Genomic DNA, 281591 nt, shown 5'->3' with positions numbered 1-281591 from the left:
GTTTGGGGGGGTCATGGGGTTTTGTCCCATAAGGGGGGGTCATGGGGTCCCATACATGGTGGTCATGTGGGGGGGGGGGGGCATGGGGGTCCCATCCCATAAGGGGGGGCTCAAGGGGTCCCATCCTATATAGGGGAGGGTCGTGGGTGGGGGGGTCAGGGGGTCCCATTGATAGGGGTCACGTGGGGGGGTCCCATCCCATAAGGGGGGGCTTATGGGGGGTCATGGGGGTCCCATCCTCTATGGGAGGACTTATGGGGGGGGATCATGGGGGTCCCATCACATGGGGGGGGGCTGAGGGGGTCCCATTGCTAGGGGTCAGGCGGGGGGGATCCCATCCCATAAGGGGAGGGGGGGCAGGGGATCCCATCCTATAAGGGGGGCTCAAGGAGTCCCATCCTATATGGGGGGTTATGGGGGGGGGGTCCGGGGGGTCCCATCCCGTAAGGGGAGAGGGGGAGGCAGGGGGTCCCATCCTATATGGGGGGTTATGGGGGGGGTCCACCCATAACGAGGAGGTCGGGGGTCCCATCCAATAGGGGGGGGATAATTTGGGGGGGGTCGTTTGGGGGGGGTCATGGGGTCCCATACATGGTGGTCATATGGGGGGGGGGGCATGGGGGTCCCATCCCATAACGGGGGGGCTCAATGGGTCCCATCCTATATAGGGGAGGGTCGTGGGTGGGGGTGTCAGGGGGTCCCATTGATAGGGGTCACGTGGGGGGGTCCCATCCCATAAGGGGGGGCTTATGGGGGGGTCATGGGGGTCTCTTCCCATGGGGGTTCATGGGGTCCCACCCCATATGGGGGGGTTATGGGGGGATTCAGGGGGGTCCCATCCTATAAAGGGGGGGGGGTCAGGGGGTCCCATCCCATATCGGGGGGTTATGGGGGGATTCAGGGGGGTCCCATCCTATAAGGGGGGGGTCAGGGGGTCCCACCCCATATGGGGGGCTTATGGGGGGGGATCATGGGGGTCCCATCACATGAGGGGGGGGCTGAGGGGGTCCCATTGCTATGGGTAACGTGGGGGGGGTCCCATCCCATAAGGGGGGGGGCAGGGGGTACCATCCTATATGGGGGGGCTTATAAGGGGGGTCATGGGGGTCTCATCCCATAAAGAGGAGATCAGGAGGTTTCATCCTTCATGGGGGGATAATTTGGGGGGGGGGTCACGAGATCCAATACTTGGTGGTCAATGGGGGGGGGGGGGGCCATGGGGGTCCCATCTTATATAGGAAGATTATTGAAGGGGGGGTCATGGGGGTCCCTTCCCATAAGGAGGGGGGTCAGGGGATCCCATCCCATATGGATGGTTATGGGGTTGGGGGGGGGGGTCAAGAGGGTCCCAACCCCTTGGGGGGGGGGGCAGCAAATGCCATCCTATATGGGGGAGTTATGGGGGATGGGGGGGGGGGATCACGTGCTCCCATCTTATAAAGGAGTCCCATCCCATAAACAGGGGGGGGGGTCAAGGGGTCCCATCCTATATGGGGGGGGGGGGTCATTTGGGGGGGGGTCATGGGGGTCCCATCCCGTAATGGGGGGGGGGGAGGAGGGGATCTCACACCATCATCGTTCACTCATTCTGTTTATTATGGGATACACAGCTGGGTGGGGGGGGGCCCCCAGTGCCCCCCAGGTCTATGGGAACAGCTTCTTGCGGGGGGGGGGCTTTGTGGCCTCTTCATCTCAGCGGTAATTAGAATAATTAGAGTAATTAGGAACATATGGAGGGGGGGGGGGGGGTCTCAGCGCTGCCCCCCTCCCCCCCCCCCCCCCGGTATGGATTTGGGGAGGTGGGGGGGGGAGTTAAAGCTCAATGGTGTCACTGGTGGGAGTGGGGCACGACCCCCCCCCCCGCTGTGGGGCTGCAATGGGGCCGGGCAGGGCTGCAGGGCGTGCTGCAGCTCCTCGTGCAACGCTTGTGCAAAAGCCTGGTGCAAAGTTTGCACGGGGCCCTGCGGCACCGTTTGCATTGAGCTCTGGTGTGGCACTCGTGCAAGATCCTCGTGCAAGGCTTGCACGGGGCGCTGCCGCACCGTTTGCATTGAGCTCCGGTGTGACACTTGTGCAAGATCCTCGTGCAAGGCTTGCACAAGACCCTGCTGCATCGTTTGCGTGGAGCTCTGCTGCATCGCTCATGCAAAACCCTGGTGCACAGCTTGCACCAGGCCCTTGTGCAACCAATGCACGGCCACGTGATGCGCCGCTCACACCCAACCCTCGTGCCCCGCTTGCACGGCTCTCCCGTGCCTCCCACAAACCGACCTCTGCTGCATCCCGTGGTGCAACCGTTGCACCAATCCCACGTGCACCATTTGCACGGATCCCTTCTGCATCCCTTGCACCACCCCTCGCACCGACTCCTGGTGCACCCTCTGGTGCAACGGTTGCACCAGAAGGCGATGCTCCAACCCCACGTGCATCCAGCCGTGATGCAATGGTTGCACTGCCTCCTGGTGCACGATTTGCACCAGTCACACGTGCATCATTTGCACCAACCTCCAGTGCATCCCTTGCACCAAACCTACGTGCATCATTTGCGCTGACCTCAAATACACCAGATCCACGTGCAACCCTTGCACCAATCCCAGCTGCACCACCCCTTGCACCAGACCCACGTGCATCCCTTGCACTAGAATCACACACGCTATTTGCACCAACCCCCAAAGCATCCCTTGCACCAACACCACATGCACCATTTGCACCACCCTCCAGTGCATCCTTTGCACCAATCCCAGCTGCCCCATCTCTTGCACCAACCCCACGTGCACCATTTGCACCAATCCCATGGGCATCCCTTGCACCAGGCCCTTGTGCACCATTTGCACCAACTTCCAGTGCATCCCTTGCACCAACCTCACGTGCCCCATTTGCACGAATCCCACATGCATCGCTTGCACCACCGCCCAGACCATCCCTTGCACCAGACCCACGTGCATCCCTTGCACCAACCCCAACTGCCCCATTTGCACCAATCCCACGTGCAACACTTCCACAGCCCCCCAGTGCATCCCTTACACCAATCCCAGCTGCCCCATCTTCTGCACCAGACCCACGTGCATCACTTTCACCTCCCCCACGTGCACCATTTGCACCAGACCCACGTGCATCCCATGCACCAACCTCACCTGCATCCCTTGCACCAACCCCACGTGCATCACTTCCACCTCCCCCACGTGCATCATTTGCACCATCCCCCAGTGCACCCCTTGCACCAGACCCACGTGCATCCCTTGCACCGACCCCCACTGCACCAATCCCACGTGTGTCATTTGCACCACCGCCCAGACCATCCCTTGCACCAGATCCACGTGCATCCCTTGCACCGACCCACCCTGTATCATTTGTACCAATCCCACCTGCATCCCTTGCACCAACCCCACCTGCCCCATTTGCACCACTCCCCAGTGCATCCCTTGCACCAACCCCTGCTGCCTCACTTGCACCAGACCCACGTGCATCCCTTGCACCAATCCCAGCTTCACCAAACCCACGTGTGTCATTTGCACCAATCCCAGCTGCTCCATCCCTTGCACCAACCCCACGTGCATCACTTCCACCTCCCCCACGTGCACCATTTGCACCATCCCCCAGTGCACCCCTTGCACCAGACCCACGTGCATCCCTTGCACCAATCCGAGCTGCACCATCCCCCAGTGCACCCCTTGCACCAATCCCCCCTGCATCACTTGCACCAACCTCCCCTGCATCCCTTGCACCAATCCCACGTGCATCATTTGCACCACCCCCCAGTGCATCCCTTGCACGAACCCCCGCTACATCATTTGCACCAGACCCACGTGCATCCCTTGCACCGATCCCAGCTGCTCCATCCCTTGCACCAATCCCACGTGCATCATTTGCACCACCCCCCAGTGCATCCCTTGCACCACTCCCTGCTGCATCACTTGCACCAGACCCACGTGCATCCCTTGCACCAATCCCACATGCATCATTTGCACCAGAGCCACGTGCATCCCTTGCACCAACCTCCCCTGCGTCCCTTGCACCGATCCCAGCAGCCCCATCCCTTGCACCAATCCCACGTGCATCATTTGCACCAAACCTACGTGCATCATTTGCACCACCCTTCACTGCATCCCTTGCACCACTCCCTGCTGCATCACTTGCACCAGACCCACGTGCATCCCCTGCACCAATCCCGGCTGCACCAAACCCATGTGTGTCATTTGCACCAACCCCCGCTGCACCATTTGCACCAGACTCACGTGCATCCCTTGCACCAATCCCAGCTGCACCACCCCCTAGTGCATCCCTTGCACCAATCCCCCCTGCATCACTTGCACCAACCTCCCCTGCATCCCTTGCACCAATCCCAGCTGCCCCGTCCCTTGCACCAATCCCACGTGCATCATTTGCACCACCCCCCAGTGCATCCCTTGCACCACTCCCTGCTGCATCACTTGCACCAGACCCACGTGCATCCCTTGTACCAATCCCACGTGCATCATTTGCACCAAACCCACGTGCATCCCTTGCACCAACCTCCCCTGCATCCCTTGCACCGATCCCAGCTGCCCCATCCCTTGCACCAAACCCACGTGCATCATTTGCACCACCCCCCAGTGCATCCCTTGCACCACTCCCTGCTGCATCACTTGCACCAGACCCACGTGCATCCCTTGCACCAATCCCAGCTGCATCCCTTGCACCAGCCCCACGTGCCCCATTTGCACCACCCCCCCCCGCCCCCCCCCTCAGCGCCTCCTCGATGCTCCGGCTCAGATCCACGGGCGATGGGGGGCAGAACCCCGCCGTGGGATCGCCCCCCCCCCCGACCCCCCCATCGCTCTCCTCCTCCTCCTCCTCTCCCCCCCCGGCGCCCCCCCCCATCTCCACCCCCCCTCCGTTCCCCCCCCCTTCGTTCTTTTTCCCCCTCCCCCCCCACAGCGCCGCCCCCCCCATGATGGCCTCCCCCGCCCTCCCCCCCGCCTGAAGCCCCCACCACCCCCACGGACCCGGAGCTGCCGCCCCCCCCAACCCCAACCTCATCGCCCCCCCCACGAGCTCCAAAGCCGCGCAAATCGCCGCCCCCCCCGCCCCCCCCCACGCCGCCCCCCTCCGCCCGCCCCTCCCTCCCTTCCCCGCCCCCCACGCCCCCAAAGCCCCCCCCAGCACCCCCAGCAAAGCGGGGGGGACGAGCGACGCCCACCCCGCGTCCCCCCCCATCCCCAAAGCCCCCCAAATGCTCCCCCCCAGCGCCCCCCCCGCGTGCAGCAGCGCCAAACCCCACAGCGCCGGAGGTGGGGGGGGGGGACGAAAAGAAAAAGACCCCCGGGACGCTGCCCCCCCCCCGGAATCCCCCCTGAGGCCGAGGAGCAGCGCCCACGCCAGGCAGGGGGGGGGCAGGGCGCCCAGCAGCCGCTCGGCGGGGGGGGGCAGCGGGGGGGCGCCGACCGCTTCCAGTGCCGGGAAAATCGCACGTGCGCCCCCGGCAAGCAGCACCAAAGCCCCGCCCACGCGTGACGTCACGGCGCGCCGGCGCCAACCCCCGGTAGGCGGGGCCAACGCTCGCCACGCCCCCGCCGCTCCTAATAGGGCGAAGGCGGCTCCGAGGGCGTGGCGAAGCGTCGGCCCCGCCCACTCCCACGCGGCCGCCGCCGCCGCCCAACCGCCGGCGGGGGGCGGGGCTACGTGGGAGCCCCAGCCCAGAGGGGGCGGGGCTCGAGGCGAAGGGGCGGGGCTCGAGCAGGGGGCGTGGTCTGAGCAGGGGGCGGGGCCCGGGCTGGAGGAGGGCGGTGGGGGAGGGGCGGCGGCGTGCGGTGCTGCGGGGGGAGGGGATGCAATGAGGGGGGGCTGAGGGCCGGAGAACCATGGAGACCCCATAGAGACCCCATAGAGACCCATAGAGACCCATAGAGACCCCACAGGGACCCCATAGAGACCCCACAGGGACCCCATAGAGACCCATAGAGACCCCATAGAGACCCCATAGAGACCCCACAGGGACCCCATAGAGACCCCATAGAGACCCCATAGAGACACATAGAGACCCCACAGAGACCCCATAAAGACCCCACAGAGACCCCATAGAGACCCAGAGACCCCATAGAAACCCCATAAAGACACAGAGAACCCATAGAGACCCCATAGAGACCCACTGAGACCCCACAGAGACCCCACAGAGACCCCATAGAGACCCACTGAGACCCCATAGAGACCCATAGAGACCCATAGAGACCCCATAGAGACCCCACGGAGACCCCATAGAGACCCCATAGAGACACATAGAGATGCCATAGAGACCCCATAGAGAGAGACCCATAGAGACCCATAGAGACCCCATAGAGACCCCATAGAGACACATAGAGATGCCATAGAGACCCCATAGAGACCCACTGAGACCCCATAGAGACCCCATAGAGACTCATAGAGACCCCATAGAGACACACTGAGACCCCATAGAGACCCCATAGAAACCCCATAAAGACACAGAGACCCCATAGAGACCCATAGAAACCCATAGAGACCCATAGAGACCCATAGGGACCCACATAAACCCCCCAGAGACCCATAGGGACTCACAGAGACCCCATAAAGACCCCATAGAGACCCATAGAGGACCCACAGAGACTCACAGTGACCCATAGAGACCCCATAGAGACCCATAGAGACCCATAGAGACCCCATAGAGACCCCATAGAGACCCATAGAGACCCATAGAGACCCCATAGAGACCCATAGAGACCCCCTATTGCCCCCCCCACGTCCCCCCCCCGCAGTCGCCCCACACAACCCCCCCCCAGCCCCGACCCCCCATAGTTGCCCCCCAGTGACCCCCCAGCCCCCCCCACGTGCCTCCCCCATAGATGCCCCCCCCCCAAATACCCCACAACGCCCCCAGCCCCACACCCCCCTATTGCCCCCCAGCCCCCCCCGTAGCCCCCCCACCCCATAGATACCCCACATGCCCCCCAGCCCCACACCCCCCTATTGCCCCCCATTGCCCCCCCCAGCGACCCCCAAATGCCCCCCACCCCACAAATACCCCCCATGCCCCCCCCAGCCCCACATCCCCCTATTGCCCCCCATTGACCCCCCACCCCCCCCCACGTGCCCCCCTCAACCCCATTAATACCCCACATGGCCCCCCCAGCCCCACGCCCCCTTATTTCCCCCATTGCCCCCCCCCCATAAATACCCCCAGTGCCCCCCCCAGCCCCACCCCCCTATTGCCCCCCAAGCCCCCCTTCACCCCCCCACCCCATAAATGCCCCACGTGCCCCCCCAGCCCCACACCCCCTTATTTCCCCCATTGCCCCCACGTGCCCCCCCACCCCATAAATACCCCACGTTCCACCCCCAGCCCCACAGCCCCCTATTGCCCCCCATTGACCCCCCAGCCCCCCCCACGTGCCCCCCCCCTGCCCCATTAATACCCCACATGGCCCCCCCAGCCCCACCCCCCTTATTTCCCCCATTGCCCCCCATTGCCCCCCCACCCCATAAATACCCCCGCGCCACCCCCCAGCCCCACCCCCCTTTTGCCCCCCAACCCCCCCTCCACCCCCCCACCCCATAAATGCCCCACGTGACCCCCCAGCCCCACACCCCCTATTTTCCCCCATTGCCCCCCAGCGACCCCCACGTGCCCCCCCACCCCATAAATACCCCCAGTGCCCCCCCAGCCCCACCCCCCTATTGCCCCCCAACCCCCCCCGCGCCCCCCCCACCCCATAAATGCCCCACGTGCCCCCCCACCCCCCGGTTCCCCCCCCCCCACTCTCCCCCCCCCACTCCCCCATTGCCCACCCGTGCCCCCCCCCCCCAAAAAAGCCCCCCCCCCACCTGGCTCCTCTCCGCTCCCGCGCTCCCCATCCTCGCTGGGGGGGGCGGTGGTTCCGTTGCCCCCCCCCAGCTCCTCAATTGCGGGCAGCAGGAATCCTATCAAGGTGTGGGGGGGGGGGGGGCGACGATCAGCCCCCCCCCCCAAAACTGCCCCCCCCCCCATCCCAAACTCCCCCCCAAACAAACCCAACCCCCCCCCCCGACCCCCCCAAATCCCCCCCCATCCCTGACCCCCCCCCAACCCCAGACCCCCCCCACTCCCACGCCCCCCCCGTGTGCCCCCCCCTCACCCATGACCCCCCCATATCCCCCCTCACGCCCCCCCCAAGACCCCCCCCCTAAAACCCCCCCCAGCCCCCATCCATGACCCCCCCACGCCACCCCCACAAGACCCCCCCCCAAATTTCTCCCCCCCATTCTCTCATGCCCCCCCCCCCCCCAGGACACCCCCCACATCCCCTCCTCGCCCCCCCCAATCCCCCCCCACCCCAAGACCCCCCCCCCAAAATTCTGCCCCCCATTCTCTCATGACCCCCCCAGGACCCCCCCCATATCCCCCCCATTTGCCCCCCCCACCCAAAGACCCCCTAAATGCCCCCCCACGACCCCCCACCCCCACCCATGACCCCCCCACGCCCCCCCGAACCCAAGACCCCCCCCCCAAATTCCACCCCCCCATTCTCTCATGCCCCCGCCAGGACCCCCCCCAAATCCCCTCCTCGACCCCCCCCACGCCCCCCCCACCCCAAGACCCCCCCAATTCCCCCCCCCGCTCACCCAGGACCCCCCCCCCCCATATCACCTCCACGACCCCCCCCCCAATCCAAGCCCCCCCCGATCCTCCCCCCCCTCACCCACGACCCCCCCAACCCAAGACCCCTCCCATATGCCCCCCCCCACGACCCCCCCACCTGAAGCACCCCCCCACCCCCCCCATATCCTCTCCTCGACCCCCCCACCCCCTCCCACCCCAAGACCCCCCCCAAATTTCTCCCCCCCATTCTCTCATGCCCCCGCCAGGACCCCCCCCAAATCCCCTCCTCGACCCCCCCCACCCCAAGACCCCCCCAAATACCCCCCCACGACCCCCCACACCCATCCATGACCCCCCCACGCCCCCCCCACCCCAAGACCCCCCCCCCAATTCATCCCCCCGCTCACTCAGGACCCCCCCCACCCCCCCCATATCCCCTCCTCGCCCCCCCCCACGCTCCCCCCACCCCAGGACCCCCCCAATATCCCCCCTCACGCCCCCCCAGCCCCACCCCACGACCCCCCCCAAATTTCTCAACCCCATTCTCTCATGCCCCCCCCTCCCTCAGGACCCCCCCCCACATCCCCTCCTCGCCCCCCCCAATCCCCCCCCACCCCAAGACCCCCCCCAAATTTCATGACCCCCCCAAGACCCCCCCCCCGTATCCCCTCCTCGCCCCCCCCACCCCCCCCCACCCCAAGATCACCCCCCCAAATTTCCATCCCCCATTCTCTCCTGCCCCCCCCAGGACCCCCCCCCCATATCCCCCCCATTTGCCCCCCCCACCCCAAGACCCCCCATACGCCCCCCCCGCCCCCCCCCCCACTCACCCCTGCCCCCCCCCAGCAGCTCCGTTTCGTCCCCCTCCAACCTCAGGCCGATTTTTACCGCCCCCCCTTCCCCCCCCCCGGACCCCAGCCCCAAATCCTCCCCCCCCGCCCCCCTCCCCACCCCCATCAAAACTGGGGGGGGGGATTTGGAGGAGGAGGAGGACGGAGGGGGGGGGGGGGGCGACGCTTCCGGTTCGGGGGGGTCGGAAATGAAGGCGGAAACTGAAACCGAGGCTGAGAGATAAAGCGGGGGGGGGGGGAGAAATTTGGGGGGGGGGCGCCGACGCTTCCGGTGCGGGGGGGGCGGCGGCGGCGGGGGGGGGAGGAAGGGCGAAAAGCAGCAGCAGCAGAACCGCCCCCCCCCCGCGATCCGGAGCCCCACGGGGGCGACGGGGATCCATCGGAAACCTGGGGGGGGGGAGCATGGGAAACTGCTGCGCCCCATAGATCGACCCATAGATCGACCCACAGATTGACCCATAGATTGATGCTGCCCCATAGATTGACCCATAGATTCTGCCCCATAGATTGACCTACAGATACCGCCCCATAGATTGACCCATAGATACCACCCCATAGATACTGCCCCACAGATACTGCCCCATAGATTGACCCATGGATCTGCCCCATAGATACTGCCCCATAGATTGACCCATGGATCTGCCCCATAGATACTGCCCCATAGACTGCCCTATAGCTCTGCCCCATAGATACCGCCCCATAGACTGACCCATAGATTACCCCATAGATTGATCTATAGCTCTGCCCCATAGATTGCCCCATAGGTACAGTCGTAGAGACTGCCCCATAGATTGCCCCATAGATACAGCCCTACAGTTCTACCCCATAGATTGCCCTATAGCTGTGCCCCATAGGTACAGTGCCGTAAACTGCCCCATAGCTCTGCCCCATAGATTGCCCTATAGCTGTGCCCCATAGATACAGCCCCATAGCTGTGCTCCCTACACAACATCCCCTTGTCTCCCACCCCACACCTCCTCCAGCCCCACAGCCCAGCCCGATAGCACAGCCCAGCCCCATAGCACAGCCCCACAGCCCAGCCCCATAGCTCAGCCCCCAGCCCCATAGCACAGCCCCACAGCCCAGCCCCATAGCACAGCCCCCAGCCCCATAGCACAGCCCCATAGCTCAGCCCCCAGCCCCACAGCCCAGCCCCATAGCACAACCCCCAGCCCCATAGCACAGCCCCATAGCACAGCCCCATAGCACAGCCCAGCCCCATAGCACAGCCCCATAGCACAGCCCCCAGCCCCACAGCCCAGCCCCATAGCACAACCCCCAGCCCCATAGCACAGCCCCATAGCACAGCCCAGCCCCATAGCACAGCCCAGCCCCATAGCACACCCCCACAGCCCAACCCCCAGCCCTATAGCCCAGCCCCATAGCACAGCCCCCAGCCCCATAGCCCAGCCCCATAGCACACCCCCCAGCCCTACAGCCCAGCCCCATAGCTCAGCCCCCAGCCCCATAGCACAGCCCCATAGCACACCCCCCAGCCCCATAGCACAGCCCCATAGCACAGCCCCCAGCTCCATAGCACAGCCCCATAGCACAGCCCCAAATTCCCCACCCCATAGCCCCCCTCTCCCCCCACCCCACACTTCCCCCAGCCCCATAGCAAAGCCCCATTTCTCAGCCCCATATCCCACCCTCCAACCCCCGATCCCCCACCCCACATCCCCTACAGCCCCATAGCTCAGCCCCATATCAAAACCCAGCCCCACAGCTCAGCCCCACAGCACAGCCCCGTACCAGCCCCCACCCCATAGCCCAGCCCCATAGCACACCCCATACACCCCCCATATGCACCCTATAGCTCACCCCATACAGCCCCCATAGCTCACCCCATAGCTCACCCCATAGCTCACCCCATAACCCAGCCCCATAGCCCAGCCCCATAGCTCACCCCATACACCCCATAGCTCACCCCATACACCCCCCATACACCCCCCATACACACCCCATAGCCCAGCCCCATAGCCCAGCCCCATAGCTCACCCCATAGCTCACCCCATACACCCCATACTCACCCCATAGCTCACCTCATACACCCCATACTCACCCCATACACCCCATACACCCCATACACCCCATAACTCACCCCATAGTCCAGCCCCATAGCTCACCCCATACACCCCATAGCTCACCCCATAGCTCACCCTACACCTCACCCCATATACCCCACACTCACCCCATACACCCCATAGCTCACCCCATAGATCACCCTACACCTCACCCCATACACTCCATAGCTCACCCCATACTCACCCTATACCTCACCCCATACACCCCACACTCACCCCATACACCCCATACACCCCATAGCTCACCCCATACACCCCATAACTCACCCCATAGACCCCATAGCTCACCCCATACACCCCATAACTCACCCCATAGACCCCATAGCTCACCCCATACACCCCATACAACCCATACACCTCATACTCACCCTATACCTCACCCCATACACCCCATAGCTCACCCCATAGCCCAGCCCCATAGCTCACCCCATACACCCCATAGACCCCACACACCCCACTCACCCCACAGACCCCATAAACCCCACAGACCCCACACAACCCCACTCACCCCACAGACCCCATAGACCCCATAACCCCACGCACCCCATAGACCCCACAGACCCCACAACGCCCCACTCACGCGGACCCCGCGCTCCTCTCTTCCCCTCCGCCTCTCCCACCTCCCCGCCCCCCGCAGCTCCCGGACGGAGATTCGAACCGACGGCGCCGGGGGGGGCGGGGGGGGCGGCTGTCGCTGCGGCTCCGCGCGGGGCCGTCAAACAACCGCCCCCCCCACAGCCCCCCCCTCCCCCACCGCCAAAGCCGCGGGGCTGCCGGGGTCACGTGACCGTCTGCCCCCATAAAACCCTCATCCTATAACCACACATCCCGCATCCCACATCCTACATCCCACATCCTGTATCCCGCATCCTATATCCCATATCCCACATCCCACATCCCATATCCCACATCCCACATCCCACATCCCATATCCTATATCCCATATCCCACATCCCATATCCCATATCCCATATCCCACATCCCACATCCCATATCCCATATCCCACATCCCATATCCCATATCCCATATCCCACATCCTATATCCCATATCCCACATCCCACATCCCATATCCCACATCCCGTATCCCACATCCCAAATCCCATATCCCACATCCCACATCCCATATCCCGTATCCCGTATCCTATATCCCATATTCCACACCCTACATCCTACATCCCATATCCCGTATCCGATATCCCATATCCCACATCCCACATCCCATATCCTATATCCCATATCCTACATCCCGCATCCCACATCCCGCATCCTACATCTCATATCCCACACCCCACATCCCATATCCTATATCCCATATCCCACATCCTACATCCCACATCCCATATCCTATATCCCATATCCTACATCCCGCATCCCACATCCCGCATCCTACATCCCACATCCCACATCCCATATCCCGTATCCTATATCCCATATTCCATACCCCACATCCTACATCCCATATCCTATATCCCACACCCCATATGCAATACCCCATAACCCCACATCCCACATCCTATATCCCACATCCCAAATCCCAAATCCCATATCCCACATCCCATATCCCTTATCCCGCAATCCCATAACCCCAAATCCCACATCCCAAATCCCAATCCCAAATCCCATATCCCACATCCCATAACCCCATAACCCCACATACCACATCCCACATCCCACATCCCATATCCCATAATCCCATAACCCCAAATCCCAAATCCCAAATCCCAAATCCCACATCCCATAACCCCATATCCCAAATTCCAATCCCAATCCCACACCCCAAACCCCACATCCCATATCCCTTATCCCATCATCCCATAACCCCAAATCCCACATCCCAAACCCACACCCCACATCCTTTATCCCAAATCCCACATCCCACATCCCATATCCCTTATCCCATAATCCCATAATCCCATAATCCCATAATCCCATAATCCCACATCCCATATCCCACATCCCACACCCCATATCCCTTATCCCATAATCCCATAACCCCAAATCCCACATCCCAAATCCCAATCCCAAATCCCACATCCCACATCCCAAATCCCAATCCCACAGCCCACATCCCATATCCCATATCCCAAATCCCAATCCCAAATCCCACATCCCATAGCCCACATCCCACATCCCACATCCCAAATCCCAAATCCCAAATCCCACACCCCATATCCCAAATCCCAATCCCATATCCCACATCCCACATCCCGTATCCCTTATCCCATAAACCCACATCCCAAATCCCAAATCCCAAATCCCAATCCCAATCCCACACCCCAAATCCCACACCCCATAACCCCATAACCCGAAATCCCAAATCCCAACCCCACACCCCACACCCCACAAATCCCGTGGCTGTGTGTCTCCACTGTCCGTCTGTCCCCATCCGTCCGTCCGTCTTTTTGCCCCCATGGCCTTGCGCGTCCGTCTGTCCGTCCGTCCCCGTGGCCGTCCGTCCGTCTGTCCCCACGTATCCCTCTGTCCCCCCACGTCCGTCTGTCCCTGTGGCCGCGTGTCCCGCCTGTCCGTCTGTCCCCCCCGTCCCTGTGTGTCTGTCTGTCTGTCCGTCCCCGTAGCCGCCTGTCCTCGTGTCCGTCCGTCCCCACGTCCCTGTGTCCGTGTGTCCGTCTGTCTGTGTCCCCGTGTCCCCATGTCCGTGTGTCTGTCCGTCTGTGTCCGCATGTCCGTGTGTCCATCTGCCTGTGTCCCCATGTCTGTGCGTCTGTCCATCTGTATCCCCGTGTCCGTGTGTCCGTCTGTGTCCCCATGTCCGTATGTCCGTCTGTGTCCCTGTGTCCCCATGTCTATGCGTCTGTCCATGTGTCCCCGTGTCCGTATGTCTGTCTGTCTCTGTCCCTGTGCCCCCACGTCCGTGTGTCTGCCTGTCTGTGTCCCCGTGTCCGTGTGTCCATCTGTCTGTGTCCCAACGGCTGTGTGTCTGTCCATCTGTGTCCCCATGTCCGTGTGTCCGTCTGTGTCCCCGTGTCCCCATGTCCGTGCGTCTGTCCATGTGTCCCCGTGTCCGTATGTCCGTCTGTCTCTGTCCCTGTGCCCCCACATCCATGTGTCCGTCCGTCTGTGTCCCCACGGCTGTGTGTCTGTCCGTCTGTGTCCGTGTGTCCGTCTGTCTGTGTCTCCGTGTCCTCACGTCCGTGTGTCCGTCTGTCTGTGTCCCTGTATCTGTGTGTCCGTCTGTCTGTCCCCATGTCCCCACGTCCATGCGTCTGTCCGTCTGTGTCCCCGTGTCCATATGTCCGTCTGTCTGTATCCCCATGTCCACACGTCCGTGTGTCCGTCTATGTCCCTGTGTCCGTGTGTCCATCTGTCTGTGTCCCTGTGTCCTCATGTCCATGCGTCTGTCCGTCTGTCTCTGTCCCCGTGCCCCCATGTCTGTGCGTCTGTCCATCTGCATCCCCGTGTCCATGTGTCCGTCTGTCTGTGTCCCCATGTCCGTGCGTCTGTCCATCTGTGTCCGCGTGTCCGTATGTCCGTCTGTCCATCTGTCTGTGTCCCCGTGTCCCCACGTCCGCGTGTCCGTCTGTCCCCATCTCTGTCTGTGTCCCCACATGTCCCCCTGTTTATGTCCCCGTGTCCGTCTGTCCCCACGGCCGTGTCCCTCCGTCCCCGTGTGTCCCTCTGTCTGTGTGTCCGTCCGTCTGTCTGCCTGTGTCCCCACGTCTGCGTGTCTGTCTGTCCCCATGTGTCCTTCTGTCCGTCTGTCCCTTCGTGCCCCCCCCCATGTCCCCGTGTGTCCCTCTGTCCCCACGTCCGTGTGTCCTCCTGTCCCTGCGTCCGTCTGTCCCCACGTGGCCCTCTGTCAAAATGTCTCTGTCCCCCCGTCCGTGCATCCATCTGTCCCTGTGTCTCCACATCTGTCTGACCCGTCTGTCCGTCCATCCCTGTGTCCGTGTGTCCCCGTGGCTGTGTGTCCATCTGGCCCCACGTGTCCGTGTGTCTCCATGTCCCTCTGTCCCCTTGTCCCCGTCTGTCCCTCTGTCTGTGCGTCTGTCTGTCTGCCTGTCTGTCCCTGTGTCCCCACGTCCCCGTGTCTGTCTGTCCCCGTATCTGTGTCCCTGTAGTCCCTCTGTCCCCGTGTCCGTGTGTCTGTCTGTCCCCACGTGGCCCTTTGTCCCAATGTCTCCGTTGCCGCGTCCGTCTGTCCCCATGTCCGTGGGTCACTGTCACCGCTCCACGGTGTCCGTCTGTCTGTCCCCATGTCCGTCTGTCCTCACGTCTGTGTCCCCCCTGTCCCCATGTGTCCACCCGTCCCTGTCCATCTGTCCCCCCTGTCCGTGTGTCCGTCTGCCCCCATGTGCCCCTCTGTGTCCCCGCGTCCGTCTGTCCCCATTATCTGTGTGTCCGTCTGTCCCCCTGACCCCGCGTCCATCTGTCCCCCTGTCCGTGTGTCTGTCTGTCCCCATGTCCCTCTGTCCCCCTGTCTGTCTGTCCTCGTGGCTGTGTGGCTGTGTGTTCCCATGTGTCTGTCTGTCCGTCTGTCCCCACGTCTGCATCCCAACGTCTTCATGTGTCCCCGTGTCCGTCTGTCCCCGTGTCCCCATGTCCGTCTGTGTCCCAATGTCCCCATACGTCCCTGTGTCCCCCCACGTCCGTGTGTCTGTCTGTCCCCGTGTCCGTCTGTCCCCCTGTCCGTGTGTCCCCGTGTCTGTCTGTCCCCGTGTCCCTCTGTCTGTGTGTCCCCGTGTCCGTCTGTCCCGATGTCTGTCTGTCCCCGTGGCTGTGTGGCTGTGTGTCCGTATGGCTGTGTGTCCTCACGTGTCTGTCTGTCCGTCTGTCCCCACGTCTGCATCCCAACGCCTTTATGTGTCCCCGTGTCTGTCTGTCCCCATGTCCGTCTGTCCACATGTCCGTCCGTGTCCCAGTGTCCCCGTATGTCCCTGTGTCCCCCCACATCCGTGTGTCCGTCTGTCCCTGTGTCCCCATTGTCTGTGTCCTCCTCTCCCCGTCTGTCCGTCTGTCCCCGTGTCCGTGTGTCACTGTCACTGTGCTGCGCTGCCTGTCTGTCTGTCCCCGTGTCCGTCTGTCCCCATGTCCCTGTGTCCCCGTGTGTCCCCGCCTCTGTGCGCTATCATGGCGTAGATGGCACTGTTGTGTCAAAAAAGGGCGCTACTGTGGCACTATCATGATATAAAGGGCTCTATCATGGCACTATCGTGACATAAAGAGCACTATTGTTGCGCTGCTGTGGCGCTATCAAGACATAAGGGGCACTATTGTGGCACTATCGTGACATAAAGGGCACTAGTGGCGCTATCGTGGCACTATTGTGGCACTATCATGACATAGAGGGCACTATCATTGCACTATTATGGCACTGTTGTGGCACTATCATGATACAAAGGGCACTATTGGCACTATTGTAGCAGTATTGTGACATAAAGGGCACTAGTGGCACTATTGTGGCACTATCATGGTACTATCATGACATAAAGGGCACTATTGTGGCACTATCATGACAGAGGGCACTATCATTGCACTACTGTGGTACTATTGTGGCGTTATTGTGGCACAGGTGGCACTGTTATGGCATAAAGGGCACTATCATGACAGTATCATGGCAGTATCACGACATAAAAGGCACTATTGTGGCACAAAAGGCGCTGTCATGGCACTATTGTGGCACTATCATGACATAAAGGGCACTATTGTTGCACTATTGTGGCACAAATGGCACTGTTGTGGCACTATTGTGGCACTACTGTGGCACGGATGGCACTGTTATGGCACAAAGTGCACTATTGTGGCACTATCATGACATAAAAGGCACTATTGGGGCACTATCATGGCATAGATGGCACTATTGTGTCACAAAGGGCACTATTGTGGCACTATCATGGCACTATCGTGGCACTATCGTGACACAGGTGGCACCATTGTGGTGCAGATGGCACTATCATGGCACAAAGGGCAATACTGTGGCACTATCATGACATAAAGGGCTCTATCGTGCTACTGTTGTAGCACAAATGGCACTGCTGTTGCGGCATGAAGGGCACTATCGTGGCACTATCACGACATAAGGGGCACTCTTGCGACACAGACGGCACTGCCGTGACACAAAAAACTTTATTGTGGCACTGCCGTGGCACGGTGCCCACTACAAAAGGCGCTATCGCGACATCGCCGTATCCGTGCGTCCACAGGGACAACGTGGGTCGCCCCGGGCCGAGGGGCACGGGAGGGGGCGGGTTCTGAGCTCCTGCGTCCAATGGAAAGGAGACGTGCTGCGACGGGGGCGGGGCTATGCTAATTAGAGCCGCGGGGGCCGCTGGGAGCGCTCCGTACCGGTTCGGCTGAACGCGGCACTGGAGGTGCCCGCAGGGGGGCGCTCGGCAACCGGAAGTGGGGGGCGGGGCCGTGCTAGCCCTCCGTCCCCCGCACTCTATGGTTGCCTCCCTCCCTCCCTCGGGCCTGAAGTTCTCCATATCGCTTTTCTCATTAGCATTAGCGCTGCTATTAATATTATTTCCTCCTCCCCGTGACCCCCGCTATTATTACTGTCATTATTTTTATTGACCTCGCGGTTCTTATCGCTTATCTCTATAGATCGCTATGGGGCGCTAGAGAGCTCTATGGGGTGCTATAGATCTCTATAGGTCTCTATAGGTCTCTCTGGGGCTCTATAGAGCTCTATGGGGCTCCATAAGGCTCTACAGGACTGTATGAGGCTCCTTGGGGCTCTATGGGCTCTATAGGTCTCTATGGGGCTTTATGGGGCTCTATAGAGCCCTATATGGTGCTATAGATCTCTATAGGTCTCTATGGGGCTCTATAGGGTTCTATAGAGCCCTATATGGTGCTATAGGACTCTATAGGACTCCATGTGGCTCTATGGGGCACTATAGGGCTCTATAAGACATTATGGGGCTCTATGGGGCTTTATGGGGTGCTATTGGTCTCTATAGGTCTCTATAGGTCTCTCTGGGGCTCTATAGAGCTCTATGGGGCGCTATAAGGCTCTATAGGACTGTATGAGGCTCCTCGGGGCTCTATGGGCTCTATTGGTCTCTATGGGTGTTGGAGGGGAGCTCCCACAGCTCTGCCCCATTAAATGTGACCCCATATGGACCCCACAGCTCAGCCCCATTAAATGTGACCCCATATGGACCCCACAGCTCTGCCCCATTCACATCTGACCCCATATGGAGCCCCACAGCTCTGCCCCATTCGTGTGTGACCCCATATGGACCCCACAGCTCCACCCCATTAAATGTGACCCCATATGGACCCCACAGCTCCGCCCCATTCATGTCTGAGCCCATATGGAGCCCCACAGCTCCGCCCCATTGACGTCTGACCCCATATGGAGCCCCACAGCTCTGCCCCATTCATGTCTGACCCCATATGGACCCCACAGCTCCGCCCCATTAAATGTGACCCCATATGGACCCCATAGCTCCGCCCCATTGACGTCTGACCCCATACGGACCCCACAGCTCCGCCCCATTGAATGTGACCCCATATGGAGCCCACAGCTCCGCCACATTAAATGTGACCCCATATGGAGCCCACACCTCTGCCCCATTCGTGTCTGATCCCATATGGAGCCCCACAGCTCTGCCCCATTCGTGTGTGACCCCATATGGAGCCCCACAGCTCCACCCCATTAAATGTGACCCCATATGGAGCCCCACAGCTCTGCCCCATTCGTGTGTGACCCCATATGGAGCCCCACAGCTCCACCCCATTAAATGTGACCCCATATGGAGCCCCACAGCTCCGCCCCATTCCTGTCTGACCCCATATGGAGCCCCACAGCTCCGCCCCATTCATGTCTGACCCCATATGGAGCCCCACAGCTCCACCCCATTAAATGTGACCCCATATGGAGCCCCACAGCTCCGCCCCATTCCTGTCTGACCCCCCATATGGAGCCCTCAGCTCTGCCCCATTAAATGTGACCCCATATGGACCCCACAGCTCCGCCCCATTCACGTCTGACCCCATATGGAGCCCCACAGCTCTGCCCCATTCATGTCTGACCCCATATGGACCCCACAGCTCCGCCCCATTCATGTCTGACCCCATACGGACCCCACAGCTCCGCCCCATTAAATGTGACCCCATATGGACCCCACAGCTCCGCCCCATTCATGTCTGACCCCCCATATGGAGCCCCACAGCTCCGCCCCATTAAATGTGACCCCATATGGACCCCACAGCTCCGCCCCATTCATGTCTGACCCCAAATGGAGCCCCAGAGCTCCGCCCCATTCATGTCTGACCCCATATGGAATCCCACAGCTCCGCCCCATTAAATGTGACCCCATATGGAGCCCACAGCTCCGCCCCATTCATGTCTGACCCCAAATGGAGCCCCAGAGCTCTGCCCCATTCATGTCTGACCCCATATGGAGCCCCACAGCTGTGCCCCATTCATGTCTGACCCCATATGGAGCCCCACAGCTCTGCCCCATTCATGTCTGACCCCATATGGAGCCCCAGAGCTGTGCCCCATTGACGTCTGACCCCATATGGAGCCCCACAGCTCTGCCCCATTCACGTCTGACCCCATATGGAGCCCACAGCTCCACCCCATTAAATGTGACCCCATATGGACCCCACAGCTCCGCCCCATTCATGTCTGACCCCATATGGAGCCCACAGCTCCGCCCCATTGACGTCTGACCCCATATGGATCCCCACAGCTCCGCCCCATTAAATGTGACCCCATATGAAGCCCCTCAGCTCCGCCCCATTCACATCTGACCCCATATGGAGCCCCACAGCTCTGCCCCATTCGTGTCTGATTCCATATGGACCCCACAGCTCCGCCCCATTAAATGTGACCCCATATGGACCCCACAGCTCCGCCCCATTAAATGTGACCCCATATAGAGCCCCACAGCTCCGCCCCATTAAATGTGACCCCATATTGAGCCCCACAGCTCCGCCCCATTCATGTCTGACCCCATATGGAGCCACACAGCTCTGCCCCAGTCACGTTTGACCCCATATGGACCCCACAGCTCCGCCCCATTCATGTCTGACCCCATATGGAGCCCCACAGCTCTGCCCCATTAAACGTGACCCCATATGGAGCCCACAGCTCCGCCCCATTAAATGTGACCCCATATGGACCCCACAGCTCCGCCCCATTCCTGTCTGACCCCATATGGACCCCACAGCTCCTCCCCATTCATGTCTGACCCCATATGGAGCCCCACAGCTCCACCCCAGTCACGTTTGACCCCATATGGACCCCACAGCTCCGCCCCATTCATGTCTGACCCCATATGGAGCCCCACAGCTCCGCCCCATTCCTGTCTGACCCCATATGGACCCCACAGCTCCACCCCATTCATGTCTGACCCCATATGGAGCCCCACAGCTCTGCCCCCTTCATGTCTGACCCCATATGGACCCCACAGCTCCGCCCCATACATGTCTGACCCCATATGGAGTCCCACAGCTCCACCCCAGTCACGTTTGACCCCATATGGACCCCACAGCTCCGCCCCATTCATGTCTGACCCCATATGGAGCCCCACAGCTCCGCCCCATTCCTGTCTGACCCCATATGGACCCCACAGCTCCGCCCCATTCATGTCTGACCCCATATGGAGCCCCACAGCTCTGCCCCATTCATGTCTGACCCCATATGGACCCCACAGCTCCACCCCATTCAGGTCTGACCCCATATGGAGCCCCACAGCTCTGCCCCATTCATGTCTGACCCCATATGGACCCCACAGCTCTGCCCCATTCGTGTCTGACCCCATATGGACCCCACAGCTCTGCCCCATTCATGTCTGACCCCATATGGACCCCACAGCTCTGCCCCATTCATGTCTGACCCCATATGGACCCCACAGCTCTGCCCCATTCATGTCTGACCCCATATGGACCCCACAGCTCCGCCCCATTAAATGTGACCCCATATGGAGCCCACAGCTCCGCCCCATTCATGACTGACCCCATATGGAGCCCACAGCTCCGCCCCATTAAATGTGACCCCATATGGAGCCCCACAGCTCCGCCCCATTTCTGTCTGACCCCATATGGAGCCCCACAGCTCTGCCCCATTCATGACTGACCCCATATGGACCCCACAGCTCCGCCCCATTCACATCTGACCCCATATGCAGCCTACAGCTCCGCCCCATTCACATCTGACCCCATATGGAGCCCCAGAGCTCTGCCCCATTGACGTCTGACCCCATATGGACCCCACAGCTCCGCCCCATTAAATGTGACTCCATATGGAGCCCCACAGCTCTGCCCCATTAAATGTGACTCCATATGGAGCCCCACAGCTCTGCCCCATTAAATGTGACCCCATATGGACCCCAGCTCCGCCCCATTCATGACTGACCCCATATGGACCCCACAGCTCCGCCCCATTAAATCTGACCCCATATGGAGCCCCACAGCTCCGCCCCATTCATGTCTGACCCCATATGGACCCCACAGCTCCGCCCCATTAAACGTGACCCCATATGGAGCCCACAGCTCTGCCCCATTCATGTCTGACCCCATATGGAGCCCACAGCTCTGCCCCATTAAATGTGACCCCATATGGAGCCCCACAGCTCCGCCCCATTCCTGTCTGACCCCATATGGAGCCCTCAGCTCTGCCCCATTAAATGTGACCCCATATGGAGCCCCACAGCTCCGCCCCATTTGTGTCTGACCCCATATGGACCCCACAGCTCCGCCCCATTAAATGTAACCCCATATGGACCCCACAGCTCCGCCCCATTTGTGTCTGACCCCATATGGAATCCCACAGCTCTGCCCCATTAAATGTGACCCCATATGGACCCCACAGCTCCGCCCCATTTGTGTCTGACCCCATATGGAATCCCACAGCTCTGCCCCATTAAATGTGACCCCATATGAAGCCCCTCAGCTCCGCCCCATTCACATCTGACCCCATATGGACCCCACAGCTCCGCCCCATTAAATGTGACCCCATATGGACCCCACAGCTCCGCCCCATTAAATGTGACCCCATATGGACCCCACAGCTCCACCCCATTCACTTCTGACCCTATATGGAGCCCCACAGCTCTGCCCCATTCACGTCTGACCCCATATGGAGCCCCACAGCTCCGCCCCATTAAATCGGACCCCATATGGACCCCACAGCTCCATAAGGCTCTATGGGCTCATAGGGCTCTATAAGGCTCTATAGGACTGTATGAGGCTCCTCGGGGCTCTATAGGTCTCTATGGGGCTCTATGGGGCTCTATAGGGCACTACTGGTCTCTATAGGTCTCTATGGGGCTCTATGGGGTTCTATAGAGCCCTATATGGTGCCACAGCTCCGCCCCATTAAATGTGACCCCACATGGAGCCCCACAGCTCCGCCCCATTCGTGTCTGATCCCATATGGAGCCCCACAGCTCCGCCCCATTAAATGTGACCCCACATGGAGCCCCACAGCTCCGCCCCATTCGTGTCTGACCCCATATGGACCCCACAGCTCCACCCCATTCATGTCTGACCCCATATGGAGCCCCACAGCTCTGCCCCATTCACGTCTGACCCCATATGGACCCCACAGCTCCGCCCCATTCATGTCTGACCCCATATGGAGCCCCACAGCTCCGCCCCATTCATGTCTGACCCCATATGGAGCCCCACAGCTCCGCCCCATTCATGTCTGACCCCATATGGAGCCCCACAGCTCCGCCCCATTTCTGTCTGACCCCATATGGAGCCCCACAGCTCCGCCCCATTTGTGTCTGACCCCATATGGACCCCACAGCTCTGCCCCATTAAATGTGACCCCATATGGAGCCCACAGCTCTGCCCCATTCACGTCTGACCCCATATGGAGCCCCACAGCTCCGCCCCATTCATGTCTGACCCCATATGGAGCCCACAGCTCCGCCCCATTCACGTCTGACCCCATATGGAGCCCCACAGCTCTGCCCCATTCATGTCTGACCCCATATGGACCCCACAGCTCCGCCCCATTAAATGTGACCCCATATGGACCCCACAGCTCTGCCCCATTAAATGTGACCCCATATGGAGCCCCACAGCTCTGCCCCATTCGTGTCTGACCCCACATGGAGCCCCACAGCTCCACCCCATTCACGTCTGACCCCATATGGAGCCCCACAGCTCTGCCCCATTCATGTCTGACCCCATATGGACCCCACAGCTCCGCCCCATTAAATGTGACCCCATATGGACCCCACAGCTCCGCCCCATTAAATGTGACCCCATATGGACCCCACAGCTCCACCCCATTCACATCTGACCCCATATGCAGCCTACAGCTCCGCCCCATTCACATCTGACCCCATATGGAGCCCCACAGCTCTGCCCCATTGACGTCTGACCCCATATGGAGCCCCACAGCTCCGCCCCATTAAATGTGACCCCATATGGAGCCCCACAGCTCTGCCCCATTAAATGTGACCCCATATGGAGCCCCACAGCTCCGCCCCATTCATGTCTGACCCCATATGGACCCCACAGCTCTGCCCCATTCATGACTGACCCCACATGGAGCCCCACAGCTCTGCCCCATTAAATGTGACCCCATATGGAGCCCACAGCTTCGCCCCATTAAATGTGACCCCATACGGACCCCACAGCTCTGCCCCATTAAATGTGACCCCATATGGAGCCCCACAGCTCTGCCCCATTAAATGTGACCCCATATGGACCCCACAGCTCTGCCCCATTCATGTCTGACCCCATATGGAGCCCACAGCTCTGCCCCATTAAATGTGACCCCATATGGAGCCCCACAGCTCCGCCCCATTCATGTCTGACCCCATATGGAGCCCACAGCTCCGCCCCATTAAATCTGACCCCATATGGAGCCCCACAGCTCCGCCCCATTCATGTCTGACCCCATATGGAGCCCACAGCTCTGCCCCATTAAATGTGACCCCATACGGAGCCCACAGCTCCGCCCCATTCACGTCTGACCCCATATGGAGCCCCACAGCTCCGCCCCATTAAATCGGACCCCATATGGACCCCACAGCTCCATAAGGCTCTATGGGCTCATAGGGCTCTATAAGGCTCTATAGGACTGTATGAGGCTCCTCGGGGCTCTATAGGTCTCTATGGGGCTCTATGGGGTTCTACAGAGCCCTATATGGTGCCACAGCTCCGCCCCATTAAATGTGACCCCACATGGAGCCCCACAGCTCCGCCCCATTCATGTCTGACCCCATATGGACCCCACAGCTCCGCCCCATTCATGTCTGACCCCATATGGACCCCACAGCTCCGCCCCATTAAATGTGACCCCATATGGAGCCCCACAGCTCCGCCCCATTCATGTCTGACCCCATATGGACCCCACAGCTCCGCCCCATTAAATGTGACCCCATATGGACCCCACAGCTGCGCCCCATTCATGTCTGACCCCATATGGAGCCCCACAGCTCCGCCCCATTCCTGTCTGACCCCATATGGAGCCCCACAGCTCCGCCCCATTCCTGTCTGACCCCATATGGAGCCCACAGCTCCGCCCCATTAAATGTGACCCCATATGGAGCCCCACAGCTCCGCCCCATTAAATGTGACCCCATATGGACCCCAGCTCCGCCCCATTCATGACTGACCCCATATGGAGCCCCACAGGTCTGCCCCATTAAATGTGACCCCATACGGACCCCACAGCTCCGCCCCATTAAATGTGACCCCATATGGAGCCCCACAGCTCTGCCCCATTAAATGTGACCCCATATGGACCCCACAGCTCCGCCCCATTAAAAGTGACCCCATATGGAGCCCCACAGCTCCGCCCCATTCATGTCTGACCCCATATGGAGCCCCACAGCTCCGCCCCATTTGTGTCTGACCCCATATGGACCCCACAGCTCTGCCCCATTAAATGTGACCCCATATGGAGCCCACAGCTCTGCCCCATTCACGTCTGACCCCATATGGAGCCCCACAGCTCTGCCCCATTCACGTCTGACCCCATATGGAGCCCCACAGCTCCGCCCCATTCATGTCTGACCCCATATGGAGCCCACAGCTCCGCCCCATTCACGTCTGACCCCATATGGAGCCCCACAGCTCTGCCCCATTCATGTCTGACCCCATATGGAGCCCACAGCTCCGCCCCATTAAATGTGACCCCATATGGAGCCCCACAGCTCTGCCCCATTCGTGTCTGACCCCACATGGAGCCCCACAGCTCTGCCCCATTCATGTCTGACCCCATATGGACCCCACAGCTCCGCCCCATTAAATGTGACCCCATATGGAGCCCCACAGCTCTGCCCCATTAAATGTGACCCCATATGGACCCCACAGCTCTGCCCCATTCATGTCTGACCCCATATGGAGCCCACAGCTCTGCCCCATTAAATGTGACCCCATATGGAGCCCCACAGCTCCGCCCCATTCATGTCTGACCCCATATGGAGCCCACAGCTCTGCCCCATTAAATGTGACCCCATACGGAGCCCACAGCTCCGCCCCATTCACGTCTGACCCCATATGGAGCCCCACAGCTCCGCCCCATTAAATCGGACCCCATATGGACCCCACAGCTCCATAAGGCTCTATGGGCTCATAGGGCTCTATAAGGCTCTATAGGACTGTATGAGGCTCCTCGGGGCTCTATAGGTCTCTATGGGGCTCTATGGGGTTCTACAGAGCCCTATATGGTGCCACAGCTCCGCCCCATTAAATGTGACCCCACATGGAGCCCCACAGCTCCGCCCCATTCATGTCTGACCCCATATGGACCCCACAGCTCCGCCCCATTCATGTCTGACCCCATATGGACCCCACAGCTCCGCCCCATTAAATGTGACCCCATATGGAGCCCCACAGCTCCGCCCCATTCATGTCTGACCCCATATGGACCCCACAGCTCCGCCCCATTAAATGTGACCCCATATGGACCCCACAGCTGCGCCCCATTCATGTCTGACCCCATATGGAGCCCCACAGCTCCGCCCCATTCCTGTCTGACCCCATATGGAGCCCCACAGCTCCGCCCCATTCCTGTCTGACCCCATATGGAGCCCACAGCTCCGCCCCATTAAATGTGACCCCATATGGAGCCCCACAGCTCCGCCCCATTAAATGTGACCCCATATGGACCCCAGCTCCGCCCCATTCATGACTGACCCCATATGGAGCCCCACAGGTCTGCCCCATTAAATGTGACCCCATACGGACCCCACAGCTCCGCCCCATTAAATGTGACCCCATATGGAGCCCCACAGCTCTGCCCCATTAAATGTGACCCCATATGGACCCCACAGCTCCGCCCCATTAAAAGTGACCCCATATGGAGCCCCACAGCTCCGCCCCATTCATGTCTGACCCCATATGGAGCCCCACAGCTCCGCCCCATTTGTGTCTGACCCCATATGGACCCCACAGCTCTGCCCCATTAAATGTGACCCCATATGGAGCCCACAGCTCTGCCCCATTCACGTCTGACCCCATATGGAGCCCCACAGCTCTGCCCCATTCACGTCTGACCCCATATGGAGCCCCACAGCTCCGCCCCATTCATGTCTGACCCCATATGGAGCCCACAGCTCCGCCCCATTCACGTCTGACCCCATATGGAGCCCCACAGCTCTGCCCCATTCATGTCTGACCCCATATGGAGCCCACAGCTCCGCCCCATTAAATGTGACCCCATATGGAGCCCCACAGCTCTGCCCCATTCGTGTCTGACCCCACATGGAGCCCCACAGCTCTGCCCCATTCATGTCTGACCCCATATGGACCCCACAGCTCCGCCCCATTAAATGTGACCCCATATGGAGCCCCACAGCTCTGCCCCATTAAATGTGACCCCATATGGACCCCACAGCTCCACCCCATTAAATGTGACCCCATATGGACCCCACAGCTCCACCCCATTCACATCTGACCCCATATGGAGCCCCACAGCTCTGCCCCATTGACGTCTGACCCCATATGGAGCCCCACAGCTCCGCCCCATTAAATGTGACCCCATATGGAGCCCCACAGCTCTGCCCCATTAAATGTGACCCCATATGGAGCCCACAGCTTCGCCCCATTAAATGTGACCCCATACGGACCCCACAGCTCTGCCCCATTAAATGTGACCCCATATGGAGCCCCACAGCTCTGCCCCATTAAATGTGACCCCATATGGACCCCACACCTCTGCCCCATTCATGTCTGACCCCATATGGAGCCCCACAGCTCCGCCCCATTCACGTCTGACCCCATATGGAGCCCCACAGCTCCACCCCATTCACGTCTGACCCCATATGGAGCCCCACAGCTCTGCCCCATTCATGTCTGACCCCATATGGAGCCCACAGCTCTGCCCCATTAAATGTGACCCCATATGGAGCCCCACAGCTCCGCCCCATTAAATGTGACCCCATATGAAGCCCCACAGCGCTGCCCCATTTGTGTCTGACCCCATATGGAGCCCCACAGCTCCGCCCCATTCATGTCTGACCCCATATGGACCCCACAGCTCTGCCCCATTCACATCTGACCCCATATGGAGCCCCACAGCTCCGCCCCATTCACGTCTGACCCCATATGGAGCCCCACAGCTCCACCCTATTCATGTCTGACCCCATATGGACCCCACAGCTCCGCCCCATTCATGTCTGACCCCACATGGAGCCCCACAGCTCCGCCCCAATAAATGTGACCCATATGGAGCCCCACAGCTCTGCCCCATTAAATGTGACCCCATATGGAACCCACAGCTCCGCCCCATTAAAAGTGACCGCATATGGAGCCCCACAGCTCCGCCCCATTCATGTCTGACCCCATATGGACCCCACAGCTCTGCCCCATTCATGTCTGACCCCATATGGACCCCACAGCTCCGCCCCATTCCTGTCTGACCCCATAAGGAGCCCCACAGCTCCGCCCCATTCCTGTCTGACCCCACATGGAGCCCACAGTTCCGCCCCATTTGTGTCTGACCCCATAAGGAGCCCCACAGCTCCGCCCCATTAAATGTGACCCCATATGGACCCCACAGCTCTGCCCCATTCACGTCTGACCCCATATGGAGCCCCACAGCTCTGCCCCATTCATGTCTGACCCCATATGGAGCCCCACAGCTCTGCCCCATTAAATGTGACCCCATATGGAGCCCCACAGCTCTGCCCCATTCACGTCTGACCCCATATGGAGCCCCACAGCTCTGCCCCATTCCTGTCTGACCCCATATGGAGCCCTCAGCTCTGCCCCATTAAATGTGACCCCATATGGAGCCCCACAGCTCTGCCCCATTCCTGTCTGACCCCATATGGACCCCACAGCTCCACCCCATTCACTTCTGACCCTATATGGAGCCCCACAGCTCTGCCCCATTCATGTCTGACCCCATATGGAATCCCACAGCTCCGCCCCATTAAATGTGACCCCATATGGACCCCACAGCTCTGCCCCATTCACGTCTGACCCCATATGGAGCCCCACAGCTCCATAAGGCTCTATGGGCTCATAGGGCTCTATAAGGCTCTATAGGACTGTATGAGGCTCCTCGGGGCTCTATAGGTCTCTATGGGGCTCTATGGGGCTCTATAGGGCACTACTGGTCTCTATAGGTCTCTATGGGGCTCTATGGGGTTCTACAGAGCCCTATATGGTGCCACAGCTCCGCCCCATTAAATGTGACCCCACATGGAGCCCCACAGCTCCGCCCCATTCATGTCTGACCCCATATGGACCCCACAGCTCCGCCCCATTCATGTCTGACCCCATATGGACCCCACAGCTCCGCCCCATTAAATGTGACCCCATATGGAGCCCCACAGCTCCGCCCCATTCATGTCTGACCCCATATGGACCCCACAGCTCCGCCCCATTAAATGTGACCCCATATGGACCCCACAGCTCCACCCCATTCACATCTGACCCCATATGGAGCCCCACAGCTCTGCCCCATTGACGTCTGACCCCATATGGAGCCCCACAGCTCCGCCCCATTAAATGTGACCCCATATGGAGCCCCACAGCTCTGCCCCATTAAATGTGACCCCATATGGAGCCCCACAGCTCCGCCCCATTCATATCTGACCCCATATGGACCCCACAGCTCTGCCCCATTCATGACTGACCCCACATGGAGCCCCACAGCTCTGTCCCATTAAATGTGACCCCATATGGACCCCACACCTCTGCCCCATTAAATGTGACCCCATATGGAGCCCCACAGCTCTGCCCCATTAAATGTGACCCCATATGGACCCCACACCTCTGCCCCATTCATGTCTGACCCCATATGGAGCCCCACAGCTCCGCCCCATTCACGTCTGACCCCATATGGAGCCCCACAGCTCTGCCCCATTAAATGTGACCCCATATGGAGCCCACAGCTCCGCCCCCTTAAATGTGACCCCATATGGACCCCACAGCTCCGCCCCATTCACGTCTGACCCCATATGGAGCCCCACAGCTCCGCCCCATTCACGTCTGACCCCATATGGAGCCCCACAGCTCTGCCCCATTCATGTCTGACCCCATATGGAGCCCACAGCTCTGCCCCATTAAATGTGACCCCATATGGAGCCCCACAGCTCCGCCCCATTAAATGTGACCCCATATGAAGCCCCACAGCGCTGCCCCATTTGTGTCTGACCCCATATGGAGCCCCACAGCTCCGCCCCATTCATGTCTGACCCCATATGGACCCCACAGCTCCGCCCCATTGACGTCTGACCCCATATGGAGCCCCACAGCTCCGCCCCATTCACGTCTGACCCCATATGGAGCCCCACAGCTCCACCCTATTCATGTCTGACCCCATATGGACCCCACAGCTCCGCCCCATTCATGTCTGACCCCACATGGAGCCCCACAGCTCCGCCCCAATAAATGTGACCCATATGGAGCCCCACAGCTCCGCCCCATTAAAAGTGACCCCATATGGAACCCACAGCTCCGCCCCATTCCTGTCTGACCCCATATGGACCCCACAGCTCCGCCCCATTCCTGTCTGACCCCATAAGGAGCCCCACAGCTCCGCCCCATTCCTGTCTGACCCCACATGGAGCCCACAGTTCCGCCCCATTTGTGTCTGACCCCATAAGGAGCCCCACAGCTCCGCCCCATTAAATGTGACCCCATATGGACCCCACAGCTCTGCCCCATTCACGTCTGACCCCATATGGAGCCCCACAGCTCTGCCCCATTCATGTCTAACCCCATATGGAGCCCCACAGCTCTGCCCCATTCATGTCTGACCCCATATGGAGCCCCACAGCTCTGCCCCATTCACGTCTGACCCCATATGGAGCCCCACAGCTCTGCCCCATTAAATGTGACCCCATATGGAGCCCCACAGCTCTGCCCCATTCACGTCTGACCCCATATGGAGCCCCACAGCTCTGCCCCATTAAATGTGACCCCATATGGAGCCCCACAGCTCTGCCCCATTCCTGTCTGACCCCATATGGACCCCACAGCTCCACCCCATTCACTTCTGACCCTATATGGAGCCCCACAGCTCTGCCCCATTCATGTCTGACCCCATATGGAATCCCACAGCTCCGCCCCATTAAAGGTGACCCCATATGGAGCCCCACAGCTCTGCCCCATTCATGTCTGACCCCATATGGAGCCCCACAGATCTGCCCCATTCCTGTCTGACCCCATATGGAGCCCTCAGCTCTGCCCCATTAAATGTGACCCCATATGGAGCCCACAGCTCCGCCCCATTAAATCGGACCCGATATGGACCCCACAGCTCCATAAGGCTCTATGGGCTCATAGGGCTCTATAAGGCTCTATAGGACTGTATGAGGCTCCTCGGGGCTCTATAGGTCTCTATGGGGCTCTATGGGGCTCTATAGGGCACTACCTGTCTCTATAGGTCTCTATGGGGCTCTATGGGGCTCTATAGGGCACTACTGGTCTCTATAGGTCTCTATGGGGCTCTATGGGGTTCTATAGAGCCCTATATGGTGCCACAGCTCCGCCCCATTAAATGTGACCCCACATGGAGCCCCACAGCTCCGCCCCATTAAATGTGACCCCACATGGAGCCCCACAGCTCCGCCCCATTCGTGTCTGACCCCATATGCAGCCCCACAGCTCCGCCCCATTCACGTCTGACCCCATATGGAGCCCCACAGCTCTGCCCCATTCACGTCTGACCCCATATGGACCCCACAGCTCCGCCCCATTCACGTCTGACCCCATATGGAGCCCCACAGCTCCACCCCATTCACGTCTGACCCCATATGGACCCCACAGCTCTGCCCCAGTCACGTCTGACCCCATATGGAGCCCCACAGCTCCACCCCATTCACGTCTGACCCCATATGGAGCCCACAGCTCCACCCCATTAAATGTGACCCCATATGGAGCCCACAGCTCCGCCCCATTAAATGTGACCCCATATGAAGCCCCTCAGCTCCGCCCCATTCACATCTGACCCCATATGGAGCCCCACAGCTCTGCCCCAGTCACGTTTGACCCCATATGGACCCCACAGCTCTGCCCCATTCATGTCTGACCCCATATGGAGCCCTCAGCTCCGCCCCATTAAATGTGATCCCATATGGAGCCCACAGCTCCGCCCCATTCATGTCTGACCCCATATGGAGCCCCACAGCTCCGCCCCATTAAATGTGACCCCATATGGACCCCACAGCTCTGCCCCATTCGTGTCTGATCCCATATGGAGCCCCACAGCTCCGCCCCATTAAATGTGACCCCATATGGACCCCACAGCTCCGCCCCATTAAATGTGACCCCATATGGACCCCACAGCTCCACCCCATTCACTTCTGACCCTATATGGAGCCCCACAGCTCTGCCCCATTCACGTCTGACCCCATATGGAGCCCCACAGCTCCGCCCCATTAAATCGGATCCCATATGGACCCCACAGCTCCATAAGGCTCTATGGGCTCATAGGGCTCTATAAGGCTCTATAGGACTGTATGAGGCTCCTCGGGGCTCTATAGGTCTCTATGGGGCTCTATGGGGCTCTATAGGGCACTACTGGTCTCTATAGGTCTCTATGGGGCTCTATGGGGTTCTATAGAGCCCTATATGGTGCCACAGCTCCGCCCCATTAAATGTGACCCCACATGGAGCCCCACAGCTCCGCCCCATTCGTGTCTGACCCCATATGGACCCCACAGCTCCGCCCCATTCACAACTGACCCCATATGGAGCCCCACAGCTCCGCCCCATTCATGTCTGACCCCATATGGAGCCCCACAGCTCCGCCCCATTTCTGTCTGACCCCATATGGAGCCCCACAGCTCCGCCCCATTCGTGACTGACCCCATATGGAGCCCACAGCTCCGCCCCATTAAATGTGACCCCATATGGAGCCCCACAGCTCCGCCCCATTCACGTCTGACCCCATATGGAGCCCACAGCTCTGCCCCATTAAATGTGACCCCATATGGAGCCCCACAGCTCCGCCCCATTAAATGTGACCCCATATGGAGCCCCACAGCTCTGCCCCATTCACGTCTGACCCCATATGGAGCCCCACAGCTCTGCCCCATTCATGTCTGACCCCATATGGACCCCACAGCTCCGCCCCATTAAATGTGACCCCATATGGAGCCCACAGCTCCGCCCCATTCACATCTGACCCCATATGGAGCCCACAGCTCTGCCCCATTAAATGTGACCCCATATGGAGCCCCACAGCTCCGCCCCATTAAATGTGACCCCATATGGACCCCACAGCTCTGCCCCATTCACGTCTGACCCCATATGGAGCCCCACAGCTCCATAAGGCTCTATGGGCTCATAGGGCTCTATAAGGCTCTATAGGACTGTATGAGGCTCCTCGGGGCTCTATAGGTCTCTATGGGGCTCTATGGGGCTCTATAGGGCACTACTGGTCTCTATAGGTCTCTATGGGGCTCTATGGGGCTCTATAGAGCCCTATATGGTGCCACAGCTCCGCCCCATTAAATGTGACCCCACATGGAGCCCCACAGCTCCGCCCCATTCGTGTCTGATCCCATATGGAGCCCCACAGCTCCGCCCCATTAAATGTGACCCCACATGGAGCCCCACAGCTCCGCCCCATTCGTGTCTGACCCCATATGGACCGCACAGCTCCACCCCATTCATGTCTGACCCCATATGGAGCCCCACAGCTCTGCCCCATTCACGTCTGACCCCATATGGACCCCACAGCTCCGCCCCATTCACAACTGACCCCATATGGAGCCCCACAGCTCCGCCCCATTCACGTCTGACCCCATATGGACCCCACAGCTCTGCCCCATTCACGTCTGACCCCATATGGAGCCCCACAGCTCCGCCCCATTTCTGTCTGACCCCATATGGAGCCCCACAGCTCCGCCCCATTCATGTCTGACCCCATATGGAGCCCCACAGCTCTGCCCCATTCATGACTGACCCCATATGGAGCCCCACAGCTCCGCCCCATTAAATGTGACCCCATATGGACCCCACAGCTCCGCCCCATTCACATCTGACCCCATATGCAGCCTACAGCTCTGCCCCATTCACGTCTGACCCCATATGGACCCCACAGCTCCGCCCCATTCACATCTGACCCCATATGCAGCCTACAGCTCTGCCCCATTCACGTCTGACCCCATATGGAGCCCCACAGCTCCGCCCCATTCATGTCTGACCCCATATGGAGCCCCACAGCTCCGCCCCATTTCTGTCTGACCCCATATGGACCCCACAGCTCCGCCCCATTCATGACTGACCCCATATGGAGCCCACAGCTCTGCCCCATTAAATGTGACCCCATATGGAGCCCTCAGCTCTGCCCCATTAAATGTGACCCCATATGGAGCCCCACAGCTCCGCCCCATTCACGTCTGACCCCATATGGAGCCCACAGCTCTGCCCCATTCATGTCTGACCCCATATGGAGCCCACAGCTCTGCCCCATTCATGTCTGACCCCATATGGAGCCCCACAGCTCTGCCCCATTCATGTCTGACCCCATATGGAGCCCACAGCTCTGCCCCATTCATGTCTGACCCCATATGGAGCCCCACAGCTCCGCCCCATTCATGTCTGACCCCATATGGAGCCCACAGCTCCGCCCCATTAAATGTGACCCCATATGGAGCCCCACAGCTCCGCCCCATTCACGTCTGACCCCATATGGAGCCCCACAGCTCTGCCCCATTCATGTCTGACCCCATATGGAGCCCCACAGCTCTGCCCCATTCATGTCTGACCCCATATGGAGCCCACAGCTCCGCCCCATTAAATGTGACCCCATATGGAGCCCCACAGCTCCGCCCCATTCATGTCTGACCCCATATGGAGCCCCACAGCTCTGCCCCATTCTTGTCTGACCCCATATGGAGCCCCACAGCTCCGCCCCATTCACGTCTGACCCCATATGGAGCCCACAGCTCTGCCCCATTCATGTCTGACCCCATATGGAGCCCACAGCTCTGCCCCATTAAATGTGACCCCATACGGACCCCACAGCTCTGCCCCATTAAATGTGACCCCATACGGACCCCACAGCTCTGCCCCATTAAATCTGACCCCATACGGACCCCACAGCTCCGCCCCATTAAATCTGACCCCACACGGAGCCCACAGCTTTGCGCCGACTCCCGCGGCAGATCTTTTATAGAGGGGCGGTAGTGACAGCACAGCGCAGCCAATGGGCGCATTGCATGAGCGCCTCACTGCGCTGCTATTGGTGGATCTTCACAACGGCCCGCCCCGTTCGCTCGGAGAGGCTGAGTGCAGCCGTGTGCCTGCAGACAGACGGATGGGCGGATGGGCGGACGGACGGCCGGACGCAGGTCTGTCCTGGGCAGGGGGCTGGGAAGCGGAGCCGGGCTTGGGGCGGCGCAGGGCTGCAGGCTGGGGGCGCTGCGGGCGGCGTTAAGGGCGGCTTTGGGGTGCGCGGAGCGCGGGGCGGTTCGGGCTCGGTTCGGGCTGGCGGCACGGACGGGGCGCTACGAGAGCGGGGTCGGTTCCGTTTGGGGTTATTTGCGGTCGTTTCGGTGGGTTTTTTTGGTACCGCGGCGTTCAGGGCGGGTGGGCGGTGCCGCTCCGGTTCGTTGCGGGGGGTTCGGGCGAATGAAGGCGGGGCGGAACAGCGGGAGGGAGGGGATGCGAACGGCGCCGCAACGCCGAGCGCAGCCACGAGGGGGCGCTCGCAACAAGGTGGCGCCGAGCACCGTGTCACGTGACAAAGCTTTTCTCGGAAGTCGCCGCCCCCAAGATGGCGGCTGGCAGAGCGGCGCCGGGCGCCGCGTGCGTCTCGGGCCCCGCCGTTCTGCCGCCCGGTTCCCGGCCCCGGCGCTCAGCCCGCGGCCGCCCGGCGCTGGGCCTCGCGCTGCAGGGCCTTTGGGATCCGCGCCGAGTGGTTCTGGGCCCGTTCTGATGCCTTGGGGGCCGTTCCTGCCCGTCCGGGCCCATCCCGTCTGTTTGGGTCGCTCTGAGGCCGTTTCGCTCCGATCCGGGGGCGGCGCCGCACGGAGCGGGGCGGAACAGCGGGGGGGGGGAGGGGAGGGGAGGGGGGTATCGCCGCAACGCCGAGCGCAGCCACGAGGGGGCGCTCGCAACGCGACGGCGCCGAACGGCGCGGCGCTCCGGTATCCCGCGATCAACTCTTCCAGTAACCGGAAGTGCCCGCGGTCACGTGACCTCCTCCGCGATCACGTGCCTCTTCGGAGCCGGTTCGGTGCCGCTTGAGGCACCGCGCCCCCGTTTCTGGGCCCAGTGCGGCCGTTTGGCTCCGTTCGCACCGCTCGGCTTCGGACGCAGGACGGCGCCGCCCGGCTTTTCACCCTTTCTGACGGCCGAAGTCCCGCTCTGCGCCTCCTCTCTCCCTCCCAGCTCCGCCATCCAACAATGCCCCGCGATGCCGGCAGCAGAACAGCTCCCAAACTGCACCCCGCAGCCGGAAGCGCGGCCGTCCGGCCCGGGACACGAAGCACAGCGGGGTAAGAGAACAGAATCTGCCGTCCTCGGCTGGCACCGGCACGGAGGGGCTGCATGGGGAACGGAGCCCGAGCCATCGGCTCTCACACAACGGCACCGCGGCCAGGGGCACCGTAGGGATGCATGGGGACCCGTAGGGATGCATGGGGACCCTTAGGGATGCATGGGGACCCATAGGAATACATGGAGACCCTATAGAGATACATAGGGACACCATAGGGATGCATGGGGACCCATAGGAATACATGGAGACCCTATAGAGATACATAGGGACACCATAGGGATGCATGGGGACCCATAGGAATACATGGAGACCCTATAGAGACACATAGGGACACCATAGGGATGCATGGGGACCCATAGAGATACATGGGAGAACCATAGGAATACATGGAGACCCTATAGAGACACATAGGGACACCATAGGGATGCATGGCGACCCTTAGGGATGCATGGAGACCCTATAGAGACAAATAGGGACACCATAGGGATGCATGGGGACCCATAGAGACACATAGGGACACCATAGGGATGCATGGGGACCCTTAGGGATGCATGGGGACCCATGGGGATGCATGGGGACCCATAGAGACCTGTAGGGACACCATAGGGATGCATGGGGACCCATAGGGATGCATGGGGACCCTTAGGGATGCATGGGGACCCATAGAGACCCGTAGGGACACCATAGGGATGCATGGGGACCCATAGGAATACATGGAGACCCTATAGAGACACATAGGGACACCATAGGGATGCATGGGGGACCCATAGGAATACATGGAGACCCTATAGAGACACATAGGGACACCATAGGGATGCATGGGGACCCATAGGAATACATGGAGACCCTATAGAGACACATAGGGACACCATAGGGATGCATGGGGACCCTTAGAGACCTGTAGGGACACCATAGGGATACATGGGGACCCTTAGGGATGCATGGAGACCCTATAGAGACAAATAGGGACACCATAGGGATGCATGGCGACCCATGGGGATGCATGGGGACCCATAGAGACCCATAGGGACACCATAGGGATACATGGGGCACACAAAGAGATACACCGAGGCCCTATAGAGACCCGTAGGGACACCATGGGGATACATGGAGACCTGTAGGGACTCCATAGGGACACCGTAGGGACACCATGGGGATAGATGGAGCCCTATAGGGACACCATAGGGATACCACAGGGATACATGGAGACCCACAGGGACACCATAGGGATAGATGGAGACTCATAGGGACACCATGGGGACACACAGGGAACCATAGGGACACCACTGGGATACATGGAATCACAGCATCACAGCACGGCTGTGCAGGTTGGAAGGGAGCTCAAGGATGATGAATCTCCAACCCCCTGCCACACGCAGGGCCACCACCCTCCTCATTGAATGCAGCCCCGGCTGCCCAGGGCCCCATCCAACCCGGCCTTGAGCAGCTCCAGGGATGGACGGGGCATCCGCAGCCTCTCTGGGCAGCTGTTCCAGCACCTCACCACTCTCATAATAAAGAATTTCCCCCTGACATCCAACCTCAATCTCCCTTCCCTCAGCTTAACACCATTTCCCCTTGTCCTGCTGTCACTCACCCTTCCCAAGAGCTGACTCCCCTCCTGTCTGTAGGCTCCCTTGAGGTGCTGAAGGCTGCACTGATTCACCCCTCAGCCTTCTTTCCTCCAAGCTGAACAAGCCCAGCTCCCTCAGCCTGTCCTCATAGTGGAGGTGCTGCAGCCCTGCTCATCTCTGTGGCTCCTCTGGCCCCTCTCCAGCAGCTCCCTGTCTTTGTTGTGCTGGGGCTCCAGCCCTGGGCGCAGTGCTGCAGATGGGCCTCAAAGAGCAGCGCAGAGGGGAACGACCCCCTCCCTGTCCCTGCTGCCACCCCTGGTCTCTCTCTGCCCCACCAGGCTGCATACGGAAGCTGGGCAGAAGGAAAGCAGAGCTTTTCCTCTGTGTGATGGGAGTGCTGGGAGTGCTGGTGGGTGTCATCCTCATGTTTTGGATGCTGTTTGGGACAGGTGAGTGCCCCCACATCCCCACTGTGGGCGCTGGATGGGGGATACCGGCGTTTCCCAGCCCCCATCCCACCTCCTGGGCTGCCCCAAACCACCTCCTGCTCCCCTCCCCAACCTCTGCAGCGACGTCGCCCCACGTCGCTGCATCCCGACCCCAACCTGCAGCAGGGGGACGACCAAAGCGGGACCGCAGTCGTTTCAGCTCCTTGTCTCCCATGTACCCAACTCTCTCCCTCTCAGTGCGCCCACGTGAGCCGTGCCCACCTGCCCCAGCCTTCTCCCACGTGTGCCCCAATGGCTGGGTCGGCTTCCAGGGGAAATGCTATTATTTCTCGCACAACGAGAGAGACTGGAACAGCAGCAGGGAGCTCTGCCAGCAACTCGGAGCTGCCCTGGCCACCCTGGACACGGAGGAGGAGATGGTGAGAGCGGGGGGTGAGCTGCAGTGCCAGCATGGGGGTGGGAAACCCACACTTGTGGGGCTGCACCAACGGCTCCTGCTGCCCCCAGTTCACCCCACGGCAAAGCCATGAGAGGCCCCCAATTCACTCAGTGCCAAAGCCATGAGATGCCCCCAATTCACTCAGTGCCAGAGCTTTGAGATGCCCCCAATTCACCCCAGGGCAAAGCCATGAGAGGCCCCCAGTTCAGCCTGTGCCAAAGCCATGAGAGGCCCCCAGTTCAGCCTGTGCCAAAGCCATGAGATGCCCCCAATTCACTCAGTGCCAAAGCCATGAGATGCCCCCAATTCACTCAGTGCCAAAGCCATGAGATGCCCCCAATTCACCCCATGCCAAAGCCACGAGGAGATGCCTTTGGGAAAGCCCTGGGCTGAGCAGGGACAGTGTCACGTCCTCATCTAAGATTGCATGGCTGGGAAAAGACCTCAAAGATCACCGAGTCCAACCCCAACCCAGCCATCCCAGCCCCACTCTAACAGCCCTCCCCTGAATCACAGCCCTGAGCACCACATCCAGGTGGTTTTATACACACCCATGGATGCCGACTCCACCACCTCCCTGGGCAGCCCCTCGCAGTGCTCAACAGCCCCTTCTGTGCAGAACTGTTTCCTGAGATGCAACCTAAACCTCCCCTGGCACAACTTGAGGCCATTTCCCCTCGTCCTGTCGCCAGTGAGACTAACCAATCTCACTGCAGTTAGAAGAGAGCAGTCAGGTCTCCCCTCAGCCTCCATTTCCCCAGGCTGAGCAGCCCCCAACCCAACCCAACCCAACCCTATCCCTAACCCTTGTTGCCCATCTCCATTTCCCCAGGCTGACCAGCCCCAACCCAACCCCAACCCAATCCTACCCCTAACCTTTGGTGCCCATCTCCATTTCCCCAGGCTGAGCAGCCCCCAACCCAACCCTTGTTGCCCATCTCCATTCCCCAGGCTGAACAGCCCCAACCCAACCCCAACCCAATCCTACCCCTAACCTTTGGTGCCCATCTCCATTCCCCAGGCTGAGCAGCCCCCAACCCAACCCTAAACCAACCCTAACCCTTGTTGCCCATCTCCATTCCCCAAGCTGAACAGCCCTTAACCCAACCCTACCCCTAACTCTTGTTGCCCATCTCCATTTCCCAGGCTGAACAGCCCCAACCCAACCCTAAACCAACCCTAACCCTTGTTGCCCATCTCCATTCCCCAAGCTGAACAGCCCTTAACCCAACCCTACCCCTAACTCTTGTTGCCCATCTCCATTTCCCAGGCTGAACAGCCCCAACCCAACCCTAAACCAACCCTACCCCTAACCTTTGGTGCCCATCTCCATTCCCCAGGCTGAACAGCCCCCAACCCAACCCTACCCCTAACCTTTAGTGCCCATCTCCATTCCCCAGGCTGAGCAGCCCCCAACCTAACCCTAAACCAACCCTAACCCTTGTTGCCCATCTCCATTCCCCAGGCTGAACAGCCCCAACCCAACCCTAAACCAACCCTACCCCTAACCTTTGGTGCCCATCTCCATTCCCCAGGCTGAACAGCCCCCAACCCAACCCTACCCCTAACCTTTGGTGCCCATCTCCATTCCCCAGGCTGAGCAGCCCCCAACCTAACCCTAAACCAACCCTAACCCTTGTTGCCCATCTCCATTCCCCAGGCTGAACAGCCCCAACCCAACCCCAACCCAACCCTACCCCTAACCTTTGGTTCCCATGTCCATTCCCCAGGCTGAACAGCCCCCAACCCAACCCTACCCCTAACCCTCGTTGCCCATCTCCATTCCCCAGGCTGAACAGCCCCAACCCTAACCCTACCCCTAACCTTTAGTGCCCATCTCCATTCCCCAGGCTGAGCAGCCCCCAACCTAACCCTAAACCAACCCTAACCCTTGTTGCCCATCTCCATTTCCCAGGCTGAACAGCCCCAACCCAACCCTAAACCAACCCTACCCCTAACCTTTGGTGCCCATCTCCATTCCCCAGGCTGAACAGCCCCCAACCCAACCCCAACCCAACCCTACTCCTTGTTGCCCATCTCCATTCCCCAGGCTGAACAGCCCCCAACCCACCCCACCCCTAACCTTTGGTTCCCATCTCCATTCCCCAGGCTGAGCAGCCCCCACCCCACCCCTACCCCTCGCTGCCCATCTCTGGCCCTGCTGCAGCACCTTTCTGTGCCGAGGTGCCCAAAGCTGAGCCCAGCACTCGAGGTGAGGCCTCAGCAGTGCTGAGCACAGGGCAGGACGACTTCCAGTCCTGCTCACCATTCCTGATCCCAGCCGGATGCCGTCGGCCTCCTTGGCCAGCAGGGCACCCCGCTGGCTCCCTTTCCATCAGGCAGCTTTCAGCCCCTCCTCCCCAAACCTGTGGGGTCTCCCGGGGTCGCCGTGAGCAAAATGCAGGACCCCAGCTTGGCCCTACTGAAACCCACCCGGCTTTCCTCAGCCCAGCCCTCTGCACTGCCCCCATCCCTGCGCTCAGCCCCAGGGCTGTGACCACGCCGCGACCAACACAGCGCTGCAGCCAGCTGGGAACTGAGACCTGGGCTTGGGAAAAGTGCTCCCAGGGCTCCAGGCACACCTGGCTTTGTTCACAGGCATTCGTGCGACGGTACCAGGGCTGGAGAGACCACTGGATTGGGCTGCGCAGGGCAGAAGGGGACGTGGCTGATGGATGGAAGTGGGCTGATGGCAGAAGCTTCACCAACTGGTCAGTGCGTGCGTCCGTCTGTCCGTCCGGGTGGGATCTGGGATGGGGTCTGGCTGGGATGGGGTTGGGTTTCTCATCCTGCTCCCTCCTGTGCTACGAAGATGAGCAGGGCTGCAGCACCTCCACTATGAGGACAGGCTGAGGGAGCTGGGCTTGTTCAGCTTGGAGGAAAGAAGGCTGAGGGGTGAATCAGTGCAGCCTTCAGCACCTCAAGGGAGGTCCCTACGGATCTCCATGTGTCCCTGTAGTGTCCCTGTGGGCCTCCATCTATCCTTATGGCATCCCTATGGAGTCCCTATTGCGTCCCTGTGGGTCTCCCTGTATACCTATGGAGTCCCTATGTGTCTCCATGTATCCCTGTGGTTTCCCTAAGGTGTCCCTATGGATCTCCATGTATCCTTATGGTGTCCCTATGGTGTCCCTATGGGTCTCCATGTATCCCTATAGTTTCCCTATTGGTCCCCATGTATTCATATGGTGTCCCTATGGCATCCCTAGGGGTCTCCATGCATCCCTATGGTGTCCCTATGGGTCTCCATGTATCCCTATAGTTTCCCTATTGGTCCCCATGTATCCCTATGGTTTCCCTAAGGTGTCCCTATGGGTCTCCATGTATCCTTATGGTGTCCCCATGGTGTCCCTATGGGTCTCCATGTATCCCTATAGTTTCCCTATTGGTCCCCATGTATTCATATGGTGTCCCTATGGCATCCCTATGGGTCTCCATGTATCCCTATAGTTTCCCTATTGGTCCCCATGTATTGCTATGGTGTCCCTATGGCATCCCTAGGGGTCTCCATGCATCCCTTTGGTGTCCCTATGGGTTTCCATGTGTCCCTGTGCTGTCCCTATGGCGTCCCCATAGATCTCCACCTATCCCTGTGGTGTCCCTATGGCCTCCATGTATCCCTATAGTTTCCCTATTGGTCCCTATGTATCCCTATGGTGTCCCTATAGTGTCCCTATGGGTCTCCATGTATCCCTATGGCGTCCCTATGGTGTCCCTAAGGTGTCCTTATGGGTCTCCATGTGTCCCTATGGGGCCCCATGGGTCTCCATGTATTCCTATGGTGTCCCTATGGCATCCCTAGGGGTCTCCATGTATCCCTATGGATTCCCTATGGTGTCCCTATGGGCCTCCATGTGTCCATAAGGTGTCCCTACCGTGTCCTTATGGGTCTCCATGTATCCCTATGGTGTGCCTATGGGTCTCCATGTATCCCTATGGTGTGCCTATGGGTCTCCAATTATCCCTACGGAGTCCCTATGGGTTTCCATGTGTCCCTATGGGTTTCCATGTGTCCCTGTGCTGTCCCTATGGCGTCCCCATAGATCTCCACCTATCCCTGTGGTGTCCCTATGGCATCCCTAGGGGTCTCCATGTATCCCTATAGTTTCCCTATTGGTCCCCATGTATCCCTATGGCGTCCCTAAGGTGTCCTTATGGGTCTCCATGTGTCCCTATGGTGTCCCTATGGCATCCCTATGGGTCTCCATGTATCCCTATAGTTTCCCTATTGGTCCCCATGTATTCCTATGGTGTCCCTATGGCATCCCTAGGGGTCTCCATGCATCCCTATGGTGTCCCTATGGGTTTCCATGTGTCCCTGTGCTGTCCCTATGGCGTCCCCATAGATCTCCACCTATCCCTGTGGTGTCCCTATGGGCTCCATGTGCCCCCATGGCCCTGCATGGCACAGGGGCTGGACCTCCATCATCCGTGAGGCCGTTCCAGCCCTGGCCACGGTGTGCTTCTGCACTCAGGTCGCAGCCCTCCGGCCGAGGCCCCTGCGGGTACCTGGGCAGCGCGGGGCTCAGCTCCACGCTGTGCCACCATGAGAAGCCGCGCGTGTGCAGCAGAGCCGACGGCTTCGTGCTCTGGAGGGCCGGGGCGCAGCCGCGCTGACGGAGCCCCGCGGCAGCAGGAGACGTGCAGAACCCCGGCGTGCCTTCAAGGGAGGGGACTCTCGGGGTCCTCTGGGCTCCGAGCTCCGCACAACGACCCCACGGTGCTGCTGCCCCCCCAGCTCAGGGATTTCTGCTCTCCTTTCGGGCTCTGCAGCACGGGACGCTTCCATCACTCCCCGCTTTGGGAGCCTTCTGTGACTTCCGGGACCGAGCATTAATTAGATCCTAATGAGCCCAATTCCATGTATTGCATCCCCGCGGTCGCTGCTGCACCGCTGCCTCCCACTGCATCCCTGTGGGCAGCAGCACAGACAGCGGAGGCTGCCGTGGTTTTGTCCCTGCTGCTGTCAGCATTTCCGCACCGTGCAATGAAACCATGAATTCTCCGCCTCGCTGAGGGGATCCGGCCCGGCCTTTTGCTCACAGGGAGCAACGGGAGGCTGCTCCCAAACGGCCGTTCCTTCCAGCTCTGCTTCATCAACTTCCCTCTATTTGATCTGACTCATCTCGGTTTCCGTTGCACTGTATGAAACGGTGCTGCCTCTGTGGGAGTCAAATGTTGTTTCTGCATTAGAACTGGATAATATTTTTGATTTCATGATCTCCGTTGTCACGGTTCTTTTTTGGGAGTCCTTCTGCTTAACTTGGGGAAGATCTCTGCTAGTTTGCATCGCTTCTCCTCAAGCTGAACCTTCCAGCAGTGCAGGCTCTGTGTGTAGGTGTACATATAGGTGTATATAGGTTTGTTTTGTCACAACACTGCAAGAAGATCCTGCACGAGCCCAGAGCAGAGAAGAAGGCGTGGAGACCAAAGCAGAGAAGAAGGCGTGGAGACCAAACAGAGAAGAAGGCGTGGAGACCAAAGCAAAGAGACCAAAGCAGAGAAGGAGGCGTGGAGACCAAAGCAGAGAAGAAGGCGTGGAGACCAAAGCAGAGAAGGCATGGAATGCCCGAGGAAGCACCTGAAGAGACATCGGAAGGGTGGCATCATCCCCTCCCCCCCCCGGTGCTCTTTGTTTAAGGAAGATTCGGAGCTGATCACCGCATCAATGCGACCAGGAGAGCAGCGAGACATCTTGGAAACAACAGGATGGCTGCACCAGGTAACACAGAAATCAACAAACGTCGACTGATAAGGTTGTGAACCTGGAGCACCCAGCCAACGGGAAAACAGGGCAGGGGGTGGGTAAAGGGAAAAGCGGGGTATAAAGACGGGCATCCTGTGGCCGTAGCTGCGCTCCTGCTTGCGGGACGCCCGCCATTGCAATCGCGAATAAAATCTGCTTTTATCAGAGATACCGGCCTGGCAAAAATTAGTTGGATGTTTCCAACATTCCTCGAGCCCAGCTCCCCTCTCCCGCCCCCTTTTCCCTTTTCCTTCCCCTTTTTGGGGCCCGCTGCCCCTCCATCGCGGCCATAGACTGAGCTCGTTCACCCCGTGACAGCGGGAGAGCAGCTCTGCCGCAAGGAAACACAGAATCGCCGAGCTCGGAAAAGAGCTCCGAGCTCAGCCAGCCCAGCCTCAGCCTCCCCTGGGCGCCTCGAGGCCGCTCCCCGCCCCTCCGATGGCGGCCCCCCCCCCTCCTATCGCCGCTCCCCCCCCTCCTATCGCCGCTCCCCCCCCTCCTATCGCCGCTCCTGCGATCGAACTGTGGGTTGTGGAGTCAATTCCCCTTTTCCGTTGTTCAATGCAGAAGCAACACTTCCACTTTCCACAAATCTTACTGGGTTACAGAGTTCGATTCCGCACATCCTGAGCACGGAGGGACGATCGCAGCCCGGAGACCGGGCAAAAAAAAAAAAAAAAAAAAAAAAGAAAAGAAAAGAAACCGGCGGCTGCGGGTCCGCACGTGGCGCCACGCGATGCCCTGGGGGCCGCCATCTTGGCAGTGGCGCACGCTGCCAAGGGACTGCGGAGGTCACGTGATCGCGGGCACTTCCGGTTACGGGGAGAACTTATCACGTGACACTGGAGCGCCGCGCTTATTGCGAGCGCCCCCTCGTGGCTGCGCTCGGCGTTGCGGCGCCGCCCGCCTCCCCCCCCGCCGTTCCGCCCCGCCTTCGTTCCGCCGAACCGCCCCGCAACGGATCCGAGCGGCACCGCCCGCCCGCCCCGTACCCAAAAAAACCCCACCGAAACCACCGCAAATAACCCAAACTGCACCAGATGAGCCCTAAACGGAACCAAATTGTTATCGATAGAATAACAGTCCAAAGGTTAAGGAGTCAGTAATTGAATTTATTAATTACAATGAACAAAGAACAAAGCGGCAGCGCTGGGCGACAGGGGGCTCCGCGTTCCACCAAAAGCCGCGTGGTTCGGACCGGTACGCGACCCTTTCGTGCAGTTCGTCCCCCCGTACTCGCGTCCCTCCGCATCCCCATTGCGGTGCGCTCTGCGCATGCTCCGGCTGTTGCCAGGGGGTCTTATCAATTGTCTAGGACGGTATCTCTGATAAAGCAGATTTGATTCGCCGTTGCAATGGCGGGCCTCCTGCAAGCAGGAGAGCCCCGAGAAAACACGTTCCATCTTTTGTCCCCTCCTGCCCGACGCTCATCTCTTTCTGCCCTGGTTCCTCCCTGGCCGGGTGCTGCAGGTCTGCGCTCTGCACGACGCTCCGCTACTTACACAAATACAAATCTCCACTACTTACACAAATACAAATCTCCACTACTTACACAAATACAAATCTCCACTACTTACACAAATACAAATCTCCACTACTTACACAAATACAAATCTCCACTACTTACACAAATACAAATCTCCACTACTTACACAAATACAAATCTCCTGACGCCTAAACACGTATCTTAATTGTTTAATTGCCTTCTAACAGTTGTTTTCTCGACAGACATCTGGTCGCGGTTTTTGGATGTCTGTTTTATAGCACAAACCTCTTGATTGTTTTATGGCCCCCCTTTAACATTTGTAGCCCTTTACACTAAGTCACTGTTCTGCCCATTCAGCGGTCCTTGCGTAGAGGTGAGCTGGGAAGGAGGACAGAGGGGAGCATCCTGGAGCCTGTTTATGGCGTGCTGACATTCCCACAGTGTGACAGGTTTGCTTTGTGGGAAGGCCTGGACTCTTTGTAAGTCTGTTAAATGAATTTCCCTTCTGCCAGCCTAATGAACAACGTTCCAATGTATTCTCTAGTTCCAAGCACTACACACACATTGTTCAGAACATTCAAAATCTGCCGTGAGAACGAAGTTCTGAGGTAACTCAGTAATTAAGTTTCTAAAAATGTCACCAATATGTGTACATTATCCTTACTTTTCGTACTAATTACTTCTAAGAATCCGCTACAGCTTAATTCTTTCCATCAATTGCCCTTCCCCATCGTTCACTGCAGAAACAGCACCTGCACTTCCCACACGGTGGTGGTTTGGGCTGAAGTAAGCAGTCTTCCTCTGTATCCTTTTCCTGACCCCTTCTGGCGATTCCCATTTATGCCATGCTCCTCGTATAGGCGAAGTTTACTGGTCCCCGTTTGCACAAGGAAACAAACGTTGTTTCTGCATTAGAACTGTATAATATTATTTCTATGTCACGATCTCTGCTATCACAGTTCGTTTTGGGAGCCCTTCTACTTAACTTGGGGAAGATCTCCGGTAAGTTTACATCACTTATGCTATGGATGCACCTCAGGACACACGGTGTCATACACACTGCAGGGAGATCCTGCACGAGAGCAAAGCAGACAACAAACCATGGATGCCCAAAGCCACCACATCAAAGGAGAGCACCGAGACACCTTGGGAGCAACAGGACGACCTGTAACTCGTAACGAGCGGCGCCCCCAGGGCTCTGCATTGGGACGGTGTTCATTAACATCTGCATCCATGGCAGCGATGGAATCGAGTGCACCTCAGCAATTTGCTGACGACACCCAGCTGAGCGGTGCTGCTGACACGGTGGAAGGACGGGATGCCATTCACAGGGACCTCGAGAGGCTGGGAAGGGGGGCTGGGTGAACCTGGTGAGGTTCAACAGCAAAGTGCAGAGTTTGGCACTTGGGCCGGAGGAATCGCAGGCGTCCCTACAGACTGGAAGGAGCAGCCTGGAGAGCAGCGCTGTGAGAAGGACCTGGGGGTCCTGATAGATGAAAACCTTAATGTCAGCCAGCAGTGTGTGATTACAGCTCAGAAGGCAAATGGGATCCTGGGCTCCGTCAGCAGAGGGCTGGCAGCAGGGACAGGGAGGGGGTCGTTCCCCTCTGCGCTGCTCTTTGAGGCCCATCTGCAGCACTGCGCCCAGGGCTGGAGCCCCAGCACAACAAAGACAGGGAGCTGTTGGAGAGGGGCCAGAGGAGCCACAGAGATGAGCAGGGCTGCAGCACCTCCACTATGAGGACAGGCTGAGGGAGCTGGGCTTGTTCAGCTTGGAGGAAAGAAGGCTGAGGGGTGAATCAGTGCAGCCTTCAGCACCTCAAGGGAGCCTACAGACAGGAGGGGAGTCAGCTCTTGGGAAGGGTCACAGCAGGACGAGGGGAAGTGGTTGGAAGCTGAGGGAAGGGAGATTTAGGTTGGATGTCAGGGGGAAATTCTTTACTATGAGAGTGGTGAGGTGCTGGAACAGCTGCCCAGAGAGGCTGTGGATGCCCCGTCCATCCCTGGAGGTGTTCAAGGCCGGGTTGGATGGGGCCCTGGGCAGCCTGGGCTGCATTAGGTGGGATGGTTGGTGGCCCTGCATTGGCAGGGGGTTGGAGATCCATCATCCTTGAGGTCCCTTCCAACCCTGGCCATTCTGTGATTCTGTGATTCTGTGACCACTGGCCGGCACCAGATAACCAACAAATTAACGAGCAAATAGCAAATGTCAGCCTTCTGATGAGATCGGAACCTGCAGCACCCAACCAGCGGGGAAGCAGGGGAGGGGGGGAATTGCAAGGGGGGCAAACAGGGCACACAGGCTGCCATGCTGTGTCCATAGGGCGCCCCTGCCTGCAGGACCCCCACCATTGCCATCGGAATAAATCCTGCTCTATCAGGGATACCAGCCTGACAAAAAGCACTTGCATTATTCCCAACAATTCGGGGGCTCGTCTAAGCTTATGAGCTCTGGACAAACATTCTTGCTTTTTTGACAATTTGCCCCCTTCTCTTTTATCATTGAATGTTTGTCCTCCAGTTTTCGTAGTTGCGATCCTCCTTTTATGATATGGAACCTCAGGCTCTCTCCGTTTACAACTTCTCTGTTTCCCTCTGCGGAGCCATTGGCGTTAAGACTGGCGATTTCGTGGTGTCAAACCGCTTCTTCACCAGTTGTAACGAATATTTAATTACACGTGGTCCGAATATCAGCCCCAGAATAACCGTGATCAAGAGTCCAGCCAGGGCAGACAGCAAAGCGGTGAGCCGTGGTGATGCACGAAACCAGCCCTCATACCAGGACCTTCCTATCTCCCTGTCCCTTTTCCGTCGTTCCAATCTTTTACGGAGTTCAGCCATGGAATCTTTAACCAGCCCGGTGTGATCCACAAATGAACAGCATTCCTCCTGCAGTGCTACGCACAGTGCTCCTTCCTTTGGGGACAGGAGGTCTGATCCTCTCCCACTCTGCCATCCCAGCTCTGACAATGGACTGACCGAAGCTGCCAACTTATCACTTGCTGGTTCTGTTCTGTCGAGATCCTCACCGACAGCCTGCTGTAAGGCCTGTATCTCAGTGTTTTTGACGAGCGAGGCTGTGCCGGTCCCAGCACCCACACCTCCAGCCATCAAGAGGGCTGCTAAAGTAACTGCTGTTGTCGGCTCTCTTTTCTGTCTGCTGAGGCTCCCTTCCAGCTGATACATAACCTCTTCGTCAGAGCGATACGTTAACCGTGGGATAATTACCACTTGTATGCAGAACTCAGACCGATTAAATACCCCTAACGAGACACACGGCGTCACCCCGACGTCTGAGCAGACCCACTTTGCACCCGCTGTGGGGATCAGCCATTTAAATCCCGCGTTTCTCTTGTTCCCTATCCTACTTCCAGCTATGGTGCTGTTGCAGAGGCGGCTGTATTGCTCCGGTACGGTTCCAACACACTTCCCTTTCCCTGTGACGTGTTGCATCGCCAAGCCCTGCGTGTGACTGCTGCCCCATGGGCACGCAATAGGGTTCGTTCCATTATCCCACGTGACGCTGCCTAATTCCCCTATTGCCTCATAACGAGGTGGCCTCACACTGTAGCACAACCAGCATTCGTTAGCTAGGTTTGGTTGTGTTTTATTCAGGGCAGCATAGGCAGCTTGCACGATGCCCCATGGTGGATCACTGAGTGTAGGTGGTGCTGTCCTATACCTTCGACCTGTGCCATTAGGGGTAATTAATGATGTAGGAACAGCAGGTGGCGGGGTTCTTTTGGTAGAAGGGGGTGGTGCCAAAACTGCATTTGGGCCCATAGGCAGTGGGGAATCATGTGGCATACTTCTTTTTGCTATTCTGAATATACCACCTCTATCTGGACCTGGTTCCCAAAATCTAATTCCCCACATTCTTCCAACCAACCAAGCCTCCTGCGTGGGATTTTGGACCTTTATATTAATTTCCTTACAGTATCCCTCAGCCTCACAATGTCCGTAAACGTGCCCATCTCTTCCTATGGTGGGTCGTTTGCAACCAGGAGGGAACCATTCCACCTGCACATCTGGGTCCTTGGTACTCGTGGACCACTCAGATGCCCACGTCTCACATCCCCAATAACCGCAGTAGTAATGATTTGGTAAATTGCAGTAATTTCTCCCTCTGTTCGAAGCGGGACAGACATAAAATCCCATACAGGTATCTGCCCTGTCTCTGCGGTGTCCCGTAATTAAATCTTTTAAAGAAACGGTAAAACTGACGTGGGTTTGATTCTCACAGCTTTTCAAGGGTTGGTCGGGTTGTTGTATGTTGAATAATTCCCATATCATGGGCTCGTGTGGATTGCTGGCCTGCAGCCCCGGGAGCAGAACGGATGCACAGACCAAAATGATTGTCTTTGGGGTCAAGCATCGTCCCTTCCCCCGAGGTCCGTCTCTGCCTCGCCGGTCCGCTGGGTTGCAGCCAGCCACAGGGGTCTTCATCTTCCTGGCAGCAGAGGACGTGCTTGCAGGCGGGCTTTTCCCCATCACAGCCTGTTCCATTCGCTCTTGAATCCCTTGGGGTAATCCGGGCCCTCGTGCACAGAGCGGCTCTGCAGGTTGATCCCGCAGCCTTTCCAACATCGGCCAACGCTCACAGCCGGCGGCCGTTGTGTTCAGGGCAGGCTGGCTGGGCTCATCGCACTCAGCGTTTCCATCGTAAACACAAACCCCTTTTCCACACTCAACAACCTTCCACAAAGAAAACAGAATTAGTGACAAGATTAATGCTCTTACAAACCCTACTGAGCACCACAAACCCTACTGAGCATCGCAAACCCTACTGAGCATCACAAACCCTACTGAGCACCGCAAACCCTACTGAGCACCGCAAACCCTACTGAGCACCGCAAACCCTACTGAGCACCACAAACCCTACTGAGCATCACAAACCCTGCTGAGCATCACAAACCCTACTGAGCATCGCAAACCCTACTGAGCACCGCAAACCCTACTGAGCATCGCAAACCCTACCGAGCATCACAAACCCTACTGAGCATCGCAAACCCTACTGAGCATCGCAAGCCCTACTGAGCATCGCAAACCCTGCTGAGCATCACAAACCCTGCTGAGCACCACAAACCCTACTGAGCACCGCAAACCCGACTGAGCACCGCAAACCCGACTGAGCACCGCAAACCCGACTGAGCATCGCAAACCCTACTGAGCATCGCAAACCCTACTGAGCACCGCAAACCCTACAGAGCATCGCAAACCCTACAGAGCATCGCAAACCCTACTGAGCACCGCAAACCCGACTGAGCACCGCAAACCCTACTGAGCACCGCAAACCCTACTGAGCACCACAAACCCTACTGAGCACCACAAACCCTACTGAGCACCACAAACCCTATTGAGCACCACAAACCCTATTGAGCACCACAAACCCTATTGAGCATCGCAAACCCTACTGAGCATCGCAAACCCTACTGAGCATCGCAAACCCTACTGAGCACCACAAACCCTATTGAGCATCACAAACCCTACTGAGCATCGCAAACCCTACTGAGCACCGCAAACCCTACTGAGCACCGCAAACCCTACAGAGCATCGCAAACCCTACTGAGCACTGCAAACCCTGCTGAGCACCACAAACCCTACTGAGCATCACAAACCCTACTGAGCATCACAAACCCTGCTGAGCACCACAAACCCTACAGAGCATCGCAAACCCTACTGAGCACCGCAAACCCTGCTGAGCACCACAAACCCTACTGAGCATCACAAACCCTGCTGAGCACCACAAACCCTACTGAGCACCACAAACCCTACTGAGCACCGCAAACCCTGCTGAGCATCACAAACCCTGCTGAGCATCACAAACCCTACTGAGCATCGCAAACCCTACTGAGCATCGCAAACCCTACTGAGCACCACAAACCCTACTGAGCATCACAAACCCTACTGAGCAGCACAAACCCTATTGAGCATCGCAAACCCTATTGAGCATCACAAACCCTGCTGAGCACCACAAACCCTACTGAGCACTGTGCAGCAGAAGGCAGGTGCTCAAGCCATGCCCCGACCATTTCGCTTCTTCAGAAGAACGGAGGTTTCTCCACCAGAGGGATTATATTGGTTTCTTCTGTTCAACTGTTTTACGCCGCTGTCTTTGCAGGGGTCCCTGTGGCAAAATAAATTCCGTTTCAGTTTTGTTTATCACGATTTTCTGGACAGCTTCACCTGTAAATCCCCCGCTGGACCAGTGACTTCCCATTCACTGTTGTTTACTGGCCCTTTAATACGGCTGGCGTCCATCGAGTGCTGGTCGTTCAGAGCACCAAATAAGGTCCCTCCCAACGGGGCTGTAAAGTGGCTTCTCCCCATGATTTTATAAGAACCCAATATCCTGGCTTAACCTGGTGTAACATATAGCAAGGGGGGGTCTTTGGGTTATTTGACCTCTCTCCCACAACTCTCGTCTATACCTCATTAGTTCAGTGATATAGATATTAATGGTCTTATCTGTGATATTGGGATGATCAGCAGGAACCCCTGCATCGTAGGGCATTCCGTATAGCATTTCGAAAGGAGATGTTCCTACATCAGCCCTAGGCTGTGCCCTAATGCTTAACAGTGCTAAAGGAATCACAGAATGGCCAGGGTTGGAAGGGAGCTCAAGGATGATGAATCTCCAACCCCCTGCCACACGCAGGGCCACCAACCATCCCACCTAATGCTGCACCAGGCTGCCCAGATGCTTTCTGCTGAGGCTTTTGCTTAGAGAATGGTGGTATCCATTAATACAATGCATACATGTGTACATGACTCCTTAACAGCACAGAGCACCTCAGTCAGCTCACTTCCAGCTGCCACCTGGCAGAACAATGCTTGGCCATGTGCTGGCACAGACTCACCTGGGCCAGGCTGCGGGCAGAGCCAGTCCCATGCCCACAGAGGTCCCCTTAACCATGCTCATAAAATCACAGAATATCTTCCTATTCCTCCTAAGTTGTAAGGATCATAGAATCTTTAGAGCTGGGAGGGACACTTAAGGGTCCCCTATTCCAACTCTCCTGCAATGAACAGGGACGTGCACAGCTCAGGTTGCCCAGGGCCTGATCTAGTCTTGCCTTGAAAGCCTCCAGGGATGGGGCATCCACCACCTCTCTGGGCAACCTGTGCCAGTACCTCACCATCCTCACTGTAAAGGACTTTGCTTATATCCAATCTCTATCTACTCTCTTTAAGGTTGAAGCCATTTTCCCTTGTTCTATCGCAACCTACTAAGGAGTCTCCCCTTCTTTCCTGTAGCTTCCCTTTAGATATTAAAAGGCCACTATCAGGTCACCTTACAGCCTTCTCTTCTCCAGGCTGAACAGCCCCAGCTCTTTCAGTCCGTCCTCATAGGAGAGATGTTCCATCCCTTGAATCATTTTTGTGGCCCTTCTCTGGATGTGCTCCACCAGGTCTGCATCTCTCCTGTACCAAGGACTTCAAATCTGGACACAGTACTGCAGGTGGAGCCTCAGCAGCACAGAACAGAGGTGCAGGATCACCTCCCTCGCTCTCCTGGCCATGCTTCTTTTGGAATTTTGGAATGCACCTTATCCATGAGAGTTTGGTTGCTGATGTCAGTTCAGCCAATTGTTTTTTCAGCTCTCCATTCATCCGTTCCACCCGTCCCAAGCTTTGGGGATGCCAAGCAGTGTGTTCTTCCCATTTTACTCCCAAGGCTTCCGCCAGGTTCTTTATAATTCTAGATGTAAAGTGGGGGCCCTGATCAGAGCCGATGACTCCAGTGACCCCGTATCTGGGGATTATTTGCTCTAAAAGGACCTTCACCACGGCTTGGGCAGGTGGTGAGGTAGGGAAGGCCTCAATATAATGAGTGAGGTGGTCTACGATCACTAAGACATATTTGTACTGTCCTCCTTTGGGGAGTTCCATGAGGTCAATGGGAGAATGGTGTTACTGCTAGGGGCCTCCCACCCATGGGGACCCGCCTTCGTACGGCTCTATTCATCTCCAGGCAAATGAGGCATCCTTGAGTGATCCTCTTTGCTAAGTGGTGGGGACCTACAGTCATATATTTGCTGGCAAAATGGTCTACCAAACCCTGACTTCCCCAATGCGCTTATGTAAATTAGTCAAAACATTAAAGGCTATTGATTTTGGTAGGACTTCCATCTGACAGATACCACCTCCCCTCCTCACCCCTGGTTGCTTCCATTTGGGTAAGTTTCTGTTCACAGAATCACAGAATTGCCAGGGTTGGAAGGGAGCTCAAGGATGATGGATCTCCAACCCCCTGCCAATGCAGGGCCACCAACCATCCCACGTAATGCAGCCCAGGCTGCCCAGGGCCCCATCCAACCTGGCCTTGAACACCTCCAGGGATGGATGGGGCATCCGCAGCCTCTCTGGGCAGCTGTTCCAGCACCTCACTGCTCTCATAATAAAGAATTTCCCCCTCACATCCAACCTCAATCTCCCTTCCCTCAGCTTCCAACCATTTCCCCTTGTCCTGCTGTGACCCTTCCCAAGAGTTGACTCCCCTCCTGTCTGTAGGCTCCCTTGAGGTGCTGAAGGCTGCACTGATTCACCCCTCAGCCTTTTTTCCTCCAAGCTGAACAAGCCCAGCTCCCTCAGCCTGTCCTCACAGTGGAGGTGCTGCAGCCCTGCTCATCTCTGTGGCTCCTCTGGCCCCTCTCCAACAGCTCCCTGTCTTTGTTGTGCTGGGGCTCCAGCCCTGGGCGCAGTGCTGCAGATGGGCCTCAAAGAGCAGCGCAGAGGGGAACGACCCCCTCCCTGTCCCTGCTGCCACCCCTCTGCTGACGGAGCCCAGGATCCCATTTGCCTTCTGAGCTGTAATCACACACTGCTGGCTCCTGTTCAGTTCTTCATCCACCAGGACCCCCAGGTCCTTCTCACAGCGCTGCTCTCCAGGCTGCTCCTTCCAGTCTGTAGGGACGCCTGCGATTCCTCCAGCCCAAGTGCCAAACTCTGCACTTTGCTGTTGAACCTCACCAGGTTCACCCAGCCCCCCTTCCCAGCCTCTCGAGGTCCCTGTGAATGGCATCCCGTCCTTCCACCGTGTCAGCAGCACCGCTCAGCTGGGTGTCGTCAGCTCCTTCTCCCCTGGGGGTGAACACGAGAGGTGCTGTTCTTAGTTCCCTACGCCGTGCTTCACCCCTTGTTCGTGCTGACACACACAGAGCAGCGTGCTTAGCCCCTCGGTCTGCCACGTTACCTCCCCGTGCCTCATAGTCAGTTCCTTTCTGATGGCCCCTTAAATGCACTACGGCTATTTTAAGCGGTCCTCAATGCTTGTAACACTTCCCTTATCAATTCCTGATGTATTAAGTCCTTTCCCTGGGTTAATTAATCCCCTTTCCTCCCAGATTTTTCCCAAAGCGTGCACTACTCCGTAACTATACTCAGAATCAGTGTCCATTGCTCCTGATTTTCCTTCCAGCCTTCTCAAGGCCTGTAGGACTGCATGCAGCTCACAGGCTTGTGCTGACCAACAGGGGCTCAGTGGCCCAGATTCCAGTACCCTCAACGTTTTCCCATCTATCAGTGCATATCCTGACCTCCTTTTTCCATCAATCACACAGAAGACCCATCCACGAAGATTCTTTCTCCTCCAATTCTTCCTCTTCTAGGTCCGGTCTGATTTTTGTCTGGTCCTCAATAGTTTGAAGGCAATCATGTAATAATTGTGATTCCTTGGGTCGACCGTATAGAAACTGTGCAGGATTTTGTAAACCAGTAGTTTTCAGGGTTTGCTTTGGTGCTTCTAACAAAATACCCTCGTATTTCAACAAACGAGGATCTGAGATCCACTTTTCAGCTTTTTGTCGTAAAACACTCCGGATATTATGGGAGACAACACCCTCATGTTGCTGTTAAAGGTAATTTTCCTAGCCTCTTCCACTAGTGCAGCACACCCCGCCACTGCCTGCAGACAGGTGGGCCACCCCTGCTCACTGCATCTGATAATTTTGAAAAGTACCCCATAGGCTTTTTCTTCCCAGCCCATTCCTGGGTCAGGACCCCATATGCTGTGCCATCATCTACACTGACAAACAGATAGGAAGGTCTCCTAAGATCAGGGAGGCTCAAAACAGGGGCATTGATTAGATCTTCTTGCAATGCCTGCCACTTCCTCTCATCATCTTCACCCCAAGTTACAATGTCTCCCACAGTATTCTCCTGCAGAAGCTGGCAGCCCGTGGCTTGGACAGGTACACTCTTGGCTGGGTAAGGAACTGGCTGGAGGGTCGAGCCCAGAGAGTGGTGGTCAATGGAGCTAAATGCAGCTGGCGACCGGTCACGAGTGGTGTTCCCCAGGGGTCGGTGCTGGGGCCTGTCCTTTTCAATATCTTTATTGATGACCTGGATGAGGGCATTGAGTGCACCCTCAGTAAGTTTGCAGATGACACCAAGTTGGCTGGAAGTGTCGATCTGCCTGGGGGTAGCGAGGCCCTACAGAGAGATCTGGACAGGCTGGAGAGCTGGGCTGAAGCCAATGGGATGAGGTTTAATAAGACCAAATGCCGGGTCCTACACTTTGGCCACAGCAACCCCAGGCAACGCTACAGGCTTGGGGTGGAATGGCTTGAAGACTGTGTAGAGGAAATGGACCTGGGGGTGTTGGTTGACGCTCGGCTAAACATGAGCCAGCAGTGTGCCCGGGTGGCCAAGAAGGCCAATGGCATTCTGGCTTGTATCAGAAGCAGTGTGACCAGCAGGAGTAGGGAAGTAATTGTTCCCCTGTACTCAGCTCTGGTGAGGCCGCACCTCGAGTATTGTGTCCAGTTCTGGGCCCCTCACTGCAAGAAAGACATTGAGGCCCTGGAGCGTGTTCAAAGAAGGGCAACAAAGCTGGTGAGGGGTCTGGAGCACAGGCCTTATGAGGAGCAGCTGAACGAGCTGGGATTGTTCATCTGGAGAAGAGGAGGCGCAGGGGAGACCTTATTGCTCTCTATAACTACCTGAAGGGAGGTTGTAGCGAGCTGGGGGTCGGCCTCTTCTCTCGTGTAACCGGTGATAGGACTAGAGGGAATGGTTTCAAGCTGCGCCAGGGGAGATTCAGGCTGGATATTAGGAAATACTACTGCTCTGAAAGGGTGGTCAGGCACTGGAATGGGCTGCCCAGGGAGGTGGTGGAGTCACCGACCCTGGAGGTGTTCAAAGAACGTTTGGATGTTGTGTTGAGGGATATGGTTTAATGAGAACCATTGGTGACAGGTGGATGGTTGGACTGGATGATCTTATAGGTCTTTTCCAACCTTGGTGATTCTGTGTGATTCTGTGTGTGTGATCCCTCGGGGGTTAACTTTTGATATAAAAATTTTACCTTCTCACTGTAGTTCTCAATCCATTGCCTACAATATCCTACTAGCCCCAATATTTGTCTTATCTGTCTCTTGCTTTGGGGGGTGGCAAGGACAACATCCCTCTTATTCTTTCTGGATCTATTCTCTTTTCCCCTTTGTTAACATAGTGACCTGAATACCCGACTTCTTCTTCCACAAACTGTAATTTTGTCTTTGAAACTTTGAGGCCTTTTAACCCTAGGAAACTGACAAGTTTGATCCTTTCTTCCCTCACCCGTTCCTCCTCTTTTCCCACAATTAACAAGTCATCCACATACCGGATAAGGGTGATTTCTGGAGCTGGTTGATATTCTTGTAAAATCTGCCCGAACAGATTTGGGGATTCAGTAACACTGTGGTAACACTGTCCACCTCAACTGCTGTTTCCTCCCTGTGTCCAGGTCTTCCCATTCAAAGGCAAAACAACCCCAGCAAGACTCATCTAGGGGGCAGGCCCAGAATGCATCTTTTACATCAATCACACAATACCACAAATTTTCAGGGCCTAATTTGCTCAACAGGGTGTAAGGATTAGCAACTACAGGGAAGCGAGAAATGGTTCTGTTATTTATTTCCCATTTCCCAGGCAATACGTGCCATTAGGCTTTTTAGCCAGCAATATGGGAGTATGGAATGGGGACGTGCAGGGTTCCAGTAACCCCTGCTTTATGAGTCTCTCTATTTCTGGCTTTAGGCTTCTCCTTCCCTCCAATGAAACGGTACTGTTTCATTTTTGTAGGGATTTCAGGATGAGTTTAACTGAGAAAGGAGGAATTCCGGACGCCGCACACTTTTGGTTGTACACCATACTTCAGGGTTAATCCTTTCTTCATCTTCCACCCTTAGAGGGCAGAGCTTAATCCTTATCTCCCTGCTCTTTACTTCCAAACTCATCCCCAGTTCTATAATTAGGTCCCGTCCCAACAGGTTGAATTCAGCTTCTGGTACAATCAAGAAGTCTCCCAACCCCAGCTTCGATTCTGCTTCTATTTCTACGTTTTTAACGACCCCTACTTTAAAGGGCTCTCCCTTAGCTGCTACTACTAAGGCTGTCTCTCTGGACAACTCCCATCCAGAGGGCAGTTGTTGGATGGTGGATCTCTCAGCCCCCGAGTCCACCAAAAATTCTACTTCTTGTTGTTGGGGGCCAATCTTTAGTTTTATCAAGGGCTCACGGTGTTTCTGGGTCCCCAGAAGGTGAAGCCCCCGACCTCCCTGGTCTTCTTTAAACATCTTTCCATCCTGTATTCTAATTCTGCAATTTCTCTTTAGGTGACCTTTCTTCCCACAACAGAAGCAAGTCTGTTCTTCCTTTCTATCCCTGGCTCCTTCTCCCTTCCCCTGCCTGAAGAGTGGTTTCTGTAGTGGCCCCCTTTCCTGCTTATCCAGCTCCCGACTCTCTAACTGCAGCCACATCATCCTAACCTGCTTCCTCTGGTTCTCATCGTCCCTGCGAACATAAACCTTCCGAGCTTCCCTCAGTAGTTCATCCATTCCCCCGTCCTGCCAATTCTCAATCTTTTCCAGTTTCTTTCCTGTATCATCCCAGGCCTTCGCTACAAACTGCGTTTTTAACAGAGCTTGTCCAAACGGGGTTTCAGTATCCAACCCTGAGTCCATCTGTAGATTCTTTCGTAACCGCTCCAGCCAATCATTAGGGGACTCCTCTTTCTTCTGCCTTTTGTCAAATGCTTTATTGATGTTCTGGCCTCTAGGGACTGCTTCCCTAATCCCCTGCATAACTATATTTCGTAAATGCTGCATATCTATTCGGTGATTCAGATCCTGGTGGTCCCATTGGGGTCTTTGGAGGGGCCGTTTTACATCTGCCTGAGGTCCCTGGGCATGCTGGGCGTCCCAGACTCTCATTCCTGCAGTCCTGATCATGTGTTTTTCTTCAGTTGTAAATAAGATGCCTAGAATGGACTGTAACTCATCCCACGTATGTATATTGGGGCCTAGAAACTGCTCTACCCTGTCCGCAACTCCCAATGGCTCTTCCAAAAGCTGACCCATCTCTTTCTTAAATTCCCTAACAGAGCTCCGAGCTCAGCCAGCCCAGCCTCAGCCTCCCCTGGGCGCCTCGAGGCCGCTCCCCGCCCCTCCGATGGCGGCCCCCCCCCTCCTATCGCCGCTCCCCCCCCTCCTATCGCCGCTCCTGCGATCGAACTGTGGTTGTGGAGTCAATTCCCCTTTTCCGTTGTTCAATGCAGAAGCAACACTTCCACTTTCCACAAATCTTACTGGCTTACAGAGTTCGATTCCGCACATCCTGAGCACGGAGGGACGATCGCAGCCCGGAGACCGGGCAAAAAAAAAAAAAAAAAAAAAAAAAAAAGAAACCGGCGGCTGCGGGTCCGCACGTGGCGCCACGCGATGCCCTGGGGGCCGCCATCTTGGCAGTGGCGCACGCTGCCAAAGGACTGAGGAGGTCACGTGATCGCGGGCACTTCCGGTTACAGGGAGAGCTTATCACGTGACACTGGAGCGCCGCGCTTATTGCGAGCGCCCCCTCGTGGCTGCGCTCGGCGTTGCGGCGCCGCCCGCCTCCCCCCCCGCCGTTCCGCCCCGTCTTCGTTCCGCCGAACCGCCCCGCAACGGATCCGAGCGGCACCGCCCGCCCGCCCCGTACCCAAAAAAACCCCACCGAAACCACCGCAAATAACCCAAACTGCACCAGATGAGCCCTAAACGGAACCAAATGGCCGCAGTTGGCCCAGAAATGGGGGCGCGGTGCCTCAAGTGGCACCAAACCGGCTCCAAAGAGGCACAAACAGCCCCGGTCCGCCGCCGGACCGGAGCGAAACGGCCTCAGAGCGACCCAAACAGACGGGATGGGCCCGGACGGGAAGGAACGGCCCCCAAGGCATCAGAACGGGCCCAGAACGACTCGGCGCGGATCCCAAAGGCCCTGCAGCACGAGGCCGAGCGCCGGGCGGCCGCGGGCTGAGCGCCGGGGCCGGGAACCGGGCGGCAGAACGGCGGGGCCCGGGACGCACGTGGCGCCCGGCGCCGCTCTGCCAGCCGCCATCTTGGGGGCGGCGACTTCCGAGAAAAGCTTTGTCACGTGACACGGTGCTCGGCGCCATCTTGTTGCGAGCGCCCCCTCGTGGCTGCGCTCGGCGGTGCGGCGCCGTCCGCTTCCCCTCCCCCCTCACTGTTCCCCTCCCCCCCCGCTTTTCCGCCCCGCCTTCATACGAACCGCCCCGCCTTCATACGAACCGCCCCGCCTTCATACGAACCGCCCCGCCTTCATACGAACCGCCCCGCCTTCATACGAACCGCCCCGCCTTCATACGAACCGCCCCGCCTTCATACTACCGAACCGCCCCGCGCCGCCCGCCCGCCCTCAACGCTGCGTTACCAAAAAAAAAAACCCACCGAAACGACCGCAAATAACCCCCAGCGGAACCGACCCCGCTCTCGTAGCGCCCCGTCCGTGCCGCCAGCCCGAACCGAGCCCGAACCGCCCCGCGCTCCGCGCACCCCAAAGCCGCCCTTAACGCCGCCCGCAGCGCCCCCAGCCTGCAGCCCTGCGCCGCCCCAAGCCCGGCTCCGCTTCCCAGCCCCCTGCCCAGGACAGACCTGCGTCCGGCCGTCCGTCCCCGTCCGTCCCCGTCCGTCCCTGTCCCGTCTCCGTCCGTCCGTCCGTCCGTCCCCATCCAGACTCCGTCCGTCTTCGCCTCTGCGCGCAAACGTGGGAGGGGAGGCGTTGTGAAGATCCACCAATAGCAGTGCAGTGCGGCGCTCGTGGAACGCGCCCATTGGCTGCGCTGTGATGACGTCACGACCGCCGCTCTATAAAAGGTCAGCCGCGGGAAGCGGCGCTGCAGTTGTGGGGTCAAACAGGAATGGGGCGGAGCTGTGGGCTCCATATGGGGTCAGACAGGAATGGGGCGGAGCTGTGGGCTCCATATGGGGTCACATGTAATGGGGCAGCGCTGTGGGGCTCCATATGGGGTCAGACAAGAATGGGGCAGAGCTGTGGGCTCCATATGGGGTCAGACAGGAATGGGGCAGAGCTGTGGGGCTCCATATGGGGTCACATTTAATGGGGCAGAGCTGTGGGGCTCCATATGGGGTCACATTTAATGGGGCAGAGCTGTGGGGCTCCATATGGGGTCAGACAGGAATGGGGCAGAGCTGTGGGGCTCCATATGGGGTCAGACATGAATGGGGCGGAGCTGTGGGGCTCCATATGGGGTCAGACATGAATGTGTACCAGACCTTGCAGGGCTGCAGCAGTTATGGAAGGCAGTTCATAACGAATGGCTTCGGAGTCAGGCTGGACAAAGGGCAGCCCAGCAAGCTGCGGGGGCACAGCAGCGAAATGAGGGTGATGGGAACTGGGTGCTGCAGGTCCTCCTGCCGTGAGCACAGTCGTCATCCCAGCCGAACGGGTTTTGGGCTCAGAGGCGATGAATGTCCCAGCTATGGGCTCAGAGCCCATGAATGTCCTGTGACAGATAAGGTTCAGTTTGTTGGTCAAATTGAAACTCAATGCTGCTTTGTCAGTTGTCTGGCAATGTAAATAACACTGTAAGCGACGGGAACGAAGGAGTTGCAGCCCAGGGCACAGGAGCTGCTAGAAAATAACCAAAGCATAATGGAAAAGACCACTGGCTTTCAGCCCCACAGCCATCAGGAGGCTGGAAAATGAATCCCCCAGCAGTGGGGGAGCTGTGTCAGTGCAGGAAGGCTGGGATGTGTGCAGGAGGTGGGAGCTGTGTCAGTGCACAAAGGCTGGGATGTGTGCAGGAGGTGGGAGCTGTGTCAGTGCAGGAAGGCTGGGATGTGTGCAGGAGGTGGGAGCTGTGTCAGTGCACAAAGGCTGGGATGTGTGCAGGAGGTGGGAGCTGTGTCAGTGCAGGAAGGCTGGGATGTGTGCAGGAGGTGGGAGCTGTGTCAGTGCACAAAGGCTGGGATGTGTGCAGGAGATGGGAGCTGTGTCAGTGCACAAAGGCTGGGATGTGTGCAGGAGGTGGGAGCTGTGTCAGTGCAGGAAGGCTGGGATGTGTGCAGGAGGTGGGAGCTGTGTCAGTGCACAAAGGCTGGGATGTGTGCAGGAGGTGGCAGCTGTGTCAGTGCAGGAAGGCTGGGATGTGTGCAGGAGGTGGGAGCTGTGTCAGTGCACAAAGGCTGGGATGTGTGCAGGAGGTGGGAGCTGTGTCAGTGCACAAAGGCTGGGATGTGTGCAGGAGGTGGGAGCTGTGTCAGTGCAGGAAGGCTGGGATGTGTGCAGGAGGTGGGAGCTGTGTCAGTGCACAAAGGCTGGGATGTGTGCAGGAGATGGGAGCTGTGTCAGTGCAGGAAGGCTGGGATGTGTGCAGCACACGAGAGCTGTGTCAGTGCAGGAAGGCTGGGATGTGTGCAGCGGGTTAAGCGGGGAGGCCCGGGCTGCCGCGGGGAAAGCGGAGCCCGAGGAGCTTTGCGCTGCGCCGCCCGCCGTGCGCCCCAAGATGGCGCCGAGCCGCGAGGGGGAGGGCGGGGAGAGGACGCTCTTGGCGGGAACGGCGAGGAGGCGCCGCATGAAGGGCAGGGGGCGGGGCGGAGCGAGGGGGAGGGAACGGCCCGCCCGGAAACGGAGCGGCGGGGCCGGAAGGGGGCCGGGGCCGGAAGGGGGCCGGGGCCGGAAGGGGGCCGGGGCCGGAAGGGGGCCGGGGCCGGAAGGGGGCCGGGGCCGGAAGGGGGCCGGGGCCGGAAGGGGGCCGGAAGCCACTGAATCACAGCAGGGCCAGGGTTGGAAGGGAGCTCACGGATGCTGCAGCTCCAACCCCTGTGCCAGGCACACACCATAGGGACGGCACAGGGACACCATAGGGATACATGGAAACACATAGGGACACCTTAGGGACTCCATACGGATACATGGAGACCTATAGTGACGCCTTAGGGATAGATGGAGACCCATAGGGACACCATAGGGACACCATAGGGACACCATAGGGACACCATAGGGACACATGGAGACCCATAGGGACTCCATAGGGATACAGGGAGACCCATAGGGATGCAATAGGGACACCATAGGGACACCATAAGGACACATGGAGACCCATAGGGACGCCACAGGGACACTACAGGGACACTACAGGGACACATGGAGACCCATAGGGACGCCACAGGGACACTACAGGGACACATGGAGATCCATAGGGACGCCATAGGGACATCATAGGGATACATGGAGACTCATAGGGACACCATGGGGACACATGGAGACCTGTAGGGACTCTATAGGGACACCGTAGGGACACCACAGGGATGCATGGAATCACAGCATTGCAGCACGGCTGTGAAGGTTGGAAGGGAGCTCACGGATGCCGCAGCTCCAACCCCTGTGCCATGCAGGGCCACCACCCTCCTCATTGAATGCAGCCCCGGCTGCCCAGGGCCCCATCCAACCCGGCCTTGAGCAGCTCCAGGGATGGACGGGGCATCCGCAGCCTCTCTGGGCAGCTGTTCAGCACCTCACCGCTCTCACAGCACGGAATTTCCCCCTGACATTCAACCTTAATCTCTCTTCCCTCAGCTTCAAACCATTTCCCCTATTCTGCAGTTATCTGCCCTTTCAAAGAGCTGACTCCCCTCCTGTCTGTAGGCTCCCTTGAGGTGCTGAAGGCTGCACTGATTCACCCCTCAGCCTTCTTTCCTCCAAGCTGAACAAGCCCAGCTCCCTCAGCCTGTCCTCATAGTGGAGGTGCTGCAGCCCTGCTCATCTCTGTGGCTCCTCTGGCCCCTCTCCAACAGCTCCCTGTCTTTGTTGTGCTGGGGCTCCAGCCCTGGGCGCAGTGCTGCAGATGGGCCTCAAAGAGCAGCGCAGAGGGGAACGACCCCCTCCCTGTCCCTGCTGCCACCCCTCTGCTGACGGAGCCCAGGATCCCATTTGCCTTCTGAGCTGTAATCACACACTGCTGGCTCCTGTTCAGTTCTTCATCCACCAGGACCCCCAGGTCCTTCTCACAGCGCTGCTCTCCAGGCTGCTCCTTCCAGTCTGTAGGGACGCCTGCGATTCCTCCGGCCCAAGTGCCAAACTCTGCACTTTGCTGTTGAACCTCACCAGGTTCACCCAGCCCCCCTTCCCAGCCTCTCGAGGTCCCTGTGAATGGCATCCCGTCCTTCCACCGTGTCAGCAGCACCGCTCAGCTCGGTGTCGTCAGCAAATTGCTGAGGTGCACTCGATTCCATCGCTGCCATGGATGCAGATGTTAATGAACACCGTCCCAATGCAGAGCCCTGGGGGACGCCGCTCATCACCTGGACACGGAGCCACTGATGGCCACCTCTGTCTGCGGCCGTTCAACCAGCTCCTCACCCATCGATGGTCCACCAGCACACCCACATCGCTGCGGTTGGGAGATAAGGGTGCGTGGGGCACCGTGTCGAAGGCTGTGCTCAGGACACGAACAGCAGAAACACGGCGCCACGCAGCGCTGCAAGAAGGTCCGGCAGCTGCCATTAAAGCCCAGCTGGGAGAATGGCAGCGAGGGTGGGGGTGGTGCTGCGGCTGAGCTGTGGGGTCCGTATGGGGTCACATTTAATGGGGCAGAGCTGTGGGGTCCATATGGGGTCACATTTAATGGGGCAGAGCTGTGGGGTCCATATGGGGTCACATTTAATGGGGCTGAGCTGTGGGGTCCATATGGGGTCACATTTAATGGGGCTGAGCTGTGGGGTCCATATGGGGTCACATTTAATGGGGCAGAGCTGTGGGGTCCGTATGGGGTCACATTTAATGGGGCTGAGCTGTGGGGTCCATATGGGGTCACATTTAATGGGGCTGAGCTGTGGGGTCCATATGGGGTCACATTTAATGGGGCTGAGCTGTGGGGTTTGTATGGGGTCACATTTAATGGGGCTGAGCTGTGGGGTCCATATGGGTTCACATGTAATGGGGCAGAGCTGTGGGGTCCATACGGGGTCACATTTAATGGGGCTGAGCTGTGGGGTTTGTATGGGGTCACATTTAATGGGGCAGAGCTGTGGGGTCCATATGGGGTCATATTTAATGGGGCAGAGCTGTGGGGTTTGTATGGGGTCACATTTAATGGGGCAGAGCTGTGGGGTTTGTATGGGGTCACATTTAATGGGGCTGAGCTGTGGGGTTTGTATGGGGTCACATTTAATGGGGCTGAGCTGTGGGGTTTGTATGGGGTCACATTTAATGGGGCGGAGCTGTGGGGTTTGTATGGGGTCACATTTAATGGGGCTGAGCTGTGGGCTCCATATGGGGTCAGACGTGAATGGGGCAGAGCTGTGGGGTCCATATGGGGTCACATTTAATGGGGCGGAGCTGTGGGGTCCATATGGGGTCAGACGTGAATGGGGCAGAGCTGTGGGGTCCATATGGGGTCACATGTAATGGGGCAGAGCTGTGGGCTCCATATGGGGTCACATGTAATGGGGCAGAGCTGTGGGGTCCATACGGGGTCACATTTAATGGGGCTGAGCTGTGGGGTTTGTATGGGGTCACATTTAATGGGGCAGAGCTGTGGGGTCCATATGGGGTCATATTTAATGGGGCAGAGCTGTGGGGTTTGTATGGGGTCACATTTAATGGGGCAGAGCTGTGGGGTTTGTATGGGGTCGCATTTAATGGGGCGGAGCTGTGGGGTCCATATGGGGTCAGACAGGAATGGGGCAGAGCTGTGGGCACCATATGGGGTCAGACATGAATGGGGCGGAGCTGTGGGGTCCATATGGGGTCACATGTAATGGGGCAGAGCTGTGGGCTCCATATGGGGTCACATGTAATGGGGCAGAGCTGTGGGGTCCATATGGGGTCACATTTAATGGGGCGGAGCTGTGGGGTCCATATGGGGTCACATTTAATGGGGCGGAGCTGTGGGGTCCATATGGGGTCAGACAGGAATGGGGCAGAGCTGTGGGCACCATATGGGGTCAGACATGAATGGGGCGGAGCTGTGGGGTCCATATGGGGTCAGATGTGAGTGGGGCGGAGCTGTGTGGCTCCGTGTGGGGTCACACGCTAATGGGGCACAGCTAATAATAAAAGCGATATGAAGAACTTCCGGCCCGGGGGAGGGACGAAGAGACAACCATAGAGTGCGGGGACGGAGGGCTAGCACGGCCCCACCCCCATTTCTGGCTGCCGAGCGCCCCCCCGCGGGCACCTCCGCGTTCAGCCATAGTGAGCACACACCATTACCGAGCGCTCCCAGCGGCCCCCGCGGCTTAAATTAGCATATCCCCGCCCACATCCCGACACGCCTCCTTCCCATTGGGCGCCGGACTTCAGGCCTCGCCCCCTCCCGTGCCCCTCGGCCCGGGACGACCCACGTGGTCCCTGTGGACGCACGGACGCAGAAGATGTGGACGCACGGACACGGGAGTGTCGCGATAGTGCCACAGTAGTGGGCACCGTGCCACGGCAGTGCCACAGTAAAGCCCTTTGTGTAGCAACAGTGCCATCTGTGCCACAAGAGTGCCCCTTATGTCGCGATAGTGCCCCGATAGTGCCTCAATAATGCCGTTCGTGCCATAACTGTGCCATTTGTGCCACAACAGTGCCGCGATAGTGTCCTTAATGTCATGATAGTGTCACAGTAGTGCCCGTTTTGCCACAATAGTGTCCCCTGTGCCACAGTTGTGCCACAATAGTGCCACAATAGTGCCACAATAGTGCCACAATGCTGCCGTTTATGTCATGATAGTGCTGCAATAGTGCCACAGTAGTGTCATAATAGTGCCATAATAGTGACCTTTGTGACACAATAGTGCTTCCACATCCCATTAGGGTCCCAGTGTCCCATCGGGGTCCTCCACGTCCCACTGTGATCCTTCAGGTCCCTTCCAACCCAAACCATTCTGTCGTTCTGTCGTGATTCTGCGATACACCCACAGCACCGCGCCTCCCCACGGCGCCGAGCGGCAGCGGGACGCGGCTCGGCAGCTCCGCCATGCGGCGCTTTGCTCAGATCCGCCCATAGGTGGCGCTCTCTCCATTGCCTTTGCTGGCGCGCTCGGTGCCCTGAGTTCAGTTTGCTGCCGTTTGCTGCTGGGAATGGGATTGGGGTTGGGGTTGGGGTTGGATGGGATGGGGTGGGAGGGGATGGGATGGGGGTGGGGTGGGGTGGGGATGGGGATGGGATGGGGTTGGGGATGGGGTGGGGTGGGGTGGGATGAGGTTGGATGAGGTGGGGTGGGATGGGGTGGGATGGGGATGGGATGGGATGGGATGGGGATGGGATGGGGTGGAGTGGGGTAGGATGGGGGTGGAGGTGGGGTGGGGTTGGGAATGGGATGGGATGGGATGGGGATGGGATGGGGATGGGATGGGATGGGGTGGGAAGGGGTGGGGTGGGGTAGGGATGGGAATGGGATGGGGTGAGGGGATGGGGATGGGATGGGAGGGGATGGGGATGGAGGTGGGGTGGGGTGGGATGAGGTTGGATGAGGTGGGATGGGATGGGGTGCAATGGGATGGGGTGGGGTGGGATGGGGGTGGAGGTGGGGTGGGGTTGGGGATGGGATGGGATGGGGTGGAGATGGGATGGAGATGGGAATGGTGTGGGGGTGGGATGGGATGGGGCTGGGGATGGGATTGGGATGGGGTGGAATGGGATGGGATGGAGATGGGATGGGATGGGGTGGGGTGGGATGGGGGTGGAGGTGGGGTGGGGTCGGGAATGGGATGGGATGGGAATGGGATGGGATGGGATGGAGATGGGATGGGATTGGGGTGGTGTGGGATGGGATGGGGTGGGAAGGGGTGGGAGGGGATGGGATGGGGGTGGGGTGGGGTGGGGTTGGGGATGGGGATGGGGTGGGGTGGGGTGGGGTGGGGTGGGAGAGGATGGGGTGAGGGGGGGTGGGATGGGGCGGAATCGGGTGGGATGGGATGGAGATGAGAATGGGGTGGGATGGGGTGGGGATGGGAATGGTGTGGGATGGAATGGTGTGGGATGGATGGGAATGGTGTGGGATGGATGGGAATGGTGTGGGATGGATGGGAATGGTGTGGGATGGGATGGGACAGGGTGGGGATGGGATGGGAATGGTGTGGGATGGAATGGTGTGGGATGGGATGGGATGAGGTGGGGATGGGGATGGGATGGAGATGGAAATGGTGTGGGATGCGATGGGATGGGGAGGGGGAGGGGGTAGGGTGGGGTGGGGTGGGAGAGGATGGGGTGGGGGTGGAGGGGTGGGATGGGGTGGGATGGGATGGGATGGGATGGGATGGGGTGGGATGGGGTGGGGTGGGGTGGGATGAGATGGGATGGGATGGGGTGGGATGGGGTGGAGATGGAAATGGTGTGGGATGGGATGGGATGGGGAGGGGGAGGGGGTAGGGTGGGGTGGGGTGGGAGAGGATGGGGTGGGGGTGGGGGAGTGGGATGGGGTGGGATGGGATGGGATGGGATGGGATGGGGTGGGATGGGGTGGGGTGGGGTGGGATGAGATGGGATGGGATGGGGTGGGATGGGGTGGAGATGGAAATGGTGTGGGATGGGATGGGATGGGGAGGGGGAGGGGGTAGGGTGGGGTGGGGTGGGAGAGGATGGGGTGGGGGTGGAGGGGTGGGATGAGGTGGGATGGGATGGAGATGGGAATGGGGCGGGATGGGGCGGGATGCGGTGGGGTCGGCAGAGCAGAGGCTGCCCCCCCATGACAGGGAGGTTTTTGGGGCAGCACCGTGAGCCCGTACGGAACTACCCAGATGAGGAGGTCATTAATTACGAATCGTTAACGAGGTACAGAGGAGAGGTCGATGGGCTGCAAGCACGGCGGCAGCGCTCAGACGCTGTGCTCAATTAACGAGCAATTAGCGCAGGTCTGAACTGAAAGCTCCTCCCACAGATCCCAACTCCTAATGGTGATGGGGGGTTTCTTACCGTGAACCCCAACCACCCTGCAGTGCTGGGCCACAAAGGGGACTATCGTGGCACTATCATGACATAAAGGGCGCTATCGTGGCCCTGTTGAGTCACAAACGACACTGTTGTGGCACTATTGTGCCACTGCTGAGTCAGAAATGGTGCTGTCGTGGCAAAAAGAGCTCTATTGTGGCACTGTTGTGTCACGAATGGCACTATCATGATATGAAAACCACTATCGGGACACTACTGTGGCACCACTGAGTCACAGGTGACACCGCTGCGGCACAAATGGCATTATCATGGCACTATCGTGGCACTATCATGACATAAAGGGTACTATCATGGCACTACTGTGGCACTATTGAGTCACACATGGCACTATTGTGGCATAAAGAGCACTATCGTGATACTATTGTGTCACTGTTATGACATGAAGGGCACCATTGAAGGGCACTATGGTGGGCCTGTTGTGTCACAAATGGAGCTTTTATGGCAAAAAGAGCACTATCGTGACACTATTGTGGCACTATCATAGCACTGTCTTGTCAGAAATGGCACTATCATGGCATAAAGACCACTATTGTGGCACTATTGTGGCTCTATCATGACATAAATGGCACTATTGGGTCACTATCCTAGTGACACTGTTGTCACAAATGATGCTGTCGCCGCAAAAATGGCACTATTGTAGCACTATCATGGCACAATCATGGCACTATTGTGGCACTGTCATGTCACAGAGGGCACTGCCGTGGCATAAAGACCACTATTGTGGCACTATTGTGATTCTATCATGACATAAATGGCACTATTGGGGCACCATCATGGCCCTGTTGAGTCACAAATGATGCTGTTATGGCACAAAGGGCACTAATGTGTCACAAAAGGCACTATCGTGGCACTATTGTGACCCTGTCATGACATAAAGTGCACTATCATGACATAAGGGGCACTATTGTGGCACTATTGTGGCACGGTCAGATCACAAATGGCACTATGGTGGCATAAAGGGCACTATTGTGACACTATCAAGGCACTGTTGTGTCAAAAAGGGCACTACTTTGTCACAAAGGCAACTATCATGGCACTATTGCAGCCCTGTCATGACATTAAGTGCACTATCATGACATAAAGGGCACTATTGTGGCACTATTGTGGCGCTGTTGACACACAAATGGTGCTGTTGTGGGAACAAGAGCACAATCGTGGCACTATCGTGGCACTGTCGTGACACAAAGGGTGCTGTTGAGGCATAAAGGGCAGAGTGGGGGCACAATCATTGCACTATTGAAGCACTGCTGTGGCAGACACGGCATTGTCACGATATAAAGGGCAAAATTGTGGCACGATTGTGGCACCAAGGCGGCACTGTGGAGACACAAAAAGTGCTGCAGTGAAATAAAGGACACGACTGTGTCACACCTTGCACGAGCGTGGCACAAAGGACACCATTGTAACAATTCTCTGGGACTATCGTGACACGACCATGTCACAAACGGCACGACTGTGGTGCAAAGGGAAATATTGTGTGACCGTCATGGCACAAAGTGCACACTTGTGCACAAACACAGCACTTGTGGCACTGTCCAGGCAATGACACAGCTGTGTCACATTGCACACTTGTGTCACATTGCACTGCTGTGTCACGTTACACTGCTGTGTCACACCTTGCACTGCTGTGTCACATTGCACACTTGTGTCACATTGCACTGCTGTGTAACACTGCACTGCTGTATCACATTGCACACTTGTGTCACACATTGCACACTTGTGTCACATTGCACTGCTGTGTCACTTTGCACTGCTGTGTCACATTGCACACTTGTGTCACACATTGCACTGCTGTGTCACATTGCACACTTGTGTCACATTGCACTGCTGTGTCACGTTACACTGCTGTGTCACGTTGCACTGCTGTGTCACACCTTGCACTGCTGTGTCACATTGCACACTTGTGTCACACATTGCACACTTGTGTCACATTGCACTGCTGTGTCACTTTGCACTGCTGTGTCACATTGCACACTTGTGTCACATTGCACGGCTGTGTCACGTTACACTGCTGTGTCACACCTTGCACTGCTGTGTCACTTTGCACACTTGTGTCACACTGCAGTGCTGTGTCACACGTTGCACTGCTGTGTCACATTGCACACTTGTGTCACATTGCACTGCTGTGTCACATGTTGCACTGCTGTGTCCCATTGCACTGCTGTGTCACACTGCACTGCTGTGTCACCTTGCACTGCTGTGTCACATTGCACTGCTGTGTCACATTGCACACTTGTGTCACATTGCACTGCTGTGTCACGTTACACTGCTGTGTCACATTGCACTGCTGTGTCACGTTGCACTGCTGTGTCACATTGCACTGCTGTGTCACACTGCACTGCTGTGTCACATTGCACTGCTGTGTCACGTTGCACACTTGTGTCACATTGCACTGCTGTGTCACATTGCACTGTTGTGTCACCTTGCACTGCTGTGTCTCATTGCACACTTGTGTCACATTGCACACTTGTGTCACCTTGCACTGCTGTGTCACCTTGCACTGCTGTGTCACATTGCACTGCTGTGTCACACTGCACTGCTGTGTCACATTGCAGGGCTGTGTCACACATCGTCCTGCTGTTGCACACGTGTTGCTGCTGAGTCACTGATTGCAATGTGGGGGCACTATTGTTGCACAATTGACACTTGTGCCACTCTCTTGGCACTGTTCTGTCACATTCGTGGCACTTTGTTTTCACACACATTGCGCTGTCGTGACATGGAGGACCCCGACCCCCGTCCCCAAACCTGACCCCAATCCGTTGCCCCCACGTCTGACCCCCAGCTTTGACCCCTCCCTTTAAGCCCACCCCTCCCCCCTCACTTTGACCCCTGTTTCCTGCCCTGCCCTCTGCCCCCCAGCCCCCAAATCTGCCCCCTCACCTCCAACCCTTAACCCCGATCCCTAACCCTAACTCTGCCCTCTAACCCCAACCCTTAACCCTGACCCCTATCTCCCTGCCCCTAACCCCCAATCCTTAAACCTGACCCCCAACCCCTTTTCCTGACCCCCAACCCTGCCCCCAACCCCTAGCCCTGACCCCTAACCCCACCCCTTAACCCCAACCCTTAACCCTAACTCTGACCCCTTACTCCAACCCTGCCCCCCAACCCTGCCCTCTAACCCTTCCCTCTGACCCCCAACCCTTAGCCCTGACCCCCAAACCTGACTCCTGACCCCAACCCTTAACCTCTAACCCCTAACCTTGACCCCAAATCCCCTGCCCCCAACTCTGCCCCCTAACCCCCACCCCTAACCCTCACCACCCCTTAAGCCCATCCCCTAATCCTATCCCCTCACCCCACCCTTAAAACCCACCCCCCAACTCTGCCCTCTGACTTTGACCCCCGCCCCTTAACCCCAACCCCTAACCCTAACTCTGACCTCTAACTCCAACCCTGTCCCCTAACCCCGACCCCTAACCCTGCCCCAAACCCCCAACCCTTAACCCTGACCCCAAACCTGACTCCTGACCCCCAACCCTTAACCCCTGTCCCCTAACCTTGACCCCTAATCCCCTGCCCCCAACCCCTAGCCCCCTAACCCTCACCCCTTAACCCTGACCCCCAACCCCCCACCCCTTCACCCCATCCCCCAACTCTGCCCTCAAACCCTGACCCCCACCCCTTAACCCCAACCCCTAACCCTAACTCTGACCCCTAACTCCTACCCTGCCCCCCAACCCTGCCCTCTAACCCCAACCCTCAACCCTGACCCCTATCTCCCTGCCCCTAACCCCCAATCCTTAAACCTGACCCCTAACCCTGACTCCTAACCCTCAACCCTAACTCCCAACCCTGACCCCTAAAACTGTCCCTTAACCCCCAACCCCTTTTCTTGACCCCCAACCCTGCCCCTCACCCCTAGCCCTGACCCCCGCCCCTTGACCCCAACCCCTAACCCTAACTCTGACCCCTAACTCCAACCCTGTCCCCTAACCCCGACCCCTAACCCTGCCCCAAACCCCCAACCCTTAACCCTGACCCCCAAACCTGACTCCTGACCCCAACCCTTAACCCCTGTCCCCTAACCTTGACCCCTAATCCCCACCCCTTCACCCCATCCCCCAACTCTGCCCTCAAACCCTGACCCCCACCCCTTAACCCCAACCCCTAACCCTAACTCTGACCCCTAACTCCAACCCTGTCCCCTAACCCCGACCCCTAACCCTGCCCCCAAACCCCCAACCCTTAACCCTGACCCCCAACCCTAACACTGCCCCCAACACTGCCCACTACCCTGACCTCTGCCCCCAAACCTTAACCTCTGACCCCTAACCGTAACCCTAACCCTAACCCTGCCCCCCAACCCTCTCCCCCCCCAGCCCCAAATCTCTGTGAGCTATCCCACACTCCAGGCTCTGGGTGTGTTGGGGGGTGAGGGGGGGGGGGGTACCTGCACCCCTCCTTCCCGGGGGGGGGGGGTTCCCATTCCCAACACCCTGAGCCGCATTTTGGGATATGGGGCCGTCCCCACTGTTGGCCCCACGGCCCCAAACCCCCCCGGTTTGGCCCCAAATCCCAAAGGGCGGGGGGGGGGGGAAGGGGGATGGGGGGGGCTGTGATGGAACACGACAGCTGGGGAGGAGCGGACAAAGAGCCGCTGTGGGGCCGGGGGCAGCTGCTGTGCTGGGGGGGGCAGGGATGCTATGGGGAGTTTGGGGTGGGGAGGTTTGGGTTTTTTGGTGGCTTTTGGGGGTTTGGGGAATGGGATCGGGATCTTCTTGGGGTGAGGGGTGAGGTTTGGGGGCAGAATTGGGGGGAGGGGTTGGGATGGGGGAGTAGGGTTTGGGATTTGGGGTTAGGGTTGGGGGAAGGGTTTGGGGCTGGGGTCAGGGTTATGGGTTGGGGTCAGGGTTGGGGGTTGGGGGAGAGGGTTAGGGGTTACAGTTAAAGGCAAGGGTTGGGGTTAGGGTCAGAATTGGGGGTTAGGGTCAGGATTGGGGCTTAGGGTCAGGATTAGGGGTAAAGGGTTAGGGTTAGAGGGCAGGGTTAGAGGTTAGGGGTCAGGGGTTAGGGGGCAGATTAGGGTCAGAGGTTAGAGATCAGGGTCAGGGGTTGGGGTCAGAGTTCGGGGTCAGAATTAGGTTGTGATACTGGTAGTTGCAACAATACCAGTGGGGTTGGCGTTGCAGCCAATAATGGGGCATCAGTGGGGCCATGAATGGGGTCACCAATGGGGCCATGAATGGGGTCACCAATGGGACTACCAATGAGGCCAGCAATGGGGTCACCAATGGGGTCATGGGACTACTAATTGGGCCAGCAATGGGGTCATCAGTGGGGCCATAAACAGGGTCACCAATAGGGTCATGAATGGGACTACCAATGGGGCCAGCAATGGGGTCACCAATGGGGTCACCAATGGAGCCATGAATGGGACTACCAATGGGGTCACCAATAGGGCCATGAACGGGGTCACCAATGGGGTCATGAATGGGGTCACCAATGGGGTCACCATAGGAGCCAAGAATGGGACTACCAATGGGGCCAGCAATGGGGCCATGAATGGGGTCACCAATGGAGCCGTGAATGGGACTATCTATGGGGCCAGCAATGGAGTCACCAATGGGGCCATGAACGGGGTCACCAATGGGGTCATGAATGGGACTACCAATGGGGTCACCAATGGGGCCACAAATGGGGTCACCAATGGGGTCACCAATGGGGCCATGAATGGGGTCACCAATGGGGCCATGAATGGGGTCACCAATGGGGTCATGAATAGGACCACCAATGGGGCCAGCAATGGAATCACCAATGGGGTCATGAATGGGACTACCAATGGGGTCACCAATGGGGCCATGAACGGGGTCAGCGATGGGGCCAGCAAGTGGGGCCGGTGGGTGGGGGTGTCTGTGTGGTCCATGTAGGGTGGATGGCTGCATTTGGGGCTCTCAGCTCCAGGTGGCATCGTTGCTTCTCTCCCAGCCTGCAATACAGCATCCCATGGAGCTGCCCTCCCCTTCCCCTCCCTCCCCTCCCTCCCCTCCCCTCCCCATCTCTCCTCCTACTCTCTCTCCTCTCCCTCCCCCTTCTCTCCCCCCTCCCTCTCCCCATTCTCCCCTCTCCCCCCTCCCCCCCTTTCCTCTCCCTCTCCCCATCCTCCCCCTCTCCCCCCCTTTCCTCTCCCTCTCCCCTTTCTCCCCCTCTCCTCCTCTCCCCCTTCCTCCCCCTCTCCCCCCCCTTTCCTCCCCCCTCCCTTCTCTCCCCCCTCCTTCCCCTCCCCTCTATACTTCCCCCTTCTCCCCTCTCCCTCTCTCTGCCCCTCCTCCTCTCCCCCTCCCTCCTCCTCTCCTCCCCCCCCACCTCTCCCCACTCCCACCCCCCTCAATCTCTCTCCCCTCTCCCCCATCCTTCCCTCTCCCCCTCTCTCCTCTCTCCTCCCTCTCCCCCCCGACCCTTTCTCTCCCCTCCCCCCTCCTTCTCCCTCCCCCCCCTCCGCTTCCCCCCCCTCCCTCCCCCCCCCCCAAATACCGCAGCGATGCGTCAATGATCGCTCACAGCTCGCAGCGCGGAGAACAACGGAGCGACGGGGGCAGCGGCGATGGGGGGGGGGTGGAGGGGGGGAAATGGGAGGAGATGCGAGGGGGGACAATGGGGGGGGCGTGGGGGGCCAGCAGCCCGTGGATCGATGCCCCAAATCCATCCGTGTGCTCTGCCCCACATACAGCCCCATAACAGCCCCATAACAGCCCGGTAACAGCCCTACATACGGCCCCACATATACAGCCCTATAACAGCCCCATAACAGCCCTACAACAGCCCCATAACAGCCCCATAACAGCCCTATAACAGCCCCATAACAGCCCTACATACAGCCCCATAACAGCCCCATAACAGCCCTACAACAGCCCCATAACAGCCCCATAACAGCCCTATAACAGCCCCATAACAGCCCCATAACAGCCCTACATACAGCCACATATACAGCCCTATAACAGCCCCACAACAGCCCCATAACAGCCCTACATACAGCCCTACATACAGCCCCATAACAGCCCTACATACAGCCCTACATACAGCCCCATAACAGCCCTACATACAGCCCTACATACAGCCCCATAACAGCCCTACATACAGCCTCACATATAGCCCCACATATACAGCCTCTGCCCCACTGACCCCATCCCCACCCCACTGATTCCTTCCCAACCCCACTCCCTCCCTCCCCACCTCACTGCCCCTCTTCCCACCCTACAGCACCCGCTCTGACCCCACTGACCCCATTGCAGCCCCACTCACCCCATCCCTGCCCCACTGCCCCCACTCCCTGACCCCACTGACCCCATCCCCAACCCCACAGCCCCCCTCCCCACCCACTGCCCCCACTCTGACCCACTGACCCCATCCCTGCCCCACTGACTCCCTCCCCACCCCACTGTTCCCTTCCCCACCCCATTCCCTCCCTCCCCACCCCGCTTTCCCCACTCCCTGACCCCATTGACCCCATGCCCACCCCACATCTCCCCTCCCCACCCCACTTCTTCCACTCTGACCCTACTGACCCCACTGCTGCCCCACTGACTCCTTCCCCACCCCAATGTTCCCTTCCCCACCCCATTCCCTCCCACCCCACCCCACCCCACCTCACTCCCTCCCTCCCTGACCCCACTGACCCCCTTCCCACTCCACAGCCCCCACTCTGACCCCACTGACCCCATCCCTGTCCCACTGACTCCTTCCCCACCCCACTGTTCCCTTCCCCACCCCATTCCCTCCCTCTCTGACCCCATTGACCCCATCCCCACCCCACAGCCCCCCTCCCTACCCCACTTCCCCTACTCTGACCCCACTGACCCCATCCCTGCCCCACTGACTCCCTCCCCACCCCACTGTTCCCTTCCCCACCCCATTCCCTCCCTCCCTGACCCCACTGACACCATCCACACCCCACATCTCCCCTCCCCACCCCACTTCCCCCACTCTGACCCTATTGACCCCACTGCTGCCCCACTGACTCCTGCCCCACCCCACTGTTCCCTTCCCCACCCCATTCCCTCCCTCCCCACCCCACCCCACCTCACTCCCTCCCTCCCTGACCCCACTGACCCCCTTCCCACTCCACAGCCCCCACTCTGACCCCACTGACCCCACTGCTGCCCCACTGACTCCCTCCCCACCCCACTGTTCCCTTCCCCACCCCACTCCCTCCCTCCCCACCCCACCGCCCCCACTCCCTGACCCCATTGACCCCATCCCCACCCCACAGCCCCCCTCCCTACCCCACTTCCCCCACTCTGACCCCACTGACCCATCCCTGCCCCACTGACTCCCTCCCCACCCCACTGTTCCCTTTCCCACCCCATTCCTTCCCTCCCTGACCCCACTGGCCCCATCCCCGCCCCACAGCCCCCCTCCCCACCCAATCCCCCCACACCCTGCCCCACCCCCACTCCCCCCTGACACCCCCCCCTTAATAGGGCCGTCTCCCTGCCCCATTGCCAGCTGGCCGCCGCAGCCGCCACGATCCTACAGGGTGACACAGCGCGGTGACGGCGTTGTGGGGCGCCGGGGGTCCGGCGGCGGAGCGGCCCTAATTTGGGCATCGGCCGCGTGTGAGTCATAAGCCGTCCGTCCGTCCGTCCGTCCGTCTGTCCGTGTGCTGACCCCTGGGGGGAACCGCAGGGGGGAAAGGATGGGAGGAGGGGGGGGACGTGTAGGGAGCGTGACGTGATGGAATGGGAACGTGGGGGAATGGGGTGAGATGGGAGAGTGGGGTGATCCTATAGGGACTGTGCTGGAGTGTGAGGTGGTCCTGTAGGGACACGTGTAGGGGTGTGGTGTGGTCCTATAGGAACAGGGACTGTGTAGGGGTGTGATGTGGTCTTATAGGGACATGAGTAGGGGAGTGATGTGGTCCTATATGGGAACATGGGAGGGTGGGGTCATGGGCCATGCTGGGAACGTGATGTGATCCTATAGGGACGCAGACTGTGCTGGCGTGTGATGTGGTCCTATAGGAACATATGTAGGAGTGTGATGTGGCCCTATAGGAACACATGTAGGGTTGTGATGTGGTCATATAGGGACACGTGTAGGGGCTGTAATGTGGTCCTGTAGGAACAGAGACTGTGTAAGGGTGTGATGTGGTCTTATAGGAACACGTGTAGGGGTGTGATGTGGTCCTATAGGAACAGGGACTGTGTAGGGGTGTGATGTGGTCTTATAGGAACACACGTAGGGAGTGTGATGTGGTCCTATAGGGACACGAGTAGGGGTGTGATGTGGTCCTATAGGGACACGTGTAAGGAGTGTGATGTGATCCTATAGGGACAGGGACTGTGCTGGACTGTAATGTGGTTCTATAGGAACACATGTAGGGAATGTGATGTGGTCCTATAGGGACACGTGTAGGGGTGGGATGTGGTCCTATAGGGACAGGGACTGTGTAGGGGTGTGATGTGGTCTTATAGGACCACACGTAGGGGTGTGATGTGGTCCTATAGGGACACGTGTGGGGGTGTGGTGTGGTCTTACAGGAACAGGGACTGTGCTGGAGTGTGATGTGGTCCTATATGGGAACACGGGATGCTGGGGTCATGGGCCATATTGGGAACGTGATGTGGTCCTATGGACTGTGATGGGATGTGATGTGGGATCATGGGGTGGTGGGGTCATGGGCTGCATTGGGAACGTGATGTGGTCCTGTAGGAACACACATAAGGACTGTGATGTGGTCCCATAGGGACAGGGACTGTTATGGGATGTGATGTGGGATCATGGGGTGGTGGGGTCATGGGCCACATTGGGAATGTGATGTGGTCCTGTAGGAACACAGACTGTGCTGCGGTGTGGTGTGGTCCTATAGGGACACGTGTAAGGACTGTGATGTGGTCCTATAGGGACACGTGTAAGGACTGTGATGTGGTCCTATAGGGACACGTGTAAGGACTGTGATGTGGTCCTATAGGGACACGTGTAAGGACTGTGATTTGGTTCTATAGGGACATGGATTCTTATGGGATATGATGTGGGATCATGGGATGGTGGGGTCATGGGCCATACTGGGAACATATAGGAACATGTGGACACATGGTCCTATAGGAACACAGACAGTGTGATGTGGTCCTACAGGGACACATATAGGGGTGTGATGTGGTCCTATAGGGACACGTGTAGGGATGTGATGTGGTCATATAGGAACACACGAAGGGGTGTGATGTGGTCCTACAGGGACAGGGACGTGCTGGAGTGTGATGTGACCCTATAGGAACACATGTAGGGTTGTGATGTGGTCCTATTTGAGCACATGTAAGGAGTGTGATGTGGTCCTACAGGGACAGGGATGTGCTGGAGTGTGATGTGGCCCTATAGGAACACAGACCATGTAGGGTTGTGATGTGGTCCTATAGGGACACGTGTAGGGTTGTGATGTGGTCCTATAGGGACACATGTAGGGATGTGATGTGGTCCTATTTGAGCACATGTAAGGAGTGTGATGTGGTCCTACAGGGACAGGGACGTGCTGGAGTGTGATGTGACCCTATAGGAACATGTGTGGGAGTGTAATGTGGTCCTATATGGGAACACAGGATGGTGGGGTCATGGGCCATATTGAGAACACGATGTGGTCCTATAGGGACACAGACTGTGTAGGGTTGTGATGTGGTCCTACAGGAACATGTGTAGGGGTGTGATGTGGTCCTATAGGGACACGTGTAGGGAATGTGATGTGGGAACATGGGAATGCGCTCCATTTTGGGAACATGATCTGGGAACACAGAAACACGGTCTGTGTTGAGAGCATGATGTGGGAACATGGGAACATGGCCATGTTGGGGTGTCATGGGATCCTATAGGAACATGGCCATGTTGGGATGTCATGGGATCCTATAGGAACATGGCTGTGTTGGGATGTCATGGGATCCTATAGGAACATGGCTGTGTTGGGATGTCATGGGATCCTATAGGAACATGGCCGTGTTGGGATGTCATGGGATCCTATAGGAACATGGCCATGTTGGGATGTCATGGGATCCTATAGGAACATGGCTGTGTTGGGATGTCATGGGATCCTATAGGAACATGGCTGTGTTGGGATGTCATGGGATCCTATAGGAACATGGCTGTGTTGGGATGTCATGGGATCCTATAGGAACATGGCCATGTTGGGATGTCATGGGATCCTATAGGAACATGGCTGTGTTGGGATGTCATGGGATCCTATAGGAACATGGCTGTGTTGGGATGTCATGGGATCCTATAGGAACATGGCCATGTTGGGGTGTCATGTGATCCTATAGGAACATGGCTGTGTTGGGCACATGTGATCCTATAGGAACATGGCCGTGTTGGGATGTCATGTGATCCTATAGGAACATGGCCATGTTGGGGTGTCATGTGATCCTATAGGAACATGGCCATGTTGGGGTGTCATGTGATCCTATAGGAACATGGCTGTGTTGGGAACATGGGATCCTATAGGAACATGGCCATGTTGGGGTGTCATGGGATCCTATAGGAACATGGCCATGTTGGGGTGTCATGGGATCCTATAGGAACATGGCTGTGTTGGGATGTCATGGGATCCTATAGGAACATGGCTGTGTTGGGATGTCATGGGATCCTATAGGAACATGGCCATGTTGGGATATCATGGGATCCTATAGGAACATGGCCATGTTGGGGTGTCATGGGATCCTATAGGAACATGGCTGTGTTGGGATGTCATGGGATCCTATAGGAACATGGCCATGTTGGGGTGTCATGTGATCCTATAGGAACATGGCTGTGTTGGGCACATGTGATCCTATAGGAACATGGCCGTGTTGGGATGTCATGTGATCCTATAGGAACATGGCCATGTTGGGGTGTCATGGGATCCTATAGGAACATGGCTGTGTTGGGATGTCATGGGATCCTATAGGAACATGATCTGTGTTGGGATGTCATGGGATCCTATAGGAACATGGCCATGTTGGGATGTCATGGGATCCTATAGGAACATGGCCATGTTGGGATGTCATGGGATCCTATAGGAACATGGCTGTGTTGGGAACATGATATGGGAACATCTTCTGACCTTAATGATTCTATGGCTCTAATTAGCATCATGGATGGGTGGGTTGGGTTGGGTTGTGTTGGGTTGGATGGGAAATCTCAGAGAACTCTTCTGACCTTAATGACTCCGTGCTTCTAATTAGGGTCATGTCTGGGGTTGGTGACCTTCTAATAGGTTGGCTGGGTTTGGTGACCTTCGTGGTCTTCTCCAACCGTAACGACTCTGTGGTTTTAATTAGCATCTCGGTGGGGGTACTGCGGTTGGATTGGTGATCCCAGAGCTCTCTTCTGACCTTAATGACCCTGCGGTTCTAATTAGGGTCACGGTGGGATGGGTTGGGGTTGGACTGGGGACCCCAGAGCTCTCATCTTAATGACTCTGTGGTTCTAATTAGGGTGGGGGGGGAGTAAATTGGGTTGGATTGCTGACCCTCTTCCCAACCCCGACCCCAAACCTTAAATCTGACCTCAATCCCAACCCTGACCCCAAACCCAAACTCCGACCCCAATCCCAAACCCCATCCGAGCCCCCCCCCCCACCCACGTGACCGCCGCTCCGTTCCTCCGCTCCCTCGCTGCGCACGCGCAGTGCGGGGAGGCGCCGGGGTGGGCGTGGCCAGCAAGCGGCGCGCGCCTGAGGACGTGGCGCTTTGCAGCCAATCAGCGCTCGCGGCGGGGAAAGAGGGGGCGGGGCTACGGAGGGCGGAGAGAGAGAGGCGGGACAACTCTCTGACGGGCGGTGAGGAGAACCAATCGGCACGCCGCGTTCGGAAGCCGGAGAGGCGTGGCCGCGCTCCGATTGGTCAGCGAAGGAGGAGGGCGGGAGGAGGCGAGAGCGTGCGGCGTGGCGCGGCGCTACTTCCGGTCGGTGGAGCGGAGCGGCGGGGAGCGGGGCGGCGGCGGCGGCGGCGGAGCGGCGGGTAACGGCGGGGGGAGGGGTGGTGGGAGAGGGTGGGCGGAGGGACGGGGCGCTGCCCGGTGCTGCTGCGGGGCGGGGCCTGGCCTTGTCGCGCCTTGTCGCGCCTTGTCGCGCCTTGTCGCGCCTTGTCGCGCCTTGTCGCCGTAGCAGCCGCTGTGATGGAGCGCGCCCGGCGATGTTCCGGTCCCGGGGGTCCTGGTGGAGGTTTCAGGGGAGTCTCCGGGGGGTCCCCGGTGGGGTCCGTGAGCTCCGGAGGCGGTGACGGCCGGTACGGGTGTGGGGACGGTTCTGAGCGCGGGGGACGCGGGGATCCGCCGTGCTGAGCCACGTGGCGCTGCTGGGGGGTGGTCAGTCGGTTTGTCGGTCGGTTTGTCGGTCGGTCGGGGGTCCGTGGGGTCCCACCGGGCGCGGCTCCATCGCGTGAGGCTGCGCCGCGAGCCGCGGGTGGGGCTGAAATATCGCCGTGCGGTGCGGGGTCAGCCGTGGCCAAAGCGGGGGGGTGGAGGGGGGTCCCAAATTAAGGGGTGCCGGGGTCATCAGTGGTCACGTGGGTGGATCCCAAATTAAGGGGTGCTGAGGTCATCAAGGGCCAAAACAACGGATTCCAAATTAAGGGTGACAGGGTCATCAGTGGCCAATCCAATGGATCCCAAATGATGGGGAAGTAGGATCCCCAATGGCCAATCCAATGGATCCCAAATCACGGGGTGCTGGGCTCATCAGTGGTCACGTGGGTGGATCCCAAATCATTTGGTGCCAGGGTCATCAGTAGCCAAATCAATGGGTCCCAAATTACGGGGTGCTGTGGTCATCAATGGCCAATCCAGTGGATCCCAAATCACGGGGTAGTACGATCCCCAATGGCCAAACCAGTGGGTCCCAACAGTTGTGGTGTCTCGGGATCCCTAACGTCCAGATCCCAAACTCACAGTGTGTTGGGATCCCCAGTAACCAAATGGGTGGATCCCAAACTTGTGGTGCTCTGTGATTCCTAATGGTTGGATCCCAAACTCATGGTGTGTTGGGATCCCCAATGGCCAATCCAATGGATCCCAGATTACGGGGTGATGGGGTCATTGGTGGTCATGTGGGTGGATCCCAAATCATGGGGTGCTGGGGTCATCAATGGCCAAACCAATGGATCCCAAATCACAGGATAGTAGGATCCCCCATGGCCAAACCAGTGGGTCCCAACAGTTGTGGTGTCCTGGGATCCCTAATGGCCAGATCCCAAACTCACAGTGTGTTGGGATCCCCAGTGGCCAAACCAGTGGGTCCCAACACTTTTTGTGCTCTGTGGTTCCTAAAGGCCAGATCCCAAACTCACAGTGTGTTGGGATCCCCAATGGCCAAACCAGTGAGTCCCAAACTTGTATTTGTCCTTGTCCCAGGATCCCTAATGGCCAGATCCCAAACTTGAAGTCTGTTGGGATCCCCAGTAACCAAACAAATGGATCCATGCTGTATTGGGATCCCCGGTGGCCAAACGGATGGATCCCAAACTCCTGGTGTGTTGGGCTCCCTAGTGGCCAAACCAATGGGTCCCCAACTTGTGGTGCTCTGAGATTCCTAATGGTTGGATCCCAAACTCAAGGTGTGCTGGGATCTCCAGTAACTAAATGGGTAGATCTCAAATTCACGCTGTGCTGGGATCCCAATGGTGGGGATCCCAAAAGTGGCCAAACCACTGCGTCCCAAACTTGTGGTGCTCTGTGGTTCCTAACGGCTAGATCCCAAACTCACACTGTGCTGGGATCTCCAGTAACCAAATGGGTGGATCCCAAAGTCACAGAGTGCTGAGATCCCCAATGGCTGAGTGGGTGAATCCTAAAGTTACAGAGCATTGGGATCCCCATTGGCCAGATGGTTGAGTCCCAAACTTCTTGTGCCCCCGGATCCCTAATGGCCAGATCCCAAACGTGCAGTGTGTTGGGTTTGCCAGTAACCAAATGGATGGATCCATGCTGCATTGGGATCCATAATGGCCAGATGGGTGGATCTCAAAGTCCGGGTGCATTTGGGATCACCAATGACCAGATGATTGGGTCCCAAAACTTGTGGAGGTCTGTGATTCCTAATGGCCAGATCCTAAACATGTGGTGTGTTGGGATCCCTGTTAACCAGATTGATGGGTCCATATTGCATTGGGGTCCATAATGTTTAAGAGGGTGGATCCCACATTGTGGTGTGCTGGGATCCCACATCGTGGTGTGCAGGGATCCCTGCCGGTCGCTGGTTGGGCCCCAAACCCTTGAGATCCCTCTCAGACAAATCCCAAAGCTGTGGAGCTGTGATCCCTACTGGTCGGATCCCAAATTCAGAGTGTGTTGGGATCTCCAGTGACCAAGGAGGTGGATCCCAAACTTGCAGTGTGTTGGGATCCCCAGTGGTTGAGTGGATGCGTCCCAAACTCATGGCCATTGATGACCCAGCTCATGCATGAACCAGCTGATCCCAAACTGGGTCTGTGTTGTGATCTCTAATGGCCAAATCAACAGATCCCAAACTTGGGATGCATTGTCATCTGTAACAATTGTGCTGACTGATCCCAAATTTCTGGTGCGTTAGGCTCCCTAATGGCCATAGCAGTGGATCCTAAACCTGTGGTGTGTTGGGATCCCCACTGGCCATACTCACGGATCTCCAACTCCTGGTGCATTGGGATCCCCAGTGGTCAAACCAATGGATCCCAAACCTGTGGTGTATGTGGATCCCCAGTGGCCAAATGTCTGTATTCCAAACCTGTGGTGTTTCGGGATTCCTGAAGTCCAAATGTCTGTATCCCTCATGGTGCTTTGAGATCCCCAGTGACCCAATGGATGGATCCCAAACCCGTGGTGCGTTGGGATCCCCAATGGCCAACCCAATGGATCCCAATGGTGCATTGGGATCCCCAGTGAGCAAATGTCTGTATTCCAAACCCATGGTGCATTGGAACCTTTAATGGCCAACTCAATGGATCCCAAACCCGTGATGCGTTGGGATCCCCAGTGAGCAAATGTCTATGTTCCAAACCTGTGGTGTTTGGGATCCCCAAGGGCCAACCCAATGGATCCCAAATGCATGATGCATTGGGATCCCCAGAGAGCAAATGCCTGTATCCCAAACCCGTGGTGCATTGGGATCTTTAATGGCCAACTCAATGGATCCCAAACCCGTGGTGCATTGGGATCTTTAATGGCCAACTCAATGGATCCCAAACCTGTGGTGCATTGGGATCTTTAATGGCCAACTCAATGGATCCCAAACCCGTGGTGCATTGGGATCTTTAATGGCCAACCCAGTGGATCCCAAACCCATAGTGCATTGGGATCCCCAATGGCCAACCCATTGGATCCCAAACCCGTGGTGTGTTGGGATCTGTAATGGCCAACTCAATGGATCCCACACTCAGACCATGTTGGGATTGACCCCCAAACCCCCCCCACCTGTGCTGTCCGCCCGTCCGTCCGTCCGCCTGTCCTTGCCCTCGCTGTTTGTCTTGGCTGACCCTCCGTTGTGACGGGGCCGGTGCTGGTTGGTCGTCCCCAGGACGGTTGGGTCGCCGTGTCCCCGGGGCGCCGGCGCGGCTCCGAGGGAGGGGCTGTGGGTGCCGCCCCGGGGGGGTCGGTGCGGCCCCGCATCTGCAGCGCAGGAAGGGCTGGGGGCACCGGGCGGTGCTCAGCCACAGAGGCGGGTTGTTGGTACAGATTCACACTCTGCCCTTCTCCCTCCTTTCCTCCCTCCCACCCTCCTCTCCTCACCCTTCTCCCTCCCTCCTCCGCCGTTCTCCTTCCACCCTTCTCTGCAACACTCTTCTCTCCTCCCTCCTCCTCCCTCCTTCCTTCTCCCCTCCATCTTTCTCCCTCCTTCCTCCACCATTCTCCTTCTGCCCTTCTTCCTCCACCCTTATCCCTCCTTCCTTCACCCTTCTCTCCCCCCATCCTTCTCTCCCCCCATCCTTCTCTCCCCCCATCCTTCTCTCCCCCCATCCTTCTCTCCCCCCATCCTTCTCTCCCCCCATCCTTCTCTCCCCCCATCCTTCTCTCCCCCCATCCTTCTCTCCCCCCATCCTTCTCTCCCCCCATCCTTCTCTCTCCCCATCCTTCTCTCTCCCCATCCTTCTCTCTCCCCATCCTTCTCTCCCCCCATCCTTCTCTCCCCCCATCCTTCTCTCCCCCCATCCTTCTCTCCCCCCATCCTTCTCTCCCCCCATCCTTCTCTCCCCCCATCCTCCCCTCCCATCTATCTCCCCCCTCCATTTCCCTTCTCCTTCCCATCCTTCTCCTTCCCATCCTTCTCCTTCCCATCCTTCTCCCTCTACCCTTCTCTCTCCCTTCTTCTCCCTCCTGTCTCTCCCCTGTCCTTCTCTCCCCCATCCTTCTCTCCTCCACCCTCCTCCCCCAACCGTTCTCCCTCCCCCCTTCTCCCTACACCCTTCTCTCCTTTACCCTTTTCTCTCCATTCTTCTGTCCTCCATTCTTCTTCCTCCCACCCTTCCCCTCCCCCTTTCTCTCCTCCACCCTTCTCCCTCCCCCCTCCTGTCCTCCTCCCTCTGTTCTCCCTCCCTCTTTCTCCCACCCTCCTCACTCTATCCTTCTCCCTCCATTCTTCTCTCTCCGCTCCCTCTCCCTCCCTCCCTCCTTCTCCCTCCCTCCTTCTCCCTCCCTCCTTCTCCCTCCTCTGCTCCCCCACCCTTCTCCATCCCACCCTTTTCTCCCACACACCCTTCTCCCTTCCTCCTTGTCTCCCCCTCCTTCTCCCTCCCTCTCTCCTCCTTCCCTCTCCCTCCTTCACCCTCCCCCTTCCTTCTCTCCTCTCCCCCCTTCCTTCTCTCCTCTCCCCCCTTCCTTCTCTCCTCTCCCCCCTTCCTTCTCTCCTCTCCCCCCTTCCTTCTCTCCTCTCCCCCCTTCCTTCTCTCCTCTCCCCCCTTCCTTCTCTCCTCTCCCCCCTTCACCCTCCCTCCTTCACCCTCCCTCCTTCACCCTCCCTCCTTCACCCTCCCTCCCCCCTTCCTTCTCTCCCTCCCCCCTTCCTTCTCTCCCTCCCCCCTTCCTTCTCTCCCTCCCCCCTTCCTTCTCTCCCTCCCCCCTTCCTTCTCTCCCTCCCCCCTTCCTTCTCTCCCTCCCCCCTTCCTTCTCTCCCTCCCCCCTTCCTTCTCTCCCTCCCCCCTTCCTTCTCTCCCTCCCCCCTTCCTTCTCTCCCTCCCCCCTTCCTTCTCTCCCTCCCCCCTTCTCCCTCTTGTGCTCCCCCACCCTTCTCCCTCTCTCCTTCTCTCCCCCCCCTCCCTCCTTCTCCTTCCACCCATCTCTCCCCCATCCTTCTCTCGTCCACTCATTTCCCTCCCTCCTCCTCCTCCTCCTGCCCTCCCTCCCTCCCTCTCTCCTCTCCTCCCTCCTCCTCCTCCTGCCCTCCCTCCCTCTCTCCTCCCCTCCCTCCTCCTCCCTCCACCCATCTCTCCCCCATCCTTCTCTCCTCCATTCATTGCCCTCCCTCCTCCTCCTCCTGCCCTCTCTCCTCCCCTCCCTCCTCCTCCCTCCACCCATCTCTCCCCATCCTTCTCTCCTCCACTCATTTCCCTCCCTCCTTCTCCTCCTGCCCTCCCTCTCCCTCCCACCCCTCTCCATCCCACCGACCCTCCTCCGCCAGCCATTCATTCCCCTCTCGTTAACACCCTTAATTAACACCCCCACCCCCTCCCCGCAGGCGGCGGCGGTCACCATGAGCACCCTGGAGCTGCTGCTGTTCCTGTGGCTCAGCGTGGGGTGCGTGGGCAGCAAACCCACGGAGAAGAAGGAGCGCGTGCACCACGAGGCGCCGCTGAGCGACAGGGCGCACGACGACGCGCAGAGCTTCGACTACGACCACGACGCCTTCCTGGGGGCCGACGAGGCCAAAACCTTCGACCAGCTGACGCCGGAGGAGAGCAAGGAGAGGCTGGGGTGAGGGCGTGCTGGGGTTGGGGTGAGGGTGTGCTGGGGTTGGGGTAAGGGAGCACTGAGTTGGGTAACGATGTACTGAGTTGGGGTAAGGGAGCACTGGGTTGGGGTAGGATGTTCTGGGATTGGGGTAGGGTGTGCTGAGGTTGGGGTAAGGGAGCAGTGAGATTGGGGTAAGGGTGTGCTGGGATTGGGGTAAGGATGTGCTGGGGTTGGGGTGAGGGTGTGCTGGGATTGGGGTGAGGGAGCACTGAGGTTGGGGTAAGGATGCGCTGGGATTGGGGTAAGGGAACACTGAGGTTGAAGGGAGCACTGAGATCGGAGTAAGGATGCACTGAAGTTGGGGTAAGGATGTGCTGGGATTGGGGTAAAGGAGCACTGAGATTGGGGTGAGGGTGTGCTGGGATTGGGGTGAGGGTGTGCTGGGATTGGGGTAAAGGAGCGCTGAGATTGGGGTAAGGATGTATTGGGATTCGGGTAAGGGAGCACTGAGATTGGGGTAAGGGAGCACTGATGTTGGGTTAAGGGTGTGCTGGGATTGGGGTAAGGGAGCACTGAGGTTAGAGTAAGTATGCACTGAGTTGGGGTAAGGATGTGCTGGGTTTGGGGTGAGGATGTGCTGGGATTGGGGTGAGGATGTGCTGGGATTGGGGTATGGGAGCACAGAGATTGGGGTGAGGATGTGCTGGGATTGGGGTGAGGGTGTGCTGGGATTAGGGTAAGGGAGCACTGAGGTTGGGGTAAGGATGTGCTGGGATTGGGGTGAGGATGTGCTGGGGTTGGGGTGAGGATGTGCTGGGGTTGGGGTAAGGGAGCTCTCCTCAGCCCCGTGGAGGGGCTGGAATTGGGGGAAATGGCCGGAGGATGTGGGGTGGTGTGGTGATGTGGGGTGGGGGTGATGGGTGGTCCCAGGGGGATTTCCTGACCCTGCTAGTTCCATGATCCCATTTAGGGATGTGGTTTGAAGGGTGATGCTGGTGGTGGATGGATTTGGTGGTTCCAGAGGGATTTCCCAACCCTAAAGGTTCCATGATCCCATTTAGGGACGTGGTTTGGTGGGTGACATTGGTGGTGGATGGTCTTGGTGGTCCCAGATGGATTTTGGACCCTAATGATTCCACGGCCCTATTTAGGGTGTTGGTCAGTGGCTATTGTGGGGATGGATGCTCTTGTTGGTCCCAGAAGGATTTCCTGACCCTAACGGTTCCACGATCCCATTTAGGGACGTGGTTTGGTGGGTGACATTGGTGGTGAATGGATTTGGTGGTTCATGTGGGATTTCTTGATCTTAATGATTCCATGACCCTATTGAGGGATGTGTTTAACAGCCATGGTGGTGATGTTTGGACCTGATGATCCTAAAGGACTTTCCCAATGCTCACGATTCCCTGAACCTATGTGGGGTGATGGTTATGGCCATGGTGGGGATGGGTGGGTTTGGTGGTCCTGAAGGTGTTTTCCTACCCTCGTGATTCCATGATCCTATTTAAGGACAGGGTTTGGTGGGTCACAATTGGTGAGTTTGGTGGTCCCAGAGGGATTTTGGACCTTAATGACTCCATGATCCTATTGAGGGACACCGTTTGTTGGTGATGGTTGGATTGGGTGATCCTATAGGTCATTTCTGTCTCTAATGACTCCACGATCCTATTTAGGGACGAGTTGAGTGGATGTAGTGGTGATGAGTTGGTAGTGGGACTTGGTGATCTTGGAGGTCATTCCCAACCCTAATTATTCCCTGAGCCTATTTAAGAGTCTGTGGACCTGGTGATGATTTTTGGATTCGGTGATCCTAGAGGAAATTCTGACCCTAATGATCCCGTGATCCTATTTAGGGATGCGGTTAGTGGCCATAGTGGGGATGGTTGGAGTTGGTGGTTGTAGAGATCCTTGCCGACCGTAATGGTTCCACGATCCCATGGTTTGGTGGGTGACGTTGCTGCTGGGTGGATTTGGTGATCCCAGAGGGATTTCCTGCCCCTAATGATTCCACGACCCTATTGAGGGACGTGGTTTGGTGGTGATGGTTTGATTTGCTGGTCCTGAAGGTGTTTTCCAACCCCCATGATTCCCTGATCCCATTTAGGATCAGGGTTTGGTGGTGACATTGGTGATGCGTTGATAGGTGGACTTGGTGATCCTAAAGATCTTTTCCAACACTCGGCTCCATGATCCTATTTAGGGACAGGGTTAGTGGACACGGTGATGATTTTGGGGTTTGGTGATCCTATAGGTCATTTCCAACCCTAATGATTCCACGGTCCTATTGAGGGACATGGTTAGTGGCCATGGTGGTGATGGGTGGACTTGGTGGTCCCAGAGGGATTTCCCAACCCTGATGGTTCCCTGATCCCATTTAGGGACGTGGTTTGGTGGGTGATGGTGGTGGTGAGTGGACTTGATGGTCCTAAAGGAATTTCCCAACCTTAGTGATTCCGTGGTCCTTTTTAGGGATGTGGTTCAGTAGCCATGGTGGTGACAGTTGGACTTGGTGATCCTAAAGGTTGTTCCCAACCCTAATGATCCCATGAACCTATTTAGGGACGTGGTTAGTGGCCATGGTGGTGATGGGGGGTCTTGGTGGTCCTGGAGATCTTTCCCGACCCTAATGACCCCATGATCCCATTTAGGGTCACAGTTTGTGGCCATGGTGGTGATGGGGGGTCTTGGCGATGCTGGAGGTCTTTCCCGACCCTAATGACCCCGTGATCTCATTTAGGGTCATGGTTTGTGGCCATGGTGGTGATGGGGGGTCTTGGCGATCCCAGAGGTTGTTTTCCACACTAATTTTTCTGTTTCAAGACGTGGTTATTGGGGACGTTGTTGGTGAGGTGATGGTTGGATTTGGTGATCCTACAGTCCTTTCCGACCCTAATGATTCCCTGGTCCAATTTAGGGGCAGTGGTTTTGTGAATGACGGTGGTGGTGGGTGGGCTTGGTGATCCTAAAGATCTTTCCTCACCCAAATGATTCCATGGTTGTATTTAGGGATGTGGTTTGTAGGCTTTGTGGGGTTGGGGTCCTAAAGGTCATTTCCAAAACTAATGACCCCGTGATCCGATTTAGGGTCACGTGTTGGTGGCCATGGTGGGGATGGATGGTCTGGGTGGTCCCAAAGGGATTTCCTGACCCTAATGGTTCCATGATCCCATTTAGGGACACAGTTTGGTGGGTGAGGGTGGTGATGGGTCTGGAGGTCTTTCCCAACCCCAATGCTTCCATGATCCCGTTTAGGGGCGCGGTTTGGTGGGTGATGGTGGTGGTGGTTGGGTTTGGTTGTCCTGAAGGAATTTTCTGACCCCGATGGTTCCATGATCCAATTTGGGATTGTGGTTGGTGGCAGTGGTTGGGATGGGTGGATTTGGTGGTCCCAAAGGGATTTCCTGACCCCAATGACCCCACGATCCCATTTAGGGTCACAGTTTGGTGTCCATGGTGGGGATGTGTGCCCTTGGTGGTCCTAAAGGTTGCTTCCAACCCCAATGACCCCACGATCCCATTTAGGGTCACAGTTTGGTGCCCATGGTGAGGCTGTGTGCCCTTGGTGGTCCTAAAGGTTGCTTCCAACCCCAATGACCCTAAGATCCCATTTAGGGTCGCAGTTTGGTGCCCATGGTGGGGATGTGTGCACTTGGTGGTTGCTTCCGACCCTAATAACCCCACGATCCCATTTAGGGTCACAGTTTGGTGCCCATGGTGGGGATGTGTGCACTTGGTGGTTGCTTCCAACCCCAGTGACCCTAAGATCCCATTTAAGGTCGCAGTTTGGTGTCCATGGTGGGGCTGCGTGCCCTTGGTGGTCCTAAAGGTTGCTTCCAACCCCAATGACCCCACGATCCCATGTAGGGTCACAGTTTGGTGTCCATGATGAGGCTGTGTGCACTTGGTGGTTGCTTCCGACCCCAATGACCCCGCGATCCCATTTAGGGTCGCAGTTTGGTTGCTTCTGGCCCCAGTGACCCCATGATCCCATTTAGGGTCACAGGTTGGTGTCCGTGGTGGGGATGTGTGCACTTGGTGGTCCTAAAGGTTGCTTCCAACCCCAATGACCCCACGATCCCATTTAGGTTAATGAGATTTCCTGGTTAATGAGAACAAAGCGTTTCCCCTAATTAACTCCCAAACAAACCCTCTACTTAATTTTGGTGTCTCCCATCCTGGGAATGTGACAAGAGGGTTTTCTTGGTGAAAACTGTCAAAATTTTGGTGAAAAAGTCAGAATTTGGTGAGAAGTGTTGGAATTTTGGGGTTGAGCATCCCGGAAGTTCTTTTTGGGTGAAAACACTGGAATTTTCATGAAAATTGTTGCAATTTTCATAGCTTCTATTGCACAGTTCTGCCTGGGAGCTGTGATACGTTGGTGAAAAATGTGGGAATTTTGGGAAAATATGTCAGAATTTTGGGGAAATGTTGGAATTTTGGTGAGAAATGCCAGAATTTTGGTCGAAAATGTCAGAATTTGGGGAAAAAATGTCAGAATTTGGGGAAAAATGTCAGAATTTGAGGGAAAAATGTCAGAATTTTTGTGAGAAATGTTGGAATTTTTGGTGGAAAATCTCAGAATTTCGAGGAAAAATCTCAGAATTTAGGAGGAAAATGTCAGAATTTGGTGGAATAATGTTGGAATTTAGTTGGAAAATGACAAATTTTGGTGGTGAGCACTGAGGAACCCACTGCAGAGAAGTTCTTTTTGGGTGAAAATACCGGGATTTTCATGAACAGTGTTGGAATTTCCATATTTTGCTGGGATCCGCCTGGGAGCTGTGGTGGCTTTGTTTAAAAAAAAGTCCGGATTTTGGTAAAAAATAGTGGAATTTTGGTCAAAAAAGTCTGAATTTTGGCGGTGAGCGCTCAGTAATCCATGGGGAGAAGTTTTTTGGGGGAAAATATTTGACTTTTCATGAAAAGTGTTAAAATTTTCATAGTTTATGCTCCACAAATCAACCTGGGAGCTGTGGGTTTTTTGTGGAAAACGTTGGAATTTTGGTAAAAAATGTGGGAATTTTCATGAAAAATCCTAATTTTGGTGGTGAGCACTGAGGAATCCACTGAGGAGGAGTTCTTTTTGGGTGCAATTATCAGAATTTCCATCAACAGTGTTGGAATTTTCATAGCTTACAGTGCTGGGATCCGCCCGGGAGCTGCATTTTTTTTCTTTTAAATGCGGGAATTTGGGTGAAAAATGTGCGAATTTTGGGGGAAATGTTGGAATTTTGGTGCAGAATGTGGTCATGCTGGTTGTTTGCCCTTAGGAATTCCCCCAGGAGGGGCTTTTTGTGAGGAGAATGGCAGAATTTTGGTTGCAATTTTCTTTGCTCGCGCTGCAGGAATCCGCCCAGAAAGTGCTTTTTTTTTTTTTAATTTGGTGCAAAATGTGGGAATTTTGGTGAATCAGCTCAGATTTTTGTGGCGCCCGTCGGCACGGGGAGCAGCTGGGGGAAAAGTGGTGGAAATTTCTTGGGAAATGTCCCAGTTTTGGTGGCATCGGGGCGCTGGGGACGCTCATGGCTTTGGGGTCTGGGGACACTCACGGCTTTGGGGTCTGGGGACACTCACGGCTTTGGGGTCTGGGTGCAGTCATGGCTTTGGGATTGCTCACATCTTTGGGGTCTGGGGACATTCACAGCTTTGGGATCTGGGAGCACTTGTGGCTTTGGGGTCAGAGAGCACTCATGGCTTTGGGGTTGGTCACAGCTTTGGGGTCTGGGGGCACTCACAGCTTTGGGGTCAGGGACCACTCGTTGTTTTAGGGTCGCTCACAGCTTTGGGGTCTGGGGACACTCATGAGTTGGGGATGGGACCACTGGTAGTTTTAGGGTCGCTCACAGATTTGGGATCTGGGGACAGCCATAACTTTGGGTTGGGGACCACTCATGGCTTTGGGGTTGCTCACAGCTTTGGGGTGTGCAGACACTCACAGCTTTGGGGTTGGGGACCGCTCATGGTTTTGGGGTTGCTCACAGCTTTGGGGTCTGGGGACACACACAGTTTTGGGGTGTGGGGACGCTCATGACTTTGGGGTGGGAGCACTCGTGGTTTTAGGGTTGCTCACAGCTTTGGGTTCTGGGGACATTCACAGCTTTGGGGACACTCTCAGCTTTGGGGTCGGGAACGCTCAGCTTTGAGGTGGGACTATTCATGGTTTTAGGGGTCTGGGATTGCTCACAGCTTTGGGGTTTGGGGACACTCACAATTTTGGGGTCAGGGACCACTCATTGTTTTAGGGTCGCTCACAGCTTTGGGGTCTGGGAGCACTCGAGGTTTTGGGGTTGCTCACAGCTTTGGGGCCCGGGGACACTCATGAGTTGGGGATGGGACCACTGGTAGTTTTAGGGTCGCCCACAGATTTGGGATCTGGGGACAGCCATAACTTTGGGGAGGGAGCACTCATGGTTTTGGGGTTACTCACGGCTTTGGGGTCTGGGGACATTCACAGCTTTGGGGACACTCAGATTTGGGGTTGGGGACCACTCGTGGTTTTGGGGTCTGGGAACACTCACAGCTTTGGGATCACTCACAGCTTTGGGATCTGGGGACACTCACAGCTTTGGGGTTGGGGAGCACTCGTGGTTTTAGGGTTGCTCACAGCTTTGGGGTCTGGGGACATTCATGGCTTTGGGGATACTCTCAACTTTGGGGTCTAGGGACACTTATGGCTTTGGGGTCTGGGGACACTCATGGTTTTGGGGTGTGGGGACGCTCATGACTTTGGGGTGGGAGCACTCGTGGTTTTAGGGTTGCTCACAGCTTCGGGGTCTGGGGGCACTCATGGTTTCGGGGACACAGCTTTGGGGTCTGGGGACACTCACAGCTTTGGGGTGTGGGAGCACTCATGGTTTTGAGGACACAGCTTTGGGGTCTTGGGACACTCAAGGCTTTGGGATCGCTCTCAGCTTTGGGGTATGGGGCCAATCACGGCTTTGGGGATCTGGGGGCACTCATGGTTTTGAGGACACGGCTTTGGGGTCTGGGGACACTTGAGGCTTTGGGATCGCTCTCAGCTTTGGGGTCTGGCAGCACTTGTGGCTCTGGGGATCTGGGGACACTCATGGTTTTGGGGACACAGCTTTGGGGTCTGGGGACACTCACGGCTTTGGGGTCTGGGAGCACTCGAGGCTTTGGGATTGCTCACAGCTTTGGGGTCCGGGGACTCTCATGGCTTTGGGATCGCTCGCAGCTTTGGGGTCTGGGGACATTCACAGCTTTGGGTTCTAGGAGCACTCACAGCTTCGGGGTCTGGGGGCACTCATGGTTTCGGGGACACAGTTTTGGGGTCTGGGGACACTTGTGGCTTTGGGATCGCTTGCAGCTTTGGGGTCTGGGGACAGTCATGGTGTTGGGGTCTGGGAGCTTTGGGATCTGGGAGCACTTGTGGCTTTGAGGATCTGGGGACACTCATGGTTTTGGGGGCACAGCTTTGGGGTCTGGGGACACTCATGGCTTTGGGGTCTGGGAGCACTCGAGGCTTTGGGATTGCTTGCAGCTTTGGGGTCTGGGGACATTCACAGCTTTGGGGTCTGGAGGCACTCATGGTTTCGGGGACATAGCTTAGGGGTCTGGGAGAACTTGTGCCTTTGGGATCGCTCACAGCCTTGGGGATCTGGGGACTCTCACAGCTTTGGGGTCTGGGAGCACTTGTGGCTTTAGGATCGCTCACAGCTTTGGGTCTGGGGACACAGCTTTGGGGTCTGGGGGGACTCACAGCTTTGGGGTCTGGGAGCACTTGTGCCTTTGGGATCGCTCTCAGCTTTGGGATCTGGGGACAGTCACAGCCTTGGGGTCAGCGGTGGTGCTGGGGTCTGGTCCCGGCCCCCCAGCATTCATGGCTGGGGCCGCCGCCATCCCTGCACTGTGGGGCCGCCCCACAGCTGCTGCCGGGCGCTGCCGTCCCGCAGTGCAGCTCGGCGCGGCATTCCTGGCGTGGCCGCGGGTCCTTAAGGGCGGCCCCGGCCCCACGGGGCTCCTGGTGGAGTCGGGGGGATCCCAGCTGTGAGCACCCGGCACCCGATCCCAATGCGCCCCACGGCCGTCCCCAAATCCCCCCAGCCCACGGCTGTGGGTCGGGAGCGCGGTGCGGCCGATGGGGGAGCGGGGCGCAACTCTGCGCCTCCACCTTAATGCTGCGCCGCGTCCCGCATTCCTCCCGTGGCTTCTCCTGGGCAGCTGCTGCTAAAAATACGGCGGCCGTGGGGCTGCGTGGGGGGCTAAAAATACGGCGGGGTGTGGGGCGGGGGGAGGGGAGCGGGGGAGGTGGGGAGGGGGGAGATGAGAGCAAAGCGTGGGGTGGGGGGTGGGGGGTAGAGGCGTAATGCTGCGATGGGAGGGGATGCGGGGAGCTGCAAGGGGAGCCGAGGGAGAAAGGCAGAGCGTGAGGAGGGCTGGGAGGGGAGCCAGGAGGAAGGAGAGGGGATGGGAGGGGAGCCAGGAGGAAAGGAAGAGCAGGGGTGGGAGGAGGGCCAGGAGGGGAGAGAAGGGCAGAGCCGGGGGTAGAGCCAAGGAGTGAAGAAAAAGCCAGGAGCGGAGCCAAGAGTAGAGCTAAGAGCAGAGCCAGGAGTAGAGCTGAGAGTAAAGCTCAGAGTAGAGCTAAGAGTAGGGCCAAGAGTAGAGCTAAGAGCAGAGCCAGGAGTAGAGCTGAGAGTAAAGCTAAGCGTAGAGCTGAGGGTAGGACTAAAGAGTAGAGCTGAGAGTAAAGCTAAGAGTACGGCCAAGAGTAGAGCTAAGAGCAGAGCTGAGAGTAAAGCTCAGAGTAGAGCTAAGAGTAGGGCCAGGAGTAGAGCTAAGAGCAGAGCCAAGAGTAGAGCTGAGAGTAGAGCCAGGAGTAGAGCTGAGAGTAAAGCTAAGCGTAGGACTAAAGAGTAGAGCCAAGAGTAGGGCCAAGAGTAGAACTAAGAGCAGAGCCAAGAGTAGAGCCAAGAGTAGAACTAAGAGGAGAGTTAAGAGTAGAGCTAAGAGCAGAGCTAAAACTAAAAGCAGAGCTAAGAGCAGAGCCAAGAAGGAGGAAAGCCAAGAGCAGAGCCAAGAGTAGTGCCAAGAGTGGAGCCAGGTGTAAAGCTACAAGGAGAGATGGGAGCAGAGCAAAGAGCAGAGCTAAAAAGCCGGGAGTGTGACTTGGAGCAAGAGTAGAGCTGGGAGAACTGAATGGAGCCAAGGATATGTAGAGCTGAGCCAGAGGTAGGGCCAGGAGTAGAGCTAAGAGCCGGGAGTACATAGAGCTGGGAGCAGAACGAGGAGCGGTGCCAGGAATAGAGCTAAGAGTGGAGCCAAGATCAAGAGTGGGTAGAACCAGGAGTAGAGCAAGGAGCAGAGCTGAGAGGAGAATGAAGAGTGCAGCCAAGAGCAGAGCTAAAAGTAGAGCCAGGAGTAGAACTAAGAGTGGAGCCAGGAACAGGGCCAGGACTAGAATCAAGAGTGGAGCCAAGAGTTGAGACAGTAGTAGGGCCAGGAGTAGAACTATGAGTAGAGCTAAGAGTAGGGCCAGGAGTTGAGCTGGGAGTAGAATTAAGAGTGGAGCTAGGAGTAGTACTATGTGTAGAATCAAGAGTAGAGCTAAGAGTAGAACTAAGAGTAGAAGCAGGAGTGGGGCCAGGATGAGAGCCAAGAGTAGAGCTAAGAGTAGGGCCAAGAGTAAAAAGTAGAGCTAAGAGTAGTGCCAAGAGTAATTAGTAGAGTTAAGACTAGAGTCAAGAGTAGAGCTAAGAGTAGGGACAAGAATCAAGAGTAGAGCTCAGAGTAGAGGCAAAAGTAGAGTCAAAAGTAGAGCTAAGAGTAGGACCAAGAGTCAAGAGTAGAGCTAAGAGTAGAGGCAAAGTAGAGCTAAGAGGAGAACTAAGAGTAGGGACAAGAGTCAAGAGTAGAGCTCAGAGTAGACTCAAAAGTAGAGCTAAGAGTAGGGAAAAGAATAGAGCTAAGAGTAGGGCCAAGAGTCAAGAGTAGAGCTATGAGTAGAGGCAAAAGTAGAGTCAAGAGTAGAGCTAAGAGCAGGGCCAAGTGTAGAGCTAAGAGTAGGGATAAGGGTAGAGCTAAGAGTAGGGCCAAAAGTAAAGAGCAGAGCTCAGAGTAGAGTCAAAAGTAGAGACAAGAGTAGACCTAAGAGTAGGGACAGGAGTTGAGCTAAGAGTAGGGCCAAGAGTCAAGAGTAGAGCTAAGAGCAGGGCCAAGAGTAGGGCTAAGAGTAGAGTCAAAAGTAGAGACAAGAGTAGAGCTAAGAGTAGTAGGGTCAAGAGTAGAGCTAAGAGTAGAGCTAAGAGCAGGGCCAAGAGTCAAGAGTAGAAGTCAGAGTAGAGGCAAAAGTAGAGACAAGAGTAGAGCTAAGAGTAGTAGGGTCAAGAGTAGAGCTAAGAGCAGGGCTAAGAGTCAAGAGTAGAGCTCAGGGTCAAAAGTAGAGCTAAGAGTAGATCCGAGAGTCAAGAGTAGAGCTAAGAGTAGAGCTAAGAGCAGGGCCAAGAGTAGAGCTCAGAGTGGAGGTGAGAGTGGAGCTCAGAGCGGGGCCAGGAGTAGAACCCAGAGCAGAGCCAGAGGTGAGACGTCCCCACATTCCGTCCCGGTGCCGAGGTGCCGCCCCAGCATCCCGCAGCGGGGCGGTGCCGTGGCCACGTGCTGCTCCCCGTTGTAAAGCCGGTTCACTCGCAGCAAAATCGTCGTGAAGATCGACGGCGACAAGGACGGCTTCGTGACGGTGGAGGAGCTGAAGGAGTGGATCAAGTTCGCTCAGAAGCGCTGGATTTACGAGGATGTGGAGCGGCAGTGGAAGGGCCACGACCTCAATGGGGACGGCGCCGTGTCGTGGGACGAGTACCGCAACGCCACCTACGGCTCCGTCCTGGGTACGTGACCCCGTGACCCCGTGACCTCGTGACCCTGTGACCCCACGACCCCGTGACATCCGGCTCTCTCGTCCCAGAGAGACGAGATTGGGGTTAGGGGTTGGGTTTGGGGTTAGGGCTCAAGGTTAGGGGTCAGGGTTTGGGGTTTGGAGTCAAGGTTAGGGGTCAGGGTTTGGGGTTAGGGGTTAGGGCTCAAGGTTAGGGGTCAGGGTTTGGGTTTAGGGGTCAGGGTTTGGGGTTGGGGGTTAGGGCTCAAGGTTAGGGGTCAGGGTTGGGGGTTGGGGGTTTGGGGTTAGGGCTCAAGGTTAGGGGTCAGGGTTTGGGGTTTGGGGTTGGGGGTTAGGCCTCAAGGTTAGGGGTCAGGGGGTTTGGGGTTGGGGGTTTGGGGTTAGGGCTCAGGGTTTGGGGTTGGGGGTTTGGGGTTAGGGGTCAAGGTTAGGGGTCAGGGTTTGGGGTTGGGTGTTTAGGGATTGGGGTTGGGGGTTGGGAGTTGCATTTTAACTATGGGTTAGGGGTTTGGAGTGAGGGTTAGGGGTTAGGGGCTGGGTTTTGATTAGGGGTCGGGTTGGGGTTAGGGTCAGAGTTTGGGTTTTGGTTAGGGGTTAGGGGTTGAGGTTAGGGTTTGGTTTAGGGGTTAGGATCAGTGGTGAGGGTTTTGGGGTTTGGGTTTTGTTTAGGGGTTAGGGTCACTCAGGGGTTGGGATTAGGGGTCAGAGTTTGGGGTTGGGGTTAGGATTAAAGTTAGGGGTTAGGGGTCAGATTATTAGGATTTGTGTTAGGGATCGGGGTTAGAGTATGGGATTTGGGTTAGGGGTTTGGGTTAAGATTGGGGTTTGGATTTGGGGTTAGGGGTCAGAGTGTTAGGGTTTGGCTTAGGGAATAGGGTTAGGGGTTGGGGTTAGGGTTTAGATGTGGGGTTAGGGTTAGGGCTATGAGATAGGATTAGGGTTAGGGATTAGGGATAGGGTTAGGGGCTGGGGTTAGGGTTTAGATGTGGGGTTAGGGCTATGAGATAGGATTAGGGTTAGGGATTAGGGTGAGGGGTGAGGATTAGGGTTTGGGTTAGGGATTCTTCTTGCTTCTCAGCTCAGCTTCTGGGTGCTAACGAGCCCCGCTCATTAGCGGAGAGCCCACGGGCAGGGCTGTGTGTTACATACACACCGTGCCCCCACTCAGCCCCCCGGCTTCTGGTGTGGGGTGGAGCTGTGCACGGAGGGGAAAACCCTGCATCCTTCCGTTAATTAGCATCCTCGTTAGCGCTGCGAGGCCTTGATGAACTTCCCAAGCTCGTCTTTGTGCACCTCAGCTGTTCCCCTTCCCCCCACCCCCCAGAGGCCTTGGGCTGCACCTTTTGGGGGAAGAAATGGTCAATGAGGTAAAAGGGAGCGCCTTCCTATTAATTAGCTCCCAAAGCCCTAATTAGCACCAGGCTGGTGCTAATCGATGGCTCCCCACGCCCCCCAAACACCCCCCAAAATCCCCCATAGCTGCTCTGCTGGGCCCCCCGCCCTTCATCCCAGCGGCGGAGCGCTCGGTGAGGAATTAATTGCTGTTAATTAATGCCGCCCCACAGACGACCCCGATCCCGACGACGGCTTCAACTACAAGCAGATGATGGTGCGCGACGAGCGGCGCTTCAAGATGGCGGACCGCGACGGCGACATGGCGGCCACCAAGGAGGAGTTCACCGCCTTCCTGCACCCCGAGGAGTACGACTACATGAAGGACATCGTGGTGCAGGTGGGCCCCGGCCCCACGGCTCCCCACTTTCCAGTGGGTCCCAGTTCCCAGTGGGACCCCATTCCCAGTTCCCATTGGGTCCCTGTCCCAGGTTCCCCATTGCGTCCCAGTTCCCGTTGGGTCCCAGTTCCCAGTGGGTCCTCATCCCCAGTTCCCATTGGGTCCCAGGTCCCATTGGGTTCCCATTCCCAATTCCCTTTGGGTCCCCATCCCCAGTTCCTATTAGGTCCCAGTTCCCATTGGGTCCTTGTCCCCAGTTCCCAGTGGGTCCCAGTTCCCAGTGGGTCCCCATCCCCAGTTCCCCATTGGGTTCCAGTTCCCAGTGGGTCCCCATCCCCAGTTCCTCATTGAGACCCAGTTCCCATTGGGTCCCAGTTCCCACTGGGGCCTCATCCCCAGTTCCCAGTGGGTCCCTGTCTCCAGTTCCCATTGGGTCCCAGTTCCCATTGGGTCCCCATTCCCAATTCCCTTTGGTTTCCCATCCCCAGTTCCCCATTGGGTCCCAGTTCCCATTGGGTCCCCATTCCCAATTCCCTTTGGTTTCCCATCCCCAGTTCCCCATTGGGTCCCAGTTCCCATTGGGTCCCCATTCCCAATTCCCTTTGGTTTCCCATCCCCAGTTCCCCATTGGGTCCCAGTTCCCAGTGGGTTCCAGTTCCCAGTAGGTCCCCATCCCCAGTTTCCGCAGGGTCCCAGTTCCCATTGGATCCCCTTCCCAATATCCCTGCAGATCCCCACCCCAATTCCCTTTGAGTCCCCATTCATTTCCCATTGGATCCCCTTCCCAATATCCCTGCAGATCTCCTCCCCACTTCCCAGTGGGTCCCAGTTCCCATTGGATCCCCTTCCCAATATCCCTTCAGATCCCCACCCCAATCCACTTTGAGTCCCCATTCCCCGTTCCCATTGGATTCTGTTCCCAATATCCCTTCAGATCCCCACCCCAATTCCCTTTGAGTCCCCATTCCCTGTTCCCATTGGATTCTGTTCCCAATATCCCTGCAGATCCCCACCCCAATCCACTTTGAGTCCCACTTCCCATTGGATCCCCTTCCCAATATCCCTGCAGATCCCCGCCCCACTTCCCACTGGGTCCCGTTCCCAAAATGCCCGTAGCCCCCCCCAATTCCCCGTGCCCCCCCCCGCCCCCCGCTGGCGGAGTGGCGCCACGTCGGCCGCGCTGCGTTCCTGCAGGAGACGATGGAGGACATCGATAAGAACGGCGACGGCTTCATCGACCTGGAGGAGTACATCGGTGAGCCCAGCCCCCGTCCCGCCATCCCAAACCACGTCCCAAACAGATCCCGCCATCCCAAAACAGATCCCAAACCAGATACCAATGCAATGTCCCAGAGCAGATCCTGGCATCCCAAATCAGATCCCACCATCCCAAACCAGATCCCAGCATCCCAAACCAAATCCCGGCATCCCAAAGCAGATCTCAAACCAGATCTCAATGTCCCAAACCAAATCCCGGCATTCCAAAGCAGATCCCGGCATCCCAAGGCAGATCCCGGCATCCCAAGACAGATCCTGGCATCCCAAACCAGATCCCAAAGCAGATCCCAATGTCCCAAAGCAGATCCCAATGTCCCAAAGCAGATCCCGGCATCCCAAACCAAATGTCGGCATCCCAAGGCAGATCCCGGCATTCCAACGCGGATCCCAGCATCCCAAGGCAGATCCTGGCATCCCAAAGCAGATCCCAATGTCCCAAACCAGATCCAGGCATCCCAAAGCAGACCCTGGTGACCCAAACCATATCCCAACTTCCCAGACCAGATCCCGTGATCCCAAACCAGAGTCATGTTATGCCCCCAGGATCCCGTTATCCCAAACCAGAATTCCATGTCCACCCAGGATCCCATTATCCCAACCCAGGATCCCATTACCCCAAACCAGAGTCCCGAATCCCCCCACGATCCTGTTATTCCAAACCAGAGTCCCATATTCACCTGGGATCCCATTATCCCAAACCAGAATTCCATATCCACCCAAAACAAAGCCCCATATTGCCCTGGGAACCTGTTATCCTAACCCAGGATCCCATGACCCCAAATCAGAGCCCCATATCCCCACGGGATCCCATTACCCCAACCTAGGATCCCATTACCTGAAACCAAGATCCTATAACCCCAAAGCAGAGCCCCATATCCCCACAGGATCCCATTTCCTGAACCCACGATCCCATAACCCCAAATCAGAGCCCCATAGCCCCACAGGATTCCATTACCTGAACCCAGGACCCCATGACCCCAAAGCAGACCCCCATACCCCCCCTGGATTCCATTATCCCAACCCAGGACCCCACAACCCCAAAGCAGAGTCCCATGTCCCCCATGATCCCATGACCCCAAATCAGAGCCCCATACCCCAACCCATGATCCCATAACCCCAAATCAGAGCCCCATATTCCCCAGGATCTCTTTACCTGAACCCATGATCCCATAACCCCAAAGCAGAGCCCCATCCCCCCCATGATCCCATGACCCCAAATCAGAGCCCCATCCTCCCCCCTGATCCCATAGCCCCAAATCAGACCCCCATTCCCCCCATGACCCCATAACTCCAAATCAGAGCCCCATACCCCCCCACGATCCCATGACCCCAAATCAGATCCCCATACCCCAACCCATGATCCCATAACCCCAAATCAGAGCCCCATACCGCAACCCATGGTCCCATGACCCCAAATCAGAGCCCCATCATCCCCCCGATCCCATAACCCCAAATCAGAGCCCCATTCCCCCCATGACCCCAAATCAGAGCCCCATACCCCAACCTATGATCTCATAACCCCAAATCAGAGCCCCATACCCCAACCCATGGTCCCATAACCCCAAATCAGAGCCCCATGATCCCATTTCCCTCCCCCCCAGCCGGCAGCAGCTGCTGCGTTTGGTGCCGCCCCACTGGCAGCAATGGGGCAACAGCTGCATCCTACAGCCTGGGGGTGGGGGGAGAGCCGGCACCGTCCGACCCCAAAAGGTGTCTATGGGGTCGGGGGCCGTGCGGGGTGCGGGGTGGGGGTCCTTAGGCTCCGCCCCCCCAGGCGATATGTACAGCCACGACGGGGACGCCGACGAACCCGAGTGGGTGAAGACGGAGCGGGAGCAGTTTGTGGAGTTCCGGGACAAGAACCGCGACGGGAAGATGGACAAGGAGGAGACGCGGGACTGGATCCTGCCCTCCGACTACGACCACGCCGAGGCCGAAGCCAGGCACCTCGTCTACGAGTCCGACCAGGACAAGGTGCGCCAGCCCATAGCCTCATGTCCATTAGGGTCCGGCCATCCCATAACCTCATGTCCATTAGGGCCCGGCCATCCCATAACCTCATGTCCATTAGGGCCCGGCCATCCCATAACCTCATGTCCATTAGGGTCCGGCCATCCCATAACCTCATGTCCATTAGCATCTGGCCATCCCATAGCCTCATGTCCATTAGGGTCCGGCCATCCCATAACCTCATGTCCATTAGGGTCCGGCCATCCCATAACCTCATGTCCATTAGCGTCCGGCCATCCCATAACCGGCGACCTCTGGGGTCCGGCCATCCCATAACCTCATGTCCTGTGGGGTCCGGCCATCCCATAACCTCATGTCCATTAGGGTCCGGCCATCCCATAACCTCATGTCCATTAGCATCTGGCCATCCCATAACCTCATGTCCATTAGGGTCCGGCCATCCCATAACCTCATGTCCATTAGCATCTGGCCATCCCATAACCTCATGTCCATTAGGGTCCGGCCATCCCATAACCTCATGTCCATTAGCATCTGGCCATCCCATAGCCTCATGTCCATTAGGGTCCGGCCATCCCATAACCTCATGTCCATTAGGGTCCGGCCATCCCATAACCTCATGTCCATTAGCATCTGGCCATCCCATAACCTCATGTCCATTAGGGTCCGGCCATCCCATAACCTGTGTCCTGTGGGATCCAGCCATCCCATAACTGGTGACCTGTGGGGTCCAGCCATCCCATAACCTGATGTCCACTGTGGTCCAGCCATCCCATAACCTCATGTCCATTGGGATCCAGCCATCCCATAACCTGCATCTTGTGGGATCCATCCATCCCATAACCTGATGTCCTGTGGGATCCAGCCATCCCATAACCTGATGTCCTGTGGGATTGAGCCATCCCATAACCTGCATCTTGTGGGATCCAGCCATCCCATAACCTCATGTCCTGTGGGATCCATCCATCCCATAACCTGATATTATGTGGGATCCAGCCATCCCATAACCCAATGTCATTGGGGTCCAGCCATCCCATAACCAGCACCCTGTGGGATCCAGCCATCCCATAACCTGATATTATGTGGGATCCAGCCATCCCATAACCCAATGTCATTGGGGTCCAGCCATCCCATAACCAGCACCCTGTGGGATCCAGCCATCCCATAACCTGATATTATGTGGGATCCAGCCATCCCATAACCCAATGTCATTGGGGTCCAGCCATCCCATAACCAGCACCCTGTGGGATCCAGCCATCCCATAACCTGATATTATGTGGGATCCAGCCATCCCATAACCTCACACCCTATGGGTTCCATCCACCCCATAACCAGCATCCTGTGGGATCCAGCCGCCCCATAGCGCTGTCCCATGGGACCCATCCCTCCTTAGGGAGCCCCCACCCCCGCTCTCCCTGTAGGATCCCTCCCTCTCCCCATGGATCCCTCCCTCCTCCCATCAATCCCCTCCCCACAGATCCCTCCCCCCATGGATCCCTCCCTCTCCCCATGGATCCCAATCCCCCCCCAGCCCTCTTCCCCCACAGATCCCTCCCTCCCTCTCCCCCAAGACCCCTCCCCCCATGGATCCTTCCCTCCCCCTATAGGTCCCCTCCCTCCCCCATAAATCTCTCCCTCTCCCCATGGATCTGTGCCTCCCCCCATTGGTCCCCTCCCTCCCTCTCCCCCAGACCCCTCCCTCCGCCCATCAGTCCATTCCTTGCCCCCTCAGCTCCCTCCCCCCATAGATCCCTCCCTCTCCCCATAGATCTCTCCCTCTCCCCCCAGCCCTGAACCCCCTCCCCCCATAGGTCCCCTCTCTCTCTCCCCAGCCCCCTTCCCCCACAGATCCCTCCCTCTCCCCATGGATCCCTCCCTCTCCCCCACAGATCCCTCTCTCCCCCCATAGGTCCCCTCCCTCTCCCCATGGATTCCTCCCTCTCCCCCAGCCTCGAGCCCCCATAGATCCCTCCCTCCCCCTATAGGTTCCCTCCCCCTCCCCCTGGATCCCTCCCTCTCCCCATAGATCTCTCCCTCTCCCCATGGATCTCTCTCTCTCCCCACGGATCCCTCCCTCTCCCCATAGATCTCCCCCTCTCCCCATGGATCCCTCCCTCCCTCCATTGGTCCCCTCCCTCCCTCTGCCCCCAGACCCCTCCTTCCCCCCATAGGTCCCCTCCCTTCCCCCCCAGACCCCGCCCCCCATGGATCCCTCCCTCCCCCTATAGGTTCCCTCCCTCTCCCCATGGATCCCTCCATTTCCCCCCAGCCCCCTTCCCCCACGGATCCCTCCCTCCCTCCACATATCCCTCCCTTCCTCTCCCCCCAGACCCCTCCCCCCATGGATCCCTCCCTCCCCCCACAGATCCCTGCTTCCCTATCCCCCCAGAACCCTCCCCCCATGGATCCCTCCCTCTCCCCATAGGTCCCCTCCCCTCATGGATCCCTCCCTCCCCCCATAGGTTCCCTCCCTCTCCCCATAGGTCCCCTCCTTCCCCCCATAGATCTCTCCCTCTCCCCATGGATCCCTCCCTCCCCCCATAGGTCCCCTCCCTCCCCCCCCAGCCCCCTCTCCCCATGGATCCCTCCCTCTCCCCATAGGTCCCCTCCCTGCCCCCGCAGCCCCCTTCCCCCATGGATCCCTCCGTCCCCCCACAGACCCCTCCCTCTCCCCATAGGTTCCTCCATCCCCCCATGGATCCTTCTCCCCAAAATTACTCCTTCCACCCATGGATCCCTCCCTCCCCCCATAGATCCCTCCCTCCCTCCCCCCATAGGTCCCCTCCTTGCCCCCTCCCAGCCCCCTCCCTGCCCCCTCAAACCCCTCCCCCTCTGGATCCCTCCCCCCATAGATCCCTCTCTCCCCCCATAGGTCCCCTCCCTGCCCCCGCAGCCCCCCCTCACGGATCCCTCCCCCTCCCCCCATAGGTCCCCTCCCTCCCCCCCCAGCCCCCTCCCGCCATGGATCCCACCCTCCCCCCACAGAACCCTCCCTCTCCCCATAGGTCCCCTCCCTGCCCCCCCCAGCCCCCTCCCTGCCCCCGCAGCCCCCCCCTACGGATCCCTCCCCCTGCCCCCATAGATCCCTCCCTCCCTCCCCCCATAGATCTCTCCCTCACCCTATGGATCCCTTCCTCCCCCCACAGACCCCTCTCTCCCCCCATAGGTCCCCTCCCTGCCCCCCCCCAGCCCCCTCCCTGCCCCCTCAAACCCCTCCCTCTCTGGATCCCTCCCCCCATAGATCCCTCTCTCCCCCCATAGGTCCCCTCCCTCCCCCCATAGATCTCTCCCTCTCCCCATAAATCCCTCCCTCCCCCTATAGGTTCCCTCCCTCTCCCCATAGGTTCCTTCCCTCCCCCTATAGATCTCTCCCTCTCCCCATGGATCCTTCCCTCCCCCCATAGGTCCCCTCCCTCCCCCCCCTAGCCCCCTCCCCCCACAGACCTCTCCCTCCTCCCATAGATCTCTCCCTCCCCCCATGGGTCCCCTCCCTCCCCCCATAGATCCCTCCCTCTCCCCATGGATCCCTCCCTCTCCCCATAGGTCCCATCCCTGCCCCCCCAGCCCCCTCCCTCCATGGATCCCTCCCTCCCCCCATAGGTCCCCTCCCTCCCCCCCCAGCCCCCTCCTCCTCTGGATCCCTCCCCCCATGAATCCCTCCCTCCCCCCTTAGGTCCCCTCCCTCCCCCCATAAATCTCTCCCTCTCCCCCTGGATTCCTCCCTCCCCCCATAGATCCATCCCTCCCTCCCCCCATAGGTCCCTTCCCTCCCCCCATAGCTCTCTCCCCCCAGCCCCCTCCCTCCCCCCATAGGTCCCCTCCCTGCCCCCCAGCCCCCCCCATCCGCGCTGTGCCCCCCAGGACGGCCGTCTGACGCGGGAGGAGATCGTGGCCAAGTACGACCTGTTTGTGGGCAGCCAGGCCACCGACTTCGGGGAGGCGTTGGTGCGGCACGACGAGTTCTGATGGCACCCGCAGCCCCCGGGGGGGGGAGAGGAAAAAAACCCGACAAAACAACACCCCATTATTTATTTTTTAACCGTTTCTGGAGAGGCTGAAGGAGCGCCGACGTCACTGCCCCTATAGGGGGGCGGCGCAGGGGGGGGCTCCCTATGCACCCCCCCCTTTCCACCCCCTCCTCATCCCCCTCCGTCCTCCCAGTCCCATCCCATCCCGGCACGGGGTGTTTGGGGTCACAGCCGTTGAGTTTGGGGCCGGTTCTGCAGAATTTGGGGTCACAGCTGCTGAGTTTGGGGTCACAGCTGCTGAGTTTGGGGCCAATTCTGCAGAATTTGGGGTCAGAGCTGCAGAATTTGGGGTCGCAGCTGCTGAATTTGGGGCCAATTCTGCAGAATTTGGGGTCACAGCTGCAGGGTTTGGGGCCGGTTCTGCAGAATTTGGGGTCACAGCTGCTGAATTCGGGGTCACAGCCTCTGAGTTTGGGGTCGATTCTGTAGAATTTGGGGTCACAGCCGCTGAATTTCGGGTCGATTCTGCAGAATTTGGGGTCACAGCTGCTGAGTTTGGGGCCAATTCTGCAGAATTTGGGGTCACAGCCTCTGAGTTTGGGGTCAATTCTGCAGAATTTGGGGTCACAGCCTCTGAGTTTGGGGTCAATTCTGCAGAATTTGGGGTCACAGCTGCTGAGTTTGGGGTCACAGCTGCTGAGTTTGGGGCCAATTCTGCAGAATTTGGGGTCGCAGCTGCTGAATTTGGGCTCAATTCTGCAGAATTTGGTGTCAGAGCTGCAGAATTTGGGGTCGCAGCCTCTGAATTTCGGGCCAATTCTACAGAATTTGGGGTCAGAGCCACAGAATTTGGGGTCGATTCTGCAGAATTTGGGGTCACAGCTGCTGCATTCGGGGTCACAGCCTCTGAGTTTGGGGCCAATTCTGCAGAATTTGGGGTCATAGCTGCAGAATTTGGGGCCGGTTCTGCAGAATTTGGGGTCACAGCTGCCGAGTTTGGGGTCAATTCTGCAGAATTTGGGGTCACAGCCTCTGAGTTTGGGGTCACAGCCTCTGAGTTTAGGGCCGATTCTGCAGAATTTAGGGTCACAGCTGCTGAGTTTGGGGTCATAGCTGCTGAGTTTGGGGCTGGTTCTGCAGAATTTGGGGTCACAGATGCTGAGTTTGGCGTCACAGCCTCTGAGTTTGGGGCCAGTTCTGCAGAATTTGGGTCTCAGCTGCTGAGTTTGGGGTCACAGCTGCAGAATTTGGGGCCGATCCTGCAGAATTTGGGGTCACAGCTCCTGAGTTTGGGGTCACAGCCGCTGATTTGGGGGCCGGTTCTGCAGAATTTGGGGTCACAGCTGCAGAATTTGGGGTCACAGCTGTAGAATTTGGGACCGATTCTGCAGAATTTGGGGTCACAGCCGCTGAGTTTGGGGCCGATTCTGCAGAATTTGGGGTCACAGCTGCCTTGAATTTGGGGTCTGGTCTGGAGAGTTTGGGGTCAATTCTGGGGAATTTGGAGCCAATTCTTGGGAATCTGGGGTCAGTTCCTGAAATTTTGGGGCCAATTCTGCAGAATTTGGGGTCGCAGCTGCTGAGTTTGGGGCTGATTCTGCAGATTTTGGGGTCAGAGTTGCAGAATTTGGGGTCGCAGCTGTTGAATTTGGAATCACAGCTGCAAAATTTGGGATCCGGTCTGGAGAGTTTGGGGTCGATTCTGGGGAATTTGGGGCCAATTCTTAGGAATCTGGGGTCAGTTCCTGAGATTTTGGGGCCGATTCTGCAGAATTTGAGGTCCAGAGAGTTTGGGGTCAATTCTGAGGAATTTGGGGCCAATTCTTGGGAATCTGGGGTCAGTCCCTGAGATTTGGGGTCAGTCCCTGAGATTTGGGGCCAGTTGTGCAGATTTTATGGTCGATTCCTGAGAGTTTGGGGTCCGTTTGTGAGAATTTGGGGCTGATTTGAGGGAATTTGGGGTCTATTGAGAATTTGGGGCCAATCGTGCAGAATTTGGGCTCAGTTCCTGAGACTTTGGGGTCAATTCCTGAGATTTGGGGTCAATTCTGGGGAATTTGGGGGCAGTTCCTGAGATTTGGGGTCATTTTGTTGGAGTTTGGGGCCGATTCTGCAGAATTCAGGGACAGTTCCTGAGAGTTTGGGGTGGATTCCATGGAATTTGGGGTCAGTCCTTGAGAATTTGGGGTCAATTCTGGAGAGGTTGGGGTGTTTGTGAGAATTTGGGGCTGATTGTGGGATTTGGGGTCAGTTCCTGAGATTTGGGGTCATTTTGTGGGAGTTTGGGGCCAATTCAGCAGAATTTGGGGTTCGGTCCAGAGCGTTTGGGGTCAATTCTGCAGAATTTGGGGTCAGTTCCTGAGATTTGGGGTCATTTTGTGGGAGTTTGGGGCCAATTCTGCAGAATTTGGGGTCTGGTTCAGAGACTTTGGGGTCGTTTTGTGGGAGTTTGGGGTGGATTCTGTGGAATTTGGGGTCATTTCCTGAGATTTGAGGTCGGTTTGTGAGAATTTGGGGCTGATTCTGTGAAATTTTGACCAAGCTCAGAATCAGTTCCTGAAATTTTAGGGTCGGTTTCACCGAATTTGGGGTCAATTCCTGAGATTTTGGGGTCAGTCCATGAGAATTCGGGGTCAATTCTGCAGAATTTGGGCTCGGTTCCTGAGATTTTGGGGCCAATTTCATGGATTTGGGGTCTGTAATTGAGAGCCTGGAGCCAAATCCTCTGAATTTGGGGTCAGTTCTGGAGATTTTGGTGTCACATCCTGAGAGTTTAGGGTCAAATCCTGAGATTTTAAGGCAAATTCCCCCAAATGTGGGGCCAGTTCCCAGCAATTTGGGATTGATTCCCTGGAATTTGGGTTCGACTCCTAAGAATTTGGGGCAGATTGCTGGGAATTTGGGCTCAGTTCCTGGAATTTGGGATTTTGGTCCCAGCGGGGTCAATTCCTGAGAGTTTGGGGTCGATTTTTAGGATTTTGGGCTCAGTTCCGTGCGATTTGGGGTCGATTCTCAGGAATTCAGCGCTGATTCCCCACAATTTGGGGCTGATTCCCAAACATTTGGGGTCAATTCCTGGGAATTTGGGTCCGCCCTTTCCCGGAGCTTTGCCAAATCCCATCAGATCCCCCATTGCGTCCCCTCTGTGTCCCCCCTCCAAGTGCCTTCACCCACCCCAAAATGGGGGGGTCCCCCTGACCCCGTAACCCCCCCCAGCCCTCTCCGATCACCCCAACCCTCCCTCTGACCCCATAACCCACCCCCTGACCCCACAACCCCCCACCCCACTGTGTCCCCCCCCGTTGTTACTGCTGTGCCCCATCGGCTGTGGGGAGATGTGGGGTGGGGGGCGACAATCGTGCCCCCCATCGTGGGGGGCTCTGGGGGTCAATAAAGGCGATGGCGTTCGCTCACCGTGTCTTTGGGGTCCCGTTATTGGGGGGCTTTAAGGGGGTCTTTGGGGTCTCCATGTCCCTTGTCTTGGGGTTTTGGGGTCCCATCCCATCGTCTTGGGGTCCCACCCTTCACATCCCTTTGAGCTGGGGGGGATTTTTGGGGTCCCCGTGTCCTCATATCTGGGGGGGGGGAGCTTTGGGGTCTCCATTCCATGTCCCAGGGTCTTGGGGTCTCATCCTCACATCCCTTTGTCCGGGAGGGGTCTTTGGGGTCCCCGTCCCATCATCTTTGGGTTCCCCCCATCCCTTTGACCTGGGGAGGTCATTGTGGTCTCCGTGTCCCATGTCCTGGGATCTTGGGGTCCCATCCCCCACTTTTGGGGTCTTTGGGATCCCATCCCCACCTCCCTTTGTCCAGGAGGGGTCTTTGGGGTCTCCATGTCTCTTGTCTTGGGGTTTTGGGGTCCCATCCCATCGTCTTGAGGTCTCACTCCCACATCGCTTTGTCCTTGGGGGGGGGAATTGGGGTCCTCATGTCCTGGGGGGAGGTTTAGGCTCCGTGTTTTGGGGTCCCCAAGTCCCTTCTCCCGGGGTCTTCGGGTCCAGATCTTGGAGATTTGGGGTCCCCTGTCCCGGTCCCGGGGTCTTGGGATCCCCTCCCCCCGTCCCCACATCCGAGGGGGTCTTTGGGGTCCCATCCCCACATCCCTTTGTTCTGGGTGGGTCTTTGGGGTCCCCACGTCTCCTGTCCCTTGGGGTCCTTGGGGACCCATCCCAAGATTGTCGTGGAGTGAGGCAGAGCTGTGGGGCTGAGCTATAGGGCTGGGCTGTGGGGCTGTGCTAGAGGTCTCGGTTATGGGGCTGGGCTATAGGGCTGGGCTATGGGGCTGGGCTATAGGTCTGGGTTATGGGGTTGGGTTATAGGGCTGGGTTATGGGGCTGGGCTATAGGGCTGGACTATAGGGCTAAGCTATGGGGCTGGGCTATGGGGCTGAGCTATGGGGCTGGGCTATGGGGCTGAGCTATGGGGCTGGACTATAGGGCTGAGCTATGGGGCTGGGCTATGGGGCTGGGCTGTGGGGCTGAGCTATGGGGCTGAGCTATAGGGCTGGGCTATGGGGCTGGGTTATGGGGCTGAGCTATGGGACTGAGCTATGGGGCTGGGCTATGGGGCTGGGTTATGGGGCTGAGCTATGGGGCTGAGCTATAGGGCTGGGCTATGGGGCTGAGCTATGGGGCTGAGCTGTAGGGACGGGCTATGGGTTGGGTTATGGGTTGGGTTATGGGACTGGGCTATAGGGCTGGGCTATGGGGCTGGGCTATAGGATTGAGCTATAGGGCTGGGCTATGGGGCTGGGTTATGCAGCTGGGCTATAGGGCTGGGTTATAGGTCTGAGCTATGGGGCTGGGCTATGGGGCTGAGCGGTGCCGGTGGGGCGCAGCAGCGATGCCTTAATTTGGAAGCGTTGGAGCGCGGCGGCAGCGGAACCCCCACCCGGGGGGGGAGGGGAGCGGCCCCGCAGATGGGGGTTGAGCACCGTTGTGCCCCATAGGCCGGGGCCTCTGCCCCACGGCAGCCCCATAGATGGAGGCTGTGCCCCATAGATCGGTGCTCAGCCTCACAGATCAGGGCTCAGCTCCCCCAGCCCCATAGATGGGGGTTGAACATCATCCCAGCCCCACAGATAGCGGGCTTGGCATCAGCTCTGCCCCATAGCCAGGGAGCTTTGTCCACCTCGGCCCCATAGATGGGGGCCCGGCACCGATCCAGCCCCATAGATGGGGGCTCTGCCCCACCCCAGCCCCATAGATGAGGGGCTCAGCATCGCCCTGCCCCATAGATGTGATCCCAGCACCACCTCAGCCTCATAGGCAGAGGGCTCGGCATCACCCCTGCCCCATAGCTGGGGAGCTCTGCCCCACATCTGCTCCATCGATGGGGGTTCCAGCATCACCCCAACCCCATAGATCGAGGCTCAGTGCCACCCCAGCCCCATAGATGGGGGGGCTCTGCCCCACCCCAGCCCCATAGATGGGGGCTCAGCATCGCCCTGCCCCATAGATGTGATCGCAGCACCACTTCAGCCCCACAGATGGGGGCTCTGCCCCACTCCTACCCCATAGATGGGATCCCAGCACCACCCCAGCCCCATAGATGGGGGCTACACATCACCCCAGCCCCATAGCTACGCATCTCTACCCAACCTCAACCCCACAGATGGGATCCCAGCACACCCCCAGCCCCATAGATGGGAGCTACACACCATCCCTGCCCCAGAGATGGGGGTCTCTGCCCCACCCCAGCCCCATAGTCGAGGTGTCAGCCCCATAGATGGGAGCTACGCATCAACCCAGCCCCATAGCTCAGGCTCTCTGCCCCACTGCAGCCCCACAGATGGGGTCCCATCACCACCCCAACCCCCCCAGCAGCCCCACATCTGAGTAGCAGCACCCCCCCAACCTCCCTACCCCCACTTATGGGTCCAGCTCAATAACCCCCCACACCCCCCAGCCCCCCAACCCCAGCCCCCTCCAGCCCCACAGCGCCGTGGGGCAGCGGCAGCCCGGCCTGATGCTCTGCGCAACGGCGTTTATTGCTCTAGGATGGCCAATGTGTGTCTTGGGGGGGTGAATGGGGGGGGTGGTTGTGGGGCTGGGGATGTGTGGGGAGGGAGGGGGGGGGATGTGGGGCAGCCCCCTAAGTGGGGCTGACTTGGCTGGAGGACACGGAGGACACTTCAGTTCTCTGGGCTGAACTCGATGCGTCCGAATCGTCCGTCAGCGGCTTCCCACAAACCGTCTCCATGATGCAGGCGCGGAACTGGGGGGCAAAATTGGGTGGGGGGGGGGACATGGGGGGACATGGGAGAATGGGGGACATGGGGGGGGACATGGGGGATGGGAGGGGGATGGGGGGTTTGGGAGGATGGAGGGTGGGGGGATACATGGGGGGATGTGGGGAGATGGGGGGAGATGGGGGACCGTGGGGGGGGGTAAGATGGGGGGGCATGGAGGGGGCATAGGGGGAGATGGGGGGGGAATGGAGGGGGAGATGGGGGCCATGGGGGGAGATGGGGGGAGATGGGGAGGAATGGGGGGAGATGGGGCGGCCATGGGGTGAGGTGGGGGGCATGGAGGGGGCATAGGGGGAGATGGGGGGAGATGGAGGGCATAGGGGCCATGGGGGGGTGGGGGACATGTGAGAGACATGGGGGGACATGGAGGGGTGGGGGGGAGATGGGGGGCAGGAGGGGAGATGGGGGGGAATGTAGGGAGGAGGTGGGGGGAAGGGGGGTTTGGGAGCATGGGGGGTGGGGGGATACATAGGGGGATGTGGGGAGATGGGGGGACATGGGGGGCCGTGGGGGGGGGTAAGATGGGGGGGAGGGGCATGGAGGGGTCATAGAGGGAGATGGGGGGGAATGGAGGGGAAGATGGGGGGCCATGGGGGGAAGATGGGGGGGGGGCATGGAGGGGAGATGGGGGGGGGAATGGGGGGGTGGGGGGCCATGAGGGGAGATGGGGGGTAAGATGGGGGGGCATGGAGGGGGCATAGGGGGAGATGAGGGGGGGAATGGAGGGGGAGATGGGGGACCATGGGGGGAAGTGGGGGGAGATGGGGGGAAAAGGGGGGCATGGAGGGGGCATAGGAGGAGATGGGGGGGGAATGGAGGGGGAGATGGGGGGCCCGGGAGGGGGGTCCACGGGGGGACATTGGGGGGGGACATGGAGGGACACGGGTCCCATTCAGTGTCCCCATAGAAATTTGGGGTCCCCCATCGGTGTCCCCAAGGCGGTGGGATGTTCCCTATCCTCGTGGCCACGGATTTTGGGGCCCCCACCCCACGTGTCCCCATCTCTGGTGTCCCCATGTGTCCCCATCCAGATGTCCCTATTCCGATGTCCCCATCCCATCTGTCCCCACCCATGTGCCCCCATCCAGGTGTCCCCATCCCAAATGTCCCCCTCCCATGTTTCCCCAGCCGTCTCCATCCCATGTGTCCCCCTCCAGGTGTCCCCATCCCATGTGTCCCCAGCTGTCCCCATCCAGATGTCCCTATTCCGATGTCCCCATTCCATGTGTCCCCATCCCATGTGTCCCCCTCCAGGTGTCCCCATCCCATGTGACCCCAGCTGTCCCCATCCCAGCTGACCCCATCTGTCCCCATCCAGATGTCCCATTCAGACGTTCCCATTGCATCTGTCCCCTCCCTCAGATGCCCCCCTCCCATCTGTCCCCCTCCCCAGATGTCCCCCTCCCATCTGTCCCCACCCATCTGTCCCCCCACCAGATATCCCCATCCCGTCTGTCCCCCCCCAGATATCCCCCCACCCATCTGTCCCCTCCCATCTGTCCCCCCCCCAGATGTCCCCCTCCCATCTGTCCCCTCCCATCTGTCCCCACCCAGATATCCTCTCCCATCCGTCCCATCAAATCTGCCCCCACCCATCTGTCCCCCCCCAGATGTCCCCCTCCCATCTGTCCCCCTCCCATCTGCCCCCACCCATCTGTCCCCTCCAATCTGTCCCCATTCAAATATCCCCCCCATCTGTCCCCCCCATCTGTCCCCACACATCTGTCCCCTCCCATGTGTCCCCCTCCCATGTGTCCCCCCCCACCTGTCCCCCCCCACCCCCCCACCTGCTTGTTCATGAAGCAGTAGATGATGGGGTTGTAGACGCAGGCGCTCTTGGAGAAGAAGGCGGGGATGGTGACGAGGCGCAGGTCGAGGCCGTGGTCGCGGTTGTTGACCATGTACATGGCCAGCGCGGCGTAGGGCACGTAGCACAGGCAGAAGGAGCCCACCATCACCACCACCATCCGCGACACCTCGCGCTCCGCCTTCTGCGTGGTGGCCGACTCCTGCTGCTGCGCCGCCACCTGCGGGCACGGGGCCAGCGTCAGCGCGGGGCCCCGAACACAGCGCCAGCCCCACAGCCAACCCCACAGCCAAATCCCAAAGCCAGCCCCACAGCCAACCCCAAAGCCAGCCCCACAGCCAACCCCACAGCCAAATCCCAACGCCAACCCCACAGCCAGCCCCACAGCCAACCCAAATCCCAAACACAGCGCCAGCCCCACAGCCAGCCCCACAGCCAACCCAAATCCCAAACACAGCGCCAGCCCCACAGCCAGCCCCACAGCCAACCCAAATCCCAAACACAGCGCCAGCCCCACAGCCAACCCCACAGCCAAATCCCAACACCAACCCCACAGCCAAATCCCAATGCCAACCCCAAAGCCAAATCCCAACGCCAACCCCAAAGCCAACCCAAATCCCAAACACAGCGCCAACCCCAAAGCCAACCCCGCAGCCAACCCCACAGCCAAATCCCAACGCCAACCCCACAGCCAAATCCCAACGCCAACCCCACAGCCAAATCCCAACGCCAACCCCAAAGCCAACCCAAATCCCAAACACAGCGCCAGCCCCAAAGCCAACCCAAATCCCAAACACAACGCCAACCCCAAACACAACGCCAACCCCAAAGCCAAATCCCAACGCCAACCCCAAAGCCAACCCTGATCCCAAACACAACACCAACCCCAAAGCCAACACCGATCCCGAACACAACGCCAACCCCAAAGCCAAATCCCAATGCCAACCCCAAAGCCAACCCAAATCCCAAACATAGCGCAAACCCCAAAGCCAACCCCAATCCCAAACACAGCACCAACCCCAAAGCCAACCCCAAAGCCAACCCCACAGCCAAATCCCAACGCCAACCCCAAAGCCAACCCCAATCCCAAACACAGCACCAACCCCAAAGCCAACCCCAAAGCCAACCCCACAGCCAAATCCCAACGCCAACCCCAAAGCCAACCCAAATCCCAAGCACAACGCCAACCCCAAAGCCAACCCTGATCCCAATCACAGCGCCAACCCCAAAGACAACCCCAAAGCCAAATCCCAACGCCAACCCCAAAGCCAACCCTGATCCCAAATCCCAACGCCAACCCCAAAGCCAACACCGATCCCAAACACAACGCCAACCCCAAATCCAACCCAAATCCTAAATCCAATGCCAATCCCAAACACAGCACCAATCCCAAACACAACGCCAACCCCAAAGCCAACACCGATCCCAAACACAGCGCCAACCCCAAAGCCAAATCCCAACACCAACCCCAAAGCCAACCCCGATCCCAAACACAGCGCAAACCCCAAAGCCAAATCCTAACAACAACCCCAAAGCCAACCCAAATCCCAAACACAACGCAAACCCCAAAGCCAACCCCGATCCCAAACACAGCACCAACCCCAAAGCCAACCCCAAAGCCAAATCCCAACACCAACCCCAAAGCCAACACAAATCCCAAACACAACGCCAACCCCAAAGCCAACACCGATCCCAAACACAACGCCAATCCCAAACACAACGCCAATCCCAAAGCCAACACAAATCCTAAATCCAACGCCAATCCCAAATCCAACGCCAATTCCAAACACAACGCCAACGCCAAACACAACCCAAATCCTAAATCCAATGCCAATCCCAAACACAAAGGCAATCCCAAAGCCAACACAAATCCCAAACACAACGCCAATCCCAAACATAACGCCAATCCCAACCACAGCCCCAAATCCAACACCAATTCCCAAATCCAACCCAAATCCCAAATCCAACACCAATCCCAAACACAACGCCAACACCAAACACAACCCTAATCCCAAACACAACGCCAACCCCAAATCCAATGCCAACCCCAAACACAACGCCAATTCCAACCACAACCCCAAATCCCAACCACAACCCAAATCACAACCACAACCCCAAAGCCAACACAAATCCCAAACACAACGCCAACCCCAAACACAATGCCAACCCCAAAGCCAAATCCCAACGCCAACCCCAAAGCCAACACCGATCCCAAATCCAACGCCAATCCCAAAAACAAGCCAATTCCAACCACAACCCCAAATCCCAACCACAACCCAAATCACAACCACAACCCAAATCCAACACCAATCCTAAATCCTACGCCAATCCCAAACACAACGCCAATCCCAACCACAGCCCCAAATCCCAACACCAATTCCCAAATCCAACCCAAATCCCAAACACAACGCCAATCCCAAACTCAACACCAAACCAAACACAACGCCAACACCAAACACAACCCAAATCACAACCACAACCCAAAGCCAACACCAATCCCAAACACAACGCCAATCCCAAATCCAACACCAATCCCAAATCCAACGCCAACCCCAAACACAACGCCAACCCCAAAGCCAACCCAAATCCCAAACACAACGCCAACCCCAAATCCAATGCCAACCCCAAACACAACCCCAAATCCCAACCACAACCCATATCACAACCACAACCCAAATCCAACACCAATCCCAAATCCAACACCAATCCCAAATCCAACACCAATCCCAAATCCAACGCCAACCCCAAACACAACACCAATTCCAACCACAACCCCAAATCCCAAACACAACCCGAAGCCAACACAAATCCCAAACACAACGCCAACCCCAAACACAACGCCAATTCCAAATCCAACACCAACCCCAAACACAGCAGTAATCCCGAACACAGCACCAATCCCAACCACAGCACCAACCCCAAACACAACACGAATTCCAAACACAACCCAAATCCCAAATCCCAACCACAACCCAAAGCCAACACCAATCCCAAATCCCAATCCCAAATCCCAAATCCAATGCCAACCCCAAATCCAACACCAATCCCAAATCCAACGCCAACCCCAAGCACAACGCCAACCCCAAATCCAACGCCAACCCCAAATCCAACGCCAACCCCAAACACAACACAAATCCCACACACAACACAAATCCACAGCACAGCCCCAAATCCAACACCAACCCCAAAGCCAACACCAATCCCAAACACAACGCCAATTCCAACCACAACCCCAAATCCCAACCACGACCCAAAAACAACACCAATCCCACAACCAACACCAATCCCAAACACAGCACTAATCCCAAATCCAACGCCAACCCCAAACACAACGCCAACCCCAAACACAACACCAATCCCAAACACAACACCAACCCCAAACACAACACAAATCCCAAACACAACACAAATCCCAAACACAACACCAACCCCAAACACAACGCCAACCCCAAACACAACACAAATCCCAAACACAACGCCAACCCCAAACACAACGCCAATCCCAAACACAACGCCAACCCCAAACACAACACCAAGCCCAAACACAGCACAAATCCCAAACACAACACCAACACCAATCCAACACCAATCCCAAACACAACACAAATCCCAACCACAGCCCCAAATCCAACACCAATCCCAAACACAACACAAATCCACACCACAACCCAAATCCAACACCAATCCCAAATCCAAAACCAACCCCAAACACAACACCAACCCCCAAATCCAACACCAACCCCAAATCCAACCCAAATCCACACCACAACCCAAATCCAACACCAATCCCAAATCCAACATGAATCCCAAATCCAACCCCAAATCCCAACCACAACCCAAATCCAACACAGATCCCAATCACAACCCAAATCCCAACCCCACATCCCAACCACATCCCAAATCCAACCCAAATCCCAACCACAACCCAAATCCAACACAGATCCCAATCACAACCCAAATCCCAACCCCAAATCCAACACAAATTCACACCACAACCCAAATCCCAACCCCAAATCCAACACCAATCCCAACCACAACCCAAATCCCAACCCCAGATCCAACACCAATCCCAAATCCAACCCAAATCCACACCACAACCCCAAATCCCAACCCCAAATCCCAACCCAAATCCCAATCCCAACCCCAAACCCAACACCAACACCAAACATAATCCCAACCCCAACTCAACAACACCAAACCCAAAGCCCAAACACAACCCCAACCCCAAATCCAAGCCCCAAACCAACCCTAACCCCAGTCCCAACCCCAACCATAAACTGAACCCAACCCCAACCCCAATCCCAACCCAACCCATCCCATCCCCAACCTCAAACTCAGTCACAAACCCAACCCCAAACTCAAACTCCAATCCATTCCATTCCATCCCATCCCATCTCCATCCCAACCCCAACCCCAAAATCAACCCCAAAATCAACCCCAAACCCATCCCATCCCATCCCATCCCATCCCTTCCTCAAACCCCGAACCTCAACCCAACCCCAACCCATCCCACTTCATCTGCAAACACCAACCCAACCCCAAAACCAACCCCCAACCCAACCCCAAATCCAAACTCAAATCCAACCCCAGCCCCAACACCGACCCAAAACCCAACACCGACCCAAAACCCAATCACAAACCCAACCCCAAACCCCAACTCCAACAGCAATCATATCCCCAACCCTAAGTGCAAACCCCAACCCCAACCCCATCCCATCCCATCCAAACCTAAACCCCAACCCCCACCCCCACCCCCACCTCATCCCCACCCCATTCCTTCCCCATCTCAACCCCATTCTCACACCAATCCCAACTCATCCCATCCCCACCCATCTCTTGCCATCCCAATTCCAATCCCAATCCTAATCCCACCTCCACCTCCATTCCATCTCCATCCCAATCGCATCCCATCTCATCCCATCTCATCCCCATCCCCAATCCCAATCCCCACTCCTTCTCCATCCCATCCCCATCCTATCTCCAATCCCAATCCCAATCCCCACCCCAATCCCCATCCCCACCCCACCTCAATCCCAATCCCCACTCCTTCTCCATCCCATCCCCACCCCACCCCCACCCTCAATCCCAATCCCCACTCCTTCTCCATCCCATCCCACCCCATTCCCATCCCCAATCCCAATCCCCATCCCCATCCCCACCCCACTTCAATCCCAACCCCCACTCCTCCTCCATCCCATCCCATTCCCACCCCATCCCCAATCCCAATCCCCATCATCACCCCACCCCAAACCCATCCCTACCCCACCCCATCCCCAATCCCAATCTCCACTCCTTCTCCATCCCATCCCCATCCCATCTCCAATCCCAATCCCCACCCCCTCCCCCATCCCCACCCCACCTCAATCCCAATCCCCACTCTCCTCCATCCCATCTTCACCCCATCCCCACCCCATCCCCATTCCCATCCCCAATCCCAATCCCCATCCTCACCCCATCCCACCCCAAACCCATCCCCACCCCACCCCCAATCCCAAACCCCATTCCTTCTCCACCCCATTCCCATCCCATCTCCAATGCCAATCCCAATCCCCACCCCAATCCTCATCCCCACCCCACCTCAAGCCCAATCCCCAATCCTCCTTCATCCCATCCCATTCCCACCCCATCCCCAATCCCCTTCCCAATCCCAATCCCCATCTTCACCCCACCCCAAACCCATCCCCACCCCATCCCCAATCCCAATCCCCACTCCTTCTCCATCCCATCCCCACCCCATCCCCATCCCCACCCCATCCCCACCCCATCCCCATTCCCATTCCCACCCCATCCCCACCCCACCTCAATCCCAATCCCCACTCCTTCTCCATCTCATCCCCACCCCATCCCCACCCCATCCCAATTCCCACCCCATCCCCAATCCCAATCCCAATCCCAATCCCAATCCCCACCCCCCCTCAATCCCAATCTCCACTCCTCCTCCATCCCATCCCCACCCCATCCCCAATCCCAATCCCCATCCCCACCCCACCTCAATAACAATTCCCTCTCCTTCATCCCATCCCATCCCATTCCCACCCCATCCCCAATCCCAATCCCCATCCCCACCCCACCTCAATAACAATTCCCTCTCCTTCATCCCATCCCATCCCATTCCCACCCCATCCCCAATCCCAATCCCACACATCGCTCCACCCCAAACCCATCCTCCATCCCAATCCCCACTCCTTCTCCATCCCATCCCATCCCATCCCATCCCATCCCATCCCATCCCATCCCATCCCGAAATCTAACTCAAATTCCAACCCCAACCCCAAAAGTCAACCCTCCCCCTCCCCTCCTCTTCCCTCTCCCCATCCCCACTTCCCCCCTCCCCCTCCCTCTATGCCCCCATCCCCGCCCCTCTCCCCATTCCTGCCTCCCCTCCATCTTCCCCCTCTCCCTGCCCCCATACTCTCCTCCCTCTCCCCATTTCCTCCCCTCCTTCTCCCCATTTCCCCCTCTTCCCTCTCTCCCTTCCTCTCCCCATCCCTCCTCTCTCTGCCCATTCTGCCCTCCCTTTCTCCCTCTCTCCATTTCCCCCGCACCCCTCCCTCCTCTCTCCATTCCCTCCTCTCCCCCTCCCTCTCCCCATTTCCCCCCTTCCTCTCCCCACCCCTCCCTTCCCCTTCTTTCCATTTCCTCCCTCTCCCCACCCCTCCCTCCCCTTCCCTCTCCCTCTTCCCATTCCCTCCTATTCCCATCCCTCTCCTCCTCCCCCAACCCTTCCTCCCCTCCCCCACACACGGCCCCTCCCTCTCCCCATCCTTCCTCCTCCCCTCTCCCCCTCTCCCATCTCTCCCTCACTCACAGCCCTCCCTCTCCCCACCCCCCTCTCTCCCTCTCTCCATTCCCCCTCCCTCCCTTGACCCCTCCCTTCCCCCTTCTTCTTTCCATTTTCTCACTCTCCTTCTCCCCATTCCTCCCTCTCCCCACCCCTCCCTCCTCCTCCTCCCTCTCTCCATTCCCTCCTCTCCTGATCCCTTTCCTTATTCCCCTCTCCCCTCCCCCTCCTCCACACACAGCACCTCCCTCTCTCCATCACTCCTCCTCCCCTCTCCCCCTTTTCCATCCCTCCCCCATGCACAGCCCTCCCCCTCTGCACCCCTCCCTCTCCCTCTCCCTCTCCCTCTCCTTCTCCCTCTCCCTCTCCCTCTCCCTCTCCCTCTCCCTCTCCCTCTCCCTCTCCCTCTCATTCCCCTTCCCTTCTCCCTCTACCAACCCCTCTCCTCCCCATCTCTCCCTCTCTCCACCCCTCCCTCTCCCTCTCCTTATTCTCCCCTCCCCTCTCCCTCTACCAACTCCTCTCCTCCCACCGTCTCTCCCTCTCTCCACCCCACCCTCTCCCCACTCCTCCCTTCCCCCTTCTTCTTCCATTTTCTCCCTCTCCCTCTCCCCATTCCCTCCTTCCTTCCCCCATCCCTCCCTTCCCCCTTATTCTTTCCATTTCCTCCCTCTCCCTCTCCCCATTCCTCCCTCCCCCCATTCCTCCCTCTCCCCATTCCTCCCTCTCCCCATTCCTCCCTCCCCCTCCCTCTTTCCATCCCCTCCTCTCCCCATCCCATTCCTTCTCAACCTCCCCAACCCCCTCGTCCCTCCCCCACGAACAGCCTCTCCCTCTCTCCATCCCTCCTCCTCCCCTCCCCCATCTCTTCCCCACTCACAGCCCTCCCCCTCCCCACCCCTCCTTCTCCCTTTCCTCCCTCCCCCCCCCAACCCCCCCCCCCACTCACGGCACGCAGAGCGCTCAGCAGTTGGGAGTAGGAGAAGATGATGAGGGAGAGGGGGACGATGAAGCAGAAGATGAAGAGGAACCAGGTGTAATACTCGCTGCGGTACTTGGTGCCCACCGTGTACCAGTCGGGGCCACACGAGCACTGCAGCCCCTCAGGCATGTACCTATGGGAGAACGGGACCTATAGAGCACCCCACGGTGCCCCTAGGGCAACCTCATGTGCCCCTATGGCATCCTCGTGTGCCCCTATGGCAACCTCATGTGCCCCTACGGTGTCCTTATGTGTCCCTATGGCATCCTTATGTGTCCCAATGGTGTCCTCATGTATTCTTATGGAGTCCTCATGTGCCCCTATGATGTCCTTATGTGCCCCTATGGCATCCTCGTGTGCCCCTATGGCATCCTTATGTGTCCCTATGGAGTCCTCATGTGTTCTTATAGCATCCTTATGTGCCCCTATGGCATCCTCGTGTGCCCCTATGGCAACCTCATGTGCCCCTATGGTGTCCTTATGTGTCCCTATGGAGTCCTCATGTGTTTCTATGGCATCCTCATGTGTCCTTATAGCACCGTTATGTGCCCCTATGGCATCCTTGTGTGCCCCTATGGCATCCTTGTGTGCCCCTATGGCAACCTTATGTGTCCCTGTGGCATCCTTATGTGCCCCTATGGCATCCTTGTGTGCCCCTATAGCATCCTTGTGTGCCCCTATGGCAACCTTATGTGTCCCTGTGGCATCCTTATGTGCCCCTATGGCATACTTGTGTGCCCCTATGGCATCCTTATGTGCCCATCTGGTGTCCCCACGACGGCCCTATGGCATCCTCATGTGTCCCTATAGTGTCCTCATGTGTCTCTATGGCATCCTCGTGTCCTTATAGCATCCTTGTGTGCCCCTATGGCATCCTTGTGTGCCCGTATGGCAACCTTATGTGTCCCTGTGGCATCCTTATGTGTCCCTATGGCAACCTTATGTGCCCCTATGGAGTCCTCGTGTGCCCCTATGGCGACCTCATGTGCCCCTATGGCAAACTTATGTACCCCTATGGCATCCTTATGTGCCCCTATGGCAACCTTATGTGCCCCTATGGCATCCTCGTGTGCCTCTATGGCAAACTTATGTGCCCCTATGGCATCCTCGTGTGCCCCTATGGCAACCTTATGTGTCCCTATGGTGTCCTTATGTGCCCCTATGGCAACCTTATGTGTCCCTATGGTGTCCTCATGTGTCTGTACGGCATCCTCATATGTCCTTATAGCATCCTTATGTGCCCCTGTGGTGTCCCCATGTGTCCCTTATAGAGTCCTCATGTGCCCATATGGTGCCCTCATGTGTCCCTATGGAGTCCTCATGTGTCTCTATGGCATCCTTGTGTCCTTATAGCACCGTTATGTGCCCCTATGGCATCCTTGTGTGCCCCTATGGCAACCTTATGTGTTCCTATGGTTTCTTTACGTGTCCCTATGGTGTCCTTATGTGTCCCTATGGCATCCCCATGTGTCCTTATGTGTCCCTATGGTGTCCTCATGTGCCCCTCTGGTGTCCCTATGTGTCCCTATAGCACCCTTATGTGTCCCTATGGCGTCCTTATGTGTCCCTGTGGTGTCCTCATGTGTCCCTATGGAGTCCTTATGTGTCCCTATGATATCCCCATGTGCCCCTATGTCATCCTCATATGTCCCTATGGTGTCCTTATGTGTCCCTATGGTGTCCTCATGTGTCCCTATGGTGTCCTTATGTGTCCCTATGGCATCCTTATGTGTCCCTATGGTGTCCTTATGTGTCCCTATGACTTCCTCATATGTCCCTATGGCATCCTTATGTGTCCCTATGGCATCCTTATGTGTCCCTATGGTGTCCTCATGTGTCCCTACGGCTTCCCTATGGTGTCCCTACATCGCCCCTATGTGTCCCTATGACAACCCTATGGCGTCCCCATGTCACATTATGTCACCGATATGTCACCCCTCTGTTGTCCCCTTGACACCCTCGTTTCATCCCTATGGAACCCCAGGGACGTCCCCATGTCACCCCTACAGCATCCCTACGGTGTCCCTACGGTGTCCCTATGGCGTCCCTATGGTGTCCCTATGGTGTCACCTATATCACCCCTCTGTTGTCCCCATGACAACCCCATATCACCCCTATGGAACCCCAGGGATGTCCCCATGTCACCCCTACAGCATCCCCATGTCACCCCTATGGCACTCCAATGGTGTCCCTATGGTGTCCCTATGGTGTCCCTACAGCACCCCTATGTCACCACATTGGGGTCCCCATGTTGCCCCCATGACACCCTTTGTCACCCCAAGACAGTGATGAACGCTCTGACACCGCAATGTGACCCCAATGTGACCCCAATGTCACCCTGATGTCACCCTAACGTGACCCCAATGTCACCCCAATGTGACCCCGATGTGACCCCAATGTCACCCCGATGTCACAATGTGACCCCGATGTGACCCTGATGTCACCGCAATGTCACCTCAATGTGACCCTGATGTGACCCCAATGTCACCCCAATGTGACCCTGATGTCACCACAATGTGACCCCGATGTGACTCCGATGTGACCCTGATGTGACCCCAATGTCACTGCAATGTCACCCCAATGTGATCCTGATGTCACCCTAATGTGACCTCAATGTCACCCCAATGTGACCCCGATGTGACCCCAATGTAACCCTGATGTGACCCTGATGTCACCGCAATGTCACCTCAATGTGACTCCGATGTGATCCTGATGTAACCCCAATGTGACCCCGATGCGACTCTGATGTGACCCCAATGTCACCGCAATGTGACCCCGATGTGACCCTGATGTGACCCCAATGTCACTGCAATGTCACCCCAATGTCACCGCAATGTCACCCCAATGTGATCCCTATGTGACCCCAATGTCACCGCAATGTCACCCCAATATGACCCCAATGTGACCCTGATGTGACCCCAATGAGACCCTGATGTGACCCCGATGTGACCACACTGTCACCGCAATGTCACCTTAATGTCACCCCAATGTCACCCCGATGTGACCCCTGTGTGATCCCCATGACCCGGACCCCCAGTGCCCCCCAGAGTCCCCCAGTCTCCCCCATTACCCCCCCCAAGTCCCCCACTACCCCCCCAATTTCCCCCATTACTCCCCATATCTCCTCCAGTCTCCCCTCCAGTCCCCCCCCAGTTCTCCCAGTCTTCCCCATGACCCCCCCAACCCCCATAATGCCCCCATAAACCCCATAACGCCCCCTAATCCCCCCACAGCCCATCAGTAGCCCCCCACAGCTCTCCCAGAATCCCAACAACCCCAGCAAAACCCTGCAGAGCCCCCCCACAGCCCCCACAGCCCCCCTTAGACCCCATAACGCCCCATAATCCCCACATAACCCCCCGCAGCCCCCCCATAACCATCCATACGCCCTCCAGAACCCCCAAAACCCCAGAGCCCCCCCAGCATCACCCCATAAACCCCCATAACCCCCAATCCCACCCAACAGCCCCCAATAACACCCTTTAGCACCCCTATACCCCCCAGAGCCCCCCCTAAAGCCCCCCCATAACACCCCCATCATTTCCCTATAACCCTCCACAAACCCCCCATAGCCCCCTCACAACCCCACAGAATGCTCCTATAGCCCCCCAACAGCCCCCCAATCTCCCCTAGCCCCCCATAACACCCCCATAATAACCCCAACCCCCAAGTCTCCCCCATAACCCCCCCTAAGCCCCCATAACGTGCCCATAATCCCCCCCCAACTCCCCAATCTCCCCCATAGCCCCCCATAATCCCCCACACCCTCCAATCTCCCCCCAGCCCCCCATAACACCCCCATGATAACCCCCACAACCCCCAATCTCCCCCATAACCCCCCATTACCCTCCATAATCCCCCCCACCTCCCAATCTTCCCCCAACCCCTCATAACCCCCCCATAAGACCCCCACATCCCCCAATCTCCCCCATAACACCCCCATAACCCCCCCAAATTCCCCGATCTCATAACCCCCCCTAGCCCCCCATAATCCCCCCCACAACCCCCCATAATGCCCCATAACACCCCCATAATCCACCCAAAATCCCCAATCTCCCCCATAACCTCCCATAGCCCCCCCCAACACCCCCATAATCCTCCCCAAACTCCCTTATCTCCCCCATAACCCCCCAACACCCTCATAATCCCCACCCACAGCCCCCCATAAGGCCCCATAACTGCCCTATAGCCCCCCATAATGCCCCCATAATCCCCCCCAAACTCCCCAATCTCCCCCATAACCCCCCAACATCCCCACAATCCCCCCAAACTCCCTAATCTCCCCCCAACACCTCCCCAACACCCCCATAATCTCCCCCAAACTCCCCAATCGCCCCCATACCCCCCCCTAACACCCCCAACACCCCCATAATCCCCCCCAAACTCCTCAATCTCCCCCATAACCCCCTCCACAGCCCCCCCCATACGGCCCCATAACCGCCCTATAGCCCCCCATAATCTCCCCCAAACTCCCCAATCTCCCCCATAACCTCCCCAACACCCCCATAATCCCGGCAAACAACCCAGTCTCCCCCATAATCCCCGCCATACGGCCCCCTAACCGCCCTATACCCCCCATAACACCCCCATAATCTCCCCATAACCCCTCTAGCCCCCCATAACAGCTCCATAATCCCCCCCAAACTCCCGAATCTCCTCCATAATCCCCTCACAGCCCCCCATAACACCCCATGACCGCCCTATAGCCCCCATAACGCCCCCATAATATCCCCCAATCTCCCCCACAGCCCCCCCACAGTCCCCCCATAAGGCCCCATAACTGCCCAATATCCACCCATGATACCCCCATAATCCCCCCCAAACTCTCCCATAACGCCCCATAACACCCCCATAATCCCCCCCAAACTCCCCAATCTCCCCATAACCCCCCCACAGCCCCCCATACAGCCCCATAGCCGCCCTATATCCCCCCCATAACGCCCCCATACAGCCCCATAGCCGCCCTATAGCCCCCCCACAGCCCCCCATACGGCCCCATAGCCGCCCTATATCCCCCCCATAACGCCCCCATATGGCCCCATAGCCGCCCTATATCCCCCCACAGCCCCCCATACGGCCCCATAGCCGCCCTATATCCCCCCCACAGCCCCCCATACGGCCCCATAGCCGCCCTATATCCCCCCCATAACGCCCCCATACGGCCCCATAGCCGCCCTATATGCTCCACACATCCCCCCCAAACGTCCCCATAGCTGCCCGATATCCCCCCCACAGCCCCCCATACGGCCCCATGGCTGCCCTATTTCCCCCCCACAGCCCCCCATACGGCCCCATAGCCGCCCTATAGCCCCCCCATAACGCCCCCATACGGCCCCATAGCCGCCCGATATCCCCCCCATAACGCCCCCATACGGCCCCATAGCCGCCCTATGGCCCCCCATAACCCCCCCCCCCGACCCCCACCGGCTCCAGCCGAAGAAGGGCGGCAGCCCGACCCCGACCCCGATGAGCCACGTGGCGACCACCACCAGCAGCGCGTGCCGCGAGCTGAAGCGGAAATTGCCGAAGGGTTTGCAGATGACGATGTAACGCTCGAAGGCCAGGAAGGCGAGCGACCAGCCGGTCACCAGCCCTGCGGGAGCGACGGACAGACAGACAGACAGACGGACAGGTGGCACCTGATCTGTGGGACACACATGTGGCACCTGCCCTATGGGAGCGACAGACAGACAGACGTGTGGCACCTGCCCTCTGGGAGCGACGGACAGACAGACATGTGTCACCTGATCTATGGGACCCACATGTGGCACCTGCCCTATGGGACCGACGGACAGACAGACGTGTGGCACCTGATCTATGGGGCCAACAGACAGACAGAATTGTTCCCTTGCCCTATGGGAACGACGGACAGACAGACGTGTGTCCCCTGCCCTATGGGACCCACAGACAGCAGCAGCCCCATAGGGACAGATGTCACCACCCCAATAGGGTCAGCCAGCACCCAACCAGCCCTATAGGGACAGCCTGCCCATCTCCAACCCCAGAAGGACAGACAGACAGACAGACAGACAGACATCCCCAGCCCTATGGGGCAGCCTGCAGCCAAATGCGACCCGGCCAGCCCTATAGAAACAAACTTTATAGGGACAGCAAAACAGAGATAAAGCTATGGGGTCAACCAGCTGGGGACAAATCTATGGGGTCAGCCACCACCCATCCTACCCTATGGGGTCAACCCTATGGGATCAACCCTATGGAGTCAGCTACCACCCATACTACCCTATGGGCTCAACCCTATGGGGTCAACCCTATGGGGTCAGCCACCAGCCATCCAACCCTATGGGATCAACCCTATGGGGTCAGCTACCACCCATCCAACCCTATGGGGTCAACCCTATGGGGTCAACCCTATGGAATCAGCCACCAGCCATCCAACCCTATGGGGTCAACCCTATGGGGTCAGCCACCACCCATCCAACCCTATGGGGTCAACCCTATGGGGTCAGCCACCACCCATCCAACCCTATGGGGTCAACCCTATGGGGTCAACCCTATGGAATCAGCCACCAGCCATCCGACCCTATGGGGTCAACCCTATGGGGTCAGCCACCACCCATCCAACCCTATGGGGTCAACCCTATGGGGTCAGCCACCACCATCCAACCCTATGGGGTCAACCCTATGGGGTCAGCCACCACCATCCTACCCTATGGGGTCAACCCTATGGGGTCAGCCACCACCCATCCAACCCCTATGGGGTCAACCTACGGGGTCAGCCACCACCCATCCAACCCCTATGGGGTCAACCTACGGGGTCAGCCACCACCATCCAAACCTATGGAGTCAACCTATGGGGTCAGCCTCCACCCATCCAACCCTATGGGGTCAACCCTATGGGGTCAGCCACCACCCATCCAAACCTATGGAGTCAACCTATGGGGTCAGCCTCCACCCATCCAACCCTATGGGGTCAACCCTATGGGGTCAGCCACCACCCATCCAAACCTATGGGGTCAACCCTATGGGGTCAGCCACCACCCATCCAATCCTATGGGGTCAACCACCCAAACAACCCAACTGGAACAACGGGAAGAACCCCATGAGAACCACAACCCCAAACCCAACCCCACACAGACCCTACAGATCCCAACCCTGACCCCGTAACCCCAAACCCCCAGTGGTGCCGACAAAGGCCTCCAGCTCACAGACCCTCTTCCCAAAGACAAAGTAGCCAAGGGCCCTACCCCACAACAACCCCATGGGGTCAACCCTATGGGGTCGACCCTATGGGATCGACCCTATGGAATCAGCCACCAGTCAACCAAACTCTATGGGGTCAACTCTGTGGGGTCAACCACCACCCAACCAACCCTATGGGGTCAACCCTACAGGGACAACTCTATGGGGTCAACCACCACCCAACCAACCCTATGAGGTCAACCAGCCAACCAACCCAACTGGAACAACCCAATGGAGAATGACCAACCCCACACAGACCCTACAGACCCTACAGCCCCCTTCCCCACCCCACAGCCCCCCCATAGCCCTGGTGGTGCCGACGAAGGCCTCCAGCTCGCAGACCCTCTTCCCAAAGACGAAGCAGCTCTCGTCTCTACCCCACATGGGGTCCACCACCACCCATCCAACTCTATGGGGTCAACCCTGTGGGGTCTACTACCACCCAACCAACCCAACTGGAACAACCCAATGGAGAATGACCAACCCCTTCGACCCTACAGACCCTACAGCCCCCAACCCCACCCCATAGCCCCCCATACCCCTGGTGGTGCCGACGAAGGCCTCCAACTCGCAGACCTTCTTCCCAAAGATGAAGTAGCTGTGAGTCCTACCCCATACCAACCCCATGGGGTCCACCACCACCCATCCAACCCTATGGGATCTACTACCATCCAACCAACCCTATGGGACCAACCACCACCCAACCAACCAACACTATGGGGTCAACCCTATGGGGACTACTCTATGGGGTCAACCACCCAACCAACCCAACTGGAACAACCCAATGGGAGGAAGCCCATGAAAATGACCAACCCCTCCGACCCTACAGACCCTACAGCCCCCAATCCCACCCCACATCCCCCCCGTGCCCCCGGTGGTGCCAACGAAGGCCTCCAGCTCGCAGACCCTCTTCCCAAAGACGAAGTATCCTCAGGCCCTACCCCACACCAACCCAACGGGGTCAACAACCACCATCCAACCCTATGGGGTCTACCCTATGGGATTAACCACCACCCAACCAACACTGTGAGGTCCAACCCAAGTGGAACAACCCAATGGGAGGAAGCCCATGAAAATGACCAACCCCACACAGACCCTACAGACCCCATAGTGCCCTCATACCCCCGGTGGTGCCGACGAAGGCCTCCAGCTCGCAGACCCTCTTCCCGAAGACGAAGTATCCTCAGGCCCTACCCCATACCAACCCAACGGGGTCAACCACCACCCAACCAACTCTATGGGGTCAACCTTACGGGGTCAACACTATGGGGTCAACCACCACCCATCCAACCCTATGGGGTCAACCTTACGGGGTCAACACTATGGGGTCAACCACCACCCAACCAACACTGTGAGGTCCAACCCAACTGGAAAAACCCAATGGGAGGAAGTCCACAAGAATGACCAACCCCTCTGGCCCTGTTGACCCTACAGACCCCTACCACACCCCATAGCCCCCCCATACCCCCGGTGGTGCCGACGAAGGCCTCCAGCTTGCAGACCCTCTTCCCAAAGACGAAGTATCCGTGGGTCCTACCCTACACCAACGCCATGGGGTCCAAAACCACCCATCCAACCCTATGGAGTCAACCCTACAGGGTCAACACTATGGGATCAACCACCACCCAACCAACCAACCCTATGAGGTCAATCACCCAACCAACCCAACTGGAACAACCCAATGGAGAATGACCAACCCCACACAGACCCTACAGACCCTCCAGCCCCCAACCCCACCCCATAGCCCCCCGATAGCCCCCAAATACCCCCGGTGGTGCTGACGAAGGCCTCCAGATTGCAGACCCTCTTCCCAAAGACGAAGTATCCACAGGTCCTGCCCTACACCAACCCCATGGGGTCCAAAACCGCCCATCCAACCCTATGGGATCAACCCTATGGGGTCTACTATCACCCAACCAACCCAATGGGGTCGACCCTATGGGATCAACCACCACCCAACCAACTCTATGGGATCAACCATACGGGGTCAACACTATGGGGTCAACTACCACCCAACCAACCAATACTGTGAGGTCAACCAGCCAACCGACCCAACTGGAACAACCCAATGGAGAATGACCAACCGCTCCGACCCTATAGACCCTACAGCCCCCAAATAGCCCCGGTGGTGCCGACGAAGGCCTCCAGCTCGCAGACCCTCTTCCCAAAGACGAAGTATCCTCAGGCCCTACCTCATGCCAACCCAACGGGGTCAACCACCACCCAACCAACCCTACGGGGTCAACCCTACAGGGTCAACACTATGGGATCAACCACCACCCAACCAACCAACACTATGAGGTCTACTATCACCCAACCAACCCAACTGGAACAACCCAATGGAGAATGGCCAACCCCACACAGACCCTCCAGACCCTCCAGCCCCCTTCCCCACCCCATAGCCCCCAAATGGCCCCCAAATACCCCCAGTGGTGCCGATGAAGGCCTCCAGCTCGCTGACCCTCTTCCCAAAGACGAAGTATCCTCAGGCCCTACCCCATGCCAACCCAACGAGGTCAACCACCACCCAACAAACCCTACGGGGTCAACCCTACAGGGTCAACACTATGGGATCAACCACCACCCAACCAACCAACACTATGAGGTCAACCCTATGGGGACAACTCTATGGGGTCAATCACCCAACTAACCCCACCGGAACAACCCAATTGTTGTTAGGGTTAGGGAGTAAATCCATGAGAATGACCAACCCCACACAGACCCTCCAGACCCTCCAGCCCCCAACCCCACCCCATAGCCCCCCGATAGCCCCCAAATACCCCCGGTGGTGCCGACGAAGGCCTCCAGCTCGCAGACCCTCTTCCCAAAGACGAAGTATCCACAGGTCCTACCCTACACCAACCCCATGGGGTCCAAAACCGCCCATCCAGCCCTATGGGATCAACCCTATGGGGTCTACTATCACCCAACCAACCCAATGGGGTCGACCCTATGGGATCAACCACCACCCAACCAATTCTATGGGATCAACCCTACGGGGTCAAAACTATGGGGTCAACCACCACCCAACCAACCAACACTGTGAGGTCAACCAGCCAACCGACCCAACTGGAACAACCCAATGGAGAATGACCAACCGCTCTGACCCTATAGACCCTACAGCCCTCAAATACCCCCGGTGGTGCTGACGAAGGCCTCCAGCTCGCAGACCCTCTTCCCAAAGACGAAGTATCCTCAGGCCCTACCCCATACCAACCCAACGGGGTCAACCACCACCCAACCAACCAACCCTATGAGGTCAATCACCCAACCAACCCAACTGGAACAACCCAATGGAGAATGACCAACCCCTCCAACCCTATAGACCCTACAGCCCCCAAATACCCCCGGTGGTGCCGACGAAGGCCTCCAGCTCGCAGACCCTCTTCCCGAAGACGAAGTATCCTCGTGCGCTGGCCACGAAGACGACGAAGACGCTGAGGACGCAGGAGACGAAGCCGCTGGCCGAGATGTTGACCAGGATGTAGTTGAGGGGCTGGCGCAGGCGCTTGTAGCGCACGGTGACCCACAGCACCACGGCGTTCAGGGGGGTCCCCACGGCGAACACGGAGCCCATGAAGGCCGTCTGCAGGTAGAACGCCCACGGCGGGGCGATGTGGTACTGAGGGCCGTCCCAGGGGCCTGGCACCGAGCCGTTGGTGAACAGGTAGAAGTCGTCGTCCGAGGACATGGCGGGCGGGTCGCGGCTATGGGGTGGTGGGGGTGGTGGTATGGGTGGTGGTGGGGAGAATGGGGTGGTGGTGGGGAGAATGGGGTGGTGATGGGGGCGGTGATATGGGGTGGTGGTGGGGAGAATGGGGTGGTGGTGGGGGCGGTGATATGGGGTGGTGGTGGGGAGAATGGGGTGGTGGTGGTATGGGGTGGTGATGGGGGGTGGTGGTATGAGGTGGCTATTGGGGAGAATGGGGTGGTGATGGGGGGTGGTGATACGGGGTGGTGGTATGGGGTGGTGATGGGGGAGAATGGGGTGGTGATGGGGGCGGTGATACGGGGTGGTGATGGGGAGAATGGGGTGGTGATGGTATGGGGTGGTGATGGGGGGTGGTGGTATGAGGTGGCTATTGGGGAGAATGGGGTGGTGATGGGGGGTGGTGATATGGGGTGGCTTTTAGGGAGAATGGGGTGGTGATGGTATGGGGTGGTGATGGGGGGTGGTGGTATGGGTGGTGATGGGGAGAATGGGGTGGTGATGGGGGTGGTGATACGGGGTGGTGATGGGGGAGAATGGGGTGGTGATGGGGGGCGGAGGTATGGGGTGGTGATGGGGGGTGGTGATATGGGGTGGTGATGGGGAGAATGGGGTGGAGATGGGGGCGGTGATATGGGGTGGTGATGGGGAGAATGGGGTGGTGATGGGGGCGGTGATATGGGGTGGTGATATGGGGTGGCTATTGGGGAGAATGGGGTGGTGTTGGGGGGTGGTGATACGGGTGGTGGTATGGGGTGGTGATGGGGGAGAATAGGGTGGTGATGGGGGGCAGAGGTATGGGGTGGTGATGGGGGGTGGTGATATGGGGTGGTGATATGGGTGGTGATGGGGGGGAATGGGGTGGTGTTGGTATGGGGTGGTGATGGGGGGTGGTGGTATGGGGTGGCTTTTAGGGAGAATGGGGTGGTGGTGGTATGGGGTGGTGATGGGGGGTGGTGATGGGGGAGAATGGGGTGGTGATGGGGGGCGGAGGTATGGGGTGGTGATGGGGGGTGGTGATATGGGGTGGCTATTGGGGAGAATGGGGTGGTGATGGGGGGTGGCGATATGGGGTGGAGATGGGGGACGGTGATATGGGGTGGCAATATGGGGTGGCTTTTAGGGAGAATGGGGTGGTGGTGGTATGGGGTGGTGATATGGGGGGCGGTGATATGGGGTGGCTTTTAGGGAGAATGGGGTGGTGGTGGTATGGGGTGGTGATGGGGGGCGGTGATGGGGGAGAATGGGGAGGTGATGGGGGCAGTGATGGGGGAGGGTAGTGGGGAGAATGGGGTGGGGGTGGGGGTGATGTGGGGTGGTGATGGGGGGTGGCTATTGGGGGAATGGGGTGGTGATGGGAGGTGGTGATATGGGGTGGCTTTTAGGGAGAATGGGGTAATGGGGGGGTGGTGGTGTGGGGTGGTGATGGGGGCGGTGATACGGGGTGGCTGTTGGGGAGAATGGGGTGGTGATGGGGGTAGGATATGGGGGTTGGTGACGGGGGGTGGCTATTGCAGAGAATGGGGTGGTGATGATGGGGGGCAGCGATGGGGGGCAGAGATGGAGGGTGGCTGTTGGGGACAACGGAGAGGTGATGGGGGGCAGAGATGGGGGGGCTATGGGGGAGAATGAGGAGGAGGTTGGGGTCAGAGATGGGGGGCCGAGGTGCGGGCAGAGGTGGGGGGCAGAGTTGGAGGGGGTGGAGATGAGGGGCAGAGATGGGGGGTGGCTGTTGGGGACTACGGGGTGGCGGTGGGGGGCAGAGATGGGGGTGGCTATGGGGAGAATGGGGGGAGGCAACGGGGGGAGGCTATAGGGCAGCAGTTGAGGATGACAATGGGGTGGCAACGGGGTGGCGGTGGGGGCGATGGGGGATAATGGGGTGGCGACGGGGGGCGATGGGTGGCGATGGGGGGCGGCGATGGGGTGGCGGTCGGGGGCAGTGGGTGGTGATCGGGGAAAGCGGGGCGGCAGTAGGGGGCTGTGACCGCTGTGGGGTCTCATATATGGGGCCAAGAGGATTAGGGGATGAGCGGGGATGAGCGCTTCATCCGCGGTAAACGGAGGGATTTGGGGCGCTAAGCCCCCGGATTTGGGACTAAGAGCCCCTAAGGGGATCAGCGGGGGGGGTGGGAGGGGGGGAGTGGGGTGGAGGTGGGGGGTGGGGGTGGGGAGTGGGGTTTGGGGCTGCTTGGGGTGGTTGTGGGGTGATGTGGGGGGCTGGTTGTGGGGTGGTTTGGGGGGAGTTTGGGGGCTATGGGGTGGTTTGGGGTGGTTATGGGGGGGTTTGTGGTGGATTGGGGCGCTTGCGGGGTCACTTGGGGCAGTTGTGGGGTGAGGTGGTTTTGGGGCGGTTGTGGGGTGGGGTGGAGTGGCTATGGGGTGGTTGTGGGGTGCTTGAGGGGTGGTTATGGGGTGGTTTGGGGTGGTTATGGAGAGTTTGGGGGGCTGTGGGGTGCTTGTGGGGTGCTTTGGGGGCAGTTTAGGGTGGAGTGGGGTGGTTATGTGGGGTTTGGGGCGGTTTCAGGGGGATTGGGGTGGTTATGGGGTCACTTGAGGTGGTTATGGGGTGATTGTGCAATGGTTTGGGGGAGTTTGGGGGCTGCGGTGTGGTTTGGGGTGGTTGTGGGGGGGTTGTGGGGTCACTTGGGGCAGTTGTGGGGTGAGGTGGCTATGGGGTGGTCATGGGGTGATGTGGGGCGGCTATGTGGGGTTTGGGGTGGTTTCGGGGGGATTGGGGTGGTTGTGGGGTGGTTTGGGGGAGTTTGGGGGGCTAAGAGGTGGTTTGGGATCACTTGGGGTGGCTATGGGGTGATCGTGCAGTGGTTATGGGGTGTTTGTGGGGTAGCTTGGGGGAGTTTGGGGGGCTACGGTGTGGTGTGGGGTGGTTTGAGGGGATTTGTGGCGGTTTGGGGAGGTTATGGGATGGTTGTGGGGTGGTTTGGGGGCAGTTGAGGGTGGGGTGGTTATGGGGGGTTTGGGGCGGTTTCAGGGGGATTGGGGTGGTTGTGGGGTCACTCGGGGTGGGTATGGAGTGGTTATGGGGTTATGGGGCAGATTGAGGTGATTATGGGGTGATTTTGTGGGGTCAGTAAGGGTGGTTTGGGGTGGTTATTGGGGGGTTGTGGGGTGGTCGTGGGGTGGTTATGGGGTGGTTTGTGGGTACGGAAGAGTTTGGGGTGGTTGTGGGGTCACTTGGAGTGGCTATGGGGTGACTGTGGGGTGGTTTTGGGGGTGTGGGGAGAGGTTGGGGAGTGATGGGGTGGGTATGGGGGGATTTGTGATGGTTGTGGGGTGGTGTGAGGTGGTTATGGGGCGGTTATGGGGTGGTGTGGAGTGGCTATGGGGTGGTTGTGGGGTGCTTGAGGGGTGGTTATGGGGTGGTTATGGAGAGTTGTGGGGTTGTGGGGTGCTTGTGGGGTGGTTGTGGGACTGATACGGAACAGATGTGAGGCAATATGTGAACAGTTATGGGGCGGATATGGGGCCGATATGGGGTAGTTATGGGGTGGATATGGGGCCGATATAGGATGGTTATGGTGTTGTTATGTGGCTGTTATGGGGCAGATACAGGGCACTTATGGGGTGGATATGAGGCTGAAATAGGATTGGTTATGGTGACTTTATGGAGCTGCTGTGGGGCAGATATAGGGCGGTTTGGGGGCGTTTGGGGGCAGATGCAAGGGTCCCATTTGGGATCCCCCCTCATTTTGGGGTCTCACTTCAGAGCTGCCCCACTGTGACCCCTTTTCCCCCGGCCCCATAGACTTAAACGGCGGCTCGTTGGTCTAGGGGTATGATTCTCGCTTAGGGTGCGAGAGGTCCCGGGTTCAAATCCCGGACGAGCCCTGCTTTTTTGTTTTTTTTTTTTTTGGTGGAGGGAGAAGCAAAGGCCCCAAAAAGTGACCCCAAATTTGATCCCAAAATGTGACCCCAAATTTGATCCCAAAGGTGACCCGGTAATGTGACGTCAATGTGAGCCCGTGTGACCCCAAATTGTAACCCCGAAGGGGTCCCCAATTGTGATCCCAAGTGACCCCAACTACGACTCCAAATGAATCCTCAGGTGACCCCAAATGTGACCCCAAATGTGACGCAAATGGTGACAGCAAATGTCACCCCAAACGTCACCCCAAATGACCCCAACAATGTGACCCCGTGACCCCAAGTAACCCCAACAATGTAACCCCAAATGTGACCCCAAATGTGACCCCAAGTGACCCCAAATGTGACCCCAAACATGACCCCAAGTGACCCCAACAATGTGACCCCAAATGTGACCCCAAATGTGACCCCAAACATGACCCCAAGTGACCCCAAGTGACCCCAACAATGTGACCCCAAGTGACCCCAAACATGACCCCAGGTGACCCCAAGTGACCCAACAATGTGACCCCAAATGTGACCCCAAATGTGACCCCAAACATGACCCCAAGTGACCCCAACAATGTGACCCCAAGTGACCCCAAACATGACCCCAACCGTGACCCCAACCGTGACCCCAAATGTGACCCCACTGCTGGCACTGGGATCACTGGTGTTATACTGGTGTTACTGGTGATACTGGTGATACTGGTGATACTGGTTGGGGATACTGGTGATGCTGGTGATGCTGGTGATACTGGTGATACTGGTTTTACTGGTGCTACTGGTGCTGGTGATACTGATTATACTGGTTATACTGGTGATACTGGTTATACTGGTTGGTGATACTGGTGATACTGGTGCTAGTTATACTTGTGATACTGGTTATACTGGTTGGTGATATGGCGATACTGGTGATACTGATTATACTGGTGTTACTGGTGCTACTGGTATTGGTGATACTGGTCATACTGGTCATACTGGTGCTACTGGTGATACTGGTGGTACTGGTGCTGTTTATACTGGTGGTACTGGTGATACTGGTTGGTGATACTGGTGCTACTGGTTATACAGGTGTTACTGGTGCTACTGGTGCTGGTGATACTGGTTATACTGGTGATACTGGTTATACTGGTTTTGTTCCTGGTCTTACTGGTTATACTGGTCATACTGGTGCTACTGGTGTTACTGGGGCTGGTTATACCGGCAGTACTGGATAGACTGGTTGGTGATACTGGTCATACTGGTCATACTGGTGCTACTGGTGTTACTGGTGCTACTGGTGCTACTGGTTACACTGTTCCTACGGGCGTTACTGCTGATGCTGATACTGGTTATACTGGTGTTACTGGTGCTACTGGTGCTACTGGTTACACTGTTCCTACGGGCGTTACTGCTGATGCTGATACTGGTTATACTGGTGTTAGTGGTGCTACTGGTGCTACTGGTGATACTGGCTATACTGGTCTTACTGGTGCAGGTTACAGTGGTTACACTGCTGCTACTGGTGCTACTGGTGGCACTGGTGATACTGGTGATATTGGTTATACTGGTATTACTGGTGATGCTGGTGCTACTGGTGCTACTGGTGCTGGTGTTACTGGTGTTACTGGTGTTACTGGTGCTCCCAGTGCTCCCAGTGCCACTGGTTCCATTGGTGCCACTGGTTCCGGTTCCGTCTCCCAGTGCCGGTTACCGGGACAGCGGTGCCACCATGGAGGGGGGGGGTGAGCAGAAACTGGGGGAGACCCCATGGGGGGGGGACCCTATAGGGACTGAGACCCCATAGGGACAGAGACCCCATAGGGATGGGACCCTATAGGGACTGAGACCCCATAGGGACTGAGACCCCATAGGGAAGGGGATCCCATAGGGATGGGGATCCCATATGGAGGGGACACCATAGGGACTGAGACCCCATAGGGACAGACACCCCATAGAGATGGGGAGCCCATGGGGAGGGGACCAGATAGAGACTGAGATCTTATAGGGACCGGGATCCCATAGGGATGCAGATCCCATATGGAGGAGACCCTCTAGGGACTGAGACCCCATAGGGACAGAGACCCCATAGGGAGGGGGATCCCATAGGGATGGGGATACCATGGGGAGGGGAACCCATGGGGAAGGGACCCTATAGGGACTGGGACCCCATAGGGACAGAGAAACCATAGGGACTGAGACCCCATAGGGACTGAGATCCCATAGGGATGGGACCCCACAGGGACTGAGACCCCATAGGGATGGGACCCTATAGGGATGGGACCCCACAGGGAATGAGACCCCATAGGGACTGAGACCCCATAGGAATAGAGACCCCATGGGGAGGGGACCAGATAGGGACTGAGATCTTATAGGGACGGTGATCCCATAGGGATGGGGATCCTATATGGAGGGGACCCTGTAAGGACTGAGATCCCATAGGGACAGAGACCCCATAGAGACAGACACCCCATAGGGACAGAAACCCCACAGTAACAGAGACCCCTTAGGGACAGAGACCCCATAGGGATGGGGAGCCCATAGGGATGGGACCCTATAGGGACTGAGACCCCATAGGGACAGAGACCCCATGGGGAGGGGAACCTATAGGGACTGGGACCCCATAGGGACAGAGACCCCATAGGGATGGGACCCTATAGGGACTGAGACCCCATAGGGACCGAGACCCCATAGGGAGGGGGATCCCATAGGGATGGGGATCCCATGGGGAGGGGAGCCCATGGGGAGGGGACCCTATAGGGACAGAGACGCCATAGAAACAGAGACCCCATGGGGAAGGGACCCTATAGGGACTGGGACCCCATAGGGACAGAGAAACCATAGGGATGGGACCCTATAGGGACTGAGACCCCATAGAAACAGAGACCCCATAGGGATGGGACCCACTCCTCTGCTCCCTAAGTAACCCCCCATCCCACACCCACATCCTCTCTGACCCCCAAGTGCCCCCTGACCCCACACGCACCCCACTGTCCCCAAATGCCCCCCACCCCACACCCACCCCGTTGCCCCCCAAGAGCCCTTCACCCCCAAACCTCCCTTCCCCCAAGTGCCCCCCCACCCCACACCCACCCCACTGCCCCCAAGTGCCCCCTCACCCTATAGCCCCCCTGACCCCAAGTGCCCCCTGACCCCACAACCCCCCACTGCCCCCCATGTGCCCCTCACCCCCCCCTCTCCCCCCAGCCCCGCTGGGGACGCTGCAGGCGGAGCTGGGGACGCTGCAGGAGGAGCTGGGCGCGCTGCAGGCCGGCCAGGTGGCCCAATGGGGGCAAATGGAGCGAGATTTGGCCACCGCCAGGGCCCAGGCGGCCACCGCAACCACCAGGGCTGCGGCTCTGCAGGACGAGCTGGCCACGTGGCAGGAGCAGGTGGCCACGCTGGGGACTGAGGTGGAGACGTGGAGGAAGGAGGCGACCACGGTGCGGGACCAGATGGCCACGTGGCAGGAAGATGTGGCCACGTGGTGGAAGGAGGTGGCCGCGGTCAGAGGACAGGTGGCCACGGTGAAGGATGAGCTGGCCACGTGGCAGGAGCAGGTGACCACGCTGAGGACGGAGGTGGCCACGTGGCACAAGGAGGTGGCCACGGTGGGGGACCGGGTGGCCACGTGGCAGGAAGAGGTGGCCGTGGTGAGAGGAGAGGTGGCCGTGGTACAGGACGAGGTGGCCACATGGTGGAAGGAGGTGACCGTGGTGCAGGACCGGGTGGCCACAAGGCAGGAGGTGACCGTGGTGAGAGGAGAGGTGGCCACGTGGCACAAGGAAGTGGACACAGTGAGAGGAAAGGTGGCCACGGTACAGGACGAGATGGCCATGTGGCAGGAGCAGGTGGCCACACTGAGGGCTGAGGTGGCCACTTTGAAGGGAGAGGTGGCCACGTGGAAGGAGGAGGTGGACACGGTGAGAGGACAGGTGGCCATGTGGCATGAAGAGGTGAAGGACCAGGTGGCCGCAGTGAGAGGAGAAGTGGCCACAGGGAGAGGAGAGGTGGCCAGGTGGCACAAGGAGGTGGCCACAATGCAGGACCAGGTGGCCGCAGTGAATGGAGTAGAGGCCACAGTGAGAGAAGAGGTGGCCATGTGGCACAAGGAGGTGGCCACAATGCAGGACCAGGTGGCCGCAGTGAGAGAAGAAGTGGCCATGGTGAGAAGAGAGATGGCCATGTGGCACAAGGAGGTGGCCACAATGCAGGACCAGGTGGCCGCAGTGAGAGAAGAAGTGGCCACGGTGAGAGGAGAGGTGGCCATGTGGCTCAAGGAGGTGGCCACAATGCAGGACCAGGTGGCCGCAGTGAGAGAAGAAGTGGCCACGATGAGAAAAGAGGTGGCCATGTGGCACAAGGAGGTGGCCACAGTGCAGGACCAGGTGGCCGCAGTGAATGGAGTAGAGGCCACAGGGAGAGGAGAGGTGGCCAGGTGGCACGAGGAGGTGGCCACAATGCAGGACCAGGTGGCCGCAGTGAGAGAAGAAGTGGCCACGGTGAGTGGAGAGGTGGCCATGTGGCACAAGGAGGTGACCACAATGCAGGACCAGGTGGCTGCAGTGAGAGAAGAAATGGCCACGGTGCGAGGAGAGTTGGCCATGTGGCACGAGGAGGTGGCCACAATGCAGGACCAGGTGGCCCCAGTGAAAGGAGAAGTGGCCACGGTGAGAGGAGAGGTGGCCACGTGGAAGGAGCAGGGAACCCAGAAAGCCACCATACAACTGGAGAAGCTGAAGGGTATGGGGACAGAGGGGACAGAGGGGACAGAGGGGACAGTGGGGACAGTGGGGATATTGAGGTCAATGGGGACGAAAACGACGCTGTGGTCAATGGGGACAATGGGGACAATGGGGACAATGGGGACAATGGGGTCAATGGGATCAATGGGGGCAATGGGGATGCTGTGGTTAATGGGGTCAGTGGAGCCATTGGGGTCAATGGGGACATTGGGGACAATGGGGACATTGGGGCCAATGGGATCAATGGGGTCAGTGGGGTCAATGGGGCCATGGGGGACAATGGGGTCAATGGAGACAATGGGGATACTGTGGTCAGTGGGGTCAATGGGGTCAATGGGAACAATGGGGCCATTGGGGACAATGGGGACATTGGGGTCAATGGGATCAATGGGGAAAATTAGGACAATGGGGACAGTGGAGACAATGGGGCCATTGGGGACAATGGGGACATTGGGGTCAATGAGATCAATGGGGTCAGTGGGGTCAATGGGGTCAATGAGGGACAATGGGACATTGGGAACAGTGGGGTCAATGGGAACAATGGGGACATTGGGGTCAATGGGGTCAATGGGGACAATGGGGCCATTGGGGACAATGGGGACATTGGGGTCAATGGGGACATTGGGGACAATGGGGATGCTGTGATCAATGGGGTCAATGGGGTCAATCGAGCCATTGGGGACAATGGGGACAATGGGGACAATGGGGTCAATGGGGACAATGGGAATGCTGTGGTCAATGGGGTCAATGGGGTCAACGGGGTCAATGGGGCCATTGGGGTCAATGGGACAGTGGGGTCAATGGGGTCAATGGGGTCAATGGAGACAAAAGTAACATAGTGGTCAGTGGGGACATTGGGGTGGTTGGGGACAATGGGGACAGTGGGGTGGGACCTGGGAAGGGAAGGGGGTGGCCATGGGGTGTGACGCAGTGGTGGCCACATGGTGATAAGGTGGTGGCCATGGGGTGACAGGGTGGTGGCTGTGGTGGCCATGAGGTGATGGGATGGTGGCCGTGGGGTGACAGGATGGTGGCTAAAGGGTGACAAAATGGTGGCCTTGGGTGACAGGATGGTGGCCATGGAGTGGTGGGATGGTGGCCATGGGGTGACACGGTGGTGGCCATGGGATGTTGGGATGGTGGTGGCCATGGGGTGACAGGGTGGTGGCCATGGGGTGACAAGATGGTGGCAATGAGGTGACATGGTGGTGGCCATGGAGTGGTGGGATGGTGGTGGCCATGAGATGATAGGATGGTGGCTAAAGGGTGACAAAATGGTGGCCTTGGGGTGACACAGTGGTGGCCATGGGATGGGGGGATGGTGGTGGCCATGGGGTGACAGGGTGGTGGCCATGGGATGTTTGGGTGGTGGTGGCCGTGAGATGACAGAGTGGTGACCAAAGGGTGACAGGGTGGTGGCCATGGGGTGACAGGGTGGTGACCAAAGGATGACAAGATGGTGGCCATGGGGTGACACGGTGGTGGCCATGGAGTGGTGGGATGGTGGTGGCCATGAGATGACAGGATGGTGGCTAAAGGGGGACAAAATGGTGGCCTTGGGGTGACAGGATGGTGGCCATGGGATGGGGGGATGGTGGTGGCCATGGGGTGACAGGGTGGTGGCCATGGAGTGACAGGATGGTGGCCATGAGGTGACAGGGTGGTGGCCATGGGGTGACACAGTGGTGGCATGGGCTAGTGGGATGGTGGTGGCCGTGGGGTGACAGGGTGGGGAGGTAACACTGAGGGGAGGTGACAATGGGAGGAGGTGACACTGTGGGAGATGACACCGTGGGGCAGTGACATGATGGGAAGGTGACACTCCGGGGAGGTGACATCGTGGGGTGGGTGACATGATGGGGAGGTGACACCGTGGGACAGTGGCACGGTGGGGTGAGTGACAATGGGGAGGTGACATTGTGGGGGGATGACACCGTGGGACAGTGACACCGTGGGGTGGGTGACATGGTGGGAAGGTGACAATGAGGGACTGTGCCACTTTAGAGAGGTGACAATGGGAGGAGGTGACACTGGGATGGTGACACTGTGGTGTGGGTGACACTGTGGGGAGGTGACACCACGGGACAGTGACATGCTGGGGAGGTGACAGTGGAAGGAGGGGACACTGTGGGACGGTGTCATGATGGGGTGGGTGACACGGTGAGGTGACACTGGGAGAAGGTGACACCATGGGACAGTGACACACTGGGAAGGTGACACCAGAGGGAAGTGACACCATGGGACAGTGACATCATGGGGTGGGTGACATGGTGGGGAGGTGACACTGGGAGAAGGTGACAATGGGGGACAGTGCCACCTGGGGAGGTGACAATGGGAGGAGGTGACACTGGGATGGTGACACTATGGAGTGGGTGACATGGTGGGGAGGTGACACAGGGAGAAGGTGACACTGGGGGGACAGTGCCACCTCAGGGAGGTGACACCATGCCGGTGACACAGAGGAGCTGGCCGAGGAACCGCGTCACCGTCACCTCCGCCTGTCCCAGCAGCCGGGTGACAGCTGGGGACACCGGTACCTGTCACCCTGTCACCCTGTCCCCTCTGTGTCCCCTGGCCACATCCATGTCCCTGTCACCCCGTGGCCCCACGTCCCTGTCCCATGTCCCCATCCTCTCTGTGTCCCCTGTCCACGTCCCCCTCTCGCCTCCCCATCCCCACGGCTGTGTCCCTGGTGGTGTCCCCTCTGTGTCCCCTGTCCCCTCTGTGTCCTCTGTCCCCTCTGTGTCCCCTGGCCGTGCTCCAGTGCTGTCCCCAGCAGTGTCCTCTGTCCCCTGGACACATCTCCCCGATGGCATCCCCTGTGTCCCCACCTCTGTGTCCCCAAGTCCCCCTGTCCCCCAAGTCCCCCTCCCCATGTCCCCCTGTCCCCTATGTCCCTCTCTCCATGTCCCCATGTCCCCTCTTGTCCTCCCCTGTGTCCCCTCCCCGTCCCCATGTCCCCCCATATCCTCAGTGTCCCCATCCATGTCCCCATGTCCCTATCCCTGTCCATGCCCCCTCCCCAATGTCCCAATGTCCCCATGCCCTCTTACGTCCCCTATGTCCCCTGCGTCCCTCTCTCCGTGTCCCCATGTCCCCAACCCAGCCTGTGTCCCCCACTCCATGTCCCTACATGTCCCCTCTGTCTCTCCCTATGTCCCCTGTGTCCCCCTCCCTGTGTCCCCACGTCCCCTATGTCCCTCTCTCCGTGTCCCCATGTCCCCATCCTTGTTTGTGTCCTCCTCCCCGTGTCCCCCTTGTCCTCTATGTCCCCACTGTCCCCCTCCCCGAATGTCCCTATGTCCCCTATGTCCCCGTTGTTCCCCTGCCATGTCCCCATGTCCCCACCTCTGTCCCCTCCCCCCCTTTGACCAATGTCCCCGTGCCCCCCAGGTCCCCCCCAATCTCGGAGCCACCCCCACTGTCACCTCCCACTGTCACCTCGCGGACCCCAGACCCCGATGTCACCGCCACGTCACCGAGCACGGAGGGGACAGAGGATCAGGTATGCGGGGACATGGGGGGTGACACTGCCACCATTGAGGGGTGACACCACCATCATTGAGGGGTGACACTGCCAACACCGAGGGGTGACACCACCACTACTGAGGGTGACACCAACACCACCAATGGGTGACACCACCGTCATTGAGGGGTGACACCGCCAACACCGGGGGGTGCCACCACCACTACTGCGGGTGGCACCAATGCCACCAATGGGTGACACCACCTCTGATGAGGGGTGACACTGACACCACTGAGGGTGACACCAACACCACCAGTGGGTGACACCAACACCACCAAGGGGTGGCATCACCACCACCAATGGGTGATGCCAACACCACTGAGAGGTGACACCGCCATCACTGAGCAGTGACACCGCCACCATCAAGGGGTGACACCACCACTACTGAGGCTGACACCAACACCAACAATGGGTGACACCAACGCCACCAATGGGTGACACCACCATCATTGAGGGGTGACACCACCACCACTACTGAGGGTGACACCAACACCACCAATAGGTGACACCAACACCACTGAGGGTGACACCAGCACCAACGGGGGGTGACATCGCCATCATTGAGCAGTGACACCACCACCATCAAGGGGTGACACCACCACTACTGAGGGTGACACCAATGCCACCAATGGGTGGCACCACCACCAATGAGGGGTGACATTTCCACCACCAGTGGGTGACACCAACACCACCGAGGGGTGACACCGCCATCATTGAGCGGTGACACCGCCACCATCAAGGGGTGACACCACCACTACTGAGGGTGACACCAATGCCACCAATGGATGACAGCAACACCATCAATGGGTGACACCACCACCAATGAGGGGTGACACCGACACCACTGAGGGTGACACCAGCACCACCAGTGGGTGACACCACCACCACCAAGGGGGGGCATTACCACCACCAATGGGTGACACCAGCACCACCGAGGGGTGACACTGCCACTACTGAGGGGTGACACTGCCACTACTGAGGGTGACACCGCCACCACGGGGAGGTGACACTATGGCTGTCCCCAGGCCGGTGCCCTCGTGCCCCTCCTGCTCCTCACCGCCGCCACTGTCGCCCTCGCGCTGTACCCACACCTGCGGCCGCACTGATGTCACCACCGTGTCACCACCGTGTCATCACCGTGTCACCTCCGTGTCACCCTGTGGACAATACACACCGTCACCATCTGTACCGCTGTCACTCCTGTCCTCGTTCCCGTGGGTGTCGCGTGCGGCTGTCACACATCGATGTCCCTGTCCCCACGGTTGTCCCCACGTCCCTCTGAATGTCACCCATGTGCCACTTATGTCCCCATGGCTGTCCCAGTGTCCCCATGAGTGTCCCCATAGCTCTGTGCCCATTGGTGTCCCAATGTCCCTCTGAACATGCCCATGAGTGTCACCCATGTCCCCACGTCCCCGTGTCCCCATGGGTGTCCCAGTGTCCCCATGGGTGTCCCCATGTCCCCATGTTCCTGTCCCCACTGATGCCACCCATGTCCCCATGAGTGTCCCCACGTCCCCACAGGTGTCCCAATGTCCCTGTTCCCATGAGTGGCACTCATGTCATGTCCCTAGAGTGTCCCCCACAATGTCCCCATCCCCGGGGTGTCCCCATGGTCCCACAGGTGTCCCCATTTCCCTGTCCCCATGGATGTCCCAGTGTCTCCACGAGTGTCCCCACGTCCCCATAGGTGTCGCAATGTCCCTCTGAGTGTCATCCACATCCCCATGTCCCCATGGATGTCCCCGTGTCCCTGTTCCCATTGGTGCCACCCGTGTCCCTGTCCCCACAGGTGTCCCCATGTCCCCATCCCCACGAGTGCCACCCATGTCCCCACAGGTGTCCCCATGAGCGTCCCAGTGTCTCTACGAGTATCACCCATGTCCCCATGTCACCGCAGGTGTCCCAGTGTCTCCATGGGTGTCCTTATGTCCCCATGGGTGTCCCCATGTCCCCATGAGTGTCCCTGTGTCCTTGTCCCCATGAGTGTCACTCACGTCCCCACATCCCCATGGGTGTCCCCATGTCCCCACACCCATGAGTGCCACCTCTGTCCCTCATGAGTGTCTCTCATGTCCCCATGGGTGTCCCCACATCCCTGTCCCCATTGGTGCCACCCATGTCCCCAAGGGTGTCCCCAGGTTCCTCTCCTATTGATGCCACCCACGTCCCCATGAGTCTCACCCATGTCCCCATGTCCCCATGGGTGTCCCAGTGTCCCCATGGGTGTCCCCATGTCCCTGTCCCCACTGATGCCACCCATGTCTCCATGAGTGTCACCCGTGTCCCCATGGGTGTCCCAATGTCTCCATGGGTGTCCTTATGTCCCCCTCCCCAAGGGTGTCCCCATGTCCCCAAGAGTGTTCCCGTGTCCTTGTCCCCATGAGTGTCCCCATGTCCCCATCCCCATTGGTGCCACCCACATCCCTGTCCCTCATGAGTGTCACTCACGTCCCCATGTCCCTGTCCCCATTGGTACCACCCATGTTCCCATGTCCCCGTGGCTGTCCCCAAGTCCCTGTCCCCACGAGTCCCTTGTATGTCCCCATGTCCCCGTGGGTGTCCCAGTATCTCCATGAGTGCCACCCATGTCCCCAAGTCCCCACAGGTGTCCCCACGTCCCTGTCCCCATGAGTCCCTCCCATGTCCCCATGTCCCCACGGGTGTCCCAATGTCCCCATGAGTGCCACCCATGTCCCCAGTGTCCCTGTCCCCATGAGTGGCACTCATACCCCCATGTCCCCACAAGTGTCCCCATGTCCCCACATCCCCACGGGTGTCCCCACGTCCCTAAAGGTGTCCCCATGTCCCCACATCCCCATGGGTGTCCCCATGTCCCTATTAGTGTCCCCATGTCCGTGTCCCCACTGATGCCACCCATGTACCCATGTCCCTACAGGTGTCCCAATGTCCCCACTGATGCCACCCACGGCCCATGGGTGTCCCCATGTCCCCATGTCCCTATGGGTGTCCCCATGTCCCTGTCCCCACTGATACCACCCACATCTCCACATCCCCGTGGGTGTCCCCATGTCCCTATTAGTGTGCCCATGTCCCCAAAGGTGTCCCCATTGATGCCACCCACGTCCCCATCAGTGCCACCCATGTCCCCATGTCTCTACAGTGTCCCAGTGTCCCCACTGATGCCACCTGCGGCCCATGGGTGTCCCCATGTCCCCATGTCCCCACGTCCCTATGGGTGTCCCCACGTCCCCATCCCCACTGATGCCACCCACGTCCCCACATCCCCACAGGTGTCCCCACGTCCCCATGGGTGTCCCCACCCCTCTGTCCCCCACGAGTGTCACTCACACCCCACAAGCGTCCCCCCCCCCATCCCCGTCCCACCGCCACCCCCCACGTCCCCCCCCCCCGGCGGTGCTATTCCGGGCGGTGACACCACGCTCACGGTGACACACGGTGACACTGTAGGGTATTTTTAGCCCCCCCCCCCTCCCCACTTGTCGCTGGAAGCTTCCAGGGCGGGGGGGGGGGGAAGGATGACACAGAGTGACAAAGGGCTGTGCCACCACGGGGACACCCCCCCGCCCCCCCCCAGCCCGTGTCGCTGATGTCACCAACCCCCCACGTCCCTTGTTCCTCCCCCCCCATGTCCCTCATGACACCCCAACCCCTCCCCCATTCCCACTGTCCCTTTTTGTCCCCCCCCCCCCGTGTCCCCTCGGTGTCCCCCTCATAACACCCCCATGCCCCCCCCCCCCACACCCCCTGTGTCCCCTCAGTGTCCCCCCCCCCACATCCCTCATGTCCCCCCCCCCACTGTGTCCCCCCCATGTCGCCCCATTGTTCCTTATGTCCCTCCCAGTCCCCCCCCCAATCCCTCGTGCCCCCCCCCCGTGTCCCCTCCACGTCCCCCCTCGTGTCCCACCGATGTCCCCCCACGTCCCTCATGTCCCCCCCCCACACTCCCAGTGTCCCCTCAGTGTCCCCTCAGTGTCCCCCACACACATCCCTCATGTCCCCCCCCCCCCGCTGTGTCCCCCCCATGTCTCCCCATTGTCCCTTATGTCCCTCCCATGTCCCCCCCCCAATCCCTCGTGCCCCCCCCGTGTCCCGTCCAAGTCCCCCCTCGTGTCCCACCACGTCCTTCATGTCCCCCCCCCCCGCACCCAATGCCCCCCCCCATTGTCCCTTATGGCCCCCACTGCCCCTCGTGCCCCCCCCATATCCTTCCCCATGTCCCCCCATTGCCCCCCCACGCCCCCCCCCACATCACTTACATCCCCTCCATGTCCCCCATTGTCCTTTATTGTCCCATGCCCTCCCCCCGTGTCCCCCTATGTCCCCCCCCATTGTCCTTTGTGCCCCCCCCCAATGTCCCCCCATATCTTCCCATTGTCCCCCTATGTCCCCCCCCCACGGCCCTTATGTCCCCCCATTGTCCCTTGTACCCCCATGTCCCCCCCCCCATCATTTTTATCTCCCCCCCATTGCCCCCCATTGCCCCCCCATGTCCCTATTGCCCCCCCCGCACCCCCCCCTGTCCCCCCCCATTGTCCCTTTACCCCCACGTCCCCCCCCATCGTTCCTTAGACCCCCCCATGTCCCCCCCATTGCCCCCCCATGTCCCCCCCCATATTGTCCCTTTACCCCATCGTTCCTTACGACCCCCCCGTCCCTCCCATTGCCCCCATTGCCCCCCCATGTCCCTATTGCCCCCCCCGCACCCCCCATCCCCCCCATTGTCCCTTGTACCCCCACATCCCCCCCCCATCGTTCCTTACGACCCCCCCACGTCCCCCCATTGCCCCTTGTGCCCCCCCCATGTCCCTATTGCCCCCCCATTGTCCCTCGCGCCCCCCCGTGACCCCCCCACGTCCCCCCATTGCCCCCTGTACCCCCACGTCCCCCCCCATCGTTCCTTACGACCCCCCCATGTCCCCCCCATTGCCCCCCGTGTCCCTATTGTCCCCCCCCCATGTCCCCCCCATTGTCCCTCGTGCCCCCCCACGTGTCCCCCACGTCACTTACGTCCCCCCCCCGCGGTCACTGGTGTCCCCTCCCCCGGACGAGCCCCCCGCCCCTCCCCATAGCGGACAATGGGGTGGGGGGGAGGGGGGGGCACTGGGGGGGTCCTGGGGGGGTTCGGGGGCACCGCGTTGCACTGCGGGATGGGCGGGGCCGCATCTTTTGGGGTCCCATTGTTGTGGGGTGCCATTGTTGTGGGGTCCCATTCTTTTGGGGTCCCATTGTTATAGGGTCGCATATTTTGGGGTCCCATTGTTATGGGGTCCCATTCTTGTGGGGTCCCATTGTTGTGGGGTCCCATTCTTTTGGGGTCCCATTATTATATGGTCCCATTGTTATAGGGTCGCATCTTTTGGGGTCCCACTGTTGTGGGGTCCCATTGTTGTGGGGTCCCATTGTTACGGGTCCCATTCTTTTGGGGTCCCATTGTTATGGGGTCGCATCTTTTGGGGTCCCATTGTTGTGGGGTCCCATTTTTTGGGGGTCCAATTGTTATAGGGTCCCATTGTTATAGGGTTGCATCTTTTGGGGTCCCATTATTGTGGGGTCGCATTGTTGTGGGGTCCCATTCTTTTAGGGTCCCATTGTTATGGGGCCGCATCTTTTGGGGTCCCATTGTTATGGGGTCCCATTGCTCTGAGGTCCTATTGTTTTGGGGTCCCGTTACTTTAAGGTCGTGAAGCTTTGGGGTCCAGTAATTTTAGGGTCGCAGTTTTGGGATCCCATTCTTTCGGGGTTCCATTGTTTCGGGGTCCCATTGTTTTGGGGTCACAGTTTTGAGGACCCCATAATTTTGGGGTCCCACTTTTTGGGGTCCCATTTTTGGAGGTCCTACTTTTTGAAGTCGCACTTTTAGGGTCCCACTTTTTGGGGTCCCACACGTTTTGGGGTCCCCCTTTTTGGGATCCCCCTTTGTGTGGTCCCTGTTTTTCGGGGGAGCTCCACACTTTGGGTTCCACTTTTGGGGTCTCTCTCTTTGGGGTCCCACTTTTTGGGGTCCCATTATTTGGGCTCCCTCTCCTTGGGGTCCCGTTTGTGGGATCCCACTTGTGGGGTCCCGCTTTTGGGGGCCCTCTTTTGGGGTTCCACTCTTCGGAGTCCCACTCTTTGGGGTCCCGCTTTTGGAGTCCCACTTTTGGGGTCTCTCTGGGCTCCCTCTCCTTGGGGTCCCGTTTGTGGGATCCCGCTTTTGGGGTCCCACTATTTGGGGTCCCTCTCCTTGGGGTCCCTCTTTTGGGGTCCCACTCTTCGGAGTCCCACTCTTTGGGGTCTCTCTCTTTGGGGTTCCACTCTTTGGGGTCCCACTCTTTGGGTCCCTCTCCTTGGGGTCCCCCTTTTGGGGTTCCAACCCTTGGAGTCCCACTTTTGGGGTCTCTCTCTTTGGGGTTCCACTCTTTGGGGTCTCTCTCTTTGGGGTTTCACTCTTTGGGGTCCCTCTCTTTGGGGTCCCATTATTTGGGGTCCTTCTTTTTGGGCTGTCCCACTCTTTGGGTTCCCACTATTTGGGGTTCCTCTCCTTGGGGTCCCGCTTTTGGGATCCCACTATTTGGGGTCTCTCTCTTTGGGGTCCCACTTTTAGGGTCCCTCTTTGGGGGTCCCACTTTTTGGGATCCCACTTTTTGGAGTCCCTTTTTTTGGAGTCCCCTTCCTTGGGGTCCCACTATTTGGGGGTCCCACTTTGGGGGTCCCATTTTTTGGAGTCCCTGTCCTTGGGGTCCCACTTTTGGGGTCCCACTTTTTTGGGGGGCTCCCACTTTTTTGGGGGGGGTCCCACACTTTGGGTTCCCACTTTTTGGGGTCCCTCTCCTTGGGGTCCCTCTTTTGGGGTCCCGCTTTTGGGGTCTCTCTCTTTGGGGTTCCACTCTTTGGGGTCCCACTCTTTGGGTCCCTCTCCTTGGGGTCCCCCTTTTGGGGTTCCAACCCTTGGGGTCCCACTTTTGGGGTCTCTCTCTTTGGGGTTCCACTCTTGGGGTCTCTTCTTTGGGGTTCCAGTCTTTGGGGTCCCTCTCTTTGGGGTCCTATTATTTGGGGTCCTTCTTTTTGGGCTGTCCCACTCTTTGGGGTCCCACTCTTCGGAGTCCCACTCTTTGGGGTCCCGCTTTTGGGGTCCCACTTTTGGGGTCTCTCTCTTTGGGCTCCCTCTCCTTGGGGTCCCGTTTGTGGGGTCCCGCTTTTGGGGTCCCACTATTTGGGGTCCCTCTCCTTGGGGTCCCTCTTTTGGGGTCTCTCTTTTGGGCTCCCTCTCCTTGGGGTCCCGTTTGTGGGATCCCGCTTTTGGGGTCCCTCTCCTTGGGGTCCCTCTTTGGAGTCCCACTCTTTGCGGTCCCGCTTTTGGGGTCTGTCTCTTTGGGTTCGCACTCTTTGGGGTCCTTCTTTGGGTTCCCACTCTTTGCGGTCCCACTTTTGGGTTCCCCCCCGTTTCGGGGCGGCACCTCCTGCACTCCGCTCCTTTTCGGGCCGGTTCTGCCCTCCCCCTCGCGGTCCGTTCCGGATCCCGGCCCCATTTTGGGACCCCGCCCCCCCCTCACCCCCTTCCCCCCCCCCCCAACATTCCCATCCCATCCCCGCCCCACTCATGCAGTCATTGGGGGCGGCCCCGGGGGGGGAACCGGGCGGCGCCGCGTCCTTAAAACGGCCCCGAATTGGGGGGGGGGGGCGAGTGGAGCGAGAGCGGACCGGGAACCGGAGCGGAACCGGAGCGGAACCGGGGGATACGGAACCGGGAGCGGAGAGTCGGGAGTGGGATTCGGATCGGGAGCGGAGAGCGGGGAGTGGGATCGGAGGATCGGGATCCGGACCGGGACCGGGATTGGAGCGGTGCTATTGGGATCCGGAATCGGAGAACCGGGATTGGGATTGGAGTAGTGGAAGTTGGATCGGGATCCGGACCGGGATCGGAGCACCGGGACCGGGATTGGAGCGCTGGAAGTGGGATCGGGATTCGGACCGGAGTCAGAGTACCGGAACCGGGATCGGAGCGGCGCTATTGGGATCCGGATCCGGACCGCGTCCGGGATCCGGGCAGGGATCGGAGCACTGAAAGTGGGATCGCAGCGCCGCTATCGGGATCGGACCGCGATCCGAACCGGGATCGGAGCGCTGGGAGTGAGACTGGGACTGGGATTGGGATCGGACCGGGAGTGGGATCGGAGCGTCGGTAACGGGATCGGAACCGGGATCCGTGCCGGGATCGGAGCACCGTGAATAGGATCAGAACCGGGATCCGTGCTGGGAACCGGCCCCCATTTGGGCACAAGTGCCGGCATTGCTGGCATTGCTGGCATCGCTGGCTGTGGGACCCCCCCTCGCTGCCCCCCACCCTCCGGGCGTTGGCCTCCGGCACCGGGATTTGTCGGTGGCACCCCATAGAGCCGCCCCATAGGGCCGCCCCATAGCGGCACCCCATAGCGGCACCCATAGAACCGCCCCATAGCGGCACCCCATAGAGCCACCCCATAGCAGCAGCCATAGAGCCATCCCATAGAGCTGCCCCATAGAGCTGCCCCATAGCGGCACCCCATACAGCCGCCCCATAGAACCACCCCATAGCGGCACCCATAGAGCCGCCCCACAGCGGCACAGCAGCCCACCTTCCCGGCCACCAAGGTCCCCCGCAGCCACCATCAGGGCCACCAGGGCCGTCCCCCGGGCCACCAGCTGTGCGTCGACCCTAAAGGCCACCGAGGCTACCAAAAACCCCCCAGGGCCACCAAGACAGACCCTGAGGCCACCAAAGCCTGACTTGAGGGCCACCAAAGCCAACTCTAGAGCCACCAAGGCCACCTCAAGAGCCACCAGGGCCACTGAAGACGCCCAAGGCCATCTGCGGAGCCACTGAGGCCACCAAAGACCGACTCTATAGCCACCAGGGCCACCAAGGCCACCTCCAGAGCCCCCAGGGCCACTAAAGACCCTCAAGGCCACCAAAGCCAACTCTTGAGCCCCCAGGCCCACCAAGGCCACCTGTAGAGCCACCAAGGCCACCTGTAGAGCCACCAAAGCCAACTCTAGAGCCTCCAGGGCCACCTCCAGGGCCACCAAAGCCCACCTCCAGGGCCACCTCCAGGGTCACCAAAGGCCACCAAAGCCCACATCCAGAGCCACCAAAGGCAACCTCCAGGGCCACCAACCTCCAGGGCCACCCGAGCCACCTCCAGGGCCACCAAGGGCCACATCCAGAGCCACCAAAGGCCACCAAAGGCAACCTCAAAAGCCACCTCCAGGGCCACCAAAGGCCACCAAAGCCCACCTTCAGGGTCACCAAAGGCCACATCCAGAGCCACCAAAGGCCACCAAAGGCAACCTCAAGAGCCACCTCCAGGGCCACCAAAGGCCACCAAAGCCCATCTTCAGGGTCACCAAAGGCCACATCCAGAGCCACCAAAGGCCACCAAAGGCAACCTCAAGAACCACCTCCAGGGCCACCAAAGGCCACCACCAAAGGCCACCCCCAGGGCCACCCGAGCCACCTCGAGGGCCAGCAGCAGCGGGCGGCCATGAACTCGTCGGGCTACGAGGACGCGGCGCTGGCGGAGGACGCGGAGGAGCTGCCGGCGGCGGAGAAGGAGCTGGCGGAGGACGCGCCCTGGAAGAAGATCCAGCAGAACACGTTCACGCGCTGGTGCAACGAGCACCTCAAGTGCGTCAACAAGAGCATCGGCGACCTGCAGCGCGACCTGGGCGACGGGCTGCGCCTCATCGCCCTGCTGGAGGTGCTGAGCCAGAAGAAGATGGGCAGGAAGCACCACCCCAGGCCCAACTTCCGCCAGATGAAGCTGGAGAACGTCTCGGTGGCGCTGGAGTTCCTGGAGAGGGAGAGGATCAAGCTGGTGTCCATCGGTGGGTGCTTGTGGGGCTGGATGTGGGGCTGGGGTGTGGGGTGTATAGGCTGAGCTATGGGGCATGGGGTGATGCTGGAGTTCCTGGAGAGGGAGAGGATCAAGCTGGTGTCCATCGGTGGGTGCTTGTGGGGTGTGGGGCTGGATGTGGGGCTGGGATGTGGGGCTGGGATGTGGGGTGTATAGGCTGAGCTATGGGGCATGGGGTGATGCTGGAGTTCCTGGAGAGGGAGAGGATCAAGCTGGGGTCCATCGGTGGGTGCATGTGGGGTGTGGGGCTGGGATGTGGGGCTGGGGGATGAACTATGGGGCTGTGCTATGGGGCTGTGCTATGGGGCATGGGGTGATGCTGGAGTTCCTGGAGAGGGAGAGGATCAAGCTGGGGTCCATCGGTGGGTGGTTGTGGGGCTGGGATGTGGGGTGTGGGGGCTGGGCTATGGAGCTGGGCTGTGCTATGGGGCTGTGCTATGGGGCTGTGCTATGGGGCTGAGCTATGGGATGTGTGGGGCTGTGCTATGGGGTGTTTGTGTGTGCTGGGCTATAGGGCTGTGCTATGGGGCTGTGCTATGGGGCATGGGGTGATGCTGGAGTTCCTGGAGAGGGAGAGGATCAAGCTGGGGTCCATCGGTGGGTGCTTGTGGGGTGTGGGGCTGGGATGTGGGGCTGGGGGATGAACTATGGGGCTGTGCTATGGGGCTGTGCTATGGGGCATGGGGTGATGCTGGAGTTCCTGGAGAGGGAGAGGATCAAGCTGGTGTCCATCGGTGGGTGCTTGTGGGGTGTGGGGCAGGATGTGGGGCTGGGATGTGGGGCTGGATGTGGGGCTGGGATGTGGGGTGTATAGGCTGTGCTATGGGGCTGTGCTATGGGGCTGTGCTATGGGGCATGGGGTGATGCTGGAGTTCCTGGAGAGGGAGAGGATCAAGCTGGGGTCCATCGGTGGGTGCTTGTGGGGTGTGGGGCTGGGATGTGGGGCTGGGGGATGAACTATGGGGCTGTGCTATGGGGCTGTGCTATGGGGCATGGGGTGATGCTGGAGTTCCTGGAGAGGGAGAGGATCAAGCTGGTGTCCATTGGTGGGTGGCTGTGGGCTGTGGGGCTGGGCTGTGGGGCTGGGATGTGGGGCTGGGATGTGAGGTGTGAGGTGATGCTGGAGTTCCTGGAGAGGGAGAGGATCAAGCTGGTGTCCATCGGTGGGTGCATGTGGGGTGTGGGGCTGGATGTGGGGCTGGGATGTGGGGCTGGGGGATGAACTATGGGGCTGTGCTATGGGGCACGGGGTGATGCTGGAGTTCCTGGAGAGGGAGAGGATGAAGCTGGTGTCCATTGATGGGTGGCTGTGGGGCTGGGATGTGGGGTGTGGGGGCTGGGCTATGGGGTGTATGTGTTTGCTGGGCTATGGGGCTGGGCTATGGGGCTGTGGTATGGGGCTGAGCTATGGGGTGTGAGGGCTGTGCTATGGGGCTGTGCTATGGGGCATGGGATGATGCTGGAGTTCTTGGAGAGGGAGAGGATCAAGCTGGTGTCCATCGGTGGGTGCTTGTGGGGTGTGGGGCTGGGATGTGGGGCTGGGATGTGGGGCTGTGCTATGGGGCATGGGGTGATGCTGGAGTTCCTGGAGAGGGAGAGGATGAAGCTGGTGTTCATCAGTGGGTGGATGTGGGGCTGGGATGTGGGGCTGTGCTATGGGGCTGAGCTATGGGGCTGTGCTATGGGGCATGGGGTGATGCTGGAGTTCCTGGAGAGGGAGAGGATCAAGCTGGTGTCCATCGGTGGGTGGTTGTGGGGCTGGGATGTGGGGTGTGGGGGCTGGGCTATGGAGCTGGGCTGTGCTATGGGGCTGTGCTATGGGGCTGTGCTATGGGGCTGAGCTATGGGATGTGTGGGGCTGTGCTATGGGGTGTTTGTGTGTGCTGGGCTATAGGGCTGTGCTATGGGGCTGTGCTATGGGGCATGGGGTGATGCTGGAGTTCCTGGAGAGGGAGAGGATGAAGCTGGTGTCCATCGGTGGGTGGTTGTGGGGCTGAGCTGTGGGGTGTATGTGTGTGCTGAGCTATGGGGCTGTGCTATGGGGTGTGAGGTGATGCTGGAGTTCCTGGAGAGGGAGAGGATCAAGCTGGTGTCCATCGGTGGGTGCATGTGGGGCTGGGCTGTGGGGCTGGGATGTGGGGTGTGTGGGCTGAGCTATGGGGCTGTGCTGTGGGGCTGAGCTATGGGGTATGAGGGCTGAGCTATGGGGCTGTGCTATGGGGTGTGAGGTGATACTGGAGTTCCTGGAGAGGGAGAGGATCGAGCTGGTGTCCATCAGTGGGTGGCTGTGGGGCTGGGATGTGGGTCTGAGCTGTGGGGCTGGGCTATGGGGTGTATGGGGCTGGGCTAGGGACTGTGCTATGGGGCTGAGCTATGGGGTGTATGGGGCTGGCCCAATATGTGTGGGGCTGGGTGCTGTGCTATGGGGCAGGCCCCATATGTGTGGGGCTGGGTGCTGCACTATGGGGCAGTGCTATGGGGCTGGCCCCGTATGTGTGGGGTGGGGCCGCTCCACACAGAAAGGTGCAGTGGTTCCCCCCTATGGGGTGGAGCAGGGGCTTATGGGGCAGGGGCTTATGGGGTGGGGTTATGGGGCGGGTTTATGGGGCAGGGTTATGGGGCGGGTTTATGGGGCAGCAATGTGGGGCTGTTATGTGGCAGGGGATGTGCACTTATGGGTTGAGGTTATGGGGCACTTATGGGGCAGGGTGCTGGCCAAGGCTCCCCCACAGTTGACCCCATGGCCGCCCCATAGCTGACCTCAAGGCTGCTCCATAACTGACCCCATAGTCCCCCATAGTTGACTCCATGCCCCATAGCTGACCCCATAGCTGACCCCATGGCCGCCCCATAGCTGACCTCAAGGCTGCTCCATAACTGACCCCATAGTCCCCCATAGTTGACCTCATGCCCCATAGCTGACCCCATAGCTGACCCCATGGCTGCCCCATGGCTGCCCCATAACTGACCCCATAGCCACCCCATAGTTGACTCCATGCCCCATGGCTGCCGCATAGCTGACCTCATGGCTGCCCCATAACTGACCCCATAGTTGACCCCATGGCCTCCCCATAGCTGACCCCATAGCCACCCCATAGTTGACCTCATGCCCCATGGCTGCCCCATGGCTGACCCCATGGCTGCCCCATAGCTGACCCCATGGCTGACCCCATGGCCCCCCATAGTTGACCCCATGGCTGCCCCATAGCTGACCCCATAGCTGACCCCATGGCTGCCCCATAGCTGACCCGTAGGCACCTCATGGCCGCCCCATATCTGCCCCACAGCTGCCTTGCCCCTGTGTCAGACCCCATAGAGGTGCCCCATGACTGACCCTACTGCTGCCCCATAGCCGCCCCACTGCTGACTCCCCGACCCTAAAACCCCACAACTGACCCACAGGCAGCGGGGTCACCGTGGTGGGAACCTGCAGCTGATGCTGCTCCAGCTCCGTGCTGCCCCCATAAGTGACGCTCTGCCCTATAACTCCAAAACTGACCCCATAAGTGATCCTCTGCCCCTATAACCCCATGGCTGACCCCATAAGTGACGCTCTGCCCCTACAACCCCATAGCTGACCCCATAAGTGACACTCTGCCCCTATAACTCCAAAACGGAACCCATAAGTGACGCTCTGACCCTATAAACCCATAGCTGACCCCATAAGTGACGCTCTGCCCCTACAACCCCATAGCTGACCCCATAAGTGACACTCTGCCGCTATAACTCCAAAAGTGAACCCATAAGTGACGCTCTGACCCTATAAACCCATAGCTGACCCCATAAGTGACGCTCTGCCCCTACAACCCCATAGCTGACCCCATAAGTGACACTCTGCCCCTATAACTCCAAAATGGAACCCATAAGTGACGCTCTGACCCTATAAACCCATAGCTGACCCCATAAGTGACGCTCTGCCCCTACAACCCCATAGCTGACCCCATAAGTGACACTCTGCCGCTATAACTCCAAAATGGAACCCATAAGTGACGCTCTGACCCTATAAACCCATAGCTGACCCCATAAGTGACGCTCTGCCCCTACAACCCCATAGCTGACCCCGTAAGTGATGCTCTGCCCCTATAACTCCAAAACTGACCCCATAAGTGACGCTCTGCCCCTATAACCTCATGGCTGACCCCATAAGTGATGCTCTGCCCCTATAACCCCATGGCTGACCCCATAAGTGATGCTCTGCCCCTATAACCCCATGGCTGACCCCATAAGTGATGCTCTGCCCCTATAACTCCATGGCTGACCCCATAAGTGGCGCTCTGACTCCATAAGTGATGCTGTGACCCCATAACTGAGGCTCTGAATCTATAAGTGATGCTGTGATCCGACAAGTGAGGCTCTGACCCCACAGGTGACACTGTGACCCCCACATGTGAGGCTCTGACCCCACAAGTGAGGCTCTGACCCCATAAGTGAGGCTCTGACCCCATATCTGCCCCCACAGACAGCAGTGTGATGGTGGACAGGCGCTGCAGCTGATGCTGGGCGCTGTGGGTGCTGATGCTGCAGCAGCTCTTCTCTGACCCCACAAGCAATGCTGTGACCCCATAACTGACCCTATAACCCCAATGTGACCCCGCAGACATTGACGCCATCGTGGATGGGAACCTGCAGCTGATCCTGGGCCTGGTGTGGTGCTGATCCTGCACCAGCTGTGCTCTGACCCCATAGGCACCCATTACCACTGCTCTGACCCCACAAGTGATGCTGTGACCCCATAACTGAGGCTCTGACCCCATAAGTGACAGTCTGACCCTATAAGTGAGGCTCTGACCCTATAAGTGACGTTCTGACCCCATATCTGCCCCCACAGACAGCAGTGTGATGGTGGACAGGCGCTGCAGCTGATGCTGGGCGCTGTGGGTGCTGATGCTGCAGCAGCTCTGCTCTGACCCCACAAGCGATGCTGTGACCCCATAAGTAACCCTATAACCCCAATGTGACCCCGCAGACATTGAGGCCATCGTGGACAGCTGCAGCTGATGTTGGTGCTGGTCCTGCAGAGCTTCACTCTGACCCCATAGGCACCCATTACCACCGCTCTGACCGTATAAGTGATGCTCTGACCCCACAAGCAATGCTGTGACCCCATAACTGACCCTGTAACCCCAATGTGACCCCACAGACATTGAGGCCATCGTGGACGGGAACCTGCAGCTGATCCTGGGCCTGGTGTGGTGCTGGTCCTGCACCAGCTGTGCTCTGACCCCATAGGCACCCTGTTAACACTGCTCTGATCATATAAGTGATGCTCTGACCCCACAAGTGTCGCTCTGACCCCACAAGTGATGCTCTGACCCCACTAATGATGCTCTGACCCTATAACTAATCCTGTAACCCCATACGTGACCCTGCAGACATCAAGGCCACTGTGGGCAGGAGCTGCAGCTGATGCTGGGCGCTGTGGGTGCTGATGCTGCAGCAGCTCCGTGCTGACCCCACAAACGATGCCGTGACCCCATAACTAACGCTATAACCCCATATGTGACCCCACAGACAGCAAGGCCATTGTGGATGAGAACCTGCAGCTGATCCTGGGCCTGGTGTGGTGCTGATCCTGCACCAGCTCTGCTCTGACCCCATAGGCACCCATTACCACTGCTCTGACCCCACAAGTGATGCTGTGACCCCATAACTGAGGCTCTGACCCCATAAGTGACAGTCTGACCCTATAAGTGAGGCTCTGACCCTATAAGTGAGGCTCTGACCCCATATCTGCCCCCACAGACAGCAGTGTGATGGTGGACAGGCGCTGCAGCTGATGCTGGGCGCTGATGCTGCAGCAGCTCCGCTCTGGCCCCACAAGCGATGCTGTGACCCTATGACTGATCCTATAACCCTGCTCTGACCCCACAAGCGATGCTCTGACCCCATAACTAACCCTATAACCCCATATGTGACCCCACAGACATTGAGGCCATCGTGGATGGGAACCTGCAGCGGATGTTGGTGCTGATCCTGCACCAGCTCCGCTCTGACCCCATAGGCACCCATTACCACCGCTCTGACCACATAAGTGACGCTGTGACCCCATAACTGACCCTGTAACCCCAATGTGACCCCGCAGACAGCAAGGCCATCGTGGACGGGAACCTGAAGCTGATCCTGGGCCTGGTGTGGACGCTGATCCTGCACTACTCCATCTCGCTGCCCATGTGGGAGGAGGAGGAGGAGGGCGCGCGGCAGCAGACGCCGAAGCAGCGCCTGCTGGGCTGGGTGCAGCACCGCGTCCCGCAGCTGCGCATCACCAACTTCAACCGCGACTGGAACGACGGCCGCGCGCTGGGGGCGCTGGTGGACAACTGTGCGCCGGGTACGGGGGGCTGGGGGGTCCTGTGGGGTCTTATGGGGGCCTATGGGGTCCTATGGGGTCCTTATGGGGTCCTGTGGGGTCCTTATGGGGTCTTATGGGGTCCTGTGGGGTCCTTATGGGGTCCTATGGGGTCCTATGGGGTCCTTATGGGGTCTTATAGGGTCTTGTGGGGTCCTTATGGGGGCGCTGGTGGACAACTGTGCGCCGGGTACGGGGGTTTGGGGGGTCCTGGGGGGTCCTGTGGGGTCCTGTGGGGTCCTTGTGGGGTCCTATGGGGTCCTTATGGGGGCGCTGGTGGACAACTGTGCGCCGGGTACGGGGGTCCTGTGGGGTCCTGTGGGGTTCTGTGGGGTCCTATGGGGTCCTGTGGGGTCCTGTGGGGTCCTTGTGGGGTCCTATGGGGTCCTTATGGGGGCGCTGGTGGACAACTGTGCGCCGGGTACGGGGGGCTGGGGGGTCCTTATAGGGTCCTTATGGGGTCCTATGGGGTCCTTATAGGGTCCTTATGGGGTCCTATGGGGTCCTGTGGGGTCCTATGGGGTCCTTATGGGGGCGCTGGTGGACAACTGTGCGCCGGGTACGGGGGGCTGGGGGGTCCTTATAGGGTCCTTATGGGGTCTTTTGGGGTCCTATGGGGTCCTATGGGGTCCTTATAGGGTCCTTATGGGGTCCTATGGGGTCCTGTGGGGTCCTATTGGGTCCTATGGGGTCCTTATAGGGTCCTTATGGGGTCCTATGGGGTCCTGTGGGGTCCTGTGGGGTCCTTATGGGGGCGCTGGTGGACAACTGTGCGCCGGGTACGGGGGGCTGGGGGGTCCTGGGGGGTCCTGTGGGGTCCTATGGGGTCCTATGGGGTCCTATGGGGGCGCTGGTGGACAACTGTGCGCCGGGTACGGGGGGCTATGGGGTCCTGTGGGGTTCTGTGGGGTCCTATGGGGTCCTTATGGGGGTCCTATGGGGTCCTGTGGGGTCCTATGGGGTCCTTATGGGGTCTTATAGGGTCTTGTGGGGTCCTTATGTGGTCCTATGGGGTCCTATGGGGTCCTGTGGGGTCCTGTGGGGTCCTATGGGGTCTTATGGGGGCTTATGGGGTCCTTATGGGGTCCTGTGGGGTCCTGTGGGGTCCTTATGGGGGCGCTGGTGGACAACTGTGCGCCGGGTACGGGGGTCTGGGGGGTCCTGGGGGGTCCTTATGGGGTCCTATGGGGTCCTATGGGGTCCTTATAGGGTCCTTATGGGGTCCTATGGGGTCCTGTGGGGTCCTATGGGGTCCTTATGGGGGCGCTGGTGGACAACTGTGCGCCGGGTACGGGGGCTATGGGGTCCTATGGGGTCTTATGGGGGCTTATGGGGTCCTATGGGGTCCTTATGGGGTCCTTATGGGGTATGGGGGTCCTATGGGGTCCTGTGGGGTCCTGTGGGGTCCTTATGGGGGCGCTGGTGGACAACTGTGCGCCGGGTACGGGGGCCTATGGGGTCCTATGGGGTCTTATGGGGGCCTATGGGGTCCTTATGGGGTCCTGTGGGTTCCTGTGGGGTCCTATGGGGTCTTATGGGGGCTTATGGGGTCCTATGGGGTCCTGTGGGGTCCTTATGGGGGCACTGGTGGAAAACTGTGCGCCGGGTACGGGGGTCTATGGGGTCCTGTGGGGGCCTATGGGGTCCTATGGGGTCCTTATGGGGTCGGGGGGGATTGGGGTACGGATCCTATGGGGTCCTTATGGGGTCCTTATGGGGTCCTATGGGGTCCTGTGGGGTCCTGTGGGGTCCTTATGGGGGCGCTGGTGGACAACTGTGCGCCGGATACGGGGGTCTATGGGGTCCTGTGGGGTTCTGTGGGGTCCTATGGGGTCCTGTGGGGTCCTGTGGGGTCCTTGTGGGGTCCTATGGGGTCCTTATGGGGGCGCTGGTGGACAACTGTGCGCCGGGTATGGGGGGCTATGGGATCCTTATGGGGTCCTTATGGGGTCCTATGGGGTCCTATGGGGTCCTTATAGGGTCCTGTGGGGTCCTATGGGGTCCTTATGGGGGCGCTGGTGGACAACTGTGCGCCGGGTATGGGGGTCTGAGGGGTCCTGTGGGGTATTATGGGGTCCTGTGGGGTCCTATGGGGTTCTTATGGGGGCCCTATGGGGTCCTGTGGGGTCCTTTGGGGTTCTATGGGGTCCTATGGGGTCCTTATGGGGGTCCTATGGGGTCCTGTGGGGTCCTATGGGGTCCTTATGGGGGCGCTGGTGGACAACTGTGCGCCGGGTATGGGGGCCTATGGGATCCTGTGGGGGTCCTGTGGGGTCCTATGGGGTCCTATGGGGTCCTGTGGGGGCTTATGGGGTCCTGTGGGGTCCTTGTGGGGTCCTATGAGGTCCTGTGGGGTCCTTATGGGGTGAGGGGGGGATTGGGGTATGGATCCTATGGGGTCCTATGGGGTCCTTTGGGGTTCTATGGGGTCCTGTGGGGTCCTGTGGGGTCCTTATGGGGTCCTATGGGGGCTTATAGGGTCCTATGGGGTCCTGTGGGGTCCTGTGGGGGCTTATGGGGTCCTATGGGGTCCTTATGGGAGCGCTGGTGGACAACTGCGCGCCGGGTACGGGGTCTGGAGGGGTCCTATGGGGTCCTTATAGGGTCCTTATGGGGTCCTCGTGGGGTCCTTGTGGGGTTCTATGGGGTGCTGTGGGGTCCTGTGGGGGCCTATGGGGGCCTATGGGGTCCTTATGGGGGCGCTGGTGGACAACTGTGCGCCGGGTACGTGGTCCTATGGGTTCCTATGGGGTCCTTATGGGGTCCTATGGGGTCCTGTGGGGTCCTTATAGGGTCCTTATGGGGTCCTATGGGGTCCTATGGGGTCCTTATGGGGGCGCTGGTGGACAACTGCGCGCCTGGTATGGGGTCTCAATGGGGCGTTGTGGGGTTTCCCTATAGGGCTGTGCCCGGACTGGCAGAGCTGGGACCTATGGGTCTCAATGGGGCGCTATGGGGCGCTGTGGGGTTTCCCTATAGGGCTGTGCCCGGACTGGCAGAGCTGGGACCTATGGGTCTCAATGGGGCGCTGTGGGTCTCAATGGGGCGCTGTGGGGTTTCCCTATAGGGCTGTGCCCGGACTGGCAGAGCTGGGACCTATGGGTCTCAGTGGGGCGCTGTGGGTCTCAATGGGGCGCTGTGGGGTTTCCCTATAGGGCTGTGCCCGGACTGGCAGAGCTGGGACCTATGGGTCTCAATGGGGCGCTATGGGTCTCAGTGGGGCGCTGTGGGTCTCAATGGGGCGCTATGGGCGCTGTGGGGTTTCCCTATAGGGCTGTGCCCGGACTGGCAGAGCTGGGACCTATGGGTCTCAATGGGGCGCTATGGGTCTCAGTGGGGCGCTGTGGGTCTCAATGGGGCGCTGTGGGGTTTCCCTATAGGGCTGTGCCCGGACTGGCAGAGCTGGGACCCGGCGCAGCCGGTGCAGAACGCGCGCGAGGCGATGCAGCAGGCTGACGACTGGCTGGGGGTCCCACAGGTGGGTGTGGGGTGTGGGGTGGGGTTATGGGGTGGGATGTGGGGTGGGGCTATGGGGTTGGGGTATAGGGTGGGGTATGGGGTGGGGTTATGGGGTCGGGCTATGGGGTGGGGTTATGGGGTGGGATGTGGGGTGGGGCTATGGAGTGGGGTTATGGGGTGGAGTTATAGGGTGGGGTTATGGGGTGGGGTTATGGGGTTGGGCTATGGGGTGGAGTTATGGGGTGGGGTTATGGGGTGGGGTATGGGGTAGGGGTATGGGAATCTGTCTGTGTGTCCGTGTATGGGGTCTGTCCGTGTATGGGATCCATCTGCATGTCTGTATGGAATCTGTCCGTCTGTCCATGTATGGGGTCCATCTGTGTGTCTGTCTGGGGTCCATCCGCATGTTGGTCTGGGGTCCATCCGTGTGTCTGTATGGGATCCGTCCGCGTGTCTGTCTGGGGTCCATCCATGTGTCCGTGTATGGGATCTGTCTGTTTCTGGGGTCCGTCTGTGTGTCTGTCTGGGGTCCGTCCACCTGTCTGGGATCCGTCCGCGTGTCTGTCTGGGGTCCATCCATGTGTCTGTCTGGAGACTGTCTGCATGTCTGTATGGGATCTGTCCATGTGTCCATGTATGGGATCTGTCTGTCTCTGGGGTCCGTCTGTGTGTCTGTCTGGTGTCCATACACCTGTCTGTCTGGGGTCCATCCACGTGTCTGTACGGGATCTGTCCGTGTGTCTGTCTGGGGTCCATCTTCATGTCTGTCTGGAGTCCGTCTTCGTGTCTGTCTGGGGTCCGTCCGTGTGTCTGTATGGGATCTGTCCACGTGTCTGTCTGGTGTCCGTCTGCATGTCTGTCTGCAGTCCATCCATGTATCCATGTATGGGGTCTGTCCGTGTCTGGGGTCTGTCCGTATGTCTGTCTGGGGTCCTTCTGTGTGTCTGTCTGGGATCTGTCCATGTGTTTGTCTGGGGTCTGTCCGCGTGTCTGTCTGGCGTCCGTCTGCATGTCTGTCTGGGGTCCGTCTGCGTGTCCGTCTGGGGTCCATCCATGTGTCCATATATCGGGTCTGTCCCCGTGTCTGTCTGGGATCCGTCCGTGTGTCTGTCTAGGGTCTGTCCGCATGTCTGTCTGGGGTCTGTCCGCGTGTCTGTCTGGGGTCTGTCCGCGTGTCTGTCTGGTGTCCAACTGCATGTCTGTCTGGGGTCCATCTGTGTGTCTGTCTGGCGTCCGTCCACGTGTCTGTCTGGGGTCTGTCCGCATGTCTGTCTGCAGTCTGTCCGCGTGTCTGTCTGGTGTCCGACTGCATGTCTGTCTGGGGTCTGTCCGTGTGTCTGTCTGTCTGGCGTCCGTCCATGTGTCTGCTGTCCATCTGCGTGTCTGTCTGGGGTCTGTCCGCGTGTCTGTCCGTCTGTGGTCCATCCATGTGTCCATGTATGGGGTCTGTCCGTGCCTGGGGTCCGTCCGTGTGTCTATCTGGGGTTCGTCCGTGTCTCTGTCTGGGATCCGTCTGCGTGTCTGTCTGGTGTCCGACTGCATGTCTGTCTGGGGTCCGTCTGTGTGTCTGTCTGGTGTCCGACTGCATGTCTGTCTGGGGTCTGTCCGTGTGTCTGTCTGTCTGGTGTCCGTCCACGTGTCTGCTGTCCATCTGCGTGTCTGTCTGGGGTCTGTCCGCGTGTCTGTCCGTCTGTGGTCCATCCATGTGTCCATGTATGGGGTCTGTCCGTGCCTGGGGTCCGTCCGCGTGTCTGTCTGGGATCCGTCCGCGTGTCTGTCTGGTGTCCCTCTGCATGTCTGCCTGGGATCCATCTGCGTGTCTGTCTGGGGTCCGTCCGTGTGTCTGTCCGTCTGTGGTCCATCCATGTGTCCACGTATGGGGTCCGTCCGTGCCTGGGCTCCGTCCGTGTGTCCGTCTGGGGTCCATCTGCGTGTCCGTCTGGGGTCCGTCCGTGCCTGGGCTCCGTCCGTGCGTCCGTCCGCCGTCCGCCGGCGCTGACGCGGTGCCGCGGCAGGTGATCGCCCCCGAGGAGATCGCGGACCCCAACGTGGACGAGCACTCGGTGATGACGTACCTCTCGCAGTTCCCCAAGGCCAAGCTGAAGCCCGGCGCCCCGCTGCGGCCGCGGGCGCTGCGGCCCGAGTGTGTGCGCGCCTACGGGCCGGGTACGGGGCGGGGGCGGGGGGGGGCGGGGGGCCGGGGGGGGTGGAGGGGGATGGGGAGATGGAGGGGGGATGGGGGGCAGGGGGTGTGAGGGGATGGATGGGGGATGAGGGCTGGAGGGGGTATAGGGGGGGTGGGGGTCGTGGGGAGAACGTAGGGGGGTGGGGAGGTGGAGGGGGGATGGGGGGCAGGGGGAGCGTGGGGGGACGGAGGGGGACTGGGGGTGGCATTGGGGGATGGAGGGGTGGGGGGCATGGGGGGATGGAGGGGGGATGGAGGGGGGATGGGGAGATGGAGGGGGGATGGGGGGTAGGGGGTGTAGGGGTCGTGGGGGGAGGGGGGAGAACGGAGGGGGGGTGGAGAAGTGGAGGGGGGATGGAGGGGTGGGGGGTGGGGGAGGCATGGGGGGATGGAGAGGGGATGGGGGGCATGGAGGGGTGGGGGGTGGGGGGAGCGTGTGGGGATGGAGGGGGAATGAGGGGTGGAGGGGTGGGGGCTGTAGGGGGTGGGGGGCGGGGGGAGAACATAGGGGGGGTGGGGAGGTGGAGGGGGGATGGAGGGGTGGGGGGCATGGGGGAATGGAGGGGGGATGGGGAGATGGAAGGGGGATGGGGAGATGGAGGGGGGATGGGGGGTAGGGGGTGTGGGGGGCATGGGGGGTGGGGAGGTGGAGGGGGATGGGAGGGGTGGGGGGCATGGGGAGCGTGGGGGGGTGGAGGGGGGATGGGGAGAACATAAGGGGATGGGGGGTAGGGGGTGTGGGGGGTATGGGGGGGTGGGGGCATGGGGATGCAGGGGGAATGGGGAGATGGAGGGCGGATGGGGGGCAGGGGGTGCGTGGGGGGATGGAGGGGGGATGAAGGCTGGAGGGGATATGGGGGGGTGGGGGGCGTGGGGAGAACGTAGGGGGGGTGGGGAGATGGAGGGGAGATGGGGGACATGGGGGGATATAGGGGGGGTGGAGAGATGGAGGGGGGATGGGGAGCATGGGGAGCATGGGGGATGGAGGCAGGCTGGGGGGGGCATTGGGGGATGGTAGGGGGGTGGGGGGTAGGGGGTGTTGGGGGTATAGGGGGGGTGGGGAGATGGAGGGGGGATGGGTGGCAGGGGGAGTGTGGGGGGATGGAGGGGGAAGGGGGGATGGGGGGGATGGAGGGGTGGGGGGTGGAGGGAGTGTGGGGGGATGGTGGGGGGTGGGGGGATGGAGGGGGGATGGAGGGGGGATGAGGGATGGGGGGTGGGGGGCGTATGGGGGGGTGGGGGGCGTGGGGAGAACGGAGGGGGGGTGGGGAGATGGAGGGGAGATGGGGGGATGGAGGGGGGATAGGGGGTGTGGGGGGCGTGCGGGGTGTAGGGGGGGTGGGGGGTGTTGGGAGAACGGAGGGGGGGGGGAGATGGAAGGGAGATGGGGGGTGGGGGAGCATGGGGGGATGGAGGGGGGATTGGGGAAGGGGAGACATGGGGGGATGGAGGGGGGTGGTGAGATCTAGGGGGGATGGAGGGGGGATGAGGGATGGGGGGATGGGGGGGGCAATGATGGGGAGATGATGGGGGGTGAGGGGTGGGGGCGTGGGGGGCAGGGGGATGGAGGGGGGATGGGGAATGGAATGGGGGCGGGGGGCATTGGGGGATGGAGAGGGGATGGGGGGGATGGGGGTGGGGGGCGGGGGGAGTGTGGGGGTGTAGGGGGGATGGGGGGCGTGGGGAGTTGGAGGGGAGGTGGGGGGCATGGGGGGATGCAGGGGGAATGGGGGGCAGGGGGGGAATGGGGGGAGGGGAGATGGGGGTTGGGGGTGCGGGGGGATGGGGGGCGGGGGAATGATGGGGAGATGATGGGGGGCATCGGGGGGGTGGGGGGATGGAGGGGGGATGGGGGGCAGGGGGCGTGGGGAGCATTGGGGGCATTGGGGGACATTGGGGATGGGGGGAATGGGGGGACGTGAACTGGGGACACTGGGGACAATAGGGAAGTGTCAGCTGGTGACACGGCAGGTCCTGGCAGGGTGGTAGCAGAGCCATGTTCAGTGGAGACATGGCAGGTCCTGGCAGGGCGATAGCAGGGCCATGTTCAGGCAGGTCCTGGCAGGGTGACAGCAGAGCCGTGTTCAGGGAGGTCCTGGCAGGGCGATAGCAGGGCTATGCTCAGGCAGGTCCCGGCAGGGCGATAGCAGGGCCATGCTCAGGCAGGTCCCGGCAGGGCGATAGCAGGGCCGTGTTCAGGCAGGTCCTGGCAGGGTGGTAGCAGAGCCGTGTTCAGTGGAGACATGGCAGGTCCTGGCAGGGTGGTAGCAGAGCCCTGTTCAGTGGAGACATGGCAGGTCCTGGCAGGGCGATAGCAGGGCCGTGTTCAGGCAGGTCCCGGCAGGGCGATAGCAGGGCCGTGTTCAGGCAGGTCCTGGCAGGGCGATAGCAGGGCCATGCTCAGGCAGGTCCTGGCAGGGCAATAGCAGGGCCATGCTCAGGCAGGTCCTGGCAGGGCGATAGCAGGGCCGTGTTCAGGCAGGTCCTGGCAGGGCGATAGCAGGGTGTGTGACGGCTGTGCCGGCGCTGTGTGCAGGGCTGGAGCCGCAGGGCAACACGGTGCTGCAGCCGGCGCACTTCACGGTGGAGACGCTGGACGCCGGCAGCGGGGAGGTGCTGGTGTACATCCAGGACCCCGAGGGCCACACCGAGGAGGTATGGGGCACACAGGGTCCTGCGGGTCCTGTCGGGTCACTGCGGGTCCTCCTGGGTCCTGTTGGGTCATTGTGGGTCCTCTTCGGTCCTGTCGGGTCACTGCGGGTCCTCCTGGGTCCTGTTGGGTCACTGCGGGTCCTGTTGGGTCCTGTTGGGTCACTGCGGGTCCTTTTGGGTCCTGTTGGGTCACTGTGGGTCCTGTTGGGTCCTGTTGGGTCACTGTGGGTCCTCCTGGGTCCTGTTGGGTCACTGCGGGTCCTGCTGGGTCCTGTTGGGTCACTGTGGGTCCTCTTGGGTCCTGTTGGGTCACTTCAGGTCCTCCTGGGTCCTGTTGGGTCACTGTGGGTCCTCTTGGGTCCTGTTGGGTCACTGCAGGTCCTCTTCGGTCCTGTTGAGTCACTGCGGGTCCTCTTGGGTCCTGTTGGGTCACTGTGGGTCCTCCTGGGTCCTGTTGGGTCACTGTGGTTCTCTTGGGTCCTGTTGGGTCACTTCAGGTCCTCTTGGGTCCTGTCGGGTCACAGTGGGTCCTCTTGGGTATTGTTCGGGTCACTGTGGGTCCTGTTGGGTCCTGTTGGGTCGCTGCAGGTCCTCTTGGGTCCTGTTGGGTCACTGTGAGTCCTTCTGGGTCCTGTTGGGTCACTGCGGGTCCTCTTGGGTCCTGTTGGGTCACTGTGGGTCCTTTTGGGTCCTGTTGGGTCACTGCGGGTCCTGTTGGGTCCTGTTGGGTCACTGTGGATCCTCCTGGGTCCTGTTGGGTCGCTGCAGGTCCTCCTGGGTCCTGTTGGGTCACTGTGGGTCCTCCTGGGTCCTGTTGGGTCACTGTGGGTCCTGTTGGGTCCTGTTGGGTCACTGTGGGTCCTTTTGGGTCCTGTTGGGTCACTGCAGGTCCTCTTGGGTCCTGTTGGGTCACTGTGGGTCCTTCTGGGTCCTGTTGGGTCACTGCAGGTCCTCTTGGGTCCTGTTGGGTCACTGTGGGTCCTCCTGGGTCCTGTTGGGTCACTGCAGGTCCTGTTGGCTCCTGTTGGGTCGCTGTGGGTCCTGTTGGGTCTGGTTGGGTCACTGCGCGTCCCATTGGGTCCTTTTGGGTCATATTGAGTCTCAGTTCATCCCGTTGGGTCCTGTTGGGTCCTTTTGGGTCACATTGAGTCTCAGTGCGTCCTGTTGGGTCCCGTTGGGTCCTTTTGGTCACATTGAGTCTCAGTGCGTCCTGTTGGGTCCCATTGGGTCCTTGTGGGTCGTATTGAGTCTCAGTGTGTCCCATTGGGTCCCGTTGGGTCCTTTTGGGTCGTATTGAGTCTCGGTGTGTCCAGTTGGGTCCTGTTGGGTCCCATTGCGTCCTTTTGGGTCGTATTGAGTCTCAATGCGTCCCGTTGGGTCCCGTTGGGTCCTTTTGGGTCGTATTGAGTCTCGGTGTGTCCTGTTGGGTCCCATTGGGTCCCGTTGGGTCCTTTTGGGTCGTATTGAGTCTCAGTGCATCCAGTTGGGTCCTGTTGGGTCCTTTTAGGTCGTATTGAGTCTCAATGCGTCCCGTTGGGTCCTTTTGGGTCGTATTGAGTCTCGGTGTGTCCTGTTGGGTCCCATTGGGTCCCATTGGGTCCTTTTGGGTTGTATTGAGTCTTGGTGCATTCCGTTGGGTCCCATTGGGTCCTTTTGGGTCATATTGAGTCTCGGTGTGTCCCGTTGGGTCCCTTGATTCCTTTTGGGTTGTATTGAGTCTTGGTGCATCCAGTCATGTCCCATTGAGTCCTTTTGGGTCATACTGACTCTGAGTGCGTCCAGTTGGGTCCTGTTGGGCCCCATTGGTTCCTTGTGGGTCGTATTGAGTCTCAGTGTGCCCCATTGGGTCCCATTTGGTCCTTTTGGGTCGTATGGAGTCCCAGTGCATCCCGTTGGGTCCCATTGGTCCCTTGTTTGTTGTATTGAGTCTCAATGCGTCCCGTTGGGTCCCAATGGGTCTTTTTGGGTCGTATTGAGTCTCGGTGTGTCCTGTTGGGTCCTGTTGGGTCCTGTTGGGTCCTTTTGTGTTGTATTGAGTCTCAGTGCATCCCGTTGGGTCCCGTTCGGTCCTTTTGGGACATATTGAGTCTCAGTGAGTCCCGTTAGGTCCCATTGGGTCCTTTTGGGTCATATTGAGTCTCAGTGCATCCCGTTGGGTCCTGTTGGGTCCCATTGGGTCATATTGAGTCTCAGTGCGTCCCGTTGGGTCCCGTTGGGTCCTTTTGGGTCGTATTGAGTCTCAGTGCATCCAGTTGGGTCCTGTTGGGTCCTGTTGGGTCCTTTTGGGTTGTATTGAGTCTCAGTGCGTCCAGTTGGGTCCTGTTGGGTCCTGTTGGGTCCTTTTGTGTCGTATTGAGTCTCAGTGCATCCCGTTGGGTCCCATTCGGTCCTTTTGGGTCATATTGAGTCTCGGTGAGTCCCGTTAGGTCTCATTGGGTCCTTTTGGGTCATATTCAGTCTCAGTGCGTCCCGTTGGGTCTTTTTGGGTCATATTGAGTCTCGGTGCATCCTTTTGGGTCCAGATGGGTCCCGTTGGGTCCTTTTCGGTCGTATTGAGTCTCAGTGCGTCCCGTTGGGTCCTGTTGGGTCCTTTTGGGTCATATTGAGTCTCAATGCGTCCCGTTGGGTCCCATTGGGTCCTTTTGGGCCATATTGAGTCTCAGTGCGTCCCGATGGGTCCTGTTGGGTCCTTTAGGGTCGTATTGAGTCTCAGTGCATCCCGTTGGGTCCTGTTGGGTCCCATTGGGTCCTTTTGGGCCATATTGAGTCTCAGTGCGTCCCGTTGGGTCCTGTTGGGTCCTTTAGGGTCGTATTGAGTCTCAGTGCATCCCGTTGGGTTCCGTTGGGTTCCGTTGGGTCCTTTAGGGTCGTATTGAGTCTCAGTGCGTCCCGTTGGGTTCCGTTGGGTCCTGTTGGGTCCTTTAGGGTCGTATTGAGTCTCAGTGCACCCCGTTGGTCCCAGTGCTTCCCTGTGATTCTCTTCTCTCTCCCTGCTGTCACTGCAGGCCCAGGTGGTGGCCAACAACGACGAGAAGAAGAGCTTCTCTGTCACCTATGTCCCCAAAGTGGCGGGGCTGCACAAGGTGGGTGACACCAACACGGCCCGCGTGTGCCACCGTGTCACTGCGCTGTCCCTACGTGTGTCACTGTGTCACAGTTCTGTCCCCATGTGTGTCATTGTGTCACTGTGCTGTCCCCACACGTCACTGTGTCACTGTGCTGTCCCCACATGTGTCACTGAGGTGTTCCTACACGTGTCACTGTGTCCCTGAGCTGTCCCCATGTGTGTCACTGTGTCACTGCGGTGCCCCCACGTCCATCATTGTATCACTGGGGTCTACCTATGTGTGTCACTGTGCCCTCGAGGTGTCCCCATTCTGTCCCTGTTCTGTCCCCAAGCTGTCCCTGTGCAGTGTTCCCATTCTATCCCCATGCTGTGTCCCATTCTGTCCCCAAGCTGTCCCCAAGCTGTCCCCATTCTGTATCCCCATTCTGTCCCCATGCTGTCCCTGTGCTGTGTCCCCATTCTGTCCCCATGCTCTGTCCCCATGCCGTCCCCATGCTGTCCCCATGTCATCCCCATGCTGTGTCCCCATGCCGTGTCCCCATGCTGTCCCCGTGCTGTGTCCCCAAGCTGTCCCCATGCTGTGTCCCCAAGCTGTCCCCATGCCATCCCCATGCCGTGTCCCCATGCTGTGTTGCCATGCTGTGTCCCCATTCTGTCCCCATGCTGTCCCTGTGCTGTGTTGCCATGCTGTCCCCAAGCTGTCCCCATGCTGTCCCCATGCCATCCCCATGCCATGTCCCCATGCCGTGTCCCCATGCTGTCCCTAAGCTTTCCCCAACCTGTGTCCCCATTCTGTCCCCATGCTGTGTCCCCATTCTGTCCCCAAGCTGTCCCCATGCTGTCCCCATGCCATGTCCCCAAGCTGTGTCCCCATGCTGTCCCCAGGCTGTCCCCATGCCATGTTCCCATGCTGTCCCCATGCTGTGTCCCCATGCTGTCCCCATGCCGTGTCCCCATGCCGTGTCCCCATGCCGTGTTGCCATGCTGTCCCCATTCTGTCCCCATGCCATCCCCATGCCGTGTCCCCATGCTGTCCCTGTGCTGTGTTGCCATGCTGTCCCCAAGTTGTCCCCATGCTGTCCCCCCATGCTGTGCCCCATGCCGTGTCCCCATGCCATCCCCATGCCGTGTCCCTGTGCTGTCCCCATGCCATGTCCCCGTGCCGTGTCCCCGTGCCGTGTCCCCATGCCATCCCCATGCTGTCCCCATGCCATCCCCATGCTGTGTCCCCATGCCATCCCCATGCCGTGTCCCCATGCCGTGTCCCCGTGCCGTGTCCCCATGCTGTCCCCAAGCTGTCCCCAAGCTGTGTCCCCATGCTGTCCCCATGCTGTGTTCCCATGCTGTGTTGCCATGCTGTGTCCCCATGCTGTCCCCATTCTGTCCCCATGCTGTCCCTGTGCCGTGTCCCCGTGCCGTCCCCAGGCTTTTCCCAGCCGTGACGGCGGTTGTGCCCGCAGGTGACGGTGCTGTTTGGGGGGCAGAACATCTCCGGGAGCCCCTTTGGGGTGAACGTGGCGATGGCGCACGGCGACGCCAGCAAAGTGTCGGCACGCGGCCCCGGCATCGAGCCCAGCGGCAACGTGGCCAACAAGGCCACCTACTTCGACATCTACACTGCAGGTGGGCGCGGGGCCGGGCCGCTGCGTGGCAATGGGTGGCGCTGGGTGACAATTGGTGACGTCCTCATGCTGGCACTGGGTGGTGGCACTGGGTGGCACCTGGCCACATCCTCATGCTGGCACTGGGTGACACTGGGTGGCACTGGGTGACACTTGGCCATACCCTCATGCTGGCACTGGGTGGCACTGGGTGACACTGGGTGACACTTGGCCACATCCTCATGCTGGCACTGGGTGGCACTGGGTGGCACCTGGCCACATCCTCATGCTGGCACTGGGTGGCACTGGGTGACACTTGGTGATGTCCTCATGCTGGCACTGGGTGGTGGCACTCGGTGGCACTGGGTGACATGGGGTGGCACTTGGCCACGTCCTCTTGCTGGCACTCGGTGGCACTGGGTGGCACTGGGTGGCACTTGGCCACGTCCTCTTGCTGGCACTGGGTGGCACTGGGTGGCACTGGGTGGCACTGGGTGGCACCTGGCCACGTCCTCTTGCTGGCACTGGGTGGCACCTGGGTGGCACTGGGTGGCACCTGGCCACGTCCTCTTGCTGGCACTGGGTGGCACTGGGTGGCACCTGGCCACGTCCTCATGCTGGCACTGGGTGACACTTGGCCATGTCCTCATGCTGGCAATGGGTGGCACCTGGGTGACACTTGGCCATGTCCTCATGCCCCAGCTGGCACTGGGTGGCACTTGGCCACGTCCTCATGCTGGCACTGGGTGGCACTTGGTGACACTTGGCCATATTCTCATGCTGGCACTGGGTGGCACTGGGTGACACTGGGTGACACCTGGCCATGTCCTCATGCTGGCACTGGGTGGTGGCACTGGGTGGCACTGGGTGGCACCTGGCCACATCCTCATGCTGGCACTGGGTGACACTGGGTGGCACTTGGCCATATCCTCATGCTGGCACTGGGTGGCACTGGGTGGCACTGGGTGGCACTTGGCCACATCCTCATGCTGGCACTGGGTGGCACTGGGTGGCACCTGGCCACGTCCTCATGCTGGCACTGGGTGGCACTGGGTGGCACTGGGTGGCACCTGGCCACGTCCTCATGCTGGCACTGGGTGGCACTGGGTGGCACTGGGTGGCACCTGGCCACGTCCTCATGCTGGCACTGGGTGGCACTGGGTGGCACTGGGTGGCACTGGGTGGCACCTGGCCACGTCCTCATGCTGGCACTGGGTGGCACTGGGTGGCACTGGGTGGCACCTAGCGATGTCCTCATGCTGGCACTGGGTGGCACTGGGTGACACTTGGCCACGTCCTCATGCTGGCACTGGGTGGTGGCACTGGGTGGCACTGGGTGGCACCTGGCCATGTCCTCATGCTGGCACTGGGTGGCACTGGGTGACACCTGGCCTCGTCCTCATGCTGGCACTGGGTGGTGCCACTGGGTGGTGCCACTGGGTGACACTGAGATTGTGTCCTCATGATGGCACTGGATGCCACTGGGTGGTGGCACTGAGTGAAACTGGGTGACACTGGGTGGCAGCAGGACATTGTCATCATGCTGGCAGTGGGTGGTGGCACTGGGTGATGGCACTGGGTGACACTTGGTGACACCAGGCAGGCTCGTTGTGCTGGCACCGGGAGGTGGCACTGGGTGGCAGTGGGATCAAGTCCTCGTGGTGCCACGGCCGTGGTGGCACTGGGTGGCACTGGGTGACGTTCCCAAGGTCACATCCCAGCGCGGTGTCACCGTGGCCATGTCCTGGTGGTGTCACCAAATCCAAACCCAATGCTGTGTCACCGTGGCTGTGACCTGGTGCTGCCCCTGTTGGTGACACTGGTTGGTGAAGCTGTTGGTGAGACTGTTGGTGCCTCTGTTGGTGCCTCTGCTGCTGATGTGTTGGTGACACTGTTGGTGACACTGTTGGTGCAGCTGTTGGTGCAGCTGTTGGTGAGGCTGTTGGTGCCTCTGCTGCTGATGTGTTGGTGGCACTGTTGATGGCACTGTTGGTGAGGCTGTTGGTGCCCCTGTTGGTGCAGCTGTTGGTGCCCCTGTTGGTGCCTCTGCTGATGATGTGAGGCTGTTGGTGCCCCTGTTGGTGAGGTTGTTGGTGCCCCTGATGGTGCCCTTGATGCTTCTGCTGGTGAGGCTGTTGGTGCCCCTGATGGTGCAGCTGTTGGTGCAGCTGTTGGTGAGGCTGTTGGTGAAGCTGTTGGTGCAGCTGTTGGTGCAGCTGTTGGTGAGGCTGTTGGTGTCCCTGATGGTGCCTCTGCTGATGATGCTGTTGGTGCAGCTGTTGGTGAGGCTGTTGGTGCCTCTGTTTGTGTGGCTGTTGGTGGCACTGATGGTGCTGCTGTTGGTACCCCTCTTGGTGAGGCTGTTGGTGAGGCTGTTGGTGCAGCTGTTGGTGAGGCTGTTGGTGTCCCTGATGGTGCCTCTGCTGATGATGCTGTTGGTACCCCTCTTGGTGAGGCTGTTGGTGAGGCTGTTGGTGCCTCTGTTGGTGAGGCTGTTGGTGGCGCTGACGGTGCTGCCGTTGGCGCCCCTGCTGATGACAGTGTCGGTGCTGCTGTCGGTGCTGCTGTCGGTGCTGCTGTCGGTGACGCCGTCGTCCCCCTACAGGCGCCGGTTCGGGTGACGTGGGGGTGGTTCTGGAGGACCCCAACGGCCGCCGTGACACGGTGGAGGTGACGCTGGAGTCCCGCGGTGACAGCACCTTCCGCTGCTCCTACCGGCCCACCGTGCCCGGCCTGCACCGCGTCGCCGTCACCTTCGCCGGCGCCCACATCCCCAACAGCCCCTTCGGCGTCAACGTGGCCGAAGGTGACCCCACAGCCCCCCTGCCCGTGTGTCCCCAAGCGTCCCCAAGTGTCCCCACGCATCCTCATATGCCCCCCACATCCCACATTGCCCTCCATTGCCCCCCATATCCCCATAGCCCCCATGCCCTCCATGTCCCCCCCATGTCCCCATTGCCCCCCATATCCCCCATTCCCCCCCATATCCCTCATTGCCTCCCATATCCCCATGCCCCCCATGTCCCCTATTGCCCCCGATGTCCCCCATTGCCCCCCGTGTCACCCATTGCCCCCCCATATCCCTCATTCCCCCCCAAATCCCCCATTGCCTCCCATATCCCCATGTCCCCCATGTCCCCTGTTGCCCCCCATATCCCCCATTGCGCCCCATGCCCCCCATATCCCCCATGCCCCCCATTGCCTCCCATGTCCCCCATACCTCCCATATCCCCATACCCCCCATATCCCAAATACCCCCCATGTCCCCCATACCCCCCGTATCCCCTGTATACCCACACCCCCATACCCCCCCCAGCCCCCCATACCTCCCATACTCCCCTATATCCCCCATATACCTCATATACCCCATACCCGCCATGTCCCCCATATCCCCCATATCCCCCATTGCCCTCCATGCCCCTGTGCCCCACATCCCCCATGACCCCATTGCCCCCCATGTCCCCCATGCCCCCCATTACCCCCCATATCCCCATCCCCCCCATCCCCCCCATACTTCCCATCCCCCCCTATATCCCCCATATACACCATATCCCCCATATCCCCCATAACCCCCATATTCCCATACCCCCATGACCCCCATGTCCCCCATAACCCCCATAACCCCAATACCCCCCATATCCCCCATCCCCCCATATCCCCATACCCCCCATATCCCCCATACCACCATGACCCCCATCGCCCCCATCCGCCCATATCCCCATACCCCCCATATCCCCATATCTCATACCCCCATACCCCCATACCCCCCATACCCCCCGTATGGCCATACCCCCCCATACCCCCCCATACCCCCCCATACCCAACATATCCCCATAGCCCCATAGCTCCCTACCCCCAATACCCCCCATATCCCCCATATCCCCCATATCCCCCCATATCCCCCATATTCCACCATACCCCCCATACCCCCCCATATCCCCCACGCCCCCCATACCCCCCATATCCCCACACCCCCCACCCCCCCATCCCCCCCCGCTGACTCCCCCCCCCCCCATTGCAGCGTGCAACCCGTCCGCGTGCCGCGCGTGGGGCCGCGGGCTGCAGCCCAAAGGGGTGCGCGTGCACGAGACGGCCGACTTCCGCGTGCACACCAACGGGGCCGGCAGCGGGGAGCTGCGCGTCAGCGTGCGGGGACCGCGTGAGTGCGGGGCGCTGCCGGCCGCGAGGGGGCGCTATGGGGCGCTATGGGGTGCTAGAGGGCGCTATGGGGCGCTAGGGGGCTCTATGGGGCGCTATGGGATGCTATGGGGCGCTAGGGGGCGCTATGGGGTGCTAGAGGGCGCTAGGGGGCGCTATGGGGCGCTATGGGGCGCTATGGGGCGCTATGGGGTGCTAGGGAGCGCTATGGGGTGCTATGGGGCGCTATGGGGTACTATGGGGTGCTATAGGGCGCTAGGGGGCGCTAGAGGGCGCTATGGGGTGCTATAGGGCGCTAGGGGGCGCTAGGGGGCGCTATGGGGTACTATGGGGCGCTATGGGGTGCTAGAGGGCGCTAGGGGGCGCTAGGGGGCGCTATGGGGTGCTAGAGGGCGCTAGGGAGCGCTATGGGGTGCTACGGGGCGCTAGGGGGCGCTATGGGGTGCTAGGGGGCGCTATGGGGCGCTATGGGGCGCTAGGGGGCGCTAGAGGAACGCTAGGGGGTGCTATGGGGCGCTAGGGAGCGCTAGGGGGCGCTATGGGGTACTAGGGGGCGCTATGGGGCGCTGTGGGGCGCTATGGGGTGCTAGAGGGCGCTAGGGGACGCTAGGGGGTGCTATGGGGTGCTATGGGGTGCTAGGGGGCGCTATGGGGTACTATGGGGCGCTATGGGGCGCTAGGGGGCGCTATGGGGTGCTATGGGGTGCTAGGGGGCGCTATGGGGCGCTATGGGGCGCTAGGGGGCGCTATGGGGTGCTAGAGGGCGCTAGGGGGCGCTAGGGGGCGCTATGGGGTGCTATGGGGCGCTACGGGGGCGCTAGGGGGTGCTATGGGGTGCTATGGGGCGGGGGGTGGGGGCACTTGGTGGGCTATGGGGAGCTATGGGGTGCTATGGGGCGGGGGGTGGGGGCACTTGGGGGGCTATGGGGTGCCTTTGGGGGGCTAGGAGTGGCTATGGGTCGCTATGGGGCAGGGGAGTGGGGGGCACTTGGGGGGCTGTGGGGGGCTATGAGTGACTATGGGGCGCTATGGGGCGGGGGTGGGGGGCACTTGGGGGTCTAGGGGGTGCCTTTGGGGGGCTGTGGGGGGCTATGAGTGGCTATGGGGCGGGGGTTGGGGGGCACTTGGGGCACTGTGGGGGGCTTTGGGGTGGGGGGTGCACTTGGGGGACTCTGGGATGTCCTTGGGGGGCTATGGGGCAGCTATGGGGTCGCTATGGGGCAGCTGTGGGGCAGCCGTGGGGCAGCTATGGGTCGCTATGGGGCAGATATGGGGCAGCCGTGGGGTTGCTATGGGGCAGCTATGGGGTCGCTATAGGGCAGCTGTGGGGCAGCTGTGGGGCAGCTATGGGGTCTCTATGGGTCTCTATGGGTCGCTATGGGGCAGCTATGGGGCAGCCGTGGGGCAGCTATGGGGTCGCTATGGGGCAGCCATGGGGCAGCCATGGGGCCAGCTATGGGGTCGCTATGGGGCAGCTATGGGGCAGCCGTGGGGTAGCTATGGGGTCTCTATGGAGTCGCTATGGGGCAGCTGTGGGGCAGCTATGGTGTTGCCATGGGTCGCTATGGGGCAGCAGTGGGGCAGCCGTGGGGTCGCTATGGGGCAGCTATGGGGTCTCTATGGGGTTGCTATGGGGCAGCTATGGGGTCGCTATGGGGCAGCTATGGGGTCTCTATAGGGTTGCTATGGGGCAGCTATGGGGCAGCTATGGGGCAGCTATGGGGTCTCTATAGGGTTGCTATGGGGCAGCTATGGGGCAGCTATGGGGCAGCTATGGGGTCGCTATGGTGCAGCTATGGGGCAGCTATGGGGTCTGTATGGGGCAGCTCTGGGGCATCCGTGGGGCAACTATTGGGTCGCTATGGGGCAGCCATGGGGCAGCTGTGGGGCAGCTGTGGGGCTGTTATGGGGTCGCCATGGGTCACTATGGGGCAGCCGTGGGGCAGCTATGGGGCTGCTATGGAGCAGCCGTGGGGCAGCTATGGGGTCGCTATGGGGCAGCTGTGGGGCAGCTATGGGGCTGCTATGGGGCAGCTATGGGGCAGCTATAGGGTCGCTATGGGGCAGCCATGGGGCAGCTATGGGGCAGTTATGGGGTCGCTATGGGGCAGCCGTGGGGCAGCTGTGGGGCAGCTGTGGGGCAGCTATGGTGTTGCCATGGGTTGCTATGGGGCAGCTATGGGGTCGCTATAGGCAGCTATGGGGTTGCTATGGGGCAGCTATGGGGCAGCTGTGGGGCAGCCCCATAGGGCAGCTATGGGGTCGCTATGGGGCTGTTATGGGGTCGCCATGGGTCGCTATGGGGCAGCTGTGGGGCAGCTATGGGGTCGCTATGGGGCAGCTATGGAGCAGTTATGGGGCAGCTATGGGGCAGCTATGGGGTCGCTATGGGGCAGCTGTGGGGCAGCTGTGGGGCAGCTATGGGGTCGCTATGGGGCAGCTATGGGGCAGCCATGGGGCAGCCATGGGGCAGCTATGGGGCAGCTATGGGGCAGCTATGGGGTCGCTATGGGGCAGCTATGGGGCAGTTATGGGGTAGCTATGGGGCAGCTATGGGGCAGCTATGGGGCAGTTATGGGGCAGCTATGGGGCAGCCGTGGGGCAGCTATGGGGCAGTTATGGTGTCGCTATGGGGCAGCCGTGGGGCAGCTATGGGGCAGTTATGGGGTCGCTATGGGGCAGCTATGGGGCAGCCGTGGGGCAGCTATGGGGCAGTTATGGGGTCGCTATGGGGCAGCCATGGGGCAGCCATGGGGCAGCTATGGGGCAGTTATGGGGTGCGGTGATGCTGAGCGCTGCGGCACGCAGAGGGCGCGGAGCTGCCGGTGTCGGTGCGGCCGGTCGGGGACGGCGTGTACGAGTGCGAGTACCGCCCCACGGCGCCGGGGCCGCACAGCGTCGGCATCACGTGGGGGGGGTACGGCATCCCCAGGAGGTACGGCGGCCTCGCGGCGGGGGGTGGGGCTCTGGGGGGGGGGGGCATCTGTGGGGGGCGTCTGGGGGAGCGGGGGGTAGGAGGTGGCGGTGGGGGATGGGGGTGGGGGGTGTTTGGGGGGGCTTTGGGTTGGGGCTTTGGTGTGGGAGGTGGGGGCTTTGGGGGGAGTTTGGGGGGGCCGTAGGGGGTGGGGGGGCATTTGTGGGGGGCGTTTGGGGGAGTGGGGGGTAGGAGGTGCCATGGTGTCCCTTTGAGTCCCATGGGTGCCATGGTGTCCCTTTGAATCCCATGGGTGCCATGGTGTCCCTTTGAATCCCATGGGTGCCATGGTGTCCCTTTGAGTCCCATGGGTGCCATGGGGCCCCATTGAGTCCCACGGGTGTCACAGCATCCCATTGGGTGCCATGGTGCCCCAGTGAGTCCCATGGGTGCCATAGTGTCCCTTTGAGTCCCACGGGTGCCTTGGTGTCCCTTTCAGTCCCATGGGTGCCATGGTGTCTCTTTGAATCCCATGGGTGCCATGCTGCCCTTTGAGTCCCCTGGGTGCCACAGCATGCCACGGGTGCCATGGTGCCCCAGTGAGTCCCACGGGTGCCATGGTGCCCCATTGAGTCCCACGGGTGCCATGGTGCCCCAGTGAGTCCCACGGGTGCCATGGTGCCCCAGTGAGTCCCACGGGTGCCATGGGGCCCCAGTGAGTCCCACGGGTGCCCCGGTGCCCCGCTGTGCCCCACAGCCCGCTGCAGGTGGAGGTGGGTCCGGCGGCGGGCGCCCAGAAGGTGCGGGCCTGGGGGCCCGGGCTGCACGGCGGCGTGGTGGGGAGATCCGCCGACTTCGTGGTGGAGGCCATCGGCACCGACGTGGGAACGCTGGGTGAGTGGGTGGGGGGCGCCGGGGGGGCGGGGTGGGGGTGGGGGTGGGGGGTGGCACCGCGCTGGGGACGAGCGGCGTTGATGGGTGGCAGCGCTGGGGGGATTGGGGGGAAGGAGGGGTGGTGCTGGGGGGGGACTTTGGGGACAGATGGGACATTGAGGTGGGGACATTGGGGGCATGATGGGTGGCACTGAGATGGGGACATCAGGAAAGGATGGGTGGCACTGAGATGGGGACAGTGGCACAGATGGGGTGGCACTGCAGTGGGGATGTGGGGGAAGGAGGGTGGCGCTGAGGGGGGGACTTTGGGACAGATGTGGTGGCACTGAGATGGGGACGGTGGCACTGATGTGGTGGCACTGCAGTGGGGACATTGGGGACACGATGGGTGGCACTGAGATGGGGACAGCGGGAAAGGATGGGTGGCACTGAGGACAGTGGCACAGATGTGGTGGCACTGAGGTGGGGATATGGGGGAAGAAGGGGTGGTGCTGAGGGGGGACTTTGGGGACAGATGGGACACTGCAGTGGGGACACTGGGGACACGATGGGTGGCACTGAGATGGGGACAGTGGCACAGATGGGGTGGCACTGCAGTGGGGATGTGGGGGAAGGAGGGTGGCGCTGAGGGGGGGACTTTGGGGACAGACATGGTGGCAATGAGGTGGGGACAGTGGCACTGATGTGACACTGCAGTGGGGATATGGGGACACCATGGGTGGCACTGTGGAGGGGACAGTGGCACAGACGTGGTGGCACTGTGGTGGGGACATTGGGGACATGGTGGGTGGCACAGCCCAAGGGTCACCACCATGGGGACATGGCTGTGGGGTCGGTGTCACCACAGCTGGGATGTGGCCGTGGGCTGAGTGCCACCACCATGGGGACACAGCCACATGTTGGGTGCCACCATGGGGACACAGCCATGTGTTGGGTGCCACCACCATGGGGACACAACCACACACTGAGTGCCACCACCATGGGGACACAGCCACGTGTTGGGTGCCACCACCATGGGGTCATAGCCACACATGGGGTGCCACCATTTTGGGGACACAGCCACACACTGAGTGCCACCACCATGGGGACACAGCCATATGTTGGGTGCCACCACCACGGTGATGCAGCCACGCGCTGGGTGCCACCACCACGGTGACACAACCACACACTGAGTGCCACCAGCACGGGGACACAGCCATGTGTTGGGTGCCACCACCATGGGGACACGACCATGGGCTGAGTGCCACCACCATGGGGTCACAACCACACAGTGCCACCACCACAGTGACACAGCCACGTGCTGGGTGCCACCACCACAGTGACGCAGCCACGCGCTGGGTGCCAGCACCACGGTGATGCAGCCACGCGCTGGGTGCCACCACCACGGTGACGCAGCCACGTGCTGAGTGCCACCACCATAGTGACACAGCCATGTGTTGGGTGCCACCACCATGGGGACACAACCACACATGGAGTGCCACCACCATGGGGACATGGCCACACACTGAGTGTCACCACCATGAGGGGACAACCACACATGGAGGGCCACCACCACGGTGACGCAGCCACATGTTGGGTGCCACCACCACAGTGACACAGCCATGTGTTGGGTGCCACCACCATGGTGACGCAGCCACATGTTGGGTGCCACCAGCACGATGACACAGCCACGCGCTGGGTGCCACCAGCACGGTGACGCAGCCATGTGTTGGGTGCCAGCACCATGGGGGGACAACCACACATGGAGGGCCACCAGCACGGTGACGCAGCCACGCGCTGGGTGCCACCACCACGGTGACACAACCACACACTGAGTGCCACCAGCACGGTGACACAACCACACACTGAGTGCCACCAGCACGGTGACACAACCACACACTGAGGGCCACCAGCACGGTGACGCAGCCACGCGCTGGGTGCCAGCACGGTGACGCAGCCATGTGTTGGGTGCCACCACCATGGGGACACAACCACACATGGAGGGCCACCAGCATGGTGACGCAGCCACGCGCTGGGTGCCAGCACCACGGTGACACAACCACGCACTGGGTGCCACCAGCACGGTGACGCAGCCACGCGCTGGGTGCCAGCACCGAGCGCCCTGTGCCCACTTGCACAGGGTTCTCCATCGAGGGCCCGTCGCAGGCCAAGATCGAGTGCGACGACCGCGGCGACGGCTCGTGCGACGTGCGCTACTGGCCCACGGAGGCGGGGGAGTACGCGGTGCACGTGGTGTGCGACGACCAGGACATCCGCTGCAGCCCCTTCATCGCGCGCATCCGCCCGCCTGCGCCCGACTGCAGCCCCGACAAGGTGGGGCGGCGCCGCCGCAGCCCGTGTCGTCACGTGTCGTCACGTGTCGTCACGTGTCGTCACGTGTCATCATCACGTGTCAGCCTGTGTCATCACGTGTCATCATCACGTGTCATCTCGTGTCATCATCACGTGTCATCACGTGTCGTCACGTGTCAGCCTGTGTCATCACGTGTCATCATCACGTGTCATCACGTGTCGTCACGTGTCATCATCACGTGTCGTCACCACGTGTCATCACGTGTCGTCACGTGTCAGCCTGTGTCATCACGTGTCATCATCACGTGTCATCACGTGTCGTCACGTGTCATCATCACGTGTCGTCACGTGTCATCACGTGTCGTCATCACGTGTCATCACGTGTCGTCATCACGTGTCATCATCACGTGTCAGCCTGTGTCATCACGTGTCATCATCACGTGTCATCATCACGTGTCATCACGTGTCATCATCACGTGTCATCATCACGTGTCAGCCCGTGTCATCATCACGTGTCATCTCGTGTCAGCCCGTGTCAGCCCATGTCATCTCGTGTCAGCCCGTGTCAGCCTTTGTTCTCCCATGTTTGTCAGCCCGTGTTCACCCGTGTCAGCCTGTGTTATCCCGTGTCAGCCTGTGTTATCCCATGTCAGCCTGTGTTCTCCCATGTCAGCCCGTGTCAGCACACGGCAGCCCATGTCATCCCATGTCAGTCTGTGTCAGCCAATGTCACCCCATCCCCACCCCCACCCCCACCCTCACCCCCACCCCCATCCCCATCCCCACCCCATCCCATCCCATCCCCTTCCCTTCCCCACCCCCATCCCACCCCACCCCATCCCATGTTGACCATGACCACAACAAAACCATGGCCACCACCCCACCCCCATCCCACCCCCACCCCCACCCCACCCCATCCCATCCCCAACCCCACCCCACCCCACCCCCCCCATGTCCCCCCCATATCCCCCATGTCCCCTGTGACCCCCCCCATGTCTTCCCCATGTCCCTCCCATGTCTCCCTGTGACCCCCCATGACCCCCAATGCCCCCCCACATCTCCCCCACCTCCCCCCCACCCACCCCCCTCAGAGGACCCCCCCGCCCCCCACTGACCCCCACTCCGTGTCCCCCCCCCAGATGAAGGTGTGGGGTCTGGGCCTGGAGCCCACCTTGTCCCCCCCATGTCCCCCCCATGTCCCCCTGTCCCCTTCTCTCCCCCCATGTCCCCCCCAATCCTCCCCCATGCCCCACTGTGACCCCCTATGCCCCCCCTCACATCTCCCCCCCCTACCCCCCCACCCCCTCCATCCTCACCCCCCTCATAGGACCCCCCCTCCCCCCGCTGACCCCCACCCTGCATCCCCCCCCAGGTGAAGGTTTGGGGTCTCAGCCTGGAGCCCACCTTGTCCCCCCCCCATGTCCCCGTGTCCCCTTCTGTCCCCCCATGTCCCCCCCATGTCCCTCTGTGACCCCCCATGTCCCACTGTGACCCCCTATGCCCCCCCCCACCCCTCAGAGGACCCCCCTTCCCCCCGCTGACCCCCACCCCGCGTCCCCCCCCCCCAGGTGAAGGTGTGGGGTCTGGGCCTGGAGCCCACCTTGTCCCCCCCATGTCCCCCCCATGTCGCACTGTGACCCCCCATGTCCCCCCCAACCCCCCCCATGTCCCTCTGTGACCCCCCATGTCCCACTGTGACCCCCTATGCCTCCCCCCCACCCCTCAGAGGACCCCCCCTCCCCCCGCTGACCCCCACCCCGTGTCCCCCCCCCAGGTGAAGGTGTGGGGTCCGGGCCTGGAGCCCACTTTGTCCCCCCCATGTCCCCCCATATCCCCCTGTCCCCTTCTGTCCCCCCATGTCCCCCATGTCCCTCTGTGTCCCCCCATGTCCCACTGTGACCCCCCATGTCCCCCCCATATCCCCCATGTCCCTCTGTGTCCCCCCCATGTCCCACTGTGACCCCCTATGCCCCCCCCCACCCCTCAGAGGACCCCCCCTCCCCCCGCTGACCCCCACCCCTTGTCCCCCCCCCAGGTGAAGGTTTGGGGTCCGGGCCTGGAGCCCACCGGTGTCATCGTCAACCGCCCCACTGAGTTCTGCGTGGACGCCCGCGCTGCCGGCCAGGGGGGGCTGCACATCTATGCACAGGTGGGGGGCTGGGGGGGCGGGGGGATCTATGGGGTGGGGGGATCTATGGGGTGGGGGGATCTATGGGGTGGGGGGGGTCTGGAGGGGTCTATGGGGTGTGGGGGGGGGGCTGGGGGGCTGGGGGACGGGTGGAGGGATCTATGGGGTGTGGGGGGGGGTCTGGAGGGGGTTTATGGGGTGGGCGGGGGGTCCGGAGGGATCTATGGGGTGTAAGGGGGGGGCTGGGGGGCTGGGGGGGTGGAGGGATCTATGGGGTGGGAGGGGGGCTCTGGAGGGGTCTATGGGGTGTAGGGGGGGATCTGGAGGGGTCTATGGGGTGTAAGGGGGGACGGGGGGCTGGGGGGGGGGGCTGGAGGGGTCTATGGGGTTTAGGGGGGTCTGGAGGGGTTTATGGGGTGTAGGGGGGGTCTAGAAGGATCTATGGGGTGTAGGGGGGGACCTGGAGGGATCTATGGGGTGTAAGGGGGAGGGGTGGGGGGCTGGGGGGGGCGGAGGGATCTATGGGGTGTGGGGGGGTCCAGAAGGGTCTATGGGGTGTATGGGGGGGGTCTGGAGGGGTTTATGGGGTATGGGGGGGTCCAGAAGGGTCTATGGGGAATGGGGGGGTTGGGAGATCAGTGGGGTGGGGGGCATGGGGGGGTGAAGGGGGTCTGGAGGGATCTATGGGGTGGAGGGGGGGGGCTGGAGGGGTTTATGGGGTTTAGGGGGGGTCCAGAAGGGTCTATGGGGTGTGGGGGGGTCCAGAGGGGTCTATGGGGTATAGGGCAGATCTGGAGGGATCTATGGGGTGTAGGGGGGGTCTGGAGGGGTTTATGGGGTATGAGGGGGGGCCAGAAGGATCTATGGGGTGTAGGGGAGGAGGCTGGAGGGGTTTATGGGGTGTAGGGGGTTCTGGAGGGATCTATGGGGTGTTGGGGGGCTCCAGAGGGGTTTATGGGGTGAAGGAGGGATGCAGAAGGGTCTATGGGGCGTGGGGGGGGGTCTGGAGGGATCTATGGGGTGTAAGGGGAGGGGTGGGGGGCTGGGGGAGGGGCGGAGGGATCTATGGGGTGTAGGGGGTTCTGGAGGGATCTATGGGGTGTTGGGGGGCTCCGGAGGGGTTTATGGGGTGTAGGGGGGTCCAGAAGGGTCTATGGGGAATGGGGGGGTCTGGAGGGGTTTATGGGGTGTAAGGGGGGTCTGGAAGGATCTATGGGGTATGGGGGGATCTGGAGGGGTTTATGGGGTGTGGGGGGCTGGGGGATCAGTGGGGTGGGTCTGGGGGCTGTTATGGAGCTGTTATGGGGTGTTATGGGGTTTTTATGGGGCTGCTATGGGGCCGTTGTGGGGTCATTGTGGGGCCGTTATGGGACAGCTGTGGGGCTGTTATGGGGCTGTTATGGGATGGTTGTGGGGCCGTTATGGGGCCATTATGGGATGATTGTGGGGCTCTTATGGGACAGTTGTGGGGCTGTTATGGGGCCGTTGTGTGGCCGTTATGGGGCTGATATGGGGCCATTATGGGATAGCTGTGGGGCCGTTATGGGACGGTTATGGGGCCGTTTTGGGATAGCTGTGGGGCTGTTATGGGACGGTTGTGGGGTTGTTATGGGGCTGTTATGGGGCCGTTATGGGGTTGTTATGGAACGGCTGTGGGGCCATTATGGGGCCGTTATGGGGTGGTTGTGGGGCTGTTATGGGGCCGTTATGGGGTTGTTATGGGATAGTTATGGGGCTGTTATGGGACGGTTGTGGGGCTGTTATGGGGCCGTTATGGGGCCGTTATGGGGCGGTTGTGGGGCTGTTATGGGGCCGTTATGGAGTGATTATGGGGCTTTTCTGGGATGGTTGTGGGGCTGTTATGGGGCCGATATGAGGCCGTTATGGGATGGCTGTGGGGCTGTTATGGGGCCGATATGGGACGGTTATGGGGCCAATATGGGATAGCTGTGGGGCTGCTATGGGGCCGCTATGGGGCCGTTGTGGACGCTGTGGGGCTGTTATGGGGCGGTTGTGGGGCTGATATGGGGCTGTTATGGGGCCGTTATGGGACGGCTGTGGGGCCATTATGGGGCTGTTATGGGGCCGTTATGGGGCTGTTATGGGGCCGTTATGGGACAGCTGTGGGGCCATTATGGGGCCATTATGGGGTGGTTGTGGGGCTGTTATGGGGTTGTTATGGGGCCGTTGTGGGGCCGTTATAGGTCGGTTATGGGGCCATTATGGGGTGGTTGTGGGGCTGTTATGGGGCCATTATGGGGCCATTATGGGGTGGTTGTGGGGCCGTTATGGGTCGGTTATGGGGCCATTATGGGGTGGTTGTGGGGCCGTTATGGGTCGGTTATGGGGCCGTTATGGGACCACCATGGGGCCACTATGGGGCCGTTGTGGACGCTGTGGGGCTGTTATGGGGCTGTTATGGGGCCATTATGGGGTGGTTGTGGGGCCGTTATGGGTTGGTTATGGGTCGGTTATGGGGCCGCCATGGGGCCGCCATGGGGCCATTATGGGATGGCTGAGGGGCTGTTATGGGGCCATTATGGGGCCATTGTGGGGTGGTTGTGGGGCTGTTATGGGGTTGTTATGGGGCCGTTGTGGGGCCGTTATGGGTCGGTTATGGGGCCATTATGGGGCCACCATGGGGCCGCTATGGGGCCGTTGTGGATGCTGTGGGGCTGTTATGGGGCGGTTGTGGGGCTGTTATGGGGCCGATATGGGGCCATTATGGGGTGGTTGTGGGGCCGTTATGGGTCGGTTATGGGGCCGCTATGGGGCCGCCATGGGGCCGCTATGGGGCCGTTGTGGATGCTGTGGGGCTGTTATAGGGCGGTTGTGCGGCTGTTATGGGGCTGTTATGGGGCCGATATGGGGTGGTTGTGGGGCTGTTATGGGGCTGTTATGGGGCCATTATGGGGCCGATATGGGGTGGTTGTGGGGCTGTTATGGGGCCATTATGGGGCCGATATGGGTCGGTTGTGGGGCCGCCATGGGGCCGCCATGGGGCTGCCATGGGGCCGCTGTGGACGCTGTGGGGCGGCGCGCAGGACGCCGAGGGCTGCCCGGTGGACGTGGCGGTGAAGGACAACGGCGACGGGACGTTCAGCTGCCGCTACGTCCCCTGCAAGGCCATCAAACACACCTTCAGCGTCACCTGGGGCGGCGTCTGCGTCCCCCGCTGCCCCTGCAGGGTCTGTGCTGGGCGGGGGGGGGGGGGGGAGGATGGGGTGGGGGTTGGGGGGTGGCTGTGGGGTGGGGGGTGTGGGGTGGGGGAGGATGGGGTGGGGGGTTGGGGGTGGCTGTGGGGTGGGGGAGGATGGGGGAGGAGGTTTGGGGGGTGTCTGTGGGGTGGGGGGTGAGGGGTGGGGGAGGTTGGGGGTTGGGGGGTGGCTGTGGGGTGGGGGAGGATGGGGGGTGGGGGGTGGGGGTTGGGGGGTGGCTGTGGGGTGGGGGGTGTGGGGTGGAGGAGGATGGGGGGTGGGGTTGTGGGGTGGGGGTTGGGGGTGGCTGTGGGGTGGGGGGTGTGGCGGGGCTATGGGGTGGGGGTTGGAGGGTGGCTATGGGGTGGGGGGTGGCTGTGGGGTGGGGGGAGCAGATGTGGGGTGTGGGGTGTGGGGTGGGGGTTGGGGGTGGCTATGGAGTGGGGGGTGTGAGGTGGCTGTGGGGTGGGGGGATGTTGGGTGGCTATGGGGTGGGGGGTGTGGGGTGGGGGGTTTGTGGGGTGGCTATGGGGTGGGGGGGGCAGATGTGGGGTGGGGCAATGTTGGGTGGGGGAGTTGTGGGGGGGCTATGGGGTGGGGGAGGATCTATGGGGCACAGGGATCTATGGAGCTCACAGATCTATGGGGCACGGGGATCGGTGGGGCTCATGGATCTGTGGGGCACGGGATCTATGGGGCATGGGGGTCTGTGGGGCTCACAGATCTGTGGGGCACAGGGATCTATGGGGCTCACGGATCTATGGGGCACGGGGATCTGTGGGGCTCATGGATCTATGGGGCACGGGGATCGGTGGGGCTCATGGATCTGTGGGACACGGGATCTATGGGGCATGGGGGTCTTTGGGGCTCACAGATCTGTGCGGCACGGGAACCTATGGGGCACGGGGATCTGTGGGGCACGGGATCTGTGGGGCACGGGATCTATGGGGCACGGGGATCTCTGGGGCACGGGATCTATGGGGCACGGGGATCTGTGGGGCACGGGGATCTGTGGGGCACGGGGATGTGTGGGGCTCACAGACGTGTGGGTCCCGTGGATGCGTGGGGCGCGGGGATGCGTGGGGCAGGGCGACGCGCGGCGCTGACGGCGCCCCCCGCAGGTGAGCGTGGGGGAGGGCAGCCACCCCGGCCGGGTCCGCGTCTACGGGCCGGGCGTGGAGCGCGCCGGGCTGAGCGCCGGGGAGCCGACCTACTTCACCGTCGACTGCAGCGACGCCGGCCAAGGTGACACCGCGCGGGACGCGGCGGCGACACACAGGGGGACACAGGGACGCAGAGGGACACGTAGGGGCACGTAGCGACACGTAGGGACACATAGGGACACATAGGGACACGTAGGGACACGTAGGGACACGTAGGGACGCATAGGGGCACGTAGGGATCCATAGGGACACATAGGGACACGTAGGGGCACGTAGGGGCACGTAGGGACACATAGGGACACATAGGGACACATAGGGGCACATAGGGACACATAGGGACACAGAGGGGCACGTAGGGACACATAGGGGCACATAGGGACACATAGAGACACGTAGGGACACATAGGGGCACGTAGGGGCACGTAGGGGCACATAGAGACACGTAGGGGCACATAGGGACACATAGGGGCACGTAGGGGCACGTAGGGACACATAGGGGCACGTAGGGACACACAGGGGCACATAGGGACGCATAGGGGCACGTAGGGACACATAGGGGCACATAGGGGCACGTAGAGACACATAGGGACACATAGGGACACACAGCGCCCCATAGAGACACACAGCGCCCCAAAGAGACATATAGAGACACATAGGGACACATAGGGACACATAGGGACACATGGCGCCCCATAGCGACACATAGAGACCCATAGCGACACATAGTGACACACGGCGCCCCATAGAGACATATAGGGGCACATAGAGACATATAGAGACACACAGAGACACATAGGGGCACATAGGGACACATAGAGACACATAGGGACACATAGGGACGCATAGGGACGCATAGGGACACATAGAGACGCATAGGGGCACACAGGGACACACGGCGCCCCATAGAGACATATAGAGACATATAGAGACACATAGAGACACATAGGGACGCACAGCGCCCCATAGTGACACACAGCGCCCCATAGCGACACATAGGGACACATAGAGACACATAGGGACACATAGGGGGACATAGGGACACAAAGGGGCACATAGGGGCACATAGGGACACATAGGGGCACATAGGGACACACGGCGCCCCATAGAGACACATAGAGACCCATAGCGCCCCATGGAAACACACGGCGCCCCATAGAGACATATAGAGACACATAAGGACACATGGCGCCCCATAGCGACACACGGCACCCCATAGAGACACATAGGGACACATAGGGACACATAGGGACACACGGCGCCCCATAGAGACACATAGCGACACATAGTGCCCCATAGAGACACATAGGGGCACAGCGCCCCATAGCGACCCACAACCCCCACAGAGACACACAGCGAACCATAGAGACACACGGCGCCCCATAGCGCCCCATAGCAACAGATAGCTCCCCATAGAGCCCCATAGCGATACATAGCGCCCCATAGCAACGCACACTGCCCCCCATAGCGCCCCATAGCACCCCATAACTCCCCATAGCACCCCATAGCTCCCCATAGCACTCCATGGTAACACACACTGCCCCACTGCGCCCCATAGCTCTCCACAGCACCCCATAATGCCCCATAGCAACGCACACTGTGCCCCATAGCACCCCATAGCGCCCCATAACTCCCCATAGCATTTCATAGAGCCCCATAGCGACACATAGCGCCCCATAGCAACACACACTGTGCCCCATAGCACCCCATAACTCCCCATAGCACCCCATAGATCCCCATAGCGACACATAGCGCCCCATAGCAACGCACACTGCCCCCCATAGCGCCCCATAGCACCCCGTAGTGCCCCATAGCAACGCACACTGTCCCCCATAGCACCCCATAGCAACGCACACTGTGCCCCATAGCACCCCATAGCGCCCCATAACTCCCCATAGCATTTCATAGATCCCCATAGCGACACATAGCGCCCCATAGCAACACACACTGTGCCCCATAGCACCGCATAGCAACACACACAGTGCCCATAGCGCCCCATAGCGCCCCATAGAGCCCCATAGCACCCCATAGCAGCGCACACTGCCCCACTTCATCCCACAGCGATGCCCACAGCCCCAAACCCCACAGCTCAGAGTCGGACCCCCGACCCCCACCCCCCTTTGACCCCCCCATGTCCCCACTGCCCCCCATCCCCCCAGTGACGCCCCCACCCCCCGTGTCCCCATTCTCGCCCCCTGTCCCCATAACCCCCCACTGACCCATGTCCCCCCTCCCCACACCCCATAACCCCCCCTGACGCCCCCCCAGGTGACCCCACTGCCCCCCATCTCCCCATGCCCCCCATGGCCCCAACCCCCCGAACGTCCCCCCACCCCCCATCTCCCCATGCCCCCCATCTCCCCATACCCCCCATATCCCCCCATACCCGCCGTGCCCCCATAACCCCCATAAATGCCATGTCAGCATCAGCATTAAGTGCTCCCCATATCCCCCATAACCCCCCCACGACCCTCATATCACCCCATAACCCCACACCCCCCCATCCCCCCCCAGGCACAGTCAGCGTGGGCATTAAGTGCTCCCCATACCCCCCCATAACCCCATACACCCCATATCCCCCCATAGGCCTCCACGTCCCTATAAGGCCCCATAACCCCATATCCCCCATATCCACCCCAGGCAATGTCAGCATCGGCATTAAGTGCAGCCCATAACCTCGTATCGCCCCCTATAACCCCATAACCCCCATATAACCGCATACAACCCCATACAACCCCATACAACCCCATACAACCTCATACAATCCCATACAACCCCATACAACCCCATACAACCCCATACAACCTCATACAATCCCATACAACCCCATATAACCCCATACAACCCCATACAACCCCATACAATCCCATACCACCCCATACAACCCCATACAACCCCATACAATCCTATACAACCCCATATTACCCCATACAACCCCATACCACCCCATACAATCCCATACATCCCCCTACAATCCCCTATAACCCCATACAACCCCATACATCCCCCTACAATCCCCTGTAACCCCATACAACCCCTATAACCCCATACAACCCCATACAACCCCATACCACCCCATACAATCCTATACATCCCCATACCACCCCGTACAACCCCATACCACCCCATACAACCCCATACATCCCCATACAACCCCATATGACCCCAAACCCCCCAATACATCCCCATACAACCCCATACATCCCCATACAACCCCATACATCCCCATACAATCCCCTATAACCCCATACACCCCCATAGAATCCCCTATAACCCCATACAGCCCCATAGAGTCCCCTATAACCCCATGGAATCCCCTATAACCCCATACACCCCCATAGAATCCCCTGTAACCCCATACAACCCCGTACAACCCCATACATCCCCATAGAATTCCCTATAACCCCATAGAATCCCCTATAACCCCATACAGCCCCATAGAATCCCCTATAACACCATAGAATCCCCTATAACCCCATACACCCCCATAGAATCCCCTATAACCCCACAGAGTCCCCTATAACCCCATACAGCCCCATAGAATCCCCTATACCCCCATAGAATCCCCTATAACCCCATACAGCCCCATAGAATCCCCTATACCCCCATAGCATCCCCTATAACCCCATAGAATCCCCTATACCCCCATAGAATCCCCTATAACCCCATACAGCCCCATAGAATCCCCTATACCCCCATAGAGTCCCCTATAACCCCATACAGCCCCACAGAGTCCCCTATACCCCCATAGCATCCCCTATACCCCCATAGCATCCCCTATAACCCCATAGAATCTCCTATACCCCGATAGAATCCCCTATAACCCCATACAGCCCCATAGAGTCCCCTACACCTCCATAGAACATCCTATAACCCCATACAGCCCCATAGCATCCCCTATACCCCCATAGAATCCCCTATACCCCCATAGAGTCCCCTATACCCCCATAGAGTCCCCTATAACCCCATAGCATCCCCCATACCCCCGTAGAATCCCCCATACCCCCATAGGGTCCCCCATACCCCCATAGGGTCCCCCATACCCCCATAGCATCCCCCATACCCCCATAGGGTCCCCCATACCCCCATAGCATCCCCCATACCCCCATAGGGTCCCCCATACCCCCATAGGGTCCCCCATACCCCCATACCCCCATAGGGTCCCCCATACCCCCATAGCATCCCCCATACCCCTGTAGAATCCCCCATACCCCCATAGGGTCCCCCATACCCCCATACCCCCATAGGGTCCCCCATACCCCCATAGAGTCCCCTATACCCCCATAGCATCCCCCATACCCCCATAGCATCCCCCATACCCCTGTAGAATCCCCCATACCCCCATACCCCCATACCCCCATACCCCTATACCCCCATAGCATCCCCCATGCCCCCATAGGGTCCCCCATACCCCCATACCCCCATACCCCCATAGGGCCCCCCATACCCCCATACCCCCATCGAAGCCCTGTGCGGCGCTGTGCCCCGCAGGCGATGTGAGCATCGGCATTAAGTGCAGCCCGGCGCAGCCCGGCGCGCCGGAGGCGGACCTGGATTTCACCATCATTAAGAACGACAACGACACGTTCACCGTGAAGTACACCCCGCCCTGCGCCGGCCTGCTCACCATCATGGTGCTCTTCGGCACGCAGGTACCGCTCACCAGTGGCGCCACAGCTCACCAGCACTGTGCCACAGCTCACCATTGGTGCCACAGCTCACCGTCATTGTGCCACAGCTCACCATTGGCACCACAGCTCACAGTCATTGTGCCACAGCTCACCATCAGTGTGCCACAGCTCACCATTGGTGCCACAGCTCACCAGCACTGTGCCACAGCTCACCATCATTGTGCCACAGCTCACCATCATTGCACCACAGCTCACCAGCACTGTGCCACAGCTCACCATCATTGTGCCACAGCTCACCATTGGCACCACAGCTCACCATCATTGTGCCACAGCTCACCATTGGCACCACAGCTCACCATCATTGTGCCACAGCTCACCATCACTGCGCCACAGCTCACCATCATTGTGCCACAGCTCACCATCATTGTGCCACAGCTCACCATTGGCACCACAGCTCACCATCATTGTGCCACAGCTCACCACCATTGTGCCACAGCTCACCACTGGCACCACAACTCACCATCATTGTGCCACAGCTCACCACCATTGTGCCACAGCTCACCAGTGGTGCCACAACTCACCATCATTGTGCCACAGCTCACCATCATTGTGCCACAGCTCACCATTGGCACCACAGCTCACCAGTGGCACCACAGCTCACCATCATTGTGCCACAGCTCACCATCATTGTGCCACAGATCACCAGCACTGTGCCACAGCTCACCAGTGGCGCCACAGCTCACCGTCATTGTGCCACAGCTCACCATCAGTGTGCCACAGATCACCATCATTGTGCCACAGATCACCAGCACTGTGCCACAGCTCACCATCATTGTGCCACAGCTCACCATCATTGTGCCACAGCTCACCACTGGCACCACAACTCACCATCATTGTGCCACAGTTCACCATCATTGCACCACAGCTCACCATCATTATGCAACAGCTCACCATTGGTGCCACAGCTCACCATCACTGCGCCACAGCTCACCATCATTGTGCCACACCTCACCATTGGCACCACAACTCACCATCACTGTGCCACAGCTCACCATTGGTTCCACAGCTCACCATCATTGTGCCACAGCTCACCATTGGCCCCACAGCGCACTACTATTGGCACCACAGCTCACCATCACTGCACCACAACTCACCATCACTGGCACCATTGGCACCACAGCTCACCATCATTGCACCACAGCTCACCACTATTGGCACCACAGCTCACCATCACTGCACCACAACTCACCATCACCGGCACCATTGGCACCACAGCTCACCACTATTGGCACCATTGCCACAATTGTCACCATTGTTGCTGTCACCATCCCCATCCCTAATAGTGTCCCTATGGGTGTCCCTATGTGCTCCCCATCCCTATGGGTGTCCCTATGGGTTCCCCATCCCTAATAGTGTCCCTATGGGTGTCCCTATGGGTGTCCCTATGGGTTCCCCATCCCTAATAGTGTCCCTATGGGTGTCCCTATGGGTGTCCCTATGGGATCCCCATCCCTAATAGTGTCCCTATGGGTGTCCCTATGGGTGTCCCTATGGGTTCCCCATCCCTATGGTGCCCCCACCCCTATGGGTTCCCCATCCCTATGGGTGTCCCTATGAGTGTCCCTATGGGTGTCCTATGGGTGTCCCTATGTGCTCCCCATCCCTATGGGTGTCCCTGTGGGTGTCCCTATGGGTGATCCTATGGGTTCCCCGCCCCTATGATTCCCCATCCCTATGGGTGTCCCTATGTGCTCCCCATCCCTATGGGTGTCCCTCTGGGTGTCCCTATGTGCTCCCCATCCCTCTGGGTGTCCCTCTGGGTTCCCCATCCCTGTGGGTGTCCCTGCCCTATGGGTGATCCTATGGGTTCCCCGCCCCTATGATTCCCCATCCCTATGAGTGTCCCTATGTGCTCCCCATCCCTATGGGTGTCCCTGTGGGTGTCCCTATGGGTTCCCCATCCCTATGGGTGTCCCTGCCCTATGGGTGATCCTATGGGTTCCCCACCCCTATGATTCCCCATCGCTATGTGTTCCCCATCCCTATGAGTGTCCCTGTGAGTGTCTCTATGGGTGTCCCTCTGGGTGTCCCTATGGGTTCCCCATCCCTATGAGTGTCCCTCTGGGTGTCCCTATGGGTTCCCCACCCCTATGGCGCCCCCACCCCTATGGGTCCCCCATCCCTGTGGGTCCCTGTGGGTTCCCAGCCCCAGCTGCGCCCCACGGCCGCGCTGTTCCCGCAGGAGCTGCCCTGCAGCCCGTTCCGAATCACGGTGGCCCCGGCCCACGACAGCAGCAAAGTGCGGGCGGAGGGGCCTGGGATCAGCCGCACCGGTCAGTGCCTGGGCTCGGGTCTGGGGGGGTCACTGCGGGTCACTGCGGGTCAATGGGGGTCACTGGGGTCACTGCGGGTCAATGGGGGTCACTGGGGTCAATGCGGGTCTCTGGGGGTCACTGCGGGTCACTGGGAGTCACTGCGGGTCAATGGGGGTCACTGCGGGTCACTGTGGGTCACTGGAGGTCACTGGGGTCACTGCGGGTCAATGGGGGTCACTGGGGTCAATGCGGGTCTCTGGGGGTCACTGCGGGTCACTGCGGGTCAATGGGGGTCACTGGGATCAATGCAGGTCAATGGGGTCACTGCGGGTCACTGGGAGTCACTGCGGGTCAATGGGGGTCACTGGGGGTCACTGCGGGTCATTGGAGGTCACTGGGGTCACTGCGGGTCAATGGGGGTCAATGTGGGTCTCTGGGGGTCACTGCGGGTCACTGCGGGTCATTGCAGGTCAATGGGGGTCACTGGGATCAATGCAGGTCAATGGGGTCACTGCGGGTCACTGGGAGTCACTGCGGGTCAATGGGGGTCACTGGGGGTCACTGCGGGTCACTGGAGGTCACTGGGGTCACTCCGGGTCAATGGGGGTTACTGAGGGTCACTGCGGGTCAATGGGGGTCAATGCGGGTCAATGGGAGTCACTGGGATCAATGCAGGTCAATGGGGGTCAATGCAGGTCACTGGGGGTCATTGGGGGGCACTGGGGTCATTGCAGGTCCATGGGGGTCAACGCAGGTCAAAGGGGGTCACTGGGGGTCAATGCAGGTCACTGTGGGTCAATGCAGGTCAATGCAGGTCATTGCGGGTCAGTGCAGGTCACTGCAGGTCACTGGGGGTCACTGCGGGTCACTGGGGGTCAATGGGGGTCACTGGGATCAATGCAGGTCAATGGGGGTCAATGCAGGTCACTGGGGGTCACTGTGGGTCAATGTAGGTTACTGCAGGTCAGTGGGGGTCACTGTGGGTCACTGCAGGTCAATGCAGGTCACTGCAGGTCACTGCGGGCCAATGGGGGTCAGTGGGGTTCAATGGAGGTCACTGGGGGTCAATGCAGGTCAATGCAGGTCACTGGGGGTCAGTGCAGGTCAATGGGGGTCAGTGCAGGTTAATGGGGGTCACTGGGGGTCCCTGTGAGTTGCTATGGGTCCCTATGTGTTGCTATGGGTTTCTGTGGGTCACTATGGGTCTCAATGCGTCCCTATGGATCCCTGTGTGTCTCTATGGGTCTCTATGGGTTTCTATGGATCCCTATGTTTTTCTATGGGTCCCTGTGTGTTTCTATGGGTTGCTATGTGTCCCTATGTGTTTCTATGGGTCCCTATGTGTTTCTGTGGAACCCTATGTGTTTCTATGGGTCCCTATGGGTCCCTATGGGTTTCTATGGGACTCTATGGGTCTCTATGGGCCCCTATGAGTCCCTGTCTGTTTCTATGGAATCCTATGTGTCCCTATGTGTCCCTGTGGGTCCCTATGGGTCCCTATGTGTTTCTATGGGTCCCTATGTGTTTCTATGGAACCCTGTGTGTTTCTATGGGTCCTTTTGTGTCCCTATGGGTCCCTATATTTTTCTATGGGTCCCCATGCGTTACTGTGTGTCCCTAGGTGTCCCAATGGGTCCCTATGTGTCCCTATGGGTCCCTTTGGGTCCCTATGTGTCCCTGTGTGTCACTATGTGTCCCTAGGCGTCCCTATGGGTCTCTATGTGTCCCTATGTGTTTCTGTGTGCCCCTATGTGTCCCTTTGGGTCCCTATGTGTCCCTGTGTGTCCCTATGGGTCCCTTTGGGTCCCTATGTGTCCCTGTGTGTCGCTATGTGTCCCTAGGCGTCCCTATGGGTCTCTATGTGTCCCTATGTGTTTCTGTGTGCCCCTATGTGTCCCTTTGGGTCCCTATGTGTCCCTGTGTGTCCCTATGGGTCCCTTTGGGTCCCTATGTGTCCCTGTGTGTCGCTATGTGTCCCTAGGCGTCCCTATGGGTCTCTATGTGTCCCTATGTGTTTCCGTGTGCCCCTATGTGTCCCTTTGGGTCCCTATGTGTCCCTGTGTGTCCCTATGGGTCCCTTTGGGTCCCTATGTGTCCCTGTGTGTCGCTATGTGTCCCTAGGCGTCCCTATGGGTCTCTATGTGTCCCTATGGGTCCCTATGTGTTTCTGTGTGCCCCTATGTGTCCCTTTGGGTCCCTATGTGTCCCTGTGTGTCTCTATGGGTCCCTTTGGGTCCCTATGGGTCTCTATGTGTCCCTATGGGTCACTGTGTGTCCCTGTGTGTTTCGATGTGTCCCTATGTGTCCCTGTGTGCCCCTGTGTGCCCCTGTGTGTCCCTATGTGTCCCTATGGGCCCCTATGTGTCTCTATATGCCCCTATGTGTCCCTATGTCCCCCTATGTGTCCCCGCGTGCCCCCGCGTGTGACCCGGATGCCGTCCCCGTGTCGCCGTGCCTCACGCTGTGCGTCTTCCTGCCCCCCCAGGCGTGGAGTCGGGGCGCCCCACGCACTTCACGGTGCAGACGCGGGGCGCTGGCAAAGCCCCCCTGGACGTTCAGTTCGGGGGCGCGGCGCAGAGCGGTGTCAGCGACGTGCAGATCATCGACAACGGCGACTACAGCCACACCGTCAAGTACACCGCCATGCGCCAGGTGGGGCGGGGATGGGGGGCATGGGGGGCATGGGGGGATGGGGGGGCATGGGGGTTATGGGGGGAAGGGCGACTACAGCCACACCATCAAGTACACCGCCATGCGCCAGGTGGGGCGGGGGGCAGGGGGGATGGGGGGGAAGGGGGGATATGGGGGTTATGGGGGAATGGGGGGATGGGGGGGCTTATGGGGGGCATAGGGGGGCATGGGGGGATGGTGGGGTTATGGGGGGGAAGGGGGGATATGGGGGGATGTGGGGGAATGGGGGGATATGGGGGGTAAGGGGGGATATCGGGGTTATGGGGGAATGGGGGGCTTGGGGGGCATGGAGGTTATGGGGGGGAAGGGGGGATATGGGGGTTATGGGGGAATGGGGGGATATGGGGGTTAATGGGGGATATGGGGGTTATGGGGGAATGGGGGGCATAGGGGGATGTGGGGGTTATGAGGGGTAAGGGGGGATATGGGGGAATGGGGAGGTTATGGGGGGGAAGGGGGGATATGGGGGGATGTGGGGGAATGGGGGGAAGGGGGGATATGGGGGTTATGGGGGAATGGGGGGATGTGGGGGGTTATGGGGGGGGAGGGGGGATATGGGGGGATGTGGGGGAATGGGGGCATATGGGGGTTATGGGGGAATGGGGGGCATAGGGGGATGTGGGGGTTATGAGGGGTAAGGGGGGATATGGGGGTTATGGGGAGGTTATGGGGGGAAAGGGGGGATATGGGGGGATGTGGGGGAATGGGGGAATGGGGGGATATGGGGGTTATGGTGGAATGGGGGGATGTGGGGGCTATGGGGGGTAAGGGGGGCATGGGGGGCTGTGGGGGATGGGGGGGCTATGGGTGGTAAGGGGGGTAAGGGGGGATTTGGGAGGCTATGGGGGGTAAGGGGGGCATGGGGGGATGTGGGAGGTAAGGGGGGATATGGGGGGATATGGGGGTTATGGGGGGCATAGGGGGATATGGGGCGCTGGGGGGTTATGGGGGGTAAGGGAGACTACAGCCACACCGTCAAGTACTCCGCCATGCGCCAGGTGGGGTGGGGGCCGTGGGGGGCATGGGGGGGCATGGGGGATGTGGGGGGTCATAGGGGGTTATGGGGGGTAAGGGGGGATATGGGGTGTTATGGGGGGTTGTGGGAGGCATGGGGGGATATGGGGGGCTGGGGGTTTGTGGGGGGCATGGGGGGATGTGGGGATTATGGGGGGTAGGGGGGGCATAGGGGGACGTGGGGGGTTATGGGGGATAAGGGGGGATATGGGGGGTCATGGGGAGTTATGGGGGGCATAGGGGGATATGGAGGGCTGGGGGGGACATAGGGGGACGTGGGGGTTATGGGGGGTAAGGGGGGATATGGGGGGTCATGGGGGGTTATGGGGGGCATAGGGGAATATGGGGGGTATGGGGGTTTGTGTGGGGCGGGGGGCATGCAGGGGGCGGGGGGCGTAGTGGGATGTGGGGGTTATGGGTGGTAAGGGGGCCATGGGGGGATGTGGGGGGTAAGGGGGGATATGGGGGAATGGGGGGATATGGGGGGCTGGGGGGCTATGGGGGTTTATGGGGGCATAGGGGGGATATGGGGGGCATGGGGGGTAAGGGGGATATGGGGGATTATGGGGGGCTGGGGGGTTATGGAGGGCATAGCGGGATGTGGGGGGTTATGTGGGGTAAAGGGGGCATGGGGGGATATGGGGGGCTGGAGGGTTTTGGGGGAATGGGGGGATATGGGGTGTTATTCTTTGGGGCAACCCCACTCGGTGCCCCATAACCCCATGACCCCAGAACCCCATGGCAGTGGAGCATTTCCACTCAGCACCCCATAAGCCCCCATAACCCCCCATATCCCCCCATTCTCCCAAAAGCCCCCATATCCCTCCATCACCCATGACCCCATGACCCCATGATCACCCCATAACCCTATAACCCCTGCGGGGCAGCTCTGCTCAGCACCCCATCACCCCATCATCCCACAACCCCGTAAACCCTTGGCTTTGGGACAGCCCCACTCAGCACCCCATGACACCGTGACCCCATAACCCCATGGCCGTGGGGCAGCCGTGCTCAGCACCCCATCAACCCATAACCCCATGATCCCATAACCCCATGGCTGTGGGGCAGCCCCGCTCAGCACCCCATAACCTCATAGCCCCACAACCCCATGATCCCATAACCCCATAAACCCACAAACCCATGGCTTTGGTGCAGCCCTGCTCAGCACCCCATAACCCCATCACCCCATGATCCCACAACCCCATGGCCGCAGGGCATCCCTACTCAGCACCCCATAACCCCATCACCCCACGACCCCATGGCCATGGGGCAGCCCTGCTCAGCACCCCATAACCCCATCACCCCATAACCCCATCACCCCATAACCCCACGACCCCATGGCCACGGGGCAGCCCTGCTCAGCACCCCATAACGCCATCACCCCACGACCCCATGGCCATGGGGCGGCCCCACTCAGCACCCCATAACCCCATGACCCCACGACCCCATGGCCATGGGGCCACCCCACTCAGCCCCACCTCTCCCCGTTGCCCTGTAGGGTGAGCTGTCAGTGGGGGTGACTTATGGGGGCGACCCGATCCCGAAGAGCCCCTTCCCCGTCACCGTGGCCCCGGCGCTGCAGCTGGACAAAGTGTCGGTGCAGGGGCTGAGCAGCAGTGAGTGCGGCTGGGGGGCTGGGGGGGGCTCTATGGGTCTCTATGGGGTCTGTGTGGGGTCTGTGTGGGGTCTTTATGGGGTCTTTGTGGGGACTCTGACCCCCCCCGTTTCCCGCACAGCTTCCCGTGGGCTCCCCGCAGCCGTTCTCGGCGCTCAGTACCGGCGCTGGCCGGCAGGGGGCGCTGTCTGCGGGGCGCTATGGGTTTCTGTGTCTCTCTATGGGTCTCTATGTCTCTCTCTGTCTATGGGTCTCTATGTATATCTATGGGTCTCTATGTCTCTCTCTGTCTCTCTCTGGGTCTCTATGGGTTTCTGTGCATCTCTGTGGGTCTCTATGGGGTCTGTATGGGGTCTCCCTGTTCTCTGTGTACCTGAACCCCCGCTTCCCGCACAGCTTCCCGTGGGCTCCCCGCAGTCGTTCTCGGTGCTCAGTACCGGCGCCGGCCGGCAGGGGGCGCTGTCTGCGGGGCGCTATGGGTCTCTGTATCTCTGTGGGGTCTCTATGTATCTCTGTGGGTCTCTATGGGGTCTCTATGGGTTTCTGTGCATCTCTGTGGGTCTGTATGGGGTCTGTATGGGGTCTGTGTGGGGTCTGTGTGGGGTCTCCCAGTTCTGTGTACCTGACCCCCCTTTCCCCGCAGAGGTTCCCGTGGGCTCCCCGCAGCCGTTCTCGGTGCTCAGTACCGGCGCTGGCCGGCAGGGGGCGCTGTCTGTGGGCGCTGTGGGTCTCTATGTCTCTCTATGTCTCTCTATGGGTCTCTATGTCTCTCTGTGGGTCTCTATGTATTTCTGTGCATCTCTGTGGTTCTCTATGGGATCTGTATGGGGTCTGTGTGGGGTCTGTGTGGGGTCTGTGTGGGGTCTCCCTGTTCTCTGTGCACCTGACCCCCCTTTCCCCGCAGAGGTTCCCGTGGGCTCCCCGCAGTCGTTCTCGGTGCTCAGTACCGGCGCCGGCGGACAGGGGGCGCTGTCGGTGGCGGCGGTGGGCGCGGGGCGGCGCGCGGTGCCGGTGTCGGTGGAGGCGGCGGGGCCCGGTTTGCACCGCGCGCGGTTCACGGCGGCCGAGGAGGGGCAGCTCCGCTTCGACGTCACCTACGACGGGCACCCCGTGCCCGGCAGCCCCTTCCTGGTGGACGCCGTGATGCCGCCGGACCCCTCCAAGGTGCGCCTTGCACGGCCCTGGTGATGGATTGCACCACGGCTCCTTGCACGGCTGCAGTGTGTGCACTACAGGTCCTTGCACGGCTGTGCTGTGTGCACCACGGCTCCTTGCACGGCCATCCTATGTGCACCCATGGATCCTTGCACGGCTATGCTGTGTGCACTACGGGTTCTTGCACGGCTATGCTCTGTGCACTACGGGTCCTTGCACGGCCGTGGTGATGGATTGCACCATGGCTCCGTGCACGGCTGTGCTGCGTGCACCACGGCTCCTTGCACGGCTGTGCTGCGTGCACCACAGCTCCTTGCACGACTGTGTTGTGTGCACCACTGGTCCTTGCACGGCTTGCTGTGTGCACTACAGGTCCTTGCACGGCTGTGCTGTGTGCACCATGGGTCCTTGCTCAGCTGTGGTGATTCCACGAGGGCTCCATGCATGGCTGTGCTGTGTGCACTACAGGTCCTTGCACGGCCATGGTGATGAATTGCACGACGGCTCCTTGCATGACTGTGCTGCGTGCACCACGGGTCCTTGCACGGCTTGCTGTGTGCACTACAGGTCCTTGCACAGATGTGGTGATTGATTGCACAAGAGCTGGTTGTACAGCTATGCTGTGTGCACCATGGGTCCTTGCACAGCTGTGCTGTGTGCACTACGGTCCTTGCACGGCCGTGGTGATTGATTGCACGAAGGCTCCGTGCACAGCTGTGCTGTGTGCACCATGGTTCCTTGCACGGCTGTGCTGCGTGCACTATGGGTCCTTGCATGGCTGTGGTGATTCCACGAGGGCTCCCTGCATGGCTGTGCTGTGTGCACTACGGGTCCTTGCACAGCTGTGGTGATTGGTTGCACAAGGGCTCGTTGTACAGCAGTGCTGTGTGCACTAGGAGTCCTTGCACAGCTGTGCTGTGTGCACAATGGGTCCCTGCACAGCTGTGTGCACACCATGGCTCCTTGCACTGCTGTGCTGTGTGCACAATAAGTCTTTGCACCACTGCTGTGTTTGCACAAGGGCTCCTTGCACGGCTGTGCTGTGTGCACCACGGGTCCTTGCACCACTGCGGTGTTTCCACGAGGGGGTTTCCTTGCACAGCTGTGGTGACTGCATGGGACACCCTTGCACGGCCCCTTGCACAGCTGTGTTGTGTGCACGAGGACACTTTTCACAGCTGTGCTGTGCGCACCATCAGTCCTTGCACAGCTGTGCTGTGTGCACAGTGGCTCCTTGCACGGCTGTGGCGTTTGCACGACAACATTTTGCACCGGGCTGCAGTTGGCACAACAGATCCTCACACAAGGCTGCTGTTTGCACGTGGCTCCTTGCACGGCTCTGCTGTTTGCACGATCCCCAAATCCCCCCAGTGCCCCCCTGACCCCCAGCCCCCACCACCTCCCATCTTTCACTGCCCCCCCACTGACCCCCATCCCCCCCATCCCCCAATTCCCCCCACTGACCCCCATCCAGCCAATCCCCCACATGCCCCCAATCCCCCCCAATTCCCCCAATCCCCCCCACTGACCCCACATCCCCACTGACCCCCATGCCCCCAATCCCCCCATCCCCCAATAGCTCCCAGTACCCCTAATTCCCCCAATCGCCCCCACCTGACCCCAATACCCCCCATACCCCAAAATCCCCCATTTCCCCCAACTGACCCCCATCCAATACCTCCCATACCCCCAAATCCCCCACTTCCCCCCTCCCCCCCAATACCCCCTACTGACCCCCATCCCCCCCAATCCCCCACTTCCCCCCAATACCCCCCACCCCCCTGTTCCCCCCCACAGACCCCCATCCCCCCGATACCCCCCATACCTCAACGCCCCCCAGTACCCCCAATATCACCCACTGACCCCATGCCCCCCACCCCCCGTTGCCCCCCACTGACCCCCATCCCCCCCACTACATACCATACTTCAATGCCCCCCAATCCCCCCCAATCCATTTCCCCCACTGACCCCCACCCCCCGATCCCTCATTTCCCCCCAATCCCCCATTTCCCCCCAATACCCCCCACGGCCCCCGTTCCCCCCCCCACTGACCCCAATCCCCTTACCCCCCGTCCCCCCCCCGACCCCCATCCCCCAATGCCCCATTTCCCCCCATTACCCCCCAATACTCCCAATCCCCACCACCCTCCCACTGACCCCCACACCCCAGTACCCCCCACTCCCCCATTTCCTACCCAATGCCCCCCAGCCCCCCGTTCCCCCCCACTGACCTCCATCCCCCCAACCCCCCGTTCCCCCCCACTGACCCCCATCCCAAAATGCCTCCCACCCCCCCCATTTTTCCCCAATGCCCCCCACCCCCCGTTTCCCCCCCACTGACCCCGTCGCCCCCCAGGTCCACGCCTTCGGTCCGGGTCTCCATGGCGGCGTTGCGGGCAGCCCGGCCACCTTCACCCCCCCGACCCCCATCCCCCAATGCCCCCCATACCTCAATGCCCCCCCAATGCCCCCCACCTCTCCTTTCCCCCCCACTGACCCCAATCCCCCAATGCCCCCCAATCCCCCATTTCTCCCCAATCCCCCATTTCCCCCCACTGAGTCCCATTCCCCAATACCCCCCATACCTCAATGCCCCCCATTCCCCCAATCCCCCCCCACTGACCCCCATCCCCCCCAATCTCCCATTCGCCCCCAATATCCCCCAATCCCCCATTTTCCCCCAATGCCCCCCACCCCCACATTCCCACCCACTGACCCCCCCCCAGGTCCACGCCTTCACTCTGGGTCTCCACGGCAGCATTGCAAGCAGTCCGTCCACCTTCACCCCCCCGACCCCCACCCCCAATGCCCCCATACCTCAATGCCCCCCCATAACCCCCAATCCCCCGTTCCCCCCCCCTGAGCCCCATCCCCCAATGCCCCCCAATCCCCCATTACACCCAATACCCCCCACTCCCCATTTCTCCCTAATGCCCCCCATCCCCCCATCTCCTGTTACCCCCCAATGCTCCCCATCCCCCTTTCCCCCTACTGACCCCCATCCGCCAATGCCCCCCAATCCCCCATTTCCCCCCACTCTCCCAATACCCCCCACCCCCCCACTGACCCCGTGTCCCCCCTCCCCCCCCAGGTCCACGCCTTCGGCCCGGGTCTCCACGGCGGCGTGGCGGGCAGCCCGGCCACCTTCCCTCCCCAATGCCCCCCACCCCCCATTCTCCCCCACTGACCCCTATTCCCCCACCCCTCTGTTCCCCCCCACTGACACCCATTCCCCAATACCCCCCAATCCCCAATTTCCCCCAATACCTCCCAATGCCCCATTTCCCCCCAATGCCCCCCATACCCCCCCACTGACCCCGTGTCCCCCCCCACACCCCCCCCAGGTCCACGCCTTCAGCCCGGGTCTCCACGGCGGCGTGGCGGGCAGCCCGGCCACCTTCCCCCCCCAATGCCCCCCACCCCCCATTCCCTCCCACTGACCCCTATTCCCCCACCCCTCTGTTCCCCCCCACTGACCCCGTGTCCCCCAATGCCCCCCAATCCCCCCCACCCCCCCACTGACCCCGTGTTCCCCAATGCCCCCCAGGTCCACGCCTTCGGCCTGGGTCTCCACGGCCGCGTGGTGGGCAGCCCGGCCACCTTCCCCCCCCCGACCCCCACCCCCCAGTGACCCCCATCCCTCCATCTCCCTCCCGACCCCCATCCCTCCATCCTGCCCCCGACCCCCATCCCGCAATGACCCCCATTCCTCCATCCCCCCAATGACCCCCATCCCCCAATCCCCCCCACCCCCCCCCTGACCCCGTGTCCCCCAATGCCCCCCAATCCCCCCCACCCCCCACTGACCCCGTGTCCCCCCTCCCCCCCCCAGGTCCACGCCTTCGGCCCGGGTCTCCACGGCGGCGTGGCGGGCAGCCCGGCCACGTTCACGATCTCCACGCGCGGCGCGGGCGCGGGGGCGCTGGGTCTGACGGTGGAAGGGCCTCGCGAGGCGGAGCTGGAATGTCACGACAACGGCGACGGCTCGTGCTCGGTGCGCTACGTGCCCCCGGAGCCCGGCGATTACTCCATCAACATCCTGTTCGCCGGCTCCCACGTGCCGGGCTCCCCGTTCCGCGCCGCCGTCCGGCCCCGCTTCGACGCCACCAAAGTCCGCGCCGACGGCCCGGGGCTGCGCGGCGGCCGCGTGGGGCAGAGCGCGGCGTTCGCCGTGGACTGCAGGGACGCCGGGGAGGCGGAGCTCAACATCGAGATCCGCCACGAGCTGGGAGCCCGGCCGGAGGTGCGCATCCACGACAACGGCGACGGCACGTACGGCATCTCCTACACGCCGGCCCGGGCCGGGGCGTACACCGTCACCGTCAGCTACGGCGGGGTGCCCGTCCCGCACTTCCCGGCCTGCGTCACCGTCGAGCCCGAGCTCGACCTCAGCGCCATCGCCGTGTACGGCAGCGGCGTGGAGCCCCGCGGTACGTGGGGACCCATAGGGATACGTGGGGATACGTGGAGACCCATAGGGACACCATAAGGATACATGGAGACCCATAGGGACACCTTAGGGATGCCATAGGGATACATGGAGGACCATAGGGATACATGGAGACCCATAGGGGCACCATGGGGATACATGGGGATACATGGAGACCCATAGGGACACCATAGGGACGCCATAGGGATACATGGGGATACATGGAGACCCATAGGGATACGTGGGGATACATGGGGATACATGGAGACCCATAGGGACACCATAGGGACGCCATAGGGATACATGGGGATACATGGAGACCCATAGGGATACGTGGGGATACATGGGGATACATGGAGACCCATAGGGACACCATAGGGATGCCATAGGGATACATGGAGGACCATAGGGATACATGGGGGACCATAGGGATACGTGGGGAGCCATAGGGATACGTGGGGACCCATAGGGATACGTGGGGACCCATAGAGATACATGGGGATACATGGGGATACATGGAGACCCATAGGGACACCATAGGGATACATGGAGACCCATAGGGACACCATAGGGAACCATAGGGACGCCATAGGGATACATGGAGACCCATAGGGACGCCATAGGGACACATGGAGACCCATAGGGACACCATAGGGATACGTGGGGACCCATAGGGACACCATAGGGATACATGGAGACCCATAGGGACACCATAGGGATACGTGGGGACCCATAGGGACACCATAGGGATACATGGAGACCCATAGGGACACCATAGGGATACGTGGGGACCCATAGGGACACCATAGGGATACATGGGGATACACGGAGACCCATAGGGACACCATAAGGAACCATAGGGACACCATAGGGATACATGGAGACCCATAGGGACGCCATAGGGATACATGGAGACCCATAGGGACACCATAGGGAACCATAGGGACGCCATAGGGATACATGGAGACCCATAGGGACACCATAGGGATGCCACAGGGATACATGGAGACCCATAGGGACACCATAGGGACACCACAGCATTGCAGTGTACGGCAGCGGCATGGAGCCCCGCGGTACGTGGGGAGCCATAGGGGTATGGGGGGGACCCATACAGATACATGGGGACCCATAGGGATACGTGGGGGACCATAGGGATACGTGGGGAAACTATAGGGATACATGGGGACCCATAGGGATACATGGGGAACCATAGGGATACATGGGGACCCATAGGGATACATGGGGAACCATAGGGATACATGGGGACCCATAGGGATACATGGGGATACATGGAGACCCATAGGGACACCATAAGGATACATGGAGACCCTTAGGGACACCTTAGGGACACCATAGGGATACACGGAGACTCATAGGGACACCATAGGGACACCATAGGGACACCATGGGGACACCACAGCATTGCAGTGTATGGCAGTGGCGTGGAGCCCCACGGTACGTGGGGAACCACAGCGGTACAGGGGGACCGGGGGGGTACGGGGGGGAGCCATAGGGATACATGGGGACCCATACAGATACATGGGGACCATAGGAATACATGGGGACCCATAGGGATACATGGAGAAACCATGGGGACACGTGGGGAACCATAGGGATACATGGGGAAACATAGGGATACGTGGGGATACATGGAGACCCATAGGGACACTATAGGGACACCATAGGGACACCATGGGGATACGTGGAGACCCTTAGGGACACCATAGGGATCCCTCCCAGCCCCCCATAGTGGTCTCAAAGCCCCCCCATCCCAAAGGACCCCCCCAACTCCCTCCCATAGGACCCCCAAAGCCTCCCCACCCCATAGAACCCCCCAGGCCCCTTTTGGACCCTCAAAGGCCTCCCCACCCCCTAGGAACCCCAAAGCCCCCTCATCCAATACAACCCTCCCACCTCCTCCATAGGACCCCCAAAGCCGCCCCCCACCCCATAAGAACCCCAGAGTCCCCTTCTCCCCATAGACACCCCATAGAAACCCAGAGCTCCTCCCACCCCGTAGGACCCTCAAAGCCCCCCCACTCCATAGGACGCCCCGAACCTCCCCATAGTAACCCCAACCCCCCCCACCCCATAGAACCTCTCCCATAGCACCCCCAAAGCCCCCCACCCCATAGAACCCCCAACCCCCCCATAGCACCCCCAAAGCCCCCCACCCCATAAGCTCCCCTCTTACCCCCTCCTCTGCCACCCCTACCCCATTGCACCCCCAAAACTCCCCCACCCCATAAGCCCCCCCATCCTCACCCCCTCCTCTGCCCCCCCCATCACACCCCCAAAGCCCCCCCACCCCATAGGACCCCCAACCATAGGACTCCCCACCCCACAGGACCCCCAACCCCCCCAGTCCATAAGCACCTCCCATCCTTTCCCCCTCCTCTGCCCCCCCCGCCCCATAGCATCCCCAAACCCCCCCCCGCCATAGGACCCCCAACACCCCCAACCCCATAAGCCCCCCCCATCCTCACTCCCTCCTCTGCCCCCCCCATAGAACCCCCAACCCTTCCATCGCACCCCCAAAGCCCCCCCAACCATAGGACCCCCCCATCCCATAGGACCCCCCACCCTATAGGACCCCCAACCCCCCCATCGCACCCCCAAAGGCCCCCCACCCCATAGGACCCCCAACCCTTCCATCGCAACCCCAAACCCCCCCACCCCATAGGACCCCCAACCCCCCCATCGCACCCTCAAAGCCCCCCACCTTATAGGACCCCCCACCCCATAGGACCCCTAACAACCCCAACCCCATAAGCCCCATCCTCACCCCCTTCTCTGCCCCCCCCCATAGGACCCCCAACCCTTCCATCGCAACCCCAAAGCCCCCCACCCTATAGGACCCCCAATCCCCCCCATCGCACCCCCAAAGCCCCCCACCCCATAGGACCCCCACCCCATAGCACCCTGAACCCCCCCATCGTAGCCCCAAAGCCCCCCCACCCCATTAGCCCCCCCATCCTCACCCCCTCCTCTTCCCCCACCCATCGCACCACCAAAGCCCCCCACCCTATAGGACCCCCACCCCATACCCCCCCTCCCCCATTCTCACCCCCTCCCCTGCCCCCCCCATCGCACCCCCAAAGCTCCCCAACCATAGGAGCCCCAACCCCATAGGACCCCCAACCCTTCCATCGCACCCCCAAAGCCCCCCCCCCCCCCCATAGGACCCCCCACCCCATAGGACCCCCCACCCTTCCATCGCAACCCCAAAGCCCCCCACCCCATAGGACCCCCAACCCCCCCATCACACCGCCAAAGCCCCCCACCCTATAGGACCCCCCACCCCATAGGACCCCCGACAACCCCAACCCCATAAGCCCCCCCCCATCCTCACCCCCTCCTCTGCCCCCCCCATAGGACCCCCAACCCCCACATCGCACCCCCAAAGTCCCCCACCCCATAGGACCCCCCACTCCATAGGACCCCCAACCCCCCCACCCCATATCCCCTCCCCTCCCCTCAGCCCCTCCTCTGCCCCCCCATCGCCCCCCTAAAGGCCCCCCACCCCAAAGGACCCCCACGTCCCCCACCCCATTTCCCACCCCCCTCCCCCATTCTCACCCCCTCCTCTGCCCCCCCATCGCACCCCCAAAGCCCCCCAACCATAGAACCCCCCAACCTATAGGACCCCCAACCCTTCCATCGCAACCCCAAAGCCCCCCAACCATAGGACCCCCATCACCCCCAACCCCATAAGCCCCCCCCATAGGACCCCCAACTCCCCCCATCGCAACCCCAAACCCCCCCACCCCATAGGACCCCCCACCCCATAGGACCCCCCACCCCATAGGACCCCTCACCCCATACCCCCCGCCCCCCTCCTCACCCCTCCCCCCCCCGCAGGGCCGCTCCGTGACGTCAGCACGGAGTTCACGGTGGACGCGCGCGCTCTCGCTCCGTCCGGCGGCCCCCACGTGGGCGCGCGCGTCACCGCGCCGTCCGGCGCCAGCACGGAGTGCGCCGTCAGCGACCTCGGCGACGGGACGTACCGCGTGCGGTACACGCCGCTGGAGGAGGGTCAGCACCGCCGCTGCCGGGACCACAAGTCCCCATTGGGACCACAAAGCCCCCCGTGGGACCCCGAACCCATCATGGGACCACAAGTCCCCATTGGGACCCTGAATCCCCCATTGGGACCCCGAACCCATCATGGGACCCCAAATCCCCCATTGGGACCCATTGGGACCCCTTGGGACCCCAAAGCCCCATCGGGACCCCGAAGCCCCCTTTGGGACCCCGAACCCATCATGGGACCCCAAATCCCCCATTGGGACCCATTGGGACCCCTTGGGACCCCAAAGCCCCATCGGGACCCCGAAGCCCCCTTTGGGACCCCGAACCCATCATGGGACCACAAGTCCCCCATTGGGACCCCGAATCCCCCCTTGGGACCCCAAATCCAAACCATGGGACCCTCAAATGCCCCCATGGGACCACAAATCCCCACCCACAAGCCCCAAATCCCCCCTCGGGACCCCATATACCCCCCTGGGAACCCCAAATCCCCCCACGAGCCCCCAAATCCCCCCTTGGGACCCCAAATCCCTGCCATGGGACCCCAAAATCCCCCCACGAGCTCCCAAATCCCCCCTTGGGACCCCAAATGGCCCCACAAGCCCCCAAATCCCCCCCTTGGGATCCCATACTCCCCATGGGACCCCAAATGCCCAACCCTGGGGACCCCATACCCCCCAAGGGACCCCCAAATGCCCCCCCACGAGCCCCCAAATCCCCCCCTTGGGACCCCAAGTCCCCCATGGGACCCCCTAATCCACCCATGAGCCCCCAAATCCCCCCATGAGCCCCAAATCCCCCCCTGGGACCCCCATTTCTCCCCTCACGAGCCCCCAAATCCCCCATGGGACCCCAAATCTCCCCCTTGGGACCCCAAATCCCCCCCTGGGACCCCCAAATCCCCCCATGAGCCCCCAAATCCCCTCCTTGGGACCCCCAGGCCCCCCCTGGGACCCCCAAATCCCCCCCCTGGGACCCCCGAATCCCCCCCGCTCCCCCAAACGGCGCCGTGCCCGCTGTCGCCAGGCGTGCACCAGGTGGAGGTGACGTTCCAGGAGCTGCCGGTCCCTCAGAGCCCCTTCGTGGTGGCGGTGGCGGAGGGCTGCGACCCCACGCGCGTCAGCGCCCACGGCCCCGGCCTGGAGAGCGGCCTGGTGGGCAGAGCCAACTGCTTCACCGTGCAGACACGGTGAGTCAGCGCCAACGCCGGCACCGCCGCCGGCACCAGCAGCACCACCAGCACCAGCACCACCAACACCTGCACCACCAACACCAGCACCGGCACCACCGCCATCACCAGCAACACCACCAGCACCAACACCACCAACACCTGCACCACCAACACCACCGCCATCACCAACACCACCAGCACCAGCACCAACACCACCGCCATCACCAACACCACCACCACCAATACCAGCACCACCAACACCACCAACACCTGCACCAGCACCACCGCCATCACCAACAACACCACCAGCACCACCAACACCAGCACCGGCACCACCGCCATCACCACCAACACCAGCACCACCACCACCACCACCAGCACCAACACCAGCACCGGCACCACCGCCATCACCACCAACACCACCAACACCAGCACCACCACCACCACCAGCAACACCAGCACCAACACCAGCACCAACACCACCAGCACCACCAACACCAGCACCTGCACCACCGGCATCACCACCACCACCAGCAACACCAGCACCAACACCAACACCACCAACACCTGCACCTGCACCACAGGCATCACCACCAACACCACCAATACCAGCACCAACACCAGCACCAGCATCACCAACACCAGCACCACCACCACCACCACCAGCACCAACACCAGCACCGGCACCACCGCCATCACCACCAACACCACCAACACCAGCACCACCACCACCACCAGCAACACCAGCACCAACACCAGCACCAACACCACCAGCACCACCAACACCAGCACCTGCACCACCGGCATCACCACCACCACCAGCAACACCAGCACCACCAATGCCAGCACCACCAACACCAGCACCTGCACCACCAACAGCACCACCACCACCAGCACCAGCACCACCAACACCACCACCACCACAAACACCAGCATCACCAGCACCAACACCGCCAACACCTGCACCAGCACCACCGGCATCACCACCACCACCAACACCTGCACCAGCATCACCAGCACCAACACCATCACTGCCATCGTCAGCACCAACACCAGCACCAACACCACCAGCATCACCAACACCCGCACTAAAACCACACCAACATCTGCATTACCAGCATCACCAGCACCACCAACACCAGCATCACTGCCACCACCACCACCTCCCCGCCACAGCGGTGGCACTGCTGCCCCCATGGCACTTCTGTTGGCCAGCCACAGCGGTGGCACCGCCATCACCCAACCACGATGGTGGCACCTCCGTCATGTGGTCATGGTGGTGGCACTGCTGTCCCCACGGCACCTCCATCAACCGTGGCAGTGGCACCTCCGCCACCCAGCCATGGTGGTGGCACCTCCATCACATGGCTGTGGTGACACTGCTGTCCCCACGGCACTTCCGTCACCCAACCCTGGCAGTGGCACCTCCATCACCCAACTACAGTGGTGGCACTTCTGTCACCCAGCCATGGTGGTGGCACTTCTATTGGGCAACCGTGGTGGTGGCACCTCCATCACCCAGCCATGGCGGTGGCACTGCTGTCCCCATGGCACTTCTGTCACCCAGCCGTGGTGGTGGCACCTCCATCACATGGCTGTGGTGGCACTGCTGTCCCCATGGCACCTCCATCACCCAACCATCATGGTGGCACCTTTATTGGGCAACCGTGATGGTGGCAGCTCCATCACCCAGCCCTGGTGGTGGCACTGCTGTCACCCAGCCATGATGGTGGCACCTGTGTCACGTGACCATAACGGTGGCACTGCTGTCACCCAGCCGTGGCGGTGGCACTTCGTGTCACACAGGTGCCACCAGCATGTCACTTCTGTCCCCACGCCACCCATGTGCCACCTCCATCCCCTCGTCCTGGAACTGCCCACTGTGTCCCCTTGTCCCTGAGGTCCCCACGATGTCCCCAAGGTCCCCACGATGTCTCCCATTGTGGAGGTCCCCACAATGTCCCCGAGGTCCCCACGATGTCCCCAAGGTCCCCACGATGTCCCCCCTTTTTAGAGGTCCCCTCCATGTCCCCTTGTCCCCGAGGTCCCCATGATGTCCCCTTGTCCTCAAGATCCCCATGATGTCCCCAAGGTCCCCACGATGTCCCCCATGGTGGAGGTCCCCACGATGCCCCCGAGGTCCCCACGATGTCCCCCCTTTTTAGAGGTCCCCTCCGCGTCCCCTTGTCCCCTCCTCCCCCACGATGTCCCCCGCCGTCTGACCGTCCCCCCCCGTCCCCCCATGTCCCCAGGGGCGCCGGCACGGGGGGTCTGGGCCTGGCCATCGAGGGTCCGTCGGAGGCCAAGATGTCGTGCCAGGACAACAAGGACGGCAGCTGCTCCGTGGAGTACGTGCCCTTCGCCGCCGGCGAATACGACGTCAACATCACCTTCGGGGGCAGGGCCATCCCCGGTACGGGGCTGGGGGCTGGGGGGGACGTGGGGGGGCATGGGGAAATACGGGGGGATGGGGATTGGGGGGAGATGGAGGGGGTATGGGGGGGTGGGGGGAGATGGGAATATGGGGATATGGGGGCACATGGGGGGATGGGGGGACATGGGGGGAGTTGGGGGGATGGGGAGGCATGGGGAAATATGGGAGGATGGGGATTGGGGGGAGATGGAGGGGGTATGGGGGGGTGGGGGGAGATGGAGGGGATGGGGAGGCATGGAGGGATGGGGAGATGGGGAGGCATGGGGAAATATGGGGGGATGGGGATTGGGGGGAGATGGAGGGGATGGGGGGGTGGGGAGGCATGGGGAAATATGGGGGGACATGGGAGGATGGGGGGAGATGGGGGGATGGGGGGATGGGGAGGCATGGAGGGATGGGGAGATGGGGAAGCATGGGGAAATATGGGGGGATACGGGGGGGATATGGGGGGATGGGGGTGATGGGGGAATATGGGGGGATATGGGGGGGATGGGGGAATATGGGGAGGCATGGAGGGATGGGGAGATGGGGAGGCATGGGGAAATATGGGGGGATATGGGGGGATGGGGAGACATGGGGGAATACGGGGGGTGTGGGGGGTATGGGGGGATATGGGGAGATTGGGGTGATCGGGGGACATGGGGAGATGGGGGGAGTGGGGGAGATGGGGAGGCATGGGGAAATATGGGGGGACGGGGATTGGGGGGAGGAGGGGGTATGGAAGGGTGGGGGGAGATGGGAATATGGGGATATGGGGGGACATGGGGGGTGGGGAGACATCAGGGGGTTGGGGGGAGTGGGGGAGATGAGGAGGCATGGAGGGATGGGGAGATGGGGAGGCATGGGGAAATACGGGGGGGTGGGGGGATGGGGGGGCTGGGGGGAGGGGGGGAGATGGGGAAATATGGGGGGATGGGGATTGGGGGGAGGAGGGGGTATGGGGGGTGGGGGGAGATGGGAATATGGGGATATGGGGGGACATGGGGGGATGGGGTGACATGGGGGGAGTTGGGGGGATGGGGAGGCATGGAGGGATGGGGAGATGGGGAGGCATGGGGAAATATGGGGGGATATGGGGGGGATGGGGGGAGTGGGGGAGATGGGGAGGCATGGGGAAATATGGGGGGAAACGGGGGGATGGGGGGAGATGGGGGGATGGGGAGGCATGGAGGGATGGGGAGATGGGGAGGCAAGGAGAAATATGGGGGGATACGGGGGGATATGGGGGAATGGGGGTGATGGGGGGACGTGGGGGATATGGGGGGGTGGGGAGACATGGGGGAATATGGGCAGTGTGGGGGATATGGGGGGGGATTGGGGTGATGGGGGGACATGGGGAGATGGGGGGATTGGGAGGATGGGGGGTCATGGGGGGATTGGGAATAGAGGGGGGAGATTGGGGGGATGGAAGACATGGGGGACATGGGGGGTGGAGGGAATTGGGGGAATCCCCACCCCACCCCATCCCATCCTCATCCACATCCCATCCTCATCCACATCCCATCCTCATCCTCATCCCATCTTCATCCCCATCCCATCCCACCCCATCCCCATCCCAAACCCCACCCCACCCTACCCCCACCCCATCCCATCCCATCCCATCCCATCCTCATCCCCATCCACATCCCACCCCCACCCCATCCCCAACCCCATCCCCATCCCCATCCCCACCCCATCCCCATCCCGACCCCCACTCCTACCCCCCCCCGCCCCCCCGGCCCGGTTCTGACCCGCTTCCTCCAGGCTCGCCGTTCCGCGTGCGCGTGTCGGACCCGGTGGACCCGTCCCAGGTCCGCTGCTCCGGTCCGGGTCTGGGTCCGACCGTCCGCGCCGGGCTGCCGCACAGCGTCAGCGTGGACTGCAGCAAAGCGGGCCGGGCGGCGCTCGATGTGACGCTGCTGGGACCCAGCGGTGCGGGGCGGCCCTATGGGGGGGCGGCCCTATGGGGAGGGGGGTGGCCCTATGGGGGGGGCTCTATAGGGGGTGTGGGGTGGCCCTATAGGGGGGTGGGATGGCCCTATGGGGGGGGGGTGGCGGCCCTATAGGGGGGTGGGGCGGAATATAGGGGATATGGAGTGGCCCTATGGGGGGGGCTCTATAGGGGGTGTGGGGTGGCCCTATGGGGGGGGGGGCGGCCCTACAGGGGGTGTGGGGTGGCCCTATAAGGGGCGGGGGGGCGGCCCTATGGGGGGGTGCCCTATAGGGGGTGTGGGGTGACCCTATGGAGGGGGGGTGGCCCTATGGGGGGGGGGGCCCTACAGGGGGTGTGGGGCGGCCCTATAGGGGGGGTGGGGTGGCCCTAAGGGGGGGGGGGCCTATAGGGGGTGTGGGGTAGACCTATGGGGCTGGGGGGGGGGGGGCGGCCCTGTGGGGGGGCGGCCATATAGGGGGTGTGGGGTGGTGGAATATGGGGGGTGTGGGGCAGAATATAGGGGGTGTGGGGCGGCCCTATAGGGGGTGTGAGGTGGAATATAGGGGGTATGGGGTGGCCCTATAGGGGGTGTGGGGTGGCCTGTAGGGGACATGGGGTGGCCCTATAGGGGGTATGGGGTGGCACTATAGGGGGTATTGGGCGGCCATACAAGGGATATGGGACAGCCTATAGGGGATACGGGGTGGCCTGTAGGGAGGGGGGTATGGGGCAGACTATAGGGGATATGGGGCGGCCCTATAGGGGGTGTCGGGTGGAATATAGGGGGTGTGGGGCGGCCCTATAGGGGGCATGGGGCAGACTATAGGGGGTATGGGGTGCCCTATAGGGGATATGGGGTGTCACACAGGGAATATGGAGCGCCCTATAGGGCATATGAGGAGTCCTATAGGGGATATGGCATACACCAGTTTCCATAGGGCAGCACCCCACAACCCCATAGCGCCCAACTGACCACATAGCGCCCCACTGACCCCGCTGACCCCATATCACCCTGCTGACCCCATAGCGCCCCACTGACCCCATAGCACCCTACTGACCCCGCTGACCCCATAGCATCCCACTGACCCCACTGACCCCACAGCACCCCGCTGACCCCACAACCCCATAGAGCTGCACTGACCCCACTGCACCCCACTGTTCCCATAGCACCCTATTGACTCCATAGCACTGCACTGACCCCATGACCCCATAACACTCTACTGACCCCACTGACCCCATAGCACCCCACTGACCCCATAGCACCGCACTGACCCCATAGCGCCCCACTGACTCCTGTTCCCATAGCACCCCACTGACCCCACAGCACCGCACTGACCCCACGACCCCATAGCGCCACAATGAGCCCATAGTGCCCTACTCACCCCCTATCACCCCATTGACCCCACTGACCCCATAGTGCCACACTGACCCCGCTGACCCCATAGCGCCCCACTGACCCCACAGCGCCCCACTGACCCCACTGTCCCCATATCACCCCACTGACCCCACTGACCCCATAGCGCCCCGCTGACCCCATAGCGCCCCACTGACCCCATATCACGCCACTGACCCCATAGCGCCCCACTGACCCCAGCGCCTGTAGCGCCCCCCAGCGCCTGTAGCGCCTGTAGCGCCCCCTAGCGCCTGTAGCGCCCCATAGCGCCCCCTAGCGCCTTGGCTGTTCCCGCAGGAGCCCCGGAGCCGGTGGAGGTCCGCGACAACGGCGACGGGACGCACAGCGTCACCTACAGCCCCAGCGCCGTGGGGCCGCACAGCCTCAGCATCGCCTACGGGGGGCAGGACGTGCCGCGCAGGTGGGGCCGCCCCGCACCGCCGGACCCAGAGCCGGCCCCATAGCTGGACCCATAGCTGGACCCATAGCCAGCCCCATAGCTGGACCCATAGCCGGCCCCATAGCTGGACCCATAGCCGGCCCCAGAGCCGGCCTGCCCCATAGCTGGACCCATAGCCAGCCTGCCCCATAGCCGGCCCCATAGCTGGACCCATAGCCAGCCTGCCCCATAGCCGGCCCCATAGCTGGACCCATAGCCGGCCTGCCCCATAGCCGGCCCCATAGCCGGCCCCATAGCCAGCCCCATAGCTGGACCCATAGCCAGCCTGCCCCATAGCCGGAATCATAGCCGGCCCCATTGCTGGACCCATAGCCAGCCTGCCCCATAGCCGGAACCATAGCCGGCCCCATAGCTGGACCCATAGCCAGCTTGCCCCATAGCCGGACCCATAGCTGGCCCCATAGCTGAACCCATAGCCAGCCTGCCCCATAGCCAGCCCCATAGCCGGCCTGCCCCATAGCTGGCCTGCCCCATAGCCGGCCTGCCCCATGGCCAGCCCCATAGCCGGCCCCATAGCTGGCCCGCCCCATAGCCAGACCCATAGCTGGCCCCATAGCCGGCCTGCCCCATAGCCGGCCTGCCCCTTGGCCAGCCCCATAGCCAGCCTCATAACCAGCCTGCCCCATAGTGAGACTGCCCCATAACCGGACCCATAGCCAGCCTGCCCCATGGACAGCCCCATAGCCGGCCCCATATGCAGCCAGCCCCACTGACGCCCTGCCCCATAGGCCCTTGTCCCATAATGACTCCGATGCCTTACACTGACCCAAGATCACCCCACACGTTGCCCCGCTGACCCCACAGCACCCCACAGCACCCCAAGCACCCCACAGCACCCCATATCCCCCCACAGCACCCCACAGCACCCCAAGCACCCCACAGCACCCCATATCTCCCCACAGCACCCCACAGCACCCCACAGCTCCCCACAGGACCCCAAGCACCCCACAGCACCCCATATCCCCCCACAGCACCCCTTATCACCCCTTATCACCTCATAAAACCCTATAGAACCTCATAGCTTCCCAGATATCACCCCATAGCACCCCATAGCACCCGTTTATCACCCCATATCACCCCATAGCACCCCATAGCACCTGTATATCACCCCGTATCATCCCATATCACCCTATAGTAATCCATAGCATCCCATATATCACCCCATATCATCACCCCATAGCTCCCCATATCACCCCATATATCACCCCATATCACCCCATATATCACCCCATATCAACCCATATATCCCCCCATAGCACCCCATAACACCCCATATATCACCCTATATCACCCTATAGCACCCCATAACAATCATATATCGCCCTATATCACCCCATAGCACCCCATATATCATCCCATAGCACCCCATTGCTCCCCATATTTCACCATAAAACCCCATTAAACCCCGTAGAACCCCATAGCACCCATATAGCACCCCATAGCACCCCATAGCTCCCCATATCACCCCATATATCCCCCCATATCACTCCATATCATCCCATATAACACCCCATAGCACCCATATATCCCGCCATAGCACCCATAGATCACCTCATCTCTCCCCCCATGCCCCCCCAGCCCGTTCAAGCTGCAGGCCGTGCCCCCCCACACTGACCCCAGATAGCACCCATAGCACCCATATATCACCCCATATCCCCCCATAGCACCCATATATCCCCCCCTAGCACCCATATATGACCCCATGTCTCCCCCCAGCCCGTTCAAGCTGCAGGCCGTGCCCCCCCCCACTGACCCCATATCTCCCCATAGCACCCATATATCTCCCATAGCACCCATATACCACCCCATAGCACCCCATATATCACCCCATAGCACCCCATAGCTCCCCCATAGCACCCATATATAACCCCATGTCTCCCCCACACCCCCCCAGCCCATTCAAGCTGCAGGCCGTGCCCCCCCACACTGACCCCAGATAGCACCCCTAGCACCCCATATCACCCCATATCACCCCATAGCACCCACATATCACCCCATATCATCACCCCATATCGACCCATATTACCCCATAGCACCCATATATCACCCCATAGCACCCCATATATCACCCCATAGCACCCATATCTGACCCCATGTCTCCCCCCATGCCCCCCAGCCGGTTCAAGCTGCAGGCCGTGCCCCCCCACACTGACCCCAGATAGCACCCCTAGCACCCATATATCCCCCCATAGCACCCATATATCACCCCATAGCACCCATATATCCCCCCATATCTCCCCATAGCACCCATATATCACCCCATATCCCCCCATATCACCCCATCTCCCCCCCCAGCACCCATATGTGACCCCATGTCTCCCCCCAGCCTGTTCAAGCTGCAGGCCGTGCCACCCCCAATGACCCCATATCACCCCATAGCACCCATATATCCCCCCATAGCACCCATATATCCCCCCCTAGCACCTATATATCCCCCCCTAGCACCCATATGTGACCCCATGTCTGCCCCCAGCCCGTTCAAGCTGCAGGCCGTGCCCCCGCACGACGCCATATCACCCCATAGCACCCATATACCACCCCATAGCACCCATATATCACCCCATAGCACCCCATATCACCCCATATATCCCCCCCTAGCACCCATATGTGACCCCATGTCTGCCCCCAGCCCGTTCAAGCTGCAGGCCGTGCCCCCGCACGACGCCAGCCGAGTGCTGGCCTCCGGTCCCGGGCTGAGCCCCTCGGGGGTCCCGGCCTCCCTGCCCGTGGAATTCGCCATCGACGCCCGGGGGGCCGGGCAGGGAGTGCTGACTGTGCAGATCCTGGTGGGTGGGGGCAAAGCGGGGCGGTGGGGGGAAGGGGGGCGCGGGGGGGTATGGGGGTGATATATGGGGGGATGGGGGGGTGGGGGGGGAAGGGGGGTGGGAGATATGGGGGGTATGGGGGGGTGGGGGGGAAGGGGGGTGTGGGGGGGGTATGGGGGGTGGGAGATATGGGGGGTATGGGGGGGTAAGGGGGGCATGGGGGGGGTATAGGGGTGATATATGGGGGGTAAGGGGGGGACGGAGGGGTTATGGGGGGGTGGGGGGTCAGGGGGGCATGGGGGGGTATGGGGGTGATATATGGGGGGTATGCGGGGGTGGGGGGTAAGGGGGGGATGGAGGGGGTATGGGGGGGTGGGAGATATGGGGGGCACAGGGGGGTGGGGGGCAAGGGGGAGTGGGGGGGCACGAGGGGGTGGGAGATATGGGGGGTATCGGGGGGAGTAAGGGGGGCATGGGGGGGTATAGGGGTGATATATGGGGGCGTGGGAGATATGGGGGGTATGGGGGTGGGAGATATGGGGGGGCACGGGGGGGTGGGGGGTAAGGGGGGCATGGGGGAGTATGGGGGTGATATATGGGGGGGGTCCGGGGGGGTGGGGTTAAAGGGGGTATGGGGGGGTATGGGGGTGGGAGATATGGGGGTTTATGGGGGGGTTATGGGGGGTCAGGGGGGCATGGGGGGGTATGGGGTGATATATGGGGGGGTATGGGGGGGTGGGAGATATGGGGGGTATGGGGGGATGGGGGACATGGGGGGGATGGGGGGCATGGGGGTGGGAGATATGGGGGGCTGGGGGATATGGGGGGCATGGGGGGGTGGGAAATATGGGGGGTCACGGAGGGGTGGGGGACATGGGGTGGTGCGGGGGGTGGGGGATATGGGGGGTATTGGGGGGGTGGGAGACATGGGGGGGTGGGAGATGTGGGGGGATGTGTGGGGGGCTGGGAGGTACGGGGGGGCACTGGGGGGCTTGGGGACATGGGGAGATCACTTGGGGGGCCGGGACCTATGGGGGGGGGGCACATGGGGGGCTGGGGGACATGGGGGGGGGTCACTTATGGGGCTGGGGGGGGCGCCGGGGGACTGGGAGTCATGGGGGACGCGCTTTGGGGGCTGGGATCTATGGGGGGTCGCTTATGGGGCTGGGGGCCACGTGGGGGGGTCACTTGGGGGGCTGGGAGCCCCATATCCACCCCACGGGGCTGAGCCCCACAGCTGCCCCATAGCTGCCCCATAGCCAACCCACAGCGACCCCATAGGGCTGAGCCCCATAGCAGCCCCATAGCCACCCCATAGCAGCCCCATAGCCACCCCATAGCTGCCCCACAGCTGCCCCACAGCCACCCCAAATCCACCCCACTCCACCCCAATGAGTCCGAGCCCCACAACCTCCTCCCACCCCACACCTCCACCCCACAACCTCCACCCCACAACCCCTCCCCGCCCCATATCAACCCCATAACCCTGCCACCCCCATCCCCAGCCCCCTACCCCCTCCCCACCCCATACCCACCCCACAACCCCTCCCCACCTCATATACACCCCACAACCCCCTCCCCCCATACTCCCCCCATACCCCCCACACTCCCCCAATACCCCCCCATATCCCCCATTGTCCCCCATACACCCCAAATCCCCCATACCCCACACCTCCCATATCCCCGTAACCCCCATTGACCCCACACCCCCATACCCCCCCATACCCCCCACTGCCCCCACTCCCCCCATATCCCCCATTGCTCCCATTGCCCCCCATCCCCCCATCCCCCCCATAGCCCCCATCCCCCAACACCCCCCATCCCCCCATATCCCCCAATACCCCCATCCCCCCATAATCCCCTATAGCCCCCCCCATATCCCCCATTGCCCCCCATATCCCCTATAACCCCCCATATCCCTCATCCCCCCCATGTCCCCCAATACCCCCCATACGCCCCATTGCCCCCCATCCCCCCCATATCCCCCATTGCCCTCCATGCCCCCCAATACTCCCCAATACCCCAATACCCCCCATATCCCCTATAACCCCCCATATCCCCCATTGCCCCCCATTGCCCCCCATATCCCCTATAACCCCCCCATATCCCTCAACCCCCCATGCCCCCCAATACCCCCACACCCCCAATACCCCCCATACCCCATCCCCCCCATACTTCCATCCCCCCCATAGCCCCCATATCCCCTATAACTCCCCCATCCCCCAATACCCCCCACACCCCCATTGCCCCCCATTGCCCCCAATACCCCCACAGCCCCAATGCCCCCCAATACCCCCCATATCCCCCATTGCCCTCCATGCCCCCCAATACCCCCAATACTCCCCAATACCCCCCATATCCCCTATAACCCCCCATATCCCCCATTGCCCCTCATTTCCCCCCATCCCCCCCATATCCCCCATTGCCCCCAATCTCCCCATTGCCCCCACCCCCCCCATGCCCCCAACAGCCCCCATCCCCCCATTGCCCCCCATTGCCCCCCATCCCCCCACTGCCCCCCGCCCCCGACCCCCGCTGACGGCGCGGCGCGGCGCAGGACCCGGAGGGGCGGCCGACGGAGGCGCGGATCTCGGACCACGGCGACGGGACGTTCACGGTGCGCTACGTGCCGCGCCTGGTGGGCCGCTACTGCATCACCGTGCGCTACGGCGGCGACGACATCCCCGCCTCGCCCTTCCGCATCCACGCCGCGCCCAGCGGCGACGCCAGCAAGTGTCACGTGACCGGTGCGTGCCGCGCCGCGCCTGCGCGCCTCCCTCGCAGCGGGATGCTGCCCCATAGAGCGCTGTGCTGCCCCATAGATGTGTGTGCTGCCCCATAGAGCCGTGTGCTGCCCCATAGAGCCGTGTGTTGTGCTGCCCCATAGAGCCGTGTGTTGTGCTGCCCCATAGAGCCGTGTGCTGCCCCATAGAGCCGTGTGCTGCCCCATAGATGTGTGTGCTGCCCCATAGAGCCGTGTGCTGCCCCATAGAGCTGTGTGCTGCCCCATAGAGCCGTGTGTTGTGCTGCCCCATAGAGCCGTGTGCTGCCCCATAGATCTGTGTGCTGCCCCATAGATGTGTGTGCTGCCCCATAGAGCCGTGTGCTGCCCCATAGATCGGTGTGCTGCCCCATAGAGCGCTGTGCTGCCCCATAGAGCCGTGTGCTGCCCCATAGATGTGTGTGTTGTGCTGCCCCATAGAGCCGTGTGCTGCCCCATAGAGCGCTGTGCTGCCCCATAGAGCCGTGTGCTGCCCCATAGATCCGTGTGCTGCCCCATAGAGCCGTGTGCTGCCCCATAGATCGGTGTGCTGCCCCATAGAGCCGTGTGCTGCCCCATAGAGCTGTGTGCTGCCCCATAGAGCCGTGTGTTGTGCTGCCCCATAGAGCCGTGTGCTGCCCCATAGATCTGTGTGCTGCCCCATAGATGTGTGTGCTGCCCCATAGAGCCGTGTGCTGCCCCATAGATCGGTGTGCTGCCCCATAGAGCGCTGTGCTGCCCCATAGAGCCGTGTGCTGCCCCATAGATGTGTGTGTTGTGCTGCCCCATAGAGCCGTGTGCTGCCCCATAGAGCGCTGTGCTGCCCCATAGAGCCGTGTGCTGCCCCATAGATCCGTGTGCTGCCCCATAGAGCCGTGTGCTGCCCCATAGATCGGTGTGCTGCCCCATAGAGCCGTGTGCTGCCCCATAGATGTGTGTGTTGTGCTGCCCCATAGAGCCGTGTGCTGCCCCATAGATATGTGTGCTGCCCCATAGATCCGTGTGCTGCCCCATAGAGCGCTGTGCTGCCCCATAGATCCGTGTGCTGCCCCATAGATCCGTGTGCTGCTGCCCCATAGATCCGTGTGCTGCCCCATAGATCGGTGTGCTGCCCCATAGATGTGTGTGCTGCCCCATAGATCCGTGTGCTGCCCCATAGATCAGTGTGCTGCTGCCCCATAGAGCGCTGTGCTGCCCCATAGATGTGTGTGTTGTGCTGCCCCATAGATGTGTGTGCTGCTGCCCCATAGATGTGTGTGCTGTGCTGCCCCATAGATGTGTGTGTTGTGCTGCCCCATAGATGTGTGTGCTGCTGCCCCATAGATGTGTGTGTTGTGCTGCCCCATAGATGTGTGTGCTGCTGCCCCATAGATGTGTGTGCTGTGCTGCCCCATGGATCCGTGTGCTGCCCCATAGATCTGTATGTTATGCTGCCCCATAGAGCGCTGTGCTGTGCTGTGCTGCCCCATAGAGCGCTGTGCTGCTGCCCCATAGATCTGTGTGCTGCTGCCCCATAGAGTGATGTACTGCCCCATAGATCCGTGTGCTGCCCCATAGATCTGTGTGCTGTGCTGCCCCATAGATCTGCATGTTGTGCTGTGCTGCCCCACAGATCGATGTGCTGCCCCATAGGTCTGTGTGCTGCTGCCCCATAGATCTGTGTGCTGCCCCATAGAGCACTGTGCTGCTGCCCCATAGATTCCTTTGCTGCCCCACAGTGCCTCATTGCGCTGCCCCATAGCATCTGTGTGCTGCCCCATTGTGCTGCCCCATAGCGCTGCCCCATAGCACCACCCCATAACTCCCTGTTGCACTGCCCCATAGCGCCCCATAGCGCTGCCCCACTGCATCCCTGCGCTGCCCCATAGCGCCGCTCCATAACTTGTTGTGCTGCCCCATAGCGCTGCCCCACTGCATCCCTGTGCTGCCCCATAGCTCTGCCCCATAACTCCCTGCTGTGCTGCCCCATAGCGCTGCCCCACCACATCCCTCCGCTGCCCCATAGCTCTGCCCCATAACTTGTTGTGCTGCCCCATAGCACCGCCCCATAACTCCCTGCTGCACTGCCCCATAGCGCCCCATAGCGCTGCCCCATTGCATCCCTGTGCTGCCCCATAGCGCCGCCCCATAACTCCCTGCTGCGCTGCCCCATAGCGCTGCCCCACTGCATCCCTGTGCTGCCCCATAGCTCCGCCCCATAACTCCCTGCTGCGCTGCCCCATAGCGCTGCCCCATAACACCCCAGAGCCTCACACCTTCCCCTGCCCCCCATCACCCCATTCCCCCCCTCCGCCCCACTCCGCCCCACACTCCTCACCTCTGCCCCACAGCTCCCCCCCCTCCACCCCCCAGCTCCCCCCCCACCTCTGCTCCTCACCGCCCCCCGCCTCTGCCCCACACCGCGCCCCACTCACCGCTTTCCCCCCCCTTCCCCCTCTCTTTACAGTCTCCATTGGGGGTCACGGACTGGGTAAGTGGGGCCGGGCTGTGGGGCTGAGCTATAGGGCTGGGCTATAGGGCTGGGCTATGGGGCAGAGCTATAGGGCTAGGTTATGGGGCTGAGCTATAGGGCTGGGCTATAGGGCTGGGCTATGGGGCTGAGCAGCTATAGGGCTGAGCTATGGGGCTGAGCTATAGGGCTGGACTATGGGGCAGAGCTATAGGGCTAGGTTATGGGGCTGAGCTATAGGGCTGGGCTATGGGGCTGAACTATAGGGCTGGGCTATGGGGCTGGGTTATGGGGCTGAGCTATAGGGTTGAGCTATGGGGCAGAGCTATGGGTCAGACTTATGGGTCAGGCTATGGGTCAGGCTATAGATGAGATCTATGGGTCAGATCTATGGGTCGGGTCAGGCTATGGGTCAGGTCTATGGGTCAGATCCGTGGGTCAGTCTATGGGTCAGACTTATGGGTCAGATCTATGGGTCAGGCTATAGATGAGATCTATGGGTCAGTCTATGGGTCAGTCTATGGGTCAGATCTATGGGTCAGACTTATGGGTCAGGCTATGGGTCAGGCTATAGATGAGATCTATGGGTCAGATCTATGGGTCAGCTCTATGGGTCAGGCTATAGATGAGATCTATGGGTCAGACTGGTGGGTCAGATCTATGGGTCAGGCTATGGGTCAGATCTATGGGTCAGAGCGGTGGGTCAGTCTATGGGTCAGGCTATGGGTCAGGCTATAGATGAGATCTATGGGTCAGATCTATGGGTCAGATCTAGGGGTCAGGCTATAGGTGAGATCTATGGGTCAGTCTATGGGTCAGCTCTATGGGTCAGGCTATAGGTGAGATCTATGGGTCAGACTGGTGGGTCAGATCTATGGGTCAGGCTATGGGTCAGCCTATGGGTCAGATCTATGGGTCAGGCTATGGGTCAGATCTATGGGTCAGGCTATGGGTCACGCTATGGGTCAGAGCGGTGGGTCAGATCTATGGGTCAGTCTATAGATGAGATCTATGGGTCAGCCTATGGGTCAGATCTATGGGTCAGGCTATGGGTCAGTCTATAGGTCAGGCTATGGGTCAGATCTATGGGTCAGTCTATGGGTCAGGCTATGGGTCAGATCTATGGGTCAGCCTATGGGTCAGATCTATGGGTCAGGCTATGGGTCAGTCTATAGGTCAGGCTATGGGTCAGATCTATGGGTCAGATCTATGGGTCAGCCTATGGGTCAGATCTATGGGTCAGATCTATGGGTCAGAGCAGTGGGTCAGATCTATGGGTCAGCCAATGGGTCAGGCTATGGGTATGTCTATAGGTCAGCCTATGGGTCACGCTATGGGTCAGAGCGGTGGGTCAGATCTATGGGTCAGTCTATAGATCAGATCTATGGGTCAGTCTATAGGTCAGCCTATGGGTCACGCTATGGGTCAGATCTATGGGTCAGTCTGTGGGTCAGATCTATGGGTCAGGTTATGGGTCAGATCTATGGGTCAGAGCAGTGGGTCAGATCTATGGGTCAGCCTATGGGTCAGATCTATGGGTCAGCCAATGGGTCAGGCTATGGGTCAGTCTATAGGTCAGCCTATGGGTCACGCTATGGGTCAGAGCGGTGGGTCAGATCTATGGGTCAGTCTATAGATCAGATCTATGGGTCAGTCTATAGGTCAGCCTATGGGTCACGCTATGGGTCAGATCTATGGGTCAGTCTGTGGGTCAGTCTATGGGTCAGGTTATGGGTCAGATCTATGGGTCAGTCTATGGGTCAGCCTATGGGTCAGGCTATAGATGAGATCTATGGGTCAGACTGGTGGGTCAGATCTATGGGTCAGGCTATGGGTCAGATCTATGGGTCAGATCTATGGGTCAGGCTATGGGTCAGCCTATGGGTCAGATCTATGGGTCAGAGCGGTGGGTCAGATCTATGGTTCAGGCTATGGGTCAGTCTATAGATGAGATCTATGGGTCAGCCTATGGGTCAGATCTATGGGTCAGGCTATGGGTCAGGCTATAGATGAGATCTATGGGTCAGATCTATGGGTCAGGCTATGGGTCAGATCTATGGGTCAGGCTATAGATGAGATCTATAGGTCAGGCTATGGGTCACGCTATGGGTCAGAGCGGTGGGTCAGATCTATGGGTCAGTCTATAGACCAGATCTATGGGTCAGGCTATGGGTCAGTCTATGGGTCAGATCTATGGGTCAGGCTATGGGTCAGTCTATAGGTCAGCCTATGGGTCACGCTATGGGTCAGAGCGGTGGGTCAGAGCCCCGCCTCCGAGGCGCGCGGCGCATGCGCGTCGCCCCGCAGCGCCCCCAAGCGGCCGTTGTCGCTGCCCGCAGGCGGCTGCGCGTTCCCGACGCTGCGTCCCGGGGAGCGCACCCTGCTGGCCGTGGACGCGCGCGCCGCCGGGCCCGGCAAGGTCACGTGCTCCGTGCTCAGCCCCGACGGCGCCGAGGTGGACGTGGACGTGGCCGAGAACCCCGACGGCACCTTCCACGTGTCCTACACCGCGCCCGAGCCCGGCGCCTACGGCCTCACCGTCCGCTTCGGCGGGCAGCACGTCCCCAACTCGCCCTTCCGCATCGTGGTGCGTGGCCGGGGTCGGGGGTCACGGGGCCGTGGGGGTCACGGGGTCTTTGGGGTCATGGGGTCTTTGGGGTCATGGGGTCCTTGGGGTCATGGGGTCCTTGGGGTGATGGGGCACCCAGATGTTACGGCCTCACCGTCCGCTTCGGCGGGCAGCACGTCCCCAACTCGCCCTTCCGCATCGTGGTGCGTGGCCGGGGTCATTGGGGTCACGGGGTCACGGGGTCATGGGGTCTTTGGGGTCATGGGGTCATGGGGTCCTTGGGGTCCTTGGGGTGATGGGGCACCCAGATGTTACGGCCTCACCGTCCGCTTCGGCGGGCAGCACGGCCCCAACTCGCCCTTCCGCATCGTGGTGCGTGGCCGGGGTCAGGGGTCATGGGGTCCTGGGGGTCATGGGGTCTTTGGGGTCATGGGGTCTTTGGGGTCATGGGGTCCCTGGGGTGATGGGGCACCCGGCGCCTACGGCCTCACCGTCCGCTTCAGCGGGCAGCACGGCCCCAACTCGCCCTTCCGCATCGTGGTGCGTGGCCGGGGTCAGGGGTCACGGGGTCACAGGGTCATGGGGTCATGGGGGTCATGGGGTCATGGGGTCCTTGGGGTGATGGGGCACCCAGCACTTTTGGGCTGAGCGTCCGCTTCGGCGGGCAGCACGGCCCCAACTCGCCCTTCCGCATCGTGGTGCGTGGCAATGGGGTCGGGGGTCATTGGGGTCTTTGGGGTCTTTGGGGTCTTTGGGGTCATGGGGTCATGGGGTCCTTGGGGTGATGGGGCACCCAGATGTTACAGCCTCACCGTCTGCTTCAGGGGGCAGCACGGCCCCAACTCGCCCTTCCGCATCATGGTGCGTGGTGATGGGGTCAGGGGTCACGGGGTCATTAGGGTCATTGGGATCATGGGGGTTCTTGGGGTCTGTGGGGTCATGGGAGCATTGGGGGTCATGGGGGTCATTGGGTCATGGGGTTTTTGGAGTCTTTAGCGTCTTTGGGGTCATGGGGTCACAGGGTCATTGGGGTCCTTGGGATGATGGGGCTGGGGGGTCAGGGGTCAGGGATCAGAGGTCATGACCTGGCAGCTGTGGGTCACTGTGAAGTTGGGAGTTCTGTGGGGCTGTGCAACCTGTGGGGTTTGGTGACCCCACTGTGCCCCCCACCTCCCCTGACCCCACTGACCCCACTGAGACCCCCCTGTGCCCCCATCTCCCACTGACCCCACTGACCCCACTGACCCCACATCCCTGCTGACCCCACTGTGCCCCACATCTCTGCTGACCCCACTCACTCCACTGACCCCACTGTGCCCCCATCCCCCCTGACCCCCTTGACCCCACTGATCCCCCTGACCCTTCTGACCCCACTGATCCCACATCTCCCGTGACCCCACTGACCCTGCTGACCCCACTGACCCCACTGACCCCACTGTGCCCAAGTGATCCCTGCTGACTGCCCTGACCCCGCTGACCCCACTGACCCTGCTGACCCCACTGTGCCCCCATGCCCACTCACCCCTCCGACCCCCCTGACCCCGCTGACCCCCCTGACCTCTCTGACTCCGCTGACCCCCTCCAACCCCCTCCGACCCCCCTGACCCCTCTGACCCCCCTGACCCCGCTGACCCCTCCGACCCCGCAGACCTCCATGAGCCCCCCGACCCCCCCGACCCCCCTGACCCCCCCAACCCCACTGACCCCGCTGACCTCCCTGACCCCCCTGACCCCTCTGACCCTGCTGACCCCTCTGCCCCCCCTGGCCCCTCTGGCACCCCTTACCCCCCTGACCCCCCCGACCCCACTGACCCCGCTGACCTCCCTGACCCCGCTGACCCCGCTGACCCCCTTGACCCCCCCGACCCCTCTGACCCTTCTGACCCCGCTGACCTCCCTGACCCCCCTGACTCCCCTGACCCCTCCTGACTTCGCTGACCCCCCTGACCCCTCTGACCTCCCTGAGCCCCCAACCCCCCCTGACCCCCCTGACCCCCCCAACCCCACTGACCCTGCTGACCCCGCTGACCCCGCTGACCCCTCTGACCCCCTGACCCCTCTGACCCCGCTGACCCCGCTGACCCCGCTGACCCCCCACGCAGGCGACATCGGAGCCCCCCACCCCCCCTGAGAGCCTTCGGCCCTTCAGCCTCGATCTGCCCTGCGCCCCGCTGAAGGGAGACATCACCGGTAGGGGGCGCTGTGGGGCGCTATGGGGCGCTGTGGGTCTCTATGGGTCTCTATGGGTCTCTATGGGGCTCTATGGGGCTCTATGGGTCTCTATGTGTCGCTATGTGTCGCTATGTGTCGCTATGGGGCTCTATGGGTCTCTATGGGTCGCTATGGGTCTCTATGTGTCGCTATGTGTCGCTATGTGTCGCTATGGGTCTCTATGGGGCTCTATGGGTCGCTATGGGTCTCTATGTGTCTCTATGGGTCGCTACGTGTCGCTATGGGTCTCTATGGGTCCCTATGGGTCTCTATGGGTCGCTATGGGTCTCTATGGGTCCCTATGGGTCTCTATGGGTCCCTATGGGTCGCTATGTGTCGCTATGGGTCTCTAATGGGTCGCTACGTGTCGCTATGGGTCTCTATGGGTCTCTATGGGTCTCTATTGGTCCCTATGGGTCGCTATGTGTCGCTATGGGTCTCTATGGGTCGCTACGTGTCGCTATGGTTCTCTATGGGTCGCTACGTGTCGCTATGGGTCTCTATGTGTCTCTATGTGTTGCTACGTGTCGCTGGGGGCGCCGCTCATCACGGCCGCCCCCCAGCCGAGGTCCGCACGCCGTCGGGGCGCAGCGCCCGCGCCGAGGTGACGCAGCGCGGGGACGGGACGGTGGCCGTGCGCTTCGAGCCCACCGAAAAGGGGCGGCACCTCATGGAGCTGCGCTGCGACGGGGATCCGCTGCCCGGTAACGGGGGCGTGGGGGGGGCGGATATGGGGGGGTGGGGGGGTGATTGGGGGGGGGGCACTGATATGGGGGGTAAGTGGGTGGGGGGGATGGGGGGTCGCTGATATGGGGGGTGATGGCGTGGGGGGATGGGGGGGCACTGATGGGGGGGATATGGGGGTGATGGGGTGGGTGGGGGGGCATTGGGGGGGTGAGTGGGGGTGGGGGGATGGGGGGGCACTGATATGGGGGGAGGGGGCTGGGGGGTGCTGATATGGGGGAGATATGGCGGTAAGAGGGGGCGTGGGGGGCGATGGGGTGGGGGGGCACTGATATGGGGTGGGGGGCTGGGGAGGGTGGAGAGGTGATGATAGGGGGGATATGGGGGATATGGGGGGGATGTTGGGGGTGATGGGGTGGGGGGATATGGGGGACACTGGAGGGGGGGATTTGGGGGTGGGGGGCATGGGGGGGACACTGTGGGGGTAGGAGGGACAGACAGCTGGGGGGTCCTTGGGTCATTATTGGGGGAGGGTCCTGGGGACACTATGGGGGGGGTCATCGGGGGTCTCAGATGCAGCGCATCCCAATGTCCTAAAGACCCCCCCCTGCCCCCCCCAGCCCTCTGCATCTCTATGTGGACAACACTGGGGTCACCATGGGGGGGGTCTTTAGGACAGTGGGGGGGGACACTGGGGATGTCCATAGGAAATTATGGGGGGGTCCCAAGGACACTGTAGGGACAGGACACAATTGGGGGTCCAGGGACTCTATGGGGGGGGACCAGGGGGGCAGCGGGGGGGTCCTTGGGGGGGGGGGAGTGTGACAGACAAGATGGGGGTCCTGGGGACACTATGGGGGGGGGACGGATAACATGGGGGTCCTGGGGACACTTCTGGGGGTCCCAGGTGCTCTATGGGGGGGGTCATCGGGGGTCCCTGACGCCCCCCCCCCGTGCCCCCCCCAGGCAGCCCCCTGCAGTTCTACGTGGACGCGGTGGACGCGCGGCACGTGAGCGCCTACGGGGCCGGGCTGAGCCACGGCGTGGTGAACAAAGCCTGCAGCTTCACCGTCTGCACCAAGGGCGCCGGAGAGGGTAGGGGGGCGGGGGGGGAGGGGGGGAGGGGGTGGGGGTGAGTGGGGGTTATGGGGTTGGGGGGTGGGAGGGGCTGGGGGGGTTGGGGAGTGATGGGGGTTGTGGGGTGGTTGGGGTTGGGGGGTGATGGGGGTTATGGGGTGGTTGGGGTTGGGGGGGAACGAGGGGTGATGGCGGGGATGGGGGCTATGGGGTGGTTGGGGGTGGGGGGGCTGGGGAGTGATGGGGTGGTTGGGGGGGTTGGGGGTGATGGGGGTTATGGGGTTGTGGGGGTTGTGGGGTGATGGGTGCGACTCCCAAGGGGTCAGATCTGAGGATGCTCCATTATGGGGTCAGATCTCAGGGCAGTCCCTATGGGGTCGTATGATGGTATCCCTATGAGGCCGTCTGATTGTATCCCTGTGGGATCGTGTGACTGTGTCTGTATGGGGTCATGTGACTGTATTGCTATGGGGTCGTGTGACTGTATCCCTGTGGGGTTGTGTGGTTGTATCATTAGATCTCTATAGGGTTGTATCACTGTATCCCTATGGGGTCGTATGACTGTATCCCTACAGGGTCGTGTGAGTGTATCCCTATAGGGTTGTATCATTAGATCTTTATGGGGTTGTATCACTGTATTTCTATGGGTTCGTGTGATGGTATCGCTGTGGGGTCGTGTGACGGTATCCCTATGGGGTCGTGTGGCTGTATCCCTATAGGGTTGAATCATTAGATCTCTATGGGGTTGTATCATTAGATCTGTATGGGGTTGTATCACGGTATCTCTATGGGGTTGTATCATTAGCTCTCTATGGGGTTGTATCATTACATCTGTTTGGGGTTGTATCACGGTATCCCTATGGGGTTGTGTGACGGTATCTCTATGGGTTGTGTGATGGTATCTCTATGGGGTCGTGTGACGGTATCCCTACGGGGTCGTGTGACGGTATCTCTATGGGTTGTGTGACGGTATCTCTATGGGTTGTATCACGGTATCCCTACGGGGTCGTGTGACGGTATCGCTGTGGGTTGTGTGACGGTATCTCTATGGGTTGTGTGACGATATTGGTATGGGTTGTGTGACGGTATCCCTATGGGGTTGTGTGACGATATTGGTATGGGTTGTGTGACGGTATCCCTATGGGGTTGTATCACTGTATCTCTATGAGTTGTGTGACAGTATGGCTGTGGGTTGTGTGACGGTATCTCTATGGGTTGTGTGACGGTATCTCTATGGGGTTGTGTGACAGTATCTCTATGGGTCGTGTGACGGTATGGCTGTGGGTTGTGTGACGGTATCTCTATGGGGTTGTGTGACAGTATCTCTATGGGTCGTGTGACGGTATGGCTGTGGGTTGTGTGACGGTATCTCTATGGGTTGTGTGACGGTATGGCTGTGGGTTGTGTGACGGTATCTCTATGGGTTGTGTGATGGTATCTCTATGGGTTGTGTGATGGTATCTCTATGGGTTGTGTGACGGTATCTCTATGGGTTGTGTGACGGTATCTCTATGGGGTTGTATCACGGTATCTCTATGGGTTGTGTGACGGTATCTCTATGGGTTGTGTGACGGTATCTCTATGGGTTGTGTGATGGTATCTCTATGGGTTGTGTGATGGTATCTCTATGGGTTGTGTGACGGTATCTCTATGGGGTTGTATCACGGTATCTCTATGGGTTGTGTGACGGTATCTCTATGGGTTGTGTGACGGTATGGCTGTGGGTTGTGTGACGGTATCTCTATGGGTTGTGTGACGGTATCTCTATGGGTTGTGTGATGGTATCTCTATGGGTTGTGTGATGGTATCTCTATGGGTTGTGTGACGGTATCTCTATGGGTTGTGTGACGGTATCTCTATGGGGTTGTATCACGGTATCTCTATGGGTTGTGTGACGGTATCTCTATGGGTTGTGTGACGGTATCTCTATGGGTTGTGTGATGGTATCTCTATGGGTTGTGTGATGGTATCTCTATGGGTTGTGTGACGGTATCTCTATGGGTTGTGTGACGGTATCTCTATGGGGTTGTATCACGGTATCTCTATGGGTTGTGTGACGGTATCTCTATGGGTTGTGTGACGGTATGGCTGTGGGTTGTGTGACGGTATCTCTATGGGTTGTGTGACGGTATCTCTATGGGTTGTGTGATGGTATCTCTATGGGTTGTGTGATGGTATCTCTATGGGTTGTGTGACGGTATCTCTATGGGTTGTGTGACGGTATCTCTATGGGGTTGTATCACGGTATCTCTATGGGTTGTGTGACGGTATCTCTATGGGTTGTGTGACGGTATGGCTGTGGGTTGTGTGACGGTATCTCTATGGGTTGTGTGATGGTATCTCTATGGGTTGTGTGATGGTATCTCTATGGGTTGTGTGACGGTATCTCTATGGGTTGTGTGACGGTATCTCTATGGGTTGTGTGACAGTATCTCTATGGGTCGTGTGACGGTATGGCTGTGGGTTGTGTGACGGTATCTCTATGGGGTTGTGTGACAGTATCTCTATGGGTCGTGTGACGGTATGGCTGTGGGTTGTGTGACGGTATCTCTATGGGTTGTATCACTGTATCTCTATGGGTTGTGTGACGGTATGGCTGTGGGTTGTGTGACGGTATCTCTATGGGTTGTGTGATGGTATCTCTATGGGTTGTGTGATGGTATCTCTATGGGTTGTGTGACGGTATCTCTATGGGTTGTGTGACGGTATCTCTATGGGGTTGTATCACGGTATCTCTATGGGTTGTGTGACGGTATCTCTATGGGTTGTGTGACGGTATCTCTATGGGTTGTGTGATGGTATCTCTATGGGTTGTGTGATGGTATCTCTATGGGTTGTGTGACGGTATCTCTATGGGTTGTGTGACGGTATCTCTATGGGGTTGTATCACGGTATCTCTATGGGTTGTGTGACGGTATCTCTATGGGTTGTGTGACGGTATGGCTGTGGGTTGTGTGACGGTATCTCTATGGGTTGTGTGATGGTATCTCTATGGGTTGTGTGATGGTATCTCTATGGGTTGTGTGACGGTATCTCTATGGGTTGTGTGACGGTATCTCTATGGGTTGTGTGACGGTATGGCTGTGGGTTGTGTGACGGTATGGCTGTGGGTTGTGTGACGGTATCTCTATGGGTTGTGTGACGGTATCTCTATGGGTTGTGTGATGGTATCTCTATGGGTTGTGTGATGGTATCTCTATGGGTTGTGTGACGGTATCTCTATGGGTTGTGTGACGGTATCTCTATGGGGTTGTATCACGGTATCTCTATGGGTTGTATCACTGTATCTCTATGGGTTGTGTGACGGTATGGCTGTGGGTTGTGTGACGGTATCTCTATGGGGTTGTATCACTGTATCTCTATGGGTTGTGTGACGGTATCTCTATGGGTTGTATCACGGTATCTCTATGGGTTGTGTGACGGTATCTCTATGGGTTGTATCACTGTATCTCTATGGGTTGTGTGACGGTATCCCTACGGGGTCGTGCGACGCTATGGCTGTGTGGCAGCACGTGGTGCCCCCGGCTGTGAGCGCGCGGTGCCCGCAGGCGGGCTGTCGCTGGCCGTGGAAGGCCCGTCCAAGGCGGAGCTGAGCTGCCAGGACAACCAGGACGGCACGTGCACCGTGTCCTACCTGCCCACCGCGCCCGGCGACTACAGCGTCATCGTGCGCTTCGACGACGAGCACATCCCGGGCAGCCCCTTCACCGCCAAGATCACCGGTGCGCCACGCCGCGGGGCCTGGGGGGTTGTGGGGAGGGGGTGGGGGGGGATTCCCGTGATTATGGGGTGGGGGTGGGGTGGGCATTCCCATGGTTATTGGATGGGATGGAGGATGGTCCTGTGGTTATGCGGTGGGGATGGGGTGGGGATTCCCCATAGGACCCCATCCAACCCCATGAGACCCCATCCAATGCCATGCAGACCCCATCCATCCCTGATCCCATCCAACACTGCAGAAACTCCATCCAACCCCATCCAACCCCATAGGACCCCATCCAACCCCATAGGACCCCATCCAACCCCATAGAACCCCATCCAACCCCAGAGGTCCCCATCCAACCCCATGAGACCCCATCCAACCCCATGAGACCCCATCCAACCCCATGGAGACCCCACCCAACCCCATAGGACCCCATCCAACCCCATGACACCCCATCCAACCCCATGAGACGCCATTCAACCCTATCCAACCCTACAGAAATTCCATCCAACCCCATCCAACCCCAGAGGACCCCATCCAACCCCATAGAGATCCTATCCAATCCCATAGGGCCCCATCCAACCCAATAGGATCCCATCCAACCCCATACGACCCAATCCAATCCAATCCCGTGAAGACCCCATCCAACCCCATGAGACCCCATCCAACTCCATCCAACCCCATAGAACGTCACCCAACCCCATGGAGACCCTATCCAACCCCATAGGACCCCAGCCAACCCCATAGGACCTCATACAACTCCATGGAGACCCCATCCAACACCATATTACCCACCCAACCCCATGAGACCCCACCCAACCCCATAGGACCCCACCCAACCCCATGAAGACATCATCCAACCCCAGAGGTCCCCATCCAACCCCATAGGACCCCATCCAACCCCATAGGACCCCATCCCATGGCCCCGAAGCCCCCCCCCCGTCCTGCCCCCCAACCCTTTGTGTCCGCCCCCCCCCACCCCCCTGACCCGATGACCCCCCCCAGGTGACGACTCGCTGCGCACGTCGCAGCTGAACGTGGGGACGGCCACCGACGTCTCGCTGAAGATCTCGGAGACGGACCTGAGCCAGCTGACCGCCACCATCCGCGCCCCCTCGGGCACCGAGGAGCCCTGCCTGCTCAAACGCCTGCCCAACCGCCACATCGGTGCGCGGGGGGGGGGGGGGGGGGGGTGGGGTGGGGATGGGGATGGGGATGGAATGGGATGGGATGGGGTGGGGTGGGATGGGGTGGGGATGGGCTAGGAGTGATGGATGGGATGGGATGGGATGGGATGGGATGGGATGGGATGGGATGGGATGGGATGGGATGGGATGGGATGGGATGGGATGGGGTGGGATGGGTTGGGGTGGGGTGGGGTGGGGTGGGATGGGGATGGGGATGGGGATGGGGATGGGGATGGGGATGGGGATGGGGGTGGGCTAGGGGTGATGGATGGGGATGGGATGGGGATGGAATGGAATGGGATGGGGTGAGGTGGGGATGGGGATGAGGATGGGGATGGGATGGGGATGGAATGGAATGGGATGGGGTGAGGTGGGGATGGGGATGAGGATGGGGATGGGATGGGGTGGGGTGGAATGGAGTGGGGTGGGATGGGGTGGGATGGTGGCCTTGGCTGTGTTGTGGTCATGGTCAGCATGGGGTGGGATGGGATGGGATGGGGTGGGGATGGGGATGGGGTGGGATGGGGTGGTGGCTGTGGTGCTGGACGGGATGGGATGGGGTGGGGTGCGATGGGATGGGAGGGAGTGGGATGGGGTGGGATGGGGTGGGGATGGGATGGGGTGGGATGGGGTGGGGATGGGATGGGGTGGGATGGGGTGGGGATGGGGATGGGATGGGGATGAGGAGGGGATGGGATGGGTTAGGATGGGGTGGGGTGAGATGGGGTGGGGTGAGATGGGGTGGGGTGAGATGGGGTGGGGATGGGGATGGGGTGGGGTGGGGATGGGGTGGGGATGGGGTGAGGTGGGATGGGATGGTTTGGAGATGGGATGGGGTGATGGGGTGGGGTGGGGATTGGATGGGATGGTGGCCATGGCTGTGTTGTGGTCATGGACAGCATGGGGTGGGATGGGGATGAGGATGGGGTGGGATGGGGTGGGATGGGGTGGGGTGGGGTGGTGGCCATGGTGCTGACCGCGTTCCTCCCCCCCAACGCAGGGATCTCCTTCACGCCCAAGGAGGTGGGGGAGCACGTGGTGAGCGTGAGGAAGGGCGGGCAGCACGTCACCAACAGCCCCTTCAAGATCGTGGTGGGGCCGTCCGAGATCGGCGACGCCGAGCGCGTGAAGGTGTGGGGAGCCGGGCTGAGCGAGGGGCGCACCTTCCAGCTGGCCGAGTTCGTCGTGGACACGCGCAGTGCTGGTGAGGGGGGGCTGGGGGCCGGGGGTGGGGGTGGTCCTGGGGGGGTGGGATGGGATGGGATGGGGTGGGATGGGATGGGATGGGGTGGGATGGGATGGGATGAGTTGGGGGGTCATGGATGTGGTGTGGCCATGCTCAACATGGGGTGGCATAGCATGGCATGGCATAGCATGGGATGGCGATGGGGATGGGATTGGGGTAATGGATGTGTTGGACAACATGGGGTGGGATGGGATGGGATGGGATGGGATGGGATGGGATGGGATGGGATGGGATGGGGGTCATGGATGTGGTGTGGTCATGGACAGTGTGGGGTGGCATGGCATGGCATGGGATGGGATGGGATGGGATGGGATGGGATGGGATGGGATGGGATGGGATGGGATGGGATGGGGATGGGATGGGATGGGATGGGATGGGATGGGATGGGATGGGGATGGGATGGAGTGGGATGGGATGGGATGGGATGGGATGGGATGGGATGGGATGGGATGGGATGGGATGGGATGGGGTGGGATGGGGTGGGATGGGATGGGATGGGGTGGGATGGGATGGGATGGGGTGGGATGGGGTGGGATGGGATGGGGTGGGATGGGAATGGGATGGGATGGGGTGGGGTGGGGTGGGATGGGATGGGATGGGATGGGATGGGATGGGATGGGATGGGGTGGGATGGGATGGGATGGGATGGGGTGGGATGGGGTGGGATGGGATGGGATGGGGTGGGATGGGGTGGGATGGGATGGAATGGGGTGGGATGGGAATGGGATGGGATGGGATGGGATGGGATGGGGTGGGATGGGAATGGGATGGGAATGGGATGGGATGGGGTGGGGTGGGGTGGGATGGGATGGGGTGGGATGGGGTGGGATGGGGTGGGATGGGGTGGGATGGGATGGGATGGGATGGGGTGGGATGGGGTGGGATGGGATGGGATGGGGTGGGATGGGATGGGATGGGGTGGGATGGGATGGGATGGGATGGGATGGGATGGGGTGGGATGGGATGGGATGGGATGGGATGGGGTGGGATGGGATGGGATGGGATGGGATGGGATGGGATGGGATGGGATGGGATGGGATGGGAGTCATGGCCTTGTGATGGTTGTAGTCAGCATGGGGTGGGATGGTGGCCATGGTGGTGGATGGGATGGGATGGGGATCATGGCCACGTTATGGTCATGGTAAACATGGGATGGGATGGGAATGGGGGTCATGGATGTGGTGTGGTCATGGGTAACGTGGGATGGGGGGGGATGGTGGCCATGATGGCGGCCATGTGATGGCCATAGTCATCATGGAATGGGATGGTGGCCATGATGGTGGCAATAGCCAACATGGGATGGGATGGTGGCCATGATGATGGCCATGATGGTGGCCATGTGATGGCCATAGCCAATGTGGGATGGGATGGGATGGGATGGAATGATGGCCATAATGGTGGCCATAGCCAACATGGGATGGTGGCCATGATGGTGGCCATGTGATAGCCATAGCCAACATGGGATGGTGGCCACGATGGTGGCCACGTGATGTCCATAGCCAACATGGGATGGGATGGTGGCCATGATGGTGGCCACATGATGCCATAGCCAACACATGATCCGCAGGCCCCCCGAGCATCACCAAGCCGGCCGAGCCGGCAGCCACGGCCACCACCCCCCCGTAACGGTAGCCCCGCGGCCGGGCTGCGGCGGGGGGGTCCATGGGCCGTCTCTTTCCCCCCCCGGGCGCAGGGTACGGCGGGCTGGGGCTGTCGGTGGAGGGGCCCAGCAAGGTGGACATCCACTGCGAGGACGCCGAGGACGGGACCTGCAAGGTGTCCTACTGCCCCACCGAGCCGGGCAGCTACCGCCTCAGCGTCAAGTTCGCAGAGCGCCACGTCCCAGGTGGGGGGGAGCGGGGGGCACCGGGGCGTGGGAGGCATCCTGGGGGGGGGTGTAATGGGGGGGGGGGTCCAGGGGGTGGGAGGCTTCCTGGGGGGGGTTGTAATGGGGGGGGGCACAAGGGGGTGGGAGGCATCCTGGGGGGGTTGTAGAGGGGGGGGCTCCAGGGGATGGGAGGCATCCTGGGGGGGGGTTGTAATGGGGGGGGGAGGCACCAGGCAATGAGAGACCTACTGGGGGGGGAGATTGTAATGGGGGGGGGCTCCAGGGGGTGGGAGACATCCTGGGGGGGGCATTGTAATGGGGGGGGGGCTGGCATCTTCTGGGGGGGTGTCACATCCCGGGGGGCTGCATGTCCTCTCCTGGGTGGTGGTGAGGGGGGGTCACCTCCTGGGGGGGGTCACATCCTAGGGGGGCTGCGAGTCCCTTCCTGAGTTGGGGGCTCACCTGGGGTGTGGGGTCTTGGGGGGGGGTCATTTCCTGGGGGGGACTCACATCCTTGGGGGGGGTCCACAGGTCCCTATGTGAATGGGAGCATCGCCTCCTGGGGGGGGGGCAAATCCCTGTTGGGGTCCATGTGTCCCGTCCTGCGTGGGCGGAGGGTGGGAGTCACCTCTTGGGGGATGTGGGGGCACAGGGGGGGCGTCACATCCAGGGGGGGCTGCATGTTCTCTCCTGGGTGGTGGGGGGGGGGGTCACCTCCTGGGGGGATCACATCCTAGGGGGGGTCACATCCTAGGGGGGCCGCAAGTCCCTTCCTGAGTTGGGGATTCACCTGGGGTGTGGGGTCTTGGGGGTGGGGGGGGTCACCTCCTGGGGGGGGCTCACATCCTTGGGGGGGGTCCACAAGGGGGTCCACAGGTCCCCCCTCCTGGGGGGGGGGCAAATCCCTGTTGGGGTCCAGGCTTCCCGTCCTGGGTGGGTGTCACCTCTTGGGGGATGTGGGGACACGGGGTGGGGGGGTTGGCATCCCGGGGGGGGGTCGCTGGAACCCCGGGGGGGGCCGTAACGGCGCGGTGCCGCAGGGAGCCCCTTCACGGTGAAGGTGAGCGGCGAGGGCCGCGTGAAGGAGAGCATCACCAGGAACCGGCAGGCGGCCTCCATCGCCGCCATCGGCAGCGCCTGCGACCTCAACCTCAAAATACCGGGTGCGGAAATGGGGGCGGGGGGCGCGGGGCGCGGGGGGGGGTCGTGGGGATATGGGGGGGTGTGGGGGATTGGGGGGGATGGGGGGGTGTGGGGACATGGGGGGATATGGGGGTATGTGGGGTTATGGGGGGGGTGGAGGGGATAGGGATATGGGGGGACATGGGGGAGGGGGGGTGGGGGGGTATGGGGAAATGGGGGGGATATGGGGGATTGGGGGGGAATGGGGGGAATGGGGTGTATGGGGATATGGGGGCACATGGGGGGGGATATGGGGGATTGGGGGGGATGGGGATATGGGGGGGCATGGGAGAGGGGGGGATGGCAGGGATGGGGGGGATGGAGATGTGGGGGGGAAATGGAGGGGGGACATGGGGGATTGGGGGGGATGGGAGGTATGGGGATATGGGGGGGGGATGGGGGATTGGGGGGTGTGGGGGGGATGGGGATATGGGGGGGGCATGGGGGATTGGGGGGGATGGGGGGTGTGGGGACATGGGGGGATATGGGGGAATGTGTGGTTATGGGGGGGATGGAGGGGATAGGGATATGGGGGGACATGGGGGATTGGGGGGGGTGGGGGGGTATGGGGAAATGGGGGGGGACATGGGGGGGGTGTGGGGGGGGCATGGGGTATTGGGGGTATAGGGGGGTGTGGGGACATGGGGGGTATATGGGGGATTGGGGGGTAATGGGGGGAATGGGGGTATGGGAATATGGGGGGACATGGGAGAGGGGGGGATGGGGGGAACATGGGGGGGACATGGGGGATTGGGGGGGATGGGGATATGGGGGGGACATGGGGGGGACATGGGGGGGTATGGGGGGGGTGTGAGGACATGGGGGGGACGTGGTGGAGGGGGAATAGGGAGAATGGGGGGGGATGGGGGGCATGGGGGTGTATGGGGACATGGGGGGGAACATGAGGGGGGATATGGGGGGGTATGGGGATGTGGTGGGACATGGGGGTGACATGGGGGATTGGGGGGTGTGGGGGAAATGGGGGGGATGGGGATGTGGTGGGACATGGGGGGGGACTTGGGGGATTGGGAGGATGGGGGGGATGGGGGGGATGGGGGTATGGAGGGGACATGGGGGGGGACATGGGGTGGGTGGAGTATGGGGGAGATGGGGCGTATGGGGATATGGGGGGGACATGGGGGATTGGGGGGTGTGGGGGGGATGGGGGGGATGGAGGAGACATGGAGGAGGCGGGGGACATGGGGGGGGACATGGGGTGTTGGGGGGTGGGGGGGTATGGGGGGAACATGGGGGAGGGGGGTGTAGGAGGAATGGGGGGCATAGGGGGGACATGGGGGGACATGGGGGTGGGCCATGGGATATTGGGGGTATGGGGGGGACATGGGGGAGGGGGCGATGGGGGATTGGGGGGTGTGGGGGGGTATGGGGGCCGTGGGGGGGGCCGTGGGGCCGTGTCGTGGTGTGGCAGCGCTGTGGCTCTGCTCTCCGCCGCCCTCTTCCATCTCTCCTCGTCCGTCCGTCCGTCCGTCCGTCCCCGCGTCTGTCCGTGTCCGTCCGTCCGTCCATCCATCCGTGCACGTCTGCCATTGTTCGTGCGTCCGTCCGTCCGTCTGCGGGTTGGTCCGTGTGTCCACCCCTTCCCTCCTCCCGCCCTCCCCCCCCGTCCATCTGTCTGTCCGTCTGTCCGTCCGTCCCTGCGTCCCCTCCCCCGCACACGCCTCCGTCCGTCCACTGTGTCCTTCTGACCGTCTGTCTGTCCATCCACGTGTCCATCCCTACGTCCTTGTGTCCATGTGTCCATCCATCCGTCCATTAATCCACGTGTCCGGCTGTCCGTCCGTCACTTGGTCTGTCTGTCCGTCCATCCGCGTGTCCATCCCTACATGCACTCATCCATCCATCCATCCATTTGTCCATCTGTCCGTCTGTCCGTCCACATGTCCATCTCTACATCCATCCGCCTGTATGTCCATCCGTCTGTCTGTCCCTGTGTCCATCCGTCCATCCATCCATCCGTGCGTCAATCTGTCCATCTGTCCATCTGTCCATCCATCTACATGTCCACCTCTACATCCATCCCTGTCTGTCCATCCGTCCGTCCGTCCGCCCACCCACGTGTCCATCTGTCCGTCCGTGTGCCTGCCCGTCCCTCTGTCCATCTGTCTGTCCCTCCGTCTGCCCGCGTGTCCATCTCCACATCCATGCAAGTGTCCATCTGTCTGTCCACCCATCCATTTGTCCATCCGTCCGTCTGTCCATCCACATGTCCGTCTCTACATCCATCTGTCCGTATGTCAGTCCGTCTGTCCGTCCATCCATCCATCCATAAAAGTGTCCATCCGTCTGTCTGTCCATCCACGTGTCCAGCTGTCCATCCGTCTGTCCATCCATCCGTCTGTCCGTCTGTCCATCCATCCATCATCTGTGTGTCCATTTCCACATCCGTCCGTCCGTCCATCTGTCCAACTCTATGTCTGTTTGTCCGTCTGTCCATCCATCCACAGGTCCATCTCTACATCCACCCGTCCATCTGTCCATCCATCATCTACGGGTCCATCTCTCTATCTATCCATCCGTCCGTCTGTCTGTCCATCCATCCATCTGTCCATCCATGGGTCAATTTCTACATCCATCTGTCCGTCCATCTGTCTGTCCATCCACGTGTCCATCTCCATATCCGTGTGTCCGTCTGTCTGTCCATCTGCCTGTCCATCCATCATCTACGTCTCCATCTCTATATCCGTCCATCCATCCGTCTGTCTGTCCGTCTGTTCATCCGTCCACGTGTCCGTCCGTCCATCTGTCCATCTCTACATCCATCCATGTGTCCATCCCCGTGTCCGTGTGTCCATCTGTCTGTCCGTCCGTATGTCCAGCCATCTGTATTTCCAGCCACATGTCCATCTCCACGTCCATCCATGTGTCCATCTGTCCGTCCATCCATCCATCTGTCCTTCAGTCTGTCCATCCATCCATCCGCCTGTCCCCGTGTCCATCTGTCCATCCATCTCCACGTCCATCCATGTGTCCATCTGTCCATCCATCTGTCCTTCAGTCTGTCCATCCATCCGCCCATCCTCCTGTCCATCCGTCTCCTCGTCCGTCCACCTGTCCATCTGTCTGTCCATCCAACCCTGGGTCCATGCATCCATCCCTATGTCCGTCCATCCGTCTGTCCAACCATCTGTGTGTCCATCTGTCCATCCGTGTCCCTGTCCATCCGTCTGTCCGTCTCTACATCCACCCATTCGTATGTCCATCTGTTTGTCTGTCTGTCCGTCCATGTGTCCTTCCATCCGTCTGTCCCTCCACCTGTCCATATGTCCATCTCTACATCCATCCCCGTGTCCGTCTGTCCGTCTGCCCATCCATGTGTCCATCTGTCCGTCTGTCTGTCCGTCCATGTGCCCATCTCTATATCCATATGTTCGTCTGTCCTTCTGTCCGCCCATCCGTGTGTCCGTTTGTCCATCCACCCACCTGTGTGCCCATCTCTGCATCCGTCCGCCTGTCCGTCTGTCCATCTGTCCGTGTGTATGTCTCTACATCCATCCACGTGTCCATCAGTCCATCTGCGCATCCCCGTGTCCATCTGTCCGTCTGTCCATCCGCCCACCCGTGTGCCCATCTCTGCATCCATCCCCCTGTCCGTCTGTCCGTCTCTACGTCCATCCCCGTGTCCGTCTGTCCGTCTGTCTGTCTCTACATCCATCCACGTGTCCAGCTGTCCATCCGCATCCATCCCTGTGTCCATCTGTCCGTCTGTCCATCTCTACGTCCATCCACGTGTCCAGCTGTCCATCCGCATCCATCCCCGCGTCCGTCTGTCCGTCTGTCCATCCCTCCATCCCCATATCCGCACACCGCCACACCCCCACAACGTCCCCTCAGTGTCCCCGTGTCCTCATGTTCCCAAATGTCCCTGTGTCCCCACACGTCCCCATATGTTCTCATATGCCCCCATTTGTCCCCATACGTCCCCACATGTTCCCATCTGTCCCCACACGTCCTCACGTGTCCCCATATGTCCTCATATGTCCCTATCTGTCCCCACACGTCCCCACACGTCCCCATATGTCCCCACACGTCCCCATATGTCCCCACATGTCCCCATATGTTCCCATATGTCCCCACATGTCCCCATATGCTCTTATGTCCCCATCTATTTCCACATGTCCCCATATGTCCCCACATATAATCACACGTCCCCATATGTCCCCATATGTCCCCATGGCCCCCCACATGTCCCCACATGTCCCCATATGTTCTCATACGTCCCCACATGTCCCCATGCGTCCTCACATGTCCTCATACATCCCCGTATGTCTGCAGATGTCCCCATTGCCCCCCACATGTCCCCATATGTCCCCACACATCCCCATATGTCCTCGCTTGTCCCCATATGTCCTCACATGTCCTCATACATCCCCATATGTTTGCAGATGTCCCCATTGCCCCCCATACGTCCCCATTTGTCTCCAGATGTCCCCATATGTCCCCACATGTCCCCATATGTCCCCATATGTCTCCAGGTGTCCCCATTGCCCCCCAGATGTCCCCAGATGTCCCCACCTGTCCCCATATGTCTCCAGATGTCCCCATTGCCCCCCATATGTCCCCACATGTCCCCACACGTCTCCATATGTCCCCACATGTCCCCACATGTCCCCATACGTCCCCATATGTCCCTATATGTCCCCATATGTTTCCAGATGTCCCCACATGTCCCCACACGTCTCCACATGTCCCCACATGTCCCCACATGTCCCCATATGTCCCCACATGTCCCCACATGTCCCCATACGTCTCCAGATGTCCCCACACATCCCCATATGTCTCCAGATGTCCCCATTGCCCCCCACATGTCCCCATATGTCCCCACAGTCCCCATTTGTCTCCAGATGTCCCCACACATCCCCATATGTCCCCACCTGTCCCCATGTGTCTCCAGATGTCCCCATTGCCCCCCACACGTCCCCATATGTCCTCATATGTCCCCACACGTCCCCGTATGTCTCCAGATGTCCCCATTGCCCCCCATATGTCCCCGCATGTCCCCATATGTCCTCATATGTCCTCATATGTCTCCAGATGTCCCCATAGCCCCCCACATGTCCCCATATGTCCCCGCATGTCCCCATATGTCCTCATATGTCCCTACACGTCCCCGTATGTCCCCACATGTCCCCATATGTCCCCATATGTCCCCATACGTCTCCACATGTCCCCACATATCCCCATATGTCCCCATATGTCCCCATATGTCCCTATATGTCCCCATTGCCCCCCAGATGTCCCCACAGGTCCCCATATGTCTCCAGATGTCCCCATTGCCCCCCAGATGTCCCCATTTGTCTCCAGATGTCCCCATTGCCCCCCAGATGTCCCCACACGTCCCCATTTGTCTCCAGATGTCCCCGTATGTCCCCAGATGTCCCCATTTGTCTCCAGATGTCCCCATTGCCCCCCAGATGTCCCCACAGGTCCCCATTTGTCTCCAGATGTCCCCATTGCCCCCCAGATGTCCCCACAGGTCCCCATTTGTCTCCAGATGTCCCCATTGCCCCCTACGCCCCCGCTGACGCCCCCGTTTCCCGGCGCAGGCAATTGGTTCCAGATGGTGTCGGCGCAGGAGCGGCTGACACGCACGTTCACGCGCAGCAGCCACACTTACACGCGCACCGAGCGCACCGAGATCAGCAAAACGCGTGGCGGGGAAACCACCAGGGAGGTGCGCGTGCAAGAGTCCACCAGGGTGGGAGCTGAGCCCTTCCACGGTGTCTTCGGGGGATTCCTCGGAGGGTTCGGGGCTGCGCGAGCGCAGGAGGGTCTGTATGGCCGGGGGGAGGGGGAGACGGTGTGTGAGTGTGCGAGGGGAGGAGTATGGAAGGGTGGAGTGTGCAAGGGGGGGAGTGCAGGAGGGTCTGTATGGCCAGGAGGAGGGGGCGAGGGTGTGTGTGTGTGCGAGGGGGGAGTGTGATAGGGTCTGTATGGCTGGGGGGAGGGGGAGTGTGCAAGGGTGTGTGAGTGTGCAAGGAGGGAGTGCAGGAGGGTCTGTATGGCCAGGGGGGAGGGGGCGAGGGTGTGTGAGTGTGCGAGGGGGGAGTGTGATAGGGGGAGTGTGAAAGGTGGGAGTGCAGCAGGGTCTGTATGGCCAGGGGGAGGGGGCGAGGGTGTGTGAGTGTGCAATGGTGTGTGAGTGTGCGGGGGGGGAGTGTGATAGGGGACAGTTGAAAGGGTATGTGAGTGTGCAAGGGGGGGAGTGCAGCAGGGTCTGTATGGCCGGGGGGAGGCAGCGAGGGTGTGTGAGTGTGCAAGGGTGTGTGAGTGTGAAAGGGGGAGTGTGCAAGGGTATGTGAGTGTGCAAGGGGGAGTGTGCAAGGCAGGGAGTGTGAAAGGGGGGAGTGTGCAAGTATATGTGAGTGTGCAAGGGGGGAGAGTGAAAGGGGGGGGAGTGCAATGCAATGCCATGCCATACAGCGCAATGCCATGCCCTGCAGTGCCATGCCATACAATGCAGTGCCATGCCCTGCAATGCCATGCCATGCCCTGCAGTGCCATGCCATGCCATACAGCACACTGCCATGCCATGCAATGCAATGCCATGCCATACAGTGCAATGCCCTGCAATGCCACGCCCTGCAAAGCAATGCCATGCCCTGCAGTGCCCTGCCGTGCCGTACAGCGCAGTGCCATGCCATGCAGTGCCATGCCGTGCCATGCAATGCCATGCCATGCCCTGCAATGCCATGCCATGCCATACAATGCAGTGCCATGCCATGCAATGCCATGCCCTGCAAAGCAATGCCATGCCATACAGCACGCTGCCATGCAATGCCATGCAATGCCATGCAGTGCCCCGCCGTGCCATACAATGCAGTGCCATGCCCTGCAATGCTATGCCCTGCAATGCCATGCCATACAGCATGCTGCCATGCCGTGCAATGCAATGCCATGCCCTGCAATGCCATGCAATGCAATGCCATGCCATACAGCACGCTGCCATGCCATACAATGCAGTGCCATGCTCTGCAATGCCATGCAATGCAATGCCCTGCCACACAGCACGCTGCCATGCCGTGCAATGCAATGCCATGCCCTGCAATGCCCTCCCACACAGCACGCTGCCATGCCATGCAATGCCATGCAGTGCCATGCCCTGCAATGCCCTCCCACACAGCACGCTGCCATGCCCTGCAAAGCAATGCCCTGCAATGCCCTGCCATACAGCACACTGCCATGCCCTGCAATGCCATGCCCTGCAATGCCCTGCCACACAGCACGCTGCCATGCCCTGCAATGCCATGCAGCGCCATGCCCTGCAATGCAGCGCCATGCCCTGCAATGCCCTCCCACACAGCACACTGCCATGCCCTGCAAAGCAATGCCCTGCAATGCCCTGCCATACAGCACACTGCCATGCCCTGCAATGCCATGCCCTGCAATGCCCTGCCACACAGCACACTGCCATGCCCTGCAATGCCATGCCCTGCAATGCCCTGCCACACAGCACGCTGCCATGCCCTGCAATGCCATGCCCTGCAATGCCCTGCCACACAGCACGCTGCCATGCCGTGCAATGCAATGCCATGCAATGCAATGCCCTGCCACACAGCACGCTGCCATGCCGTGCAATGCCATGCCCTCCCACACAGCACGCTGCCATGCCGTGCAATGCAGCGCCATGCCCCGCAGCGCCCCGCGGCGCCCTCGCAGCCCCCATCTCTCCCCCCAGACGCGGCCCCCCCGGAGCTGTCGGCGCAGGTGCTGAGCCCGTCGGGGCAGCGCTCGGACGCGGAGGTGCAGGCGGGGCCGGGCGGCGCCTACCGGGTGCGCTTCGTGCCCGAGGAGCTGGGGGCGCACAGCGTGGCCGTCAAGTTCCGCGGGCAGCACGTGCCGGGAAGCCCCTTCCCCTTCACCGTCGGACCCCTCGGGGAGGGCGGCGCGCACCGGGCCAGGGCTGGAGGACCGGGGCTGCAGAGAGGGGTGGCCGGAGTGCCGGGTATGGGGGTGGGGGCTATGGGGGTATGGGGTCAGTGGGGAGGTGGGGAGATATGGGGGGATATGGGGTCAGTGGGGAGGTGGGGAGATATGGGGGGATATGGGGAGATATGGGGAGATATGGGGGGATATGGGGTCAGTGGGGAGATGGGGAGATATGGGGGGATATGGGGAGATATGGGGGGATATGGGGTCAGTGGGGAGATGGGGACCGGGGCTGCAGAGAGGGGTGGCCGGAGTGCCGGGTATGGGGGCATTTTGGAGGATATCGGGTCAGTGGGGAGATGGGAACTGGGACTACAGAGTGGGGTGGTTGTAGTGCCGGGTATGGGGGGATTTGGGGGGATATGGGGTCAGTGGGGAGATGTGGACTGAGGCTGCAGAGGGGTGGCCGGAGTGCCGGGTATGGGGGGATATATGGGGGGGGGGCTGCAGGGAGGGGTGGCTGGAGTGCCGGGTATGGGGGGTGGGGGGGGGTATGGGGAGATATGGGGTCATTGCGGAGATGGGGACCAGTGCTGCAGGGAGGGTGGCCGGAGTGCCGGGTATGGGGGGTGTGGGGGGGCATTTGGGAGGATATGGGGTCAGTGGGGAGATGGGAACCGGGACTACAGAGTGGGGTGGTTGTAGTGCCGGGTATGAGGGGATTTGGGGGGATATGGGGGGATATGGGGTCAGTGGGGAGATGGGGACCAGGGTTGCAGAGAGGGGTGGCCAGAGTGACTGGTATGGGGGGTGTGGGGCAATATATGGGGGGATATGGGGGGATATGGGGTCAGTGGGGAGATGGGGACCGGGACTGCAGAGGGGGGTGGCTGGGGTGTGGGATATGGGGAGATATGGGGGGATATGGGGTCAGTGGGGAGATGAGGACCGGGACTGCAGAGAGGGGTGGCTGGAATGCCGGGTATGGGGGGTGTGGGGAGGTATGGGGGGGGAATATGGGGGGGGGGCTGCAGGGAGGGGTGGCTGGAGTGCCAGGTATGGGGGGGCGTGGGGGTACATGGGGGTCTGTGGCGGTTATACGGGGTTACGTGGGGGTATGTGGGGCTTATAGGGGGTATGTGGTTGGATATGGGGGGTTTGTGGGGGTCGCCGTGACCCATTGTTTCCCCCCCCCCTTTTTGCAGCGGAGTTCAGCATCTGGACGCGCGAGGCGGGCGCGGGGGGGCTCTCCATCGCCGTGGAGGGGCCCAGCAAAGCCGAGATCAACTTCGAGGACCGCAAGGACGGGTCCTGCGGGGTCACCTACCTGGTGCAGGAGCCCGGTATGGGGGGGGCGGGGGTGTCTATGGGGTGGGGCAGTCAGGTGTGGGGTCGAGAATGGGGCGGGGGGGGGGGAGACTGGCATGGGGTAGGGGGGTATGGATGGGACGGGGGGGTCAGGTATGGGGTGGGGGGGTCAGATATGGAGTGAGGGGTCAGGTATGGGGTGGGGGGTCAGTTGTGGAGGAGGGGGTTATGTATGAGGTGGGGGGTCAGCTATGGGGTAGAGAGTGTCTGTGGGGTGGGAGGCTCAGGTATGGGGTGGGGGGCTCAGATATGGGCCGGGGCGGTCAGTTGTGGGGTGGGCGGTCAGAAATGGGGCAGAGGATCAGGTAATGGGGTGGGGAGACAGGCGTGGAGTAGGGGGTTATAGATGGGATGGGGGGGTCAGGTATGGGGTGGGGGGGTCAGATATGGAGTGAGGCGTCAGTTGTGGGGTGGGGGGTCAGTTGTGGGGTGGGGGGTCAGTTGTGGAGGAGAGGATTGTGTATGAGGTGGGGGGTCAGGTATGGGGCAGAGGGTCAGGTATGGGGGGGGAGACTGGCGTGGGGTAGGGGGGTATGGATGGGACGGGGGGGTCAGATATGGGGTGGAGGGTGTCTTTGGGGTGGGGGGCTCAAGTATGGGGTGGGGGGGTCAGATATGGGGCGTGGGGGTCAGATATGGGGCAGGGGCTCAGTTATGGGGTGGGGGGTCAGTTGTGGAGGAGGGGGTTATGTATGAGGTGGGGGGTCAGGTATGGGGTGGGGGGTGAGTTAAGGGGGTGGGGGGGTCAGATATGGGGCGTGGAGGTCAGATATGGGGTGGGGGCTCAGTTATGGGGTGGGGGGTCAGTTATGGGGTGGGGGGTCAGCTGTGGGGTAGGGGGTCAGTTGTGGAGGAGGGGGTTATGTATGAGGTGGGGGGTCAGCTATGGGGCAGAGGGTCAGGTATGGGGGGGGGAGACTGGCGTGGGGCGGGGGGGTCAGCTGTGGGGCAGGGGATGATGAATGAGGTGGGGGGGTCAGGTATGGGGCAGAGGGGTTGTGCCCCCCCCACCACGTGCCCCCCACCATGTGATCCCCCACCATGCGCCCCCCCACCATGTGCCCATCATGTGCCCCCTATGATGTGCCCCCACGATGCGCCCCCCACCATGTGCCCCCCCATCATGTGACCCCCCACCACGTGCCCATGACGCGCCCCCCACCATGTGCCCCCCCACCATGTGCCCCCCGTGATGCACCCCCCACCATGCGCCCCCCCACCATGTGCCCATCATTTGCCCCCCATGATGTACCCCCATGATGCGCCCCCCACCATGCGCCCCCCATGATGCCCCCCCATCCTGTCCCCCCCCCCACCACGTACCCCCCCACCATATCCCCACGATGTGCCCCCCCATGATGCACCCCGACGGTGTCCTTCCCCCACGACGTTCCCCCGCACGCCGTGTCCCCCCGCCCCCCCACGCCGTGCCCCCCCCAACGTGCCCCCCCCAACGTGCCCCCCCGGCGGCAGGTGACTACGAGGTGTCCATTAAGTTCAACGAGGAGCACATCCCCGACAGCCCCTTCGTGGTCCCGGTGGCGTCGCGCTCGGACGCGGCTCAGCGCATCACCGTCAGCAGCACGCAGGTCCGGCCCGCCCCCTGCACCCCCCGGGACCCCCCCCCTCCCCCCTCCCCACCACTGCCTCCGAACCGTGCCCCCCCACTGCTCCTGCACCCCCCCCCCGCGCCCCCGTGATGCTGCACCGTGCGCCCCCCCGTATCCCTGTGCCCCCCACCTTGCCCCCCCACCATGTGCCCCCCCACCATGTGCCCCCCACCCCATATCCCCCATATCCCCACACCCCTCATACCCCCCATACCCCCCATACCCCCAATACCCCCTCGTACCCCCCATACCCCCCCATACCTCCCATATCCTGATATCCCCCCATACCCCATAACCCCCCATGCCCCATACCCCATATCCCTCCATACCCCATACCCCCCATCCCCCCCACATCCCCATACCCTCCATATCCCCATACCCCCCGTAACCCCCATATTCCCATATCCTGATATCCCCCCATACCCCCCATATCCCCATACCTTCCCCTAAACCCCCATATCCCCCATATCCCCCCCATATCCCCCCATATCCCCATATCCCCATACCCCCCCCCTACACCCCCATATCCCCCATATCCCCCATATCCCCCCATATCCCCATACCCTCCATAACTGCCATATTCCCATATCCCGATATCCCCCATATCCCCATTCCCCCCCATATCCCCATACCCCCCATATCCCCATATCTCCCATAAGCCCCATATTCCCATATCCTGATATCCCCCCATATCCCCCCATATCCCTATATACCCATCCCCCCGCACCCCCCCCCATGTCCGTACACCCCTCCATGCCCCCCCCCATCCCCCCCATCCCCCCCATGTCTGTACTCCCCCCCTTGCCTCCCCATCCCCCATCCCCCCCCATCCCCCCCATATCTGTATGCTCCTCCATGCCCCCCCCACCCCCCATCCCCCCTTCCCCCATGTCCATACGCCCCTCTGTGCCCCCCCCATCCCCCCCCATCCCCCCCATATCCATACGCCCCTCCATGCCCCCCCCACTCCCCATCTCCCCCCACCCCCCCATGTCCATACGCCCCCCATGCCCCCCACACCCCCCATCCCCCCCATCACCCCCATATCTGTATGCCCCTCCATGCCCCCCCCACCCCCCATCCGCCCCTATCCCCCCCATATCCATACACCCCTCCATGCCCCCCCCACCCCCAACCCCCCCTATCCCCCCCATATCCATACACCCCTCCATGCCCCCCCCACCCCCCCATATCCATACACCCCTCCATGCCCCCCCCACCCCCAACCCCCCCTATCCCCCCCCATATCCATACACCCCTCCATGCCCCCCCCACCCCCCCATATCCATACACCCCTCCATGCCCCCCCCACCCCCAACCCCCCCTATCCCCCCCCATATCCATACACCCCTCCATGCCCCCCCCACCCCCCCATATCCATACACCCCTCCATGCCCCCCCTACCCCCCATCCCCCCCATGTCCCTACGCCCCTCCATGCCCCCATGCCCCCCATACAACCCCCCCGTGCCCCCCAGGAGTCGCTGCACGTGAACCAGCCGGCGGCGCTGTCGGTTCAGCTGAACGGAGCCCGCGGGGCCATCGATGCCAAAGTGCTGAGCCCGGGGGGAACCGTCAGCGAGTGCAGCGTGTCCGAGATTGAGCCCGGTGCGTGGGGGGGGGGAAGGACGTGTGGGGGGGTGGGGGGGATGGGGGTACGTGGGGGTGTGGGGGGATATGGGGGTGGGGGGGGTACATGGGGGTGGGGAGGGATATGGAGACATGGGGGTGGGGGGGAGGAAGGAGATGGGGAGGAAGGAGATATGGGGGCTGGGGGGGTACATGGGGGTGGGGGGGGATATGGAGAAATGGGGGTGGGGGGGGGTACATGGGGATATGGGGGGCAAGGAGATATGGGGGTTGTGGGGGGATATGGAGATATGGGGGTGGGGGGGTACATGGGGATATGGGGGGGCAAGGAGATATGGGGGGTGTGGGGGGGCTCGGGATATGTGGGGGTGTGGGGGGATATGGAGATATGGGGGTGGGGGGGGGAAGGAGATGGGGGGGAAAGGAGATATGGGGGGTGGGGGGGTGGGGGTACGTGGGGTGGGGGGGATATGGAGATATGGGGGGGTACATGGGGATATGGGGGGGGAAGGAGATGTGGGGTGTGGGGGGGATGGGAAGGGGTGGGGGAGGATATGGAGATATGGGGGGGAGAAAGGAGATGGGGGGAAAGGAGATGTGGGGGTGTGGGGGGATATGGAGATATGGGGTGGGGGGGGTACATGGGGATATGGGGGGGGGGGAGTGGGGGTACATGGGGGTGGGGGGGGATATTATTATGGGGTTGATATGGGGCTGTTATGGGGCTGTTATGGGTTGTTATGGGGTTTTTATGGGGCTGTTATGGGTTTTTTATGGGGCTGTTATGGGGTTTTCCTGGTCTGTCCATGCCTGTGCCCCCAGACCTGTACTCCATCGGGTTATAGGGCTGTTATGGGGTTACTATGGGGCTGTTATGGGGTTTTAACGGCCTGTCCATGCCAGTGCCCCCAGACCTGTACTCCATCGGGTTATGGGGCTGTTATGGGGCTGATATGGGGTTTTCATGGTCTGTCCATGCCGGTGCCCCCAGACCTGTACTCCATCGGGTTATGGGGCTGTTATGGGGCTGATATGGGGTTTTCATGGTCTGTCCATGCCGGTGCCCCCAGACCTGTACTCCATCGGGTTATGGGGCTGTTATGGGGCTGTTATGGGGCTGTTATGGGGCTGATATGGGGTTTTAACGGCCTGTCCATGCCGGTGCCCCCAGACCTGTACTCCATCGGGTTATGGGGCTGTTATGGGGTTACTATGGGGCTGATATGGGGTTTTAACGGCCTGTCCATGCCGGTGCCCCCAGACCTGTACTCCATCGGGTTATGGGGCTGTTATGGGGTTACTATGGGGCTGTTATGGGGTTTTAACGGCCTGTCCATGCCGGTGCCCCCAGACCTGTACTCCATCGGGTTATGGGGCTGTTATGGGGTTACTATGGGGCTGTTATGGGGTTTTAACGGCCTGTCCATGCCGGTGCCCCCAGACCTGTACTCCATCGGGTTATGGGGCTGTTATGGGGTTACTATGGGGCTGATATGGGGTTTTAATGGCCTGTCCATGTTGGTGCCCCCAGACCTGTACTCCATCGGGTTATGGGGCTGTTATGGGGCTGTTATGGGGTTTTAACGGCCTGTCCATGCCGGTGCCCCCAGACCTGTACTCCATCGGCTTCCTGCCCCTGGAGAACGGCGTCCACGCGGTGGAGGTGCGGCTGAACGGCCGCCACGTTCCCGGCAGCCCCTTCAACGTCCGCGTCGGGGAGCAGAGCCACGACGCCGACCCGGCCCTCGTCACCGCTTACGGCGCCGGGCTGCAGGGGGGCGTCACCGGTACGGGGGAAGGGGGACTGGGGGGGGGTGAATTTGGGGATGTGGGTGGGGATGTGAATTTGGGGGTGTGGGGGGATGGGGGCACCAGTGAGTACCAATGGGTATCTATGAGTATCAACGAGTACCACTGAGCACCAATGGGTGACAATGAGTATCAATGGGCACCAAGAGTAACAGTGAGCATCAATGCGTACCTCTGGGTACCAATGGGTGACAGTGAGCATCAATGGGCACCAAGGGTAACAGTGAGCATCAATGCGTACCTCTGGGTACCAATGGGTGACAGTGAGCATCAATGGGCACCAAGGGTAACAGTGAGCATCAATGCGTACCTCTGGGTACCAATGGGTGACAGTGAGCATCAATGGGCACCAAGGGTAACAGTGAGCATCAATGTGTACCACTGGGTACCAATGGGCACCAGTGAGTATCAATGGGTACCTGTGGGTTTCAATGGGTAAGAGCGAGTATCAATAGGTACCAATGGGCACCAGAGATTACCAGTGAGCATCAATGAGTACCTATGGGTTCCAGTGAGTATCATTGGGTACCAGTGGGTTTCAATGGGCAACAATGAGTAGGAATGGGTACCAGTTGACAGCACTGATCATCAGTGAGTACCAATGTGCACCAGTGAGTTCCAATGGGTTCCACTGACTTCCAACAGTTATCAATGAGTGGCAGTGCGTACCATTCGGTACCAGTGAGTGCCGACAAGTACCAGTGGGTACCATTTGGTACCAGTGAGTACCAATGGGTACCAGTGGGTTCTATGGAGTGCCAGTGAGTACCAGTGGGTGTTAATGAATACCAGTGGGTGCCAGTGAGTACCAATGGGTACCAGCAAGTACCAGTAGGCCCCAGTGGGTATCAATGGGTGCCAGTCAGTACCAGGGCGTACCAGTGGGTGTTAGTGAATTCCAGTGGGTGCCAGTGAGTACCAATGGGCACCAGTGTGTTCTATGGGGTGCCAGCAGATACCAATGGGCACCAGTGGGCACCAGTGGGTACCAGTGGGTACCAGTGGGTACCAGTGGGCACCAGTAGGTACCAGTGGGTACCAGTGGGCACCAGTAGGTACCAGTGGGTACCAGTGGGTACCAGAGGGCACCAGTGGGTACCAGTGGGTACCAGTGGGCACCAGTAGGTACCAGTGGGTACCAGTGGGCACCAGTGGGTACCCCTGGCTCAGGTGAGCACCACCGAGTCCCAGTGTTGCCAACGGTGCCCGCGGTGCCCCACAGGGGTGCGCTCCGAGTTCGTGGTGAAGACGGCCAACGCCGGCGCCGGAGCGCTGTCGGTCACCATCGACGGCCCCTCCAAGGTGACGTTGGACTGCGTGGAGTGCGCCGAGGGCCACCGCGTCACCTACACCCCCATGGCGCCCGGCAACTACCTCATCTCCATCAAGTATGGCGGCCCGCACCACATCGTCGGCAGCCCCTTCAAGGCCAAGGTCACCGGTAAGGGGGGCACCCGTGGTGTCCCAGTGGGTGTCCTAATGGTGTCCCAATGGGTGTCCCCATAGGTGTCCCAGTGGGTGTCCCCATGGTGTCCCTATGGGTGTCCCAATGAGTGTCCCAATGGGTGTCCCCATGGTATCCCTATGGGTGTCCCCATGGGTGTCCTCATGATGTCCCAGTGGTGTCCCCATGGGTGTCCTCATGATGTCCTAATGGGTGTCCCCATGGGTGTCCCCATAGGTGTCCCAGTGGGTGTCCCCATGATGTCCCAATGGGTGTCCCAATGAGTGTCCCAATGGGTGTTCCCATGGTATCCCTGTGGGTGTCCCCATGGGTGTCCCCATGATGTCCCAGTGGTTGTCCCCATGGTGTCCCTATGGGTGTCCCCATGGGTGTCCCCATGATGTCCCAGTGGGTGTCCCGATGGTGTCACTGTGGTGTCCCCATGTGTCCCAATGGTGTCCCAATGGGTGTCCCAATGAGTGTCCCAATGGGTGTCCCCATGGTATCCCTATGGGTGTCCCCATGGGTGTCCTCATGATATCCCAATGGTGTCCCCATGGGTGTCCTCATGATGTCCTAATGGGTGTCTCCATCGTGTCCCAATGAATGTCCCAATGGGTGTCCCCATGGTGTCCCAATGGGTGTCCCAGTGGGTGTCCCAGTGGGTGTCCCCATGTGTCCCAATGAATGTCCCAGTGGGTGTCCCCATGCTGTCCCAATGGGTGTCCCAATGAGTGTCCCAATGAGTGTCCCCATGGGTGCCCCCATGGTGTCCCAATGGGTTTCCCAATGGCTGTCCCCGTGGGTGTCCCAGTGGGTGTCCCAATGAATGTCCCAATGGGTGTCCCCATGATGTCCCAATGAATGTCCCAATGGGTGTCCCCATGATGCCCTAATGGGTGTCCCCGTGTGTCCCAATGATGTCCCCATGGGTGTTCTCATGATGTCCTAATGGGTGTCTCCGTGGTGTCCCAATGAATGTCCCAATGGGTGTCCCCATGGTGTCCCAGTGGGTGTCCCCATGTGTTCCAATGGTGTCCCAATGGGTGTCCCTGTGTGTCCCAATGGTGTCCCAATGGCTGTCCCCACGGGTGTCACATGGGTGTCCCCATGTGTCCCAATGGTGTCCCAGTGGGTGTCCCAATGGGTGTCTCAATGGTGTCCCAATGGGTGTCCCCATGTGTCCCAATGGTTGTCCCCATGGGTGTCCCAGTGGGTGTCCCCATGCGTGTTCCAATGGGTGTCCCAATGGGTGTCTCAATGGGTGTCCCCATGGGTGCCCCCATGGTGTCCCAGTGGGTGTCTCAATGGGTGTCCCCATGATGTCCCAATGGGTGTCCCTGTGTGTCTCAGTGGGTGTCCCAATGGGTGTCCTACTGCTGTGCCAATGGTGTCACTGTGGTGTCCCCATGGTGTCCCAATGGGTGTCCCCATGGGTGTCCCCATGGGTGTCCCAGTGGGTGTCTCAATGGGTGTTCCAATGGGTGTCTTACTGCTGTCCCCATGGTGCCCTAATGGTGTCACTGTGGTGTCCCCGTGGGTGTCCCAGTGGGTGTCCCCATGGTGTCCCATTGGGTGTCCTGCTGCTGTCCCCATGGATAATTCCAATGGTGTCATTGTGGTGCCCCCGTGGTGTCCCAGTGGTGTCCCAGTGGGTGTCACCATGGTGTCCCAATGGTGTCCCCATGGGTGTCCTACTGCTCTCTCCATGGTGTCCCACTGGTGTCCCACTGGTGTCCCCATGGTTTCCCAACATTGTCCCGCTGGCGTCCCCACGCTGTCCCAGTGATGTCCCCATGGTGTCCCCCCGGTGCCCCCACCCAATGCCCCCACCCCCCCATCACACAGCACTGACCCCCCGTCTCCCCCCCTCCCCGTCCCCCCCCAGGCCCGCGGCTGTCGGGGGGTCACAGCCTGCACGAGACCTCCTCGGTGCTGGTGGAGACGGTGACCCGTGGGGCTCGGGGCCCCCCCGGCTTCGGGACCCTCCCCAAATTCTCATCGGATGCCAGCAAGGTGGTGGCACGAGGACCGGGGCTCAGCACCGCCTTCGTGGGGCAGAAGAACCACTTCACTGTCGACTGCAGCAAAGCGGGTGAGTGGGGGGCTGGGGGGGGCCGGGGGGTCTTTGGGGTCTGGGATAAATGGGGTCAGGGGGCTGGGATCTGAGATCTGGGATTTGGGAGGGGGGATATGGGGGAAACAGGGATCCTGGGAGCTGGGGTGGGTTTTGGGGGTCTGCGGGGTGAGATCAGGGGGTCTGGGGGAAACGGGGGGACCCCAGGACTTGGGGTGGGGTTTGGGGGGGTCTGGGGGTCTTTGGGGTCTGGGGTAAGTGGGGTCAGAGGGCTGGGATCTGGGATTTGGGAGGGGGGATCAGGGGGTCTGGGGGAAACAGGAAAACCTGGGAGGATTCTGGGTGTCTGGGGGGGGGTCTGGGGGTCTTTGGGGTCTGGGATAAATGGGGTCGGGGGCTGGGATCTGAGATCTGGGATTTGGGAGGGGGGATCTGGGGGAAACGAGGGGATCCTGGGAGCTGGGGTGGGTTTTGGGGGTCTGCGGGGTGAGATCAGGGGGTCTGGGAGAAACGGGAATACCTGGGAGGATTTTGGGGGTCTGGGGGGGGGGCTGGGGGTCTTTGGGGTCTGGGATAAATGGGGTCGGGGGCTGGGATCTGAGATCTGGGATTTTGGAGGGGGGATCTGGGGGAAACGGGGGGATTCTGGGAGCTGGGGTGGGTTTTGGGGGTCAGGGATCTGGCGTTTGTGGGGTGAGATCAGGGGGTCTGGGGGTCTGGGGGAAACGGGGGGACCCCAGGACTTGGGGTGGGGTTTGGGGGGGCCTGGGGGTCTTTGGGGTCTGGTAAGTGGGGTCAGGGGGCTGGGATCTGAGATCTGGGATTTGGGAGGGGGGATCGGGGGGACTGGGGGAAACAGGGGGACCCTGGGACTTGAGAGGATTTTGGGGCCTGGGGGGGGGTCTGGTGGTCTTTGGGGTCTGGGAAAAGCAGGGTCAGGGATCCAGGATCTGAGATCTGGGATTTGGGAGGGGGGATCGGGGGGTCTGGGGGAAATGGGGACCCAGGGACTTGGGGAGGATTTGGGGGTCAGGGATCTGGGGTCTGTGGGGTGAGATCAGGGGTCTTCTGGAAACAGGGGGACCCCAGGACTTGGGGTGGGGTTTGGGGGGGTCTGGGGGTCTTTGGGGTCTGGGATAAGCGGGGTCAGGGGGGGCTGGGATCTGAGATCTGGGATTTTGGAGGGGGATCTGGGGGAAACGGGGATCCTGGGAGCTGCGGTGGGTTTGGGGGGTCAGGGATCTGGGGTCTGTGGGGATCCAGTGGGATCTGGTGGGATCTGGTGAGCTCAAATGGGGCCCAGTTGGATCTGTTGGGATCCGGTAAGATATAATGGGACCCAATTTGACCTGGTGGGATCTGATGGGATCCAGTGGGGATCTGATGGGATCTGGTGGGACCTACTGGGACCTGGTTGGATCTGGTGGGATCCAATGGCACCTGGTTTGACCTGGTTGGATATGGTGGGATCCAGTGGGGATCTGTTGGGACCTACTGGGACCTGGATGGATCTGGTGGGATCTGGTGGGATCCAATGGGACCCGGTTTGACCTGTTGGGACCTGGTTGGATCTGTTGGGATCCGGTGGGGATCTGATGGGACCTGGTGGGACCTACTGGGACCTGGTTGGATCTGGTGGGATCTGGTGGGATCCAATGGGACCCGATATGACCTGGTTGGATTTGATGGGATCCGGTGGGGATCTGATGGGACCTGATGGGACCTACTGGGACCTAGTTGGATCTGGTGAGATCCGGTGGGATCCAATGGGACCCGATTTGACCTGGTGGGATCAGGTGGGACCTGGTTGGATCTGTTGGGATCTGGTGGGATGAAATGGGACTTGATTTGACGTGGTTGGATCTGGTGGGATCCAATGGGACCTGGTTTGACCTGGTGGGATCTGATGGGACCTGGTGGGCTCGAATGGGGCCCAGTTGGATCTTTTGGGATCCGGTGGGAACTAATGGGAGCCGGTGAGATCTGGTGGGACCTACTAGGACCTAGTTGGACCTGTTGGGATCTGCTGGGATCCAATGGGACCCGATAAGACCTGGTGGGATCTGATGGGACTTGGTGGGATCTGATGGGATCTGGTGGGATCCAATGGGACCCGATAAGACCTGGTGGGATCTGATGGGACCTGGTGGGATCTGATGGGACCTGGTGGGCTGCAATGGGGCCCAGTTGGATCTGTTGGGATCCGGTGGGATCCAATGGGAGCCGCTCTCTGCGCACAGGCAGCAACATGCTGATGGTGGGGGTGCACGGCCCGAAGACGCCGTGCGAGGAGGTGTACGTGAAACACGTGGGGAACCGGCTGTACAACGTCACCTACACCGTGAAGGAGAAGGGAGAATACGTCCTCATCCTGCGCTGGGGCGACGACAGCGTCCCGGGGAGCCCCTTCAGGGTCACCGTGCCATGAGGGCGTTTGGGGTGAAAAAAAGGGCAGAATTGGGCAAAAAGAGCAACAAGAGTGAGAATAAAAACACTGGGATTGCTGTGCGAGTCGTGGTCATTCAGGGGCAGGGATTTGGGGAGGGGGGATTTGGGGTGGGGGGTGTCTAGAGGGGGGGTATAGGGGGGTTTCTGGGGGTCCTTATGGTGTAACTGCAGCCTGAGAGCGTTTTGGGGTGAAAAAGGGCAAAAATGGGCAAAAAGGGGGCAATAAAAGCAGTGGGACTGCAGGGGGGCTGAGGTCAGTATGGGGTGTGGGGATGTGGGGAGGGGGTGGGGGTCTCTCAGGGGGTCATTGGGGGGGGTTCTGGGGGGCTCTATGGTGACCCTGCGCCCTGAGGGAGTTTTGGGGTGAAAAAGGGCAGAATTGGGCAAAAAGGGGCAGAGAGAGTGAGAATAAAAACACTGGGATTGCAGTGCGAGTTGTGGGCATTCGAGGGGGCGGGGATTGAGGGAGGGGGTGGGGGTCTGTTGGGGGTCTCTGGGGGGTTTCTGGGGGTCCCGATGGGGTCACTGCGCCCTGAGGGCGTTCTGGGATGAAAAAGGGCCAAAATGGGCAAAATGAGGAAAATGAAGCAATGGGAATAAGGGGGAAGGGGGGGGGGGGGGGTTATTATGGGGTTTGGGGATTGGAGGAGGAGGGTGGGGGTTCATACGGGGTCCTTGTGGGGCTCCTTGCGGGTCCCGATGATGACACTGAACCCTGAAGGCATTTTGGGGTGAAAAAAGGCAAAAATGGGCAAAAGGGGAAAATGGAGGACGGGGGCTGCAGTGGGGTCTGAGCGACTTCTGGGGTCCTGGGGAAGGGATGTGGGGTTCTGGAGGGGTTCTAGGCGTTCCCGCGTTGTCACTGTGCGCTGAATGCGTTTTAGGGCGAAAAAGGGCAAAAAAGGTCAAAAGGATGGAACGTGACGCACTGCGCATGCGCGCCAGGAGAGACAGGGGGCGTGACCACAGTCGTTTGGAGGCGGGGCCAACAGGACGAGGGCGTGGCCAGCAACGCGGCGTTGCGTTGCCATGGCAGCGAGGGGCGTGGCCAATCGCAGCGCTATAATGCGCATGCGTGGTTCATTTTGCGCATGCTCAGTGCCAAACCGGAAGTGGAAGTGCTGGGGAGGGAGAGCCGGAAGCGGCGGCAGCGGAAGCGCTGCGGACAGCCATGGCGGGGCGGGGGAAGCTGATTGCAGTGGTGGGGGACGAGGACACGGTGACCGGGTTCCTGCTGGGCGGCGTCGGGGAGCTGAACGCGCAGCGGAAACCCAACTTCCTGGTGGTGGAGAAGGAGACGAGCGTGGCTGAGATCGAGGAGACCTTCCGGTGCGGCCGTGATCCGGGCTGGGGGGGCGGCTGAGGCCTGAGGGGTCGCGGGGGATGATGGGAGTTGGGGGAGGGGGGGTCCTGAGGGGATCCTGGGGGGTCCTGAGTGGTTTGGGGGCGGTGATATGGCGAGGGAGGAGAGGTGGGGGGGTGCCGGCGGTTGGGGGGGGTGGGGGTTGTGGTGCTGGAGGGGTTTGGGGGGGGGTTGCAGGGGATTTGGGGTGTCCCGGTTTGGGGGGGGATGGTTGGGGACTGCGGGGCCATGGTCATACGGGGGGGTCACGGCGGTCATGGGGCTGTATATGGGGGGGGGGAAGGGGGAGTGGGAATAGGGGGAGCCTAAAGGGTCCTGGGGGTCTGGGGAGGGGAACTGGGGGGGGGGTTCCGTTTGAGATGGGGGAGGGCAGCAGTGCTGGGGGAGCACACAGGGAGTTCCGGGGAGGGGGGGAGGGGGGAGAACACTGTTTGGGATTGGAGGGGGGGTTAAGGGTCCTGGGGACGACGACGACGACACCCCAGGGTTCCTATATTGGGGGGGAGCCCCATAGTCCTGGGGAGGGTCTGTAGCAGCGTTTGGGGATGTTGGTTGGGATGGGGGGGGGGCAGGAGTTCTGGACTGGGGGGGGGTGGGGGGGAAGTCCTGTGGTCCTTGAGAGGGAGAGGGAGTGGCAGTGGTGCAGGGAAGGGGGGATTCAGAGGGGTCTGGTGAGGGAATGTTTGGGGTCTCTGATTGGGATGGGACTCCATTGTCCTTGTGGGGTGGGGGGGTTGCAGAGGTCTAGGAGGAGCATTTGGGGTGGGGGGCTGGGGGGGGGCATTTAAGGTCTGTTTGGGAAGTGACAGTGGTGCTGGGAGGGGGGAGTGATTCAAGAGGGTCTGTGGGGAAATGTTTGGGGTCTGTGTTTGGAATGGAACCCCATAGTCCTTGTGAGGGAGACTGGGGGGTCACAGAGGCCCAGAAGGAGCATTTGGGGCTGGGGGGGTGGGGGACATTTAGGGTCTCTGTTTGGGACAGAGGGACACCGTAGTGTTTGAGGGGGTCACAGTGGTCCTGGGGGGGGGGGGGGGGGATGAATTCAGAGGGGTCTTGGGGGGAGTGTTTGGGGTCTGTGTTTGGGATGGAACCCCATAGTCTTGTGGGGGAGTTCAGAGCCCCAGGAGGAGCATTTGGGGGTGGGAACGTTTGGGATCTCTTTTTGGGACAGGGGAACCTCACAGTGTTCGGGGGGGGGCATGATAGTGATCTTGGGGGGGGGATTCATAGAGGTCTTGGGGGAAGTGTTTGGGTTCTGTTTGGGATGGAACCCCATTGTCTTGGGGGGGGGATGGAGATTCAGAGGGGTCTGAGGGGGAGCATTTGGGGTCGGTGTTTGGGACAGAACCCCATAGGTGTTTTTTTTTTTGGGGGGGAGGACATTCATAGGGGTCTCAGTGGGAGCGTTTGTGGTTGATGTTTGGGATGGAACCCCGTAGACTGGAGGGGGGGAGGGGTTAATAGGGATCTTGGGGGGAATGTTTGGGGTCTGTGTTTGGGATGGAACCCCATAGTTGTTTTTTTTGGGGGGGGGAGAGGGCATTCATAGGGGTCTGAGTGGGAGCGTTTGGGGTCGGTGTTTGGGACGGAACCCTGTAGTCTTGGGGGGGGGGTGTCCCAGAGCCCCAGGAGGAGCATTTTGTGCGGGGCTCATTTGCCAGAAACCTTCAATCAACCTTCGGGCTCCCAAAGCTTGAGCTGAGCTCGGTTACACCCCACTGGTCACTGCAGTGTCCCCATAAAGAAGAGCTGCTGTTCCTGTGTCACTGTAGTGTCCCCGTGTCCCCATAGGGAAGTATTGCTGCCCCAGTGTCCCCATAAGGAAGTGCTGCTGTTCCTGTGTCACTGCAGTGTCCTTGGGTCTGCATAAGGAAGTGCTGCTGTCCCTGTGTCACTGCAGCGTCCCTGTGTCCCCATAGGGAAGTGCTGCTGTCCCCATGTCCCCATAGGGAAGCATTGGTGTCCCCATAGGGAAGGGCTGCTGTCCCTGTGTCACTGCGGCGTCCCCTGTCCCCATAGGGAAGCATTGATGCCCCCATAGGGAAGCGTTCATGTCCCCATAGGGAAGTACTGCTGCCTCATTGTCCCCATAGGGAAGTGCTGCTGTCCCTGTGTCACTGCAGCATCCCTGTGTCCCCATAGGGAAGGGCTGCAGTCCCCATGTCCCCCTAGGGAAGCATTCATGTCCCCATAGGGAAGTACTGCTGCCTCATTGTCCCCACAGGGAAGTGCTGCTGTCCCCATGTCCCCATAGTGACATATTGGTGTCCCACTCTCCCCATATCTCCGCAAACCCCACCGGTGTCCCCGGGCCGCTTCCTCCCCCCCAACCCCCCGTCTTCCCCCCTCCCCCAGGAGCTTCCTGACCCGTGACGACATCGGGATCATCCTGATCAACCAGTGCGTGGCCGAGCTGATCCGGCACGCCGTGGAGGCTCACACCCGCTCCCTGCCCGCCGTGCTGGAGATCCCCTCCAAGGAGCATCCCTACGACGCCGCCCGCGACTCCGTGCTGCGCCGCGCGCGGGGGATGTTCACTGCCGACGACCTGCGTTAGGAGGGGGGTGGGGGGCTGGAAATGGGGTGGGGGGGGGGTGGGGGGGGCAGCGGGGTCCCCTCAGCCTGTAGAGAAGCGCTGGAGGAAATGTGGAACGCTCACAGGTGGGCCGTGTCAGCGCCGTGTTGCTGCGTCGCTGGGGGGAAGTGTCCCTGTGTCACTGCGGCGTCCCCACAGGGAAGGGCTGCTGTCCCTGTGTCACTGCAGTGTCCCCACAGGGAAGGGCTGCTGTCCCTGTGTCACTGCAGTGTCCCCACAGGGAAGGGCTGCTGTCCCTGTGTCACTGCGGCGTCCCCACGGGGAAGGGCTGCTGTCCCTGTGTCACTGCAGTGTCCCCACAGGGAAGGGCTGCTGTCCCTGTGTCACTGCGGCGTCCCCACAGGGAAGGGCTGCTGTCCCCGTGTCCCCACAGGGAAGGGCTGCTGTCCCTGTGTCACTGCGGCGTCCCCACAGGGAAGGGCTGCTGTCCCTGTGTCACTGCAGTGTCCCCATAGGGAAGTGCTGCTGCCCTGTGTCACTGCAGTGTCCCCGTGTCCCCACAGGGAAGTGCTGCTGTCTCCGTGTCACTGCAGTGTCCCCACGTCCCCATAGGGAAGGGCTGCTGTCCCCATGTCCCTATAGGGAAGCATGGAGGACCCCATAGGGAAGTGCTGCTTTCCCATTGTCCCCGTAAGGAAGTGCTGCTGTCCCTGTGTCACTGCAGCATCCCCGTGTCCCCATAGGGAAGCGTTCATGTCCCCATAGGGAAGTACTGCTGCCTCATTGTCCCCATAGGGAAGTGCTGCTGTCCCTGTGTCACTGCAGTGTCCCCGTGTCCCCATAGGGAAGTGCTGCTTTCCCCGTGTCACTGCAGTGTCCCCATAGGGAAGGGCTGCTGTCCCCGTGTCCCCATAAGGAAGTGCTGCTGTCCCCATAGGGAAACATAGATGTCCCCATAGGGAAGGGCTGCTGTCCCTGTGTCACTGCAGTGTCCTTGGGTCTGCATAAGGAAGTGCTGCTGTCCCCGTGTCCCCGTAGGGAAGGGCTGCTGCCCCAGTGTCCCCATAGGGAAGGGCTGCTGTCCCTGTGTCACTGCAGTGTCCCATGTCCCCATAGGGAAGCATTGATGCCCCCATAGGGAAGCGTTTATGTCCCCATAGGGAAGTACTGCTGCCTCATTGTCCCCATAGGGAAGTGCTGCTGTCCCCATGTCCCCATAGGGAAGCACTGAGGTCCCCATAGGGAAGGGCTGCTGTCCCTGTGTCACTATAGCATCCCCGTGTCCCCATAGGGAAGCATTGATGTCCCCATAAGGAAGCATTGAGGTCCCTATAGGGAAGGGCTGCTGTCCCCGTGTCCCAGTAGGGAAGTATTGGTCCCCCATGGGGAAGTACTGGTGCCCCAGTGTCCCTGCAGTGTCCCTGTGTCCCCACAGGGAAGCATTGTCTCCATAGTGTCACATTGGTGTCCCCATGTCCCCATAGGGAAGCATTGTTGTCCCCATAGTGACACGTTGGTGTCCCTATTGTCCCCATAGGGAAGCACTGATGTCCCCACATCTCCGTAGTGACACACTGGTGTCCCCATGTCCCCATAGAGAAGCATTGGTGTCCCTAAATCCCCATAGTAACCCGTTGGTGTCCCCATGTCCCCATAGGGAAGCACTGATGTCCCCTCGTTGCCATAGTGACACACTGGTGTCCCCATAAGGAAGCATTGGTGTCCCTAAATCCCCATAGTGACACTCTGGTGTCCCCGTGTCCCCACAGGGAAGCATTGCTGTCTCCATAGTGTCATGCTTGTGTCCCCATGTCCTCATAGGGAAGCATCGGTGTCCCCAAATCCCCATAGTGACACGTTGCTGTCCCCATGTCCCCACAGGGAAGCACTGCTGTCCCCATGTCCCCATAGGGACACACTGTTGTCCCACTGTCCCCATGTCCCCATAGGGAAGCATTGGTGTCCCTAAATCCCCATAGTGACACGCTGGTGTCCCCATGTCCCCATAGAGAAGCATTGATGTCCCCGTAGGGAAGCATCGGTGTCCCCAAATCCCCATAGTGACACGCTGGTGTCCCCATGTCCCCATAGGGACACATTGTTGTCCCACTGTCCCCATGTCCCCACAGGGAAGCACTGATGACCCACAGGGAGCGGTGTCCCCTCGTGTCCCCTCGTGCCACCGCCGCCCGGTTGCTGCCATCCCGACTCCGCTCAGCGCCGCGATCCGCGTGTGTCCGTCTGTCCGTCCGTCCGTCCCCACCGCAGTGTCACGTGACCACGTGTCACCAGCCCCCCCCCCCCTCGGGTGGGGTTTTATTGTCCCGTCTCACAGCCGCTGTCCCCAAGGTCGCCGTCCCCAGCATCGCCGTCCCCAGCGGTCACCGCCCCGCGCCGTCACCGCGCCGGGGGGGCGGGGGGGGCAGCAATGGGGCCAACAGGGCCCGGAATGTCCGCCTGTTCCTGGGGGGGGGCATGGGGGTGTGGAGTGCGGGTGGGGGATGGGGGGGGTGGGGGTGGGGGTGGGAGGATTGGGGGGTTATGGGGGGGTGGCGGGGGGATGGGGATGGGGGGAATAGGGGGTTATGGGGGGGAGATGGGCATGTGGAGGTGTGGGGATGGGGGGGTCATGGGAGGGGGATGGGGGGTGGGATGGGGAGGGATGGGGGGGTCGTGGGAGGGGGATATAGGGGTTATGGGGGGGAGATGGGGATGGGGGGGTCATGGGAGGGGGATGGGGGGGGTGCAGATGGGGGGGATAGGGAGGTTATGGGGGGGAGATGGGGATGGGGGGGAGTGGGAATGGGGGGTATAAGGAGGTTATGGGGGGGAGATGGGGATGGGGGGAGGATTGGGGTGATATAGGGGGGATGGGGATATGAGGGAGGGGTGGAGATGCGGGGGGGGTGGAGATATGGGGGGGTGGGGATGTAGGGGGGGATGGGGGAGATGAGGACAAGGAGTGAGGACGGAGGGAGAGAGGAATATGGGGGGGGGATGGGAATATGGGGGAGGGGTGGAGATACGGGGGGGGATGGGGATGGGGACAAGGAGTGAGGATGGGGGGAGATGGGAATATGGGGGGGTGGGATATGGGGGGCGATGGAGATATGGGGGGGCGGGAATTGAGATACGGGGGGGAATGGGGGATATGGAGGGTGGGGATATGGGGGGATGGCGATGGGGGGGGATAGGGGAGTTATGGGGGGATGGAGACAAGGAGTGAGGACGGGGGGAGATAGGAATATGGGGGGGATATGGGGGAGGGGTGGAGATATGGGGGGCATGGAGATACGGGGGGAGAATGGAGATATGGGGGAAGATGGGGGTATGGGGGGTGGGGATATGGGGAGATATGGGGGGGTGGGGAGGGATAGGGGGGTTATGAAGAGGGGATGGGGGTATGGGGGGGTGGGGATGTGGGGGAGGATGGGGATATGGGAGGATGGGGTGGGGATGGGAATATGGGGCTGGGGTTGTGGGGGGGGCTGGGGATATGGTGGGGCTGGAGATATCGGGGGGATATGGGGGAGTGTGGGGGGGCATAGGGGGGAGATGGGGATATGGGGGGGTGGAGATATGGGGGGGTCATGGGGGGGATGAGGGGAGCTGGGGATATGGGGGGGGGATGTGCAGGGGGGTGGGGATGCGGGGAGAGGTACGGGGGGGTGGGGGCATGGGGGGGGTGGGGACCCGGGGACGGGGGCACAGGGAGGGAGTGGGGATGTTGGGGGGGGGGGGGGAGTGGGGAGGGGGTCATGGGGAGGGGTTGGGGATGGGGATACAGGGGGGAGCCGGGGGGGGAGGGGGACATTAAGGTCGATGGGGACATGGGGAGGGGGCCGCAGGGAGGGGGTGGGAATGTTGGGGGGGGGGGACATGGGGAGGGGCACGGGGAAGGGATGGGGGGGGGGGGGCACGGGGAGGATGGGGACGTGGGGTGGTGGAGACATGGGGGGGGGGGGGACATGGGATGGGGACACGGGGGGGGTGGGAACATGGTCGGGGGGGGCACACAAAAGGGGTGGGGGCTCAGCGCGGCGCGTGGCCGTGCCCCCCCCCCCCCCCACCTGTCCCCACGGCAGCGAAGCCCCCTCCTCCTCTGTCCGCGCTCCTCCTCCAGGCGCCGCCGAAGCGCCGCTCCGGGACCCCCCCGCCATGGGGAGCTGGGGGAGGGCGGCGGGGGCTGCGCGATACGTATGGGGATATCGCGATATGAGGACACCGCCATACGGGGTCACGGGGACACCGCGATATGGGGTCACGGGGACACCGTGACATTGGGTCATCGCGATATGGGGATGCAGCGATACGGGGACACGGCGATATGGGGACACCGCTTCGGGTTTCCCCATGTCCCCATGTCCCTACTCCGGTGTCCCCAGTGTCCCCAACTCCATTGTCCCCAGTCCCCAGTGTCCGCAACCCCAACGTCCCCACTCCAGTGTCCTCGATGTCCCCATGTCCCCAGTCCCAGTGCCCCAGTGTCCCCACTGTCCCCAATCCAGTGTCCCCAATGTCCCCAACCCCAGTGTCCCCATGTTCCCACCCCAGTGTTCCCTGTGTCCCCAACCCCAGAGTCCCCATTGTCCCCATGTCCCCAATGTTCCTATTGTCCCCAGTGTCCCCATGTCCCCAATCCCCAATGTCTCCAGTGTCCCCATGTCCTCAATCCTATTGTCGCCAACCCCACTGTCCCCACATGTCCCCTCTTCAGTGTCCCCAATGTCCCCATTGTCCCCAGTCCCCAATGTCCCTATTATCCCCAGTGTCCCCAACCCCAGTGTCCCCTTGTCCTCAATCCCATTGTCTCCAACCCCACTGTCCCCACATGTCCCCTCTTCAGTGTCCCCAATGTCCCCATTTTCCCCAGTCCCCACGGTCCCCATTCCAGTGTCCCCCATGTCCCCAACCCCAGAGTTCCCATTGACCCCAATGTCCCCGTGTCCCCAACCCCAGTGTCCCCATTGTCCCCATTGTTCCCACTCCAGTGTCCCCATGTCCTCAATCCCATTGTCCCCATTGTCCCCAACCCCATTGTCCCCAGTTCCAGTGTCCCCAATGTCCCCATGTCCCCACCTCAGTGCTCCCTGACGTCCCCATTGTCCCCAATGTCCCCATGGTCCCAACCCCAGTGTCCCCCAATGTCCCCCTGTCCCCACCCCAGTGTTCCCCAATGTCCCCATGTCCCCAACCCCAGTGTCCCCATGAGCCCACTCCATGTTCCCCATTGTCCCCAGTGTCCCCAACCTCAATGTTTCCATCCCCAATGTCCCCACTCCAGTGTCCCCAATGTCCCCATGTCCCCAGTGTTCCCCGATGTCCCCATTGTCCCCAATGTCTCCATGTCCCCAACCCCAGTGTCCCCATTGTCCCCATGTCCCCAACCCCAATGTCCCCATGTCCTCACTCGTGTCCCCAGTGTCCCCATGTCCCCCCGCCCCCCAGCAGTGTCCCCACAACACACCTGCAGCGGTGGCTTTGGGGACAGTGGGGACAGCGGCACAGGGCGACAGGGGGGTGGTCTGTTTTGGGGTACGGGGTGGGGTGGGGACCCCAAGATATGGGGTATAGGGACAGGTGGGGACCCCCTGCTTTGGGATACGGGGTGGGGTGGAGACCCCCGGATTTGGGGTGTGGGGTGGGATGGGGACCCCCTGTTTTGGGATGCAGAAAGGGATGGGGACCCCAATATACGGGATTTGGGGTGGGGTGGGGACCCACTGGTTTGGGGTACGGGATGGAATGGGGACTCCAGGATTTGGGTTGGGGGGTGGGATGGGGACCCCTGGATTTGGTATGCAGAGTGGGATGGGGACCTCAGGATGTGGGGTACGGGGTGGGATGGAGACCCCACGATTTGGGGTATGGGGTGGGATGGGGACCCACTGGTTTGGGATGCAGAAAGGGATGGGGACCTCAGGATGTGGGATATGGGGTCGGATGGAGACTCTATGATTTGGGGTACGGGGTGGGATGGGGACCCACTGTTTTGGGGTGTGGGGTGGGATGGGGATTCTGGGATATGGGGTGTGGGGTGGGATGGTGACCCCCTGTTTTGGGGTACGGGGTGGGGAGCAGACCCCAAATCCTGAGGTGTGGGGTAGGGTGAGGACTGCAAGGTATGGGGTTCAGGTTCAGATGGGGACCTCAAATCTTGGGATAAGGGGTGGGATGGGGACCCCAGGACCTGAGCTATGGGGTGGGTTGGGGACCCCAAATGTTGAGAAGTGGGGTGGGGAGGGGACCCCGAACGTTGGGGTGCAGGGAGGGACGGGGACCCCAAATCTTGAGATGTGGGGTGGGATGGGGATCCTCTATTTTGGGGTACAGGAAGGAACGGGGACCCCAAATCTTGATATGGGGAATGGGATGGGGACTCCCTATTTTGGGGTGCAGGAAGGGATGGGGACCCCAAATCTTGGGCTGTGGGACATGATGGGGACCCCAAGACCTGGACTATGGAGTGGGATGGGGACTCTCTCTTTTGGGGTATAGGAAGGGGTGGAGACCCCAAATCTTGGGCTGTGGGGTGGGACGGGGATCCCAAACCTTGAGATGGGGGGTGGGATGGGGATCTCCTATTTAGGGGTACAGGAAGAGGTGGCGACCCCAAATGCTGGGCTATGGGGTGGGACGGGGATCCCAAATCTTGGGATGAGGGGCGGGAAGGTGATCTCTTCTTTTGGGGTGCAAGAAAGGACGGGGACCCAAAATGTTGGGATGTGGGGTGAGATGGGGACCCCCTATTTTGGGGGGCAGAAAGAGATGGAGATCCCAAATCTTGAGATGGGGGATGGGATGAGGACGCTCCATTTTGGGGTGCAGGAAGGGACGGGGACCCTAAATCTTGGGATGTGGGGCACAATGGGGACCCTGGGACCTGGGCTATGGGGTGAGATGGGGACCCCAAATCATGGGATATGGGGCAGCATGGGGACCCTCTATTTTGGGGTACAGGAATGGCTGAGGATCCCCTTTTTTGAGGTATGGGGTCAGATAAGGACCCCAGGTTTTGGGATTTGGGGACAGATGGGGACCCCAAATCTTGGGATGTGGGGAGGGATGGGGACCCTCTATTTTGGGGTGCATTTGGGGACCCCAAATGTTGGGATGCGGGACACAATAGGGACCCTGGGACCTGGGCTATGGGGTGAGATGGGGACCCCAAATCTCGGGGTGCAGGAAAGGATGGGGACCCCGAGATTTGGGGTGTGGGGTGGGATGGGGACCCCCTATCTTGGGCTATGGGGTGAGACAGGGGCCCCAAATCTTGAGGTGTGGGGTGGGATAGGGACCCCCAATCTTGGGATGAGGGGTGGGATGGGGATCCCCTATTTTTGGGTGCAGGAAGGGATGGGGATCCCCTGTTTTGAGGTACGGGGTCGGATGGGGACCCCAGGGTGTGGGGTGTGGGGTCAGATTGGGACCCCAAATCTCGGGATGTGGGGTGGGATGGGGACCCCCTGTTTTGGGGTGCAGGAAAGGACAGGGACCCCAAACGTTGGGGTGTGGGGTCAGATGGGGACCCCAGGACACGAGTTATGGGGTGGGATGGGGACACCCTATTTTGGGGTGGGGGTTGGATGGGGGTCCGCAGGCACCGTGCCCCCTCCCCAAAACTGGGGGACACTGGGGGGGCCCCGCGCACCCCAAGGAGCCCCGTGGAGGATGGGGGGCACAGCTGGGATTGGGGGGGGGGCTTGGAGGGGGGTGGGGGAGGGGCTGGGGGTCCCTGAGGGCGGCGGCGCAACAGCAGAAGGACCACGGGGGGGGGGGTCTTCGGGAGGGGGGTTCCATCTGTGGGGAGAAAAGAGGGAGGGGGCTCAAAGCGAGGACCCCTCCAAAAGGAAGTTCACCACTCCAATATGACCCCCTACCACAGCGTGAGCCCCCCCCCCAAAATGTGACACCCCCCCCCCATAAATAACCCTCAGAGCCCCCCCATAAGAAGCTGAGACCCCTCAGATCCCCCCCCAAGTGAACTCCCCCCAAATCTGCCCCCCCCCCAGTAAACCCAGTTCCAAAACTGAGCCCCCCCCCCCTCGCTGCTCAACCCCCCAAAAGGTCTTGTTGCCCCCCCCACCGAGGTGACCCCCCCCCAATGGACCCCCCCCCGCCCTTAGGAGAGCCCCCCACTCTCATAACTGAGCACCCCCAAAGTGCCCCCCCAAACGACCCCCCCCAAATGATCCCCCTACCCCAAAGAGACCCCCCCATAGGAAAGCCCCCCCCCCCCATATGAGCCCCCCCATGTGTACCTTTGTCCCAAAGTGAACCCCCCAGGAGAGCCCCCCCATAGCCAAGCCCCCCCAAACTGCCCCCCTATGTGACCCCCCCCTGCCCCAAAGTGACCCCCCCCAATATCTCAGCACCCTCCGTAGCTGAGCACCCCAAAACTGACCCCCCCCCCCAAAGTGACCCCACATGTGACCCCCATGTCCTAAAGTGACCCCCCAGGAGACCCCCCCCCCCAATATCTGAGCCCCTCCATATCTCAGTGCCCTCAAATCGCCCCCCAATGTGAACCCATTCCAAAGCGACCCCCCCCCCCAGAAGACCCCCCCATATCTGAGCAGCCCCCCCAGCTGAGAGCCCCCATGTGCCCCCCCACGTCACCCCCTGCCCCATAGTGACCCCCCCAACAGACCCCCCCTCCCCAAAATCTCACTCCCCCATAGCTGAGCACCCCCAAAGTGCCCCCCTCCACAGTGATGCCCCCATTTGCCCCCCCTGACCCAAATTGAACCCCCAGAAGAGCCCACCCTATAGCTGAGATCCCCTAAATTGCCCCCCAAAACTGCCCCCCCACGTGACCCCCCGACCCAAAACGGCCCCCCCTTAGGAGAACCCCTCCCCTAATAACTGAGCACCTCCCAAAGTGCCCCCCCCCAAAGTGATCCCCCATGTGACCCCATATTCCAAAGTGACCCCCCCTCAGAGAACCCCCCTCCCCAATATCTCCTTCCCTCCCATGGCTGAGCGCCCAAAAAGTGACCCCCCAGGAGACCCCCCCCCAATATCTGAGCCCCTCCATATCTCAGTGCCCTCAAAGCCAAGCAACCCCAAGCGACCCCCCCCTCCAAAGTGCCCCCCCACCAAAGGGCCCCTACCCCACAGTAACCCCCCCCACGTGCCCCCCCCATAGTGCTCCCCCATAATGACCCCTCCATCCCAAAGTGCCCCCCCCATAATGACCCCCCCCGCCAAGGTTCCCCCTGCCCCACAGTAACCCCCCATGTGCCCCCCCTTATAGTGCCCCCCCCCATAATGACCCGTCCATCCCAAAGTGCCCCCCCCATAATGACCCCCCCGCCAAGGTTCCCCCTGCCCCATAGTAACCCCCCATGTGCCCCCCACCTCCCCATAGTGCCCCCCCCATAGTGACCCCTCCAGCCAAAGTGCCCCCCCCATAATGACCCTCCCACCAAAGTGCCCCCTGCCCCACAGTAACCCCCCATGTGCCCCTCCCATAGTGCCCCCCCCATAATGACCCCTCCATCCCAAAGTGCCCCCCCCGGGACCGCCCCCCCCCCCATATCTGAATCCCCCCATATCCGCCCCCCCTCAAACGACAAAACGCCCCCCCTGCCCCCAACCAACGCCCCCGGCGCCCCCCCCCAACCTGCCATCCATCCATCCGCCCCGGGGGGGGGTGGGGGTGTGGGGGGGGGTGTCCCACGTGACGTGACGTCACCACCCTGGGGGGGGGGCGGTGTCGGGTGTCCTCACCTGAGCCCTGCGCGTGGGGGGGCGGAGTCACTGCCACCCCCCCCCCATCTGTACACGCGTGGGCGTCCCCAACCTGTGACCCCCCCACACCCCTTGACCCCCCCCCGCCCTGTCCCCGCCCTGTGACCCCCCCGGCGCTGTGACCCCCCCGGGCTGCGCTGAGCCGCTTTGAGCCCAAAGCCGCTTATAGGGGGGGGGGGGGGAAAGAAGGGAGTTGAAAACGGAGGTTGGCCGGGGGGGGAGGGGGGGGAAGGGGACACGCGTGGGTGAGGGGGGGGCGGGGCGACGTGCAACGATGGGAGATGGGAGGTGTGCAACGTGCAAGGGGCAAGGCGGGCTGTGCACAGTGCATCCTGCGGGCTGTGCACCGTGCAAGGAGCAATGCATGCTGTGCACAATGCAAACTGCAGGCTGTGCAACGTGCAAAATGCAGGCTGTGCAACGTGCAAAATGCAGGCTGTGCAACGTGCAAGGAGCAAGGCAGGCTGTGCACAATGCATCCTGCGGGCTGTGCACCGTGCAAACTGCAGGCTGTGCAACGTGCAAGGAGCAATGCATGCTGTGCACAATGCGAACTGCAGGCTGTGCACCGTGCAAACTGCAGGCTGTGCAACGTGCAAAATGCAGGCTGTGCAACGTGCAAGGAGCAAGGCAGGCTGTACACAATGCAACCCACAGGCTGTGCACCGTGCAAACTGCAGTCTGTGCACCATACAACCTGCAGGCTGTGCAGTGTGCAAGGAGCAAGGCAGGCTTGCACAATGCAACCTGCAGGCTGTGCAACGTGCAAGGAGCAATGCATGCTGTGCACAATGCAAGCTGCAGGCTGTGCAACGTGCAAACTGCAGGCTGTGCACCATGCAGCGTGCATGGTGCAAGGAGCAACGTGCAAGGGGCAAGGCAGGCTGTGCACAATGCAACCTGCAGGCTGTGCAACGTGCAAACAACTGCAGGCTGTGCAAAGTGCAAAATGCAGGCTGTGCAATATGCAAACTGCAGGCTGTGCAACGTGCAAAATGCAGGCTGTGCAACGTGCAAGGAGCAATGCATGCTGTGCACAATGCGAACTGCAGGCTGTGCAACATGCAACCTGCAGGCTGTGCAACGTGCAAAATGCAGGCTGTGCAATGTGCAAGGAGCAAGGCAGGCTGTGCACCATGCAAACTGCAGGCTGCAGTGCATCTGTGCAATGGGCAGGGTGCAAGGAGCAATGTGTGAAGTGCAGGCTGTGATGCACACACAATGCAAGGCTGCAGTGCATGCTGTGCACAATGCAAACTGCAGGCTGTGCACCATGCAAAGTGCAGGCTGTGCAACATGCAGGGTGCAAGGAACAGTGTGCAAAGTGCAGGGCTGCAATGCATTCTGTGCCATGTGCAGGGTGCAATGCATGCTGTGCACAATGCAAACTGCAGGCTGTGCAACATGCAGGATACGAGGAGCAGTGTGCAAACTGCAGGTGCAATGCGTGCTGTGCGCAACGCAAGGCTGCAACAAATGCTGTGCAATGTGCAGGGTGCAAGGAACAGTGTGCACAACGCAGGGTGCAATGCATGCTGTGCACAATGCAGGGTGCAAGGAGCAATGTGCAAAGTGCAAGGCTGCAGCGCATGCTGTGCACAATGCAAGGCTGCAATGAATGCTGTGCAACTTGCAGGGTGCAAGGAGCAGTGTGCACAATCCAGGGTGCAATGCATGCTGTGCACAATGCAAACAGCAGGCTGCAGTGCATGCTGTGCACAATGCAGGGTGCAGTGCACGCTGTGCACAATGCAGGCTGCAATGAACAATGTGCAAACTGCAGGCTGCAGCACACACTGCACGCCACGCATGGTGCAAGAAACAGTGCACACAAAGCAGGGTGCTGTGCAAGCTGTGCACCGTGCAAGGCTGCAATGCACGCTGTGCACCACGCAGGCAGTATTGCACACACGATGCACACCATTGCAAGCCATGCTCACACGCCACGCACGCGCCGTGCAGCATTGCACACCATGCAGTGTTGCACGCTGCACTGCACTGCACTGCACACCATGCAGCACTGCACACCATTGTGCACACACCATGCACACACCATTGCACACCATGCATCATTGCACACCATGCATGCACACCACGCACACCATTGCACACCATGCACACACCATGCAGCGCTGCACACCATGCACGG

General features: G+C 60.1%; 7 protein-coding genes, 2 long non-coding RNA genes and 1 other non-coding gene across 18 annotated transcripts; 7 read left to right on the top strand and 3 right to left on the bottom strand.

The window, feature by feature from the left end:
* Positions 1-5213: 5213 nt before the first annotated feature.
* Positions 5214-9473, bottom strand: LOC149919312 (uncharacterized). Its single transcript, XR_016463548.1, has 3 exons — positions 9400-9473; positions 7816-7911; positions 5214-5792 (listed from the first exon to the last, which is right to left on the bottom strand). It is a non-coding gene; the product is annotated as an uncharacterized LOC149919312 (long non-coding RNA).
* A 25516-nt stretch (positions 9474-34989) lies between these two features.
* LOC116239600 (C-type lectin domain family 2 member B-like) lies at positions 34990-44721 on the top strand. Of its 7 annotated transcripts, none has more exons than XR_016460335.1 (6): positions 34990-35205; positions 36248-36354; positions 38269-38798; positions 41417-41529; positions 43294-44236; positions 44288-44721. XR_016460335.1 is itself a non-coding variant. In XM_090126360.1 (6 exons), the coding sequence occupies exons 1-6, from the start codon at positions 35180-35182 to the stop codon at positions 43433-43435; spliced, it is 681 nt and encodes a 226-aa protein (XP_089982486.1). In that variant the 5' UTR covers positions 34990-35179; the 3' UTR covers positions 43436-44719. The 7 variants fall into 7 exon arrangements, 3 of the variants coding, with proteins under 3 accessions (XP_089982486.1, XP_089982344.1, XP_089982557.1); XR_016460339.1 differs by having other exon boundaries at positions 43294-44262; positions 44328-44721; XR_016460338.1 differs by having other exon boundaries at positions 43294-44287; positions 44328-44721.
* A 934-nt stretch (positions 44722-45655) lies between these two features.
* Positions 45656-61017, bottom strand: LOC149919311 (uncharacterized). 2 transcript variants are annotated; one of them, XR_016460351.1, is made up of 3 exons: positions 60963-61017; positions 52035-52177; positions 45656-50745 (listed from the first exon to the last, which is right to left on the bottom strand). It is a non-coding gene; the product is annotated as an uncharacterized LOC149919311 (long non-coding RNA). The 2 variants fall into 2 exon arrangements; XR_016460375.1 differs by having other exon boundaries at positions 52030-52177; positions 60963-60998.
* Positions 61018-82148: 21131 nt separating this feature from the next.
* Positions 82149-107966, top strand: CALU (calumenin). 2 transcript variants are annotated; one of them, XM_031611902.2, is made up of 7 exons: positions 82149-82194; positions 87879-88114; positions 98741-98934; positions 100508-100674; positions 101869-101929; positions 103727-103926; positions 107782-107966. In XM_031611902.2, the coding sequence occupies exons 2-7, from the start codon at positions 87894-87896 to the stop codon at positions 107884-107886; spliced, it is 948 nt and encodes a 315-aa protein (XP_031467762.1). In that variant the 5' UTR covers positions 82149-82194; positions 87879-87893; the 3' UTR covers positions 107887-107966. The 2 variants fall into 2 exon arrangements, with proteins under 2 accessions (XP_031467762.1, XP_089982235.1); XM_090126109.1 differs by lacking the exon at positions 82149-82194 and adding an exon at positions 85756-85876.
* A 6001-nt stretch (positions 107967-113967) lies between these two features.
* OPN1SW (opsin 1, short wave sensitive) lies at positions 113968-134625 on the bottom strand. The gene is made up of 5 exons (XM_090125957.1): positions 134254-134625; positions 129133-129301; positions 123676-123841; positions 115926-116165; positions 113968-114104 (listed from the first exon to the last, which is right to left on the bottom strand). The coding sequence occupies exons 1-5, from the start codon at positions 134597-134599 to the stop codon at positions 113982-113984; spliced, it is 1044 nt and encodes a 347-aa protein (XP_089982083.1). The 5' UTR covers positions 134600-134625; the 3' UTR covers positions 113968-113981.
* Positions 134626-138394: 3769 nt separating this feature from the next.
* TRNAP-AGG (transfer RNA proline (anticodon AGG)) lies at positions 138395-138466 on the top strand. Its single transcript has one exon. It is a non-coding gene; the product is annotated as a tRNA-Pro (tRNA).
* A 1710-nt stretch (positions 138467-140176) lies between these two features.
* LOC149919310 (uncharacterized) lies at positions 140177-142717 on the top strand. Its single transcript, XM_090134371.1, has 4 exons — positions 140177-140208; positions 141671-141786; positions 141934-142629; positions 142703-142717. The coding sequence occupies exons 1-4, from the start codon at positions 140196-140198 to the stop codon at positions 142715-142717; spliced, it is 840 nt and encodes a 279-aa protein (XP_089990497.1). The 5' UTR covers positions 140177-140195.
* Positions 142688-147846, top strand: LOC116239889 (uncharacterized). The gene is made up of 4 exons (XM_090126042.1): positions 142688-143206; positions 145669-145741; positions 146602-146713; positions 147760-147846. Exons 1-4 carry the CDS (start codon positions 142732-142734, stop codon positions 147838-147840), a joined length of 741 nt encoding a protein of 246 aa, XP_089982168.1. The 5' UTR covers positions 142688-142731; the 3' UTR covers positions 147841-147846.
* A 6519-nt stretch (positions 147847-154365) lies between these two features.
* On the top strand, positions 154366-265840 carry FLNC (filamin C). The gene is made up of 48 exons (XM_090125896.1): positions 154366-156055; positions 156167-156562; positions 162674-162919; positions 166318-166415; positions 168412-168562; positions 171118-171236; positions 174239-174316; positions 175761-175923; positions 178507-178707; positions 179923-180060; positions 182868-182994; positions 183731-183867; positions 185987-186180; positions 188195-188308; positions 191332-191475; positions 192606-192729; positions 197136-197296; positions 199518-199608; positions 202076-202242; positions 204794-204911; positions 205815-206074; positions 209898-210495; positions 214356-214529; positions 215553-215715; positions 217950-218110; positions 219875-220042; positions 221734-221857; positions 224526-224682; positions 227219-227408; positions 229869-229892; positions 232211-232458; positions 234543-234630; positions 235215-235355; positions 236302-236430; positions 239961-240134; positions 241121-241282; positions 242303-242506; positions 244242-244394; positions 245417-245539; positions 251123-251347; positions 253255-253521; positions 254651-254788; positions 256287-256402; positions 257901-258030; positions 259623-259799; positions 261044-261262; positions 263154-263360; positions 265583-265840. Exons 2-48 carry the CDS (start codon positions 156220-156222, stop codon positions 265768-265770), a joined length of 8022 nt encoding a protein of 2673 aa, XP_089982022.1. The 5' UTR covers positions 154366-156055; positions 156167-156219; the 3' UTR covers positions 265771-265840.
* A 1075-nt stretch (positions 265841-266915) lies between these two features.
* On the top strand, positions 266916-269755 carry ATP6V1F (ATPase H+ transporting V1 subunit F). Its single transcript, XM_090125821.1, has 2 exons — positions 266916-267119; positions 269509-269755. The coding sequence occupies exons 1-2, from the start codon at positions 266962-266964 to the stop codon at positions 269708-269710; spliced, it is 360 nt and encodes a 119-aa protein (XP_089981947.1). The 5' UTR covers positions 266916-266961; the 3' UTR covers positions 269711-269755.
* Positions 269756-281591: the final 11836 nt, after the last annotated feature.

This window comes from Phasianus colchicus, chromosome 1 (assembly GCF_987193195.1).
Source record: "Phasianus colchicus chromosome 1, bPhaCol1.hap1.1, whole genome shotgun sequence".
Classification (NCBI taxonomy): Eukaryota; Metazoa; Chordata; class Aves; order Galliformes; family Phasianidae; genus Phasianus; species Phasianus colchicus.
Note: the sequence above shows the minus strand (reverse complement) of the source record. Positions and strands in the feature narration are given on the sequence as shown.

What these genes read in the sequence shown, in the direction of transcription:
- ATP6V1F (XM_090125821.1), top strand. Translation starts at nt 266,962, where the DNA reads ATGGCGGGGCGGGGGAAGCTGATTGCAGTGGTGGGGGACGAGGACACG. An exon ending in GAGATCGAGGAGACCTTCCG is followed by an intron (nt 267,120 to 269,508) that starts GTGCGGCCGTGA and finishes CCCCTCCCCCAG; the next exon opens with GAGCTTCCTGACCCGTGACG.
- LOC116239889 (XM_090126042.1), top strand. Translation starts at nt 142,732, where the DNA reads ATGTGGCTCAAGGAGGTGGCCACAATGCAGGACCAGGTGGCCGCAGTG. An exon ending in GGTGACAGCTGGGGACACCG is followed by an intron (nt 145,742 to 146,601) that starts GTACCTGTCACC and finishes CGTGCCCCCCAG; the next exon opens with GTCCCCCCCAATCTCGGAGC. An exon ending in CGGAGGGGACAGAGGATCAG is followed by an intron (nt 146,714 to 147,759) that starts GTATGCGGGGAC and finishes GGCTGTCCCCAG; the next exon opens with GCCGGTGCCCTCGTGCCCCT.
- CALU (XM_031611902.2), top strand. Translation starts at nt 87,894, where the DNA reads ATGAGCACCCTGGAGCTGCTGCTGTTCCTGTGGCTCAGCGTGGGGTGC. An exon ending in TGAAGGACATCGTGGTGCAG is followed by an intron (nt 100,675 to 101,868) that starts GTGGGCCCCGGC and finishes GCGTTCCTGCAG; the next exon opens with GAGACGATGGAGGACATCGA. An exon ending in CGACCTGGAGGAGTACATCG is followed by an intron (nt 101,930 to 103,726) that starts GTGAGCCCAGCC and finishes CCGCCCCCCCAG; the next exon opens with GCGATATGTACAGCCACGAC.
- LOC116239600 (XM_090126218.1), top strand. Translation starts at nt 35,180, where the DNA reads ATGGGCGGACGGACGGCCGGACGCAG. An exon ending in GGACGGACGGCCGGACGCAG is followed by an intron (nt 35,206 to 36,247) that starts GTCTGTCCTGGG and finishes TCTCCCTCCCAG; the next exon opens with CTCCGCCATCCAACAATGCC. An exon ending in GGGACACGAAGCACAGCGGG is followed by an intron (nt 36,355 to 38,268) that starts GTAAGAGAACAG and finishes CTGCCCCACCAG; the next exon opens with GCTGCATACGGAAGCTGGGC.
- OPN1SW (XM_090125957.1), bottom strand. Translation starts at nt 134,599, where the DNA reads ATGTCCTCGGACGACGACTTCTACCTGTTCACCAACGGCTCGGTGCCA. An exon ending in CTTCGTCGGCACCACCGGGG is followed by an intron (nt 129,302 to 134,253) that starts GTATTTGGGGGC and finishes TCGCTCCCGCAG; the next exon opens with GGCTGGTGACCGGCTGGTCG. An exon ending in ACTGCTTCATGAACAAGCAG is followed by an intron (nt 114,105 to 115,925) that starts GTGGGGGGGTGG and finishes TTTGCCCCCCAG; the next exon opens with TTCCGCGCCTGCATCATGGA.
- LOC149919310 (XM_090134371.1), top strand. An exon ending in GAGATTTGGCCACCGCCAGG is followed by an intron (nt 141,787 to 141,933) that starts GCCCAGGCGGCC and finishes GCCACGTGGCAG; the next exon opens with GAAGATGTGGCCACGTGGTG.
- FLNC (XM_090125896.1), top strand. Translation starts at nt 156,220, where the DNA reads ATGAACTCGTCGGGCTACGAGGACGCGGCGCTGGCGGAGGACGCGGAG. An exon ending in GGTGCAGGGGCTGAGCAGCA is followed by an intron (nt 204,912 to 205,814) that starts GTGAGTGCGGCT and finishes CTTTCCCCGCAG; the next exon opens with AGGTTCCCGTGGGCTCCCCG. An exon ending in TGCTGACTGTGCAGATCCTG is followed by an intron (nt 224,683 to 227,218) that starts GTGGGTGGGGGC and finishes GGCGCGGCGCAG; the next exon opens with GACCCGGAGGGGCGGCCGAC.